The sequence below is a fragment of the Pelmatolapia mariae genome, linkage group LG7, assembly GCF_036321145.2.
Source record: "Pelmatolapia mariae isolate MD_Pm_ZW linkage group LG7, Pm_UMD_F_2, whole genome shotgun sequence".
Lineage (NCBI taxonomy): Eukaryota > Metazoa > Chordata > Actinopteri > Cichliformes > Cichlidae > Pelmatolapia > Pelmatolapia mariae.
The window spans coordinates 47,578,493-47,865,100 of record NC_086233.1 but is presented as its reverse complement, the minus strand read 5'-3'; the positions used below and the strand labels follow the sequence as shown (position 1 = coordinate 47,865,100).

At 40.0% G+C, this 286,608-nt stretch overlaps 13 protein-coding genes and 1 pseudogene across 41 annotated transcripts; 9 read left to right on the top strand and 5 right to left on the bottom strand.

Moving 5' to 3' along the window:
- Positions 1 to 14,008: 14,008 nt before the first annotated feature.
- cnot4a (CCR4-NOT transcription complex, subunit 4a) lies at positions 14,009 to 23,498 on the bottom strand. Of its 2 annotated transcripts, none has more exons than XM_063479365.1 (13): positions 23,277 to 23,498; positions 21,243 to 21,465; positions 20,838 to 21,035; positions 20,468 to 20,554; positions 20,239 to 20,340; positions 19,881 to 20,006; positions 19,673 to 19,797; positions 19,377 to 19,583; positions 19,205 to 19,262; positions 18,821 to 19,076; positions 17,967 to 18,464; positions 17,493 to 17,726; positions 14,009 to 16,511 (listed from the first exon to the last, which is right to left on the bottom strand). In XM_063479365.1, exons 2-13 carry the CDS (start codon positions 21,414 to 21,416, stop codon positions 16,183 to 16,185), a joined length of 2,394 nt encoding a protein of 797 aa, XP_063335435.1. In that variant the 5' UTR covers positions 21,417 to 21,465; positions 23,277 to 23,498; the 3' UTR covers positions 14,009 to 16,182. The 2 variants fall into 2 exon arrangements, with proteins under 2 accessions (XP_063335435.1, XP_063335436.1); XM_063479366.1 differs by having other exon boundaries at positions 21,243 to 21,440.
- A 900-nt stretch (positions 23,499 to 24,398) lies between these two features.
- Positions 24,399 to 33,129, bottom strand: zgc:136858 (uncharacterized protein LOC678543 homolog). Of its 3 annotated transcripts, none has more exons than XM_063479363.1 (19): positions 33,034 to 33,129; positions 31,228 to 31,322; positions 31,020 to 31,134; positions 30,753 to 30,927; positions 30,557 to 30,668; positions 30,087 to 30,193; positions 29,776 to 29,902; positions 29,462 to 29,582; positions 29,216 to 29,301; positions 28,895 to 29,034; positions 28,742 to 28,801; positions 28,588 to 28,651; positions 28,405 to 28,499; positions 28,176 to 28,304; positions 25,696 to 25,810; positions 25,472 to 25,609; positions 25,167 to 25,333; positions 25,000 to 25,082; positions 24,399 to 24,797 (listed from the first exon to the last, which is right to left on the bottom strand). In XM_063479363.1, exons 2-19 carry the CDS (start codon positions 31,304 to 31,306, stop codon positions 24,602 to 24,604), a joined length of 2,109 nt encoding a protein of 702 aa, XP_063335433.1. In that variant the 5' UTR covers positions 31,307 to 31,322; positions 33,034 to 33,129; the 3' UTR covers positions 24,399 to 24,601. The 3 variants fall into 3 exon arrangements, with proteins under 3 accessions (XP_063335433.1, XP_063335434.1, XP_063335432.1); XM_063479364.1 differs by having other exon boundaries at positions 28,405 to 28,457; XM_063479362.1 differs by having other exon boundaries at positions 28,742 to 29,034.
- Positions 33,130 to 34,322: 1,193 nt separating this feature from the next.
- On the bottom strand, positions 34,323 to 38,749 carry LOC134631798 (interleukin-17 receptor A). Its single transcript, XM_063480353.1, has 11 exons — positions 38,651 to 38,749; positions 38,508 to 38,529; positions 37,929 to 38,063; positions 37,666 to 37,790; positions 37,450 to 37,570; positions 36,170 to 36,217; positions 35,910 to 36,067; positions 35,739 to 35,813; positions 35,571 to 35,640; positions 35,336 to 35,431; positions 34,323 to 35,251 (listed from the first exon to the last, which is right to left on the bottom strand). The coding sequence occupies exons 1-11, from the start codon at positions 38,747 to 38,749 to the stop codon at positions 34,323 to 34,325; spliced, it is 1,878 nt and encodes a 625-aa protein (XP_063336423.1).
- A 4,033-nt stretch (positions 38,750 to 42,782) lies between these two features.
- On the top strand, positions 42,783 to 44,142 carry LOC134632338 (troponin I, slow skeletal muscle-like; annotated as a pseudogene).
- A 2,231-nt stretch (positions 44,143 to 46,373) lies between these two features.
- LOC134632340 (troponin I, slow skeletal muscle-like) lies at positions 46,374 to 48,514 on the top strand. The gene is made up of 6 exons (XM_063481019.1): positions 46,374 to 46,388; positions 47,306 to 47,347; positions 47,470 to 47,601; positions 47,843 to 47,932; positions 48,075 to 48,248; positions 48,428 to 48,514. Exons 1-6 carry the CDS (start codon positions 46,374 to 46,376, stop codon positions 48,512 to 48,514), a joined length of 540 nt encoding a protein of 179 aa, XP_063337089.1.
- A 6,115-nt stretch (positions 48,515 to 54,629) lies between these two features.
- LOC134632339 (troponin I, slow skeletal muscle-like) lies at positions 54,630 to 56,622 on the top strand. Its single transcript, XM_063481018.1, has 6 exons — positions 54,630 to 54,644; positions 55,013 to 55,057; positions 55,164 to 55,295; positions 55,864 to 55,953; positions 56,097 to 56,270; positions 56,536 to 56,622. Exons 1-6 carry the CDS (start codon positions 54,630 to 54,632, stop codon positions 56,620 to 56,622), a joined length of 543 nt encoding a protein of 180 aa, XP_063337088.1.
- Positions 56,623 to 59,399: 2,777 nt separating this feature from the next.
- bpgm (2,3-bisphosphoglycerate mutase) lies at positions 59,400 to 62,815 on the top strand. The gene is made up of 3 exons (XM_063481017.1): positions 59,400 to 59,504; positions 59,983 to 60,605; positions 61,082 to 62,815. The coding sequence occupies exons 2-3, from the start codon at positions 60,005 to 60,007 to the stop codon at positions 61,255 to 61,257; spliced, it is 777 nt and encodes a 258-aa protein (XP_063337087.1). The 5' UTR covers positions 59,400 to 59,504; positions 59,983 to 60,004; the 3' UTR covers positions 61,258 to 62,815.
- Positions 62,816 to 64,757: 1,942 nt separating this feature from the next.
- LOC134632336 (caldesmon-like) lies at positions 64,758 to 91,246 on the top strand. 3 transcript variants are annotated; one of them, XM_063481016.1, is made up of 17 exons: positions 64,758 to 64,801; positions 72,663 to 72,766; positions 75,859 to 75,984; positions 76,476 to 76,803; positions 76,925 to 76,966; positions 77,055 to 77,888; positions 78,263 to 78,298; positions 78,386 to 78,453; positions 78,588 to 78,834; positions 78,963 to 79,088; positions 80,202 to 80,245; positions 80,344 to 80,422; positions 81,815 to 81,946; positions 82,023 to 82,187; positions 83,841 to 83,912; positions 85,414 to 85,445; positions 90,568 to 91,246. In XM_063481016.1, exons 2-16 carry the CDS (start codon positions 72,693 to 72,695, stop codon positions 85,441 to 85,443), a joined length of 2,403 nt encoding a protein of 800 aa, XP_063337086.1. In that variant the 5' UTR covers positions 64,758 to 64,801; positions 72,663 to 72,692; the 3' UTR covers positions 85,444 to 85,445; positions 90,568 to 91,246. The 3 variants fall into 3 exon arrangements, with proteins under 3 accessions (XP_063337086.1, XP_063337085.1, XP_063337083.1); XM_063481015.1 differs by lacking the exon at positions 64,758 to 64,801 and adding an exon at positions 72,309 to 72,414 and having other exon boundaries at positions 90,571 to 91,246; XM_063481013.1 differs by lacking the exon at positions 64,758 to 64,801 and adding an exon at positions 72,309 to 72,414.
- Positions 91,247 to 92,955: 1,709 nt separating this feature from the next.
- Positions 92,956 to 96,533, top strand: tnnt2d (troponin T2d, cardiac). The gene is made up of 12 exons (XM_063479361.1): positions 92,956 to 93,018; positions 93,809 to 93,863; positions 94,005 to 94,015; positions 94,098 to 94,125; positions 94,211 to 94,268; positions 94,348 to 94,464; positions 94,562 to 94,639; positions 94,731 to 94,841; positions 95,266 to 95,375; positions 95,542 to 95,632; positions 95,880 to 95,917; positions 96,425 to 96,533. The coding sequence occupies exons 2-12, from the start codon at positions 93,826 to 93,828 to the stop codon at positions 96,465 to 96,467; spliced, it is 723 nt and encodes a 240-aa protein (XP_063335431.1). The 5' UTR covers positions 92,956 to 93,018; positions 93,809 to 93,825; the 3' UTR covers positions 96,468 to 96,533.
- dnm1l (dynamin 1-like) lies at positions 96,148 to 107,149 on the bottom strand. 3 transcript variants are annotated; one of them, XM_063479360.1, is made up of 20 exons: positions 106,936 to 107,149; positions 104,310 to 104,454; positions 103,773 to 103,802; positions 103,104 to 103,150; positions 102,510 to 102,581; positions 102,341 to 102,427; positions 101,707 to 101,869; positions 101,426 to 101,546; positions 101,202 to 101,333; positions 100,821 to 101,027; positions 100,570 to 100,690; positions 100,333 to 100,488; positions 100,138 to 100,227; positions 99,955 to 100,047; positions 99,732 to 99,785; positions 99,352 to 99,423; positions 98,571 to 98,747; positions 98,310 to 98,419; positions 98,064 to 98,223; positions 96,148 to 97,255 (listed from the first exon to the last, which is right to left on the bottom strand). In XM_063479360.1, exons 1-20 carry the CDS (start codon positions 107,035 to 107,037, stop codon positions 97,199 to 97,201), a joined length of 2,196 nt encoding a protein of 731 aa, XP_063335430.1. In that variant the 5' UTR covers positions 107,038 to 107,149; the 3' UTR covers positions 96,148 to 97,198. The 3 variants fall into 3 exon arrangements, with proteins under 3 accessions (XP_063335430.1, XP_063335427.1, XP_063335429.1); XM_063479357.1 differs by lacking the exon at positions 99,352 to 99,423; XM_063479359.1 differs by lacking the exons at positions 99,352 to 99,423; positions 103,773 to 103,802.
- Positions 107,150 to 107,803: 654 nt separating this feature from the next.
- On the bottom strand, positions 107,804 to 110,306 carry dnajb9a (DnaJ heat shock protein family (Hsp40) member B9a). The gene is made up of 3 exons (XM_063481012.1): positions 110,148 to 110,306; positions 109,593 to 109,821; positions 107,804 to 109,162 (listed from the first exon to the last, which is right to left on the bottom strand). Exons 1-3 carry the CDS (start codon positions 110,190 to 110,192, stop codon positions 108,738 to 108,740), a joined length of 699 nt encoding a protein of 232 aa, XP_063337082.1. The 5' UTR covers positions 110,193 to 110,306; the 3' UTR covers positions 107,804 to 108,737.
- Positions 110,307 to 110,795: 489 nt separating this feature from the next.
- Positions 110,796 to 134,476, top strand: LOC134631227 (calcium-independent phospholipase A2-gamma-like). Of its 3 annotated transcripts, none has more exons than XM_063479355.1 (10): positions 110,796 to 110,886; positions 111,414 to 112,713; positions 113,345 to 113,494; positions 115,042 to 115,193; positions 115,387 to 115,481; positions 116,363 to 116,534; positions 116,855 to 116,912; positions 117,265 to 117,459; positions 130,241 to 130,436; positions 132,215 to 134,476. In XM_063479355.1, the coding sequence occupies exons 2-10, from the start codon at positions 111,490 to 111,492 to the stop codon at positions 132,490 to 132,492; spliced, it is 2,520 nt and encodes an 839-aa protein (XP_063335425.1). In that variant the 5' UTR covers positions 110,796 to 110,886; positions 111,414 to 111,489; the 3' UTR covers positions 132,493 to 134,476. The 3 variants fall into 3 exon arrangements, with proteins under 3 accessions (XP_063335425.1, XP_063335426.1, XP_063335424.1); XM_063479356.1 differs by having other exon boundaries at positions 110,839 to 110,987; positions 116,387 to 116,534; XM_063479354.1 differs by having other exon boundaries at positions 110,839 to 110,987.
- A 6,231-nt stretch (positions 134,477 to 140,707) lies between these two features.
- On the top strand, positions 140,708 to 218,533 carry LOC134631225 (neuronal cell adhesion molecule-like). Of its 19 annotated transcripts, none has more exons than XM_063479337.1 (33): positions 140,708 to 140,931; positions 172,929 to 172,999; positions 193,417 to 193,572; positions 194,970 to 195,075; positions 195,610 to 195,803; positions 195,920 to 195,952; positions 196,165 to 196,287; positions 196,711 to 196,881; positions 197,405 to 197,461; positions 198,484 to 198,595; positions 198,711 to 198,895; positions 199,080 to 199,214; positions 199,659 to 199,802; positions 199,900 to 200,011; positions 200,092 to 200,258; positions 201,525 to 201,672; positions 201,862 to 201,986; positions 202,264 to 202,290; positions 203,076 to 203,177; positions 203,642 to 203,839; positions 204,137 to 204,207; positions 204,441 to 204,666; positions 204,818 to 204,933; positions 205,022 to 205,223; positions 206,311 to 206,433; positions 206,827 to 207,003; positions 209,148 to 209,162; positions 209,672 to 209,731; positions 209,966 to 210,076; positions 211,520 to 211,681; positions 212,334 to 212,465; positions 213,444 to 213,522; positions 216,320 to 218,532. In XM_063479337.1, exons 3-33 carry the CDS (start codon positions 193,491 to 193,493, stop codon positions 216,564 to 216,566), a joined length of 3,942 nt encoding a protein of 1,313 aa, XP_063335407.1. In that variant the 5' UTR covers positions 140,708 to 140,931; positions 172,929 to 172,999; positions 193,417 to 193,490; the 3' UTR covers positions 216,567 to 218,532. The 19 variants fall into 19 exon arrangements, with proteins under 19 accessions (XP_063335407.1, XP_063335408.1, XP_063335406.1 ...); XM_063479338.1 differs by having other exon boundaries at positions 140,708 to 140,936; XM_063479334.1 differs by lacking the exon at positions 140,708 to 140,931 and adding an exon at positions 168,360 to 168,465.
- A 6,120-nt stretch (positions 218,534 to 224,653) lies between these two features.
- On the top strand, positions 224,654 to 286,405 carry cntn1a (contactin 1a). 2 transcript variants are annotated; one of them, XM_063479331.1, is made up of 24 exons: positions 224,654 to 224,788; positions 259,445 to 259,579; positions 261,035 to 261,073; positions 266,976 to 267,102; positions 267,877 to 268,055; positions 268,345 to 268,440; positions 268,972 to 269,178; positions 270,938 to 271,037; positions 271,375 to 271,556; positions 271,738 to 271,862; positions 272,350 to 272,467; positions 272,816 to 272,963; positions 273,857 to 273,984; positions 274,668 to 274,840; positions 275,565 to 275,688; positions 278,293 to 278,454; positions 278,742 to 278,891; positions 279,494 to 279,564; positions 280,745 to 280,979; positions 281,894 to 281,997; positions 282,315 to 282,501; positions 282,660 to 282,772; positions 282,883 to 283,039; positions 284,222 to 286,405. In XM_063479331.1, exons 2-24 carry the CDS (start codon positions 259,525 to 259,527, stop codon positions 284,296 to 284,298), a joined length of 3,057 nt encoding a protein of 1,018 aa, XP_063335401.1. In that variant the 5' UTR covers positions 224,654 to 224,788; positions 259,445 to 259,524; the 3' UTR covers positions 284,299 to 286,405. The 2 variants fall into 2 exon arrangements, with proteins under 2 accessions (XP_063335401.1, XP_063335403.1); XM_063479333.1 differs by lacking the exon at positions 224,654 to 224,788 and adding an exon at positions 251,141 to 251,431.
- Positions 286,406 to 286,608: the final 203 nt, after the last annotated feature.

Here is a 286,608-nt window from a genome sequence, read left to right as displayed (position 1 = left end):
ATTGTCATGTTGTGTTTACCAAGGGTTATGCTACAATGTGTTCAGTTTGTCGGATGACGACAAAGGCATGGTCTGTGATCTATGCAAGGGTTACTTGTTTTTTTCTTATATCACTTATGATTTCATCTGACATTAACTTCAATAAATTTTTAAGGATCAGATGGTGTATGCTCATTTCAGCTTGGGAATGGGGGCGTATATCTGCAGCGTGGACGAGCTTATTCATAAAAGACTCCACTTTACCGTGTGGCTCTAACAGCACAACTTGAGGTCTTCATTTAAATACCTTCACTACTACTGGATCCTATCACTGAAGCCATTAACAGTGATTCATGGGGGCAAGGTAATGGGTCTACACTAATCCTCCTGTCCCAGGAGGGGGGCTGCTTACCTCTGTCATCACCTCCTAGTTGTTACACATGTCAGACACCTGAAGTGCTTCACTCTGAGCCACCTTTTCATTATCCATCAATTTCCTAGCTCTAGAAAATGACAGAATATAAAGAAAAGTGTACACCAGTATGTCCTGAAGCCACAAAGCAACATGCTCAAACCGCTAATTTTGTCAGAGTGAGAGTCTAAAACCCCTGCTCTACAATTACTATCAAAATATTTGCTGGGCTGTTGAGTGTTGCGGTTTTGCTCTCCATAAATTATCGCATTTTCACCATACTCTAAAACATCTTGATTTTGTGAGTGTCTGACAGAATCCGGTCACAGAACAGTCAAAGAAAGTTAAAGAAGTGGGTGCAGTTTTTTGAATGTAAAAAAAAAAAAAGCTTTATTCCCACTCCTGTCCTCTGACGGTGTGATGTTTAACACCCACAGCAGAGAGCCATCCTGGTGAATGCTGCAGCTCGTCTACCGCTGTCCATCTCACTCTGCCCGTCTCACTTTCCCTGCTTTTTGTTTGCCGTACGGTGACCTGAACAGAAGCGAGCCTCTTCTCCCTTCCTCTGCATTGCCCTCAGGAAATGCAGCACTCCTCACTCTGCAGGCTGCAGCAGTAAGGGTGGGGTGAGTTGGCGCTGGTCCCGCTCTTCTTGCACATAGACTCTCTCACTCTCTCTGCTGGTAAGCCCCGCTGGACTGGAATAACAGAAGGCAGCGTGCAAAAGAGGGACTCGGTAACAGCAGAGGATTTCACACCACTCTTGTTAGTTTTCTACTCTCTGTTACATGCATTTAAACCAACACAGGCATCCCAAGATTCCACTGAAACGCGAATCTTTTGCCGTCATGCTCAGGCCCACTTTTTTCTCTGTCTCCTTTACCTATTTGCAGTGCAGCTTTTCTGTTTTCAGTCTTTAGCATCCAGTTTTTATTTTTATCTGAATACTTCCGTAATTAAATTGTTGGCCATTTATATCTGGTATAAATAAATAAATACTTGACTACTCTGACATCGTTTTGTTTCTTTTTCAGCAATCAAAGACTGATCCAAAATAACAGTGCAGGGAGTTCATCATTAATAAAGTTAATGAAAGTGACTGTTGATCCCACCAAAAGAGTCAATTCAAAGCTGTTTAGTCAGCTAAATATCACCTTACTTTACAATTCTGCATTTGAATTCAAAGGAGCGTTGCATTGCTATAGCTTATCCACGGTACCAAACTGATTGGCTGTTAATTAAGTGATAATTATTATTTTTTTAATGAGTCACTGGTATTTTAGTTAAGTAATTAATATTTTCCAAATTTTTCAGTTTTTGAGCACACTGGAGGCACAAATCTGCTTTTACAGTTCAGGATAACACAGTAAACAAGATCTTGATGAATTCCAAATTATAAACTCGAACACCTTTTTAGGAACATTAGTACTCAGTTGGACCAGCTTTTCTCTTAAGAACTTCCTTACGTTTTCATGCTACAGATTCAACAAGGTGCTGGAAACAGTCCTCAGAGATTTTGGTCCATATTGACATGATAACATCACGCAGTTACTGCAGATCTGTCAGCTGGACATCCAAGACTACAGTTCCACCATCCCTCACTGTCATGTTCAAGAAACCGGTTTGAGATTATCTGAGATGTGCTGAAGGTGTTAGAACTTGGGCACCATGTAATCATTAAGGGATGGACACAAGAATACTCAGGTAGACTGTGGTGTTCAGAGATGCTCATTTGGGCTTAAGAGGCCAAGTTAGACTCAAGAAAATCTTCCCCCACAATGTTACTCCTCCACCACCCTGAACTCTTGAGCCAATGCAGGATGGAATGCCAGAAACTGGAGTTCTTCAGAGAAGGCAACATTTTTCCAGTATTCTATTGTCCACTTTTGTTGAGCCTGTATGAATTGTAGCCTCAGTTTCCTGTTCTTAGCTGACAGGAGTGCCGCTCAGTGTAGTTTTGTGTTCAGAGAAGCGTTTCTGCTTCCCCTGTTTCTAACAAGAGATTATTTAAGTTGCTGTGGACTTCCTATCAGCCTGAAGCAGTCAGTCTGTTCTCCTCTGACCTCTGGCATCATTTAAGTAGAGAACTGCCTTTTTCTCTAAACTCCAGAGATAGTTGTGTGGGAATATCCCAGTACATCTACAGTTTCTGAAATACTCAGAACTTGGTGTGTTTGTATGTCTGGGACATACAAACACACCAAGTTCAAAGTCACGTGAATCACCTTTCTGCCCCATTCTGATGCTGAGTTTGAACTTGACCAGGTCGTTTTGACCATGACTACATCCCTAAATTGAATCGCTATGATAGTAGGCCCTTTAAACTCTCGTGTTTTGCTTTTTCTTTAGCTATTACGATTTAGTTCAGTTCAATTGTATTTATATGTACAGCCTCAAATTACAACAAATCACAACAACATGTGGACATCCAGAAGTCCAAAACAGCAAATGATGCACTATAAATTTCTGCACCAGTCTTACCTTTATATAAGAATAGATTTTGTTATTTTGTTGTTATTTTGTTTGATGCTTTTATTTTGGTTAGCATGTTGGGATTGTGAATGGAGTACAGTGAGGGTTTGTGTGCAGTCTGCACCTCTGTGACTATGTTGGCCTCTATTTTTCTGTAACAAAACCCATAAATAATTTATCTTTAAAAAACAAACAAGAGTAAATTGTGCATTTGTCCGGATCTATTTTTAGCTAAGATTTGGTAATCTAGTGAATATTTAAAGCAGGACAAAGGTGTATTTATGGCAGCAAACATGATTTGTAAAAACACTGTGGCACAAAGAAAAGAGACTACACAAAGCATTGACTAACACACATGTTAGTGTGTGGACTGTGTGTTACAGTACTTGTTTACAATAGGAAACAAATATCTCCAAGGGCTATGAACCAAGGGGTTGAATAAGAAGTGTTTGCTTCCGCAGTTCATGTCATACGATATTGAAAGCATTATCATTTCAGTTTGTCCATTCTATTTATCAAAGAATTCTAAATGTCGTTAACAGAAAAAAAAATAGAGTTGGTGTGTTAAGGTGTAGAGTGGAGAAGACCAGACTGCAGGACATCATTGACTGAATATTAAACCAAAAACCATCCTTTATCATAATTGATGAAACACCTTAAACAAAATACAAAAAGTTCCATGAAGAAAAAACCCAAGGGACATGGGAGTGTCGTGTTGGAGGAAGAGAAATGCTGAGTATGATGCAAAGAACAAAATCCCCACAGTAAAACGCAACACTGGGACTGTGTTTCTGTCTAGGCTACAGGACAACTTTACTACATTGAGGGACCAATGGATGGGACCATCTCCTACAAAATACTGGACAAGAGTTCCCTTCCCCATCTAAAACACTGAAGATGGGTTGTGGATGCATGTTCCAGCATGGCAATGACCCAAAACATACCACAAAGGCAACAAAGGAGACTAAAGAAGAAGCACATTAAAGCCATGGAGTGGCCTAGCCACTCTCCAGACCTCAATCATTTAGAAAATCGGTGGATTGAGCTGAAGCTTCAAGTTGCCCAGTGGCAGCTAAGAAATGTAAAGGATTCAGAGTTTCTCTAAAAAGCAGTCGGACAAAATCCCTCCTGAGATGTGTGCAAACCTGGTGACCAACTGCAAGAAGCATCTTGCTGCTGTGCTTGTTAACAAGATCTTTTCCACCATGTACTAAGTCGTGTTTTGCTTGGGGATCAAAAACGTATTTCACTTTGTGAAAATCAGTCTATATTTTTCATGTAATGCATTGTTTTTGGATTTTTTTAGTTAATATTTTGTGTCTTTGTCCATTAAAATAAAGCATCCAGTCAATTAATTTCTTTGGAAGTGAGCAAACTTACAAATTCTACAAGGGATCAAATTACCATTAGTCACTTTCCCAACTGTATATTGACTAAGAATTTAAAACTCAAGAAACATGACATGGTCTCTAAAAGATCTCACCTTGGCTTCCACTTTGGCTTAAAAACGACAATCATCAGCATAAATCAAAGCTTTCTGAATAGACACATTGCAAACGCTAACTTAACACTAATCCATGCACCAGCTTCTCAAATGGGTGCTTAGTGAACCCATGCTTTAGAAAGTTCTGTTTACACACATGTTGGCAGATGTTTGTTTGCAGTGCCATGTAGTAGAACAGATGTACCCAGGAACCATCTTCAGTGTAGCTGAAACTGTGAAGGTTTAAGCCACTGTCCCGCTAAGCACAGTCAGAAGTGCTGTGGTGAAGCAGGCCTCAGCTGAGCTCAATGCATCCCTCCTCCTTCTCCCTGGAAGCTTTAGAGCAGCTCGCAACCACTTAAGCACGTCTCAGTGAATTAAACTTTATTAGTTAACTGTTAGACAAATGCGTGATCAAAAAATAAGTTCTTACAGCTGGGCCTGCATGGAGATGTACTGTGGCTGCGTGTACTCATTACCTCTCTCTCTCTCTGTTATTCATTCTGCTTCTCTCTCTCTCTCTCTCTCTCACACACACACACACACACACACACACACACACACACACACACACACACACACACACACACACATACTCGCACACAACGGCTGGCCCATTCACCTGAGTCAGGCTTCTTGATATTCCCAGATTGATTTCTGTGAAGACAGACACTCATCCCACAGCCCTTGTACGAAAATGCAATGCCATTCCTGTCGATGTCATCCAAAATGTTTCTCAAGGGCCTTTTCACTGTGGCCCAGTCAGCTGTGTGTGCACAGTATCGTATGATTTCTCTATATCAAATCTCAAGTGTCCTCTGGTGTTGAATTTATAGCTCCAAATCAGTGAGAAGTCTGTGCACAGCAGCCCACGTCTAGAAGCATCATACAGGTACTTCAATGTTAACAATGTGCAAAATAGCTGTGACAGCATTATTGGATCTCCCATGCTTGAGGCAAAGCCCTTGGGCCCAAAGTCCAAGCCCACCACCGTCTCTTACCACCACCACCCCCAGTCACTGAGGCCCTCTCGCTGGCCCACTTCCTCTTTGCATTACCTCCATCAGGCCAAGCTGCTGACACACTTGTTTAATAATTAAGGGCATATCCATAATTTCCTCGTCCTTGTGGAAGTCCACAAATGGTCTCTGTGAAACTCAGTGCAGTTAAATGTATCTCTTTACTTTACTTCAGGCCACTGACAACCCCACATTTCTGTGGTGATACAGAAGATCCAGTGAAGTTGGTGGCTTATATAGGGGAAAGTTCCCAAAGCAAGACTCCGAAATCAGCCGCTAATCTCACGACTTTACTCAGTTTCCATTATTCACTCATCGTGTTAACATATAGTGTGGCACCCCAAGGTGTTCCCAGGCCAGCCTAAAGACACCACCTCTCCAGTGTGTCTCATAATTTCCACTACACAACTCATGTTTAAAATTATTTATTACAATAGATAGCTGCATTTAATTTGACATCAAGACAGACGTAATAGACATGGAAACTTGGGGGTGATGAGTAAATATCCCCTTGGAATCTACAGGTGGATGCATGAAAGAGGCATGTTATGTGTATATGTCTAAAAATGAATAAATTAGTTATTATTAGTCTTTTAGTCTATTATTAGTCTTCCACAGTCTGTCTTTTGTCCCTTCTTCCTCCCCTCACCCCCAACAGGTTGCAGAAAATGCTCCATTTAAAAAAAAGAAAAAAAAAGAAAAGTGAATATTTGTTGCTTTTAGCACCTCAGAATTTGAGTATTAGCACTAAACACGAAGTAGAGCTGAGGCTTCATTAGTTTTGCAGGTCATATAAGGTCTTCAAATGTCCCTCAGGGGAACTTGTCTATAAGCAACATGTTGATAGAGTTCACTCAGACCCATAAAAGTAAATGTTGTAGTGTTATTAAATGAAAATTCAGGGGATCATCAAAGTCATTTATTATCTGGGAACCACAAACCAATCAGTCCAATACCTGTAGTAGCTTTTCAGTTTGGACCAAAGTGGTGGACCAACGTGCAGCTCAAAAAACATCAGTTTAAATACTTGTTGTTATGGAGATTTTCTATAAATCCTCTCGAGATTTGGTAGAATCCGTTATCAGTGCTCACAGTGTGAATATGTCCTTGTGGTATTGGGTGATGTGGATCTCATTTCACATGCTTCTCCTGCCCAGTGTGCAGCGTCAGCGTACTTGTCTGAGGGAGAAAATTCAAAACTTAACATCAACAAAACTGCTGCTGTGACCTTCCTGCTTCAATTACACCGCCGCACTCAAGAAGGCTGGCAAATACAAAACCACAAAAGGATATCACCATGTGAAGCACTGCTGAGATACACACAACCTGACAACCCTTTGGGCATGCTGAGTCGGGTCTGAGCCACCAGAAAAGGTCACTGCAATGCTGGAGATGGTGTTTGGTGGATCATACAGACAGAAGTGCTGGATTATTTGTTGTCCCGATACACTCGGTTCAACTTTCTCATGGTGGTGACAAGAGAGCCAAAAGTCAGGACATTTACTTCACCTCTCCTTCATGGAAAACACTCTGTGAGTTCAGTTAAATTCTCAGTCTTAAGTCTTGAGTCAACTCTCATTTCTTTATATTTTGCCAGAAAAATGGGAAATAGGTGGAGTGGTTTATTGAAAGCTTTCTTTGGGTGTTTGCTGCCTTTTATTCTGTTTTCTGTCACTAAGATCTCACACTGCTTCAATAATGTTCAAGTTTGGGCCCTAGAAAGGCCAATTCATAACCGATAACATTTCATTGTTTGTTTTTCTATCCAGATATGCTTTTACTGGGTGTGTGTTTGGGATCACAGTCATGCAGAAAAATGAAGCTGCTGCCAATCTGACACTTTCCAGACAGTATCGCACGATGGATCTTAATCTGATCTTACTTTTCTACATCTATAATTCCATAAATTATAGATACATCATCTTTGGGAAGATCTCCAACACCACTGACTGAAATGCAAGCCCAAACCATGACAGAGCCTACATATGAATGAATGATTTGACCCACAAATTTTAAAATTGGATCCATAAGACCTGTGGCCATTGATTATTATTCCAGTTATTGTGTAATTTTGCATACCTTAGTTGTTGTTGTTGTTGGGTTGTTTTTTTGGTTTTTTTTTTTTACAAACAGTACATGGATCAGCTGAAGGGCCAGATGCTTCTCTCAGGCCCTGTGTCAGAGCTTTTTGAGGGATTATTCCTATTTTTAAGGACATATTTTTTAAGGACATGACTTTCAGGTACTGCTCATCTGCTCATCAGCTCTCCACTTCTCTTGTTTTCCCTTTGGCCAAATTCTTCAGATTTATTAACCATGCAGAGAAATACCAAAATTTCAGCTAGTAGCTCTTTGGGAGTCCACTTGTGGATGCAAAAATACTGTTTTACTGTTACATTTTCTATATTCAACAAATAAGAAATAACATGTTTTTGTGACAGGCTGCTAGTACCAAAGTGCCCAAAGATTAAATTCAAAATTAGTTCTTTGATAAATTGTCTGCTTTGTGTAGACAGACTGGTCCAGCCTTTGAATTAGGTGTGTTTTTATGCTTGAATGATTCATAAGTCAGTGTTAAAAATAATAAGAAAGTCTGGCTCATTGGAAGAAAAAATGTAAAGAAATCAGGGGTGGCTCAAAACTTCTGGACGTTAATGTCTGGCCATTTCACAACAACTGTCATCTCTATGTGCATTATATAGTAATGCAAAGTCATGAAAAGACAGTAAAATCAAGTACAATCAAGTGATGCTCTGTGTGCAAGTACTTGGTGACAATGGGAAGGAAGAACTCCTGTCTACTGCAATTGAATCTGAGGGTGTGGTCACGAAAAAGAGGAGTTATAGTGAAACTCTTAACAACAAATTGGATCAAACATAAATTACAGTACTGGTTTGTGTTTTGCTTGGTGGGAGTAATAAAGAAGGAATGCTCAGTGCATTCCTCTCACAGCAGCTTGAGGCTAAAGTGCAGAGAGGTCTATTAACACATAGTGAGAGAGAAAGGTGACTGAAGATGAAATACTCAATGCATCATGGGATGGCAAGTAATCCCCCAGCAGTCTATACCTATTGCAGCACAACTAAGGGAGGATTCAGGGTCACCTGATCCAGCCCAAATCCAGCAAAGTGCTCTAATGGGGTGATGCAATTAATTACTATAAGGTAATTAAGATAAGATGGGGCCTAATTACTCATGACCTTTTCAATTCTGGATTGAAACTGATTTTAAATTCTGGATTTAACAGGGAGCCAACGAAGGGAAGCCAATATAAGAGAAATATGCTCTCTCTTTCTAGTCCCCGTCAGTACTCTTGCTGCAGCATTATGGACTGAAGGCTTTTCAGGGAGTTTTTAGGACATCCTGATAACAAAGAATTACAGTAGTCCAGCCTAGAAATAATAAATGCATGAACTAGTTTTTCAGTGTCACTCTGAGACAGGATATTTCAAATTTTTAATGCACAAATGGAAGAAAACAGTCCTACATATTTGTTTAATATGTGCATTGAAGGACATATCCTGGTCAAAAATGACTCCAAGGTTCCTCACAGTGCTACTGGAGGCCAAGGTAATGCCATCCAGAGTAAGAATCTAGTTAGATACCATATTTCTAAGATTTCCAGGTCGGAGTACAATAACCTCAGTTTTATCTGAATTCAGAAGCAGAACATCAGAGGTCATCAAGGTATTTATGCCTTTCGGACATTCTTGCAGTTTAACTAATTGGTGTGTGTTATCTGGCTTCATAGATAGATAAAGTTGGGTGTTATCTGTATAGCAGTGAAAATGTATGCTATGCTTTCTGATGATATTGCCCAAGGGAAGCATATATAATGTAAACAGAATTGGTCCTAGCACTGAACCCTGTGGATCTCCATAATTAACCTTAGTGTGTAAAGAGGACTCTCTGTTTACATGAACAAATTGGAGTCTATTAGATAGATATGATTCAAACCACTGCAGTGCAGTACCTGTAATACCTACAGCTTGCGCCAATTGCTCTAATAAAATGTTATGGTCAACAGTATCGAACGCTGCACCAAGGTCTAGCAGGACAAGCACAGAGATGAGTCCACTGTCAGAGGCCATAAGAAGATCATTTGTAACCTTCACTAAAGCTGTTTCTGTGCTGTGATGAGCTCTGAAACCTGACTGAAACTCAAATAAGCCAAATAAACCATTTCTCTACAGATGATCTGTTAGCTGTTAGACAACTACTCTTTCAAGAATTTTTGAGATGAATAGAAGGTTGGAGATTGGCCTGTAATTAACCCTTTCACGCATAGTGGAAGCAATTTCTGAACTAACTCAGAAAGTTTAATTGGAGAAAAAGACTCTAAATGAATATCAATGGTACTGAAAGTAGATAATGTTACATCTGTGACATGATTATGAGTAATTTTTTCTCTAATAATTAAAATTTTATTTGTGAAGAAATTCATAAAGTCATTACTAGTTATCATTGAAGGAATGGTTGGCTCAATGGTACTCTGACTTTTTGTCAGCCTCGCTATAGTGCTGAAGAGAAACCTAGGGTTGTTCTTATTTTCTTCAATCAATGATGAATATTCTAGCTTTTTTATAAACTATTTTTCCAGGCTAAAAGACGATCTTCTAAATTTGTGATACGGCATTTCCTCTCCAGTTTACAACTTACCTCCTTTAAGGTGCCCATTTGAGAGTTATTCCAGGGAGTCAAGTATTTCTGATTTGAGGCTCTCTTTTTCACAGGAGCTACAGTAGCCAGAGTCATACATAGTGAAGAGGTAAAATGATTAACAAGATAATAAAGCTCTGTTGGAGTGGCGTGCAGGTAGCTGCTCTGCTCTGTGTTGGTACAAGGCCTTGAATATGATAACAGTGGGTGAATTATACTCTTAAACTTAGTTACAGGACTTTCAGAAAGACATCTACTGTGATGAAATCTACTCCCTACTGCAAGCGGGAGGTAGATTTTAGTGCATGTTTTTAGACAATGGCAAATTTGGGGGATAATTTTTGCCTCTGTACACCATCGCAGTGGATTTTAAAGCAAACAAACAAGCTGCAGCAGAAGTGCAGACTTTAAGCATGAACTGTTTTAGGAATTAAAGCCACTTTTATCCACAGTCCCCCGTTTTCAGAGGCTCAGAAGTACTTGGACATTTGCAAGGTGTGGCCTTAGTTTGAACTCACAGGAGAGGAGAAGATGCAGAGACATTGTTGGATCTAAGCTGCTGTGCATGTTGCACTGCACACAGATCCCATATGGCGGAGCCATTACATACTGTGATGATAGAGGATCATGTCAGCTTTCCTGGCCGGGGCACATTAACTGGACTGCTGGAGGATTTACAGTAAAGGCTTGTGTGGGTCAGTCTAGAGTTGTACACACTGCAAAAAGTATTTCTTTCATTAAACTGTTCAGCTAAATAAAATATCTCTTAAATTTGTGCACCAGGTGTCTTAAATTGTCAGACTTGTCATGTTTCCTTACATTGCTATTTGTGGTTGGGAAAATATAAATAGGCAATTGCTAATACAGTCACTGAGTTATGAAAAAGTAACAGATTTTAATTCAGTCTAAAATATTCACCGCAATGTTTTCTTATGATTCAATTTTTTAAAAGATATTTCATGTTTATTATTGATTAATTTTCCTGATTTTTTTTTTATTAATCAGTTAAATATGTTCATTATGCTTTTGGAACGCTGATAAGTTTTGTTCTGTATATTTTAGTCAGACCCAAAGGCAAATTATTTGGTTTTAAGATCAGTTTTGTTATTTGAAGCTTTGTTTATCCAAGCATTAAAGGATTTTATGTTTATTATGATAAATATACAGAAAATGTATAACCTTCTGTCAAATAAAGTAACACAGAGTGTTACCTGGCCCAGTCATGCTGACTGTGGTGTCATCCATCCACAGGCCCATTCTGATTTTCTTTAAATGTTTTATCAAAAGTCACAGATATCCTTGTTTTTTCATTAAAATGACTTATTTGTCACAAAGGCCGTGATCTAGTTTTCTGCTCACCAACTCATTTATTAGCCAATTTCAGATTTCTGCTCCACTTTTATCAGTCTAATATAAGAGTAAACAGATTGTGAAAATGGTCATTTTTTGCAGTGCATGCAGCTCCACTGCTGAGAGGGCCTGTCAGAGGCTGACAAATGGAGAGAGTGCTTTCTGCTGAGAGCAGTCCCTGCAGGTTTCCCATGTGGGCACCAGCCCAGGGGCAGGAAATTACCCATGTACATCACTGACCATCATAATGCTGTCATATGAAAGACTGCATAGCCTAAAACTAAGTTTAGACTGTCCTGTCTGACACACATGCAGGGTTTTAAGACCAGTAACTTGGTTTCTGATATGCTGAAGACTTTGGTCGATTCAGGTAAGATGAAGAAGAATCGCTATACAGATGTACAGCAAGGTCAGTGTGCTGCTACCCCTAACCTCTGATGTCACTTCCTGTCAAATAAATGGAATTGACTGCTGGGCATTTTCCTGCTCCTGTATCTAAGGGAGACACTATGGAAAACAATAAAATTAGCCTTTTATTTTCCAAACTTCAGCACATCATTTCTGCACAGGCTTTTTCTGAGTTAGTATTTCATACTTTAGTATTTTGTATATATCTTTAAGTTTAAAGTTCTAATTTAGTAAGGGTCAATAATTTGTCAATGCCATACTTCACAGTGACTGCAGCTACTGTGCCCTCTGCACACATCCTCATATACTGTAGCTGCAGTCCTCAAGGAAAGCGAGGCTTCAGCAGTTTAACAGACTGAACCCCTGCAGAGGACAGCTCTGTGGAAGAGTGAAAAATCAGGGCTTTTTCTGCTTCATCCAGAGATAACACCTGACCACAGTTTCATGTATGTGTGTTTTTTATAACTTCAGTGCAAAATGAGTTGATTTTGTAGTAAAAACAGACATGAGAAGCCTGGAATTTAAAGTCTCATACGCATAAACGTTCTTTTATGATCCAATAAGATCTGCTTTGACCCAGGTGTTTTGCGATATGTTGCCAAAATCGATACCTCTCTACGAATTACCTCTAACCTTTACACCTTAGTCATTCACCATCCTCTTTAGCCTTATGATGAACGTAATTATGCAGCTTCATCAAAGCAAGCAAATCAATAAACTAATCCGCAAGTCCATCGTGCCTTCTTCAGTGCCGATCTTTTTCCACTTGAGCAGAAACGGCGCCAAACGCCAGAGTTATTTTCCATAGCTGGAGAAAACAGATTTCTAAAGACGTCAGTCATGCATCATCGCTACGATCCCTCCATTATGTTTCATCAGTCTGCATGAGTGTTTGTTGGCCCGGGAACACTTACAGCAAAGCCCCCCCAACCCACCCCCTCCATCTGTGTTGCTGCTGACTCATTGTCACAACCCCTGAATCTGCTGCCTGCCTGCATTATTTACACTCACCTTCCTCTGTTGGTGCCTCCTCAGCACCTGCAGCCTAAAACTAGAGGCGGGGCAGCTCCAAGCATCCCGGGGTGTTCATTTTAGCCACATGTCCACTTACCACCAGCCGACTCATCGATTAATCGAATGAAAGAAACAAAGACGTCATCGGCCATTTGAACAACTGAATAATTCTTTCCTTCGATTGATCGGCGAATACACCGAGTGTGTTTCGTTTATTGAAACTTTATCTGGAGATCATAGACAAATAAGCTGAGAAAAAACAGTTTCAAGTGCTGCTTTTTCTCTGATTCTTCAGTGTGATTTGCTTCTGCTTTAGTTTTCATTATTATGATGCTTATTTCTGGATATTAAGGATTTAATATTTTCATATTATTATTTTATTTATTATTAAAACATTCTCATACCTACTATTGCATTTGAATCTGGACAGTCTTCATAAAAAACTTGAAAATGATATTGTGATATTGATATGATATTGTTGAACTTGAAATGTTATTGTACATGCTGCAGAAGGATAGCGAGCTTGAAAGACTTTAAACTATGACAGTTATAACTAATTTTAACAGCTTAAACTGCCAAATAAAAACGTTTACTTCTGGTTCTAATTGAGACCTTCAGGTCATGTATGTGTAATTAATCTCCCATAGAAACAATATTCAGAGTTAAACAGCATATTGGAGGCATCAGATTCAGTTAACTGACTGCAGAAATAGTGGAAACACTGTAAAGAGTAATAACTGTGCTCCTCCCCGTGTCTGTCAGAAGTCCTGCAGGACAGAAAAAAAGAAGAGACCTCGCTGCAGCAGGTATCTACTGCTGCATTGGCCGGGGAGAGTGCAGAGCTGCAAACTAAAGGACAGTGATACGCACACATGCTCTGCTCCTGGCAGCAGTGCTGCACTGAAAAGATGTTGCATTCAAAGAAATCTGACCAAGGACCATGCCCATCAGTACTCTGCCTATATCCAATCACTGAAAACGCTTAGTGGTGGAAATGCGGTGTATTTGAAAAACTGTAGTCGGTGTCGTTCTGTGTCACCTTGTGTGCTCAGCTGAAGTTTGACTGCAGAGCTTCCTAGCTGACAAAAAGTGATCTGCCCCCCAGTGGAAGAATTTGGAATAATAGAGGAGCAACTTAAAAGCGAGCTTCCTGGGATTTGTATTTTATACAGAAAGGCAGTGATGAGAAGACAACAGCAGACAAACACCAGCTCAGAGTTTTTAGTTTTATTTAAGGTTCATTTTTCCAGACCTGCAGAGGACAGTTCACTTCCTTTAAGCGCCTCAAATTTGTCGTTTTATTTTTTCCTTGCAACATCATGTTAAAACCCATTGTATGACTCTGTGTTGGTTTCTCCTGGATGACTTTGTTCATTTTGTGAATACTGTTAAATAGAGAACAGCAGGGGGGGAGGATGGGGATAAGAGAGACAGAGCAAGATAGAGAGAGAAGAGAGCGGTAGAGAGAGCGAACACAGATCAGAATTAAGACTTCAAAAAGAAAAAAAGGCGGTGGTCAGAGAGGTTGATTTTAAATCCTAAAGGCTCCTTAAATCACTACTACAGTACTTGGTATTGTCTTGCGGCACCTTCCTTTGTGACACATGATCAAATACAGTTGTCAAAGTCACGTACAATATTGCATATTTTTCAGCAGTCCTGATGCTCTCCTTCCTATCGCTCAAGCTCCTCTCTCTCTCTCTCTCTCATCTGTCCATTTTAAGGCCTCGTTTAAGCCCTCGTGGGTCAAACAAAGGGACCTGTTAACCCCTTTATTACCCTCGTTAGTATTCGACATATCCTCATCCATCTAGTCATTGTCCTTACTAAGTGGTGGCTGTCCATGTTAGGGCTAGCTATTGTAGGTACCACACAGTGGCACTGTGAGTCTAACCCTAGTGCTCAGGATGTGTGCCACGATCTCCCAAAGCCCTGGCTCCCTGCGGTTAGGCGATGCTCTATCCTCTGATACAGAGGTTCAGCAAAATTTTCCCTCCAGCAGGATGGGGCCAATGGGAGTTCCCCTCAACTAAAGAGAATGTGAGCCAAGTGGCCTCTCAAAGCAGGCCATTTGTGTCCTTACCTAACAGGGAGCCCATGCATAGCCTGTGCCCTCAACTCCCCTGTCTCATCTGCATCTTGACCTTTACTAACCAATTCTCAGCTTCTTTTTTTGTTTTTGAGGTTTTGTTTTATTTATTCATTTTTAAACCCACTCAACAAAAAGCTAAGACCAACCCCTCTTCTCTCCAGCCCCCTTCAGACATGCGCTTCTTTTTGTTAATCTTACACATCAGCTAAACGTCTAGATGGTCACTTTTTCTGTATTTCAATCACCGTCTTGTTTGGCTGGACTTGACGGCATTTACAAATCAATGTGAAGTTTGATTGCACGCAGGCATGTTGGCGGATAGGCACGCACACGATGATGATTCACTAGGAGGCGGCTCTAAACAGCAATTACATGTACACAATGATATTTTATCTAATCGACTCCTTTTCTCATTCACAATGTGATTACTACACTCCTCTTTGATGTGATTTGCCTATTTCCAAAGACAGATCTGTCACGATGCCTGTGTGTAAGAAGCAGGGTACGGTAGGAGATGCTGACAATATTTTTTGCCACCAAAGCAGCAAGTCTTTTCTTTTTGTTGTCTCCCTTCCCTTATTTGTCTGAATAAACATAAATATAAAAGTGACTCAAGTCTGAATGACAACTCCCTTTGAAAGAGGTGATGTCACGAACCCCATGTCTGAAAAGGGCTTCCCTCTATCATCTCTCCTTATTCTCGACACAACTGTAAGAATTAACCGTTTCACAGACTCCTGTTAAACTGGGGAGGATGAGGGTCTTTGGGGCAAAGCTTCAAAGAGCAGATTCACAGCTTGGTTCATTCCTCGAAAACTAATCAAGACTTCAACTTTCAAAAACACAAATGCTGTTCATGCTTAATCATTAGTTACTTTTAAAATAAAAAGACCTCACATCAGCTAATTTGTTTATTTGCCAGTTTGTGGAGTTAACTCTCATGTCACCACTGGGTGCTCGATCCTATATTGATTCTTGTGCTCTCCGTTAACAGTAAGCTACATAATGAATCCCATGTTACACCCAGAACTAGGTCTAAGGAGTGGTGATGGCAGCAGACAAAAAGGTACTGATAACTTGTGTGCCACAAACAAAAACAAAATAAAATGCCTTCAGAGTGGACAAAAAGGAAGGACGAAGAGAAAAAAGATGAAAGCATGTTTGTTACTTTGTTAATTTTTCATACTCTGCAGATTGGTGTGTATTGCATTGGGAGGGGGAGGGGGGAGGGTACAAGATGAGTGGGTATAAAGTGGTAGTGGGGCAATGGATGGGTGTCTGCTGTAGTCTGTGTTCAGTGGCGGTCCACAGCGGCACTCTGTAGCAGCTCTGTGGAGGGCTGTCCCGGGGGTCTGAAGGCGGTCTGGAAGCCTGGGGGAGGGGAGTGGAACTGACTGGCGGGGTTGGCTGTGGGAGGGGGAAGGTAGGGAGCCCAGCCGGCGGCGGCTCTGTGGTGAAGAGGGATGTGGGCATCGAGGAGGCTGCTGTGGAGGGGCTGGGGAGTGGGCATCGCTGAGCTGGCAGGGCCGTCCATCTCTGTGAGTGCCTGCAGGGATTTAAGCCAGTGTGGTGGGTTATCGTCCTGGAGGCAGTCTAAACTGTTGCCGGCTGAGGCTGGGATGCCTGCGGGGGGTTACAGAGAGGGAGGACAAGAGATGAGTGATGGCAAAAAAAACCCACAACACAAATCTGACATAAAGACAATGATATTTGGGATTTTTGTGATCAGCTGCTTTGTTGAAACATTTAGAGTAGTGCTGTCATTGGTGACTTTACTCATCATTTCTATTCGATATAACAATATATTGCTTATATGACACATCAAAATGGAAAAGTTATGCAACTTCATTTGAAAGGCTTTTCTTAATCATGTAGTTAAGACACTAAATCAGTTTAAAAAACACTTTAAAATGTTTTTTGTCTTTTCTGTTATCAGTCATAATAGCTGGCACACATTTATGCTTTATGCTAAAAAATTAAATTCTTCATCCTTTCTTCATTTTGTCATCCAAAACTGTAAAAATTTCAGAACTCCAGGGTTAGTCTTGTGTGAGCTTGTCACTTGCGCTCCTCCCTCTGCTCAAAAATGTCATAAATGCCCACATTGTGCCAGTTGTTTTTACCCACTTCTACGATAGTGAAAATGAGGAAGCATTTTGATGCCTGTAAAATATTTATGGTGCTCTTTCCTTGCTATTATTCTGCTAAATACGCTGATGAAATTTCCCAGGATATATTTGACATTCAAATCAAACGTCATACCAAACTACTCATCCTCACCACCAGACCAGATGGAAAATGACTGCCTACAATTATGACTTGGCGAAAGATAATAACAACTTGATTTCCATTACCACGAAAGACAAAACAAAACAAGAATCTAATAACTCATCCATGATTTGTATGCACCCAGTTTTAAACTTGCTTAAACGTGTCAGCCTTTATCATGTTAAATATTAAATATCAAGTAATTTCACTAATAGTGCTGATGTTTTTACAGACCAATCTTCTAGGACTAAACAATAATTTCAAACAAACAAAAGCCCAAACCAGTTATTTTGGATTTTTGCTTCATAAAAGATCTGCTGTGAACTAATTGCCAACCTGTAATAATAGCGGGGTCCATCCAACTGCCTGTGCCGTCCCAGCTCAGGCTGTGCGACATGCCTGCTGGTCCAGCTGGCCCACCAATGTGGTTAACACTGTTGGAGGATGAGGAGGAGGAAGAGGACGAGGAATTTGGGAGGCCCCCAAAGTTGATATTGATGTTGGGCAGAAGAGCCCTGAGACCATCCTGCCACTCTTTCACATTTAAGCCGTCTATAGAGCTGCTGTTTTCTGCAAGAGAGAAGTAAACAGACATGTCAGCTCCTCAGGTGTTTTTGTGGTTAAGTACAAAACTGCATCTGCCAGCAAAAAAAAAAAAAAATCAATACAAGCTAATCAAAACAAGTATCATAATGCCATGCCGCAGCACACATGTGCTGTGAAATTAAATAGCTTGTCTATTCTCTGTTTTAACATGCACTACTGCAATGTGACACAGAAAGGTGCCAAAGTGACCCACGGGTTTGGTACCTGAGATGGGGATCCCTCCCAGCCCTGTGTTGTGCTGAGGCGGCAAATTCAGGTCCAGGAAATTACTGTGTGAGGCAGCACTGGCTGAGTGGTTCAAGTGTGTGAGGTTATTCCGTGTGGGCACGCCCAACCAGGGGTGTCTAGCAGCTGGCTGCTGCTGACTGGCCTGGCTGTTGTGAGTGCTGGGGAAACTGAAGGAGCTGTAGATGGTTCTGTGGTGCTGTGGGACACGTGGGAGGCCACTGGGGAAGTGATGGGAAGCGCTGGGGTTAGGGTTGGAGGGTGGCAGGCTGGGTCCATGGTTGCTCCCCTGGGTGAGGGGCCCTGGGGATGAAGGGCTCTGATCCTGTACTGACAACTCCTTCTCTATCAGGTCGGCCAAAGCCTTGCGAGTCACATCGAAAGGATCAAAGCCCAGGTCGTCATCCTGCTGTTTGCTGGACGAGCCAAAGCCAAAGGCCGCCTGCCAGTCTGTGGAGGACGACACTGGTATTGTGTCTGCAGGGAGAGGAAACACAGAGGTTATAGGAGACACAAAACTTGGACTACCTGATAAACTTAGATGATAAAGATTACACCTGCAATAGCTTTGAAATTTCCTTACATGCAAATTAAACAAACTTCCCCTTTTTATTATAATCTTATACATTTGAGCTTGAATAGGTATTAGATACAATAAAATTTAAGTGCAACTTGTGCCTAAGCATTTTGCTGCTTATTATTTACATTACCTGCATTAGTTATATGGGCTCAGTGTTTAGAAAACAGAACATTTTTCAACAGAAAATTCAGAATACAGCAGATGGAGGTAATCAAAATGTTTGACAGCTAGATTAAACACGGTGTTATTCTACCTGATGTGAAGAGGCTCTGTGGTTCAGGGGTCATAGGCCAGTCGGAACTGCCGCGAGGGGAGCTGGGGAAGGGTGGCAGACCAGCAGGGAGGGGGTTTGGATGTCTGAAGTTACTGTTGTCTGAAAAGAGTGACTGGGACTCAGCTGCAGCACCCTCAAAGGGCGAACGGGCTGTGATGTCTGACATGCTGATGGGCACTACCAGGCTGGGCTTAGTTAAACCCGGGGGAGGGGAGGGCGAGTCACTTGTGGGTATCTTTATTAAAAAAAGAAAAGAAAAAAAAACAAAGAAGAAAAGTGTGAAGTTGTCCTTATTACTGCTGATTCATACTCAGATTTATATTTAAACAAAAGAACCACAGAGGTTGGTTAATGCTGTATTACCTGTTGTAAAGTCTCGCCATTTACCATGCCGATAGACTCTGGAGGTTTGTCACTGGGACTGCAGGTAGAAAATTTATATATAGGCAGACAAAAAAAGGTCATTGCAAAATAAATACACAATTGCTTTATTCAATAACATGCAAGTCCTTTTCCTGAGGAAAAACCCATGTACCTGTTACTGTCACAGTTAGAGGAGAAGGGGGACAAGGCAGTACGCTGGCCTGGACCCAGCTCTGTTTCTAGCCCATCTGAAGTAATAGCTTCTTGGTCTAGATAGTCTAGCAGTGGAGGAGACTTGCGGTCTTCTGAAAGCCCGTTGGACAGTTTGTTATGCCCTGACAGCGTCGGCCACCCATCTTTACCATTGCTACTGTTGGTTCTGTTACAAAGCAGGACAGAAATTAGCCTCCGCTGCACTGTGAGTAAATAATAAAAATACAACAAATCTAAATATTAATAAAAACCAACCTCTGTGTGGAGTTGGATTTACTCTTTGACTTTTCTGTTCCACAAGCTGGAGGTTGTAGAAAGCTAGGGTTAATTTTATAGAGGTCTTGGAGGAGTTTTTGCTCATACTCTTGATGTTTTCCTGCCTGAAGAAACAACATAACATGAGTCAAAAAGGTGCTTCAAACCACAACTGACTCTCATTGTGGGAAGAGGAAAAAAAGTGTACCTGCATCTCCTCTTTAGTAAAGCTAGCTGCTTCATCCCCCAACTCATGTAGGTACATACAATCAGGTTTGGGACACTGCATACTTTTGAGGAAGTAACTGCAGTATTTTGTTGTGCCTAAAGAAGCCTGCAAAAGAAAGAAATAGAAGAAGAAGAAAATTTTACATAGAAATTCATACTAATTCTTTTCAAAGAATTCTTTATCTTCTCTGTGTAATCTACATTGTTTACAATGATGTTTGGGTTAAATAGCTAGAAGCAGAAAAGAAAATGGAGAATAAAATGACTAATTTTTGTGCACTTTAAAAGACTACTAAAATCACTAAAAATTAACAAAGATCTTTGTGTCAACTTCTCACCTTGAGTGTTCTGCCATCAACAACCACATTGTTCACACACTGTATTGCTCTTAGAGCATCTTCAGAGCGGATGTAAGTGACATAAGCGCTGGCACTAGGCCCCTAAAAAAACAAAACAGGTAAACAAACATGCAACTGATGCGGTTGCATACTTTTATGAGCTCACTGTAGCTATGAAAGAGGATTTTCATTATTAAATTGCTGTTTTAACCTAATCCACCCTCCTCACCTGTGAACCTGCGTAAGATGTGCTATTGTTGATGACCACTTTATGGATTTTCCCAAACCTCCCAAAATACTCCGGCCGTTTTAAGACCTGTGGGTAAAACACAGCAACACTTGTGACAAAGTGTTGGGCATACTGAGCTCTTTCAAACTGAATATTCAACAGAATCATGAATCAGGAGGAAGCTGCAGGTAAAAACGTTTAAATATACATAAAGATCATTCTCCAACAAAGTACATTTAAACTTCACTGCATCTGTCAAGCCCAAATCTACAGTGACACAGCCACTTCCTTAGCTGCATCAAACTGAATACCATAAGTTTCAACGCTCCTGTCACAGGTAGCTGAAGTGTAATGTCAGCATTACACTCACCTCTGGGTCAGCGAGTCGCTGCGAGAGCCCCACCACAAACACCAGATTTCTCTGGACCACTCTGACACTGGCCAGATGCTTGCGGTTTTCTGTCACCTTTTGCTTCTTCTCATTCTGTTTCTGCTTCTTTTCATTCTTTATCCTTTGGATCTCCTCCTGTGACAGAGGCTTGTACACAGCAGGGTCCTCTGGATAAGGCTACACAAAAACACAAAGAACTGCGTTACAAACAGAAATATCTCCCATTCAAAGGAAAAAAAATTACTAATTTAAGGCATGGTTACACACAAGTTACACCTGTGTAATTCTAATTACATGATGTCTCCTCCAACAAGACTGCTGAGCCAACCACAGACAAATCATCCTCCTGTTTAATGAGTTTAATGGCATCTATATCCATTTCACCTTTCTGCATGCGGGGCAGAGGCCGTTCTCATCTGTACGGATGCGGTGCCAACAGAAGCGGCAGATCTGGTAGCCACAGGTGCAGGGGAAGAAGTTGACGTCATCAATCTCCAGCGGCTCCATGCACAGAGGGCACTCCATGGGGTCGTCCTTCATTTCAGGGCTGTGGGACATCCTATGGCGCAGCAAGGCTGAGTACTGAAGCGGATCACAGAGCACAGGGCTACCAAAACATAAATGAAGAGTATAAGAGCTCCACACAGAACTGACTAAATATAACAAGCAATATATTTTACAATTTATTTAGGATGACTGAACTTGTTGTCAGTGCAGATGCTTAACAGCAGAAGGGTATAGCCCTTTCGATTGAACTTCCAACGTGACAATATATCAGTGAACACGCCAAAATACTTTTAATTGCATTTTTAAATGCTATTTTTTTGAATGCCAAACCAGTTACTTAAGATCACCCAGCATTTTAAAACAAAGTTTTTTAATCAAATGATAGCACAAAGTAGAGGAGCACCACTATAATAGTTAAACATCACTGTTGACTACCTGAAGATTTTTAAAACAATCTGGTCAAGATTTTTTGCTTCTTTTGTTAAAAAAAAAAAAAAGCCAAAAAAAAGGGGGGGGGGGGGGTATAAATGAAAACAACAACACACCCACCCCTATCAGCATCAGCTATGGGCCAAACTGTTATTTCATACATTGTATCAGCTCAGGATTTCAGTGCTTCACTAGTAATACAGCTGAAAATCATTGTGCTACACACAGAGCTGTAATATTTAAGTGACACATCAAAGATTAAGAAAAAGGTGTCAACAATTGACACATTTGTGTCTCAATACAATTTCAAACGGTCCTAAATGAATATATCCGACCGTTTTCTTTAGTCCTCAATAACAGTTAAATATATCTGAGTGTGCTACATCGCAAAGAGAAACAATCATCGGTAACACCTCTACAGATGACCACGAAAAGGCTTGAATAATAACGGGTCATTCTGGCCTCCACAGATGGAAGATTTGTTGCATTCTGTTGAGGTCTTTTCATTGGGCGGCACTGGTTTTGCTAGCTAGGTCTAAAATAAGCCAAATGGGTGTACGTATCAACCCAATCCTTAAAAAAAACAGAACTAATGGTCGCAAAGTGATAATGCGGATGTTGTGGTATCTTTCTTGGGCTGACACGTCATGGTCGACGTTAAAGACAAATACAATAAAATAGGTTTATTTACGAATGAATCGCCTGTTGTTGGCATTTAAACACCAGCCTGTTTTCTACGTGACAACACCGCTGCCAGCAGACGAGCCCATCGAGAGCTCGATAAAAACCTAAAAGACTATAGACATCCAATGCCGGGCAGCATTTTCGCAAATAAACCTACACGTACACGGCTATCGCCGTTTTGCGTTTTCACTCGCAGACATCCCCACTAAAGTCGTGAACAAATCGTGTTGGCCAAGCTGGTAACTTTAGCTGCTTAGTCTCCTGGATCGTACGTTATGACAGATGTTATTTGACTAACCACGGGCTAAGCTAACATTAGCCGCGAACTGGCAAAAGACGCCGGTCTGATTGAGACCAAGTATTCCGTGACAACCGCGATATTAATCACAAATATAATGCATGTGGATATGAGACGTTCCCCAATATTGACGTTCGTAGTTTAAAAAAAAAACGTATGACATAACGTTATGGTGCCCCCCCTATATAAAAAGTGACAGCTTGCTTAAGCTAACCCGTAGTTAGCAGGCTACATTATCAGAGTGTACGAGGGTTTGGAGTTGAGCTGACGACGAGGCCTTACATAAGCTAACACTGAACTGGGAACAAGTTGTTGGCACTATAAACAACTGTCATTGCTCAAACGACATTAAGATTAGCTGGGCAGAAATTCAGGAAGAGTGAGAAAACTTTACAGTCAGTCAGTAAAATCGCAACAGACATAATTGTCCTCCATTTATTGAGACAGAATGGAAGCTGGCTAGCACAGCTAGCAGCTTGGCTAACGTTAGCGTTACTTACCCTGTCCGTATTTAGCTTAGGATTCCTCTCCAAGGGAGTCACACTAAATTGGGCGGGGACTGCGAGCCAATGTATCTGAAATGTCAAAATATCTATAGAGGGTCACGTAAGATACCAGTAGTTGTGTTGTTCTGTTGTAATTAAAAGGCTATAAAGATGTTTTGCCCCTTTCTTTTCTTGGTATTGTGGAGACAATTTACGCTCAAACCACCATCTTAGCTAGCATTATAGTAGGGAGGAGGGAGTGGGGCAAGTATTCAGTGCCACTGAGTCTGCGCAGATGGGCTGATGCTTTCAGGGAGATGTAGTTTTTACATTTTCCCATCGTTCCATTACGTTCAAGAGGAATGTAGTTCCTACTGCAACGCACTTATGCAGAAATTTAGTTTGCCATTATTTTCTAAATTCAAAATGCATATATTTTAAATCAGCCGTCATTACTATGTTAGTTATATTCAACTTTTTACATATCATTCCTTTGCACTACACTTAGATTTTGTGTTACTTTTCGCCATTATTTTATTTTCTACACTATTTTTTCTTTAGCTCATTATGTGTATTTTTCATTTTAAGATATTTTGTAATAATGTATTTACATTTCAGATTTTCTATCTATCTATCTATCTATCTATCTATCTATCTATCTATCTATCTATCTATCTATCTATCTATCTATCTATGTCTTCTTTTGCACTGAGATAATTGCAACTCAATTTCGTTGTTCAATGTTTCACTCGTACAATGTCATTAAAGATTCTGATTCTGATTATTTAAGCTTTTTTTTTTTTTTTTTTTTTTACAGATTTTATTTAATATATAGTTGCTGTGACACAAAAATATAAAGGAATCTCTTACCCATCCAACATTATAGAATCTTGTTTTTATATGTTATTATGTAAACATAATTAAAACATAAATAGAAAATATTTATATAAAACACTGGTTCATAATAACTTGCTTTCCGTCTGTCCCTAATGTAATGTTTTTTATAGATTCTTTTGTATTTAGTGCCTTTCACAAAATCATCATAGTAATTATTCAACTGCAAGCCACTGACTGTGTCATTCTTTAGAAATCAAAGCACCAGAATGCCCTTGAATTCATAATTTTTATAATCTGTTTATTGAATTTGGTTATCATATGGCTGTATAAAATTAACAAAACTGCTTGACATATTTTGCAAGATACAATTATTACAGAACATTAAAAATCAAGGAAAATTAGAATTCAATTTTTTTTTCTTTTGTTCTTTATAGTTTCCTCAGTCACAATACACACAGTTTCTATAAGAATATTGAAAAGCTAACACTATTTTTTACTATTTTTTAATCAATCCACACAAGGCTTGGTTTGGGCCAGGTCTGAGTGTGGACTTTGTTGGGGTTTACAGCATCTAAAGTGAGCATTGGAGCGATGGGGTGTGGGGATGCCAGAGATGTCCTTGCAGCCAAGAGTCCCATCCGAACACAGCTGTCTGTGTCTTTCCCCAGGAGAATCCCTGCCATTAAGGCACCTGCAAGACTGGAAACAAAGGGGAGATGAGAGTCTTTTGTGTGAGTGTTTCACCATCATTTTGTGACTCAGTGAAAGAATGCCAGCGAGATGGGGAGAGAAAGAGGTCATGGAAATTGAAAAGTGGATAAAACTGCAGCAGAAGAAACACAGGAAATGAAAGTCAAATAAGAACAAGATGGATGAAGTAGGTCAAGCAAATTTTTAGCACCTATCTCCAGCTCCCGACACATTCATTATCTCCTCTGGGGTCACAGCAAGTGCTGGGTAGTGGAGACCACAAAGCTGCCTCTTCTGCAAACAGAAGCAGGAAAAAAGCCATTTTCACCACTACTGTCAGAGCAAATCATTATCAGCTGGCATGAAGACCGTCCTTACCTTCTTCTTTTTTCTTGGCTGCAAGTTGACAGTGCCTTCATCATACTCTCCACACAGCAACACACCATTAGCCCCTAGAGTCACCACCAGGCAGTGAAGATGCTCCAGAAGAGGGCGCGAGAGAGCCACAGCAACACTGAGCGTCTCGTCGAGTGTGCTCGGCAGCACTGCCGCAATACAAAACCACATCCTCAGCTTCCGTCAGAGTATTTGCATTTTTGATAAGAGCTCTAACATCAACAGCAGAGGGTGTGAGTTTGTTTTTCGATGGCTTTCGCTGATAAAAGAGGAGTAACATAGTTTACCTTCAGGTGTTTTGACACCCAGTGTTTTATTCATGGTGCACAGCTCTGCCAGGTTTGGAGATGAATAGGACAAAGACTTCCAGGCATCTGAAAGGAAAGGCTTACAAGCCTTTTCTGAGTCAGTTGGTTCATACCAAACTGCGATACGCATGGAAATCTTAGTGTTACAATCAATAAAAGCACGTTTTTGAGATTTTTCAGAATCATGTCTTTCCATTGCTTACCATTTATGTTGTGCTTTTCAGCAAAACAACAAACATAGTTGATGGTTGAGGTGGGAATGTTACCATCGAGACACACGAGTGTGGCTGATGAAAGCTGCGTCTTGAATTGTGACACCTGCAAAAAATTATTCAGTGACAGAATATTGAAATGGTAAGTACAGCGTATTTAGCATTTTGTAAAACCAGAGGTTCTTCACAGGGGCTCAGGGAAAACAATAGCAAAATGTAAATCAATGATTTCATAAATTTAATAAATCAGTCAGCAAATTAAGAAAATATACCTGTCCAAAACTGTCCAAAACCCAAATACACTAACCAAGCATTTTATTAGGTAACTGTTGCTACGGGGTTGGGCCCATTTGCCTTCAGAACTGCCTTAATTCGTAAATTCAACAGCTGATGAAGATTTGTTGGCTGTACATAATGAGAAGCTTTTGTTTCTCCACATCACAAAGGTTCTCTATTGGACTGACAACTGGTGACTGTGGAGGTCATTTGAGTAGAGTGAATTCACTGTCATGTTCAAGAAACCAGTTTGAGATAATTTGAGCTTTGTGACACGGCGTGGCGACCTGCTGGAAGAAGCTGAGAAAATATCTTAGCAGTCTGAGCCATTGATACAAGGCATGATCATTCAGTGGTTTGATGTTGCTTATTTCAAATGCTGGCCCCAAATCACCACCAGAAATCGAGACTTATCAGACCAAGCAAATTTTTTCCAACCTCCTGCTGTCCAATTTAAGTGAGCCTGTGCAAACGTTAGCTTCAGTTTCCTGTTCTTAGCTGATAGGACTGGAGCCTGATGTGGTCGTCTGCTGCTCCATATTATTCAGAGATGCTCTTCTGCATATATTGGCTGTAACCACTGATTATTTGTGTTACTATAGCCTTTGTGACCCACACAAATATGTGGTCAAAATTGTGAATCAAGTCTTGTTAAATATGTAGGCAATCATGGATGCTTCACTTTGTTTACTGGTATGATAAGGTTCAAGAAGTCCTCCAAGTTTTGTGTCGCAAATGAATGCATATCACTTTGGACAGTAGATGGCAGTAGAGTACCTGAGGACTGAGTTGTGCACATAGTTCTGGCAAGACTGACCAGGCCAAATGCAGCGTGTTTCCTCTGCATTATTTCTCCTGTTTTACAGGGCAGTAATGTGCTCAGCCAAGTATACAGTTCCTGTATATACAGTTCCTGTATACTTGGATAACTTTGCCTCTGTTGCAAGTGTTTTTGTGTACTATGTCTGTAAAACGTTCTTAGTTGGTCTGAGGTCATCTTAAAATGTACGCTTTAATCATGTCAGAAGCTAGCTTGTCTGAAAACATACAAAGCCAGAAAGCTAATATGAGTATTGCCACCACAAATGTTAGCAAGTACATTAGAAATGAATGTGGAGTTCTTCCATAATAAGGCACAAACACAGTGCAGTTCTGTTTTTGTCTTAATAAATGTCCTTACCTTTAGATCCTTTATCATATGTAATTTTTTTTTAATTTGTGTACTGTGGTCCCTCGTTTATCGCGGGAGTTACGTTCTAAAAATAACCCGCAATAGGTGAAATTTGTTTTGCCTAATGCGCCTTATAATCCGGTGTGCCTTATGGTCTGAAAAATACGGTAACTTCTACCTTCCTTTAGCATGTCCAGAAGCCCAACTTTTTGTGCGGTAGCATCTTCCTCTGCCTTTAGGGTGCTACCACAGGTGCCTTTGGCAATGCAAAACATTGTTGTGTTTGTTGGGGAGAAATCTTACAAACATACAGTACAGCACTTCAGAGTCACACTGCTAGCTATCGAAGATTTATGTAAATTTGACAAGCTCAATGCATTCTGTACTGTACAGGAGACATGGCACCAAGGAGATTGACAATGGTCTACAGCCGATCAGGTCGCAGAACACAATGCGCTGTAAAAAAAAAAAAAAAAAAGAAAGAAAAGAAAAAAAAGCATGCAAAACAGCGAGGCCGCAAAAGGTGACCGCGTTATAGCGAGGCACTCAAAGTCATCTATAAGAAAATGTATTTGGATTATTAACCTTTTAGCATGACTCTTGAGATTAAAAATGTCTTTTGCAAGAGTGTCCTAATCTGACACCACACAGCAAGAAGAGTTTGGGTGTGAATCTCCTGACTTGCTCAACCCTTCTTTGGGGGGTTTCCATGTTCCCCTTGACCCTGTGTGGGCTCACTCTGGTTACTCTGGCTACCGCTCACAGTTAAGTTAATTGGAGGCTCTAAATAGTCAATGGATGTGAGGTAGATAAAATGCATAGAACAGAGTGTTGTGCTAATTTGTGCATTAAAAAAAAGAAGTATAATGTGTGTGGAAAAAAGCTTTTTAAAGTGTCTTTCAGGGGGACAGCCTTCATCTGTTTAAAGTAGATCTATCACATTTGACTGAGGATTCTATATGTGCAATTTTCATCCCTTTATGCTTTATGTCTCTTAGCATGAACAGTGTCTGGTGTCACTTACATAGTGCTCTGTGATTTGCTGATGAATATCCATGTCTCCCAAACCGAGACTCAGCTCTCCACTCTCAGTGATGACAGCGCAGTAGGTTGCAGTGCTGTGCTCTTTGAGCCTGGCCACACCACTTGTGTTCTTACAAAAAGTTGAAGAGGAAAAAACAAATATATTTTTTTCATCTTTAAATAAGATTTTAACCGTGCATGGTATGGACTAAACACCAGTGTTCACATACCATATGTTTGCAGTAGTTTAACACTGCATCACTGTTTGAATCAGCTCCAGTAGCTGAAATGAACAGGGGTTTTTGGCCTAATCTGCTTAGAGAGTCTTTAAGGGAACATTCAGAGAAATCACTCACGAAACTCACGAAACTATGTTCATGATGTAAAACATAATCAGATAAAAAAAAACCAACCAGCGATGTTTCTTCCTACACCACCAAATGATTGACAGACACTTCCTGGGTTAGTTTGTCCAAACTGAAAGAGATAACGGGAGTTCTCAGAAGTCAGTCTGGTTCACCTCCTCTGCACTATTGTGGCTGATTCCATGTCGTAAATGAAGCTTACTTTAAGTGCTTTTGTTTTTCCCTTGGCGATAAAATCAACATTTATTCCTCCTATCACGACCTGCAACAGAATAGTCATTTCATGCACTGTTATGTATGACTGTTTGACTTTCACTATTTTAGAATTTGAAAAAAAATATGTGTTTATACTCACAATATTGGAATCCGAATTGGATGGAAATTTTGACGCTTTTGGAGAAGTTTGACGTTTTAATCCTCTGTCATTCATCTGCTTTGACAGAGCACAGGCTATTTGACTGCCAACTTTTGCATTGTTATGAATGAGAGCAATGTCTTGAAACAGGACACGTTAAGGACACATTAGTTCTCATACACTGTAGGCCAAAAGTCTCCAACAGTAACATTGTCATGCCAGTCAATCATCTTCGTACTCTCTCTCTTTTTTTACCAAAGTGTTTGATACAATCATGTTTACTGCATAATTTTTTGATGAGTCAGACTTTTGAAAGGATACTGGCCTGAAGGGACTTCCCTTGAGTCAGGGCACTGACTTTTTGAAGGATGAATGGCGTCACATCTTTTCCCATGACACCTTCAGCCCTTGAGAGTTCAAAGAGAGAACAGAAAATGATGCTAATACTGATATCAATGATATTAATCAGTGACTTTATGATACCTGGCGCATCAGGTATCATAAAGTGGCCACATTTCAAATCCAAAGTTGGCTCCTGAGAGAAAATTGAAAACAGATTTTCCGTACCTTGCCTCTGCCACTGCAACTTTTATGGCATCTTCAATCTGCTGTCCAGATGCTGCGTGCTCCTCTGGGATGGGCACAGCTAACAGGACGCCACTTTGGAGTCCCAGGGACAAAGAGCTTGCTGAGTGACCAAACAAAACCCCAAAACAATAAAATAAATATCATACAAAAAATAACAACCCGAAGTTGCTGTACAGTGTGTGTCTAACATTCTATTTGCTAAAATGTGAGGGAAAATGAGATAGTAACTAGTACTGAATTTTAACCTGTGAGTGCTCTATCAGTGTTTATTATGGCAAAAAATTGTGATATACCAATAAGTTTTGCAGCCTCCTCAGGGTTGGAGACATGGCATGCAGACCTGAATCCACTTTGTGGAGAGAAGAAGGCTGGAAAGTTCTTTGACTGTCCATAAGTGGCTACACAGACACCCTGTGTCTCCTGTTTATAGAGAGAATCCATTTTATATAAATTTTAGATGAATTCATACAGGTTAAGGATTATAATACACTGATTACTAATACATATTTGCTCTTCATACTGAAATATGCACCACTTTATTAAGCCTGCCACACTAGATTGGGGGGGGGGGCGGGGGGGGGGCGGGGGTGTAAAGTTTTCTTACAAGGAACTCCAGGGTGCGACCGATGTCCAGAATGGACTTGACCCCAGCAGAGACGACAGTGATGGGAGTCCTACCAAGTTCTGTGAGATCCGCACTGATATCCAGACCTGGGAGATTATTAATCTAATCAGAGGAAACTCATTTTAAGCTTTTACTTAAATACAGTTTTCACATAAAGAGACTTTTGAAGTTATCTAACTCCTTCACGTTTACATAAAATCTCAGGACAGTAAGCGACCTTCTGTTGTGACATCCTTCCACCAGACCTTAAACAACTGTAACCAGATGTGTCTTTTCTTTACCAACCGTGTGCACAGCACCATCTTTGTTCCTTCCTTTGTGGCAAAATTAACAGAAATGTAAAATTTGCCCACCTGACAACATATTTTGTTTACTCCAAGCACAGCTCTTTGTGAAATGATATGAAAATGTGTAAAAGGTATTTTTCAAAAATGTGGGACTCAGCTCACTGTTCTCTCCATCTCTGTGAACTCCTCCAATACCCCCAGTGACAAAAACAGGAATCCCAGCTCTGTGTGCTGCTATCATGGTGGCTGACACTGTTGTTCCTCCAGAGAGTCCCTGAGAAAACAACATACATCTAATAAGTGGATGACACTCTGGCAGTATTTCATTTAGAGTGTGATCAAAGTGTCAAAGACTCACTTTGCTAATGACGTAGGGCAGATCACGCCGTGACACTTTCAGGGAGATCTTGCTCTGGGCGAGGTGGTCAAGCTCCTCGGACGACAGTCCAACATGGACTTCCCCACTGATGACGCCAACCGTGGCGGGAGTGGCTCCTTCAGCTCGTACAATAGCCTCCACCTCCTTTGCTGTCCTGTATAACACTCCAACTCATCATTTAATCTTAAAACAAATATTACCTTCTGGTACCCGAGTTTGTTGGTAATTGAAGGTCATTTTTGGTACCTCAGGTTATGTGGGTAAGGCATGCCGTGTGTGATAATTGTGCTTTCAAGGGCAACCACGGGTTTGTTTTCTGCCATTGCCTGTGACACAGATGGGTGAATTCTGAGGAGGCAATCTGAAAGAAGAGGTAATCATCATTATTTCCATAAACTGGTTATAAACCGTGTTAACATTATAGCTTTTAATGTCAGTGATACAGTGCATTTACCCTTTTTGAGCATTGTCCTCTGGCATGTTGTTATTTCTCTTCTTAGTACAAGAGCAGAGACTTGCCTCAGTATCCTCATTTTGTTTGGGTCAACCCTGAGAGCATGAATGATTTTAATGTCAATGAAGTTGTATCTGGTGATCCTCTTCTTCTGATCAACTTGCGTAAATCAAGATGGCAGGTGCTTTTTAGTTAGATAGTTAAAATAACATTTGTACTACAGAGCTGCACAAAAGTCGTTAGCCACCTATCATTTTTTAAAAAATATTTTACATCTATGAAGCCAGATTCTCTTTAGTTTGTTAAGGTCAAACATAAAAAAAAAAATTAAAAAGGATCTAATTCAAGGGTTGAACCAGTGTTAGCAAAGAAATAATTGTAAATTATATCTTTGGGCACATTGTTACTATCAATGTGCTTTACTATCACAAAAACACATAAATTATACCAATTTCTTTAGTTGAATATACAATAAATGTCAAAGAAAACAGTTTGACAGGCATAAAGTTGTATATTTGCCCAAAAATGTTGCCATGAAGCAGTTTTCATAGCACAATGCTTTGACATGCCATCCCTGCCACACTAAATCAACATTAGTTCACATATCATGCAAACAGGTCAGTAGAGGAGCCCATCAGTATCACTCTTTACATCGCCCTGCACTTGGAGATATCCATCTCATATTGCTCTTTCTGGACTTCAGTTAAGTCTTTAACACCATTTTACCAACCAGTCTAACTGTGTAGCTTGGGCCTGAACTTGGACATCTGTAGCTGGATTTTTGATTTGTAGTGTCAGGTTAGTAAAGCACACAACCTCAATCATCACTCTGAACACTGGTCTTGATGCATGTGCAATCATCCAGGCAAGGAAATCCCCCAAAATTGATTCCCATTGTTAATAAGTGGTTCTGATTCCGGTCATTATGCAAATGTACTGTTTCCCAAGAATGTGTGACGAACCCTCTCCTGTATGTTCTCTTCCCCCATGATTGTCAACCCGTCCATGTGACAAACTCCATCATAAAGTAAGAGCTGCTTCTGGCCCTTCATTTGATCCATCTACTGTTTGCAGAAGCCTCATTAGAAATGGTCACAGTGAAAGGGTGGCTGTCAAGGAGCCGTTTTAAAGGCAGTGAAACAGTGAGGAAGGCTGAAGTATGCCAAATTACAAAAAACTTGGACTGCAAATAAGTGGCAAAAACCTTATGGAGTGATGGCTACAGTTTCTAGTTCTAAACATCATTAGTATGTTAAGAGACAGGTACAACAGTGAGTTTCTACAGCCATCTATAGAATACAATAGAAACTCTGTCATGGTTTGGAGCTGCATTTAAGCCAGTTGGGAATCTTGGCAAAGTTGAAAGTGGAAAGCGTCTGTTTGGCACTGGCTTCATTTCTCAGCATTAAACACATTGACAATGCAGTAAAAGCATACTTGGATAGAAAAACACAGCTGAAAACTATATGTCATGGACTGGACTCCCCTGAGCTCAGACCTCAACATTATTGAAACAGTGTGGAATCATCTTGACAGACAACAGAAAAAAAGTCAGCAAGACTGTTGCACAATACTGAAAATATTTAATGTCAACTTATCGAAACAAGAAAGAGATTACAAGAGAAAGCTGCTTCAAAGTTGAGAAAGACACGTTCTTGCTGTTGAATCAAGCGTTACACACACAGCATTTAGTTTAGATTTCATGGTTCTTTAACACAAAATGCAAACATTAACATTAAAAAGGGACTACAGAAAAAATCAAACTCTAATTTTCTGTGTCTATAAATTAAAAGCAATAAACTTTACCTTGTGTTTTTGAAGGAAAAACTGTTTAGCCTCCCAAATTTATTGTACCCTACAGTGTGTTTTCTGCCAAAGCAGGGCACAATGCCTGCACAGTCATTGTGAGACATTCTGTGCACCAGAAAGTTGGGATAAATTCCCAGCACCCTGACCCAATTTTTTTTTTTTTTTTTTTTGGGGGGGGGGGGGGCACTGACACTAGCACACTGTGAGTATTTTTCTACATAAATAAATAAATAAATAAGGAAAAAGGCCATTTATTACTTCCAGCATGGTAATGTGAAAGACTCCCTTCAATCCAAAAGAGAGTAAAGAAATACTGCTGAGAGAGACAGAAAAAAACACATAATACTTAAAACTGAATACATTTATAGACCTGTCTCGATCAAAAACTTTCAAAATGAGAAAAAGGTCTAATATATACAAAAAAGTTTGGGTCTTACCTTCTCCACTGCAACAAAAATGCTACAAGCTTTGCCCACAAGGTTGAACTTTGACCCTGTTAACAATGTTTACACAGCCCACAAGCATCAACAGCACATTTCAATAGTTTAACCTTCTCTGTTACTGTCTCCTGGCAAATCAAATTAATGCAAAACCACACAGAACAAAGAGCAAGCAGATCATGCACAATATAGTACAACACACAGTAAATAAGAATATTTTTAAATAAATGTACAAAAATGTCCTTGTAAAAATACAGTTTTTATGGTTTGTAGCGGAATGATACATGTATTACTTAGTTTCTGGTCTCCCGTGTACATATAAAGACATGGTTATCACAAGTATAAGAAGGTCTTGATGCTATTCTATTTAACTTGTTAAATGAACTACATTGTGGTACAGTGGTTAGCACTAAAAGGTCGCAGCATGAAGATTCAGTAGGAAGGCCCTTTCGTGTGAACCTTGCATGCTCTGCCTGTGCCTGTGTGGGTGTCCTCTGGGTGCTTTTGTTTTGTACTATAGCCTAAATACATTCTTGCTGGGTTAACTGGTGATACTAACTTGGTCATAGATGTAAATATAAGAGTTTGTGGTTGTCAGTTTCTCTGTGTTGTCACCATGATGGACTGGAACGTAGGAGTATTTACAATGAATAAGTTGCCCTACTTTAGTCATCTAAACTTAACTTAGTTTTTCTAAGACAATGAGATTCCATAATTTTTTTAAGTTCTGAGAACTAGTTACATTTCACATGTACCTGCCTTGCAGTCAGTGTTAGCTGGGATAGACTCCAGCCCCTCTGCCACCGTAAGTTGGATACGAGGTTAAGAAAATGGATAGAAGGACAGTCACGAGTTCTGAACAATTAGTGGGTGGAAGTGCACTGAAGAGAACATTTGAAGATTTTCTGACAGATAAAGTTTTGTTTCATCTGTGGTGAAGTCGTCATTTGTCTGCACGTGATGACTGATAACTTGGACTGGGTGAAGAACATAATCTGTTTTAAAGTTTGGGTATATGGGAGGGTTTTTATAGATTACATATGAAGTCTCCTCAAACTCCAATTCTGAGCTTTCCAGTAGCTCCTCTTCAAACCAGCATGGATGCTTCAGCTGGTATGCACGGAAAGCCTCTATAGCATCATGCAAGGCTCTACCTGAAGGACACAGATGGTAAGTGTCTTCTGAAAGCCCTTCAACTTGCTTCACAATGCCTGGTTCATGTTTTTCTACGTCCAGGATTCTGAAAAAGACCTCCTCGAACTGCTTCATCAGCTTGTATCGTACTGTAATGTTGAAAGGCGAAGGAACGTCTTCTTCTGAAGAAATGCCATCAAAGTAAGCGACAATGTACTTTTTGTACGATGCAGATCGGATAAAATGAGGAACCAAGAGGCTGAGGGACGGTGTGAGCATGTCACCTACAGATGAACAAGCGTCTTCTCTCATGAAAACCTGTTTGTCACCACACATGGCTCTCCACTTGGCTTGTACGCCTCGTGAGCACAGGATTAGTATCTTAGCAGAGGATTTCTCGATTTGCTCTTTGTGCCAGTCCAACCACTGGATCTTTCCAAGCACTCCCAGTCTACTGGAATCCAGCAAATCCAGGACCACCTCCGTACCACATTTGTTCATCAGGAAGGCACAAAGCTTGAGAACAATATTTTTGTATAAAGGGTGATCGAGGGAGTGGATGATGAGGACACTCTTTCTCTCTTTGACTTGCAAAACTTGTGGTTGGTCTCTGGCAGTAGGTGAAGATGTGTCCAAAGGATCTGAGAAATAAAGAAAATCACAAATTAACTATTTATCTATTCAAGCTTCGGTTTGATACAGTGCATGTTTATAAGAAGACAAACCTTTATGAGATGCTCTCCAGAGTAAACAAGCCAGACAAATACTAATTAACAGCAGTCCAACAGCGGCCTTTATAAGATAAGTCCTTGTTGGATAATCTAAAAAGAAAGAAACTCATACTTACATATTTTAAAAAAATTTATATAACTAAACATACGAAAAATGAATTACATTAACCTATAGTCATGTTGTAAAACTTCTGTTACCTACAATATGATTGGTAAAAATTGCACTTACACTGGCAGTAATCAATTGTTTTCTTGGGGCTCCAACAATTATTTTGGCATTGCCTAAAAAATGGTTGGACCTTCAAGGCAAGCAGAGTAGAATGAGCTCTTGACGTATTATCTCTATATGGAAAATTATTTCACTAACTGTTAAGATTGGTACACTAAGTTAACTCACCATTACTGATATTTCACACTGCCTGAGTTGCCACCGCTCAAACTCAAATGTCACGTTCACAGTCGTTGCGTTTTCCTTGTTATTTACGGGGAATTAAAAGAAAACAAAGTCATGTCACAATTACTCCTGTCATGACTGATATAAAAAGGTGGCGAGTTTAAGTAGAACTACCTTTGAGACATTCTTGGAGCAAAGGATGCCACTGTTCAGGACGGAAACTCTGTATTTCTCTGAATACTGTGAAGCCTTAAATGTTACAACAATGGACAACATTTTGATGTTACCATTAGTCAACACTTCAGTCCGCATGCTATGATTCCACAGGCTGCCTGAAATGAAAGAAGAAGAAAAAGAACATGTTTCAGTGTTCTGGGTCTAAATGAATACTAAAATATTTAAAATTCAAGAGGAGCAAAGAATGTGAAATTTACCGTTTTCCAGACACAATCGGACCTGTTGGATTGTTTTGTCATCACATCCTAGGAATCATAGTAGATGATGTAAGAAGGGAACCAGGACATATTAAAGTCAAACATGGAAATTACAGCTGCAAAAGTGATTCAGACTACAGAAGAATCATCAGGGAGCCTGTTGATTTCGTATTATTGATTATTATTTTAATTACTGTTATTATAATTACTGTTTCATTAATTCTTGTTCTTCTTACTGTTTAATGGTATTGATTGCAACATTTTGTGGCTGTAACTTCCACATTAGCTCATATTGTGCTTACACCTGGATTAAAATGAGCTACAGTTCTGTGAGAAAACCGAGTACTCCCTTATTGCATCCTTATGATTTAAGATGGTAGGCAGCAGCCAGGTAATGCTGATCAAATGCATTTGATTAACTGACCATCAGCAAGCGTGACAACGTCTATAAAAGTATACGTTTTGGCATCTTGCTTGTTTGCAACATTTAGATGTTCCATAATCTTCCCAGCAGTCAATGCCCTAGGAAATTCAGCAAAAGGTCAAATGCTCAATGCTTAGAGAAAACCCAAGAGCTATATCTCACACTCTACAGGCCTCAGTTAGTCTGTTAAATGTTAAAGTACATAATGGCACATTTAGAAAAAACAGGACTGAACTAGTGTGCCCTGTTTGGAAAGCCTCTTCTTTCTAAAAAGAACACAGCAACACAGCTTAGGGTTGTAAAGTGGCATTTGAAAAAAAAAAAACCCACAAGACTTCTGGAACAATGACCTTCAGACAGATGTTTTGTCCATAATGCAGAGCGTCATGTTTGCACAACATATCAGCACAAACACTTCACACTGACTGTAAAAAAAAAATGGTGCTTGTTTTGCAGGCACAGGACGTGGGCACCTTGCAGTCACTGAGTCAAACATGAACTCCTCTGTATGTCAAAGTACTCTAGAGTCAAACATGAGGCCATCTGCTAGAGCTTGGCTCAAAGTTAATCATCCAATAGGACAATGCAGCTAATATATAACATAATGGGTGGAAAGGGAAGTAATCAAGGACTTGCAATGGCCCAGTCAAAGTGCAAACCTCAACCAAAGCTCAATGATCTGCAGCTGCAACTCCTGTCCACAAACCACACAGCAACAGTAAGCAGGTTTCGTCCTTTAAATTATTACAATTACCAAACATCTTAAAAAATTGACTGGCGTGGACAAGCATTATGTGACATGTGAGTCTGAAAAAGGTCTTCTTCTCCGGTTCATCTAGATCTGGTGGTAACTTACCTGGAATGGCAATTGACTTCCTTTTCCTGTTATCTCCATTCTCAGGTTCTGGCAAATTAAAAACAGTCACCATGTATGTGTGGCCAAAGTCTACCTCAACTTCATCCAAAGAAAATGTCCACTAATAAAGAAAAAAGAAAAAATCATGCATATTTAAACTTCTCATTGAATGTGTAATAGTTAAGTAAAGGTTACGGAATCAATTATTTCTCCTACCTTATGGTTTTGGTTGTGCAATTTTGTACTGTGTTTAAATGTGTAACTTAATTGCACACAAAGACTTTGATTTGTAGTTTGATCCACAATATTAATTTGAGATCCTTTAAGCGCCCATATGGATGCTGTGAACAGAAAAAGCCATTTTTAATATTTCATTTTCTATTCGCCTTTAAATGAAGCACTAATAGGTTTTCATTTTTCTCTTGACATATTCAAAAAATGTGAACTACAGTAAATATATTAATATTAACTTTACTTACAGTCAATATGTATTTTCCATGTCACATTCAAAACAGGAACAAGCTCATGTTTGCCCTTCCAGAGTTTCAAATCCACCGAATCTGGGCCAGTAGGAGCTTCTGTATTAGGTACTTTCTGTTCATCTGAGCAGTTATCTAACATCGAGGGATTTCTTTATTATGATGCTAAAATATATTTCACTGATGAGTGCAGTGGTGGAATATATAGCATATTTACTCTCCTTTACCTTAAGTATAATTTTAAAATACATACATTTTACTTCCTCATAGTTTTCTTCCTTTTAAAAAATAGTTTACGTTCTACTGTGCAACATTTTATGGATGATTTTTAGATAAGATTCTATTAAGCCTTGACAATAATTAACAAGATAAAAGGTAATATGTAAATGTACAGCAAAGAAAGCAATCTTTCCACCATTTATTTAAGTAGCATGTATTTTACTGCTTGGCATACCAGTAATATGATGCTTTCAGCACTTTATTCAATTTTATTATTCAAATATATATGGTTGAACTCTTCCTCATTTATACAGCAGTATGTCAACTTTATTCAACTGGTCTGATAGATAATATACTTACTAATTGTGCAGTTGTTAAGGCCCTGCAAAGATAAGACAAAAAAAAATGCAAAACCAAACAGGATAAGTTCATGAAGATTATAAATCCCCAACCTCTAACTTTAATCAGACTGCTTAAATTGTTATGTAGCATAAAATTCTCACTGGCTTTTTGCAGTCCAGTTGGTTGTCCAGCATCCTAAGACCAGACGAGTTTGTGAGTCCAGCACTCAAACAGAAACAGAAAAAAAGAAAGTGGCTCATGCTGGTGTAGATCCGATCCTGTAGCTCAATTTGGAAAAGCTTTAAAAGCAACGGAGAAAATGAGAAAGATAAATGAATACAATAAAGATCCCCACTTGAAAACATGCACAAAGACAGCGAACGCTATCTGTGGTGTGAGTTTAGCAAGGATTTTCTTCAGTTTTATCAGACATCGCCATCTAAACAGGAAGCGGTATGTCGTAGTTTCCATTCTAATGCACGACACTTTTTTTTAATGTCACAAGCTGCTTGTAAATTAGATAGTGCAGGGTTTTTGAATGCTATAGATTAATAACAACAACAACAAAAATATTAAAACATCAAACAGTCACTAGGAGGCAGCAGTGGCCAAATTTACAATTAGGAAATGACCCCTGTTTCAAGACATTTAAATTCCAGTTACAAGGGTAATACAAACAACCAAAAGGAACAAAAACTTTTAATTTAAATTTTTTAAACTGCTTTTCTTTCTTGGACACTTTTGAGCCTTGACCTGGGATGAAGACTTGAACTATAAACCTCTCCTGGCTAGTGGGAACGTCTCTTAAATCAAGTTTCCACTTCCACTGTGACCCACATGTAACTCTACCGAAATATAAAGACAACAGAAAGTGTGAGTTCAGAGGCTCAACACATAAAGCCAGGAGACAGTCCAGCATTGTGGGGAACAAACTTAGAGCAATGCACTACATGGTTACCAACTATAACATAGTACGTGGCTATGTGATAATTCCTGTTGCATTGTCTGAGTTACTGTGCCTCCTACTGGATATTGAGCTCAACTGTATCAGTTTACATAACACTAAAGCAGACAGAGAGACAGACAGTCCTGTGCCACTGAAATCTGACCAGAATAGACTGTAGATATAGCGTTTGATCTGACCTCTGTGTGTGAGTGCAGTCATGGCAATGATTCATAAGCCAGGGTGGCATCTTAGTCCAAATATAAAAATATTGAGTACAGCAGCCCCAGACTGCGATATGAAGTGCTGTGTTCCTCCTTATCAAATACCTTAGTGTAGCTGTGATCAGAATGTGTGTGTGTGTGTGTGTGTGTGTGTGTGTTCATCTCTATACTTCCTCACCCTTAAAATATATAATTCCCCTGATATATAAACTTTAGAAAAGCTGCATATGCTTTGCTTGATCATGCTTGCAAAGTAGATCAAAATATGAAAATGTTTGTAGTGAATGATTTTTATTGATGAATACACTTTAATAAGTACTTCATAATACTATAACCATGAGAGTACAGACATGAGTTACACCATGTTTAAAAATGGGTTTTTAAAACACTTTATAAAAGCCATGCTTTAGAATTAAATGATCCAAACACTTGCTTTAAACTACTCTGCAGTCTATTCTTGTACTTACATACACTATAAATACACTTAAAATCACCTAAAACATGGTTTTGAGTGTGTTAAAACCACAGTTTAACACACTTAAAATGCAAACTGAAAATACACTTAAAACCCTGTTTTTAGTGCCTCTACGTACAGATTCAAAGGTTAGGTTGAAATAAACTTCAAGACTTCAACTTTTACAAACTCACATTGGAATGCACCTTGAAATAACTGGTCTTTAATGTAGGCCTCTGCCAGCAAACAATGAGGGCTCACCGTGGCGCAAATTTAAAAAAGCAACCATGCTTTTAGTGCCTGGCATCTACAGAGGATAGCTCAGCTGTCAGCTAGGTGAGGGGGGCGTGAGGTGTGCCTTGTGCAATGCAATCACATGAAAATAAATGGGTCATGGGTTGAGGGCAAATCAAAAATGGATTGTGCTGCATGGTGCAGCAATTGTCAGGTGGACAGAGAAGGGGGGGGGGGAGGTGTCTATTTTAACAAGCCATCCACACGATACTTTGGGCACGTAAATGTTTGAGTAATAACCATAAAGTGCTTTTCCTTGTCTAGGCACACCACTACCTTGTCTGATTTCCCGTCAACGCCAAGGTAAGTTTCACACAATAATAGAAAATTAAAGTCAGAGATTTTTAACATGGATATTAAATGAGACTTTTTGACTTAGCAATGCAAGATTAAGAGATGGCTCATTAAAGGTGATTCAGTGGACCATAGCTATTAAGCTATAGTTAAAAAAAATTTTTTTCCATTGTTTCTTTTTAACAATGGCATTAAAGGTCCATTCTGTTTTATTTTCTGAGTTGTTAAAGCACCTGCATTTAAAGCCCTTTGGCTGTCTCAGTCGAGCTGAGTCTTGTTTTAACTCAGGGGTAGAGGAATACTGCATATCTGCATGCCCCTGACAGTGATACTGCAGCCGGTATTTATGTGACAGGATCACAGCTATGTGGCTACTTTTGTCAAGGTCTTAAAACTTTTTGAACTTGGCAGCCCAGCTTTTACTCCCACAACATCTCAGGCTTCTTAATGATGTCTTGACCCTTTGAGTGAGGAAATGTAATCTGAGGCTGAAACTGCCCAACTGTGTTTTGGCTCTGGTAACAACACGTTTGATCCTTCACTGCAGTTAAAAGCTGATGTAATAAGTGACGATAGTTTGCTCATATGAACTGGTAACCTTCTAGCTAAGGCTGAAGGCTTCCTTAAACCACCTGTGACTTTGCTTGTTGACCTTGACCTTCACCCTCTCTTATACTGGCTTATTTTAAACTGGATAATGTCGTCAAGTGAGGAGAGCTTTTTATTTTTAGAACTACAACTGTTTATCACGATTAAATTCGCTTTAATACAATGTAGTAATCAGTAGTATGTTTTTGAAGGTAAAGATACAGAGTAAATAAAAACATATAGATAAGGAGAAGGCTATGTAATATGAAGGTATATATATCACAGAGAGATCATTCAAAGACATTAGCCAGCTAAATTTAAGTGTTGGTAACAGGGAAACAAAATAAACAACCTTCTAAGATAGAAAATGTGCCACAATATGAATCTGGATAAGATCTAGTGGTATCTGCTGGTATGGTGTTGTTCCACTTTCTGTGCTGCCAAACCTTTTGTAGCTTGGCTGTCTCTCACATTATCAAGGCCACAGCAGCTGATGGGACACAGTGCAATGTGGCCAAATATAGCTGTGCAACAGGCAACTCCTGGGAAGAAAGCTGAAAACTATCTGAAAGCCCCTGAGAGCTATTAGACTAAATAAATCTGTTTAGCAGATCTCGAATTCCCTAATCTTATTATCAACAGAGAATACTAGGAATACTAATAATGTGTGCTTTTTTAAAATTGTTATTATCTATTAGTTTGCACGTCTTTTCACATAGTTGATTGCTTTGTGTAAACAAAAGTTTAAAAAAAAAAAAGGATAAAAGAGAACAAAATAAGAAAATAGTTGTTAGTTACAACTTCCCAAAGTACAAGATAATATATTCCAGTATTTTTTTTCCTTTGATCACAAATCCAAACCCAATACTGTAACTAAAGGATGGCCTACAGGTCCCAAAAGCCTTAATCATTCATTCTTTTTAATGACCAGCAGGGGGCAACTCTAAAAAGAGGTTTTAAAAAGAATTCCAGCTGTTTTGAAGTCTATGGGAAAATAACCATTGAGCTTATGTGACCCATGACCTCAGTAAATCCTTCATAGGGTTTTGGTCTCAATCACTAGTTTTACCTTTTTAAATAAAAATATTTTAAAAAATACAAGATTCTGTTCATTTTGTCAATTATGGTCATAGTTGCAAGTTGCTTTTGTATGCATATGCACTAATTTATTTCTTGCTCAGTTCCACCCTTTGTTCTTAATATGCGGTTAAAAAAACAAGACCATGGGATTCAGCCTTCAAAATAAGAGTCCACAAATCAGGTGACAACGTCACCTGGATTATAAATGTAGTTTGCATCCAAAGTCCCCCAAAATATTAACTTTACACCAAGATATGAGAAAGAAAAGCTTCACGGCATCACATTCAAAACCTTTAACCTTTGAAATGTTTGCTTGAACATTAATTTAAACTAACCTGAAAATCTGTGAATCTATATTTGTGATACTAGATGTTAAAAAATGTATTTCTCTTCCAAAGGCACAATAAGCTGCAGCAATGTCTGAGGGGTGAGTATTCTCCTAGTATAATTTGTTTAATATGTTACATCATTCACCTATTTTAAAAAACCTTTCTCAGGTTAAACAAATAAAGCAAGTGATCTGTGTGTGCATGTGTGCGTGTGTGTGTGTGTGTGTGTGTGTGTGTGTACATACCACCATGTTGATAATGAAGACCGGTGAGTAAAAATGCCAATGTTCACAACGATTAATTAATCCCTAATCCAAATTCGAAGTTTTATACATTTCATATGATATTTATCACCTACACTGATTTACCTCCTTTGGTTTTAGTCCAAGAGAAAGCGAAAGTTTGCTGCTACACGCCGACTCCTTTTGAAAGTAGGTCTTATAGATTCAAAGGAACTTGTGTTTTGCATTTGTTGTGTTTGTTTTTTTTATTACCATTTTAATATTTTATAGTTATCATCATTATTATTCAAAAGAGCCATTGTTTTTAATGTTATAAAGAGTGATTCAATCCTTACTATATTTTAGTCCAAACTGCTGAAAAAGGCCGCTGCTATGCTGGTGGTAGAAGGTGAAGAGAAGGAAAGGGAGAAAGAAAGAGTTGTGAATGAGTCATACCCTCCACTGCAGCTGTCAGGAATGTCAGTCCAGGAGCTCCAGGTACTGACCAAACAAATTTTAAATGATCGGTAATTAATTAATTTACGTCATTTAAACATCTTTCTTTTTCTTCTGTACAGGAACTTTGCAAAGAATTACATCGTAAAATTGACGTAGTGGATGAAGCACGTTATGATATGGAGGTCAAAGCAGGCAAAAACGAGAAAGAGGTACAAACATTTTGAATCACAGTGTAGAAGTACTTTTTGTATACTCCTGTGTGTAAAAAATGGTGGTAAAATGCTGCCCCTAGTGGTGAATGGGTTGGTTAAAACCTACAGTGGTTAATGACAGCAAGTACTTTCATTGTCAGAATGTAAACATTATACACATGTTTGATGTTTGCTGCACAGATTATATCACTCAGTCAGAAGATCATTGAGCTGAAGGGTATAAAGAGGCCCAACTTGAAAAGGATCAAGAAAACAACAGACGATATGCTGGGTGCATGCACCGAGACCTCCAGACTAACAAAGGCTGATTTCAAGGCCAACCTCAAGACAGTAAAGAAAGAAGATGAAAAGGTAAGAACTTCAAAATGGCCACAAAAAATTACACAAAAAACTAAATTAAACTAAATTAATGAGTAATTTAAAATCTGTGTATTTTTATTTTAATTATTATAATTAATATTTAAACAGAGGGAAGAAGTGACGGACTGGCGGAAGAATGTGGAAGCCATGTCCGGCATGGAAGGCAGAAAGAAGATGTTTAATGCTGGACAATAATGCTCATGTTAAAAATCAAGCTATATTAGCAACACATCTTGCTAAAATAAAGCTTTAGTTTGCAATGCATAAGCTGAAGTGAGTGAGTTTTTATCTGAGTGAATTAAAACTTGTCAACATGACTTAATGTACACTTGTAAGTAGAAAAAAAAACTGTATGCTTTGAAGGCAATAATACAAATTACGTAATAAATTCTAATATTTGCACATTAAAACTGCACTAAAGAAATCCGGATTAGCTTGATTTTGATTTTTCCTTTCAAGGTGTTTTTAATTGTTTATCGCTATTTCAATATCTGCAGTATGTGTGATGCCAATTAAACAAATGTGCCTGTATAAGTGATTTTGCCTTTTTTTAAAATAGATTTTCATTTTTTTCCTATTTTTAAAATTTTTATATTTTTGCCTGGAAAATGGGAAATCGGTGAAGTGAATTACTGACAGGTGTGTGCAAACATACATGGAAATACAGCATATAAGGGAAAGCAGTTTGTACAGTTTTAATGGGCTTGAAAGTAGATGTGGTACTGACCAAATATTGACCTTTAATCTTAAACACAACCTGAACACTCTTAGTAATTTCTTTAAGTAGTCTCCAGGAATAGTTTTACAGACTTCTTAAAGGGCATTCAAATCTCTGTTTTCGATGTTGGCTGCCTTTCGTTCCACTCTCTGTTAAGATGATCTCAGACTACTTCAACACTGTTGATGTCCAGGCTCTGGGGAGGCCAGCTCGTGACTCCACTGTGTGTTTTTCTATCCAGGTTTGTTTTTACTGCATTGGTAGTGTGTTGGGGATAATTAAAATGAAGCCATTGCCTCAATTGCTTTCTACATGGTATTGCATGGTAGGTAAATCTGATGGTACTTTTCTGTTTTCATGACTCCATCAATTTTTAAAGCTCTCTAACACCACTGCCTTAAATGCATCCCCAAACCATGACAGAGCCTCCATCGTATTTTACAGATGGTTGTACACATTGGTTTACCTCTCTCCTGACCTGTGTACATACTGATGATGATTTGAACCAAAAATTTCAAATGTGGATTCGTGAGAGTTTTCGTTGATTTTCAATCCAGTTCTGGTGCAGTTTGGCCTCAGCCTTTTATTTTTATTTATTTATTTGTCCTTTATTTATCCAGGTAAAAAATCTCATTGAGATTAAAAATCTCATTTTCAAGAGAGACCTGGCATCATGACAACAAAAGTCAAAATACGCATACCACATAAATATACAACGTTCAAAACAAATACAATAATTTTCTTCCTGTTTCACTTCCTTAAGAATTGCTTTTTGACAGCCACCCTTCAACTGATACACTTTCTCATGAGACCTCAGTGAACAGTTGATGTACCAACTTAAGGGCCAGACGTATCTCTCTGGTCCTGTGTCAGGTCTTTGTCGGATTGTTTTCTATTTCATAAGGACACGACTTTCAGGTACTGTTCATCTACTATAGTTTTTAAGACTGCCACTCCTTATTTTGTCCTCTACATGTCCAATTTCCTTTTTATTTGTAATGCACACTGCACATCATGCTGGGATTTAACAAGTTTTCAGCTAATACTTTTTGGGAATCACTTTGCTGGTGCAAAAATACTACAACACCTGTGAAATGCATTATCTTTTGTAGGTTTTGTAGATTCAACTAAAGAAATGTGAGCAGATCATCTGCTAAGCAGCCTGTCATCTGTAGACACAGTGTTGGTTCATTCCTTGAGTTAGTTACCTGGTATATACTTGAATTATTCATGATTATCAAAGAAATTAACAAACAAACATTCTTTTGAAAATGGCCACGACTGAGAATGAGTGAAAAAGCAGCCAATATTCAAAGAAACACGTTGACAGACAGACCTTCAGAAAGCCCAGAGAACTGCTGCTTAAGACCACTTTTGAAAACATTACAAAAAGATCAGGCTCCTTTAAGCAAAATGCAAAAAACCGAGAGGTGGCTCAAGATAAATGCACAGTGTAGATGAACAAGTATTCATCAGTGATAATGGCTCAGTGTTGAACATATTTCTACTGCTGGGGGATAGAAGTGTAGTGATATGCAATATACTGGCTGTCAGGATAGAGGAGGCTATTTTGGGTTGGCCACTCAGAGAAGGCAATAGGAGTCATTAAATTTGACTTGAGTTTTCTTGCAGTCATTTAAAGACAGAGACTGATCACACCAACTGGGTGTTCTGCAGAGATTAAAAAAGGTATGTTTAATATATGAGTATGAGTGATGGTAGTGTGGGTTAAGGATTTCTTTTTCTATTATGATGTTATTACTGACAGGTGCCTTGTTAGATGATGACACACACAAAGTTATCATGAAAAAATGTATAAGAAATATAGTATTTTCACAAGTTCAATATTTATAAGAATACTGGCCACATTTATATCTACTCTTGGGTCATATCAGTGTGTTTAAACTAATTTAAGTAATTTAGATGTTAATGTGTCTTTTATTCATTTGCAATACTGAATAGCAGCTATATACATTTTCTACAAAAATCCATCTTTGTAGATCTATCATTTTAAAAATTAAATGAAACTGATTAAAAGATTTATATTTTTATTCTGATTTGGGTTTTATCAAACCGGACTAAAAAAGGAATATTATTCAAAGTATCTGTGACCCTCAAGCATGCAGTGTTGGTAATTTAAAACTTTTTACTTTCATAACATTTATATTTTAAAAAAAAAAAAGCAGTCCAAGGTCTGGATTACTTTGACTTGTCTCAGTAAGAAGTATAAAAAACAGACTAGTGAAAATAGTTTACAAAATTGAACCATAGCCTAGAAGCTTGTTAAAAAGTTATAATACTGTGATCATGCATTCATACGCTGCTAATAATGTTACTCTTACAACCTTTTTACCAAAAATAGATTTTCTCACTTCAGTATTAATTATTTTACAGACAAAAGTCAACCATGGCTGAAGCGTAAGTGATATTGTTTTAACTATGTATATTTCCACAGGCATTTAAAAAATATTTTTTAACATGTTGAAACAAACTCTTATGTTGTTTCTTATCCTTTTCCACACCATTATACCCACCACAGATCTGTGAGTTCTTCTAAGTTCTTAACATCTCCAAAGAAGTCAAACATTTGTTTAACATTATTAATTGAAAAATGTATTTTTGTCTACTTTTTATTTGTAGAGAAAATCAAAGATTTCTGCATCCCGCAGACTTGCCCTTAAGGTATTTTCTTCTTTGTTTTTACTAAAACAGATGAAATATGCATAGCAAAACTAGAAAGCTGTTCATTCAGGAGTCCATATTATCAGTTATTTGAGTCATTGTGTGCATTTTCTACAACTTAGACCAAGCTGCTGAAAACAGCAACTGTGATGTTGGAGGAGGAAAAGGAGCAAAAGAAGCTGAAGAGAGAGACGACTTTGAGGGAGAGAGTCCCTCCACTTCAGCTGTCTGGTTTGTCTCTGCAGGACCTTCAGGTATGTGCAGGTCACTGCAGAAGCATCACTGAAATAACACAGTGGAAATGCCCCACACATAAGTAACTCTCTAGTGTGTACAGATGCCATGAATATATACCATTTTCATGTGTATGCATTAGATGATAGGTGTGCTGCTTTGTCCATCTTATTTTTGGTAATTTATGACACTGGAATGAGCAGGAACCTTTTTTGCTCATGCTCTTCTGTTTAACGATTTGATATTATTCTGTTTATGTAGGCTCTATGCAAAGAACTGCACCAAAAGATTGATGTGGTAGACGAAGAACGGTATGATACTGAAGTGAAAGTTGCCAAAAACAACAAGGAGGTTTGTATTTCAAAGTATTTCATTCTTTATGACCTTCAGAAATGGCTTTTTTAACATTACATGTTTTACTTGTCCTTTTTTGTCAAACAGGTTCTGCACAACAGCATAGTTCATTCTTAGAATTTTAATGTGTTTCTTGCAGATTGAAAATCTTTCTCAAAAGGTCTTTGACCTAAAGGGTAAGATGAAGCGGCCTGCTCTCAAGAGGGTGAAGATCTCAGCTGATGCCATGTTGGGTGCTCTGCTGGGATCCAAGGTCAAAGAGTCTGTGGACTTTAAGGCAAACCTGAAGACAGTGAAGAAAGAGGAGGAGAAGGTAAGTGCCACAGTCAGTGTGTTAAGATCACTTCAGGTAACTTGACCCCTTGGCTTAAAGTGTTTAATCTGAAATAATGGTTACATTTGAGCTACAACAAGTTGATAGTATTGCTCAAATGATTTCAAGGTTATTTTAGGGAAGCATTTCACTAAGAATTATTTTCTTCCCGTGAACAGAAAGAGGAGGTGACTGATTGGCGTAAGAATGTGGAGGCCATGTCTGGTATGGAGGGCAGGAAGAAGCTGTTTGATGCCGGACAATAGATTCACAGTTTGGACAGCACTTAAAATAAAATCTTAATGTCATGATGCACAATGAGTAACTACAAAGTGTATGTTTTAGTGTCAGTGTGTTAAAAGACTTGCAAAACTATTAATTGGAGTGAAAAAGTATGTTTTGCAAATACACAAATTGCACTTTGTTGAAGTTTTATCTGGTTTGTATGTTCACCACAGTCAGAAAACAGCAGAATTTGCTTTAATTCTTTATCTTAAAATGTCTGCAAAATACTATCATCATCATCATAACAACAACAATAGTTATAATAACAATAAACTTCTGATACAGAAAACTGCCACTGTACTTTTTCTTTTTACATCTTTTACGTATTTTTTTTAAAGCCACAGAAGTTGATATAGCACATATCATTGCCACACATCAGCACCAGCAGAGTTGGGGGGAAAAGAGTAAAACTGTTTTGATTCTGATTTTTAACTATTTCATTCAAATATTACAAAAACACTGATTTTTGCGACAGCACCATGACGATAACGGAATACATTTTATATTTGCAAGATGAAAAAACACGCAGAGTTGCAACTTTCCCTAACTCGACAGAAATTTAATGTAGTAAATGCAGTACGATTGTAGATTAGGTGGTGCACAATGGCAAAGATACATAAAACATATTAAATAAAAACTCAAATAGACAGTGGGAGGATTATTATTATAAACCTCAATAAAACATCTAACAAAAAGGGGTTTTTTAATAATCACTTCCTACAACTAATGCACTGAGAACCTAAAATGAGGACAGGGAAATTTTGTGATTAAGTAAAGTAAATAAACATTTTATGTGTGGCAAAGATCGCAGCAATTCATGCGACCAGCACACTGTCTGCTAGCCTGATATTCACATAGAAAGTGGAAGTAAAGGAGGTCCAAATGTAGATGTAAATGAAGCGGTTTTTGTCCTGTCTGCTAGGCAGAGAGAGTTTAAGGAAAATATCCCACTGATCACATTATATGAAGTGCAGGATGAAGGATTTTGGAGCTTTTTCTGTGCTAATGACCACTTTGAATTTTTCTCAACTTTAGTGTACCACTAAATCAGTGTGATACTTTAAAACAAATATTAAGAGTCTAAATATAGCATTTAACTATCTCAGACTTGCACTTCAGCATTCTTATTTAATTGTTTGCTGTCTACCAATCCTTGTGTGAGGATGTGAGTTGCAGCCTTTTGAGTGAACATAACTCCCGGTTACAACACTGACGCAAACTGAACTCTACACTGGCTCAGTTTACCATCAGCCCTGACGAGCACCTGTCCTTGTTTCTCTATTCCCCTAAATAAAGCATGACAAACCTTTGGCGTTGTTCTAACTCCAAGCTGTTCCTGTAATGTGCTATCACAACTTGCAGATGATGTGCACTAAATATACTATTTCTGACTTTTTGCAATGAGATTTTAAAACCCTAACAAAGCAATTATGATGTGTATGAGTTGTGGCCACTAGAAACTACGCTGTAGGAATGTATTTTCGGTAGTAGCACTACAGACGGACACGTTAGTTGGCTGCAGAGCAAATACATGACAACACTCTTAGTTGATTTCTCCCTGCTGTTTAACAGCTGGATCTGATCTGACTCTGGTATAATGTGAATGCGACTGACCTGACATAAGTTTAATAACTTCTTTAAATACTTCCTGTCACATCCACTAACAGGTGGACACCCAGAATTCTGAGCCAAGAAATTAAGTTTAACTGTCTTCTATTCGAAAATTGTGGTGATGCATTGCACAACAGTAAATTCTTCTCTTGGTGAACAAACAGTAGCAGCAGCACAGACAGGACTCTATTTTAGACACTCGTTTAGTAGTTAGTCGTTAGTAGAACGCTATAAAATGGATTGACTGCCTGTCAAATAGTCATTAGTGCTTGTCTGTCTCACTCACTGACTCATGCATGCAGTTTTGAGGTGCATCTAAGCGAACTGTCTGGCATCATGTAGGGACAGATTCCTGATCAATATCCAGTGCAGTGGATACACAGTTATTGATACTGTCACTAACATAGAGCATTGTCTTGTCCTTCCATAATGTTATCCATTAAGACCAAATTAAACACTGCTGTCTTCCATGCATGTCTATCCACTTTTATATTACAACAGAGAAACAGAATAATAAAAAGCTCTGAGTAAAACGCTCAAATTCATTGATGTGCTTAACCAGGACAATTAATGTGCGGGGTGGGTATATAAACATCATATCACCAATACTCAGCATACAGCCCAGCTGTGCTAAACATGCAGATAATTTACTATGTTTGCATCCATCCCAGCGTCACAAAAATCCCAGCATCATATTTGTAAATATTGTTTACAATATTTAAAATATTTACAAAATATTGTTTGAACTGTGTTCATATTCATTACGTAAAAACATTTAATAGCATAACATAATATGTGCATAGTATCCTATAATGTGAGAAAATTCATGTTGTGTGTAAGAATCATATTTAAGAATTATATTTAATATTTTAAATAAGAAACGCACCACTCTTGATGCATTTTTCCCCATTCAGATTATATTGTTAGCAGGGGGAAAGTGATCAACTGAAGAGGAGAGAGAAGCTGCTCTGACAGAGTTCCTCCTCCAAATCCGTCTGGTAAAACTCTATTAATATAGTCCATAGGTAAAATAAATAAATAAATACATTTTTTTTAAACGTCAAGAAGGAGAATAGACAGAAAAGGCTTTTTTGAAATGTTTTAAAAGTTACTGTAAAATTACTCTGTTATGAAGGCAAAATTAATAAATGCTACCTCCAAGTGGCAGCATGGTTCTAACAACTTAACATATAATAGAAGCATAAAGCCCCTTTTTAAATCTTGGTCCTGGTTTCATAGGTTCCAGTATGACTTAATATACAGCAGTATTCCCTATATTCACTTTCCTTGAATTCTGGTTTAAGTCTTCATTGTGGTCTTATTCCCAAGGGAAATAAAAGCAGCCAAAAATAGTGCTTTGAAAGAGGTGAGACTGAAACAAAACTGTAATACTGCAGGTTTACAGTCTGCAGTTAAACAATATGAAACAACAGATTCTGTGAAACTGGTATTAGCTAATGATTCAGAAAATTCTGCAAATGTATAATCCTGAGCAAATGCTTTCATGTCATGTGTGACATAAAATATCATTGGCGTTCCAACTATTCTCTCCCAGACTTTGGAATAGCACCACACAGTGTCTCTATTTATTTTGGCCTCAGTACTTTTAAAAATTGTGGTGTGCAAGATCAACAGAAAGCTGGGAGCTAATTGGAAACAATTTGGCTGTGAGATTGTGGCCTTTTCCTCAGTAACCCATGGGAATTTTAAATGTGACTCAAAGGTTGCATTATTCAGCTGGTTTAAACCAAGATACAACACAGCTGTAAATTATGGACAGCTTATTAGTTTGGAGCCAAACAGCTATTATTCTGACATAATGACACTCAAAATAACAGACATTCACAGACATTGTAGACTCTAAATTATAGTTGGAACAATAATAAACTGGATACATGTCAAAAATGGGGTGTTGTGCAATCGTGAGGTTGAATGCCAGTAAAAGAGATATTATTTCCTAACCACAAATGAATCTGTTAAAGTAACAATTAAAATCATTTTTGCTGGATGTTTTTTTATTTATGTATTTATTAAAGTGTGTGTGTGTGTGTGTGTGTGTGTGTGTGTGTGTGTGTGTGTGTGTGTGTGTGTGTGTGTGTGTGTGTGTGTGTGTGTGTGTGTGTGTGTGTGCTAAAAACACAGATGGTTTGTTAAAAATCTAGGACAGTTTAAAAACATGAGAAAAGTACAGTGTACTGTAACAAATGTGCCACTGGGGAATCTAAACAACCCATAATAATAGTTACCGTAGGAACAGAGGCTATTCAGCAAAAAGATGCAGTTTCAGCTTTTCAGGTCCAGATCCACTTACTAGCACTCTCCAGCAAAATCTCTGTTTGCTGAGCAAGACTGTCAGGCAGAGAATTTAATTATCATAAACATAAAACTATTTCAAAAGCAAAGTATTAACTTCCAGCAATGATTTTAAAGTAAATTTCAGACGAATAACTTAGACGATATTTAAATGTATAATTATTTTAGAAAATATGGAAGCAAACATGTGAAACTGCAGAACATGAATGTAAGAAAATGGATGGATGGATTTCTTTACACTATTTGTTATCTGTATATTCTCTTGTTTTGTGAACTGCATGAAAGACAAAGACTTAAAACCAAGTCACTCCTGGAATAACAACACTTGCTGACTTTTTAAACTTAGTTACAGTTTTTCTTCAGTTAGAAAAATGATCAGCTACATCATTATTAACACCTTACTAGTATTGTGTTGTTCTGACCTATCAGGGCATGGACACAACACCACTAGACTATCCTGTGATGTCTGGAACCAGAACACTTGCGGTGGTTCCTTTGGATCCTGTGGGTTGGCTTAAGTTTGGCTGGGGCCACCGATGATGAAGTGTGCCGTGGCAGATCTTGTAGATATTCATTTGGTTTGGGATCTGAAGAATGTGGAGGCCAGACTCAGGGCCTGGGGTTCTTGGTGTTTCTACTGCTATTTTTGCCATGCATTGGGATGCATTGCCCTGCTGTAGAAGAATGCTGCCCCATGTTAAGTTGATAGTAGAGGTCAAGGTAACAACCACACGAAAGCCAAAAGTTCACCCAAAGTTCACTTCTCATAGGTTTTGATGTTCAGACTGTTGTTTTAAGGCAGTAGTTTATTGTAACATAATGCTCATTCGAATATGCTTAAATCATTTTTTTTTTTCTATTGACTGTTGTGTATTAGTGATGCATGCGACTGTTTGCAGCAGTTCTTCTCTGCAACCTTGTGATGGCAGCATAATTCTTTGAAATCTGCACAATGCCCTGAGCTTCAGAATAGAGTGCAGATTGTGGAGAAATGCTGCTTGTCCCTGATAAACTACCACCTGCTAGTGAGTTAGCTGTTACCATGAGAGACCATGTTATTTCTTAGATGATCAAAATGCATTGGTTATTAACGACATCTTAAAACAAATGCAAAAGTATCCTTGCTTTGTTTGTTAATGTTTTTGCTGGGGGTGTAAAGTTATGTCTTTGGTTTATTGGCTCCAATACAAGACAGAAATTCTGGCATTCTTGTTTACCTAAATGTCCACTTTGGATTGGAAATGGGATCAACTGTAACTAAACACATATAACAGTGGACTAAAGCTCCTTCAAACTTCACTCCCTTCCTTAGCATGTAGCCACTAAGGAAATCACAGACGGACAATCCCTGCAAGAACTTTCACACCTCTTACATATGTTATATGAGAGACGCAGTGCAAGAATGGTGTGGACTGAGGATCTATTTTAGTGAGCCACTCACATGAGCACTGGAATCTATATATCTACCCTCTTTCTTTCCATCTAGTCTCAGAAAAAGACGCCTGTGAGTGTTTGTCACCTGCTGTAGAAGGTAAGGATTTTATTTTGAAATACAGGAGAATCAAGGGATAAGGAAATAAAAAACATGTGTTGCAATATACTCAAACTGTTCTTGCCATTCTGAATTTATTAGTATTTTTAAAAATGGATATAATAATTTTTACTCTAAAACAGTATTTATGTTATGATATTATGTTGTCATTTACTAAAACCAGGTTTCATATTTTTTATTAAAAAGACAAATACACATGTGAGTCAAAGAGGGGACTTTTTTTTTTCTAAATCTAAGATCTGTGGCTTCTCACAGATGTCCGAGTTGAAGTTATGACTAACACACAACAGTGTCCATTTGATTTATGTGTTTTACTTTTACAAATCTTCTCCTCTTTAGTCTTTGTGGGTGCTTCCTTTTTTCAGAAATAACCTGCCAGGTTATTGTAACCTTTTTTGGATTTGTTTGAGTGAGGATTTTTTTAAGTCACAGGTTTGACCTTTTGACAATGTCATACACTGTTTATGTCGCCTTCTATGTATACCCAACCCACAGTAGCTACAACAGTCAATGGGCTGAAACGTGGAAGTATCCTTCTGAAAAAAAAAATAGAGATGTTGTTCTAACTTTGTTTTTCTTATATTTGCAGATTAAACGAGGGGGAACACAAGACTGCAACCATGTCTGAAGCGTACGTATAACCTTTAAGTTTCAATACACGTTAGCATTTACTATGTGAGATTCAAACAGTCTAACCAAACATCTCCTCTCTACCTTCTTGCATCCTTGCTCCAAACTTTACAGGCCTTCGGTGAGTTGATTTCAGTTGTCAGTAATGTTAGTTGTCAATGAGATGGCTTAATCAATTGGATTAAAACTAGGCAACACACCAGCTATGCCTTCAGCACTTTAACCCTGTCTTGAATGCTGACATTAATGAGTGAATTCTCTAATCTAAATATTAAAAAATAATGAAAATAAATGCAAAACTGAGCATTTAACAACAATTCATTCAATACATTCAAGGACAAATGAATAAAATGAACATTGTCTTCTTGTCCAGAAACCAAAGCCAAAAATCTCTGCATCTCGCAGGCTGTTCTTGAAGGTATCTTATGTCTAACTGTGTATTAATCTTAGGAATTCATATTCTTGAAGCGCTGTAAACCATATACTGTGTGTTTGACTGAGGTGTCATCCTGTATGTACACCAGACAAAACTGCTAAAGAAGGCCATGACTATGTTGGAGAACGAAAAACAATTCAAAAAAGATGAACGAGAGAGGATCCTTGCTGAGAGAGTGCCAGACCTCCAAATATCCGGTCTGTCTTTACAGGACCTACAGGTACATGTGTCAAATAGCAGGAACTTTTTTTGGATTGTGGCATAACAAAAACTGACATAAAATCAGGAAACTATAAAAACATTTTTCCCACCTACTTTGGGTAATATCTGGCCACAAGGAATTACTGATAATTTATTTTCTAAGGTCTTGTGATATCTATAACCGAGAATTTTGTTGGCACACAAATTCAGTTACTGTGTTTATAATTTAGTTTGTGGTACTGAGGGCATTGGAAAATTAAATTTTAAAACCTCAACAGCAATTCAAGCAATGCCTTGCTTTAGCAGAAGAATCCACAGACCTCAATGTCAACAGTTTACCATTATGACCATTAGAAAGTATTCCCAGTGAAAACTACTCACACAGACTCTTTATATCAATCTGTGGATCAAACAAACTTATATAGATGAATTTATTTTGTATTTTATTACCAAGGCATTGCACATATATGTGTTCCAGTGTCTCTTTGTATCGTTTCTTGTCAATTTTTCCATTAAATTATCAAAACCAATTAGATAAAAACTTGTTTTCACATCAGGTCTAATACACTTAAATCTTCTATTCACAGAATTTTTGCAAGCAGCTACATCAGAAGATTGACGTGGTTGATGAGGAGCGCTATGATATTGCTCTTAAGGTGACGAAAAATGACAAGGAGGTAAGTATTATTTGCAAATAACCAACCAAGTATTTTAAGTACAATCTTATAGGATGCATACGGTCAATAAAAATTTCTATAAGTTAATCCTGAGGATGGGTTTTTTTGTTTGTTTTTAAAAAAAAATCTGTGTTGGAAAAAAGATACAGGATCTGTCTCAAAAGATCTTTGAGTTGAAAGGCAAGATGAAGAGACCTAATCTGAGGAGGGTGAGGGTGTCTGCTGACGCAATGCTGGGAGCTCTGCTGGGCTCCAAGGTCAAAGAGTCTGTGGACTTCAAGGCCAACCTCAAGACTGTGAAGAAAGAGGAGGAGAAGGTAAGTGGAGCAATATATATGTTAATTCACACTATTTTTTTAGGAGTCCCAAATGTAAACAACAATGTAAATACACTATTAAAGTATGCCCATATTCTGCCTTTGAAACTAGTGCATGTGAAGTGCTACAAAGTTCAACAGTGTGCTAGGCACTAAGATTTAGTGCAATGAAAATAAAGACATACCTGCAGTGTTTGATATTAAAAAGCATGTATCCCCACCTCAGTATGAATTTAACTGCACTAACTGTACTATCACCCTGCAGAAAGAGGAAGTGACTGACTGGCGTAAGAACGTGGATGCCATGTCTGGTATGGAGGGCAGAAAGAAGCTGTTCAATGCTGGACAATAGATTTAAAATGAATACCTGGGTTAAGATGTCTGTTAAGAAACAGGTGGACGCAGCGAACTGCATTAACTTTCTATGATTATAATTCTGACACAGCTCATGTTGTGAATATACAGACAGTAGTGAGGCATCAGTAGTGTCTTTAGGACAATTGTCTCTTAATGTATATTTTTTTCCCATAATGAAAAAATGTGTATTAAACATATTAGAGCACCACATGGCTTTTTTAGTTTTTTAGCCTATATCTGAATCAATATTGATTGCCTGTGTCACTTCAATAATATCGCCCTGCTTTTTGACTTTATTTATTTATTTAAAAAAATCGCCCATATTTACAGAAAACCAGATGAGCATATGACAAGAAATCTTTCATGCGTCCTGCTTATGTTCTGCCCATGTTGTCTGAAAAAGCTTGTGCTCTTTTGCTATACTGAACTGATTAAGACCGTGAATGCACATTCCAGGGGCAGCTAATGCTGGAGTCAACTGTTCATGAAGTCCTTGTATGAATGTGGTATTAATTAAACTAATGAGCAAAGCATTGTCATAATCAATCAAATAATAAAATCTCTTTAACATTAATCAGAAATCATTGTTCTCCTTTCAGTACTGTTTAAGAATTAATCACGCTTACAGTCTGTGTGTTTATCGACATGAACTTCAGAATAGAATAGATATGTTAGAAATTTGCTTTGTCCAGTATTTATTGTAGTGTTAAAAAGACATCACATGCAATTCATAATTTTTAACAAGGTTTTCTGGAAATTGTATTAGCCTAATGGTTCTCAAACTCTAAGGCTCCTCTCCAAGTTCATGCGTCACACCCAACAATTTGCATCAGTCATTAACAATAGAAAAGAACCCAAGGTCAGCGTGATCGCATCCAAACTTCATCAAATACTTATTTTTTCTTTAAAAATACATTTTTATTCATATGCAATGATGTGCAAAAAACTTTTCCTCTAATTTCTTTAAATAGTCATTAGGAACACTTCCCCAGCTTGAAGGACATTCAAAGCTCTTCTTTGGATGTTGGCTGACTTTTGATCTGTTCTCTGTCAATGTTGATCCTATGCTGCTTCAATAATGTTGAGGCTGTTCTCAATGAGATGCTTTCTAGGTGATATTTATGGCAGTTCAAAATCTGATGTTACTTTTCTGCATTTCTTATGCCTTCAATGTTGAGAAGATCCCCAACACCACTGGCTGAAATGCAGCTGGAAACAATGACAGAGTCCACCGTACAGATGGCTGTAGGCACTCACTGTTGTACTTTGCGCCTGACTTCCTCTGTGCAGATGCATGTCTCAGGTCCTGTGCCAGGTCAACTAAAGAAATTGGAACAAATTCTATGTTTTTCCATCAGACTGGAAGTAATAGAGTGCATAAAGATACATTTAAAATTGGTTCTCTGCTAAGTTGAATGAATTCAACTTAGCAAAGTCGTGTTGTACCCTCTGCTCAGACTCAGTCAAATGCAGCAAAATCACAGTGGAAATGGAAAATTACCAAAGTATACTGCAAAAGCAACTGTTTCCTGTTGCAAAGAAACTCGATTGTTTCAACTGCCATTGAAGCAAATGAATTGAAGGAAATGCAGCATACGGTGATGTCAATGGCTTCTAGACTTTTAGGCAGTCAATGACTGTCTGCATACTCATACATACATACTACATACTGAGTTGCTGCCATCTCATGTGTTTATTAAATATTTGCATTCAAAAGCAGTCAAACATTTACATCTAATGACGTGGACGGAGAGTGGTAAAGGGCCTATACAAATGTTGATAAGCATTTTACTTATCAACAACAGGAAACAGATCAGATACATTAATTGTTTGGTCCCAAAAAGCTAAGTCATTACATTTTGGAGCATGAGTTGAGATATGGCTAATAATTTTTGGTCAATTTAACCATTATCAGACACTGTTTCAGGAGTCAAATTAATACCCACTAATCAAATCCACTGAACGGCTACCCTGAGGTACCCCTGAGCAAGATATCATCCCTACATACTGCTCCCCGGGCGCCCAAAGGCTGCCAACTGCTTCACAGAGTGAATGGGTTAAATGCAGACAGGGAATTCCCCACGGGGATCAATAAAGTATACGTTATTATTATTATTGACATGACAACAATGAGAAAAAGGCACCAAAGAGAAGCAAAATGACAGGAAAAGTAACAAAAACTATGCGAAGAAACAACACTGAAACACACAATTATGACAAAAAGACTAAAATGCAAAAATCAAAACAAAAAAAACATCTAGCATACAGAGATGTCAGGTAATGGAAAACACCTAAATGATGTATAGGTGAATGCACAAAATAAATACAAATTTTAACTTCCTCATTGTGGGTGTGTCTGCCCTGTAGGATTAGCAGGGGGGGCTTTTATCCATCTGTACCCAGTGCCTGTATTTTTCATAATCTGTCCCTGGCTGCAACCTGCAGAGGACAACTTACACTTCTTAGCAAAATCCAGACTGAACCATAACAGCTTCCCAGTAGGCTAGCTTACTTTATATAATAGAGCTTGAAGAACCGGATAGACCAAAGAACAATCTCGTTGCTCTTGAGTAACTTTAAATTTGGTGTGTTTTTTCACACGGACATCGAAACACATCTATGGTTGTGACACAGGCAACGCCACCTCCCAACTTCTCCATCCACAGTGAACGAGTCTGACGCTTGCAGCTGCTCCTTATATAGGCATAACGTTCAGCAGTGGTACCGCCTGTGTGTGATATTCGACGTTCCTATTGGACGGCTGGACTGTCAATCGACAACGTCCAGGGGACGCTACCGTGCTTGGCCTGTGGTGTACTGCTGTCAACATTAACGGGTGTACCAGCTACATTTAGCCGGATATAATATTCTAACGCGGTAAGACAACGTTTTTTACAGTGTTCCCGTCAGTTTGGGATGAGAAACCTCAAAGTTTACAGTTCTGTTTTTAAATATATTTCTCTTCTCTTTATGTCGGTTTAAGCGGCCATAACAGGCAGGGTTAGGGCTCTTAGGTATCGTCGCCCATCCTTTGAGGTTAGCTTTAAAGATTTACAGTAACATGACAAAAAAAAGTGCTTATAGGCTGGTTAGCTATCGTTAATTGTTGTTTTATCTTCAGCAAATAAAGAGTGAGGGTTAATGAGTGCATCTGCTGTAGCTAACTACTCTCAGCCGGCTAAAAACAACCTGTGACCTTTTGCTGGCTCTCCCTAAAAGAGGTCCCTGCTCCACAAACGTGTGATTCATTAGGATTTACATCTCAAGCTGGACACAGATCCTTTTTGCATCTGTGTCAAATCTTTACTTTGCTCTCTACATTGCCTCTTTATTAATTTCTGTTGAATTTGCGCAGGTGCCTGCAGCGAACTCTCCGGATGTCCAAGTACAAACTGTTTCTGCTGAGACATGGAGAAGGGGCCTGGAATAAAGAGAACCGATTCTGCAGCTGGGTGGACCAGAAGCTGAGTGAGAATGGGGTGAAGGAGGCCCAGGACTGTGGAAGGCTCTTGAAGGAGCAGGGATACAAGTTTGACATCGTGTTCACATCCATACTTAGCCGCTCAATTCAGACAGCATGGCTGGTGATGGAGGCTATGGGTCAGGAATGGGTCCCTGTTGTCAAGTCCTGGAGGCTTAATGAACGACACTACGGCTCTCTGATTGGACTCAACCGGGCAGAAATGGCTCAGCAACATGGAGAGGAAAAAGTGAAGCTGTGGAGAAGGAGCTATGACATCACTCCACCCCCGATTGATGAATCCCACCCTTACTTCCATGAAATCTACAACGACCGTAGATACACCACATGTGATGTCTCGAAGGAGAAGCTTCCCCGAGCTGAGAGCCTGAAGGAGGTGTTGGACAGGCTGCTGCCATACTGGGACAGCACTGTGGTGCCAGTGATAAGGAAAGGCAAGACTGTCCTCATTTCTGCTCATGGAAACAGCTGCAGGGCCCTGCTGAAACACCTGGAAGGTATGCTACCATAACTTGCCATAAACAATGCTCGCTGAGGCTTTGTCTCTGTAGGGTGAATGCATTACTGCAATACTGTAGTTGAAATCAGCAGCTGCCTCTGAACTCTACAGTCTTCTGCTTCTGGTCATCAGAGTCAATAAATTGGAAAGGACCTATTTCACTTCCAGAATTGGAAAGTGGTCGACCTCTTGTCAAAAGGCCACCGAGTTTGTGTTACATTTGCAGTGACTATGACCTTTTATCAACCTGCTTATACTGCCCACTCTGTAACTTGACACATATTGGGTGTTACCGTACCTGTAGATAATTACACGAAGCAGAGGATACATGCAGGCTGGAGCAGACTAACATTACAGCTTTGCTGAATATGATCTCATTCTCTAGCAATGATTCAAACTAAATGACTGCAAACTGTAATTGGTCATGGTTGTGAATGGCTTGTATTGGATGAATATTACTCCTTCTTTCTCCAGGTATATCAGATGAGGACATTGCCAGCGTGACTTTACCTACAGGGATACCTGTGCTGCTCGAGCTGGATGAAAATCTCAAGCCGGTGAAACCTCGACAACTGCTGGGAGACCAGGAAAAGATTCAGGCAGCCATTAAAAAGGTGGAAGACCAGGGAAAAGCCAAAACAACAACTTGAACGCATTGCAATAGTTGTAAGACGTAATATAGTTTAATTCTTGCTGCCTCTGAGCACTTTTTTATTAGCTATGGCAAATGCCAAACTCAACAAACTTGAATAACTCGTTATGTAATAACAGACAACTGCAACAACAGATTGTCATTCTACTGGGACACGGAGAAGTTCAGAGATGTGTGTGTGTGTGTGTGTGTGTGTGTGTGTGTGTGTAAATGTTTTAATGTTGTGCTGAATGTTTTTGTGTAAGCACTGAGAAGGCATTTGGTCTGTAGCTTGAATGCCCCCGTGAAAGCCTGCTTGGTAACACTTAAGTGTTTTATTTATTTATTTATTTATTTAGTTATTAGGTTACTTGCGCTGTAACTCTACTTTACAGATTCATAGCAATGCACTGATGCGGCAAAATCTTAAAATGCAAAACATATTTCCTCTCTTAAAGGTGTTTTTGTGTGACAGGGTTTTTAACCTGTGCCTTCAGTCTTTATTCAGCACCTGAAACAGGTCTTTTATTGAAAGTGGACCTGCTATGCTTTTCCTTATTTACCTTCAGGTGTGCGCTGTTACATTGATGGATGGAAAAAGCACTTGTTTGAAACCAGTTAAACACTTGGTTTCAAACTGTTTTTTTCTAATCTGGCCTCTGTGTGATGTCACTGAGAAGGGATATTCTTTATACAGCCATCTCAGGCAGACGGCTCTAGCTCTGACTACTTGGTTTAAAGGGAGACACACTAAAACGGCTTGTTTCATACAGTGGATGAACTGAGGTGCGCACAAAGGCCAGCTGTGAGATAAACGGGGATTATTTTGAACTGTGAATCATGCAAAGCTACTCGTGTAGAGTCCAAGAATATGAATATGGAGCTGGAATCAGCAGAACAGGTTCTCTTGAAGAATAAAAGCACTCCATTAACAAATCTTACCTCAGAAAAATTACAAACCAGCCCATTCATTCCAAGAATTGGGTAATTATAAGCCACTCAAATGCTGTAAAATGCTGAAATCGAATGTGGATAAGTTACTGATACTTTTTAATGGCCTACTCGATGCAGCAGAATCTGCTTTTCTATGTGCTTTAAACAGTACATCAACTCTGACACATAACAGATTGAGTTTAAAACACTGTGGCTTACACTCATGGTTATATTGGCATGACAACTAGCTATTTTTATTTCTTAATTACAGTCATATATGGGCCATTTGATGTTATGTAATGAAAGAAGATGTCACTGTCTGCACATTGTCTTACAGCAGAACTATCTTACCGCTGTATGTGGCTCACGCTGCTTTAATGTTTTCAATATGTTGTAAAGTGTGTCTTGTGTGTAAATGTAAATGTTGTGTCTCTTTTTTTGTTTTTTGTTCTCGGTTTCTTGCATTTCGCTGCCACTGTAACGTGTAACCGGTTTGTTAGGTCAGCAGGCGAAATGGATACATTTTGAACATTTCTAGGTACTAAAGGGTAGAAACACTGATATATTTGTATTTCCTGTAAGCTAGCTTAATGACTTCCCTGCTGTTCTCACCTTGCCATTTGAGAGTTTTCAAGATTAAATAAATGGAATTCTAATTTTCCAAAAACATAAACTTATTTCTGTGTTATGTTTCATTTTCAGCTTTGTTTTTATCTGATTGCTCTTTATTATTGAAGAGAAGGGCGTTCCAGATGTTGCCCTGATATACAGTCAACTATAAATTATGTGATGAAGCAACTGAACCAAATCGGGAAAATAAACAATAATGCTTGTTTTGGAAGTGCAGACATCCTCACAATTTGGATTCCGGTCGCCTCGAACCCGCTGGAAACAATAAACGACTGAGTCTGTTTGGCTACCGCACATGGATTCAGACGAGTGGTTCTTCATTTCTCAACCCTTTCTGTAATTTGGCCAAACCACTGGGGCTGAGACCGGGAGAAACCCTCTAATTGGATGGAAATGCTCCTAAATGAAATGCTGAATGATCAATGTGATTGTTTTTATTCCAACTTATGTGGCAGGAACGATACATGTATTTAACTGATATGCTAATGTATGGACCACAGTCTTTACATCTATCCTTTAACATTCAGTCAGGCTCATTAAGTACACCTGTCAAAAGCCAAAAACAGCACTTCAGTCAGAAAGCTTTTTACACACAATAATGCAGCACTGCTAAATTGCATAGAAAAGAAAGAGCAAGTTAGAAAATGTAATCTATGTTTTTTTTGAACCTTTATCAACCAGAGGAATCAGTTGCACTGCAATTTAAAGACATCCCTAAAGTTAACCTGTGTGCATACACATGTCAACCCTGTGAAACTCAGTGAGTTTGCAGCTTGAGCAGGCGGAGCTGCACATTGCATGCTCTGCTTATAAACCCCTGGTCGCTCTGTGCCTGCTGATTTCCAGCCGCTTTGGTCTGCAGGCCTGGTAAGTTTAATCATAATGTGTGATGTAGCTTCATAACGTCATTAGCGCAGGCATATAGGGATGTTGTGTTTTGTATTTAGACTGACTTGTGTGGAAAAAACTGTATAATCAGAGTGAAGTACATATTTACAGCTGCTAATGACTGTTGAATTTGCAGTGGTTTCATGTATCATTTGATGTGAGGACAAAAAGATGGGCTGGTTCAGATTTTGAAACACCCCAAAGAAGACTCTTGAAAAGATTTGTTAGGTTATATTTTATATGGATGCCTCACTTTTGTACTTCTGTAGTACTAATTATTACATCTGAGCATGCCATCCTCAACCTAGATTGCTTGAAAAGAGATGAAACTGAACAAATAGAACATAAATATAAGTGCACGGCATTCATTGTTAAAGAAACTAAATGTTTAGATCTCTATATGAGACTTTATACACAGAGATATAGGAGAACTTAATTGTGTTCCCTCAATACAAGTTTTTAACATCCTCAAGCAGAGACAAGACTGGGAAAGAGGTGTCATGAAATCTGAAGTTGATGTGAAATATCTTTTTACACTGTGTTTATATTTTTATCTTTAATACTAGAAAGGAAATTTCATTGTTATAAAGAAAATTGATTCTACTGTATCCAAGCTGCATAGAAAAAGAACCTTAACAAGGAGTGACAGAAACAAAACAAGTCTCACAATCCCTTTTCATGAAGTAATTGTGAGCTTAATCATGTACAATTTGCTGGCGGGGACTTCTGCAAATAAGTGGTTTCAGCTGCCCATATTCTTGTTTTTCCTCCCTCCTTTCATGAAGCTTAGATACTTGCATCTTTCTGTGCAACAGAACGACAGAAGTCGAAGCCATAATTCAGTTTTAGTTTTCTGTTGCTCATATATTAAGCGGACGTCTGGCTGTGGACACACTGTTTGCTGTGGTGGACATGCCAAGTCAGCCTCCTATTCCTTAGATGGTATTGCAGATAAAGGCTGGACCACAATCGTTTGCAGCGTGCGAGTTTGTGACCGGAGGCTGATCTAGTCTGGGACTGGAAATGTGTTTGGATTTGAAGAGCATTCTCACTCACCCATCTTGATTACAGAAATCGGGATGACTTTGTATCCTGCAAGTGAAAACAGCTGTGTATGCACAAATTGTAAAAGATATTGTTAGCACATTTGACTTCCAGTCTTTCATATCCAGTATGCACAAATACAAGAGAACACATTCTCAGAAAGTAGAGCAATTCAGATATTTATGTTTAATGTTTAGCTGTGTATGACTTCTTCCTTTTTCCCCCTTTTTAATTAGTACAGTCCAAACGCTATTGTCTGCATGGGCCAACTGTGTCTGGATACAGATGGAAATACAAAATGTCTTTTGAGCGTGAACACATGGGAGCTGCTGCAGTTTGAGTTAAAAATCAGCCATTTAAAAAGTTGTGAATCAAGTCTGCCAACTGAGAAAGTGATACGGGGAAAATTCAGCTGCTGGTGTTTTAATGTGAGCACAAATGGGTCTTTGTGCCTCAGCAATGGAGCGATTTGAAAGAAAAGCACACCGCATGGTCTCTGGTTGTACAGGTGGGGCACTCTAAATGGGAGAGGAAATGGTTTTCCACATGAGCAAATTACAAGAGGTTAAAGGGTGAACATTAGTGGCACTAACGTTAATGAAGTCATTCGTCAGCGATCAGTCTGCCGTACAGGAGAAATAGCATTCCCAACACCAAGAGAAGAATGATTTGGAGTTAGGAATCATTTCAAGGGTCCTGCTTTTTCTCATGGTCTTTTTTAATAATCACTTCCAGTTTGGGTTTTTGCCTCCCAGCACTATTTTTGGAAAGCTTATTCGCGGTGATCACAATGGAAATAAGTTATTCCTGGGTTACCACTTTGTTTAGCAGCAGGTATTTCCTTGAGTAAACCACGATCTCTGTCCATGGCAGGGACATTACAACTAACACTGCCTGTGTACTTCCTTAAAAGGAGGCCAAGTACGCCATCTGAGCTGATGGGATGTGGAGCAGGGAGTGCACGTAGCTGCATCTATTTCCATTGAGTGCCCGGCTGAGGATGAAGCGATAACTTGGCTTTGAATTAGGATTATTTATTGAATTGTGTCACCACACATATTTCATTCCAGTCAATGATCGCTGACCACTTTGCAATGTTTTATCAGCAATCAAACAACAATTTCCATCAGCTGATTATAAGCTATTATAAACCATTTGTTTAATAAAACCAAGCGGTGCTGCAGAGTCAAGAGCCGAAGGGCTCGAATTTACTAAAGGCCCCTGTCGCTTTGCACAAAGCTGACAAGATAGTTGCAAATCTTCACATCAACAGCCACAAAACACCACAGACTCCTTTTCGGCTCTTTTTACAAATATTTTAATGAGCAACAGAAAAGGTCACCAATACAGTATGTTGTTGCTTGTAAACTGTGTGTGATTTGTATCCTGGTGATGGACTTTTTTGAATGTGACCATGTTTGGTCATGTGGAGTAAGCAGCTGTGGCTTCTTGATTGATTGCAAACGCCTCTCTGGCAGCTGTTTATCTACATATAAATGTGTTGAAGTACTTTTTTTATCCTTCAGTGAGAAACTTGTCTGTCTTTTTTGATTTAGTTTCTGCAGCGCATCCTATATGTGCTGTAGATATTTAGCTGATGCAGTTTTTGGCAGGTATTAAACAGTCATATGATCTCAGTTACCAACCTTACAATTAGCCAGTCAGACAGAATACAAGTCAAAGGAATCGATTAAAGAAATATTCATGTATAATTATTCTGGCCTCGTGACTGTAGGCCCACCTAAAACACAAAGACTGGAAACAATGGGAAACGGCTACTTTACAGTATCTGTCACCCTCAGAGTTAACGATCTCAGCAGTAACTGACATGTAGCTATAAAGTCTGCTGGCATGTTTCTCTAAAATGATCATAATTTAGAAGAGTAGTATGCTGGAAAAGTTTATTTTCCTTTTTTTCTTGCATCCACAGTTATTGCTGGACTCATTGCAATAGAGACAGAGCTGTGCAGTTACTAATATCCAGCTGTCTGCCTGTCTGTGGTGAACATTTCCTGATTGAAGATGTGAAGTTTTCTCTTACGTGCCAAACCAAATGTTAATCACACATTAGGAACAGTGTTGAACAGAACAGAGTCTCTGTCTCAGGCTCTTTTTGATGTCTGACTGATACATTTGGAGACACTCTGTAAAGACACCATCAGTAAGGCAGTAATCACAAAGGCCGACAATATACAAACAGCACATGGTGTTTACACAAAACTGGAGAGCCAAAGGAGAAGCATGTAGCTGATGTAATTATGGGGCTTTTAGTGAAAGGCTTATAAGACTTATTACGAGCTTCGATGGACTACTTGAGGGATTCTCGGGCTAAATCCAAGTTGGTTTTCAGAAACGAAGAAGTCAAACGTGGGCTTACTGTGAATTAACCGCTTTGGATAAGGGACACTGGCATGGGTTACTATTGTGTTTTTCCAGGACTGTTTTTATTACTTAAAATTTTATAGGTACATGTGTTCAGTCACATCTGTCTGAATATGCCAGAGACCTGCAGGCTTTCTTTTAATGTACTTAGTACATTAGCACTGACTGAATATTATTGTGATGTAGACTTTATGCCATGTTTGCAAAATGTGCTTCCTCATGAACTGCAGCTGGTTGTTTGGCTTCCTTTAAAGGTGAAGTTTTGCCATTCATTGCTGCTTCAGAAAGCTCTCCAGTTATCAGGTTGAATTCCCACTATCGGTTTGGGTTTTATATATTAGAACTAGTAAGGTAGCAGCATGACACAGTGCTGCAGGGTAGCAGAAGATCGTGCTGTCATCATTTAAAGCAATAGGGTACCTAATAATGATTTGGGGGGACTTTTTTGTGAAAAAGCGAAACCACAAATTATGATTAGCTTAGCTTGAGATGAAGGCTGGGAAAGGTAGGAGCTGTTGTAAGTTGTAAAAAAAAAATCTGTTAGCTACCAACACCTGTAAATGTTTAATAGACATTTCTGTTTAATTTATAGACAAATATACATGGTTTGACACTGTTGACATTTTGGATAAATAGTAGCAGTGTAGATAGATATGACATGCGCACTGAACAGATAAATAGTGACATATAAATATATAGTTAGTGACGTGTACAGGTGATGAGAAGGGATTTTTTTGTTTAGGTGTAACCAGGCTTGCTTTAGCCTTTACCTCCAGTCTTTACGCTAAGCTAGGCTAAGTACCTGCATATTCTGCCTGTGTCTTTGGTTTCGTTGGAGTAAACGCATTCCCTCAGAAGTCACAGTTTTGTTTAGCTTTAAATGTCAGTGTTTGATATTTTTACATCTGACTTAATGCAAGCCAGACATATAAGGCTAAATATTCATGAACAGTGTGTTTTTTTGTGATTCTTTTGCTGCATGAAACCACTGTGCTCAAGTAGCGGGAGAAATATATCTAAATTAAAGTGCCACTGTGATCAGTGCTTCCACATATTTTTGGGCCTTCAAACAAAATATATATAACAAAATATAGAAAAAGTTATTCCTAGAGGTAATCTGAACTATACAAATCATCTGTCCATTTGCAGATAGCACTGTTATGGGGAACTCGGAGAATAATGTCTGTGCTGTTAAGTGCATGGCTCTCAGTGTAGACAAAAGCTGGGAAGAAAGGCAATCACATTAGAAAGTTTAAACATTATAAAGTCTAAAAACTCTCAAGAGATTTGAAACTTTATAAATAGAGATCTTCACTGGCATCGATGGACCAGTGAGGCAATGTTTGCATTAGCCCATCCAAACATTCCTGCTTCACCATTCAGACAGCTCTGAGTTGTTCAGCTCAGTCAGTCCTTGCGTGCTGCTCCATAGAATCCATAATTCAGACCACCTTTTATGATGCTCAGACCTCTTCTGATCCCATGAAGTTGTGAGAGAGTGATGAACAGGTTGTCACTTGTGACCCTGAGAAGAATTAAGTTAGTGAACAAGTGACAAGTGAGTCTAACAGTTAGTACACAGAAAAGAAAGTCATCCTCATTCACAATCCTGGCAAATAAGCTTTGGTCATTGTCAGCGTACATCAGCTGATAGCCCAACTCATACTCTGATGTGCATCCAATAGGTGAATCCTAATAAAGGGCACTTCTTTAGACAGGGCACAGTTTCTGAGAATCTCCAGTCTGCTTTGCAACCCACCTTCTCCCCTGCACTCCCTTTCATGCTGTATCTGGCCGAATGACTCATTGATCTGACCAAATATCCATCATTTATTTGTTTGTATAGTACATGGTTTGCAAAACACTACAATGTACTGTAGTTGCAAACAAATACAAGGCCTTTTGCTTGATTGCTAATGTGTAGTATACAATATAATCATTGTGCATTGGTGCTGACAGAAAATAGTCCCCAACAAAAACGTGTTTTATGCTGTTTGAATTACATTTCCTAATAACTGCACTTGCATGTGTTATTAAGAGAACATAATGTTCATTTTAGCTTTTTTTTCCCCAATGCTGAATTTTAGCTTGTTCTTCCAGATTTTAGAGAAAGTCCTTGTTTAATTCTGGTGTCTATAGAGCACCGTCGATTATATGTATATATTAAGCAATCTATTAGAATAGAATAGAATGCAACTTTATTGTCATTGCACACGTCACAAGTACATGGCAATGAAATGCAGTTTGCATCCATCCTGAAAGTACTTTAGCAATAATATAGATATATTACAGAATATAGATCTATTAGAGATATGATACAATGTACACGGTATGAAGGTATGCTATGAATAAGTATGTACAGGCTATAACTGAAGTGAATGTACAAGCTATATACAGGCTATGAACAGGTTATACGTATGGTTATAAATATGAAAATTTTAGATTATAGATATACAATTGCAAGTATTAATAAACAGTTGTAAAACTATAATTATTGTATTGTACAGTATGATTGTCTATACAGCATTTACAGTAGTGCAATCAAGATCAGTAAGATATATGGATAAATTATACAGTAGTTATATAAAGTGCCAGTGGTTGTAAGTGGTGGTTCAGTCCATCATCAAAACGGGGTGTCAGTTTTTCGGTGCCAATAAATCTCTGTTCAGTTTCCCACAAGGATAAAGTCTAAAAGAGTGCCATCCTTTTCCTGGGAAACTCAACAGATTTGGGTGTTTCAGGGAAAGGGACGCTTTTGGCTCATTTTGTTTGTAAGTCTAAGTGACTGTATATGGTACCGGTCATAGTACAAACTAAACTGTGACATGCTTATGTCCCATTATGATGCACTGCTCACTGTTGGTGGGCTCCTCTGCAGATCTGAAAATCTTGAAACAAAAATACAGCGATGAGAGTGAAGTGGCCCTCTTTAGTATAACCTTATATGACCAAGAATGAAAGTAAAGCTAGCTGGGTTAAGCTTTCTTTGAACTGGCTTCTAATGTATTGTATGATTGTTTCTAAGGCTAGAAAATAGAGTTGTTTGACCTTAAGAGAAAAAGTGTGACGTAATCTCCCAGTGCTGGCTCTTGTTCTGTTTCTATTGTGAAAGACAGGAATGCCTATTTGTCATGGGTCAGAGCTTCCTAAAGATAGTTGCAGTCTTTTTGGCTCAAGACTAAACTGATTTTATTTTCTATTTTCAGTACAGGGTGCATGACTTTCAGCTGCAGTCTATCAAAAAAATTGGTATGATGTTTTCTAATTCAGCACGGCCCAGCGACCGACTAAGTGTTGCTGCTTGCACTACTAGCAGTAGGAGGGCACCTAGGAGCAATTGACTAGTTGCACAACTTCATGTTCATCCAAAGAAAGAGCAAACATTTGGAAAACTATAATTTGATTGCTTGCTGAACACTGGATTTGAGCAGTCTTATTCCAATAACAAATGTGGGATCAGCAGCAGCCCATTTATAAATCTATACTTTGGTTTATTCCCTAACTTTTCAATAATTTGCTGTTCTTCAGCTATTTTAACCAGCCAGGGGTGTGATGACAGTGGAGTAGAAGCAGGATTTCACTAGACAGGTTCCTACAGTTCCTACAGGAGTTTGCATGTTCTCCCCGTGTTTGCGTGGGTTCCCTCCGGGTACTCCGGCTTCCTCCCACCGTCCAAAGACATGCAGCTTGTGGGGATAGGTTAATTGGATAATCCAAATTGCCACTAGGTGTGAATGTGTGAGTGAATGTGAGTGTGAATGGTTGTCTGTCCCTGTGTGTTGGCCCTGCGACAGACTGGCGACCTGTCCAGGGTGTACCCCGCCTCTCGCCCTATGACAGCTGGGATAGGCTCCAGCGCCCCCCGCGACCCTGAAAAGGATAAGCGGAAGTGAATGGATGGATGGATGGAGGTTCCTACAGGACTGGCAGACACTCACACACACAAAAGTTCCCCCTCACACTCACATTTTCAGCCAAGAACTCTCAGTTAGCTTAGCATCCATGTCTTTAGTGGGGGGACACTGTGGACACAAAAACTGTGCACGGTTTATACAGTTGCTTTTGTTAATGCTGAAAGCCTATACAATGTGTACATTATCAAGTAATGAATTTAAATTATGCTGAATGAGTTTGTTAGAATTACATGAGGAGGAAAAAAAGGTGAATTTTGATTTATTGGCAGCTGTTTGGAGTTAGTGTTCCAGATGTTAATATAAGGTGGCAAGCTGTTAAAGTGCTATAAATGAAGGATTTTGTGTCAGCCTAAGAAGCCATTTTATCTAAGTCTGTGCATTTAAATGAACCCTCAGTTCTTTTCTCTAAGCCAGAAAAACTAGCAATTAGTTACTGGGCACAGGCTGTATGACGTTAGTGAGCTTTGGGAAACCCTGCAGGCCAGATTACAGCTTTATTATTACTAAAATGGGGGCTTTGGTTTTCAGTTGATTGATCTAGCTGAACAGTTGATTGTAGATTATAAGCTTTGGCAACCTTTTACAAGAACTATGATTTTATCTGTGATGCTGGATACTCTAATTACCTTTTAAATGCACAGGAATGCCCAGCCTCTGTAGTTCAAAGAAACCTGTTTGTAGATTGCGTTTCCCACTGGATCTCTTTATCTGTTTTGCAATGAAACTACAATAACAGGATAGGGAAACACGACGAGTCAAACATGTTTGAATAATTTAATGAGAGAGAAAAAATAACAAATGTATGGGGTCCAGTACAGAGCCAGTAATTACAAATATTATTCATTATAGTAATTATTAGTTGGAAAAAAGTAATTAAAAGGCTAATGGGCATTTTTTTTCTTTGGCAACTGAAAATCAAAGTCATGCCAGGCTAATTGCTGAAATATAAAGCACTGCGCACTGCAAAGCTGTCCTGTGACCAGTAAGGGTTGTGCAGTGAATAGCATTTTAGAAGCACGGAATAATTCTGTAGAAACCTTTATAAATTAAAAGCAACACATCTGACATAAGCTAGATAAAGGAGACAAGGTACAGTAAGCAGAATAAGACAAAGTTTAAGCCCAAATTCAGAGATCAGGGAGGGAAAAGTGAGAGTCAGAGGGAGCGAGCAGGAGTCTGGCTGAGGAGGAGGGAGGCTGAGAAAGAAAAAGAGGAGAGCAGAGAGGCAGGCTTTGCCTTTTCTGGTAGTTGTAGTCACTGCAAAGACAAGCAGGAATTCTTTTTGCGCTGCAGAAGGACTGAGATATAAACCAGACTGTGGAAGCTGATATATGACAGGAGAGGAGTCTCTGTTGTCTATGGACTAAACTTTCGCTATTGCTAAGGTATTGTAAACCAGCAGGCACAGAAGTTTTTATTGATTTTTTCATATGTTAAAAAAAAAAAGCTGCCTTGGGTGGGCCCTTTGTTATATTGCAATGTGTGTCTGTAAATCTGGACCCTACAAGCTGCTGTTAATTGAGTTTAAATTACCACAGTGATGAAATGGCTTTTTTACATGTGCATTAAAAAGTAAATGTCCATTTCATTTAACTTAGGATACTCATGCTGACATTATATTTGTGTCTTTTAGTGAGAAAGCAAGGAGAACCTTTTGGCCACTATGGATGATGACTTTGACCGCCGCATGGAGCTGAGGAGGCAAAGGAGAGAGCAGATGCGCCTTGAAGCCGAAAAGTGAGTAATTCTGTAAAACCTGTGCAAAACAACACACGCACACACACACACACACACACACACACACACACACACACACACACACACACACACACACACACACACACACACAAAAGACACAGTCCTGAGCATGCAGACTTTACAATTACAAGTGAAACTCACAAAAAAGGGTGAATGCACTGTGAATATTAGAACATCCTAAACCACATCATCTTAAATTAAAGCCTCATTAGCATTGTTAGCATGCAAAGCATTTGTGTCGGCTCACAAAACAAACCGGATAGATTTTATATTTGATTAGCAGGGCCTAGTCACCCCCCACGCCCACCCCGAAACACACACACACACACACTTTTTTTTTTTTTTCGTTTTTAAACAGCAGCTGTTTCCCAGTCCCATCTATGGTGACACTTTTAAACCCTTGGGTGCAGTGAACCATTCTAAAAAACATTAAACAAGATGTTCCTCTTCTGATCGTTCTTCTGTGCCCTCCGATGATTGGTTCGTCTCATGGACACATGCTCAGTGAGCAGGCCTTTCTATATATGCATACTATATGTTGTTTGATGTATGGAAGGATGCATGATGGAGTTTTTTGTCTCCACACGGAGCAGAAGGAAGAGCCGATAATGGCCCAATGATCTCCACACTATCCTGAGCTCATTAAGGGGACTGTCATCTGTGCTGCTGTTTGGATTTATCTTTCATTCTCTGTTGTTTCATTCAGTCTCTTTCATGTGCTCAGTAAATTAAACAATAATGTTTAAAAGATGGTGCTGATATCCACTCCAGTGGTGTAAAGTAGAAGGTTTGTACTTGCTGTGACCTCAGGTGGAGTAGAAACAAAGTGAGAGATGCTGACACTTAAAGATGTCAGAAGTGTTTAATCACAGAGCTAATTAAACTGATGATCAAACACTGCGGTCACTGCATTTTACTCTCTGAATGGATTTGAACAGATTATGATCACTTTAATCCTTTATGTGATCATATAATCAAGATGTCCAAACATAGCCCAGCATGTTGTGTTTTTTCCAGTCGGGTGCTGTCATATCAGATGTGCCATCAGTGCCCAAGCAACGAAGAGCATTCCTTGCAATTTTCTCACAGCCGGCCATGCCAAACCAGCCTGCCCTTCCTTTTATGCCTTCCAGTTCCTCTCCAAACGCTGCCGACACTGGAATGTTTTGACTGTCATTTTTATTCCAGTGCATAATAGCCTGCTCCGAGGGCTTGAGACTTACACTGAGCTGAGCTTTTTAGTCTCTTTCCTTCATTTCACTCAGCACCTCTGTTAGCCAAGTAGCTCCCATCATATTTCCCCTCATTTATTATGTTTCGTGTCCCCCGGGCTGGTTGTCTGGAAATGTAACTGTGACATTTTGACAGCACTCAGTCAGGAAGCTTCAAGCTTTGGGTGGGGTTCTCTCTAATTGGATTGCTTCCTCACTGATTTCTCTAGGTGATCCGTGCCATTTGGAGAAACCTTTGCCTGTGGATTTATTGGATTTCCGCCTCATTTAGGTCTTTGTTGCTGTTTTAAAGACAGAAAGGATTCTTGTGGTTGCCTTCCACCTCTCGCAACATCTGTAAAAGATTGCCTCGCAGATTCAGGAAGAGCAGAGGGAAATAATACCCGTGTGCTATCAATGGACCATTTCAAGCTCCCTCTCTGCCTCATAAAGCCTGGTAATACTTAAAAAGATACTCCCAGGCATGCTGAAAAATTAACTGTGGAAGCATTCAAAGCTGGATGAAAGTCACTGACAGGAGATATGGGGTTGATGGAGAGGAAAAGCATTGTTCTGCATCCCTATTCTGTTGCTTTTTCTCCCTTTTTCATATATTACATGTTGTAGTATTAAGTCCCAAGTGAGCCAGTCTTTTGAAGTACACGCATCTTCTTGGATGTGACATTTGCACGTGTAGCATGTGTGTTTATAATTATTTCTCATAGACTATTTTCCTCTCAGTTGTGGTATCTCAAATCTTCATCGTGTCTTTTGAAATCAGCTTTAGATGGTATGGCTTTTTAGCTTCTCATGTGGTCAACATAAAAATGTCACATATCACATATTTCTTTTGGAGGAAATTGTGTTTTTGATTTATGTGAAGTTTTTTAAATTTTTATCAGGAAAAACACTTGTTTTGTCACTTTAGGTTTCTTAAAAACATTAAATAGAATGTGTATGAGAAACTCCACTCTACACTAAAGAATTACATAACATGTCATAGTGTGTCACAAGTAAAGTAGGCATAACCACGAGGTCCATGGAGCTCAAAGCATTTACAGTTAGGTCCATAATTTGTTTTAATCTGTTCATCTATACAGCGTCAAAGTGAATTTACAGTCAGCTTTTAATACTAATACAAATACTAGAAGAGGAAAGTACCATTGGGAAGGATCCAGCGTTCTCACGTAGGCAAACGTGTAGTAAATGGGCAGAATCCATGAGAAGCTTAAAGGGGTGGGATGAAAATGCAGAACCGACTATTTAGACTGACAGTGCCAGGACAGGAGGGAAAAAGCCAAAGACAGGAAGTTAAACTACTAGGCATACACGAGCAAAGTGATAGGCAAAAAAAAAAAAAAAAAACATGAGCCGAAACTATATCACAAACTCCAAACCAAGGCATTTACAGATTCAATAAAGGATTAGATGTTACAATCTCTGATAATGCATTGCTTCAAATGAAGAAAGTCTTGAGGGATGGCTGCTATGAAGAAAGGCAGCCCGAAAGCTTTACCAGCGTGGTCATCAGTCATCAGTTGTGGCTTAACTTCACAGGGTGTTTCGGGCCTTTTATCACAAATTATACCAATTTTATTTTCTGCTTCTTTTAACTTCCTTGGTTAGGTTTAGGGATTAGAAATCTGATCTAGAGTATAATTTTTAAAGACAGATCATCAGTAGTGGACCTTGGATTCATTGGGTGTTTTGGCCATTATCACTAGACAGTGATATTTTAGCACAAAAGCTGCCATTAAGCCAAAGTAGCTTTCACGTGGCTTGACGTGTTTTCATGGTTTAACCCAAAAAACTAAAATGCATTTTAACAAACACTGTAATTCTGTACATGTGCTCTTTCAGGACAGGTAACACCAATGATGATGATGAGGAAGAGGCTCGGGAGCGAAGGAGACGCGCAAGGGAGGAGAGAAAGAAGATGAAAGACTCAGAGGAATCTGGTACGACTGAGGTGATCGATACTAACAGGTAAGATGTGTAGACATCATCTAGAATGAGGTTAAATAAGTAACTTCCCATTAGGGGTTTTCTTAATGAAAAAAACTTTTTTTTTTTGACGTATGAAAAATAAATTTACACACAAGTTGAATTGTTGTGTATAAAAGCAGCACATTTTATTACCTTGGCCTATTGCACAAATGAACTGTGTCACAAAAAACAAAATACGTAAGTGTCACTGAGAGAGAGAGAAAAAGAAAAACGCAGCAGCTCTACAGCCTATCTAAGTGTTTGGTATTGATAAAGCCCTCCAGCCTTAATATTTGGAAAGCTCCAGCGGTTGTGAGGTTCTTGGATTGATGTTTTCGCTGGTTAGCCACAGGAGAAAATTCCACTCAGAAAGACTTGTGGGTTCATCACACTTGATCAGACCAAAACATTTGATAGCAGCCAAGATTTTGAGGTTCGACTTTGATTGAATTTAATCTTTGGTGTTTTGTTTTTGTTCATTAATTTTTCAGCGTGACAGAGACGGAGTCCTCCACGGCCGGAAACGAAGGGGCAGATGATGACCAAGCTTTGCTGGAGCGCCTCGCCAGAAGGGAGGAACGCAGGCAAAAGAGAATGAAGGACGCCATGGAGAGACAGAAGGAGCTCGATCCCACTATTGGCACCACCAATGGCACAGACGTCACATTGGAAGAGCAGACTTCCATCAGCAGCAGCAGGCAACAAAATACAGAGGAGGAGGAGGAGAAGAAGGAGGAGGAATCTGCCCAGGAGGAGGTGACAAGTACTGATACTAACTCTTGGAGGAAAGAGGAAGAAGACACAAAGGAGGATAGGAAGGTAAGATGTGTTTCAGCTTTTTTGTTTGTTTTATAAATTATAATGTATTTACTGGGGAAAAAAGTTTTTATATTGTGATTTTTTTATTGATTAATTGATTTATTTTTGGTGTGATTGTCAGGAATCTGTTGAAGAATCAAGAACACAAACAACAGGAAATGAGGTAGAGTTTTATGTCTTTTTACCTCTTTTAGACTCATTAATCCAACTCCATAAAACTGACGGGAAGTAAATTTAATTTGTTTTTGTAGGAAGAGACTGAGGAGAAGGCTGCAGCAACAGAGGTGGACACTGAGGAGCCAGGTTTAGAAAAGAAAGATGCTGAAGATGAGCCTGTGCCTGGTGTTGACAATGAAGAAGAAGAAGAAAAAAAGAGGCAAGAAGAAGAAGAAAGGCATCAAAAAGATATGGAAGAAAAGCAGAGGATAGAGGAGGAAGAGAGACAAAAAAGGGAAATGGAGGAAAAACTCAAGAAGGAGGAGGAAGAAAAGATGCTAAGGGAGGAGGAGGAAAGGAGAAAGAAGGAAGAAGAGGAAAAACAACAGAAGGAAACTGAGGAGAGGCTTAAACAAGAGGAAGAGGAAAAACAAAAACAAGAGATGGAGGAACAAATGAAAAAAGAAGAGGAGGAAAGACAGAAAAGAGAGCTGGAAGAGAGACAAAAGAAAGAAGAGGAAGAGAAGCAGAAAACAGAGGTGGAAGAGAGACTGAGAAAGGAGGAAGAGGAAACACAAAGAAAGGAGCTGGAGGAAAAGGAGAAGAAAGAGGAGGAGGAAAGGCAAAAAAAGGAGCTGGAGGAAAAGAAGAAGAAACAGGAAGAGGAAAAACTGAAAAGGGAGATGGAAGAAAAGAAAAAGAAAGCAGAAGAGGAAAAACGAAAGAAGGAAATGGAAGAGAAGAAGAAAAAGGAGGAAGAGGAGAAACAAAGGAAGAAAGAAGAGGAGGAGAGACGAAAAAGGGAAGTGGAAGAGAAGAAGAAAGTAGAGGAGGAAAAAAGGAAAAAGGAGGCTGAAGAGAAGAAGAAAAAAGAGGAAGAGGATAAGCGCAAAAAGAGAGAGATGGAAGAGAAGAAGAAGAAAGAGGAGGTATTGATGGGATTCGTGGGACTTTTGTGTTAATGTAACTATTTGCAAAGTAAAAAAACACTCTTTATTTATGTGGGTTTGTTCTTGCTTTGCTGTGTGATGTGGTTTTGTGGTTTGGTCACAGATCACAGTGCAGTCGCAGTGTTTTGCTGGAGGTGGTGATATCAAGGATGCTGCAGTGTCATAGATCTTTAGCTTACATCTGCTTTGCGTTCACTACCAATACTCCACTATTGTTTGATGGCCTTTGTCTTGTGTGTGTGTGTGTGTGTGTGTGTGTGTGTGTGTGTGTGTGTGTGTGTGTGTGTGTGTGTGTAACACTGGATGTTTGCTGATCTTTTCTTTCTCTCTTATTTTCACATCTTCGTGTGAAGGAGGAGAAGCCGAAGAGATTTGGGTTTAAGGAGAAGGTAAAACAATACTAGCTGTCAATATTCAATATGTTTATTTTTCTTTTATGGAAGAAAAACTTTTATTTTCCCGTCTTTTTTTGAAAGATTGAGCCAACCAAACAGAATGGAGCTGTCATTGAAAGTAAATTAAAGAAAACGGAAAAGACATCAAGGTAAATCTTGGCAAACTGCCTCCACAATGTAATGGGACCACTGCTTTTAGACAGTCAATAATTTTGATCACTGTTAAGTCTAAGCTGCATGTTTTAACATGTGAATTTAGTAAACTGTGCCTGTTTGCGAGCAGGGACAATCCGCCCTCCACTAAAGCAGAAGACCTGGAGCGACAGGAGGCTGAGCGAAAACTGCAAGAGCTGAAGCGCCGACGAAACAATGCGGAAAGTGAGGAGTTTGAGAAGATGAAGCAGAAGCAGCAGGGTGCCGAGGCAGAGCTGGAGGAGCTGAAGAGGAAGAGAGAGGAGAGGAAGAAGATCCTGGAGGAAGAGGAGAGGCAAAGGAAACAGGCGCTAGAGGAAAAGAAAGCCAAAGAGCAGGCGAGGATGTGTTATTTGACATTCAGGGGTTAAATATACCAATTTAAGATGGCGCATGGGTTTGGATATGTGCTATTTATCATGTGTGGCTACAGAAATGTGACAGCAAAATGGGGCTTTTGTAACAGGAGGAGAGAAAGAGGATGAAGGAGGAAATAGAGAAAAGGAGGGCGGAGGCTGCAGAGAAGAAGAAACAGATGGAGGAGGGGTCTACAAAACCCACCTTTGCTATCAGTCCCAAAGGCTCCTCTAAGGTGAGTGTCTGAGAATTGGTTCGTACGGCTTAGAGTTGTCACACAAGGTTCACTGAGTTGAGTTTACACACACAGTCTCGGTTGTATTTGCCCAGATCCTGCAAAGCCAGCTAAACATATGGCCACTTATCCACAGTAGAAACAAAAAGTGTCTGTGTATCTTTTTAGAGTAATTTAAATAAATGCTTTATAAATGCACTATATATACTTTGAGCACTATAATAATAACAAACTTTGAAATCATAGCCAGATATCTGAAAACCCAGCTGAATAGAGAAAAATGCTTTTATTACAACTTGTGTGAGTAAACTCTTTAAAATAGTGACACTGTAATAGTACAGGCTGTAAAATATAGCTGTCCTGTATAAATAATGTATCTGTTTTTTATAAACTTTTATGTAATTGAAAGAAATTCCTTGAGTTTTTTGTTACCATGAGGTTGGAAGGCAACCAGAGACTCAAGGACATGTACTAAGCAAAAAACACACTGTTTCATTTTCAAATCTAGGTTTTGTACGGTCACATACTGTGAGATGATTTGGAGTGCTGCCTGGTTCATTTTGTTACTTGATGACAGAGCCAGCCAAGCTGTTTCCCCCTATTTCCATGCTTTGTGCGAAGTGGAGCACAGATATTGTTGTTCTCCCTTTATGGTCAAACATTTTTTCCTGGCTACTGTTTTTGTTAATTTGGCATTCCCTTATCAAGTTCTGGTTTTAATTCCGCTGATATAAGCTGTATGCTATTGATTAAAAAAAATAATGACACCTTGTGGTGCAACGCTGCCATAGCTTTTTTGTAGAGTGTGTCTTTTGTCGTGTCCCCCACCTCACAGCACTGACCGGTCATGGCAGATTGCTGCCCCTCCCTGAGCCTGGATTCCTTCCTGTTTAAAGGAAGTTTTTCCTTCCCACTGTCGCCAAGTGCTTGTTCACGTTTCACTGTTGGGGTTTTCTCTGTATGATTGTAGGTTTTTACCTTACAATATGAAGCACTTTGAGGTGACTGTTCTTCTGATTTGGCGCTATATAAATAGAATTGAATTGAATTGCAGAATATGATTTGTGGCTTTGAAACGCTACTTGGTGTAAAAATCCGCTTTGTTTTGTGCAGATTGGGGAGAAGGCAGAATTCCTCAGTAAATCAGCCCAGAAAAGGTAAGCCGCAAAAAGATTTTTTTTCCAGTACAAGAGAAAAAGATAAATAAGTGGTTGGTGGCTTTTACTAATGCCCAGTGCCTGGTTCATCTGTGCAGCACCACAGCCAGAGTGTCACACACTCCTATTGTCTCCAAGATTGGCAACAGAATGGAACAATACACTTCTGCCATCCAGGTGAGAGCTGATTTGTATGTTAAATATTAATCACCATCCTTAATAAAGGTAGCAGTAATAGTCATGTTTTATTTGATCATATATTCTTTTAAGTTGCAACCAATGCAACAACCTTAAAATGGTCCATTTGAAGTCAGAGTTAGATGCATCAGCTACACGAGAAACACATTTTTTTGGTGTAAATGGTTTAAATGGAGCAAGTCTCACATTATATGTATGGTTAAGTGTCATCGACTCATCTCTATTAATGGGTCAAACCAGGCTGAAAGGTGAAGTGTAGTGTTAGTTCAGGCAGATGACAAAGTCAAGCTCAACCCACGGTTCATAATGACTCACATTCAGCACATCCAGTAGACCTATTTCATATGAAATAGAAGGTAAACACAGGTATTATTAATCATACCAATTAAGACTCTCCACCTAATACAATAGAATCTACACATATTTAATTAGCGATGCCTGTTTATTGACTATTTCAAATCAAAATGATTACCTGGAAATAGTTCTATTGGCAAATCTCATTGCAGCCACTATTTAAGCTGCTTATCCTGCTTACTTGTGCTTTACAACCCACCTTCAGCCCAGCTCATCCTTCTCAAGTGTCTGACTTGATTAGCGTTTGTCTGTTGTAATTTTTTCCTCCTTTGCTCCATACCCTTTGGGAGATCTTTGCTGGTGGTCTCCCTGTCCCAGGCCTTTCTTACCCAAACTTCCATGTATGCACATAGATGGGTGGGTAGGTCCCAGAAGAGAGCAATACTTCCAAATATAGGTTGTAGATGGAAAGAATAAATTTTTTTAACTAATGTGAGTCTGACTAAAATGGTAATGGAAAAAAAGAGCTGGACAGTAAATATTTGTTAAGACTGAGGATCCATCAAGATTTAAATTTAGATAAGATTTAAAATCTTATCTAAGTAAATGTAGCAGATAAAATGTTCAATGTTAGCCTGTGAATTCGAAATATACACACATGAAGGGTGTATATTTCAAATTAAATATGTGTAGATTAATTTTTTTTTTTTTTTAAAAAGCTGTATTTTCTTCACTTGTTACTAAATGATTAAAAGTTACAGTTAGTTATATTTGTATTGCAACATAGACCTAATGTCAAAGCTCTGAAAAGTGCCGATCATTATTTTGAGGCTTTTTATCTCAGTAAATTGTAGACTAAAATTGATAAATTGAAATGAAGCACAGTTATCTTAAAATTGTGCTTAAGTACATTAATGTTCTTGGGTAAATTTAAATCTATGTTGTTATTTGTGTCCCTGAGCTTTAGTCAGCGTGCTCCTGTGTTTGCCCATGTAAATGTAACTAAATACATCTTTGGGTGCCTAGAAAAGCGCTATATAAATGCAATCCATTATCATTATTATTATCTTTTTACAGGGAAACAAAGATGTAAAATCTCCCAAGTCTCCAGTGGCAGATATTCCTACGGGGGGAACACGCAGCATCAAAAGTATGTGGGAGAAAGGTAACGTGGGCAGCACCTCTGAAAGTCCCTCTCCTGCAAACAAGGTAACGGAGAATGAGACAGAAAGAGGCTTAGTGTGGTTTAGTGTGTGATTGCATATTTAAGGTGTTTCCTCACCAGGATGTGGCCGGTATCAAAGGAAGTGTGACCGGACGTATCAACAGTTGGACGGGAAAGCCGGCAGAAGGCGAGAAGACAGTGGCGCCAGCACCTGCAGCAGCAGCACCGGCACCAGCGCCATCAGCAGCTGCAAAGCCAGCACCATCAGCAGCAGCAAAGCCCGCAGTAAGACCTGATAAATCCTTGCCGTGATCACACATCCACACACTATTGTAAATCAGACGCCAGTCTTCAGCAGAGTAATCCCTTGATATTCTGCACATGCTGATGTGCTCATTTGCACATCAACATGCCTGTCCTTTGTTGGCTGCAGCCTTTGGGTCTGCACTCCAGGGCTGGACGGTGCTGCTGTCTGAAGTCTAGCAACACCACATGGAGAGTTTACTGAACAGCATATGCTGTCATGGCTTTCTTTGAGTTCTTGTACACATGATGGGAAAAGCTTCAATTAATTTATTTGAACAGGAACCCATGAGAAATCTTTGTACAGAAGCAAAAAAAGTATTTATCTATTGCAGACAACAGAAGAGCCGTGAAACACCTGGCACTAGTTGATTGTCAGGTGGTTTAATGGCTGAGTGCCTTCTTTCACAACCCATTCTGCATTCTTTTTAACATCATTTATTTTGTATTTAAATCCTATATTCCAGAAAACTGCAGTATTTTCAAACAGAAATCTCAGTTTTTTTCTGTTTGCATTTAACTCTCCCTGAAATGCATGTTTTAGTCCTGCTGATGAGTCCATACTTTGAGTGTCCTTTGGAAAAGGGGGAAAGGGTCATATCTATTCATAGCTATCACATATTATGACATGTCACAACAAGTAGATGGAAACTTAATGATTTAATTTGTTCTCTTTATGGTCATATAGCATAAATAAATGTGTCCTAGGGTAGTCAGTGAGCACTGTGCCATCTTCTTAAAGTCAGACACCAGCTGCTAGTAAAAACTGTCTGGAGACACATTTATGTGCAGTAAGGTTGGTAGATGACGTGTGACATTGTTCTTAAGCAAAATTTATGAGCGAGATAACTTTGGTATCAAATATCTTGGCCAGAGAAGTGCTGTAACCTTGCTGTTACTCTTGCAGTAACACTTCCCCCTGATGGGTTGAAGCTGTACCGCAGTCTGGTGCATGTGTGGATCTTTGCATCAAATCTTTACTGTGTCTTTACTGTGCTAGTGATATTTTTCAGCCTTTCTGTGCTCTTTCCTTCAGCTATCCTCACTCAAGCTTTTCCTGCTGCTTTTTGTCTGCTCTTCAAACTGGTAAAGGTTTTGCATATACTTCACCAATATCACCAGTAATAACCAGAAGCCTAATAAATATATTTGGGAACTGTATTTGCATCCACTGAAGGGAAATCATTTGGTACATTTACTCCCTGGACATTGATGACTTCATACTTCATGTGATGTTAGTTTTTAGTCCTCCTTTGCTTAAACATGTCACTTAAACCCTTTACTAAAAAATCACTGTCTTCTCAGAATGAAAGCAATTCTATAAAGCTCTTCAAATCTGTTTGAGGACCGATAGGGAAAGCTCTCCAATGTTTTACAGACAGTCAAAGTTATTGCTACTTTTTCTCATTCCTCACCATAAAAATGGTCACACTTTCAAATATCTGATTTAATTTAAAGAAGGTTGAGGAGAACATTTCAGACAATTTCCTCATAGCACCTCTGTGCTTTCTGCTGAGAAATATTTTGGATAAAAGCTTCTTCTTTTCTATACTTTCTGCTTAAGTAGCTGGTCTAAATATTTCTTCTGGCACTTCCCAGGGCTAACAATCTTTTTGTGCATTTTGTTTGTGACAGGATGTGAAACCAGCTGATGGGGGTAACAAGCGTGGCATGTGGGAAGCAAAGAAGGGCTCTACGCCTGGAAAGGTAAAGACACAGACACTGTTCTTTGAAGGGGCAATGTTAGTGTTTTAAAGGATTTACAATGATGAGGTTATAGTTGTTATTCCTGATGTAGTCTACCTAATACATGAGTGAAAGTGGTCATTTGTGAAAATGTGACTTCAAGCTGATGTTACTGATTTGGAATCTTAAGTAAAAACATAAGATACACGGCTGCTCCAGTAATTCACTCGTTCCACATTTTGTCATGTTATAGCCTTATTTGTGTTTCACCTCAAGTTCTACACACGATATACCATAATGACGAAGTGAAAAAAGGTTGCTTGAAATTCTTGCAAATTTATTAAAAAATATAATAAATGAATAAATAAAAATACTCCAAATTGAGCTCAGATGCATCCTGAGCATCTGTCAGACCTTTCTACAACTTAACTGGAGTTCACCTGTGGTAGATTCAGTTGATTGGACATGATTTGGAAAGGCACATACTTGTCTATATAAAGTGCCATACTAGACAGTGCACAAACCAATCCATGAAGTCTAAGGCATTGAGCACAGATCTGGGGAAAAGTGCAGACATTTTTCTGGCCACTGTGATGGAGGCCTCCATCACCTGTAAATGAAGAACTTTGGACTCTTAGTAGAGTTGGCTGCCCAGCCAATCTGAGCAATTAGGGTAGAATGGCTTTAGTCAGGGATGTGACCAAGAACCCGATGGTGACTCTGATAAAGACAGGAAAACCTTCCAGAAGGACAACTATTTCTACAGCACTCCAGCAATCAGGCCTGTATGAGAGGCAAGATGGAAGCCAATCCTCAGCAAAAGGTATATGACAGCCCACCTGGAGTTTGCCAAAGCTTACCTGAAGGACTCTCAGACCACAATAAACAAAATTCTCTGTTCTGATGAAACAAAGATCGAACTCTTTGGCCTGAATGCCAAGAGTCATGTTTGGAGGAAACCAGACAGTGCTCATGGCCTGGCCAATGCCATTCCTATAGTGAAGCATGGTGGTGGCAGCATCATCCTTTTGGATGTTTTTCAGCAGCAGGAACTGGGAGACTAGTCAGGGTCAGAGAAAAGATGAATGCAACAATTTACAGAGATGTACTTGATGATAAGCTGCACAAAAGCACTCTGGACCGGGGCGAAGGTTCATTTTCCAACAGGACTATGACCCGAACCTCTAACATCATATTGAAAAAGACTTGAGACTGTAACTGCTGCCAAAGGTGCTTCAATAAAGTGTTGAGCAAAGGCTGTAAATCCTTATGTACATGTTATTTTTTATTTTTTATTTTTAATACATTTCAAAGAATGTATCAAGCATTTTTTTTCACCTTCACCTTCATTATTGAGCACTGTATGAAGAACTTTGAGGTGAAAAATGAATTTGATCCATCCATCAAAATATGGAAAAAAAAGAAGCGCTGTGAATACTTAGATAATAATTTGCCTGAATACCAGTGGATGATTTGTCTTCCCTCATTTATTTTGTTTCTTTTATTCCTTCTGCTTGCACAGGTGGCTGTGGGAGGCAAGTTTTCTCGTTAATGGTAAGATTCTGAAGTGACTGTATGCAGTGGTCAAATGTAACTAAGTACCCTTACTCAATACTGAACATTTATCATTGCACAAGTAAAAATAAATAGTCTAACATACAGTAACACTCGTGCATAACTATAATATACCACTAAAAGAGTTTAATAGTTGTTCCTTGTTTAATGTCAGAGAAAAGGTTTAACAAATACTAAACAGATAGACTCTCTTATGGTAGAGTTAATATGAAGTGACACCTAGCTACTCGTTAGCTTAGCTTTCAGAGATGGGAAATGAGGGCAAACAACCGATCATTTAAAAAACAATAGTTCAAAGTTATTTATACAGCACTTTTAAAACAACAGGTGTTGACTAAAGTACTGTACAATAAAATGGACAAGGCAATAAACATAAAAAAACAGAATAGTGTTTTAGAAGAGAATAAAATCATAAAAAAGAGAATAAAATCATAAAAAAGAATAATAGTAACAAACTCATGATGAATCAAAAGAATAAAAACGGGTCTTTAGACGACTTTTAAAAGTATCCAGTGTTGGGGAGGATCTGATATGCAAAGGCAATGTATTCCAAAGTTTGGGGGCAGTCACAGCAAATACCCGGTCTCCTCTGTGTTTTAATCTGGACCTAGGGATAACCAAAAGCATTTGGTCTGCAGACCTCAAGGATCTTGGGGGAGAATACCAGGTTAGGAGATCAGCAAGATATGTAGGGGCTAGTCCATGCAAGGACTTAAAAACAAGTGTTAAGATCTTAAAGTCAATTCGAAAGCTGACTGGCAGCCAGTGTAGTGATGCAAGTATAGGAGATATATGATCTCGCTTGTGTGTGCCAGTTAGGAGCTAGCTGCAGTTGGCCAGTTGATGAAGAGGTGACACCAGACTAGAGACTATTACAGAAGTCGAGGCGAGATGAGTTGAAGGCATGGATCGCTTTCTCAAAATCTCTGAAACAGAGAAAGGGCTTAACTTTTGTAATTAGGCGAAGATGAAGGAAACTGGTTTTGACTACATTATTTATCTGTTTATGAAATGTTAAATTGCTGTCAAAAATCCCCCCTAAATTTCTTGCAAATGGTTTTTTATCACTTTCTAAGGGGCCATGGTCATAATGGTCAGAAGGACCAAAGACAATGACCTCAGTTTTCTGTTCATTTAGATTTAGAAAATTTAGAGCCATCCATGCCTTGACATCTTCTAGACAATCAAACAGTCCCTTCAGAGGATTCACAGATTTTCATTTTAGTGGAAGGTAAATCTGAGAATCATCTGCGTAACAGTGAAACGAAATTCCATATTTTTTAAAAATAGATCCCAACGGGAGCATATAAATTGAAAAAAGGACTGGACCAAGGATAGAGCCCTGGGGGACCCCCCCAAAAAAGGGTTATCTTTGGAGACAATGTGTCTCTGAATCTAACAGAGAAAGTACGATTAGATAAGTAGGATTTAAACCATTCCAAAGCAAGCCCTTTAATTCCGGCACATTGTTCCAGTCGAGAGATAAGAATCCTGTGATCTACTGTGTCAAAAGCAGCACTGAGGTCTAATAATATTAAAATAGCAGAATCTCCCGAGTCAGTAAAAGTTAAAAGGTCATTAGAAACTTAAAAAAAATAAATAAATCTGCGTGTGATTTCAGGTGGGTTATATTCTAGACTATTTGTCTTTATCCAGTGACTTCCTGTTCATGGAGTATCCAATGACCAGAACCCCTTTGGTAACCAAACCAACTGCTAGCTTTAGCTTTCTTCCTTCCTTTCTTCCTTTACAGACATAGCTGTAGCTTTGTATTTACAAACTTAAGTGTGGTATAGGTCACCACTTCCTTTATCAGAAATAGACAGCCTAGAATAAAGTAAAGGGCGAATGACAACACACATTTCCTAAAATATCAAATTAGTCCTTTTGCTGGAGATATTTTTAGTGTCTCTACATTGGGGTTATCTCTACTTTCACTCGGGTAAAGTGAATACTTCTTTTAACACTGTAAAGCTGTACATTGTACATGTTAAACCAGGGCTTTATGTTGGTCAGTCCTGGGGGAAACAAACTTGAGATGAAGTGTGTCTGCCCTTCAAAACATTTTCTGGACAAGTAGGATAAGCCTTGACTGATTTATAGCCCAGCAGGAGCTCGTAACTACTACAACCCACCAACTTCTCTTTCTACCAGCGTAGCTTCTCACTGTAAATCAAATCTGCTGCTGGAGATTTTTGGGCACAGGTTCAGCTCTGTGGCACTGCGATCTATATTTAAAAAAACCCTCACCCTGACCTTGTTTCCCAGTATAAAGAAAGTTCCAGACTCCTGGGATGACTGTCATGTTTTTGCTGTGGGCTGTTCCCCAAGTCCCACCTGGACTTGGGGAACCGTGCGGAGTGTCAGAGAGCTGTCAGACATACCAGAGTGCAGCTGCTTGATTGTCACATTACAACTGACTGCTGAAAAGGATTACTAGCCATTTAAGAAGCAAATCGGGCTCGATCACCAGGCTTATTCACTCAGTGCTAATGATAAAAACCTAAGATGAGCTACCACAGCTACATGGGACAAGTTAAAACGTTTGACTTTACAACATAAATCATGAAAAAGATATTGACTTTGGCATATAAAGCTGCCTTGCTTCTTCGTGTTCAAATATCATGTTTCTTCTGACATGAAGGCATCAGTGCTTGGACCAAAGTGTGAACAATAGGAGTGGAAAAGTGTTTGTCGAGTGTCAGCTTCAACTCTAAATAGCACTCCTTGCTTGTAGCCTTCCAACTTCTTCATCAGAAATAGACGGCTGAGCAATGAAGTAAAGGGCAAATGACCAAGTTACAGCTTTCAGTCACAAAGCAAAGTGTCCTAACTCTGAACAACAACAGCGGCACTGAACATGCATTATATTGTATTTATAGAGAACAATGGTCGTGAAAGCATTGATTAATGATGCTGAGGCTAATGGCTGATGATCTTTATGTTTTAAAGTTGACACACTTGAAGGAAAATATGCACTGATCAGTTTTAAGCTGCTTTCCCCTCTAGAAAAAAAAATTGTATCTGTGGAAGCATTGTCTGTTAAATTGTCTGTTAAAATGTTTGATGCCCATATCAAACATGGCCAAGTATGTCCTCCTTCATTTCTTAGTTTTTTGCATATTTGGTACACTTTCATGTTTCAGATATTCAAATAAATTTTAATAATAAGCATAAATATAAAATGCAGCTTTTAAATGAAGATTTCATTTATTAAGGGAAAAAGTTAACCAAATCTACCTGGACCTGTGTGAAACAGTAAGTGCTCCCTAAACCTAATGATTGGTTGTGTGACCACTGACAGCAGGAACTGCAATTAAGTGGTTGTGATACCTGGCAATGAGTCTTTCACATTGCTGTGGAGCAGTTTTGGTTCACTTCTCTTTGCAGAATCGTTTTAATTCAGCCACACTGGATGGAAACGGCCTGCTTAATATAATGCCAAAGCATCTCAATCTGATTTAAGTCCAGACTACTCAAAACCTTCATTTTGTTTGTTTTTTTTTTTAAATTTTTTTAGGGCAATTCAGAGGTGGACTTGGTGGTGTGTTTCTTATTGTTGTCTTATTGCATAACTTGAGTGAGCTTGAACTTCAGGCCATGAACTTAGGGCCTGACATTCTCCTTCAGGATTTCTGCTAGAGAGCAGAATTTATGGTTCGTCAAGGTCCTGAAGTATGATCCGCTGGTATGATCTGTTTATGAAATGCTGTGTTAGTTTTATGCCAGATGTAATAGGACTCAAACCTTCCAAAAAGTTCAACTTTTGTCTATTCAGTCCACAGAATATTTTCCCAAATGTCATCAAGATGTTTTTTGGCAAATGTGAGGCGAGCTTTTGTGTTCTTTTTGGTCAGCAGTGGTTTTCTCCTTGGAACTCTGTATTGTTGAATCATGACCTTAACCTAATGAGTAAAGTCTTCTGTTCTTTAGATAGTGTTCTGTGTTCTTTTGTGACCTCCTGGATGACTTGTCGATGCACTCTCAGAGTAATTTTCGTAGGCCGGTCACTCCTGGGAAGGTTTACCACTACTCCAAGGTTTCTCCATTTGTGGATAAAGGCCTTCCTCATGGTTCACTGGAGTCCCAAAGCCTTAGAAATGGCTTTGTAAGCATTTCCAGACTGAAAGATGTCAGTGACTTTGTTTCTCATCGTTTTTAAGTTTCTTTCTTTCTTTAAGATCTTTTAGGCTTCTTCATTTTGTGGAAGGTTGTTGACAGGTTCTGTTTGATTGACTTAACAGATCTGCCAATAACCAGGCCTAAGTGTGGCAAGCTAAAGTGAACACAGCTTTCCAAAAAAAGTGTAAAAAAAATTGTTTGATTGAGGATCTGAAAGATGCAAGTGTGACAATATGCAAAAAAGAAAAGAAAAGAAAAAAGAAGAAATCTGAAAGGGGCAAATACTTTTTCACAGCATTTCACAAATACTTGTGAAAAACTGTCAAAAGCTCAGGCTTCAGTTTGCTCTATAAAACACACCACTAAGGCAGAGTATACAAAAATAATCATTATGACCATGACTCGTGCACCGTTACTTCAGTACAGTGTAAGCATGAAGCGTGGTGTTGGAAACAAGCAAAACATTTTTTAGTTTTGTAATCTCAAGGATTTTACTAAAGTTTTTTCAAGTTTTTTTTTTTAAGTTTGGTTTAATACCATTTAGAGGCTGATATATATAAAATAGTTTATACCTTAAAAACATGGCATTTCTTCTACTTTTCTCTATTTTAAAATATTTTTTTATTCATTAAGGGATAAAAGTAGATTTCCAACATCAAAGAAGATTTTTGTACCAACAAAATAAATTTTACATCATTTGGAATTTATTCATTGTTCAGATTTATATATTGGTTATTGGTTATTAACTAATGTATGTATGTATGCAGATTGTTGTCTATTTCGATAAAATTTCAGAAACTTGCAGAAAAAAAGTACATTTTTTTATGTAAATTGTATTGTGGGATTTCATCAAGGTGATATCTGTTCTGTATATATTCACATATTCACCTGTGGTGTCTCACCTTACTCTAACAGTGACTTTATCAGCAATGGACACAATAAGAAACTGATCTTTAATGTCTTTCTGTTTCTTTTATAGCAGGAGTGAGACCCTAACCATTGACATCCCAGTTACACCTGTTCAAACTCACACTTCTGCTGCTCTGCATTCACACCTGCTCCCCTTCAGCACGCCCGTATTTTGCATGAGGTTCACATCACAATGAGGGAAAAGGGAATGACATAATGGGATTCCTGTGTCAAAGTCTTCCAGCTCTAGCTTTACAGTATCAGTACCTTTGCACTGCCACCTATTTTGATTTAGCCATGCTTCGAGAGTTTCATCAAAAATGAAAAGATGATGGCTTGACTTGATATGTGGCTATAAGAAATTTTAAAGAATATTACACTTTCTAACTGTTTTTACATGGTTAATACTCAGTAGTAAACTAAAACTGTCCATTAGCTGTTGTTGTCACTATTTTTCATTCAAGCATTCTGCAAGTCGGTTATTTTGCTTTCAGCTCTCATTAGCAGGTCTATAATTCATATGGTGCATTTGGGCTTTGACATTATGTCATATAGCTTATACCCAGTAATTAGTATTCTTGCTTTATAGTGATACATGCACACTGCTTTTTGTGACGAAAGTCATGGTTTTGATTCCATAGAAAGTATACTGTACTCCACAGCTGGATATTGGATGAAAAGCTTGTATATAATTTACTTGTTTTGTAGGTTTTAGTTTCTACTAAGGCATCCATCATAAAGGGTTTCTGACGTATGTCCATGTACTTAATATAGATCACTTAGACGTAATTAACAAGTCTGTGGTTGTGAAGCAATAAAGAAATCTCTTTGGCTAATGTTTACAATTTTGATAAAAGCTTTTAATATTTTTTAACAAAATTAAGTTGTGCATAAACACTCATAAATAAACCATTAAATGAATGACTTTAATGTTAGCAAAGGATGGCAAAACTATCCGACTGATTCAGCTCTTCAAGAGAGAAATATATCAACATCTATGTAGGGGTGTCCAACTCCAGGCCTCAAGAGCCAGTGTCCTACAGGTTTTAGATATCACCCTGGGTCAACACACCTGAATCAAATGATTAGTTCATTAACAGGCCTCTGGAGAACTTCAAGACATGTTGATGAGGAATTTAGCCATTTAAATCAGCTGTGTTGAATCAAGGACACATCTAAAACCTTCAGGATACCGGCCCTTGAGGCCTGGATTCCCCAACCCCTGGTCTACTGGATGGATTAATCTATTAGACATTCATGTTCTGTTAGTCATTTTTAAATACCTTGTCATGCAAACATACTCACTAAAAATGGAAGACATGATAAATATTTTTACCGGCTGAACATTGTAATTTATATTCCTATTGTTAGCATGGCATCAGTGTGACTCTTCGGATGTAGTATGAAGAGCACACAGAGCAAACATAGACTATCTGATCACTCACCTCGTGATTAACTTCAAAAGGCAACTGGCTCGTAGTTCATTCACTCATCATTTAGTCAAATTTACAACTCCAAAATGGATGGATGATGCACGATAATAGTTAGACAGCCGATAAGCCTTGATAAAGGTGCTCTTATTAAAAAGTCTAATTAAAAAACACACAAGGATCCACACCTCAAATCATAAGTTAATATCATTGGCACATCCTGCCTAGGACTGCTACAGCAGCGTGAACCATTTTCACAAATAACATCCAGCTTTGTTACTTTTATGGCTTTTTTTTTGCAAAAAAAAGTCTATGAATACTTGTGTATGCAAGTATCTACTGTAACAACAGTTCAGTGACAAATCTTATTGTATTCAACAAACAGGTTATAGTCTGGCTGCTTTGCTTATCTATTGTGTATTTACATGCCACCTACTTCAGCTTTTTATGCATTGCAGAAACATTAGAGACCTGCAAGACAATCGCAACATGCACTCTGTTTAAAAAAAGCCTGTAATTAACAGTGAATGTAACCCGGTGTTCCTGTCAGCAGTGCACATACGTTGAATTCTGCCTAAATGTATTGTGACACTTTCAGCATTTTTTTTATTGATTGCCTTGTTTGAGTTGTTTACAAATATTGTATGTATGGCTTCAGCAATAAAAAAAAATGGAGGAAAAAAAAGTTCTGGTTCTGTTTTAATTTTAACCAATGAAAGCAAATGCTGTCATTTGTAACCATTTGTGAAATTATGGTGTGTTGAAAACACAGTGGAGGGTGACAAGGCAGGAATCTACCTGCAAAACATGTAACATATATGAGTGTGTGTGTGTGTGTGTGTGTGTGTGTGTGTGTGTGTGTGTGTGTGTGTGTGTGTGTGTGTGTGTGTGTGTGTGTGTGTGTGTTAGTATCTAGTTCCTTGTGTGTCTGTAATGTCCAGCTCTCTAACAATAGACTGATCAGCCATAGGGTGTCGCAGTCACATGAGTCAGAAGGGCTGGACTATGTATCCTTGATGCTTAACCTGTTTGTTAAGTTCAAGGAGCTGAAGTCTGTCGCCCGCCTCTGAGCTCCTCTGTCTGGGTCACAGGTAAGGGCACGCATACTCTGTGTGGGGAAATGTTATCAAATAAATCAAAGCCTTGTTTAACCTTAAATATTGAACTGAATTAATTGATCAGTTAGTTTATCACTGAATGAAATCTGGACTTGGATTGTTTTTGCAGCATGCTGAAATCTTTTTAAGCCACATTACAAATCTAACAAAATTGTCTCCATGGCATCTTTATAACATCTTCTGTGACTGTACAGCAGCTTGTACATGTACTCACACAGACACTATTGATAAATTCATCATTTTTACTTATTTTTACATTTTGTTATAATAAAAAATTGTTATTGGCAGAATAATAAGCAGACGTAGAAAATAACACATTCTACACATGAGTAGAATTTCAATGTTTTACTTCAAACTTAACTGGAGATATTAACTTTACATTTGAAGCCGTTCTGCCTACAGCATCACCATCTACACAGTAATAAAACACTTTTTTATAGTTGTCATCAGTAATTTCACACTTGTGACAGGACTTTGATCACATTTAGTTGAATAACCATGTGTACCTTTTAAATACACATACAGAAGTGTTTTATTTGGGCATATTAAGTAGGAGTGTTTTCCAGTTATTGTGTTGCTGCTGTTGTCCAGTTAAAGATCAGAATAGACATCTTCATCTCTGGCCAGGCTAAGATATCTGATCCAACACTGACCCTCATTGTAAACTGTGTGAACGGTTGCTATCTCAGGATCTACTATGCTGCTTAATGATCAGAAATACTTGTTGGTGTAAATATAGGCTAATAGGGTGTCCATTTTGCAGAGCTCACCCTTAACAAAATGTCTGACACAGAAGAAGTCGGGGAGGAAGAAATTCAGTATGTGATCAGTTTTACACTTTTTTTTATCTTCATGTTATTATAAGTGCAACATTTCTTTTTATTAGCTTTATGATTCTTGTGGTATTGTGTACTTAAGAGGACATTTTTAATTGTGTCAATGTTTCTGCTCTCTTCCAGGGAAGAAGATGGTAAGAAAATTGCATCTACCCATTATTTTATACACCTGATTTCATTTCCAGTTTACTAATCATGTGTGCTCCTGGTCATCAGCACAAGATGACTCAAAGCCCAAGCCTAAGTAAGTTTCTCAACTTTCCTTACGTTGAGCAGTTTAAACCTCACTTAGGACGAATCATACAACGATAAACTGTTCACACCTGCAGGTTTATGACAAACATTTCGGCCCCGAAGATCCCTGATGGTGAAAAGGTGGACTTTGATGTGAGTCAGCCTCATCAAACGTCTCTCCGTTTGAAACTGACCAGACACATTTCTCACAATGTTTGGTTTTTTGACGCAGGATATCTACAGGAAACGTCAGGAGAAGGATCTAGCTGAGCTGCAGTCTCTGATCGAGGCTCACTTTGTCCAGAGGAAGAAAGAGGAAGAAGAACTCATTGCCCTCGTTAATAGAATTGTGAGTTGGTTGCAGAGCAGTCACAGTGTCTGTACCCGGCTGAAGTTCACCGTGACTGCGCGCACCTTTGTGTGTTTCTTGGTTGTTGTTTTTTTAGGAGAAGCGTCGTTCTGAGAGAGCCGAGCAGCAAAGGATCAGGGCGGAGAGAGAAAAGGAGAGACAGAACAGACTTGCGGTACGGACGTGGATTTACACCTTCAGTCTACAGTTTATTATTCCGCCTGCAGCGAAAACAGTATTGAATGATTGGCTTGTGCTGCATGCAGGAGGAGAAGGAGCGTAAGGAGCAGGAGGAACAAAGGAAGAAGATGGATGAGGACGCAAAGAAGAAGAAGGCCCTCTCAAACATGTCTCAGCAGTACGGTGCTGGACAGAAGGTCTCTCAGTTTCCTATGAATGACAGAATTAGAATAGTATGAAGCAGACATCTGCTTGCTTGACTTAATGAGAATGGATCACCTGAGTGGATAGTCCACTGTGATGCTCCTACTGCAATAGCTTTGCATGATTTACAGTTAAAAGTACTGGGCCCCTCAGTTTATCCACAAAGCTGGTTTTATCTACTCCACCTTTACGACTCTTCTCCCATTAAGCTCTCTCTTTTAATTGGCTGTCTCTGATAAACAGAAGCCTTGAAGGTGGAAAAAATGTCTGAAACTGAGCATTCCCAGCACTCTGAAGACTTCCAGGGGATTACTTGTACATATGCTGGAATGCAGTTTAAAATAAGTTAATAATAATAATAATACATAGAGAATGTTGAGGCGGACTCATGCTCATTCTTTATGTTATGTTACGCAGAGTGACACCAGAAGAGGCAAGAAAACAACTGAGAGAGAGAAGAAGAAGAAGATACTGGCTGAACGCAAGAAACCTCTTAACGTTGATCACCTGAACGAGGATAAACTCAAGTATGACAACACTATGCAGGGCTTCTTCAGTATTTATAGTTCATTATGTTTCTAAATATTGGCCACAGATAACTCGTGTTAATACTGCAACATATTTAATAGTAATAGGTAATTTGATATTTTTTGGTATGAATTTCTTTGTAATGACAGTTGTGTTCTTCTTTAGGGATAAAGCCAAAGAACTGTGGCAGTCACTGATGGGGCTGGAGGCTGAGAAGTTCGACCTCAGTGAGAAACTTAAAAGACAGAAATATGATGTAAGTCATAAACTATTAATCCGTTCTGTGATATTACTGTCATTATTTAAAAAGACAAAATAGAACATTGAGTGTATTTATGACCAACAGCACGAGAAACACCTGAAGGCAACCATCCTGCATTTATCATTTATTGATATTTGTTGGTGTAGTTTGCTAGTTTCGCGATTCACATTAGACCCCGTTGTGTAAGATTATCAGCCTTTTTATTTCAAAACACTGAGGAGATGTTTATGTGCCGTTGCAGATCAACCTGCTTCTCGCTCGTGTTCAGGATCACCAGAGGTAAGCACACAGCTCCCCCGCTGGATCTCTTCCTATTTTGATGACCTTCTAAGGTTTCTTGTCTTACATAAAGCTTCTGTTGCTCCCTTTCACACTTTTCTAAGATAAGATTTCACATTTCACCACTGACAATCAGAAAATAGATCAGAGACCGCAGTTATGAGTGTATTATGTTCTAAAAAACACAGTGTCATCTGTGACATTATTAGAAAAACACATCACGTACCCTGTTCTTATAGTTTGAATTTATTTTCTGTTAAACAAACAGCATGCAGCTTGACAGCATACCCCCATAAAGTCAAAAGAAGCCTTAAATGTTTGCGGTTCAATTTCTGCACTTAAAACATTACCAACTTAATTATTTCCACATCATCTCATGATTCCCCCAGTCTTTATATTTCTGTCTTTAACATCTGTACCCTGGGTAATGGTATGTCGAATTGCTAAATAATGAAACTATATGATATCCGTGTTTATTAAACTCATTGGTATCTCGAAAATTTTCAGTGCCAAAGGTCGTGGAAAAGGCAAGATGGGCCGGGTGAGATAAAGCTGCTACAAGATAGAGTCGAGGCAGACGGTGACACCAGCGATGGACCCTGGTGTCTATTGTCCATGTGTTCATTCTTCTATTTTGTAGGGTTATGTGTCAGTTACTATGGTCATAAAAGTACAAAACAAGTGTTTCTGTGTAAATCTGTCCACTATAATAACTCTTACACAAAAATTCACACTGAACAGCAAATGTGTCTAATTTTGCATTGTTCTTGTGTCGCTTTAAAAATAAAGAAATAATGAATGTATGATGTATTGGTATGGGGTATGTTAACAATTAAAAAAAAAGTGCATTTCTTTTGCAGTGCACAAATTACTTCAAAATCCAATAAAGAGGGCATATACATGGTGTCACATGAGTTTTCATTTGTAGCTTTAATCAAAATCTACAGTTAGAGCACATATTCCTCAGCAAGGCTCCACATAGTGGTGATGTATAATATTATTTATGTACTGTTTTACTTACATTAAGAAAAATATAATAATCTAGGACAGAAGTATACGTGATGCCCATGGCGAGTGACTAAAATGTACTTCCCCTGATTATTACTTCCTTGCTGTACATTAAAACTATGTTTCCATATACACATATCCACACCAGTGCATTTCTGAGTTGTCTCTACAGCCTGAGCTGCTGCATGTCTCGACAGGGAGGTGGATGGTCCACATGAAGACGGTGAGGGTCCCCACAAGGATGAAGAGAGCTTGCTGAAAGATTGCTCATCCTCACCACAGGTGGGTTTCTCTGATCTCTGCTATCACCTGGCTGGCTTTCTGCAACGCCTAGACACAGAGATGAGAAGACAGATGTAATCTAATAACTGATTTTAATGTCGTCATCACACCGCATTAGGATCATACTGGGATATACAGTTTCTCCATCAAGTCACACAAGAGAATCACAAGTCTGATTTACTGCGGTAAGTAAAGGGATTTTTTATGCTAAAAAGATTTGAAAAATCATCTGCTAGATTGATTCATTTCTCGTGACTCATATTGGCTTCAAACAAATGTCTGAATGAACTTTTGTACAGAAAGATGCTGTATTCACAGAACAGTCAGTGCAACAATAACTTCAGAGCACTGAGGAACCATGTATATCTCTAATGTTGCCATAAACAAAGCATGCTAAATAGTTAAGGCTTTTCCTAATTCATAAGACATTTCTTTACAAAAAGAAGTTATATATTGTGGCATGCAGAGGAATCTTCACAAGGAAGCTCCACACACAGATTGAGCTTGCTGTTTGACCCCAAGCTGGTAGGGGGAGCTCTTTATTAAACACTTGCTGGTGCTACACTGTGCTTCGAGGGTCAATAACAGCGTAACAGAACTGATTTATGGTACTGCATTCTTTCTATAAAACAATAACTGTCAGTGACTTTGTACCGCAGTATAAACACAACATTTAAGACAACAGTTAAAAGTAACCATGAACAATAAAACAAGAACATCTAAACAGCAGCACATGTCCTAGAGCATGATGAGAGAGAACTAGCTGCTCCCTCAACACGCCACAATATTATATTTACTGGATAAAATATAACTTTGTATGACATTGGCTCATGCTTTTTTGTGATGAATCTGTCACCTTGAGCATGTCAGCAGCCTCGTTGCGTCTTTGAGCCATGTCCTCGGACTCTGTCAGCAGGTCGCTCAGCAGCGTCGTCTTGTATAACTGACCCACCAGCTCACTCTGCAGGCAGTCCTTCACATGGTTCACCAGGAAGTGCATCACTGCCTTTGGTACACTGAGGCCAAACACAGTAAAACGCATAGTAAGGATTAACGATGTTAACGTTTACTCTGTAGCAGATGAAAAACCGTGAATCCTTACCTGTCTTGGATGTTTTTCCGAACAATCAGGAAATATGACTTGATGAGTCTCTCGATGACCTCACAGTCTCTCTGCTCCCGAGCAGACAACTTTCTTGATACTGGAACAGGCTGACAATGAAATAAGAGAAACTCTAATAGCTATAATATTTGGCAGATTAGTGCACTTACAATACATCTACAGCACATTTTACCAATACGAGATATTGCCATCAAGCAAAAACAATTTTTAAACCTGCTTATACAAATGCAGAGTTCTCACCACATCTAATAGGTTGACAGCATGGCCCTTCTGGGGACTTGCAGTGATAAGAGGCTGGGGCATGGCCCTGTCACCAGCTGGAACCTCCTCGCCCTTTCTCACCATGCTCCTCCAGTTGCCCGTGCCACTGTCTGTCTGGTCACTGACAGAAGAGCTCTGAGAAACACTGGCTGCTCCCTACAGAGGGGAGAGATATAAGAGGTAATGAAAATAAGTAAAATCATCAGCTGATCCAACATTAAAAAAAAAAAACAGAGCACATCCAGAAGGAATTTCCTGATAATTTTTGACATGCTTCAAATATCAGCATGCCATAGGTCTTCTTTGACTTCAGTACAAAGACGTTCATCCAGATTGGTGCTCATTGTCCTGACTGTGAACTGAGCAAGCAAAGGGAATCCTGAGTGTAATTGCTCTTGGCACAAAATGTAACAGATTTACCTAAACCAGATATTGAATATCTTTCTTTGGAGTGAATATATAATAAAATTACAAAGAGTGTCCATATCATATAGTCTACCAGTGCTAGTAAGGTTTTCTTCAATTCTCCATTAAAAGAAACCCCAAAACAAAACCAAACAAAACAAAAACCCCATGTCATTTCAGTTGAGCTGGGAATTGTGCTTTTTCTATCTGTGCAACCAGCATGCAGAAAATAGGGTTAGATGCAAATCAAAGTGTAAGGGCCAAAGAAACACAGCTTGGCTGATTTTAAAGGAATCAAAGAAAGTCTGGGGGTGGGCAGATGTAGACACAGGCAGGGGAAATGAACAAGACACACCTTAGTGACCTCGCCCTCATGGGCAGAAGTTTCGGTGGGGGAGAGAGACTGCCCCCCAGGATCTCTAAGGGACTAAAGAAAGACATGAGGAAGAAAGGAGAGGAGCATGGACAGGAGCAATAAGCGGAAGGTGTGCATGAGCCTTACATACAGTAAGATAGAAGAAATGCCCGACATACAAGTTGGGCAGCTTCAGGTTAAGCAGACTGAAAGCACATAATTTTTTTATTTGTGTATTTTATTATATTCTTATAACTTTATACATGCATGTATACGTGAACAGCTGGTTTTGTCCTGACTAAATAAATCTACATATGCAGGAAAGAAGAAGTTAAAGTGCGTTACCACAAAGCAGTTACTCTCAGACAGACAAACTGTACCTTATCTCTGGGAACGGCAGAGGGCAGATCTCTCAGTCTATTCCGTCTCTGCTCCTACAAAAACAAAATTTTGAAAAATATCACAAGCAGAAGAAGAGAAAATGTTCTCCCTTTTCTGGAAAAGAAAAATCATAATTAAAAACAATCAGTGTGAGGTGACAAAAGAGGATTACACAAACGCTGCATTAAATAAATATAATGAAAGTAGTGGCTAATCTCTTACTTCAATGTTGTTGTTCATAAGGCCACTGGCATCAGCAAAGTCGGGGTGTTTGGTGTTGATATACGCCAGTTCAATGGCAACCAAGTTATGTACCTGAAAATCGATTCAGAAAATAGGTTTTTCAGATTAGGGGCTGTTTGTTAACTTCCTTTATAAATACCACAAGTGTGAGGAGGTCCCGACCATTTCATTTGTGACTGGGAGTCTTTTTCTGAGAAGGGATGTGACCACCTCTACTATAGCATCATGAAGCTTTGGAAACCTCAGTAACTCCTGCAGAGATGATGAACAATCAATCAAAATGAAAGCCTAATGTTACAGCCTTCTGCAATTACAGCACACCTCTGTGCTTTAGTCGCTGGTGAGGGCGTGTCTGACCTGCGTGCTGTAGTTACTGCAATGCTGGATGATCCTCTGCATCTCCTCATGAACGAGCTCCACACAGCGCAGGCTGGGCTCTTCCAGACGCTTGATCTGCCGCTTCACAAGCAACTCAAACGAAACCTCGGGCACAAACAGAGCCGGCCTCGGGCCCTGACAAAGGCAATTAAAGTGTAAGCTTTGAAAAAAGTGCATTTTAAGACAATCACATTAACGGATGTCACAGAAACCAACCGTTGCATTTCTGATTGCAGTGAGCACGTCAATGGTTGTCAGACCGCCCAGAGGATGGACTGACTCCAACGTGCGACCGAACGTCTCGTGGAATATATAACAAATCCGTGCTCCACCACACCTGAGAAGGAGAAAGGACCACATTAAAGCACACACTCAGATGCAGAATGTGCTTTCATTAAGGAGAGTGTGATGCTAGCGCCCCTTGGTGGCATAACAAAGTAAATGCAGTTTAGAGTTGTGTAACTCACAGTTCAGCTGTCTCAATGTACTTGGCCGTGCCCTCTATTGTGTTGCAGTACTCTGCAGCAAACTTGGTGATAATCTGCAGCAACGTGGCACTCTTATCCTCGACAGGTTCACCGTAACTGTTGAGTAAAGACTGATACTGCGCTGCCAGCACATTGATCCTCGTCTTCAGCTCAGGGAGACAGTCTCTGATGTGGTGCATCAGTAACCTGTGGTAATATGAAAGGAAGTCGGCAGGCTTGTTACGAACTAGTGTAGCCAGTGCTATGTTTCATCTTGTTAGGAAGGGAGTAAAACTCAAACAATTAGGCTAAAAAAAAAAAAAAAAAAAAAAAGGTCAATATTTGAAATTTAAATAAATACATAATGTATCACTTTCATACCTGTTCAATGTTCTAGCCAGATATTTGGTTCCATTTCTGTTTGCGAGGGAGGGGTACTTCTTTTGTAAGAATGCATGTTCATCTCGAATAGAATCTGCCACCAGCTTCTTCTGATTGATATCCAACTGGCTCCTGATCAAGTGCACAAACAAAAATAACTATGAGGGTGAGTTGAACTTAAAAGGCGCAGTTTTGCCTTGTGTGACCACTCACTGCACCGATACCTGTTTACTACTCCAATAATGCCCAGTTTAACAGGGATGACTCTGCCCATCAGGACATCCATGGCATCCGTACCAGCATCCATCAGGTCAAGCTTGGTTATCACTGCTAGCGTCCTCCTACCTAAACACAGAACGCACAAACTCAATGTTAAAAAACCAGTGCTGAGGAAAGAAAAGCAAAGAGCACGTGAGGGAGAAATTAAAATAAAGGCTTGTGCTGATTTAAGTAAAAACAACCAGAAGAGAAGAGGAAACCAAAGCAAAACAGGGATGCCATTTACCATCAGGGTCAACCTCACGGGCCACTTTGAGAGCCTCTGATGTCGCCATATCTGTGTTGGCAGCAGTCACAGCCAAGATGATTGAATTGGGGTTGGAGATATACTTTAAAATCAGCTCTCTGATCTGGATCTCTATGTCTTTGGGCTGATCTCCCACCGGTACCTGTTTTAACAAATACAAGTAGACTTTATCCATGGCAGATGACCACAGCTGATTAATAAATAGTAGTGGGGTATTAAAGCCTACAACCACATAACTACTCATGTAAGTACATTTATTTAACACTTGTCAGTCCTTCCAAGCTACATGTAACTAGCTTTATCTGAATAATCAATGAATGTGACCTGGACAGAGATACATGAGCAAGGAGAAAAAAAACCCCATTAAATCAGCTAATGTACAATATGGATCAATATGCTTCCTAGTTCCTGTTATAAAACGTACAACTAGCTTAGATCCAGCACAAAGTCAAGACTTGCAGTTGCTTTTAAGGACTTTTTTTTAAAGGAAGAACTATTCATGGTTTTTAAACCTTTTCAAAACTTAGAGATACCCTGTATGAAATGTATCTGCTAGATCGTTTTATCTTCTAGATCACACAGGTCTAGACTTGGAGAAGCAAACTTGTCTTACCTTGGTGATGCCAGGAAGATCCACTAATGTGAGATTCACAACTTGTGGAGAGAAGATTTTTAGGTGAATGGGTTCATCGCTAATTCCCTGCAAACATAATAAAGCACCTTTCAGGTTGGTGTGGACATTTAAAGCTCATCCATTTTCTCCTTTCATGTTTCACACTCACTTTGTTACTGCCAGAAATTCGTTCTGTTTCTGCCTCGATTTCGTGTCTGATTTCCTCAAAATCTGTGTAGATCTGAAAAGATGATTTAACCATGAATATTAAGGGGGTAAGAATGAGCAACATTAATTTTAAAAAGCATTTGTTGACACTGAAACAACAAGGACAGCCGAGAGGAGCAGAAAGTACATGACAGGGAACACTTACAAAGAAATCCTGAGAAAATCCAATTGATATCACGAGGCTCTCAGCACATCATAAGAGCTTATTTGTTCAAACATGAAGAACTACAGTAAATGAAACTCAGAAAAAGACACAATGTAGCTTTGGAGGACATTAGCCCTGTGGCCAAAAAGATATTTTTAGCAGCTGAAAGGGTGTGTGTGCCTGATCTTGTTACATGTTATACATTTGAGGCATGCCGCAAAACCAGAAAATGTCGTTGTTCAATGCATATGTGTCAAAGTAAATATGGGGCAAAGAACAAGGATATGTCTTGATTCACCTTTGTATATGAAATATTCAGATGTTTCTAATACACAGTACAGCAGTGGCATGAGAGTGTTAGCCTTGCGGAAAACAGGCTGAAAAGTCTACCTTGTTTTTGGTGTGTAGGAATTTGCCCCATTCTTCTCCATCGATGCCTGCAGAAATACAAAGTCGAGGACAGATGTTTTAGATACAGGTTACGTGACAGATGTGGCCTTGAGACAAACGTTACTATTATTACATCCCTGATTTAAATGTGTTTTCTGCCGGCAAGGATGTGAAAGATAAACTCTTCAGAGGAGAAGGTGCCACAGCTGAAGAGTTTTTCTCACATAACAGTAAAGGGAGTAAATAACCTAAAGCAAAAATAAAGTGCATTCTGGAAAGCAGAAACCTAGAAAGGCTATTAAAAAAAAAAAAACAAAACAAAGTAAGCTGATTTTTGATGCAATAATCAACAGGTTGGGGTCTGTTGTTCATCTGAAGAAAGCTGCTCTATGAGGCCCTTAAAATTATTTTCAACAAAATTGTATATTTTTTGACCAGAATATGCCAAGTCTCTTTGACAAACTTCAAATGACAGACACCAGTCTATTTGGGCAGAAGGGCATGAGATGAAGCCACATGGTTTTGCAGTTTTGGAAAAGCTATACAAATACAAGGCAAGATGGGGACAAATATGGAAAAGAGATGGGTGGTGGGGAGCGTTGGATTTGGTGGGGGGCTGATTACATAAGATACAAACACAGTGGGATAGAGAACATGGGAAAAGGAAACCTTTGTAAAGGCGTCCGTTTTTCTTGGATTCTGCGGTTAAAGAGAGATGACAGGAGAGAAAAGAGTTAACTCGGCAATCTGCAGCCCCTGCATGAGACTCTGCAGTAATGCAGAGTCACTCTGCAGTCATTCCCAGAGGACAGGACAAACTACACGCAGGATCTTGGCACATTTCAGTTCCTTGTTTTTGTTTTTTTTTTTACTGAGAAGCGGGTGGCATCTGTTCTCAATCAGAGATAATAACACTATCCATCCATCAATACGAAGTCACTCTAACTGCTCTAACAATAACAATCAATTAAGAATCTGTTTAAAGAGCTCCCTTTATTTTAAATTTTATTAAAGCTGTAAATTTTGTCAGTAAATGTGAAGCATAGTGGACTAATCCAACTACTAAACAAATGCCAGCCTGAAAAATGTGTTAGCAAACACCAAAGGCTGAAAATGTGTAAAAAGTTGACTTTAAAACTAACTATTTAGAAAAATATAAATATTCATTATCAACATACAAATTAGAAGAGGAGACAGTTATGTTACCATTCTCTTCTGTGGGTTTTCTGCGGTCTTCTTGGTCGATGTGCACTAGCTGGAGGACGAGAGGCCGGCGTGTGACAACACCAGTCCCTCGTGGCAGAATATCCCTGCCAACCAGGCTCTCTAAAACCGAACTCTTCCCACTGCTCTGTAGAAAGTAACAACAACAAGATCATAAACAACAAAACTCCCCCCAAAGGGCGTAACCTTGCACCGATTTTCACCTAAATTAAATCAGCTCGAGCTTTTATTGGTATCTACCACCACGCAAAATTTAAACACAGTACTTAGAAAACTGTGGACACTACACTGGTAACAAACAGACAAACAAACCCAATTACACACTCTCTCCTTTTGGGTGGAGAACAAAACCGCCTCATATAAAAGGCTCAAGTATGAATGACTCATTCATTGGCCAGAAAAATTTGTTTTCTGCATACAGAAAACACTCTTCACTGACACACAGTTTTGCATTCACAGAGGAGATTTTGGTGCCCCACGCAAAAGAAAAACCTCCTGACCATAATAAATGTATTTTACCTGTGTGGTTAATCAGGGCTTCATTTAATCGAACATCGTTTTTAATAACATGGTCAGAAATAACAGCAAAAAGCATCACTTTCGGTCTGATTCTCTTTACTGTACTCTCACACAGGAAGCCCCATGTGAGGTTAGCATTACACTATTTTTTTTTTAAAAGCCCATTTTCACTGAACAGATGTTTTCAGGCATTAGTAGAGGAACTAGTATTAATTTAGGAACTCAAGTTTGGAGTTCTAAAAAAACATGAAAGTTTTTTAACCTGTGCACAATGTTTGTTCACACAGGAGGGAAGCGCTATAAGGCATTAACACCAGTATAACGAATGGTGTTTCTATTGATACAGGACTGTGTGAAAGTCTCAAGCCACCCCTCATTCCTTTATGTTTTACATGGAAAGTGGGAAATAATGCAACGATTATTTAAACCTGCAAAAATATATGGAAACACAGTACATAAGGCAGAAACAGAATTTGTAAAATTCTAATGAGCTTTAAAGTCAAACTTTTGTATGACCACCTTTATTCTTCTTCACAGCCTGAACTCTCTAAGGCAAACTTTCTTGCAATTTCTTTAAGTAGTCTTCAGGAGCAAGATTTGAATGATTTGAAACTGAAGACCCGCTGATTTTCAGTTCAGTTCTTGTGTAATACTGTTCATCTGCTACAGGTAGGTTTTTAGGCCTTCTTTTATTCTCCACTTGCCCAGATTCTTCAAATATTTAAGGACACACTCACACTAGCTCTTGAGCGTTTTTGATGCTTGAATGATTCTTAGGTCAGTGTTAAGTGGCTTAAAACAACAACAACAAGAAAACATTCCCCTGAAAATGGTCAGCTACAAGGACTGGACTGAAAATGAAATAAAAAGCAGCCAATGTCCAGAGAAAAACTTTTAAAGACTTTCACAAAGTCTGGACAACTATTTTGAGACCAATTAAAAAAAAAAAAAAACAATACATGAAACTCTGGCTCCTTGGAAGAAAAATATAAAGAAAAGAAAGGTGGTCCAAGACTTTTGCATAGCGCTGTAGGCTTGATTCAGTTTGTAGTTGAATCATCTCCAACGTGTCAAGTGTCAAGTGAAATACTTCACATAGCTAGAAAATTGCGCATAAACGGCCAGGTAATCTTCCACAGTAGGAGCAGCAGCTGTAGCAGTAAACCTAAAGTTGGTCTGACTGCTACAAGTCGGTCTAATGATGGACAAGACAGAAAAAAAACAATTATTAAAACCTTCTGTGCAATCTCTGAGCTGCCCTTAACTGAAGCAGAGCACTGACAAGGACAAACATTAAAAGAACAGACACAAGCACGTTGCATCCGGTCTTAATGGGTCAAAAACATCCTTTGGCTTGCCCTGTTTTACTCTAACACCCTCACATCCCTGCCAATACGTCTGAGACAGTCACATCCCATTAGCCTTAGGCAAAACCTCCCACTTTAAACCACTTAGGCTTCAATGTATACACAAGGTAGTGAGAAACTGTATTATAGATGCTGACTTCATGTCAGTAATAGTTTTTGTGGTGCTACTAAATTGCACTTGGGTACAGCAGGGTGAAAGGCGTTTTTAATTAATTGTTCACCGCTGTAATATTAACAAAGATGCGATAAATATAACTAATAGTATATTAAATCTCTCTAAAGCATTGCCAGCAAAAATACTGATGGGATGCACTAGTTGTAGATAGGTGTTCTTCAGAAATTGGCAAACTTAAATTTAGTCTAGGTTATTCATAAAGTCGTAAGTATAAATTGTGTTTTCCATAAAAACGACAGACGGCTGGTCAAATTTTTTATGTAACTCTATTAAGAAAAACAGCGTTTGATTTTGTTTTCTGGAGACTGACCACAAGGCTAGAACATGTGGATAAACACTACTGTAAACTGTCAACCGTAACTCTGCTTAGTTTACTATGGCAGTAAACTACAACAATTAAAAATCCATGTTATGCTTTTATGGACAGTTGAAAGTACTGTGTCTGCGTGAAAGTGAAAGAAAAACTGCGGTGAAGACAAAGAGTCAAAACAATAAGTTGCTGCAGGCTAACTAAAAGTTAGCTTTCAAGCAAAGTGACGTCTCTCACCTGTGTTCCCACAACAACTATCTGCGGCAGTTGGATTGTGTCTGCGCCGACAGTGTTAAATACGTCTTGCAGCTTGTTTATGACAGGTATAAGTGCCTCCATTAGCGCCGATTCTAAACCTGTCAAACAGAGAACTTTCTTAACGCACACGGGTACAAAGTCATTCAATGTCCCGCAGCTAAAAGCTACTGGCTTGTCTTCGGATCGGACATCTACGCACGTAGTTAGTCACAGTTGCATTATGGGACTTGACGTTCACGACAGTCAAACGCAGCTACACCTCTTTCTCGGGATTCGATTGTTGCCGAACTACATTTCCTAGAGGCTACATCGTGAGCCGTAATAATTATTTTCCCGCAACGCAACAGTAACCACGGTGAGCGTCAAAATATTTATAGGAACACAGACAAAAATTTAATTCTAAATCAAAGTTTTGTCTGGACATTTTATTATGCGCTGGCTATTGCTTATTTTACTACATTATAGCAGAGTGTCAAGTGCACTTCATACAGGAGCGAAATAATGAGGAATATTAACAGTGTTAAACTCAACCAGCACTGATGCTTGTAGTACACAAGAGGCATTAAAAGCCTATATGCTTCCGAGTCAGTTCAGTTTTAACAGTCCTTCCACAATTTACTTTACACATAGCCTAACACAACAACACGTTTTTAATGGAAATAACACAACCAGACTGATGTAACATTGACAATGTATTTTTTAAACAATAAAGAAGCGTTTTAATTAATGACAACTCAAATAAAAAATGAGTATGTTAAGTTCAGCATACTAGCGTTTGCTGATACTATTGTGCTGACTTCTTTAAATATAAACTTTAGCTATTAATGATTAATGAATATTGGAGGCAATACATTGTTGTGGTATGTTGTGTAATACATGTCAGAAACATTGTGGGTCTCAGTGAATCAGAGAACCACTGCTAGGCCTGCAAAACCTTTGTGAAACATATTTTATTTGAATCAACATCATTTGTATCTGACAAATTATCTTGAGGCTTGAAACATTAACATACACGAAGCAATTTCCACTTAAATCCAAGTCCCAAACAATCCTCTCTTACTTGTATTTTCAGCTTTCCAGCTATCAACCAATTTCTTTCATGTTGAACTGGCTGTAATTTCATGATCATAGTGTTCATAAAAGGTCCAGCATTGTAGAGTACAAGAATATTTTATTATTTCAAGTAAAAACTCCAAAACACAAGTTAAACAAACCAACATGTAGAGGTTTACAGGTTTTTTGTTTCTGCTCATTTGACAGCTGCAAGCAAAACACTGCTGGCTGCCACTGTTTCTGCCAGTATATGTGATTGTGGAGTTACAATAACAAACCCTTTACAAAGAACCTGTACAAAATAGTGGTAGGTGAACTCATAACACATACATTTCTGTGCAATATTGAGCAACATATATTTTTTCTTAAATTTTATGTTGTTTATTTTTCCACAATTGTAACAAGATAATGTTTTTAAACTTCATTATCAAAAGAAGGTGCTTGGAAAAAATACTGACAAAACAGCTTACTTCACCACTAAGCAAAAAACTACAACAATCACTCACAAGTGAAAATATGCTGGAAATATGTTGGAAAAAGATAGCTTATTTAATTTTAAAACTAAGCTAAATTGCCTGTTTATTCAGTGCCTGTCATTCCTGAATGTCAGTGCTTAACACAAATGTTCACGCTTCACAGTATTTTAAACCAACTGGCTTTCTTCAACTTGAAAAATACAAATATGCTGTATGCTTTTAAGGCATTTTTTAAGTCATTTACATTGCACCCTATGATGCAGTGCAGTCTGTGTAAGTAGTTACCATATTCCCTCTGCGCTGCGTTACTGTCCTACAGTGCTGTTTCGACGTACCATGAAACCGGTTTTCAGTCTGTTTGTTGTGTCTGTCAAAAGTAAACATTCTCTCAATATCATCAAACATATCATTGATAATCCCGGCTCCAAAACCACCTTGAAAGTGTCTTTTATGTCTGCTGTGGGACCTGGAGTGTTCATCAAAGTGTCTTCGGTGTCGGGCGTGCCTGTTCTGGCTGTAGATGTCAAAGTCCTTAAATATGTCATCAAAACTGAAGGTGAAAGGTTGGTGGGCACCCTGTCTGTGTTTGCCTTGTGTCTCCCCATTGAAGTACCCATCAGTGTCCCCGAACTGATCATACTCTCTTCTTCTTGCCTCATCTGATAAAGTTTCATAAGCTGCACAGAAATACAGAAAGACAAAATTCAGTCAAAGTGAGGGAGTTTTATTATCTCAACATTAAAAAAGGTGTGGCTGATAAAGCCCCGGCTAAAGGCATGGCTAACCAAACTGTAATATAGGTAATTGGTGATCAATTAAAGGACAAACTTATCCACTGGATCAACATGTGCCACCAAGAAAACCCCAACATGCATCAGTGTTCCTTATCATTAATTATTAGTAGTAGTATTAGTAATATCAGATTCACACATTGTACTGTTCACATTTTATTTGTCACTCATAAATATAAATTTTAACAGTCTAAATATCAATTTTCCTGTTTGATAGTGAATTCAAACGCTACATTACAATAACAATCATATCCAAGACATGCCAGATAACTACTAATTTTCCCAAAAGACGCCAAAATAAACAAATCAGCTGTACCTTCAGCAATTTCCCTAAATCTCACTTCAGCGTCAGGGCTCTTGTTCTTATCTGGGTGATATTTCTTTGCAAGCTTGTGGAAAGCCTTCTTTATCTGGCGCTCTGTGGCCCCTTTAGGCACTCCCAGTATGTCATAGTAGCCCTTCTTGGCAAGTATCAGCTCTGTTATCATGAGGACGCACACTGCAAACGTTAGCACAGACTGTGCAGCTGCCATGGCTCCAGTGTCCTGTCATTCAAGAGAGAAAAGTACAGCACAATTAGTGCGTTTCAAGCCAGACAGCACGGTGTAACTGGTAGTGTCACATGTCCTAGCCTCTGAAAAACCACCGCCTTTTAAACGCAACATCTGTCTTAACCTACATTTGGAGAATGAAAACTTAGCCAATAAGAAAAGAACTAGTACAGGCTACTGCTGCTTGAATTAGGATTTTTTTTTTAAATTTTTACATTTTTAAACGGCGGCACCAACCTCTCTTAATACTAGCCTACCGTGGCTAACACATGCTAGCGGTCCCCATCACAGTCTACTCACGCTCAGGCTCAATCAATTACCTGTCTGGGTGTCGTCTGCCGCTTCCTTTCTACACAAGCGGTCATTAGCCGTTTAACCAACACCAAACATCATGGTATTAAGTTGTTATTAGTAGGTGTTATAGACGAGTAGTGTGAAATGAGACTGGTTCCATGTCTTCTTCGCTAGTTTTGCGGTATCTCTTTAGACCTGACGAATTCTATCTTATCTGCCCTCTGTCGGTCAATGCCGTAAATATTCCTTCTTAAAATGTCCATAATTAGTGTTGTGAGTCCCACAGGCACTGGCATTAGTTACTAAACTAATTAATTAGTTTAGTAACTAATGCCATTAGTTACTTAGCTATTTGAATACGCACACGTGGTTGTATTTAATTTTGATGCAAAAGTTTTTGCTGTTTATGTGATTGAACTATTTGGGTAGCATCTCTTTCATTGCACCTGCAGCGCTTCAATTTTTAACAGCAAATCCCGAGTTTCAAAAAACGTGTGGGGACAATTCCTTCATAGAAAATGCTGACTCCGCTTCCCCTGGACACATTCGGCATACACCGTAAAGCATATTAAGTGTACCCTATGCAGCCGTCAATGGTGGAGAGAATCTGCTCAACCAATCAACAGAAACTATTTAAAGGACCAAAGGACAACTGCCCAATCGCAGCGAAGATGGAGGATCATGTGACCATTGTTTTTCTTTCGACTGTTGATGTCACATCACTCTGGAAATTAGGCATCGGGTCGAGCGATCTATTACACTCCCGTAAGGTGTTATGCTTTTGTGTTATGGTTAATCAAGGATGGCCGTTTAATACAAGGATTAAGTGAATCTGGTCTCTCGTGAAACAGCAAAACAAAGGACTGGTATGCCTTGTTGTTTTGTGTGCGGCCTGTATAAAAGCTAGCGTTTAGCGGTACTCTGTTAGCTAGTTGCTGATGTTGACATAGTTAAAAGTGAACCTGTTGTCCTCTCACCTGTGACAGTTAATGAAATAGTGTGCTTGTTAAAAGTTGAGCGATACTCAAACACCAGATTAACAAGAACTCTTTTGGTATTTTTTTTCTGTTATGCAATTCTTAAAAATAATTTCTCTCGTTTTTATTTTTAAATCGATTCATTCCAAAGGGCTTTATTGACTTGCAAATTTAAGTCAACAATTTAATATAAACAGTGTGTGATACAATGACAGAATTGATATAGCATTACGCTCTGTGGTTATTAATTCTATACAGTGTTTCCCTATATTGGGTGTATGTAGTGGTGATGTAAACTTTTTTTTTCATTACCAGGTTAATGAATGGGGAAAGCACGGGTGTACTCTTGATATTTCTTCGAATGGGTTAAACCCTCGTGGACTGAAAGAATATGAATCACAGATGGGCTTCAAATACCTGGGTGAAAATAAGTAGAGCATTGCTTATATGGCAGTCCCATGCTCACAAACCAGCAGCATCATTGCCTTTGTGTGGTGCGTTTCACTGTAAGAGTCATGCACAGCAGCCTGTTTTCCATAAGGAATGCTATCTCAGCTGGAGGCACATTCACCACCTGAGGGCCAAGGGTCGCAAGGTGGGGTTCTTTAAAGGTAACCAAGTTAGACATCGGCTTGGCCTCCACACCAGCACCCTGTATTTGAACACTTCAGCTTCAAAGTGGTCTGCTGGCCTGAGCCGACATATGTCTCGTGTCAGGAACACGCTGGACACAGTTTCCAAAGCTGTGAGTGGGACACATACAGAGCTTATGTCAAAGATCTCCAGACTCAAACCTAATGCTTTAAAGGCTGATAAAAATGCTGAAGCCAGTGTTGAGACAAGGCCCAAACCTGATGAGAATACAGTCACATCCACTTACGATCCTTCTAATACTGCTCTCTCTCCAGCATCAACTGCTCAGAAACCTGTTGTTCAGAGATCTTCTGCCAATCCGTCCCTTTCCACTTCTGCCACATGTGATACAAGTTCCATTACCTCCACTCATACTCAGACTTCTACCCAAGAGACTGTCACTGCTACAGTCCCAACTGTAACTGAACCGAGGGAGAAAAAACTGAGACGTATTGCTCCTGGTGTCAAAGCTACTCGTTCCAGGAGGCAAGAGGAGCTCCAGCCTTCGCTGAATGATTTGGAGAGCAAGAGCACAATGCCCAAACAATCCACAGACCTCTTCCATCCGAGCACCTTTTCAGTGAACCTGGGTGAGACTTACACCTATGTAGCAAATCATGTCAACTCATACTTTGGCAGCAGCATAAACACTCAGGACAAGAAAGAAGAGCATCTTGAAAGCTCTTCCACTTCCTCTCAGGATCAACAAACCTCAGACCTCATGCCGGTGTCTGATAAGAAAGACCCTGCTCCCCCAAAGAGGGGTTTAGGACAGTACCTGTCTTATTCAGCTCCAACTGTGCAGGCATTTGTTGGGAACTACATAGCACCTCTTGTTCCTAAGTTCAGAACAGGAGAGTCCACGAGCGCTGTACTGGAGGAAAAGAAATCAGAGGACGTGTCAGTGAAACAGGCTGAGGTTAGTAACGAGCAGAAGGCTGCGGAGGAGAAAGCCAAGAAACTTCTGCACCAAAGGGAAAAGGTAGGGCTTACAGCACAGCAGTATTTCTTTCATAAATTTTTCCTTTTGTAGTAAGCCATATATTTTTAATAACTTGTTCCTTGAGAATCCTACGGGTATGCTATAGGACTTTCTGCTTTCATTCTACTCAATATAAACTTTTTTTCAATAGTCCCAGATTTTGTCTATGTGGGTTACGCTTTTTGTCTGTGTTTGAGTGAAACATTATATGCATATTAAAATGATCCAGTATAGTATAGTGTAATACAACAGAGTGTCCACAATTCAAACTCTGACCAGCGCCCTTGTTATTCTATATGTCTGCTGGAAGGATGTCGACTTGCTGTTCTGGGAGTTCTGGGAAGCTATATTCAAAAATAACCCCCTTGAGAAGTTACAGGGCCACAGAGAGAGGGCGCTTTATAGGCTTACGGGGGCCTTTATGTTGTGGAGATATAAGCAAGTCTGACATCTAGTTTGTGGCAATGCTGGATTGACTTAAATGTGCATAACATACATGGTCTTAAATATTATTATAACATATTAAATAATATATCAATCACATACATAATATTCGCCGCAACCATCATATCTGCCTAGTGAGGAATTAATGTACTGTATTTTTTTTTTTTTTTTTGCTTTTATGTCACAGATTATTGCAAGGGTGAGTGTGGACAATCGAACCCGGGCACTGGTTCAGGCTCTCCACAGGGCATCAGATGTAAAGGTCTATATCAACAGGGTGGAGGACTTAAGTTACCACCTCTTGGAGTTTCCAGAGACTCGTGGCGTTGCAGTGAAGGTGAGATATTTAGCAGTATGTGGCGAGGTGTGGTCTGTGGCTCAGCTGCAGGGGAGGGGTGGTGCAGTGGGTTTATGGGGCAGTGCCAGGGGAGACTGACCAACACAGCTGGAGATCATGCCTCCCCTATTTGGGCGGCACGCCAGGATCCGAGAGGATGAGGGAACTGAAAGCAGACAGTTGCGGGTGAGCAATCGTCGCAGCAAGTGTGCGAACCAGCCAGCAACAACAGCCTGAAAAGGCAAAACTGTAAATAAAGAGCTGAAAACACAGAAACACTGTGTGGGTGTGTGCGGCGTGCTTGGCAACAAACAACAGCCAATTGCATTACACCGTAAAGATGGTTTTTCTTTTTCATTTTCCAGCAGATTAACATCCACAAGTGTGTGATGTTTTGTTTTGTTTTTTTATAGAGCTGACATTGTTGTCAAAACTGTTTTCAGCAGCATGATTCTTTTTATTTGCATGTTAATTTCCATGTTATGTATGTACGGTTTGTATATGCTGTATGGTCAGTTGCTGAACTTCTGCAGCATTAGCATGAGAATCATATACGTTATGCTTTCCGATTGTATTTGAAAATTTTCCGATGCTTGCAAAATGTCAGTCTGTGAGCTGCGCTCAGCAGGTTACACACAGCTCTAAATGCAGACTGCGCACTGTTACATAGATTTATGTCACATCAGTGATACCACAGATACTAATCTAGAGTATTTTAAACCAAAGGTTGTTTTTCTCTGTAAATCCAGTTTTTGGTTTCACATATTGTTGAGAGCCTCACTTTGCAAATGGCTACGGAAATAAATGTAATGATATTTGAGTCTTCATGCACTCATGCTGTGAGGGAGGGGAAAAAAGAATCTCTTCAGACATCATTTATTTTGGTCACATTGCTCAGTCTGTTTGCAGTACCTTTAGCTGTCATGTTTTATTTATGATCAAGGTTTTACAGATGTGCAGTGGTCACACCAGTATCGACCCCCATCCATTTTTAACCATGACAACGAAGGTCAGCATTAATTTCTCATTGCAAATTGATTGCACTGTGTATTCTTCGCTAAATTCAGTCTGAATAAATGACCGGTGAACCAGCGAAACTGGTTTCAGCCTTTTTCATGGAAACAGTGGGGATGACCTCTGATTCAGTAAGCGTCCATAGTTTGTGCCCTGGTTTATGTAACTATGTGCTGACTGATATCAGGCAGCAGAATTAGATGGGATGCGGGGTGAAAAATACAAGGAAAGAGTAAATCTAACAAGAAGTAATCATGATGCATTATCAAAACAAGGAGAATATAATGCATGATCAAAAAGAAGACTGTTTATTCATGCATGCCTGAACTTTGCTTGTTTTGATATTTGTTCACCCGTTATGAATTGAAGTTTTGGTTTTGAGAGCGCAGCTACGTCTCGTAACAGAGAGACGGTTCTCGTTAAATTCTATCCTACCTCTACATTCCCAGTTTCTAGTCCACACCACTTCATGGTGAATTGACAGCATTTTCTGTTTCCGGTGCTGACTGTCATGCTATGTTTGTATTTGTCAGGAGAACGTTATCCCTTGCCTCCTCCGTCTGGAACAGGCTAACGATCCGGGTCTGAGAGCAGCCGTTAGAGAAGCACTCGCTCTGGTTGGCTATCATAAACCTGTCAAAGGCAGAGGAATAAGGATCTTGTCCATAGATGGAGGAGGTTTAAGGTACACGCTCGGCTCCACTCCCCTGCCCCCACACTCGTCTTTACTTTAAGATATGAGTTGATGATATCAAGTTTATAGTGTCAAAGGTTGTACACTTCTTCTATTAGTCTTTAAATCTTGTGCTCTTGATGAAGAGTTGGTTACTAACGTCTCATGCATGTATCCCTGTATTTGTCTGGCTTTCTACTTTCAGGGGAATTGTTGCCCTTCAGACGTTACAGAAGCTAGAAGCCCTGACTGGGAAACCCACTTACAAACTGTTTGATTATATCTGTGGTGTCAGCACAGGTACGCTGTCCTCCTGCCCTACTTCTGTATAGTCAGAGGCATGTATATGGATTATCTGAACAAAGTGCAACACTTAGCAGAGTACAGGCAGCACTGACCTATTTGTTGCTCTGCTCTGAATTTTGACCTCAATTTCACCAGCAGCCCCTTTCCTCTCAGTCTGGGTGAGAACTAATATTGTACAATTGCACAATTAATTTTGCTTTCATTACAGTTGATTTTAAATTCATAAAATGAATTCATAAAATTTACAAGTATTTTACTGTCAAGAACATTAGGTGCTTCCTTGATGTTAAATCACCACAAGGGGGAGCTGTGGACCAACCTCAAACTGATTAAAAATAGATTAAAAGCCTGCTGTTTATTTGCAAAGCACATTGGGCTTTAATCACTGTTAGAAGTTTCTGTTTGTCCAGCATTCTCTCAGTTATGTTTTAATCTCCACCAGCTGGTTATACTCCATTTTCAGATTTAGTGAGAGTTGTCAAATGTGACAACACGCCTCCTAAATCAAATGGTGTTCTCACACATTTAGAAACCTATTGGGGCCACATCCGGCACTTTTGCCCACATTGTGCCATTGTGACTCGCTAATCCTGTTGGGGATACTTGATCAGTCTTCTAACCATGTTATTCCTATTCACATCCTGTAAACTGATCTCCAAAGCATCTGGTTATAACAGATGATCCTTCAGTAAGTTTCCTTCCAGTAAACCTGGTTCATTACTGTATGAACATCATCTTTGAGGACGAGAACAAGCTGTGCCTCGATGCTTTCTCAAAGGATTGTCTGAACCTCCTCTACCTCCTGTTTACAGCAGTTCAATTAACAGTACATCTCAGTCACTCTCATTTGAATGTTTCTGGTTGTTGTAACTCAGGTGCTGTGCTCGGGTTCATGCTAGGCATGTTCCAGATCCCTCTGAAAGAGTGTGATGATCTGTACCGAAAGCTGGGCTCAGATATTTTCAAGCAGAATGTGTTTGTCGGCACCATGAAGATGGGCTGGAACCACGCTTTCTATGACAGTGAAGCGTGGGAGAACATTCTCAAGTGAGTTTTGCTGTTATAGTTCATGATCAGTGTCTAGATGAGTGCCTTGTCTTTCTCCTTTATTGCGGTGCCATGCAACAACAATGGATCTTCGACAGCCATGGGAGCAATTAAAATACAGAAATGCCTAAAAAAAAAAAAAAAACCCACAAAAACAGCTGCTTGTTGAAAAAGTCTGAAAGCTATATTACAGAATAAAGATTGCTGTATGATTAATCATAGTCAGCATTCCTTTGAAGGGAACTCATTTACCATTAGTCATTATGCTACTCTAAACCCTCTAAACTAGAAAATAACATCACCTTTGTGAACCTCCACAGAGAGAAAATGGGCTCTCACCTCATGGTGGAGACTTCAAGAAACCCTGACTGCCCCAAGGTGAGCTTTATGAGATGGTCTGACTCATTATCGCCCCAGTGTGTTTTTTGCCTCACCTTGTTTACTTGTATATTACTCAGAAACCTTCTTTCTCCAGTTCCCTCACATTTCTTTTCTGCTTGACAGATAAAAATAGGCTCTAAAGCCATAAGAAAGTGGGCCTAAAGAAGTATATATGCTTTTCAGATGTCAGCATGTCTCCTCTGAGGCTCAGAGCTCAGTGATGACATAAAATTGATCTGTCAGAATGTCGACCTAGATATTATGCCTGCGTTTCTCGTCTGCTTTTGTTCAACTACAGCCTAACACTGAAAAAGAAAGTCACCCTGTATGTTGATGCCCTCACCCACAGGTGGCAGCTGTGAGCACCATTGTGAATCGGGGCACTCCTCTGAAGGCATATGTTTTTAGGAACTACAACCTGCTGCCTGGGATGCGCTCACACTACCTTGGGGGCTGCCAGCATCAGCTTTGGCAGGCCATCCGCGCCACATCAGCAGCCCCCGGGTATTTCCAGGAGTTCCCTTTGGGGAATGATCTCCACCAGGTCAGTCCCATTCACAGCTGTTACACTATTCCTGCGGAGTGTATGGAACGCTGTGTGAAGATGAGCTGTTTCACAGTTTAGATTTAGATTTTTAAAATTGATTTTCCTTCTTTTTTTTCAGCTTTTCATTCTTAATTTAGTTCTTTTTCACTTCATTTCAGAGACAGCTTGTTTCAGTTTACCTCTCATTGTTCAAAAATAGTTTTTACTAGTTTCAGTGTTCAGTTTCCTTTTATGGGTAACTTTTGACTGAGGCAGATTTAAAACGTTCACCAAACATATTACTGTGATGTGGAGAAGTGAGAAATCCTCCTGATACTGGCTGTACTGACAAATTTCGCCAAACTGACATTTTTATTTATGTCAGTTTTTAATTTAGCTGGTTTTATATGAATGCGAGAATGAGGCAACATAGGATTTTATAATTTATACCTTTGCTGTATCTACTTGGAGGCTGAGGGCCGCTGGTGGCCGCCAGTATTTTTGTTTTTATTTGAGTTAATTGAAATGTTCTTTCATGTTTAGCTTAGTTTTAGTAGACGAATAGCCTCAGATTTGGCATATAAACTGTACTGTTGGTTCAACATGAATACAGTTTGTATAATTTGACCAATAGTTCAGGGTTTATAGTCATTTTAGGGAAAACAGATTTTTCCAGTAAAGTTTTTCTAGTCCACATCCTATAATTACTTCTGTTCAGCAACATTTTGACAGTCAGAGTGTTACACGTACTTCATGCACTTAGCCAGAAGTCATTGTTGTCACAGAATTTGTACAGCGTGCCCTATTGAAAGACCTTTGCTGGCCAGCTGAGAATTGCGCTGATATTTGGTGTTCATGCAAAGTCTTTTTTTTTCAACTGCAGTCCGCTGCTGCAGTATTAAAGCTTTTAGTCTTGGTCTTCTAGATTAACATGCCCCGCACAGTCAGTGTCAGTGCTGGAGAGTTTCGAAGGATTTTGAGAATTCTAATGAGAAAAATTCTCTGCAGAGCAAGTGAGAGGGAGGAACTCTATTTCCTTTCTGTTAGTATTTATTTCCAGTCAGCTACATTTTGACAGAAGAATGAGGGGTAGAGTCATCGTGAGACGCACTTAAATCCATCTCCACTAAACAGGTACGCATTAGCCATCAGCAACATAACAAACCGCCAGTCCATTTTGCCATTTTGCTGATCAATAAATCAGCAAAATTATTAAGCCTCTGTAATGGAAAACAGAGGTTGCTCTGTTAAGCAAATGGAATGGCAGAAGGCACAGACGATATAAGAAACCTTATGAGGAAAGTCACACCAGAAACTGGGTAAATGTCTTGTTTTATTTTATTTAGAGTAGTCATGCTACTTATTTTAAAAAGGCAAAAACACAGGTGGGATAAAGTGGGGAATAATGTTCCACTACAGTCTAAGTATTCAGTTGACGTAGCCTGTGTTTGATTTGCCACATACAAGTGTGGGAATCTCCTTAAATTTACATTAAAAACACAGATGAACAGACTCTGATGAACTTAGTGTAGATCCATCACACGTGAATGAGAGTGTATTTACATCAAAGGCAATATCCCACACGGGCGAGCTCCGGCACTCCTAATTGGAAGCTGTGTTAGGTGTGCAGGTGAATGAAGTGCAGGGGGAGAGAATGAAAGAGACTGGATGATGAAAACCCACCTGTAGTGGGAGATTTCCCCAGCATGCCGTCTAGCAGGTCTCCTTCTGATGCATAAATTATCCCAATCCAGAGCTTCCCTCATCACACAAAACTGTGTGACTGCTACATCTGCTTCATTGGAAAGAAAATACAGACAATCTAATTATGGAACTGCTTTTGCAAAATCACTTAGTTGGCGGCCAGCAGGAGGCCTCGTACTTTGAGATGATGAGACGCCATCAGTAGTTTAATATATTTAACACATCTGACATGAAATCAGTTACAGCTGTTTTATTTTTATTTCAAGTCTGTCAAGAGAAAATTCCAACTGAAGAACTGAGTAAAATTAGAAAGAGCTCTTGGTAACATGAGCTAGGGTTAATTTTAACCTAATAAATCTCTGAAGAATATTCAAAGGCCTTGACTGAGAATTCATGTGCATACGGAGTGTTTGCACAGCTCTTGCAGTTTTGGGAGTGTTTTTACTTGTATTTACTATCCTGAAGATGACTTACATTTGTATGTAACACCAGGATATGTCTGGCTACCAAACGTGTATATTTTAAAGCACATTTTATTTGTGGTTCCTGAGACACTGAGTTCATGCTGTTTAAGCTGAGATTTACCTCACCCGAATTCCGTGTTTTGATTTTTCATTTCAAATTTTAAGATCTATTGAGATGTAAGAGGATAAAATAACTTGCCCAAATCAGTCAATTTAATTTAATCCTAGTGTATCAAAGGCTTCATGGTATCTTTTTGGTAAATTTGGATTATGTTGATTTTGATATAGACATCATATGAAGTTAGACTCACAGATAAGGACAAAATTATTAGCAAGGGATTTTAACATTGCATTTCCTACCATACTAGTTTCTATAGAAAAAATAAATGATATCTGTTTGCACACAGTATCAGAAAAAAACTCAATTACCAGGGTCAATATTATTAGCCCCCTGAAAAACAGGAGATGGATATATGAAGTTACAGTCACAGTGTTTCCAAATGTCAACTAGAGTGTGAAGTATCATGAAGAAATTCAAAAGAGAGCCACACAGTATAGAACAAGCCCAGCAGAGGTAGGAAGTGAAAGATTTCAAAAACTCTGTCAAGAAACATAGTGATAGATTTGTCTAAAGACCCCAGAACAACTGCCAACACACTAGTGAAAGACTTGACCAAGACAGGTGTTGTAGTCTCGAAGATGACAGCCACTGGAATCCTGAATGGGCTGCAAAAACAAAACTCTACTTCTGAGAGACACCTTTAAGTCAAACTGAAGTATGCCAAGAACAACCTGGAGAAAGATTTTGTATACTGGAAGTGAGTCCTTTGGTCAGATAAGATGAAAGTGGTTATATCTGGAGAAGGAAAGGAGAGGGGTACAATCGAAACAACGGCGTCCCCACAGTAGTGGGAGTATTATGCTGTGGAGATGTTTCAGGGCATCTGGAACCAGGAATCTGCTCAATGAATGAATCAAGAAGAAAGCAGGATGTGTGAAGATTTTGAAAGGGAAATCTCCAGCAGTCAGCAGCAAAATGTGGTCCAGTTCATCGCTTTGTCTCTTAACACAATGACACAAAATATGTGCCGCTACTGGTGAAGATCTACCTCCAGAAACGAAAGAGAACATTTCTGACTGGCCTGCACAAAGCCCTGACTTGAATGTTAATGAAAATCTGTGGGGTGAACTGAAAACCTGAGGTTCATGCCAGAAGATCAACAAATCTGGAGTAGCTTGAGAGGTTCGCCAAAGAAGAATGGGCTGGGTCACTCAGGTGAAACTTGTTGAAAACTAGTACATAACTTCAGGCTATTATCCAGCAAGAAGGGTACAGAATTAACTATTAGCATCTGGGAGGCTAAGAATTTGACCCTGGAATTTTGGATTTTTGTCAAATCAAAAAATTTTGTGTGTGCAAAATAAAAATAATAGAAGCATCCAAAATAAAACCAGGATGTTTGGAAAAGTTCTCAAAGCGCTTAACAGCAGTCTGTCCAGGGTGTACCCCGCCTTTTGCCTTATGGGAGCTGGGATGGGCTCCAATCCTGAGAAGGATAAGCAGAAGAGGATCAGCAGATGTTTAACAGCACTTTAGAAATACTTTTTAAAAAATGACTTTTTTATAGAGGGGCTAGTAATTCTATCCTCATCTATTTGTCAGTTTTCTTTGCTGAAGCAAAGACTACTTTGCTCAAGCTAATGGAAACCTGAGTGATGATAGTTCAGATGTAATTTTAATGAGTTTCTAATTATGATTACACAGTAAAATCCAAGAGCAGGACTTGTAACAAGCTCCTGTTCATATACGGTTTCTCTAATTTCCATGTGAATGTTTGGCCATCTTCAAAATGCCACCCAGTCTGATGACTTATTTGGTGCCTGCTTGAGACCAGTTGTGAACATAACATGCTGTGTGTATGATGTCAGGATTCCCTAGAGAGAGAGTCATCTCGCTCTTTTCCACCGACGCCCACAGACTTTCCCACTTAATTCAAGCCCTCAGACAATCAACCTTTTGTGACAGCGAACGCAAGAGTTGTAACGGCATGTGCTAAACGAAGGTTGGACTTCTCAAGCAGCTTTCGAAGACAGATGAGTGTTTGTTGATGATTCTGTGAGTCTGCAGGCTGGAATGGAAACCTGATGGAGAAGCACCTAGATTCTATAGATTCTTTCTACTAACACTGGGAAAATTGTAACTTGGAGCGAGACCTTGAAGCAGAGCCATGGCATTATCAAAGCCTCACACTCACTACCATAGCCGTGGAGAGCATCCTTTAGTGAGGGGGGAACAAGGGAAAAAGAGGTGGGGTGGGGGATAGATGAGATGAAGGGAGAGAGGAGGCGCATGTTCCACATTAAAGCTCGCTCAGTTATCTTGACTCTAAAGAACACAGAAGTAAAAGACTTCAGACATTTCACAGTGGATGCCAGGGCATGACAGGAATGGTGAGGAGGACCCATTTTTTGTTTTTTTTGGCCTAGTTGCCATGGTGTCTCCTAAGGCGATGGGAAGGAATGGGAGCTTGTTTTGTGCCCACCCCTGCCAGCATTTGATGGGAGACATTGGACTAGTGGACCACCACCCCCAGTGCGACCCCTTGGAGCCCCAACGTGGCACCATGCTCAGCCGAAAGGCTTCACTCAGCCACAAATGAATAGGTCACATCAGCCCTCCCATACGTATTTGTCACTAATGAACGAGGGAGTAGACATAAATTAGTACAGGAAGGCATTAAATGTGGCATCTGTGACTATGAATGACGTGAAAAAGGCAGAGGGGCTGCCATAATTAAATGGCATTCTAAGGTGCGACTGAAGAGATCCTAACATTTTAATTCATTTTTTTTCTTTTCTTTTTTCCCCTCTTAAAGGCCTCTGGAGATGGAATTATTGGTCATAAATTATATATTTGTATATGGCACTAACTCATATGAAGCAGAGAGGAGATGTTGTAGATTCAGGGTGTGAATCAGAGCTTTTAAACTCTTACTCATCCCTGCTTGCTCTTCCCATGTTAAGCCCTGGGAACTTGGCCTGCAGACTGTTAGAGGATGGAGCTCACATTTTAGCCATGCTGCAGACAGCTTCCTCTTCTGAGACTGACTCAGGATCTTTGTCCTTTGAGGATAAGTCCCATCTCCCATTTTTAACAGGGGTGGCTTGAGTGGCTCCAAGAATGTACCTAAGTAGAGCTGCCTTATGAAAACACATAAAAGATGCAAATAAAGAAGTTTTTGTCTTTAGTTTTTATTTATTTTTTGATATAGCTTTTATTCATGCAGGTAATCCCATTGAGAATCAATGTCTTGTTTACAAAAGAGACCTGTTTCAGACAGCGTAATAAAATTACAACAATAAAAAAGCTAAAATGCATCTCGGCTACTGTGATAAAATACAATATGAGAATAAAGCTTTAAACTAAATGAATCAGTTCATTATTGTAATAGCAAAAAGGGTGTGAATAGGTTTCAGCATAACACAGACTGATGCGAGCCACACAGTTCACTTGATTAAAGTATGGCAACTCATAAAACAGACACTAAATAATGACAATGAGCGCAGCAGTGTGACGCACAATGAGAGCTGCTTAATTCTGATTTGATAGGCAGGCATATGTGAAAACTTTTCGTAGCCAAATAAGAAAGTAAATCTGACATTTTTGATTGGCGATATTATTTTCTACTGTCTCATGTCTCATTGAGGCTCAATGGGACATAATAAGGTGATATTTCATTGTTAATTTTATTAAATTCTGCAAACAGCATATTTGTTCCTTCACTTCTCACACGCACTGACTTCAGAGCAGCGCTCACTCATTCACTTACTGCACTGCAGTTCTCTGTTAATCAGACCTGCCAGTGGTGTTGGATAAATTCAAAAGTGCTATAATTATAATTAAATGGAATTAAATGCAATATTATACAATGTTATGACTAATTTGGCTATTTTTTTTTTTTTTTGTTCTGAATAGAGTCGTAGCAGTCATCATTAATAGAAGGGCAGCAGATAAATAGTAAAATTAGTAAAATAGTCAAGCATAATAGAGTTGTAGGAGTGATAATTCTGCAAAAAATGACTCGAGTGAGAGTGAAACCTATGCTTCATTAAAACTCCTCTAACAAGTGCATTTTACTTGAAAGTTACTCAAGTGCACATAGCTCAGAAAATGTAACTTGTTAGCACCCACCTCTGATTGTCACATCACCTCTGTTTGCTCAAATGGCCGCTTTCTTTTTTTTTTTTTTTTTTCTTTTCTTCTGTAGAACACACTTTTTCTCACATGCACAAACACTTGATTGAGCTGGCACACTTGCTTGAGGATTATGCTGGTCCACTTATTATGTTGACTGACTGCTGTGTGGAAGCTTCAGCAAATCTTCCTCGTCTCTGACCTCCCTCGCCTTTTCACAATTGCGCATCACATTCAGATGACTTCTTTATTGCACACCCTGGAAAGAATTCACGGCTTTAAACCTCGCGTTGCAATATATTGTCACGGAGGTGTGTCTTCCATCATCCTCTTAGCAAAACAGCAGGGGAATTTAGTCTAAATTGTCCAGGGGATGAGTTTTGAAATCATGCTTTTTAATATGAATCTGTCAAATATGTGCATAACGCCTAGAGTGACTTTAGGCTGAGTAAATATGGAGGAGGGCTTCTGAAGGCATTTATATCACTTCATGAGTTGTCACAGTTTAATCTCAGTGGCTGCGGTCGACAGGGATGATTCATTGTTTCAATATTGGGTGTTCATGTGTGGCCATGTATTCACAGAACGTGTGGGAAAAGGTAACTGTCCGCAGTATATCTCAATTGTTTTGGCTGCCTGGGGGCAAAGCTGGCACCCTTACAGATGAGTCCTTCTTCTGTTTATAGCCTGGGAAGATGATTTGAACCTCACGGTGACCTGAGGGGCCCATAAAGCTATAAGGTCAAGTGAAGAGCTAGTCCATGGAATTACTTAATATGGCATGAAGCCCTTTGACTTGACCTGGCCACCATTTAGGACTGGTGCTCACACCGTTTCAGTTCCATCCTTGCAGATCACAATGATGCTTTTTATGTGTATTGGAAACCATTTGGGGAATTCATTTTGGTCAATGAGCAGATTTATTTCTCTGATTGCACAGGCAGTGACGGGGATGGCTTCTTTTTGTGTGCAAATGGTATGAGTTGATTTGGAAGATTCATAGTTGTTTTGTTGTTTTTCTGGCAGCCTAATTATCTGCTTATCAAGTGAACGACCATCTCTGGAAAACATTCTGGTATTGTGACAGACGTAATCGGATGTCCACGACTTATGTAATTCTTCCCTAATTAATCATTTGTGAGAAGGGAGCCTCATTGGCAGGGCGTCATAACAAATTACTACAGAGCTTAGTGCTCCTCAGTCCATCCCTGTCAGAGGAGCAAAAGAAGAAAGTGTAATGACTAAAGCTTCTCCCTGGAGCTGAGATTTGAATGCTACACCAGGCTCTATTTCAAAAGGTTCACCTCATTTAGATTTAAGCTGACGCTCCCTCCTTTTCTGTGTTGTGGTCGTTCATAATGAACCCTTGCACAAATGAGTATTGAAGGTTTACCCACGGGTTAGAGAGGGAGAGGGATGCTGAGGCGCATAGGCTGGATGAATAGGATGAAGTTTGCTGTCCCAGCTAATGGGAGCTGACATACATTGGGGCGTGAAATGACTTTTAGTGATCTCACGATAGCACCTCTTTGCTATTCAAATCAGCTCTTCCCCCTCTAATGCAGCTTAAACTGACACAATGAAGATAAGCTCCCAAAAGTTAATGACAGTGGAGACATTTTTTTAAGCAGCAGTGTAAATAAATCATGCAAATCTCAATATTATTCATTTAACTGAGAGAAATTTTTATTCCAGAATATACTGTAAGAACAACATCTTTTTAAAGCCATTCGGTTTTTTGAAAAAATGTCCCCTTGGGTGTGGGAGCCCCAATTAGGTGAAAACTTGGTATATTTGCATACAGACTCATAGAAGTGATGAGCACATTTGTGAATTAGCCATTAGACCCTGAAGGGCAAAGGCGAGGCTAAACGAGCTTTGATCCTCAGAGTAGTAACTAACGGATAACACCGGAAGAAAGACTCAAACACTGTCACAGGAAATCATTAAGCCTCTATGAAAGCCAGAATTCAGAGTTGGCATTCCTCTTTATCTGATAGAAAATTTAACCTCAAAGGGGGTTAAATGTCGGTCAGATGATTGCTACTGACAGGGGTGTACTCTCTGAGGACATTAGTCTGTAGACACATGGCATTCCTGTTTACAGTGAGATTGAGTCATTTCGAGTATAAGCAGCATTACAGCTCTAAATCCTCGTAAATGGAAGTGACCTTTGCCTCGCGTCATGCTGCGTGTTTGACAGACAGCTTGAGTGGGGCCATTTTGCATGCAACCTTATTTGCAGTTTGTCCCAAGTGGATCATAGTTTCAGCTTAATTCATCATCCAGATGTGCTCTGGCCTCAAGAATCTTTGTGTGAAAATGTAGTACTTGCCGATGTAAAAAGGTAAAGCCAGAGTATTGGTATTTGTATTGGCCAATGAATGAAAATGGAAAAAGTTAAAGAAAAAAGACTCTTCACCCTTCAACCATGTTATAAGTGTTGATGTTGCATAGTTTGTCCACCAGAGGGTTCTCTGCGACTTTACTGTTGGTTTGGAAAGCCGCAAACACAACAGTCATCTAATCTGAGCAGACTCGGGCAGAGCGTGAACAAGTGAATAAATAAGTACGTGTAACAGTTGTTAGGGAAATTTGTGAAAAAAAAAAAAGTTGTCCAGTAGATTGGAGTATTGAATTTTTAAATTGCCAGATCTCGTTATTAGTATAAAAAGTCCTCTATCGGTTGGACTTTGATAAAAACAGTGTGTAGAGTATCTTAGTCTATTAGGAGTTGCTGCTGTCCTGCAATAGCATGCAACAAATCAAGTAATGCTACTTTTTTCTTTTAGCAACACTTTTTAAAAAAATTTTGTGTAAAATTATTGTCAAAGCAACTATTGTTTGTGTCTGCCATTGCCTTACAGTACTGTCGTATTCAAATAATCCAACAACCAAACCTTGTGATGATTGGCTGCAGAAGTTATGCAGTCTCAACTTGCAAACTCACCTGGCCTAGCATTCCAGGAAGCATAAGTACAGTAAGCTTTGCAAGGCTAAAATCAAACTCTAGCTGACTCGCTCATCTTCTGGCTCTAGCTTTTGCCATTCAATTTATTGACTTCCTGCCCTTGACTGTAGGACAAGAGGTCAAAATAGTAGAGCATATAAAAGGGCAACATGATCTCTGGGCAAATCTGCTCCTCTGGTGTTGGACAGATGGACTATATGTATGAGGTCTTGAGAAAATTACATTAGAATGCAACCAAGCAGTAGCTAGTAAGCATGCCAACTTCATTAGATTTTTCTGCAACACACTACATTATAGTCTTTAATATAGTCCTGTCTGTTTCTTCTTAACATTCTTTTCACAGTTTCACTTATTTTTAAATGGTTAAAAAGTTGTTTTTGCAGTAATAATGTTAAATAGTGCTCCTGTTGGAAAGTCGGGGTACTACCAGCCTGTTTTGACAGCTGCGTAAAAAAGATGACTATACAAATGACATTTAAAAAAAAAAAAAAAAAAAAAAAAAAGAGAGAATACAGTGGTGCAATAGGTCTTTCTATCAAAAAATATATTTTTCATAATTGCCTTGACCATTTTTACCCCCTCTGGGCTCCTCCAGCAGGTGCACTGAGATGTAGACAAGCTAAAGCATTAAGTCCCTCACTTAGACAACCATTGCACAGTCTGCTTTTAAAGTTATATGCCCTGGCACTGTGTGCAAGCGCGACCACTGCGCCTCTGAAACTTGCCCCCAGCTATTAAGCACAAAGAAGCCATAACTGGACCCGGACTGTTGCCATCATTGCCGCAGAGTTCAGAAAATGGAGCCTCTCACACTGGGGTGAGTGATAAGAAAACTGCTTAGTTGTTTTGTTACCAGCTGGGTTTGACTGGTGCCCAGTGCAGCAAGTTCCCCTAAGTCTCTATTACGGGCACATCCAATCCAGGCATTTTCCTCTTTTTTCTTTTTCTTTTTTTTATGTGATTCATTTCTCGGTCTGCCAGACAACCTACTGGTGCATAATGATGTGCTTTGGACAAACGGCCACCTCAGCAGTTCTTCTATGCTCTGTCACAGAGTGAAGCCTTCTTTGTATGACTTCCATCTCAGCCAGTTAAATGGTGCTCTCTGAGGCTCTGGCTCTAATTATTATCCCAGCAACTAACTTTTAGATCATCGTAGTAATGATTGATTATACATTATCATAACAGATTATTAGACACACGTGTCTTTGTAGTTTTTCATGTTAGTTAAATTTTAACCACTGCAGTAGTTTAATGCTTGGCAGTGTCTTTCTATCTTTATGTCTGTCACTCTGTGCATAAATAGCAGAGAAGAATTTTAGTGATATATAAATCCATTCATATCTCATGAAATTAGTCAGTTTTCTCTTGATCTGCTTATTGGTGTGGTATTAGACCCCTGCATTGTTTATGAGAAAATGCCTGAAAAAGTGAACTATACAAAAAGGTAGGATAAAATGTTAGCAGCATTGTATATAGCTTCCTCCTGCAATAGGTTTAACACACTAGTGTCAAATAAAGATGTTTTATTGAATCATGTAGGTACTCTAAATAAATTCCTTCCCCAGATTGATTTACCAGAGTCAGTACTTCACGCCTACTCGTGGTGTTGCTTCAATGAAGATAAAGTGAACTGAAGTCTGGTGAAACTGAAGAAACCCACTGAGGAGAACGGCAATAATTAAGCAAAGAGACAAGTTGAATAATGGAAATAAAACACAGAAAAATTGAGACCATAATAGGGTGAATAAATACATAATTTGTGGGGTTTTTTTCAGTTACACTATAGGAAATTTTTTTTTCTTGATTTTTCTTGATATCAATGCCATCATTAATAATTGGTGTGCAATATATAAACTACTGTAATAATCATAATTATATCAATACTGTGATAGTAATGAAATGTAATGTGAGTTCAGCAAAGTGTTAGTTTCCCCATCTGTGAGTATGCACGGTTCTGCTTGATCCGTGTGGACGAACAAAGGCCTGAAGATTTTTTGGGAATCTGTGCACTCATCCACGGGACAGTAGAACACAGTAGAAACTACTGTCTTTGTGTCCTCCAGGCAGTGTGCAGTACTTGAAATTAGTATAATAGGAATGACTGCTCATGTCTGCAGCTGTCTTTATCCACCACCTTACTCTGTGATTTGACCTTCCAATGAAGATTTTTTTTCACTTTTTATTTTACAACAATAAAACCAGAAGTTATTTATCTAGTTGATTCGTTATTACAACACAAGCTATAGCCTGTAACTCATGATATCTGTGGTCAATGAATGCCTTTATGATTAATACAAAGGCAGCTGGCTCTTTGTCCAAACTGAACAGATCAATCATAACCTTTGTTTCTACTCAGATATCATTAAAATGTTTTGGGGGGTTTTGTGTGCCTTTCTTTATTTATTTTTTCATGGAAAATGTATCTTTTAAATTGTATTTATTTGCATTTCTCATTATAGTATGAACTGATGGCACACAGACTTGCTTGATCTGTGTCAGCACAGCTTTTATCAGTGCAAGCTGCTGACAGTGCAGTTGACACAGAGAACTCTGTGTCTAAGTAAATCATAGCTGAGCTGCAAGTGTGTCAGTAAACCCTTAAACTTGTTTTACTGTTATCTAATGCCAAATCAATTCTCTTTAGCACTCCAGGTTTTCGTAGAGAACTTGTACATTAAGTTTTTCAGTTGTAACGGGAGCTTTTCCTCCAGTCCAGCTACAATAGCCAGAGCTTTGCAATTTTATGTTGGATTGATGGAAAGTTTTCCATATCGCACTCTCAAATTTATACACACGAGGTGTTTTTCCCCCATTGCTCTGTGTGTGTGTACATATGCCACACGCTATCAGAAATGCACACATTATTGTATGCACTGAGCATGTGCTCTCGATCAAACATGTGTGTACACACGGCCATGTAAACAAGCACCATTCGCTCTACTGTGTCCCTAGACATTTGGGGCCCTGCGGCTCCCAACCCCCCCCCACCAAGCTCGGCTTCCTTAATGAGAACGGGCCCTTGTGTGTTTGATCCTGGTGCCAGCCCTGCGGCCCCTCAGCCTCATGCCTATTCAACAATTCTGCAGCCTCTCCAGTTACTCCCCCCACTGCCTTGGGTACAATATGGATCCAAAGCGAAAGCACTCATGGGCAGTTGTTCGATATCAAAGCAAGTCTGACTGAAACTGTGAGGGAAGGGGAAATGCGGGGACTCTTTGTTTAATAGACTTACAAGCAGCACTAAAGCTGCACATTGATTTATTTATTTTTTCTTTTTCCTCTTCACTTTATCAGATGTTCTTCTGAAATTTTGTCTATTGACTGTTAAAATCCATGAAAGGTTTCAAACCCCAATTATTTGGTTTCACTGACTTTGGTCTTGGCATGAAACACCAAACCTAGCCTGTAAACAGGTTGCCTAACAGCACTTTGGGGTTTTTTGTTGTTGTTGTTTTTTCACAGGATGGAGGTCTACTGATTAACAACCCCACAGCACTTGCTATACATGAGTGCCAGTGCTTGTGGCCTGACACGCCTCTGGAGTGTGTGGTCTCGCTCGGTACGGGTCGCTTTGAATCTACTGGCAAAAGCAACGCTGCATATACAAGCCTCAAAACAAAACTCACCAACGTCATCAGCAGTGCTACAGACACTGAAGGTAAGGATGCACCGCAAAATGATGGAGACCTATTGTGGTCGCCAGTGTTTCAAAGCTTTGACAGCCGCTAAATGTACAACTAAATCCTAAAGCACACCTGTGTCAACCAAGGAGTGATGAAAACTTGAAACTTGCCGTGACAGGATTAAGTCATAGTGTAAAGATGGCTGCAGTACAAAAAACTGTGAACTGAACTGCCTTTGTTTGCAGTGTTGTTTCAGGTGTGTTTATAGTATTTCCTCTACACAAGAAGATTAAATAAATGCACATTAGCAGTGATCATTCCCTGTTTCTGTTTCTTTTGTAAGGGGGAGATTTAGGATTTTTGATGGTATCGTTTTAGAAAACACTGCACTGCAAGTCGACTTTGTTCTAGATAAATCCCACTGTGGCCCTTTGTAGCGGCAACCTCTTTGTCTCCTTATCACCTCTAGACATGGGCACTTCTGCTGTGCCTAAATTTGGCTTGTTCCCCTCCCTGTTGCTGCTGTGGTGCAGTGTGTGTGTGTGTGTGTGTGTGTGTGTGTGTGTGTGTGTGTGTGTGTGTGTGACCTAGATGCTTCTCTGCACTTGTTCGTCCTGTATTTTGGGATTAATCCCTTTCCTAGCTCTCTTGCGGGCTTTTGTTATTTAGAAACAGCAGATTAGAAAGAGTGTTTATCACAGATTTCCTCTTTTTCAAAAGCTTTAGTGCTCGCAAGCCTCCTAGTTTGTCTTTGGTGTATCAAGCTTAGCTGTGTTTGTTGTTGCGGACAGATAAAGCAGATCTAATAGGGTTTCAGTGACAAAGATGGAGAATATTACTTTTTATATATCTTCAGACGTGTTTTGGAAAAATGACCTTGGGCCACTCGTTCTTGAAACAGCTGTTCCTTTTATAAAGACCTTGTACATCCAATATACGTGCAACCTGTTTGCTTAAACACAGGACACTGTGTTTAAGCAAACAGGTTCCATGTTTCAGTTTGTTTGGTGAATACATGGATGTCTTACAAGACACAGAAATGATCTGCAGCAATTCTGGAGTCTTTGTGTTATTGTTTTGTGTTTGGATTTCCATATTTGGTAGGTAAAAGGTAAACGGGACTTTCACTAGGAAGGTGATGATATCACTATCTAACAAATAATCCTTTCTGCAGAGGGAAAATAGTAGAACACTTTTTAGCAGTTGGCATCCAGCTCACTGCACAAGACCAAACTGTTTATGATTGACAGTATAAAATTTTGAATAACGAGTGATTTATTAAAGTAATGAAAACAAGGTTCATGTCTGATTTAACCACATGCATTATCTCTTGTGAGTAAGCTGTTCTTGTCTCTGTGTATAACTTTTCAGCACACAATAATCTAACACTGATTTGCTCTATAAAAACTCTCCAGATCACCTCCAGATAAGTTACTCCTTGTAGAGTTTTGCAGAGCCTTGGAGACGGTTGGTTTTAATACTGTGGGAACTCAGACAGAAACCTTTTTGGGTGCTTCAGGCCTGTTTTGTTACCCGCTGCCTGTTTGTTTGCATTTGTAGGATGTTGATTTTAAACTGCTCATGCAAGGCAGATGAAAACAGCCGTGATAGACAGGCTAGACATTTTCACTTGGTGTTACCTCACACTCTAGCCCTGAGCGCTTACTCAGTGACACTTGTAATCCTATAACAGCGCTGATAGATAAGGTTTGACTTTGCTAGCCCCTCGTAAGGCAGTATGAAGTGAATTGTGTTTTAACTTTTTTTATTCCCTCTTTTATGACCTTACTCTTACTTCTCCTTCCCCCTCCAGAGGTTCACGCCATGCTCGACGCCTTTCTTCCTCCAAACACTTACTTTCGCTTCAACCCCTACATGAGCGAGGATTTCTCCTTAGACGAGAACCGCCAAGAGAAGCTCAACGCGCTGCAGGCTGAGGGCTTGCGTTACCTTGAGAGGAATGAGGACAAGCTGAAGAAGGCAGCTCGTATCCTGACCCGAGAGAAAAGCTCCATCCAGAAGATGACTGACTGGGCCAGGCTCAGGGTTGATATGTATAATGGTCTGTCCTTTTACTCGTCCAAGTTTTAGATTCCACTCGAGCCATGTTTTTCTGGTCCACACGAACATGGAAACTTACCGAGGTCCAAGTGTCATATTTATTGCCCTGTAGCTCTGAAGAACATTATGTATGTGCACAAGCAGGTAATGTATACAACATGCCAAATGCCGCCTCCTCACTCTCACTTGACACTGTGATGTGATTTTAGTTTAAATGTGCCAACATCTGTGGCAATGAAGATTTATCCGATGTATAACACTTGACTTAGCATAGCATTTAAAGAAGATCTTTTAAATGGCTTGTCGATTTAGAAGCTCCCTGAGTAGAGATTCTACAACAGCTGATGGCAGTAGTTTAACATTTAAGTGACTTCTTTGCCAAAATGAATGCTGATTTTGTGTTGCAGATGCTCAGTTATCTCCAGCAGACAATTGGCTTAGGTTAAAGACTGAACTAAAGACTGAAATTTGTCTGGATTCTTCAGAAGGTAATAAAATCCAGAATCTGCCTGAAAAAAAACTATCTGTTCTCAATTTAAGACTTAAAGCTAACGTTAGCTAACTAGCTGCTGGGACTTGATAAATATTGGTAAAAGTGGTGTCGATGTTTTAACTTAACATTCTGATAACTTTATCTCCTTTAATGTTCCTTTCAAACATAGAACACAATGACTTTATTTCGCAGATAAGCTAGTAATGGTGGCATTAACAATGATCTTCCCACCATGTGGATATTTACTGATCATTTACTTTTGTTTAAAATACTGAAAACCAGTGCATCCTCACAAACCAGTATTTATATTCTCACATAAAAAGAACAAAATATATATATATATAGATGGACTTCATGTGTTGTTGAGTAAATGTATAACCTGTGAAACTGCATTGTTAAGAAAAAAGTCTAAAATTAATAACTAAAATTTGCACAACAAATACAGCTACTGCTAAACTGTGTAATTGTATTTTGATAAGAGTAACACTGATACACAAGGGGCCCACATGAAATGTTACAGAGCTATAAAGTATGTCAGTACAATTTACATATGATGATAAAAAAATAAAGATGTCTATGGGTCTTAGATATATGCAGATGGGGAACAAATTGGAGAGGGGAAAAACACCTTAGTGTGTTAGTAAGGTGTTAGGCTACCACAGCAGCTTCAGTGGGCTTTGGGATTAATTGTACATGTCACTCAGTTGGTATTTTGTTGATGAAGTGCTGTTTAACACTTTGATCCAAAATGTCCTCTGGCTGTTAAGGAGTATTTTTCTACAGTTTTTCATTCTTATCATAGATAACTTGCATCCGCACAGCCGTCTTCATCATCTCAAAGTGTCTGCAGTATGTTTAACCTGCAAAAAAACCAACACAGCCTAACAGAGAGGCCCTAGGGGTCAAGGGTTTTTTATGTTGTTGGTTTTTTTTGTCACGTGTATGTAAATTGTGATAAGGATCCAGCTAGAGCCTCACTGTCATAAAGCGTGAATTTTTATGTGTTATTTAAACCGCAGAGTATTTTTAGTTCAGTTGTTTCAAGCGCTTTTATCATTGTGCGCTTTTATTGTTCGGTTTTCTGAAATCCCCGCAGGCTACTCACATTTTCTGCTCTGTCTTTAGTGTGCCCTCTTTCCCTTTGATGCCTGTTCTCAAAAGCCGCTTTTACCCTTTCCACCTTGAAGTGCTGTGTTTTAGTCCCGACTCTACTGCACTGTACCGTTTGTTGAAATCACACAGGGTTTATCTGATGGGCTGGATTAAAACAGATGGCTGCTTATTGATTGGCTGGGATGTAAAATGATTTTCATACGCTGCTACTTTTGCTGCACATAAATGCATTGCAGGCGTCCATTTCGGCGCCTAACCTGGTCACGTACCATATTACTGATACGACATTGTGTCGGTTACTCCCAGAGGGCCTGCAGCCAACACAGATATCACCCAGATTAATATAATTCCACTCACCTCTTGTTGGTCCTGTGTTTAAATATTGTTTGAGAGTGTAATTAAAACCCACTACTGAACTGCGCTGCATTCTGCCTCCTAATTGTATGAAGATTAGATTATTGTGATCGGAGGAAAGCCGCAGCTTCTCTTTACTTCATCCCAGGAAGTGAGGAGGTGGAGGGAAGAGATATCAAGTACTCACGACTGCGTAATTACGACTGCAGAGATCTGAAGTGATATTCACCCCCCACTTTCTTGGCTCACTGTCCAGGGTGCTTGGCTTGATTAGCTCATTCTGATTTGAAAAATTGTTACTTGGGCACATAATACAGTATCTCTCAAAGGTTTCAGGTCACAAACAGAAAATTTCACATTTTCCATGGAAACACTTGAACAGGATATATGTTTTAATATAAGAATAGTTTAGTTCTTTACATGTAACTTAAAGAATTGTTCTAACACAATTCTGCACTCCCATCCTAGCTGTGAGTTTGGTGAGGAGATCTGGAGACATTTAAACCCTGGATCATGTAAGTGCCTCCCACAAGCTGTTCCCTTGTTTCAGATCCCTTTTATCCTGCACAGATTTCACACATTACTGCAGCCAAATTGTTGCATTTCCTCCACTATGCTTGAAAGATGAACTCAAGTAACCCTAAAGCATCTTTTCCTTTGTTCTGCATCTCACAGATGGTGTTTTGTTTGGCCCAAATGCCTCTAACTTAGATATGTGTGTGTAAGTAACACTTTTTTCCCAGTATCTGGACTCGCTGGCCAGCCTTAATCACTTCTCTTAGTGGCTGGTCGCCGATATGGCTTTTTCTTTGCAATCCTGCCTAAAGGACCAGCATCGTCTGAAGTTCCCGTTCCTTGTCTATTTTTGCCCAGTTGTGCACCGAGGCCTCCCCATTCTTTTTCTGTTCATGTCATTCTATTCTAGCCAATTGGCACTGCTCAGTGAAGAGCACACATCATTGTATGAAATCTTCAGTTTGATGTCAATTTCCTGCATGGATTAGCCTTCATTTCCTCAAGAATACTTAACAGGAATATTGTGATGGCTTTCAAAGGCAAAGTCTTTTTGTGTCTTGGCATTTCGAGATTACAGTCATAACTCAGAAATACTGATGCTCCAGAAGCTCAGCCAAGAGTTTGCAGTTGTTCCAGTATAACTGGATTTTTTTTTTTTTTTAAATGATCCACTAGTATTTTAGCATGATAAACTTGAATTAGGAAAAACATCTTGGCTTTGTGAACTAACCATTTAATTCAATGCAATTTAATGTTCTTTCATGGTAAAACAAACGCACTTTCTTTTCAAGAACGAGGACATTTCTATGTGACCCCAAACTTCTGAGCAGCAGTACGAGGAGAGATATACGTGTGGTCAGTGTGAGTGTGCGCTTTTTTTCTCTCAAATATATGTTGTTAAAAAAAATAGGGGTGTATTTTCCATGGGAATATAATTTGAAGGCCTTTCCCTGAGCTGCCTGTCATAACAGAGAAGAAGGTGAGACGAGATGACTGTACAAGGCTGTGCTCAGGCACCTGGGTAAAAGCTCTGGCCAGTGATGGATGGCATTTCCCTGCAGCATAAACACAGTGCACTGACACAGCTCTCCACCAACTGCTTACACGCATGAAAACATATCCGTGGCCAAAGACAGTAGAGGACACAACAAACAGCGTCACTGGTAGTCTGAAATGGTACACCTTATAGGTCATTCAAATATGTTGTTTTATCTAGAATTTAACAGAAGGGCAGAGCAAATAAAAGCAATATGGTGGCGCTGAATGAATATAGCACAAAAACAGTTTCATAAACATTTTTCACTGAAAGTGGATATGAGACGATCATGAAAATCACTATGTAAATCATCTCTGGATTAAATAGTTAAAGTAATTTCAGCCTTTTGCTTATAGTGTTGGGAGCGAGCTATTCAGCAGTATCTGAGTCTGAGGAAAAGGCACGAGTTCTTTCCTGTGTACAAAAACAGCCTTTTGCTGCTTATTCCACCTATACCAGCTGCTGTTTTGTTTACTTTCGCCTTATGCAGATTCTACCGAAAGCAAGGATTTTGTGTTACGTCTAGTATGTAAACAAGAAGACTCGTACACGTAAATCCCATTCTAGAAGTTTAGAGTGCATCTAAATTCCTGAAAGGCAAAAGCAGTAGATTTGTTTTTGTTTTGGGGTATTTTTTTTGGGGGGGGGGGTGTAAATTCACAAGGCAGGTCTTTTCACATCAAGTCTGGTATAGAGCTCATACAGCAACCCATCATTGAAGCTAAGCATGCCTTTTATACTCTAGTTGTTTTTATTTAAGTACTGAATCTGGTAAAAATTGACTACTTATGATTTTACTATTGTCTGCCATATACAGTTATGCTCAGACACTCATCACAAGCTTTTAGAATTGGGAGAACAACTTCACACAGGCCAAACGTATACATACAGACTGATTAATAAGTGTTGCTGAAGGTTCTACATTGTCTTAACTTGACAAGATCACTTCACCTCGAATCAGCTACATGGTTGAAACTTGAACCCAACTGGGTGTTCCAGTAGCACAATGATACCAAACACACATTCCGAACTGGTTTGGAAACGGATAAAGCAGGCTAGCATTAAGCTGCTGGGATTGCCTTCCCAACAGTCTGACCTCAGCCCTGTTGACATTATGTAGATGTGCTTAAAAGCCAGATCCTTATCAGAAAACCAAACACTTTAAATAAACTCAGCCAATTCTGCCCAGAAGAGTGCTCAAATATGCAACCAGAATTATGCCAGAAGCTTATTGATGGCACCAAAAGTCTTCTGTCAAGGTGCAACCTGCTAAGGGACATTTAACCAAATATCGGTGGGGGTGTGTGTGTTTACCTTTGACCCTGTCTGGATTAGGGAATATCCAGAATAAATTCAAATTTGTGCACTCAATTCTTCTTTTTAAAGGTCGTTAAATATGTAATTAAAGATGTGGTATCCTATCCTGGAAAAAATAACAATTTAAACAATTTAAAGAAATCATTAAAAGCCTTTTACCATGACATTCATGCCATGATTCCCGTGAGTGTATGAAAACTACTGACCATAACGGTATACTGTTAAAGTGGTGGATGCTCATATTAAAAATAGCAAAAGTTTCAGATAATAAGATCAGTGTATGAACAAGTCATTTCTGTAAAAAAAAAAAAGAAAAAAAAGAAGAAGCTTAGGCTGCTCAAAACTCAGTTTCTGAAACTCAGGGTTTTTTTTGTACTCTTGGCTCTTTGTGTGATATCAGTGAGAGGGGAAGTAAAGAAGGTGGCCTTAAACAGGAAAAAGGATAAAAAAGGATGAGCAGAGCTGCACGTAGGCACAGTAAAACATAAATAAGGATTAAACCCCCAGAATAAAACTGGGATGCCAGGAATTTTAAGTTTACATTTAATTTTATGATTGTTATTATTATTAGGGATTTAAGCCTTTAAGATAGTTAAAAACCCATTCCTGTGGCTGAAATGAGTCACCACAACAAAGAGAATTTTTTCTTTTATTTCAGCAGCAACTTATTTTACTAATTTTACAAGGAGCATAGTGATTAATGAGCAAAGGTAGCTTTCTAATCGGAAATCCAGAACACCATATTGAATGGCCATGAAGTCACATGAAGACTAACATCCACAGGTTGTCCCTATGTTGTATTTGTAAATTCCCATCAGGTTTTTGCCCCCTGTGTATTAACATGGTTAGACAGGCTTTAAAGGCTGCTCCCTCTCAATATAGAGAAGTCATGTAATGTAATTACACAGCAGACAGAGAGGAAATGCATCCTCCTCTGATGTAAACAGCTCTGACTCATGAACTTGTCCCGCAGCTGTAATTGCATCAGTAATTTGATTTCTTTTGCACCTTTGGCCAAACCTCCAGACTGTAAACATGAATATGTTTCTTTGGTCTGTACCCGAAATGGATCCTGAGGAGATTTTGACAGATACTGCCTTCTCTCATCTTTGCTTTTATGTAACAACTGTTTATCCTCCAAGTGGCTGCTGCTCAATTACACCTCACATTTATCTGCAGCTAATAAACCCAGCTCATTAGCACTTAATTAGTTTTGGAGCTGACGAATGATGTTAAGATAAGATTTAAGCCGCTCAATTGCAAAAACATGATAGCAATGTTTTGAAAGGGAAAAAAGCAACTGATAGAGTGATGCGCAGCCAATACACCGAGCAGAGGAACAGTGTTAGGGGTTCATCGGCTCTTATATGACGGTCAACAACTTACTTGAAATTTAAAATAAAAATATCCAGTGGAAATAAATGAATAAGTAACATTTATTTCAGCAATAACAAATCATATAAATTTCCCCGTTCATTCCCAGATAAGGACCAATCACATATTCTATTAATATCCCAGCTTTAACCTGAGAACAACCAAGCCAGTGCAAACAAATGCCACTGCACTGCAATCAGTCACACCCTATTTGAAGCACTGGCACTGACTACACTTACAAATTGTGAATAAGTTCGAAAACTTTGGAAAAAATGGAGCATCTGATGTCTGATGCTGTCTTTTGAGCTGCTGTGTTTTCCTATAGGATTTGGGCTGCTGGCCTGTGTTCAAGCTGTGTGAGTTAATAATTACCTCTGATGTGGACAACATCGTTTCATGGTTGGCTTGTTGGTGCCGTGCACGGTTTGTTCTGTACAGAATAAAGAATAATAGTGGAGTAAACACGCAGAGAGATGACTTTCCCTCCCGCACAGTATCTGTGCCGTGCGTAAAGTTTTGCATCTGAGTGAGCAGAGGACTTCAAGGATCCACTGTAGTAAAAGGCACCGTAATTGGCGATGCCAGTGAGGCAGACACAGCGTCTCCTCTAATGGGTTTTGCTTTTCAACACAAAGCCTTGACGGCGTTCACTTTGCAACTTTCAAAGTGTTATATACTCTGCCTCTGTGGTGCTGTATCCTTGAACTTGTGAAAATCCCTTTGAGTATTTTACAGATAATGTGCATGGGGGAAATTAAGAGAATATTTTAATGAGATTCAAGACGTATGCAGACATGTCTGGAGGCAGTTTTAAATGAGAGGCAATGACAATTACAGTATTTTCCCCGTGTGGGGAGGCAAATTTTGGTGAGAATTCCCTGGCCCCCTTAAGATGATGACGGGGGGATATTGGAGCGTTTGCCACTGGGGAATCACGCCCAGAAATGACACTCCTCTCTCTGCCTCAGTTTTCTGTCTTTTTCTAACACTATATAAGCAAATCAAAGAAACTCTTCGCATACAACTAAAGAGGGGATGCTGGCTAAGTTGGAAAATAGTGTACTGCGGCGGGGGACTGGCGCGCCTTTCAAGCTTAAAGGTGATTCTGTAGCTCTTTAAGCTTTTTACGATCATAATTGGGGGGTTTTTCCCTCAGGTGATTTCACATATACGTTATAAACCCGTTTTCATCTTATGTCACAACCTAATTTTAGCTAATCTCAGTCAACCGGCTTCTGCATGGCAGACCACAAACTGTCTCTTTGCCAAAACCGGGCTTATCCGCGTAAAAACTGCGTCACTTGCTCTTTGTGTGATTCCACGGCTGCAGATGGATACCATTGCTAAGCCTCGGATAATGCATGTGTGTAATGTGCAGTGATAGAAGAGAGCAGTCTGAGATAAAAGTGTGCCTTTTAACGTCACATGACCTCATCCGCCAAAGGTCTCAGTTGATCCCACGGGCTGCTGCTATATGGTTATGAGCGCAAACCTGCCTGCAGGAAAAATTGTCATGCATCAGAACTTGCAACTGTCTGGAAGCAGTTAGTTTCCAGAACAGCTGGAATTCCCTGAAAGGTGAAAGCACTTTTATTTGACTAATATGTGAATCAGACTTTTTTTTTTTTTATTTAAACGTAATCTTTTAATTTTTTCAGCCCGATTAATGAAAATATTTTGTACGTATTTCAGTGTTGAGCTTTGCTTGTACTTGTCGCCTTTTTAAAGCAAACAGCGAGAAAGCAGTTAAATGAAAAAGCCACTCCCCGCTGTTAGATAATAATAAAAAGGATCATCGTTTGGCCTTTAAAATATACAGTCTGGCTTTTTTATATTAAAAGAAAAATTTAAAAAAAAGAAAGAAAAAAATAAGCTTGTCCAGATGTTGTCCATCTGTGATTTTGAGGCTTCAGGGGGGTAAAGCACTATTGTGTGTATTTGTATAACAGTTTTCTGGAATGGTTCACTGCCTTTAGGCCACCATACATCAGCAGCGGCGCTGCAGTGCGCGCAATGGGCGTGCGCACGCCTCCGGGTGACCGCTGCTGCGCGCCCCCGCTTGTGTGTGTGTGTTTGTATGTCGGTGAACTGGTGGGAGAGAGAGAGGAGAGGACCGGTGGCTGAGAGAGGCATCGGAGGCAAGTGCAAGAGGTTCGGCGCTCTGAGCGGGGACTCCACGTGAATAACCGCGGCTCACGGCTTCGCTCTGTCGCGGGAGGCTGAAGACACAGAAGGGGTTTTGTGTTTCTCACCGCCCAGGGAGGAGGTAAGGTGAGCTAAATTAGACCATTCATAATAAGCACGTGTCGTGTGGCTTACAGTTCACTGACAGGAGTTTTGTGGCACGTTGGAAGGATGCCGATAGAAAAACTGCCCCTCTTTTAGCTCCTTCTCGGGGGGTGGGAGTGTGCAGGAGTGGTTTATTTTAAATAACACGCCGCGCTGTTCTGGGTGGTATTTTACGTGTTAGGTGATCGTCAGAGAGAGCGAAAAGGTGTGGGACATATTCCGGTGAGCGACTGTCAAATCAAAGGGTTGACACGTACCGTGACGCGTTAATGATGCTGAGGGGAAAAACACAAAAAACAAATCATTGGCACTTATTTGCGAATATTGTCTTTGGACTTGATCTTTTTGCTTCGATCATCACATCACATATCACATGGTGTAGATATAGTGGATATTCCCACAGATAGATAGACAGCTCTACTGTACTTGACAGTTGCTTTTTATTGTCCTGTGTTGATGAAATCGCTGTCTGGATACACGCACAATCCCTCATAAGCTGATTTGCTTCCCACATGTTTGATTCCCCTCATATTCATGTCACAACTCTGTGTTGTTTTGACTGACCAGTCACTTTGCTGAGTCTAATTTCCCTTCATGGGACTGAATCTGATTATGATAGGCCCCCCCTGAGATTTCACAGAATTCATCTCACACTATTTTTCCACCAGTCAAAACAATTCATTTGCTGGAAAAAACCCCAAACATATTTTCACACAATCCTCTCTTCCCACTCCACCTCCTCCTCCTCCCCCGTCTGTCTGCCCCTTGGTCAAAGCTTCAGTAAAGGGGGAACTCACCATCATGCAACAACACCCCTCCTCCTCCTCATCCCCTCCTCTGCTCATCCCCAGACACTCTCACTCATACATACACCCAGACACACATGCCTTGACTGCACACTTTCGCTGCCTGCTCAGTTGGCCAAATTAATGCAATGCTAATGACCCCTGTGTTATTGTCTGAAGCTCTTGCCTTGCGCTTACTGCTCTGAAAAGCCTGACACACTTTCTAGTAATGTTTATTCACTCCAAGCAGACTATAGTTAATCTGGTTAAGACGATAACAATATCCCTCTATCCTTGCCTTATGTCTAGTTTGCATTAATTCATAAAACTGGCGGCAAAAATGTACGTCCCAGACAGTTTGTGTGCTTTGTGGTAGTCTCTTGATCAGGTTGTAGCTTGAGCTCAGAGAGGCTTTAATCCACAGCTACTGGAGTGCCGCTAACATGACATTTCAGCCTCATTTGACAAATGTGGAGAAATCGGGACAAGATAGCGACCTACATTGTGCTGCCTTCTTTACTTTCAAACTCATCACAAATGACTCTAGACGGGGAGATTTGCATAACTAAGGGATTATCATGACACACGTTGGCCAGAGTTATTGTGAGAGCACCAGTCAGTCACACTGCACGCTGACCTAAAACCAGCGACGGGCAACTTTGCTCCGGGGGCTATGGGAAAAGCTTGGGTGTTGGAGGGAAAATGCCACCAATTTCTCTCTGTGGGCTGCAGAAAAACGCAGGCTATTCTGTGAGAAGTGATCAGCGCGCCTTCTCTAAGCAGCCGTCCGTGGACATTCACAGGCCAGAACAAAGTGCCTCATAGAAAGGAAGATTTGTTCTGTGTCACTTGTTGTAATGATGACATAATTTCTTTCAGGAACTGGTCTGAACCTGAGAGCCTGCCATTTCATCAAGGGTACATTTGAGTCATGTCAGAGTAATGCCTGTTTAGGGAAGCAACACGTATTCCGAGATGAAACAATAACACGATTCCGGCAAAGTGAAGCTGAAGTCAGGGTGGGAGACGGCTAGTCTCAGTAGACGTTTAGAAAGAGGGACCTGTCAGTGTAAAGGTCGCTTCTGGTTAATCACAAGTGTCTCTTTTTTCCAAGTCTTGACAATCATTTATGTGACATTTCATAGTTTGTATGTTCTGAATTAACTAAGTGCTAAAATCTGGAAATGGGAATATGAAGGCATTACTACAATTAAGGCCAACCGAGCATGAATCTAGGCATTAGAACCAGGAGTAAATGATTTCAGTAATCCATCAGTGAGTTGATATTTGATACAAATATAGCATGCATAGCAAATTTAGATCATACAACATTAACAACAATTTTCTGGGTGCAGTTTCTCAAATGAAATATTTTATGCTATATGATGATGAACAGAAGATATTTTAGACCTCGGTCTGAGCGCTGAAAACATTAAGGAACAAGAAAACATCTCGGGTTTCTCTGACATTTGTTTATGTTAGGCAAGAGACTATTAATCATACTATGAACATTTAGTAGTGCATGCGGAGTTTTGAAATGTGTATGATATTATAACTATTGTAATTCTTGCCCCTTATTTTAAGGATGTGGCCATATTCCCAGATCTCAGCAAATATCTTGATATTGATTCCAGTTCCTGTAGAAATTATGACTGAGGCGCTGAAGCCAACCATAAATACCCCCTGCAATAATTTCTTTTTCATGCAAAAGTGCACACGCACTAATCAATAATTTACCATCATAAGTCACTCCAGCTGATTGACTGAATGATTGAGTGAGTTCTGGCGACACGTGTTCTCGTGTCCCGAGTGAAGAGGATCCAGCAGCCATTGTGAATAGAAACGCCGTGCTGCTCGGCTGTGATGAGGCTAAATTCCCTGGGGAATGATGGAGGCCCATGCCTACCCATTAGTGTCACTGCGGTCTGGGTGTTTCATCCCAGTGGAGCTATCACGCACAGCAGCGCAGCACACTGACATCATTTGGACCTCCTTGTCATAGGCATGTTCGTCTCATTTTGGGACTGATGAGTGCCTCATTATTATACCAGAGAGGGAACGGTGCTCTGCCTGCTTCACAGCTGCCTGATCACTTTCACTGTTTGTAATTTGGACAAATGTATGCAGAGGCAAAGAAAGGCATTCATACATGTTCATTACATGTGCCCATGTTTTACTTTCCTTCTCTCTCTGTCTCTCTCTGTCTCTCTCTCGGTGAGTCGGGCCTGCTTGGTTGCAAGCTGGTGGGTACAATTAGAGTTTCACAGTCAGTTAAGCAGCAGCTCTAATGGGAATTGACACATTCCTGTGAATCCCTCCACACAGCTGCAACTGTTGGTGTTTACACCGTAGACTTGTATTTTATTATCGGGAGTAAATGGCGACAGATGACTAAGAAAAATGGGTAAACGAAGTAAGTAAAAAGTACAAAGTGAACCTCGATTAGATAGATGTCTTGGTTTCGGCTTCTCCTTTTACTTCTTGCTGTTATGGATATTGACAAGAATTTATTAACACCAGTGCCACTGCTGAGTTTTCCTATAGGTCAGATTTTTTTTTTATTGATCCCCATGTTGTTTACTGATTGGATTTACATGTGAGGAAAAAAAGTAAGCTTGCACAGGTTTGTATCATCAATTCAAATACCTGGACCTGACTCTAATTACTGTACAAAAACAGACTTGGATGTGACTTTGATGTGCAAAAGCTTTGACACATTAACTCATAATGGATTGGTTCCGGGTTTTAACTGGAACCAGTAGTTGATTCCTTTCATTGCTTGTAACAGCACATTAAATAGCTGACACAAGGGTCTGATGATTTGATCGATTGGTGCACAGACAGAAAATTCCTCATCAGCCGTTTGGACATGTTTCTAATAATTTTAATAAAAGTAAAATTATAAAAATGCTTTGATTCAAGCTTCGCACGTGTTAAGATTTTCTCACACTAATATCTGAAACAGAGCAGTCTAAAGCCTGAGCTTTTGGCAAGTAGGGATTACTTAGCACATATACTGGCCATCTGCCTTTGCAACAGTATATGACAGAAAACAATGAGCATCCTTTAAGCGTGTTTGTTTTTGCGTAAATTCAAGCTTTTCAAATGTGAGGAATTATTATTTAGTCATCTTTTGAAATAAACTAAATACCATTGGCTATGGTTTGGATAAAAAAAAGCGAGATGTATGTTAATAATTATGTCGGATTAAGCTCTGGAAACAACAAAAAAGAGGCATTATTGTTACTTTAAGGATTTCATAAAGCAAATAATAATAAATCACCAAATGAAGATCAAATGAATCACTGATGGAAAAGCTGTTAGTCATAGCCCCGACTCGGAAGCTCTGCTGATCAGAGATGCTGTGCTCAGTGAATTAAAAGTTGATTTGCTGTAAAATTCGGCTATAGATTTTGGACAGCAGGTAGTTGGACAGATGTTGGATGGATGGAGGTCAGTGAAGACCTCCTTGGATGGCCCCCTGTGACCAAATCATTACGTTGGAGCTTCACACCATGACGGTCATCAAGCCCAGTCACTCAAGGTTGCCAAGGGAACCCTAATATTACTCATGTCAGGTTATCAACCCCCTTTAGTAAGTACAAAGCATTTAAGGATGTTCTTTTCTATCCTAAGTAAGTGCCAGGGGGGTGACAGCAATAGACCCTTTTGAAATGGGACATTGAGATAATGGAATGTAATGTTGCGGGTTTTATGCCCTCTCTCTGTCCCCTTTAGACCTCCTTGTTAACTAGGTGATCTGAACCACTCAACCTCGAATTTAGAGATCCAATGGGAACAAATGGAAATTCAACTCGATGTTTGCTCCAGGAGTGCATTTTATGAGATCTCATCAGATGCGCTGCTTCGTTGCTACTGGCTAGGGGAGGAGGAGGGAGGAAAAGGAAGAAGTGGGAGTGTTTTCAAGCTTTTGGGGTTCCAAGGGGGAGGGAGGAGGGGTGGATCATGTACCTCCATGGACGCTGAGAATGGGCAGGGGGGAACAAAGGGGGTCTGTTTTCTCTTTCTCTACTGGCAGGGAGGCTTTTATTGCCTCTTGCCTTGCAGTATGTGTGTGGGTGGGTGGGGGTGGTGATAATGCTGGGGAGGGGTGATGCAGGGGTTATGCTGAAGGAGATCCACAATAGAAACTGTGGTGTTGGAGCCTCTCTTTGAACAGCTGAAGAGGGCTGGAGAGGCAGTCCTTGCTGGAGCGACAGCCTCGGGCCTGTTGAAGCTCTGGCCAACTTTGGATGGGCAGCAGATGTTGGAGAGGTAGCTGGTGGCCGAGTGGCAGCACATAACAACGACCGGTGCTTCCCTTTCCTGTCCTGAAAACAACAGGAGGTGGGCATTGCTCCACTGGCAGGGTGCAGGCTGGCCAAAATTGCAGGGAATACAGTGAACAGTGTGCACTTGAAAGCTTTCTGCTCCATTCTCAAGCTTCCATCTTCCTCCTATTTGCATAGAGCTTAAGGAGAAAAAAAACTGCGTTGCACATCCCACTCTTTGTTGGCACTGCGATGCAGCCCACTTGTGTAGACTAATAGCTCAGAAAATACATCACCACAGCTCTTTCTCTGCTTATAAAATTGGCCTGTACCGTGCCAAAAATCCACCGCAATCCCCAAGCCTCCGCAGCCTTACTAGTCTCTTGTTGAACACTGCATCCAACAAAACTTGCAGAAGTGGGGGTCTGCAGAGATAAGCGGAGCAAAGGCTTAGATCATCTTTGTTGCCCCAGCGCATGATGCAACAGCGAATCAACAGGAAAAGAAGGAGACACTTCGCTGTCAGCTCATGAATAAAGTTGACATGGAAACACAAAGTGGCTTTGCCATGGTTCAGGACTCGCTGACCTCGAGGTCTTATTTAGGCCAGGCGCTCTAATGCCCTTACCCTCTGCTCCACCCCTCTACCCCCTCCCACACCCTGGCTGAGGGTAAGATACCATGTTAGAAGCTCAGCAGCCACCACTGAAGGGCCCTTAATCCAAGTGGGATGACAGTTTGGCTCTGGATGCCGTTTCTGCAGTGCTGAGACCAATGAGCTTTTCTTCCCCTCTTTTTTATCCCTTAAACCTCCCAAATACAACCACAGGAATCCTGGGAAAAAAAGCAGTTCTCGGGGAGACAGAGGAATAGGATGGCAAACAAATCAAAGGGAGGATCTCCGATTCCTCCTTTGTAGAGCAGATAAATGTGCACATTCACAGAGATATCAAAAGCACACAGTGTTGACTTCAGCTGCTATTTTTTTTGTCCTGGTGCCACATGTAGTGTAAAAAACATAATCTATAACCAGATAATCTTTGTCCAGGCTTCAGAATGATTAGGGAAGATTGAGGTCAGAAAACCATTAGAATCATCAAATTTAGTGATGCTGCCACATCAAATCCCTTTTCCTGCCTTTAAACCAATCGGCAGAGCGATCCACGGACCACATGTTCACAGAGGTTCAAATGGGCCATCCATTATTTGAAACAATAACGAGCATCCTGCATGTTTGCCATTACTGTTACTCACTCTGCCAGGCAGCTGCAGCTGCTTTGGAAATTTGTCAGCTGATCTCTTGACACAATATGATCACATAAAAACGTCAAATATTTGTTGTATTCAGAACCTTGAATGTTAAAATGTGCTGAATGCATTAGAATGTATTTCTGCCCCTTTACTCTAAAAATGTTAACACCATCAATACAGAAAATCATCATTTAATCTTGGACTAGAGTATGATGGTGAATAGCAGCACTTGTGTCCCCTGCTGGACCCAAGTGCAAGAAGAAGGAGCCTGGAAATATTTCCTCTGCACTGAAAATTTTTAAATCAGTTTAAATTCAAATTAAATCTCAAGCTGCTATTACTCAGTATATTCAAGTAGATTCAAGCATTTTAAATTTCCTGTTATATCAAAAGCATAATTTTTTCTACTATGGGAAGCCTGTGAATTTGATTTATTAACTAAAACCCAAGGTCATCCTCTCTGGTGTTCTAGGGTATTATGCCAGAGCAATTTAGAATCAAACGCGAGCAATGGAATAGCAATCAGTATAATCTCTGTGTGTTCAGTCCTGTGCTGGATTCTCAGCGCTGTGCATCTTCAGGAACTGGAGGAATGTAATTGTCACTAAGATCATTCCTTTCTGTGGGCTAGTTCGACCCAGCTGTGAGGAAGGGAGAATGGGCATGGCAACTTCATTTATCAGGATCTCCGCTGTGGCTGGCTGGCCTGATAACCCAATCAAATGTCTAGTGTGACTAAGAGCCGTCTGGGCGAACACTAGGCTTTTTTCAGTTCTCCATGTGGAAATATCAATGAGGCTTTGTCAATGTGCCATTGTTGATAGCCAGAGCCCTGTGGTGTTAAAAACCTAATGCAGACTCTCAAAGAAAAAAAAAGTCTCAATAATAATCTTTGTTTACTATTTTCTTTACATTTTCACACTATATTTGGACCTTGGCATTGAATGGCATAGCTGGTGTTGGTGTTAGTCGGCATTGTGCTGGTAGAAGCTAAAAAGATTCTGGTTTGAGGCAGACCTAATGCTCGGGTCTTCAAGGTTGGCTGGTTTTTGGGCCTCTCAGGGGCTCAAGGCACAATGACCACATCTCTCAATGAGTGGAGCCACAGTGGACATGTTACTCAAAGGGCTTACTGCATGACAGGGAGCACGCCTCCACAGATACAAGAGAAAAATAGCACACTTTCACTCTGAGGTGGATTTCATATAGCTCACAGTTCTGCTGTCAATATCTTGATTGTAGTTGACATTTAAGGGAATGCATAAGGCAAAGGGCATTCTTTAGATGTTCTCTGCTGCTTTCATGAAATGTGTTTGGTTTGGAATAATGGATTAAATTGTTAATGTACTCAGAGGGAGGTGGGGGTCGGATCATTCTGAAGAATTCCTAGATTTCTCTATACATTTATGTTTTTACCCAAGCTGTGCACATCTGAGGCTTTTACATAATCAGTCAAACTGCTATCTGAGTTAAAATCTCAGTTTTCCCTGATTGAAAGATCATGATTAAAACTGTAGGTTTCCAAAGCCTGTGCCTGAGATCATGATATGCACAGTGCTTATGGAATTATTTAAACCTGTTTTATAATCCGTGATTGTAGGTATGGGTTTAAAAATGAAAAGGAGCAGTCGTGCCCTGAGAGCAGATTATGCACGGATCTCCACCACTCTGGCTTGGTTTCTGCCTCTGTTTTTTCTTTGTTTATTTCATTTCCTTTTTAAGTCTTTTCTATATGACTTTTCATAGATTTCATTTCTCCATTTGGTAACCTTTACTTTTGTTTGTCATTATTCACACATTAGATGAGACCATTAATATCTGATTTCCCAGTAGTGCTGGGCGATATGACGATATATATCGTGTGGAGGATAGAAAAGTGTCTATCGTGCCATTTGTCTTCTATCGTTTCTATCGTTTCTAGCCCGAATTTTACAAATTATTACATAAAATATATCATTAACCCTTTACAACCGGTCGGAGCAGGCACACTCCGTTTTGCCTAACTATTTTTAAATCCCTGTAGAACTGTAACCACGTAAGGTAGCGCAATAATGGGTTTTTTTGCATATGAAACCGTAAGAGTTGTACTTACATCTTATTCCATTAGCTTGCCCTAGGTCACGGTTTCCTTCCACATATAGCTTTGCAAAAATTGCATAAAAAGCACTTCCAGCAACAAAAACATAATATTCCAGACTTGCAGCAACAAAAACATAATATTCCAGAAACAGGCTTTGCCGATCCAATCAGGTGTTCATAACACTTCCTAGTTTGTATACAAGTCAGCGCGAACTCTCGCATGTCCGCCATTACCTGCCCGAAACCGGAAGTGACGTCATTTTCGCGGAAAATGTAGTTTTTTAGCTTCAAAGCCTATGTTGGTGTTTTTAAAAGTCATGTTTGACTTTATGTTCTTCTGTATCGTTTCTGGGATGCTTAGAAGTCAAATTACACTGTTGTAAATAGTTTATTTTGATGCACATGCTGTGTTTTTGCAAATTTGCATTTATTTATTTTTATTTTTCCTGTAGTATATAAAAAATTGTGTGTCTCAAAAATAAAACTAAGAAGACACTCAAAATAAATAAATGTAAAGATAAGCTCTGGTGGACTTGGTTCTATGGTAGGTCTTAAAGGGTTAAATAGCCTGTGCAAATATATTAGTGTTGTCTTCTCACTATACATACTCTTAACAAGAGAAATAAAGTATTAAAAAATGATATTTTTCGCAAAGAAACTCTGTCTTGTGGTTTTGCAACATGGTGCTGCTTTACGTGCACCCGGATTTGCGACATGCTTTACAGTAATTCAAAACAAAGACTGCACCCTCTCCACTCGCTGTTTAAAGACTGCATACTTTCCAGATGACCACAGGTCAGGTGGTATATCGTGATATATATCGTTATCGTGATATAAAATAATTCATATCGTGATAAATATTTTTTCCATATCGCCCAGCACTATTTCCCAGTAATGTCTGTAATGCGTACTTGCATCTGGATCTGGGTTAGGTTTGTGTGTATCTCAAGAGCTTACAAGTTTATACAATGATACCCAGTGGTACAGCCCAGTAGCATTCATTATATGCTTGCAGATTTTATGATTTTAGATTTTCTTCTTGCACTGCTGCCTTTTAAAATCAGACGTTGTTCGCTGATGTAGCACTTAATCAGTCCACAATAGGGCAACTACATGGAGGTCAACTTGATTGGATTCTCCACAGTCATCTGCAGTGAAAAAAAATCTAATTAAGCTTCAGGCACCTAAGTCAAACTCCCTAGGATTACCCTGGCCCTGCACCCAAAATCTGGTCCTGGGAGATTGTGATAACTCTACTCCCATAATCTGAAGCTGGGGAAGACTAGGGGGGGGGGGGGGGGGGGGGGGGGGTGTTGGCAATGAAATCCATACAAACCGAATCTACCCACCCACTCAACTGCGGGGATAGCTGAGTCACGTAAAAAAAAAAAATGGCGTAAATTAAGTTAAAATCAAACATCGCAGTGCGAGATTTACCAAAGTCGAGTTTGTGTTAACATTCAGTGCCACAGCAGGACACAGTGCAAATAGCTACAGTGTGTTTCGAAGAGATAATGATAGAAAAAAAACTGATTTCATGCAGAGTTTCATCCGTATCGTTCACAATCCCCTGAGCTTTGAAGTCAAATTGGAAGTGTGTCTGTATGGGTGGAAACGACAGACAGATTAGAGAACAGAAAACATGCTTTGAAAGAGCTTTTAACCCCCCGCCCCCTACCTCCTCCTACTCAAATCTGCCTTTTTCAGAGACAAATAAAACCCACCAAAGTATCTTCTCTTTTGTCCCAACTTTAAGATGTGGGTTGGATGTAGATTTTCCACTGAGCGAAAAGTCCATGTTTGTTGTGGTCACCACAGTGCTCGAAACAGCTTTTTTGTTCGGAAGATAACTCACAACGGGAGACCACTATTGATCAGTCGTTCCCCTACAGGAAATGGGGATGAAGGGGGAAAGAGTGGAGGACAGTGAGGGAGTCAAGATGGGGTAAAAGACACGGATGTGCCAGTGACCAGGACATGGTCTCCATCTCACCAGGATGCAGCTAAAATATGGCTCTCTTCTTTTGATCCTGGAGACAATGCACCTGCTGGAGGCCTAAGGATTTGTCCTTTCCCCGTCTATCATCAAGGTATCACTTTATGTATGCGAGTACAGCTCTTGGTATTCCACTATCATTACATTTTCCTTCTTTTACTCACCGCCACAAAATTAAAAAGCTGCAAGAGCTTGTGATCTCTTCCTGCCTTCTCGCGGGACTTGATTGTGAGTTGTTTTCTTTTCTCCCCTCAGTCTAGCATCAAAATGCAGCCAGACTGAAAGCTAAAAATGCTCTTTTGGCCCCCAAACAAAAGCCTCTGAATTAGTTTCACTCAGCCTGTTTATCTGAGCTGTGATTCAGCTGAAATGGGACTTTGGATATGAATTTTGAGTGGAAGCAAAGCGCTGGCAGAAGTGGCAGAGCCTTGTCCTTGACAGCCTTGTTGAATTAATTCCTTCTAAATGGCTGGTTTAAAGAATGAAAAGAAGAGTGTTGAATAAAAGCTAATACTGATCTGATGCTATCTACGGCACAGGTTCAATTTTTAACCGTAGTGTCTTTTTGAAACCATCCATTTTTACCCATGTGACTCATATTGTGTGCGGAGTTAAAGCATAATGGAATAGGTGGCCACCCAGGACAGCTTGTCATAGCACTTCAGTTTGATTGACATGCCACTTCTTGTTTTCACATTGGACATGGTAAAATTGTATAAAAGTGACTCTTTAGCATAACATTGGACAATTGCATGCTTAACCTCCTTCATTCTCCTCTGGAGCTCGATTAATTCAAACCGGAGCAACTTCAACATATCTGTGTTTTGTAATGCTAAAATTAGCAGAATCTGAGGCATGTGCTTGATATGGTAATAGGGGAGGTGAATTTGTTGCTGTGGGCTATGTGGATGTGTACGTCATTGTATATAAATATCTTGTGATATATTACATTTTCTTTTAAAAATCAGGTGAGAAGCTGGAGTTTGAAGTTTCACTCCTGACCTCTGGAATAACAGCATCCATTCAATGCTTTTTCCAGCTTTCATCGACATCCTTGCTTCCTTCACATGCAGGTTATTTAGTTTTTATGAAACAGTTATTACCCTATACATTGGGTAGAATATTCTAATAGGAAATAATGAAAAAAAATTAATTGCTGTGGTGGTTAGCCCTGTTACCTCACATCAAGAAGGCCAAATCCACCATCTGTCCAGGGCCTTTCTAGGTGAAGCAGAAGTTTTCTTTGAGTATTCTGGTTTCCTCCCGCAGTCCAAAAACATGCAGTTAGTGAGGTTAAGATAATTGGTTATTGCGCACGATGCGATTGTCAATGTGATTGCGTATCTGTTTCTGTGTTATCTGTGTGACATGCTTTCAGCCACATCCTTCCAGAGTACACCTTGCCTCTCACTTGATGGTAGCCAGGATAAACTACAGCACCCATTGCAACTCTGAATTAGCTAAACAACATATTTCTGGGTTTTAGACTGATGGTGAAAAGAAACATGTCAACATGCACACTCGGACCTGAAAAACTTCTGAGGGTCATTTAATTTAACAATTTAGTGAGTATCACATCAGATTAAAGAAATCATTGATTATAAAAAAAAAAATCAATCATTAGCGGCAACTCTAATAGACGTTGTTCAGTAAACACTGTATGTGTCTTCATATTGTTCAGCTTTAATGGGAACGTTTTGCGTTGGCTTCCAGAGTATCACTTCAGTCCTGAATACTCATTTGCTGAGTGTTAAACAGGAATTGCTATGATTAGTTTATTCCCTTTGATCCCAAGCATGGCAGTATGTGGATTATATATAACTCAAGATAACATCATATTAATCTGCAAAGGCTAATTTCAGTAAGTTCTGTCATTGTACTACAACTACCTTTTCCCCCTCCTCTCCTCCATAACCTCATCTCCTACACAGAACTAACCCATCTTAGAGGAAATACTGAATGCGTTATTTGGTATAAACAGCTCCACGTAAAGATGCATTTATTGGATCGTTTATGATAGCGGGATACGAAGAAGTTTTCCCACATTTCACACAGTGGCTGATCTCAGTGGTTCCAAGTGCAAGAGTGCCGCTGTAAATGTTTAATGGTGAGTTAAAGGATAAGGGCCATCTTCTGTCTCTTTCTGCATAGTGTCTCATTCCAGTCTGGCCAAGCTCCAGTGCTCACTGCAGCATTCTGACTCACTATGTTGCTGCATTGAGCCTAGATACAAAGCATCTCTGGAGACCTTTTAGCTCTGCTGGAGTTACGCAGTATATTGAGTAGGACAGTTTTTAAACTTGGCCAGACGACTAGGATCATTTGTCACTTTAGTCGCGTGCACCTATATTTTATTTTTATGGCCTGACCTTCGGCTTCACAACCTCAGTGCGCAAACGGGGCAGACCACCAGCCACTAGTCCGCGTCACGGTCAAAGCGTCAGCATTTCGGTGAAGCCCTGGCTGCTCTTCAATGGCCCTTTCACTGCCACTTCGTGACAATGCATTTTTTCCATGCCATAAAGCAGATGCTGTATTCTAGCAGTACAATACAGGGCCCATCTAAAACTGTTTACCATGTGAAAGGCACACCGGGATCAGGATGCCTACCACTGTGTGGGGCTTTTTGACTTGCCACTCTATAATGAGTGCACGCTGGAAGGAAAAGGAGCGCGCAGCTTTAACTGGCATTGTAATCACTGCATGGAGAGAGGAAATGCAGTATAAAGTGCTGATCCAGCCTATTCTTCCCAGGCCAGGGCTTTTTAGACTTATCTGAATACAGAGATTACTGTGACACCATATGAGCTTGTCAGCAGTTGCACCCATGGCAGATAAATAGGGAGGAAACTTGCAGTTTACGTACCCACCTAAAACACATTATGCTCTGGCTCATTTAATCTCTTATTCCATCGGGCCCTGATCTTTGATACAGCTGTGGCAAGTTTTCTCTAAGATGAGGTCTCTGATCTTTTCCGACCTCTTTCTCTGGAAGTCAAAAATCAAGAACTAACAAGTGGAAACATCTTGACTGCAGAGGCTTATCCGGTGTAACAGAAAACCCCCGCAGTTAAATCATTATCTTTGTGCGACTAGTACCTGTCTTCTCTTGTGTTGCTGTTTGTTGTCGACAAGTTGATGACGCTCAGTTTGTTCCAAGTTGTCTGCCCTCAGGCCTTGCTTTGTTATGAAGTCTCACCTCTCCACCTCTTATGGAAAAACAACTAAGACAGCGTTAAACCAGCCCTAATGGTGGACTTAGTGGTGGCCTGACAGCAAGAGGTGTAGTGAGTAATTAAGCACTCAAGCAGTGAAGGACCCTGAAAGGCCAGAGGTACCCAACCTCACAGACTGGTCACAGTCAGATTCCGCTCCACCCATAGAAGGGGTGTCAGAGACAGGGAAGCTACTCCTGAAGCTAAGGTCTCTTTGGCCCTTCGGCACCACTTAGAGGGCTTATCCTCCTAGCCAAGGCCTCCAGCTGGTCATCAGTCATGTCAAGGACACACATCATTCATGTCAAGAGCCTGAAGAAATAACAGCAGCGCCACAGACACAGGAGCGCAGATGGGGATGTTTTTAAGTATATTTAAATGACACCTTGGAGGAAGAATGGCACTGTGGGAAATACCTGCAGTGGTTGCAGCTGGCTGAGTGTTAAGATGAACTCACTCGCACATTCCTGCTGTTTATAGTTAATTTTGAGCAGCAGTCTGCATCAAGTTAATGCATGCATTGCAATAAGTTTGCAGAGAGATTTCTGGTTCACATAGGAAGGTGTTTTGAGTGTTTTGGGTATTATGAGGTTAGTATTGCAGAGTTTTAGCAAATACTCAACAGTTTACTGTGACATTTAGTCCTGAATAGTCTAATAACCCCAGTAATGCTTTTAGTGCCTTATTTTATAGAAGTCTAGACTTGCAGAAGGCTTCAGTTTGTTAAACCTGCAAAACCTGCTGTAGACTTTCTAATAACATCCTCATTTTCAGTGTATGTGTGTTGTGTTTCCTTTAATTGCTATTGAGCAAATTTTGGCTTTCTAAATCACTTGTCTATCTTGATAATTGCACACATTAAACCTGATAAACATCAGTATACTGGCATTGGCGTTGTGGGCATGTTCGGGCGTGCCCGATTGGCGTTTAGCTCAGAGCATCACTGTGCACAGTTTCACAGAGCTGCACTGAGTGTCGTGGTCCCCCTAAGCAGCTTTTCTAAAGAGTATATCCATTTAATAAACTGTTTTAAAGACATTGTTGTTCAATGGGAAGCAGACACAGGCAAATATGCACCATTAATCAACAGACAACATGCCAGTTTAGCTCCAGACAACTCCAGAATATTTTTGATTTTCTTATTTTTTGTGTTTATACACCAGTTTGCATGTAATCATTAGTTATTATTAATTTCTAGGCCAAAAGCATGTCTTTTGTCCTGTCTCCCTCCCCTGACCCCCAAGCTCAACAGATGGCTGCTCCTCAATGAACCAGGTTCTGTTGGGGGTTGCTTTCAGTTAAAAGGGAGTTTTTCCTTCCCACTGTCGCCAAAGTGCTTGCTAATAGGGGGTCTGATTGTTGAGGTTTCTCTCTGTGACTGTAGGGTGTTTGTAGGGACTGTTGTTGTGATTTGGCACTATATAAATAAAATTGAACTGAATTATTAAACTCTTAATGGATGAGTTAAACATTTCCATAAAAGCATTCAGAACTGTCACATGTATTATTTTCAGTAGACTTTAGGGCAACGTGGCTAAATAATTTTAACCCTTTCATGCATGAATTATGACATAATTTTTTCTTAAGTATTTTTATTCATCTTTAGGCATGAAAAGATGAAAGACTTACTTAAGAGAAAATCCTGATTGAGGTTGTCATAATTCCTGCTTGACAGGGTTAAATAACAACAAGTACAATGAAACACGTCATACATCTATAATGAGATTAAACGACCAGTGGGTGGCAGGGTATGTAGTAACACATCAGTGTCCAATGTAGTGGTTTATGTGCAAGTATACCATCAACACTGACACAAATACAAGAAAACAGCCTTTGCATAGCTGTCCACTGTAGTGACCACTATGCGTGAAAGGGTTAAAGTTCTACTTTATTTAAAAATAGGCAAAGACGTCAGAAGTTGCATCCTACTTCATTTTATGTGCTATAAAGCAGTTGTTTACCAGTTTATTTTTCCACCCCAGGAAGAGACTTGGTGTGAGTAAGTAAGGGAAGAGCACTTTCAAGTGTGTTGTCAACACTTTCACATTTTTTGAATCGAAAAAATTGCCATCTATTCACCCAAAAAGCATTCCATCACTTTTTCTTCTTATGCTGCTGTCTGTGCTGTCATCTAAGTTATTTTAGCGGGGAGCATCTGTCCCATTTTGTTGTATCATTTCCCTGAAGAGTACACGGCATCTTGTCACAACCGGAGAAATGTTAGTTTTCCTTATCAAGAATGAAGCCGAGGGAACGCAGACCACAGAGACTAACCCATATACAGTGGAGGCTGTGTAAAATCCCTCCAGTTGTGAATAACTGAGCATGTCGCACAGATACCAGAGAAACCGTATCACTGAGCAAACTTGGGCCTGTAAAATACAAAGCTTGTCTCCAGCAAATCAAGTGAAGGCTTTTTTTTGTCTTATGCTCGGAGCCAGTGTCTCTGACATTGTGCATTCAGGCAGAGCTTGTCTTTTAGCTTCGTTGTGTCACTAATTTATTCATTTAAGCAGTTGCAGCCATATTCAAAGACAATGGCGCACAAGCTGTGAGTTGAATTAACCTCAATAATTATGCAGTTCTGAGGAAAGAAAAGCCCAATTGTTAGATACTCCTCAAAATTCCTGCCCCCTTCTGTGCTTAACATCCAGCTGAATAGATTACTAACCCCAAGAAAAATCCAACCTTTCCCTTTAAAGCGTCCTCTTGGATCAACAGGACAGTGCACTTTGACATTTGTTTTCGTGGTATTTGCATCGCATCCTCCAAGGTCAAGCTTTCTGTTTATGTTTGCACTACTGATGATTTTCATATTCAGCCTAATGGAAGTATCTATCCACTGTGAATGCATTTGCAAGGGATCCATTTTCTCAGAACACCATACAGGAATGCACTTTTAAGTGATTCCAATAAAAGCATGGTTCAAAGTGCTAATGGCACATGTGATCAATACGCAAGCTTTTTTACTGCATTTGAATCCATCAGATGTACACATCAATCCAAAGGCCATTTGAGTTGCAACAATAAGTTTATGAATATTCTATTGTGTATAGCATTACTTTGATTTATTCCCACTAAAGGAGCTCATACTGTTAAAACACAGCGCATTATAATCCTGTAGCTTTAAGTCGATGTGAAGCCAAACATTTGGCTAGCATTGAAATTCATTTCATTGAAGTGGATTTATAAGAAAAAGAAAAACATCAGTTTGTAGAAAACATCAGCTAGCCCTCCAGGGTTTACACGCTAAACAAAAAATCTGTCTGCACTTGGCGCAGATGAGTGCTAACAAATTTCTTGTTTCTGCTAAAAACCTTAAGTCAGTAGATCAGTTCAAAGTTTTGATATATAATTAGTCTTTTATCTGAAAAGTGCCTGGCATGTGTTTCTCACAGCTCCTCAAATTTGAGAATTGGAATAATCTCTGTCTGATCTAAATTTCAATACATTTAGTGCTGCGCAGTCTGCAATCTGGGAACATGAATGTGGGCCTTGAGAAGCTGGGATCGTCTTCACTGTGTTCAGGCTGTTATAACACCTGGCCACAGCTGGCAACAATAGAGATGTTGTGAAGTGGTGGCTGGATGTGAAAAACATCAGACAAACACAACAATAACAGAAGTCCATTTGCATCCTCCACTCCGCTGCTAAAGTAAGGGCAGCCAAGATTCTGGCTAATGCATAAGACGTTGTTGGAGATGAAAGTCTCACTGTGACAGTGTTCCTTGTGCTCAGCCTGCTTCAGATGAGGTGCGGTGATGGATCTTGAGAATAGCAAGCCCGAGGATGTGGTTTTTAGTCATGCATTTCTAAGAATAGAAACACCAAAAAAAAAGCTCTCGCGCTTGGTTTAAAAACTGAGGTAATTTGTGCTTTAATGATTCAGGATCAGTGGCTGTGATATGTGTTGTCCTCTAACTACATGGTCATTCCCACATTCAAACACAGTTTTGGTACTGCAGTTTTTGGCCAGTACCTTCTCTCTAGACAGCCTGCATTCAGTGTGTGTGCATGTGTGCGTTTGGGTGTGTTTGGGGATATATGTGAGGGTGAATTATTGATGCAGTGTAAATCCAATCTGCCTCGTGGCAGGTGTGCTGCGTTCTGTTTGCTCTGTGTGTGTCTCTGTGCATGTGTTTATGTGTGTGAGACATTGTCAGAGAGGAGGAAGGAGCTGTGCTGCAATTAAAAGGCAGCACAGTCTGCAGTCCTGCCCACACAGATACAGCTGTAGGCATAGGGGCTATAGGCTCAGTGTACCTTGCATCCACACATGACCACTAGAGTGTTCACGAACATGGAAAACACAGTCCTTCTCACTCTCCCTCCTCCCTCCACTCCTTTTCTCGATCTGTTGAGCGGTACAGTTTGCTTTTTTTCCCCCTTCTTTGCTTCCCCTGCCACCCTTCCTTCTCTCACCCTCTGTCTCCTGTGCTCTTTCTACTCTTTTCTCTCTCACACATAAACTTTACAGTGTGCCACACTTGAGCTGCAGCAGTCTGTTATTGTGCAGCATGCACAAGCTGCTAAGAGTCGAGTGGTGATATCATCCCATTGTCCCTGTGCTGTCACCTGCACCAAAGAGCATGGAGGCGAAAGAGAAAAAACAAAGATGAGAGGAAAAGAGAAGTGGATGTAGGAGAAAGGTGGAGAAGGAATGAGATTAGAGTGTGAGAGAGGGATGGAAACATCCTGATAGGCATGGAGGGCTGCTTTGTCTTCCTCCACTGGGGCCAGTTAGGGAACACCAACCGCTGCAAAGAGGTGTTTTTCAGGGCAAACAGAGACGGCCAGGCTTTGAGTACACAAATATTGGTTTGGATATGTATTTACCTCAGATATTTATAGAAGCAAGACAGGGAAGAGAAGGTTGAAGGAAGAGAATGTTGATTATTTTTTCCTATAATTTAAAAAAAAAAAAGTCTCATAAATTTTGTCCCAGGCTTATAAATTGTTGCAGTAACTTTGCTATTAAAGATGTGAGGATCCTGGTATCTGACACAACAGAAATAAACTGATACTATCATACACAGGAATATTATTGATGAGTATGACAATTAAAATACAAATACTAATAGTCACGTTCCTATATAGGATTTTAAAAGTTTCCCAGCTTTACAGAAAGAAAAACTCTTATTGCAGACTGATTAGACTGTTCTAGCAATACTCCATTACATTTAGCAGTATGTGAAGGTTGTTGGAAACTGCCCGTCAAGACTGCAGCCTTTTTGTCTCTGCCCCCTGCTGCTGTGGCCGCCTGCTCTTGCCTCCTTTCCAAGTCACCAACAACGAGTCTATTAACAGCCCAAGGCAATGCTTTTAATGTGAAATGTACAGGAAGTGTTATGATTTACTCACCAGAACAAAACATTTTGGATAATCTCCCTCTCTCGCCAAGATCTGGATTTGTTTGTTACAACTTTCACGTCTGTAAATCAGCGGCTCAAGTTACAGATGTCTTACCTGAAATGGTGGATACTGTCTTTAGCAGTAAAGAAGAAAAGGCAGAGGAATGATTAACATGAAATTACAAGTGAAAACAGCCAAGCCATTACAGAGGTAATTTCACCATCCCCTCAGTGTTTTCCTTGACCTTTAGTTATGTTTACCAGCCATTAGCCCAGTGGTAACACACACTGTGCACACGACAGGGGATTCATGTTTTCATTGACATAGTCACACATACAGAAACAAACATTTGTGGATTCAACCCACTATATTTGAGGTGTAATTTGGAAGGGATACATGTAAGCTTCAATATCCAAAAAACTCTCTTTTCAAAATAAAATTAAAATACCTGTATTTTCACAGTAAAGTTAGGTTTAACCTACAAAAACTCCAACACGTTTCAGCACACAGGCTTGGATTCAGTCCATGGACACACTGAATCATTCTACATATGGTGTTCAACCAGTAACAAGCTTCCACCTAACCCAGTAAGTGTGAGTGCAATATTCCACTACTAAAGCTCCACCAATAGGAGAAGTCATATAATATATCAGCATCAAGCCCAGCCTTACACCCAATTTCAGTTCAGATCAGACAAGAACAAGAACACATGAAGGAGAACACAGAACAACATCAAACATAGGTGACACAAAATGCATCTTTAAAGGCACATAGTGGTTATAAGAAAGAAGTAAAATGTGTAGAATTTGTGGAATCGTGTTGGAATCTCAGGTATGAATAGCCAGCACCTCTGCACCTTTGCGGCCCTTTGCACATCTGCACCTTTCATTTGTGTGTGTTCTCCTAACAGACACATCTGTCTCCCTCCCTTTACATTTTTGTCTCGGCAGAAATATCATGTGTGCGTGCACGTCTCTGTGTGTGTGTGTGTGTGTGTGTGGCAGCCTCAGTCTGTTGTAGACAGCCTGATTATACCCTTCAGCACAGTCTCCTTCACCGCTCCACTCATGACGACTGATGTCACTGACACTCCCCCCTCTATCCATGTTTTTTTCTCTCAGGAGTTTTTGCATTAAAGACTGAGCAGAAACTTTCATTTTCTTGTTTCTGCTCTTGAGCCACTGCACGTGATATAGACTTTATATCAGGGCGTCACTCGGAAGCTGGTAATTTCATCTCTCTGCTTATGGAAAAGAGAGAGAGAGCAGGGCTAAACTTGTTTTCCCTGGATTTGGCTTTTCCGTCTGCTCTCAGTCCAAGTGTGTAGTTGTTTGTTTGAGGGGAAGCTTTGATTGTGCTCAGAGAAAGCAAAGACTGTCTGAACTTTATCTCCTCATTCATTGCAGCCTCCTATACCGGCTGTGTGTTTTTTGCTTTAGAATTTTTGAGGTCTTAGTATGTTACATTTGGTATGTAACATGAACCTACATTTAAACTGAAATAATAGCTGTGTTTGTTGACATCCCTGACTGCTTCTGTATAGTCTTGAGAGATTGCGGTTGCGTTGAGGAGACAGGTGGTATGAGAGCTGGAAAGAGGGCTCAGATGAGGATGAGGATGAAGATGAAGAAGGGACTCTTTGTCTTGCTGCTGCCACAAACATGCACTTCAAAGATTCCTTCTGGAGACACTCAGGCAGCAAAGTTAAGTGAAATTCCTTTAGCTGCTCGTAAAGTAATAGGTTAATGCTTAATGCACAGCTTTAAATTAAACTTCCGTCCATTCATCCGTCTCTAGCTGGTGTGCAATGCATCAGAGGGGCAGGTTGTTTGTGCTTATGGTCACAGAGTTGCCAATGGTAATGAACAGCCGGGATGACGCGCCCCGTGCAGCATCGATCGCACACTCTCACAGACGGTGGATGGAAATTGGTCCTGGTGGGGAAGCAAAGGAGGTGCACACATGCCTGCGCCTTCTGTGGACACATATGGACGCGGGGATCAGTGCACATGCACATACTGAGAGAGAGAGTGAGGGTGTGTGTGTGTGTGTTGGGGAGTGGGTGTATTGACATCTATGGATGCTTACTGCTCACTGGGCCGAAGATGATCTTCTTATGGGTGACAGTATGGAGCATATAGAGGGGGAGATCTGCTTGGGGGGCTTTTCTGTACTGTTGGTGCAGAAAAACTCTTGGATGTCTTCCACCTCCCCTCGTGTCCTCAGCTGGTGCTCTCTGCAGTTGGAGACAAGCCCCATGCACACACCATGTCAAACCTGGCTGCAGCACTTCCTCTCTTGCTTCATTATCACATGAATGGTTGCCATATTGCTATATACTGTATGGCTATTGTTGGCAAGTCACTCAAAGTCTTTGGCTTGAACATGGTGAGCTAACAATAGCCACAGGAGGAGGAATTTCTGTTTTAGTGGTTGAAAAAGCAGTTAAGGTGTTCCACATCCTCAAAGCTAAATCTTAATGCGGGGATTATTATTGCAGTATCAGTTGTTATTCATTTAATTTCTAATGCGATTGCACTCACCAGGTCGAGTACTGAAATCGGGAAACACAATAACATTGCTATAAAAACGCTCACATGATCAGAATGATTGCAGACTATTACAGTTTGGCCATATTATCTGGACTGCTTGAGAGTTAAAACTGAAAATAAGCACTGCGGAAATATCCATATAATCCTTTATTGCAGAGGAAAGCTGAGCAACTTAGCAAACAAGAAGGTAGAAAGGCTGTACAAACAAACATAAAGATGCCTCTGACAATATTACAGTTAAGTCAGCAAGTACATTGTTTGTATTGACAGTTGTAAGTTTGTACTTCTTCTGAGGCCTGTGATGTTGATTGTGTGGGATTACTGGGTCCTAATGGAAAATTGTGGTTTATTACAGCATAGGTTTTGTTTTTCTGACCCTTTTGTGCTGCCTGTTATTATAACACGGGAATCCCCAAAGAGCTAGAATCAAATGCCTTTGTATATGGACAATAAGACCATCAGACAGGTTTTACAAGTCTATGTTAGCCTTGTTATTTGGGAGAGAAAAGAAGTGGACAATAAAACACACAAAGTCTTTGTTGTTGTTGTGTTCACTCACAGCTGTTCTGAGTAATGAGGGGACTTTAGTGACCTTACAGATGTACTAACTGTACTTACTTTTTAAGTTCTAATTAGTAAGCTCGTCTAATCTAAGCCGCTTGTTTAAAACTGGTATGATACCCCCAGGGAAGAGGGTAACACTACCTGGGTCTGGGTGCAGTTTCCCCCTCCAGGGGCAAGGGTACCTAGACCTGGGGTGTAGAGTACGCTTGGGGAGTGTGATTGTGTGTACAGTGTCTATTTATGTCTGTCTCCACGTTGGGTGAGTGCTGAGTATTTGCATATGAGAGCATGAGGGTGGGAATGGATGTTTGTATCTGTGTGTGCCTGTTTGTCTATGTCTATATGTCAGGTCGGGTATCAGACGCCACCTCTCTAGGGACATCTCAGGCCCTCCAAGGTATGGAGGCCTATCTCCCCCCCACCACTCCCCCTGCCAGTGGCAGATGCCCTCAGACATTGGTGCATTGGTGGTTCTTTGTGTCCGGGGATGGGCGTCCAGGTACGCACCGGCTCACTCCTGGTGGCTGCTTGTCGGGGCCTGGAGCCTGGGGCTCGCTTGGGCCCTTTCGGGGGGTGGGGTGCCCTCGGCCTCTGGGCCTGGGGCTCGGTTACTCTGGCACAGCTGGCTGCCGGCGGAGCTCACGGGCACGTCACTGCAACCCCCCCTGGCTTCTGCTCCACGGCTGCTCAGTGACCCCTCATCTGGGGCTCTCCTCAGCACGGTTGCCCCTCCGTTGGTCTTCCTTGGTCTCTTGTGCTCTGAGGGTCTCTGGATGTCTGGAGCCTGGATCTCCTCCATACCTGCTTCATGCCCTGGAGGACGGGGCTATGGCCCCCCACACCATCTAGCAGATCATTACATGAAGGAACCTTTTAAATACAAGCGCGCTCATGCTCACAGGTGTACACACGGGTGCTCACAGACACAAACTACACCCTTTTTGGCTCAAAGCACACTGTGCGCTGTCGATCTTATGTTCTGCACAATAATATTCAATATTCAGTATCTACTGTTATATTCACATAGATTATCACGATGATGTTATTTATTATATTGCTCTCTTTTTGTGCTTTTGATGCCAAAAGAACCAAACGGGACAGGCAAAAAACACACAAAAAAAACCAACAAAAAAAAACTGGTGTGATTGGCTTATTGTTGTTACTTTTGCTGCATATTATAGCTCTGTAGATTGTTATGATTCATATAATTGATGGTACCATTCCATATTTCTTCCCACTACAACAAATTCCATGCTAACGGAAAGTTTTGGTAAAATCACAAACTGTATATCAAAGATGTTAGCCACTGTCACATCAGCCACAGTCTAGTGAGGTCCTGTTATGAAACTCTGAGACAAACCTTTGAGAACATCCTACAACATGCTTTTGTTTTGAAACTGGGCACGATGAGCCAGGTGGGGTGAAGGTAAGAAGTTTGGACCATCCTACGGCTTATCCTGCTTTATCCATCTTGTTGACGCTAATGGACACTGTAAGTTATATAATAAACACATTGTATCCGATAAGATGTTAAATTACCATTTCACAGCATAAAGTCATCAAGAAAAAGTGTACTCAAGTCATAAATGAAGTGAAACAAACCTTTTACACAATGCAATTTTGCTTATTTTGTCAGTCTCCCCCTGCTGGCCATTAGAAGGAATGCAGAAACCAAATTAAAAGTAAGCACACACTTTATATGAAAAGAAATCTTTAATCTTTAGTAAGTAATTTATTTGCCTTCATTTAGAAATTGTTTCAAAAGCTTAGACCATAGCAATATTGGCCTTTCTGCCCTTTTTTATGACTGACTTTTTACAACGTTGATCTTAGACATTAAACTGTTAGTACAGTGCTATTACAACTACTACAAATATGTGTTTTATACTGAAGTAAAATTAAACAGAATTGCCCCCGAACAATTTAGAGTACATAAATTGAACTGATGTTATAAACGGTTAGAAGCACGAAGGAAATAAAGAGATGCTGCTGCTCTGGCTTTTGTTAAGTTGAACTATTGTGTGTTTTGAATTGTGTCAGGGTCTCTGAGTAGGAAAAAAAGAAATACGACACAGAGCACTACAGGTCCTTAACCTCAGGGATGGCCTGTGTGTGGTAAATCTCTCCCTTTCTACACATGCTTTTTTTTTTTTTGTTTATTGTTTTTTACTGTGCTCTCTCTGCCTCTCTCTCCCTCCGTCCTTTTCTTTTCCCCTCCATCATCCTCCCTGTTGTCTTTGAGCATGTTAACACTCCAGCCCTGTCAGTGAGCCTCATGGCACCATGGAAACCAGTCACACCATTCTCTACTGGTGTGTTCCTGTGCGCGAGCGCGTGACCGTGTGTGTTTGTGTGCCGATAGGCGGGATCGGGGTCTTGTTTAGTTTTTTTTTTTTTTAAAAGCTGAGGAGAGGTCGCGGCCGTCCCTAGGGCCGTCTTTCTGTAATTCATGTAAATTCCCTTAAGACGCCGGCAGCTTTGTTTTCCTCATTGTTGCAGCTGAATCCGATGCCTCTGTCATCAGCGCGGCTTGTTGTGAAATGCTTTCTGTTTCCCCGTGAAATTCCTACACCTTCATTTAGCTCCTTTGATACTTTACCAGTTACTCCACGTTATCTCGTGATAGTCTTGGTACATGATACCTCAGACACCTGATCTCCTCGGTGTTATTGTGTCCTAAAGAGTTCAGGCAGAGTTAACAAGACTAAAATTGATGCAGGCATGGACGAGGATGGTTCTGTAGTGTCCTGTCAGACCATTTTCATGCTTTTATTGCTTTATACAAAAAGCACATTTAAACAGTTTATTAACTGAAATTTGACCTGAAAACAAGACATAAAACATTACTGTAAGATATACTCGGGCAAACAAGTGTGGGAATGCTGTATTAGGAGCAAACTTTAGAAGGCTAAATCATCCATGCTTGTCTTTTCTTTCTGTTTCTGACAGGCAATGAAGTATTTCAAGTGTCCCCCGCCCGCCCAGCCTCGATAGCCTTGTGAACCCAGCCTCTTATTCTCTCTCCAGGCCAATCATATTTCACTCCCATTCACATTTCTGAATAGGAAGCTCAAAAGAGTCCCCGCCAGAGACAAATGAATTTATGAGTGTGCACAAACAGTCGCATGCACACTGTGCGCAGCTCCAGTTACGAGGGCCAGGTCTAGACGGCAACGTGAACGTTTTTTTTTTTTTTTTTTTTCTGTTAAAAGTTTCTATTGAAATATGCAGTTGCCATTGAAATATCGTTCTTCTATTGGTGTCTTGACAAAGTCCGGGGAGGGCGCCGGTCCTATCTCAGTGTGAGACTGAAAGAGCAAATGGGCCGGCAGGGATCGCCCAGTGTCTCTGCACTACGGAGTCAGTGTGCAGAAATAATGCCCATTAGACTTGGTCAATCACGCCCCTCGCTCAGTGAAATATGGCCCTTTCACTCATTTCATACCACAATACGTACACCTCACTGCTATCCATCATCTCCCTGAAAGACGTCCGCTACAATGAATGCTTTTGTTTATGATACATTTTTTTGTTTAAATTAATGGCTTCTCATGCAGAGATGGTAGATGCTGAGAAAGCTCAACACGCTGAGTTATTTTTACACAAAAGGACGACAGAAGCTGTTCATTAGCAGATTAAGCTGGAATTGCAGTGCAAAGGTTTTGAGTCTCTCGACCACCAGTGACACTCTGATAGTCTGTGGGCTGATGTTTTCATCATTGCAAGTGGGTGGACGTTATGTACTCACAGCGATTTGCAACAATGACCATGTTGTGAAGCCATTCAGCTTTTCCCACTGGAGCAGACAGATGTCATATGCCATGGAGTATTATGAAGTGGGTATTCCCAAAAGTGCAACCAGTGAATGGAGACCCTCTCTTTTTTATGCAAGCATTTGAACAATGAAAAAATACTTTAGTAAAAGTGAAGAAGAACTATTAACAATGTATAGTAATTAATAATAGCTTAAAGATGAAATATCTACAAGTGCAATCCCTCTTTGAACAAATGTGATTGGTCAATAGAACTTAAGCTATGAACAGAAACCAAAAATGTGATAAACATTGTGCCAATGGTGTCAAAACTCATGTCCTTTGCCTACAAGTTCTGCATATTCATTTCCTGATATCTGTCTTTAGAGAGATATGTTCCATTGTACCATGTCCACTTACTGTATGCCTATTTTTAAGCTATTATACATCTGTGTGCATGTATGGAAGTGTGCCTTTTGGAATTAATGTGTGATGCTGTGGTTGTTTTTTAAAAAGTTTTCTGACAATTACGAGTCACAGATCAACAAAAACTGTGAACCGCTAGTTTAATCTCTTGTAAATGTTTTGCACTTTTAAAATCACAATTCGAATAGTTACTTGTAACAAAAAAAATAACAATTTTAAAAATTACTCTGTGGAGCAAAGTGGAAGCATAAAGACATAAAAACTCTGGAGTAAATACGTGTGCTTTTTGAATACTAGGGTTGAGGTCCTTGTTCAGTCGGAGCGAGAATCCTCTTTGATGCAGATAAAGTTACATTTTCAGTGCTTTTGCAGCGAGGGGGTGTTATTTAAGGCTGGGCCCAGAGAAAAGTGACTCTTTCAAACCATTGTTACCCTCTGCAACCATAGCTAACGGACGTCAAAAGACTTTTCACATCTATTCTTTTAAAATGGGTTGCAATAATGCTGGCGAGGAGTCGGCAATAAATAAGCTTCCTCTCACTGTGTCAGCTAGATTAGATTGCATGGGGACATCTGTTGAGTGTAGGTGAGTACTTTCTCTGGTGTCTAACTGTATGGGAAAGGAAGTCCTTCGGATGTGCCTTGAGGCTTTTTACTCGTTTTTTTTTTTCTTACGTTGCTGTTCAGCCTCCACCCTCTATTGAACGCCTCGAAGGCCGCATTTATTCGAGCACAATCAGTGCAGCTGACAGTTATTTTACTGTAGACTGGGTGCAGTTTGATTTAACATGCAATTATAGTGCCACTGTTGCTTTTATGCTCTGCCAGATTCATATAGCAGGATGTTGCGCTTCTGTCATTGCCTCATTTCGCAGACTGTTACGTCTTATAAAAACAAATAACTTTAAAAAATATTTAATGCTCTTGCAAAAAATACTAAAAATTGCCACCCAGTAACTATGTGGATTCTGCGAGCAGTTCATGTGATACCAGGAAATGTTTAACCTCTATTGTAGAGAGACAAAAGGTTGTTTTAATCCCACTGTGAGAGGGGAGGGAGGGTCAGGGGAGGGTTTTTTTTTCTCTGTTTTTGGAGGAGGGGTTTTGGGTGTGCGAGGGAACCAGCCCCTCTCTCTTTACTGTCAGTCAGTTACAGCAGACACGTCGAGAAGTAAACAACCACCGGGATTATGACAGATGAACTGGCTTTATGCAATGAATGCACAAACTGAGGCAACTTATCCTTACTGACACACACGGAGATAAAGGTGATGTATCAGCTTTGTGGTTAAATGGCATTTAGGGGCACAGTGTCTCTGTTTTGCTCTGTAAGATCTGCATAAGTCATCTTCTTAAGTTTTGAATATTTTTTTGTTTTTGTGAGAACTGATGAAATATCCTGGATGATTAAACCGCTTCAGCAATTATCTGATTTTAAAAAAGGAACCATTATTATTATTTGATGTTGGTTTCAGTTCATTGGTAATATTAATTATTAATCAGGAAAAATATCAAATAATTGCTGCTTTAAACTTCTCAGTGATGACTGTGTGTTGGTTTTCTCTCTTTTATATGATTTACAATGAAATATTTGGGGGTTTTGAACTATGAATCAGCCAAGAAATTACATTTGATGGTGTTGCTTTTTGCTTTTTAGAGCTCGTGCTGGTTGTTTTATCACATGTTGGTGTTGATTGACAATTATTTTTGAAAATTAGAACTACAAACACATATTAAATTGACAGAATTGTTCAGTGTTTTCACCCTTTTTTTTAAGCAAAATATTATCTTTTAAAGTGTTTGTGATGGTAAATTGAATATCTTTGGGTTTTTAACTTGATTGAACAGCAAAAGGCTTCTGAAGATTATTTAGACAAAAAAAATGATGGTCAGTTTCTTCACCACATTACCAAATGAATATAAAATCTGCAAACTAGTTGATACACAAAGTAATCATCAGTTGCATGAGTCTGAAAATGTTTACTAAAACCTTTTGAGTTTTGGTTTCGTCGTATACTTGTAGCCTGTCACTCTTTGACAGATGAAGCTGTGGGTGTTTTCCTTGTGGTAAAACCTACAGACTGTTTTTGCAGCTCAGGTTTGATATTAACAGGTTCATAGAGATTTTGCACCTTTCCAGCGCTTGCACAATCAACAAATCCTCTTCATTTTGTTGAGCCTGCTTGCTTTAAAATGTAATTTCAACAAAAAAACAGAACCTCTTTCTATCTGCAAGCCATGTCCTCTAATTTAAATTCAATATTTCTTCCCTCTTTGGCAATAATGACGCTTCATCGGGAGAACGGTATCATCTATAGCCACACTCTGCCTCTCATTAGGCGAGAGTCTAAAATTAAACCAACAGGCTGCCGTGCCAACGCTGAGCCCCCTTCCCCTGTTTATGGACACAGGAACACACACACAAAATGTACAGCTAAGAACAACACAGCCTGGAAGAGAAAGCCAACCAGACCCTCATTAGAGGAATGACACTGTGCTAATTAGCATTTCTACAGTGAGCCATGCTTGTTTCGCCTGTTGACATTTCACCGGACATGCCGAATATGCAGTATATGCGTCTCTGCTCTATTTTGCATGAGATGACAAATGAAAAACAATGTCCTTAGAAGCAGGTATTCAGCAGTGTACTAACAATGCTGTCTTTGCTGTGTGACATCAATTAAATGTATGCATTTCAGTTACATGACACACTTTTTACTCAGTTTACTTCACAGTTGTAACAAACAGAGTTTAGTCAGCGTGTTCTGTTTATAGAATACAAAGTCTTACACATTTAGATAGCTCAAAAAAGATGTGAACACCATCTCAAGATTACTTATTTTTGATGCATTTTAATAAATTTACTTTTGGCCTCTTTGAAGCACCATAAGACATACATATTGTTTACTTATTATGAGTGTATAAAGCTGAAATTATTAGCAATCTGTTATTTCTTGCACATTGTTCAAATACGGATTAACATGATATATTTTTAATTTGGTTTTGATCTGCTTGATGACTATTTCAAACAGATATCTGCTCTCTTTGTAGCTCTGGTTTGGTCTCCACCGACTCCTGATTGCTTCACAGTGTTAAGCAGCTATTCTAAAACTTTGTTTGTGGGTTGTTGATTTGGCAGGGTGTGTACAGTTTGCTGGTACGCTGTTAACAAAAGGATATAACCCAGACAATAAGCAGAATGACACAAAAGAACTGAAGGGGTGAGCACCGATGTGTTCATTATTATTTTGGGCCGTCTTTTTCCACAAAGCGTCAGTGTTATTGTGCGTTTTAGAAGATTCAGATGTTTGCTTTGTTTGGCAGGTCTCATGGCACGAGAGTGCTCCCTAAGGTTTTGAGGGTACTGTTGGTCTCTTGCTGTCAGGTGCTTTGTAGTCCTGCTCGCTGCCCACTGTCAGCATCCCATCTCAAGCTATTTTCAGTTTCGGTCCTCGGTCCTCTTTCTTATCACCATGGCAGCTGAGCTGGACGAGAGCTCTGCACGACTCTGTAGTGTCTAAGGGCAGAGGTGGGGTGGTGAGACGGCTGACTCGATTACATGGTGGGAGGTTTCTTTTGATGGGATCAGAAGGCAGCTCTTTCAAACAGGATGTGGAAAGGTCACTTTGTTGCTTTGTTTTATTCTAAAAAGTCGCAGCTGTAATCAGCTGTTTGATCCCGCAAACCCACAGAGAAAAAGAAAACTGTAAAATCGGTTGCGCATTCACCAAAAGCAAAAGGTGAAGAAGGCAGTAGCTGAACTGTAGCGCTGCTCTCAGGTACGGAGTCAGCTCAGGTGTCAGCATTATTACAGTGTGATGCTGTGAGAGAGTAGTATGCGTGTCAGTGTTTTTTAAAATCTGGGTCAGAAACCTTTAAATTCAGGGCTGTGGGATGATCAGATTTTCTGTTGTAATATTCTGTAAGAAGTAATAAAGTGACTGTGCGAGCTGGTAAGGCTTTTGAAACGTCGAGCTGTGCGGAGGGTTGAGGTAAATAATGCAGGTTTTGGGGAAACATGGCTACAAAACAATTCATATGATTGTAAACAAGCGTGCAGCACAGGGTGCACACATTTAAATTTTGGTTAGTGGGGTTAAAGAGCGATATTGAGACAGAACATATGCCATTTGTGTTAATCAGAATTAATGTCAAATAACTGTTGACAGTTGTGAAAAGCAGTGTTCGTATTTAGCCAAGTGGAAACGGCTGCTTCTCTCAGTGGGACTTCGAGTCATACGAAGAGCAGGAGACTGAAGTCGATAAGCCTTTGCTTGAAGTAAATTGGATCTGCTTCTTCAATCATTCTGCAATCGATTCCGTTAGGTGTGTCCGTGTTGACTGTGACACAGTTTAAGGAAAAGAGAAGAGAGATTTTGCTACAGCACCAATCACAACAGAAGCTGGATAAACCGAACAGAAGTTATTAGAAAAATGAGAGAGAAAAGACAAGGTCAGCATAGGTTAGGACAGAAAATCAAAGCCTTTTCCAGCCTCTGACCCAATGTAAAGTTCATATTTTTATAGCAGGAGAGTCATGAGAGAAGTAATTCAGTGTGAAACATTCGCTGGGTTTGGAGATTTATGTCAAAATATACATTTATTTAATTTCAAATCTGTCAAGACACATCTGTATATTATCTCCCAGGTCCATGTGCGGGATCTTTAGTTTAGGTCATGATAGGAGGAAGAAGATGAATGGAGAGAGCCTTCTTGGCCATGTGATAAGTCCAGTCTGTTTCCTACTTTACATCCTATGACAGCTGAGATAGGCTGTGACCCTAATTTAGATAGGAAAGTTAAGAAAATGGATGGTTGGAGGATGAAGACATGATGATCACATTTGACTCGATTTGTTGCCCCACAAATTCACCAAGCTGTCATGTGAAACCTTTTTCTTTTCTTATATAGTTTTAAAAATATAGTTAAGTGTGCGTTAAGGCAAACATTTGTAATTAGCAAGTGTGAGATAATAAGACAGGAAGGCTGAAAGTGGAGGCTGTGTGAGGAAAAGATGATATAACCAAAAAGGAGATGAGGTCAGAGGAAAGAGGGCATGAGCAGAAGATAGGTGAGGACGACAGGCGTAGAAGAAGAGGAAGAGCAAGTATAGAGAATGCACACAGAGTTAAGATGGGATAAGAGAAGAGGAGCTGAAGGAGATGAAACAAGACAAGAGGAGAGATGAAGGGAGGAGATGTCTCTCCTCCAGCTCTTAGCCACGGGCCTTTGTGTCTATCAGCTTGGATTGCACACTGTTGCCTCTCAAAGTCTATGTTCACACTCTGGTTTACACAGCTTGACTGTTTAGATTCTTTTCACCTCCAAAACTTCACAGTTGGAAGCGTTTTAAGTGCATTTCCAGCCAGTCGACACACCCATGCATGATTACATATATTTAAAAAGAGAAGTGGTCTTTTTTCATAAGAGATTGATCTGAAAGAGAGAATTATCTCTATCTAGATATCCTGGTCTAATCTGTGCTGTGACTGTGATGGAGCATTAGACATGCAGTACGAAAAAGAAGTGTTTTTAGCAGAGTATAAAAAACAAAGCACAGATTAGTGAAGCCATTCTGAAATCAAACAGATGTTGGGAAAAGCCGTTTAGGAAAGACTAGATGTTCCTTTCAAGCTGGTTTAAAATGCTGGTTGTTTCCACAACAGGAAAGCAGAGAACTCTACATGGTGTGCGCTAAATTTGTTATTCCCTGCTGTCCCTTTTTAACCAGACTGAATTCAGCCAGACAGCGGGCGAAGCAGGCCAGGGAGGAGGAGGAGAGAGGGGATTTGGGCTTCTCTGGTAAGTCGGAAACTCCACGGATATCAAAACTTTTCCAAAACAGTGTGAACTTCCGGCCTTTTCGCAATCAAACGTTCTCGTTCTTCTCAGAGCCATTTCCCCTCCCACTGGATGTGAACACACACAGATGTCAGTCTGTTGCCTTTCCTGGCAAATGTCCCCAGTCTAAATATCTTCGTCTATGATGCTGCCAGAATGTGAATTTATTAACATTAACACTCCCTAACCAACTCCCCAATCTTTCTACAGCTACACGTCTTTCTCTTTCATTCTTTGTAGCGGTGCCTACTCTTTTGTTCTAGCTGAAAGGTAGAAGGTCAGCACTTGTTTGATTTCCATTTGTCTAGTGGCAAAGTCAGTTTTTTTTTTTTTTTGTGTGTGTGTGTGTGTGTGCCCGCAATCATTTTGGCAGCGAGGTTGGGCAGCCAATAAAAACAAAACACTGTTCCTTGTGTCCAATTGTCTGCTTTATGCCTATGGTTGTCACGGTAGCACACCCTCTCATCCTCGCCCACTGCTGTGAAAGTGGGCGTCAATACTTAAAAATCACAAAATAGCACTTAGTGCCTAAATTGCGCCTGCTGCCTTATTGACACATAATGCGTTATAATGGAAATCGCAGAGGTAGAAAAGTTCCCTAATGGCAGCAGTAAAGTAGCTCTCTTGAGTGTGAGGTCTCTGGATGCATTAGAGTCCAGAGAATTGGCTCTCCGCTTGCACAGTGGTTTTTAAGTGACCCTCCGTAACCTTTGGCTCATCCCCTCATTCTGCCCTGCTGAAAGTGTGTCTGTGATTCAGCAGGGAGTTGATCTAATGCACTGTGAGCTGAGGTGACACGGTGTGATGTGTGTCCACCGCCCAGTGGAGTGTGAAGGAAGGATCCCACCTCGCCCTTGCAGCACGCCGTGCCAAGCGGGGAGGCTGGGAGTTAAGGGACTCTGACAGCTTGGAGCTCATCTGCCTCAGCTGTTGGTGCTATGGTTCTTTTACTTTTGCCATTGGGGGGCGAGGGGGCTCCCCCTCTCTTCCAGTTTATCCATTTATGTTCCCATTTGAACCCCTCTCTTTGCCTCGACTTTTCTCTCTGTCTGTGTCTGAATTTGTAATTCTTTCTGCTTCATGCTCAGCAATCAGTTATTGTGTTGTGAATGTGTGCTGCAAGCCAGAGAGGCTGAGTGTACACTTTTCAATGGCCGCGTCGTAGAGGGCAACACCGAGGAGTAGCAGTTTGAAGCACAGTGAGGCGTGAAGTGTGTATTGTGAAGAAACAGCTTTTAGGTCCCAGGCTTTCAATAGAGGCTAGAGAGGTTTCTGTTTACCTCCATGCTGCTGTCTTTCACCGCTTTCAATCACCTGTCCAATCAGAGCGTGTTGTATTAATGTTTGTGTTTTTTTGATAACAAATAGAGGTGAGTAGGAAACAGATCAGAGCTGTGCGTCTGTCTGTCTGTCTGTCTGTCTGTCTGACTGACTGACTGACTGACTGACTGACTGAGCAAGTATAGTAAACTGAGTGCATTTCTAAAATGTAAAATAAAATAGTAATAATAATAGTAAGAAACACAACCATAGGATTTTATGGCCATAGCTTTGATTTTTCCAAATGTCTGACCTTGCTACAACTGATTATGTGTTTCACTTGCTAAAGGCACAAAAATCTCCTAAAACAAGCAACAAGTGCAGATGGCTGCAGTGCAGGGCTGGCAGAGCAAAGGGAAGAAAGGCGCCAACAATCCACTAGTGTCTGTGGGTCATAGCCAGTTATTTTCAGCAGCCAAACATTGAAGGATTTATTTATTTTTAATAAATGGTTTAAAATATCTTGATTCTGCTTTCTTTGGTTTTACCTAAAACTGAAACTGCATATTACGCATTCCCTTCGGTTGCCAGGTTTTATTTATCCAAACTTCATTTTCATTTTATTTTACAATACTAGCTAGGGAGCTGGCTGACAGCTTTTTTTTTTTTTTTTTTTACTGGTGCAGTCCATCTTATTTTTACTTGTGATATTACTACATTGCTGAATCTCAAAAAACAGTGGGCGAGGTGAGTGCAGTTTTGTTCAGAATGACTGGAGGGTTTCCAGTAACCTTTGATGCTTGACATTCTTCCTCTCCCCTAATTTTGTGTCACTTCTCCTTTGCCCACAATGAAAGAGTTAGAAAGTGACCCCTGCAAAACAGAAAGGGCAAAGTTACAAAAAAGGTTGTATGAAACCAGACTTTGTTTTTTTTGCCCAGTGATACTTTGAATAGAAGGAGTGTATGTGTGTATTTTATATATGTATATTTATTCACCACTCGCCCTGTGGACACTCCTTATCCTTCTCTACCAGAGGCCTGAGAGTTTGAGGGTCCTGTGGAGTATCTTTGCTGTTTTTAGGACTGCCTTCTTCTGGACAGATATCTTGGATGTCGTTTCTGGGATCTGGGAGCCATTCCCCCAATTTAGGAGATAGTGGGAACACTACTGGTCTTCAGAAGAGAGGCTTAGGGATTTGAATCCCAACCAGTTTATGCATCCATACTCAGGGTAGGCCCACATGCTCCCTAAGCCTACTTTGGAATGTGAGTGAGAGACACATAACTGGAGAATTATGCTGTTACAAAAGTCAAAAATTCAGGTGACTCAGGTGGTATTTACACTTTCTTTTATAAACTCATATGGAGTAAAATGCAGCAACTTTGTGAGTGGATGACAAAAAGAAAGAGGATAAAGAGAGAGGTTTTTTTTTATTCATGGATATTTGCTGAGCAATGACTGTAATTTTCATTCAGAGGTTCTGTGAATGTGGAGTTGAAGCACAATCCTCGGATCGCGATGTGAATGGCTTCACTGGAAAAAGGTTTTCTCTAAAACTACATATCTACGTCAGCACCTCTGAATTTATATGTGACTGTTCAGACTGAGGTCACGTTCAAAAAATAAGATGTGTCTGATTGAGGGCCGCAGATGAGCATCAGTTTGAAAATTGAACAAATCAGACTCAGTGTGATTTGCCGTGGCTGCGTGTTATGAAAAGAATAGATGCGAGAGATTAGTGCTATTTTAGCCTGCAGTGATAACACGGCCTAATTAGAGTGAACATAGTTCCTGTTGTTTTTCAGGTTCACTGCAGAGCCAAAAAAAGCCTAAAAGTTGCATTGAAAAGGCTGAACACCGAACACTAATTTCAGTTTTAGATTTTCCCAGCTCAGTGTAACTGAACAGTTTGCTGTGAGTAGAACAGCAGTTTTCTTGCATGTGGTTAGAAAGCAGTGATATTACTCAGCGGCAGCTCAGAGATCAGACACACTGCGGATAAGTAGTGGGATACACGCATTCGCAGAGGGCCTCTGGGCTGCTCCCAGCGCACACTGTTTCAGATGAATGCATCAAGACGTTTCTCCGGTGTCTCTTCATTATACGCCTGACAATTCTGTTACGGTTCTCTGTGTCAACACTTATGTCTGTGCGTGTAATGTCTCCTGTTTGTGGGAAAGAAGTTGCGTATAGACGCATTGTTTTAGTGTCTCTACTCTAATAAATGAAGGAGAAAAAATGAGATGTCTCATGTCTATTATGATGATTTACTTTTAAAAGTACTTGTACTTCAGCATTTTGTCATTAGATATAACCTTAACTTCATGACCACTTTTATGCAGAAATCATAGTGTAAAAGTGTATGACATATACATGTAATACAAAGATTTGCTGTAAGGTTTTCTGCTTTTTTCCCAATGAGACTGGTTTTGTGAGAAGCAGACACAAACAGGGAGATACCCGGAGACCCAGCTAGTTTTGGGAAGCACATGAAAAAATAAGCAGATGAATAAATGGGCACAAAGACAGTGAGGGCCAGAAAGAGGTTGGTGAGGCCCCTCATGGGGGACTTCTGCTTGTCTTTGCCATCTTCCAGGGCAGTGGAAAAAGTTGGCTTCATGCACAGCTGCTTCACAAACAGCTCAGCAGAGAGCCTGGAGAATCTGCTCTGTGTCTGGTGTTGCATCTCCATCTTTATTTTCCCTGATTGCACTCTCCTCTCACCTGCACAGCCTTCCCCCAGGCCTCGCTCCACCTTCACTGCTCTTCCTGTCTGTCCAGTTATCGGGGAATCAAAAGTTGTGTACTTTCACACAGTTATGTGCTAGGCCTGTTTCTTGGAGCCAGCCAAGCTAGCTGATCCTCCCTTTCTCCCAGTCTTTATGCTTTGTTAAGCTAATTGACTGCTGGCTTTCGCTTCATATTTAGAGCACGGACACAGGGTTTCTGCCAGTTGCAAGCCCATCGGCATGCCGGGCCTGAGTTTGGCATTCCGCTTTTATAGATACAACAACAACTTGAAGTGAAGATCTAAGGTTATATGATTTTATAGCTTAATAGCATCTAACTTCAGTTCAGTTGATACATGTGTTCTTTTGCAATGCCACTCTTACTCACAAAGCCATCAATGCTCAGATACTCAGGCAGACTATTCGACTGACTTAAGAGGGAGCATTTTTCAAAAGGAAGGCCCTACTTCACTTTACCATTATTTTTATTTTTCCAGAGAAGGATCAGGCTCTGGCCCATCAAGGCTTCAAATCCTTTGTTGGCGCTGCGTGATTAGTGATTTTTGTATACTTTTTCTTTCAGTGCGAAATGTCTAGGATAGAATTTCAATGTGGCTTCAGGACTGAGAAGACTGTCCTTATACCACCGAAACTGGTGGGATCTATCAGTGTTGGAATAGCCTCTGAGAAACCGAATGATTTATGTGCCTGCTAGGTGTGGGTCCTGGTTCAAGGCCGAGCCTATCTGCTCATCACTATAAACAGCGTGCTCCCTGGTGTCGTGCTGGAATACAAATGCTTGAATTTAGATGTGACCCCCGGCTCACCTGCATCTCAGCCAATTCTAATGAGAAATCTCTCTCTGTGTACCTGCTGTGAGAGGGAGAGTAAAGGAATGAGTGCGTGTGAAACATAGAGGCACACTGAAATAGCAAGCGATTCAGACTTTTGTTTATGGCTGTATATTGGAATACTTTTGCTGTTACTATTTTGATTGTATTCATTTTAAATGAGCACATTAATAGGCATTGCTATAAACATGGAGTAAACCCTAACCCCAAAATATTAGGATACCTAAACAGAGACATGGATTTTATCTGGGATAGGACAACATTATTTTAGTTTGTGGTGCTTTTTTAACATGTTGGTCCAAAATCTTCCATAGGTCTTCAATATACAGTGGCTTGCAAAAGTATTCGGCCCCCTTGAACTTTTCCACATTTTGTCACATTACAGCCACAAACATGAATCAATTTTATTGGAATTCCACGTGAAAGACCAATACAAAGTGGTGTACATGTGAGAAGTGGAACGAAAATCATACATGATTCCAAACATTTTTTACAAATAAATAACTGAAAAGTAGGGTGTGCGTAATTATTCAGCCCCCTGAGTCAATACTTTGTAGAACCACCTTTTGCTGCAATTACAGCTGCCAGTCTTTTAGGGTATGTCTCTACCAGCTTTGCACATCTAGAGACTGAAATCCTTGCCCATTCTTCTTTGCAAAACAGCTCCAGCTCAGTCAGATCAGATGGACAGTGTTTGTGAACAGCAGTTTTCAGATCTTGCCACAGATTTTCGATTGGATTTAGATCTGGACTTTGACTGGGCCATTCTAACACATGGATATGTTTTGTTTTAAACCATTCCATTGTTGCCCTGGCTTTATGTTTAGGGTCGTTGTCCTGCTGGAAGGTGAACCTCCGCCCCTGTCTCAAGTCTTTTGCAGACTCCAAGAGGTTTTCTTCCAAGATTGCCCTGTATTTGGCTCCATCCATCTTCCCATCAACTCTGACCAGCTTCCCTGTCCCTGCTGAAGAGAAGCACCCCCAGAGCAGGATGCTGCCACCACCATATTTGACAGTGGGGATGGTGTGTTCAGAGTGATGTGCAGTGTTAGTTTTCCGCCACACATAGCGTTTTGCATTTTGGCCAAAAGTTCCATTTTGGTCTCATCTGACCAGAGCACCTTCTTCCACATGTTTGCTGTGTCCCCCACATGGCTTGTGGCAAACTGCAAACGGGACTTCTTATGGTTTTCTGTTAACAATGGCTTTCTTCTTGCCACTCTTCCATAAAGGCCAACTTTGTGCAGTGCACGACTAATAGTTGTCCTATGGACAGATTCCCCCACCTGAGCTGTAGATCTCTGCAGCTCGTCCAGAGTCACCATGGGCCTCTTGGCTGCATTTCTGATCAGCGCTCTCCTTGTTCGGCCTGTGAGTTTAGGTGGACGGCCTTGTCTTGGTAGGTTTGCAGTTGTGCCATACTCCTTCCATTTCTGAATGATCGCTTGAACAGTGCTCCGTGGGATGTTCTAAGGCTTGGGAAATCTTTTTGTAGCCTAAGCCTGCTTTAAATTTCTCAATAACTTTATCCCTGACCTGTCTGGTGTGTTCTTTGGACTTCATGGTGTCGTTGTTCCCAATATTCTCTTAGACAACCTCTGAGGCCATCACAGGGCAGTTGTGGAGCTGTTTTGCAAAGAAGAATGGGCAAGGATTTCAGTCTCTAGATGTGCAAAGCTGGTAGAGACATACCCTAAAAGACTGGCAGCTGTAATTGCAGCAAAAGGTGGTTCTACAAAGTATTGACTCAGGGGGCTGAATAATTACGCACACCCTACTTTTCAGTTATTTATTTGTAAAAAATGTTTGGAATCATGTATGATTTTCGTTCCACTTCTCACGTGTACACCACTTTGTATTAGTCTTTCACGTGGAATTCCAATAAAATTGATTCATGTTTGTGGCTGTAATGTCACAAAATGTGGAAAAGTTCAAGGGGGCCGAATACTTTTGCAAGCCACTGTAGGTTAGCTAGTGACTCAGAAGGCTATTAATCACATCATTTATATACTTGTTACAGTTTCAGTGACCTCTTTTGATGGGAGCATTGCCATTTTGAAGGAGACTCCTCCCAGCAGGAAAGAAATATTTCTTCATGCGATAAAATTGATTGCTCAGAATGAGCTGATGTATTTGCAGCTCTGTTGTATTACCGGTCAAGGCTACGGGTTTTGCCTTTAATTGTTTTACATATGTGATAAGCATGGATGCCCATGTCAGCTATATTTACTTGGTGAAGTGGTATAATGTCAATGCATTAATTTTGTCCGGTAAAACACCAGCTATTCAACTGAGACATCTATAGAAAACGTGGAAACTTTTAAATCAAGCCTGAGATGGACATTGAAAAATGCAATTTTCTGGTTACAGATAGTTTAGGTTTACATTGTATCGTTAACACATCACAAAATTCTGTTGCGCTGAGTACTGAAAACCATCATATTCATTTGAAATAGTTTGTGAATCACATTAAATATTCTGTAATTTTATCCTACACTTTATTCAGCTGTGTTTGGCTGTGGCTGCTTGTGTAATCACACCATTCAATGCTGAATAACTTTACCTTCATTAGCTGAGGATGAAAATGAATATGCAAGGAATATTTTCTTGTGTTTATGTACTGAGAAAAGTACTGTTTTTAGAGAAAACCCCCCAGAAATTGCTATAATAACCCAACTCATGAATAACTGTGTTTGAAGCGCACTGTTTAATGTAAACGCGACGACCAGTAAAATCCTCTTATTCGTTTTTCGTGTGTTGACAGAGGAGGTGGGTGAGGTGTTTCCTGTGGAGATACTGTACTGTATCATTATGTGTTAGGTTGGTAATTTATTATTCTGTCATGTTAAGCCTTGGAGGCATAAAACCCCCCCAGAAAAAACTGAAACACCTCTGGGTGGCTTCCCCAGAAGCAAGTGACACACGCTTTGTCCTACAGCAATGTTTGACCTCACTGCCTCATCCTTTTTCCTCTACCTGTACTGAGTGATAGATGCAGCCAGATAAACGCCACAGGCTCCACCAAAGCCTCACACAGCCATTATCCAACACTCAGCAGACACTTCTCATGCATTAGCGACTGGTCTCATCCCGTCAAAGGCAGACGCAGGACAGAGGCTGTTAGCGGAAGCTTGCGGACTGTTAGTGTTAAATGGGAGCAGTGTTTCCTCCGGAATCACCGGTTGACAAATGAGGGCTGATGGAGCAGTTCTTGTCGGAGGCCATTATTTTTGATGGGACCAGATGATCTGTAAGGATGGAGCACTGTTTGTCTGAGCTGCGGCGCCTTCTGGGCAAAATATCAGACCCACTCGAAACCACTCAGACTCTTCAAATGATGGATGTAAAAGGGAAAATTGCTAAGCTGTAACACCAAGAATTTTTTTGTTGAGTCTCTGGCGTATTGTCACGACTCAGCATCAGCCGCACATCCAAGGAAAGTTGTGAAGAACATAAAGAGACTCCCTTTATGAGAAGGCTAAGTCTTTCATTATTGTCATTAATACTCATTAGCTAACGTTTCAGTCATCCAGACCCATGAGACAGATAGAAGCATGTTCACACTAAGCCTCGGTAAGGCACCAAGAGTCCTGATCAGTCACTCAACCTCCGGGGGTTTTATTTTCATTGTCTTCTTTAATCTTCAAACTCACTCTTTAATTTCACCAAATCCAATGCTTCAGTTAAAATTAGGTCATTCAATTACATACTGATAAAAAAAATAGTTCCATCAGCTTAAGGGAGATGTTATCGCTCTCCCTGTTATTTCACTTTTGGTAAAATAAAACATACACAAGTTCTCGGCCTCAGAGCTTAATTAGATCAAATTCCATCTGAAATCCTTGGATGGGAAATTCAGACTGAAAATTCCCAGCATCTCTGCCTTCATTTCAAAGAAATGTTGGAGGAGTTTGCACAGGGATATCTTTGATGAATTGTTCACTTCCCCTGGAGGCGAGTTTAGCATATGAAAACCTGACTACAGAAACAGAGTGCCCATACATTTTGCCAAAGTAAGCAAAGCTCATTCAGACTCGACCCAAAGTGAATGTTTGGATCAGCGTTGCAGACACACTGCTGTCACATTAAGCAGCACTTCTATATGCGCTGCGGTGTATTTTGGTGAATAATGTGAGTTGTGTGGGTTGGTTAATGGTACTGTTTTTTGTTTTTCACTGAGTGTAAATAAGAGGAAAAAGTATATGACTGGAAAAGTTAAAAATAGGATAGGGGTAATGAGTTGACTCATAATTATTCCGCCTTCTGACAGCTAGAGAACCAAATTTTTATATTCAGTTTAATGTTCAACTCTTTTTTCCCCCCTCTGTCTTGAACAATGTTTGGTAGAGTATAAAAGAAAGACTACAACTAAAAATAGTAATGAGTGAAAACGGAAACAGTTGAAAGTTTAATAGTAAAAGCAAAATAAAGTAATCAGAAAGATGATTACAGAACTCCATGTAACGACTAAGTACACCCCATGATTCAGTCAGGATTCAGTAGGTGGCAGGACCTTTAGCAGCAATAATATGAAGTAATCCATTTTAGTAAGACTTTATCAGTGTCTCACATTATTGTGGAAGAATTTTGGCCTACTCTTCTTTCTTTGTGCACAGGTCTCTGAAATACCACCACAGTATTTCAGTCAGTTTGAGGTCTGGATTTTTCAGTGAAGCTTTTTCTGTAGTAGATGCGCTGCTGTGCTTGGGATCATTGCCCTGTTGCATGACCCAGTTTGGGCCAAGCTTTAGCTGTCACAGCTGGCCTCGTGTTTAACTCTAAAAACTTTGGTGCACAGAAGAGTTCATGGGCAGTGACTCCAAGGTGCAGAGGCCCTGTGATTGTACCTGTCCAGTGGTATGAGATGTTTGTGCTAATATGCTCTGTTTTCTTTTTGGCATTGCGCATCATGGTCAAACATTTGGTCTTGTTTGTGCAAAGGCAATTGTTGCAGAAGTCTTGTAGTTTGTTCAGGTGCAACTTTGCAAACTTCAGCTGTGCTGGCGTGTTTTGCATTTTTTAGAGAAAAGAAGCTTTCTTCTGGACACAACCTGTCCAAACAAGCCATATTTGTTCACTCTTTTTCTAATGATACTGTCATAAACGTTAACATTGAACATGCTTACCATTACTTACCCTCTTAATTCCTAAGGAAGCAGTGGGTGTATTTACTTTTTCACACAACTGTGTTCAGTCTTTTGAACTGATTAAAATTTTGGTACTGTACGAATTGCTTTAGTCATTTATTGATCTGACATGTAAATATATAATTTTTTAAAAACTTTTTTATTTAACTCACAGATGCTTTGATTCAGTTCTGTTTTTCTGAGCTGGTTCAGCACAAGAGGAAGGGTAACCTCCTAATAGTGTCTTTTAATAAGAAAAGACCATGATTTGATTTTCTCACACTTTGAAAGGACCATTGTTTGTGTCCTCTGTGTCTGAAATTGGATGGTGAGTCCTTTTGGAGAGCAGCGGAGGGGAAATGATTTGTATTCACCTGCCGTATCTGAAAGGGGCTGAGGAGGGGCTGGGAGAGAGAGAGAGTGAGCGAGAGGGGGCAGTTACATAGTGCTTTCTTTATATGATAATGGATTGCGCTGACATTCACACACATTGTTGTGCAGCGTGTCAGTTAATACTCTTAACTCACGGGATGAATGGCAAATTTTAAACAGATGCCATTAAAGTACTGTCTCGCACTGGCACAGGTGACAGATTTATGTATAATGTGTCTTTTTTATGAAAAAAACTACCAACATGGCACCTTTATGCACGTGCAACATATTTGTCACATCATCATTCACTCCTGCAAATGAATTCCTTTTCTGAATTTCTTTTTTTTGTCTCGGTTTTTTTATGTAACCCCACTCTCTTTTATTGGCCCAGCTGGGCAACTAGATTCTTGTGTCAGCTGCACAAAAGAAACAAAGTGAAGCTGGGGACAGGCAGTAATGAGCAACTCCTCTTACAGTGTTACATATAGACCTGCTGCAGTGTTTGGAAGCCTTATGGAGACAATGGATGGTTTTGAGAGGTCTGGAGCTCTCTGAAGCCCTTCTTTGATTGAGTTTCCTGGCTCTAGGCTCCAGCGTTGAGGATGATTGTGGAGTGGGATCTGTAGGTCCAGGAAGGGGAGGACGGTGGGGGCCTGAGGACCCTCCTCTGTGCTGACCTTTTACAAACAGGTGGGGTGGAGTGGAAGGGGCTGACAGTGGAGGAGGAGAAGGAAGGAAAAGCGGGAGAGGCCTATTGTGGCACTCTGTGAATGCAGAGGTGGCACTCAATAACAACACTCACTGCCTCCTTCCACCTGCCGCAGATTTTCTCACAGCTTACTCTTCCCGCTTTTAAATGAAATATTCTGGTAAAACACAGTGATAACATATTGTTCCAGCACAGAGCCAGTGTTCACACTTTGTTTGCCAGCAGAACTTTCTCTTTAGTTGCATTGCTGACAGCAAGTCTTTAGGGATGCTGTGATTGTCAGTTTGTTGTGACGGTAGATACACTGGAACACTTTGGCTTGGAGATGGCCACGGTTTCCTCCAAGGATAAATGTCAGTGACTTTGGCGATTTCCCTGACTACTTTTTGTATCACAAATACAATTTTGTAGAAAAAAGCCCCAGAAGGACAAAACAACATGCAAAAAATATTTTTACTACAGTGCTGAACACTTCAGGAGATAATAACAAAAAATAACTTTTTTTTCTGGTGTTTTTGAGTTCTCTTATTATCTTAATGATCTTTAAATATTACAACTTTCACCACACTTTTACTGAGCCTTAACAGATCTAGATATTTCCCAAACTACTGGGATTTTCTGTCACAGCCATCTCTAGGGTTTACAGAGAATGTGCTGAAAATTATATAATAATCCATTAGTAATGTCTGACTTCAAAGGAGAATGGAGAGACCTCATCAAGCTGACAGGAAGGCAAAAGTAACTCAAATAAACCACTTATTACAACTAAGGTATACAGGAGTGCACAAAGGTCAAACCTTGAAGCCAGTGTTGCCAACTTAGCGACTTTGTCGCTATATTTAGCGAGTTTTCAGACCCCCTAGCGACTTTTTTTTAGAAAAAAAGTTGCTAAAAAAAGACGTGAAAGCGCGTATCGCTTTTACTCTCAACAAGCAGCGGGTGCTGTAACGCAGTCAGTTCTTCTTTTACTCTTTTACTCTTATGCTGTTTTGTGGATCACAAGGTTTAAAACTACTTATAAACACACACACACACAAAGTAACTCCACCAGAGTGCCTATTTCGGGTCACTTTTGCCGGTCCAAGCCCGGGTAAAGGAGCAGGGTTGGAATTGTGACATTAAAAAAAGCAATAATTGCTAAAAGAAATTTAATTTGTAGTTCTAAATAAACTCTAAATGCATTTAGGATGTTTTTTACTCACTTTATGTCTCTTCCACGATGTTATTTCTCTCTCCAACAACATAGGTTACAATTACATTAGCATGACCAATTATGCAAATTAGGTGATGACGTCATTTAGCGACTTCTAGCGACTTTTAGGACAACCAATAGCGATTTTCCTTACTGAGGAGTTGGCAACACTGCTTGAAGCAAAGTGGCTACAGTAGCAGAAGACCACACCAATCCCCATGAGTGTCACTGTAGAGCAAGATGGCAGTATCATGATGCAGATGTTTTTATTCAGGTTTGCGATCTTGGTTTTGTAATTGTTACATCCCTATTACTCAATAGGCACTACTATGTTAAATTTGAAAGTACAGCTATACTGTAAGCAATACTGCAAGCAATGTTAGCAAGCTAATAGCATGCTAACATTGTGCTAACATTTAGCTTAGAGCTCACCTCAGAAGTTCCACTAAAGTAACTTATTTCAGTAAATTATATGTGTATTTCTGTTTACAAGCATTCTCTTAAGGATTTTACATGAATAAAATTTTTTTTATTTCTTCCTTTATAGCTCTGTGAATCAGGCGTGCTGTTTATTCTAATTATGTGCAGAGAAATGGCCACAGGATACAGATTGTATTCAATAAGCCTCAGCCTCACCGCCTCTGTCCACCTGCTCCTTTCTCACTTTTGAATTACATGTTCTGGTAACACGCAGCGGTAACAGATTGTTCCAGCTCACAGTCAGTGTTCACGCTTTGTTATCTGATGTTGCCGGCAGATTTTACTGGAGTGAATGGTACCCGCACAAAGTGCAGACAGCTCCAAATGACCAGTTGCTCCCTGCCTGCCTACATACTGTATCAGCACAATTCAAATTCCAGCAGAAGAGCGTTCATTATACAGTCATGCTTTTCTAGAAAGCCCTGGTTGCAACTGTTGACTCACAGCAATCATATATAAACACTGTTTCTTTGTGCTACCATGGCTGACTTAGCCCGCTGGAATTCATTTGCTACATCAGAGCTTTTGTGAGTCAGAGGTGATCATTTCCTGCACACAGACTCTCTTTATGGCACCCCTAAGCTTAATGTAAACTTCTCATATTGGCACCATCTTGAGAGACCCTTCACATGTGTAGTAAGCCATCCGGTGTGGACATAGTGGCAAACTGAGATTCTAATCACATCTCTTTTGTTGAGCTCAGAGGAGGCTGAGACTGTTTTTTTTTTTTTTTTTTTTTTGACCAAACAGATGTCAAATGTGCAGGTTTTCTCTAAGGTTACTTTTGGGATGATAAATGGGCCTGGGCCTTTTTCTCCAGTTTTCTTTTTTCGTCTGTATTTGATGAGAGAATTGACTTTTTTTTTGTTGGCATGGAAATCTAAAAGTATTGAGGGGATTGCCATGGATACAGAATGCCCTTTTGGAGTGCAGTTTTGAGTGGCTGTACTCTGCTGGAAAGTGTACAGACAGTCCCTATATTTAGCTTGAAACCATTTTACTATCTTTGCTGAGATTTAAATTGCTTAACTCCTAAAGCACTATTTGAGTTTACAAATGCACAGATATTTCTATCTGCTGGCTCACAGGATTTATTCCCAGAGGAGATTGGGTTTTGTTGATTACTTTTTTTGTTCAAACCTGCCATGTCTCTGTGGCTGAAGTTTGTCTTGTGGTGTCGTATGAGGATTTTAACAGTTTCTTTAGCTATTCAGGAAGCAGGTCGGCATGCATTCCTCCCACTCCTCTTGCATTTGCTCATGACAATGAACGTCTGCTCAGCATATGAATGGCTTCACCCATAACGCTCTCATGTGGAAGGGCAGGCATACTCGAGCTCCGTGCTTTGCACTGCTCCGGTGTTTATCTGCCCCCTTCTGCACAAGCAGAAATGTTTTGGGATTATGACTCATACATAAGTAATTATAGTGTAGTGATCAGCTATTGCATAAAGGTCAAGTTCAGATACACATTTGCTCATTCAGTCGTGTGCTGCTTTGCCACCTGTTCTCAATTCATCTATGCTTTTTAAAAGTGGCACTAGTAATTATTTCAGATGTCATAAATAGACTTTTAAGTCCAACCTTACTGTTTTTTTTAAAGAATAATTAGTTTTTGCTAGATTGTATTTTTATTGCACTTGGATTCCTTATCGATAATGTATTCGTTATCAGTGATATCCCTAATTCTAAGTCTAGCCCCAGGCAATCAGAATATGCAATTTTGTTTTTCTCCCAAGTCTTGGCAATCAGGGATCAAAGAAAAATAATGATTGTAACGCAAATCAAAATCTGTTTTCATTTCCACCTGCCCAAAAAAAAAAAAAGGAAAGAAAAGAGAGTTTTGCCTTTTCCTAAAATATAGGGCCAGGGTAAGGTTAGGGTTATCATCTCTGATAACTTAGACCTCCAAGGCGTTAAGAGCACCATCCCATCTAGTGGTGCTGCTTCCATCTGCATGTTAAAGAGGCGGTCTTCCTCAGAAGTGCCGGCGCCGTCTCTGATTAGCATTTAGGCAGAGGGAACAGTGAGCGAATCCTGAAGTGTTTTTGGCATGTATGGCGAGCAAGCTTTGTGAATGTCAATGTGTGGCGCTCTGAAAGAAGGTAAACTAGACAAATTGCCGGACATGTTGCATTAGCAGCAGATGCCAATTAGAATTAAGACTTGTTTTATGTCGATAGCCAGGGGAGTTTCAAAAGCAAAGCCTTGTAACTTTAAAGGCCTACCCCCAGAGATGTAATCGAGCTTTTCCATGAAGTGTGACGACTTGCCTAAAACAGTTTTTCAAAAAGCAAGCACTCATGACGTAGTAGACAAAACATAAAGGTCAAACTATCTGAAAAATCCAAGAGCCTACACATCCCATAATTACACCCCATGCACATGTTTTTTTTCTTTGAGTGATTTTCTGTCTGGTGCAAAGTCAGTGGAGTTCACATCATATAAAGTGGTTAATATTACTAATGAAAATACTGAAGCCTATTTACTCATGTGTTTGGGAGGCCTATGCATCAAAACCACTACAGCTCTGGCCAGAGAGCTGAATTTAAATAGCATCTTTACAGTGAATCAGATGATTGAAGATCTTTTATTGTCTTGCATTGTACAGTTCAGATCAAGGGCTCTGGTGTGTTCTTTGGGCTATGGGGTCTAACTGAACAACAGGACCCCAATTCATATGTTAACCACACCAATTATTTGCATACGCTGCCTCATTTACAAAAGCTAATGAGAAGATTATGGGAAACATACACTGAAGCCGGCCCATGGAATGTGTGTTGTGGTCCTGTGGCTGCTAATAAGAGGCCCGTGAGAGGTATTAGTCAAAGCCACTGAACATTCAACCTCATGTATCATTGCTGTAAATTGTATCACCGCGTACCCCTGTTTAGCACATTAGCTGTGAATCCACAGCTTAAAAAGACAAAGGATTAAACTGTATTATTATATTATATTATATTATATTATATTATATTATATTATAATCTACAGTGATGTTTTTAGCTAAACTGTAATAACCTTACTATTTGTTTAACTTCTTTGACCTCAACTTTGAGATCCATGGAAGACACACACACACAGCCACACGCACACACACACATACTCCTGATGTCTAATAGCACAGAGAAATACATGCAGCCCAAGGCATGAATAGCAGGCACCGAGAGCACCCGGCAATCTCAGAAAAATAAACGCTTCCAACCGAATCAGTTTCCTCATCACCTCCTTCCTGAGCGTGGAGTCATTCTCATCATAATACCCCTCCACCCCCATCCATTCAGGCATCTGTGGGGGATCCCTGCTGCTCCATTAAGGCCATACCGAGGCTCACAAACCCCTGATTGCATGAGCCATCAATAGCACTGATTATGGAAGTTAATTAGGGTGCTTGGTGCAGGAGAAAGGCTTGTTTTTCATCATAGATGTTAAAAGTGTACAGTTCTGATGCAATAGCTGTGATTCTGTCAGGGTTGCAGTGTTGCATCACTAATGTTTGGCACATACAATGGCAAGATCTGTGCAAGTGATGAGCATATGAGGCATATAGTGTTATCCGTTGCTGTGAGGGGAATTCAACTGGGATTTTTCCATACTGACTGCAATTCATTTACACTGCGGTCTACTTCCATTGTCAGTCCTCGTGCCCCTGTCACCTCTATCTGTGTGCTCAGACACGTCCTGACCCTCACATTCTGTTGACAGCCTCTGTGAATGTGCTTTATCCTGGGTGTGTATGTGCTGTTGCATGTGCTATGTCCCTGACATGTGCACAAAACCAATTAGTTTTGGGATGGTGAAGTAGCTGGGTATGGGAAAATGACAATGGAGTAATTGAAGAGGCTGGATGAATGAGAGGCAGACAGCTCAATGCAGCTTTTACAGAGCAGAGTGTTGACAAAATGAAAAGCAAGACGTGAGCGAAGGTGGTCTTATGTAGTCGGAGACAGTAATTAACATTGCAGCCTTTCACTTTGCTGACATTAATTTTTACTGAACTTAGCTTGTTCGGTATTTAAACGGTAGCTTTGCTCATTCATTTTTTTTCTGCAATCAGATAACAAAGCTGGCCATTTGTAAACCACATGTTTGTTTGTGTTGGCTTTTCTTTGTAACCATTTCAGGCACGATTTTCAACAACTTTAACCTTACATTAAGCTGAAAATGTCTGGCTGAGTAAAACAGTTCCAAAAAAACTTGCTTTTCCATATTTGATGTTCACTTGTCATTGAATGTAAATGTTTCAAGAGATGCAAGAAATGTACAGAAAACCCATAAAACAATAACTTCAAAGTATTTTGTAAAAATTCAAAATATTAATATTACTTCATCACAAGTAGTTTAAGATGCCACAAGCAACAAATGTACCAAATGTCCACAGGATTATTATTCGAGTTACCACGTCCTCTTAGCTCACTGATACATATCTTTCAGTGTTTTTATTTTACACCCTGCAGCTTTGTTTTTGGTTTACTGTGGCAGCTGTCATGGTGTTCAGATGATGGACTCTGTCTGCAAGGAGAGAGCTGAGACTGAAATATGTTTTCAGTGCTGCCTGTTTGTCTGCAGGCCTGTTTGCATCAAAAAACTACCTTTCTGAATTCTGTGAAACTTGATGGATAAGGTGAAGCACAGGCAAGGAAACAATGGAAAATATGGCACTGACCTCGGATGGGCTCTCCCACTTGTCTCTTCTTTTTTTAGATGCAGCTGGCAGCAGTTGTGAATAAGCACTGTACTTGTCAAATCTACAAGTTTAAAGACATGGTTCACTCCCAAATCTAACTTGGTGTTATTTTTCAATCTAAATCATTTTTATGTAAGTTGCCAAATTTTTCGATGTCGGCTGTAGAAATGTCAGCTTTCTTTTGAATAGAATGGAATAAATTGGTACTTGCCGTGTAGTACTCAAAGTGCCACTTTGAAAAACTCACCAGAAATATATTTTCTTGTTGGCCAATATATTTGGTTCTGAAATCACCAAATATTGGTATCGGCTGTAAAAACGATGTCATCACAAGGTAGTGCCACGAACAGTTATCACGTTTCAAAGTGAGACACCAGCTTAGTTTTCTTTCTCAGCTTTATCTATATGAAAAAGACTGAAAATCATTTCTGGAAGTGCCCTTACCAATCTGTTGTGTTTTTGTCTAAGAGACAATTTCCTGTTCGATATTATCAGCCATCTGACGGCTTTTGGCACAGCACTCCAAACGGGACTGGGGTTTTATCTGAGCTCCAGCAAGAGAGATATGTTGACTTTGGGCTTCCATCTTCTGTCAGCACAGGATGCATAGGACGGTCCAGCAATAGAGAAATATATTTTGCGGTTAAGGTTCACCTTGAATAATTGTATATTGAAATAAAAAATTGGTTTTGAACTCTAGTTTCTTTTTCTTTTTTTTCAAGATTCAGGCCCAGCTTGGATTACGCTCAAAATATACTGAACGACATGGAGTTTCCACCGTCACTCAACTGTTAGACGGATATGAGGTTTGGCCTCATATCACTGCAACTCACAGGGGTGACTGTAGCAAACAGACATATACTGTACACACATACACACATACAAGTAAACACAGGCCCACACGTGTACAGTGTGAACAAAGGAAACACACTGGCTGGCTGGAGCTGAGCTGCTACACCTCATTAAATTGGGAAATGAATCTAGGATGAATCCCTGGCTCCATTCCAGATAAGAATCTCAAAGCTTATTGGGGATTCACCATAAAATGTATAATTAACACATTTATTCTGTTGCTGTCACACGCTGGCCTTTTTTACTTCACCCTTTTTTTCACTCTCAGTTTGGGCTGTAATTTATGATTTAGAAAAAAAAACAAAAGTAGTGATGGTGACATTAATGCCTTAATGCCTAATACCAAACAAAATGAATTGGTGCTAGAAAATCACTGCGCTGCAACACCTTACTCATAATCATGAATGGATTTTGCATAAACAACATGTGATTGTAAATTTCCATCAGAAGCTGAAAATATACTGAAGGAAAGGGAATGTTCAGTTTCAGCACCGATGCCCGCAGCCTGCAAATTGGCTTGATGAAATGACCCTCTGGATCTTTTCATGTCAAATCCCAAGCCAGAGCTTCCTGAGGTGTCCACAGCAGTGTGATTGGCTGCCCTGGGCGAATAATACAGGCCTTCCCAGGAGAGGTGTAGTTGAAGCTGGGGGCAGTAGACATTAGCCTTGGTCTCTTCCCATGCTACTAGACGCCGGCTCTGAGGATGGTTCTGAATCATGACTTTAGGGCAGCACTAACAAATACCTCAGTTCCCCTAGGAAGACCAGGTCTTACTGCATGGCTGTCTAGCCTCTGGTACCAGACACAGCTTTTACAACCTCATCTGCAGCCCTGACCTGCCCCACGCCCTAAGCAGGCATGCAGTACGCATGTGTAACTCCAGCTTTAGAGTACTCCACGTGATTTTTTTTTATTCTGAATTTGTTAGTGTGCTTATGCGATAATGTAGCAAATTAATCTGCCTGAGCTCTAAATTAAGCTGTGACATTTTTAATAATGTGCCAGTGGATGAAGAAGCGAGATAAAAACAGGTCAGACTACAGTTATTAAAACACAGAAATTTTCTTCATTCTTTTGACTCGGCAGCACTGAATTATGCAGATTAATATGAATTCAAATGAGCAGTCAATTTAACCTTGTGCTTTTTTAGATTTCTCTGAAGTTTGAGCCACATTCTGATCTTTTATAACTTCAATATTATATTCTATGATCTTTTGCCTGGATTAAGGTGTAATGTGGTAGCTGCGAGCTGTGTGGCAACAAGTGAACATTTTTGTTCTGTGGTTTTGTGATGTGACTAAATTTTTCTTTGCTTTCTACTCAGTTCATTCAATGCTTGTGTTGTGATCAATGACTGTAGAGCAATGACTGCAGTCATTGGTTGTGATGGAGACACAATTTGATAAAACTATTTAACAAAAAAAAATCCCCACTTAGCAATGAATCAGTACCCCACTTAGCCCAAGCAAGGAAAACATACGTCACCTCAGCTTAACCTGAAATCTTGTTGAACTTGTACCAACTGTCCTCGACAAACAGAGATGTCACACATATTTATTTCTGTCTCGTCACGTATGACATTCCCACTACAGCAGTCTCATGAAAGAATGATGGTTCGCTCTCTGAAATCTGACCTCATTTCAGATCACTTTGCTGCTGGCTCAGCCGGTCAGTCAATCACATTGATAAAGCTCAGAGTGAAATGGAAAGTAAAGTGAGTGTCCCCTTGTCTTGTCCCTTGGCATATCATCTGCCAGCTGATGTGATCGATACGGCAGAGAAGCCTAATGGCATCATGGCCGCGCCTGTGATTAGCCCTGCAAAATGAACCCATGTGGGCCCCGTCGGTCCCTATCGGAATGCACTAGATCAAAAAGATAGCTTCCAGCAAATTGCAGTGGATGGTAACTAACATCAATCTGTGGCTAGAGCTATGATGTGTCTCTCGCTCATTCTCTCTTTCTTTAACTCAAAGCCACATAATAGAACAAATCTCATTATATGACTGATGACAGCAGTAACTGGATGTGCTATTCAGCCCAGGCGTCTCTGTCCTTGCTTATGTTTCTAAAAGCTTTTTTCCTTCTTTTGTTCTTCTCTTGTCTCTACCTGCAGTTGTGAAAGTGCACGTGTCCTCAGAGGCAGTGCGTCACTGAATTTGGGGGCAGACATTTGCGTCTCACGTGATCATGGAGTGGAGGAGGATGGATGTAGGAGTGCTTCTGCTGTTCCTGGTGCACCTTGCCACTGCGCTGGAGGTCCCACTAGACCGTAAGACAACAAATCACACACAGCTGTAAACAAAGTGATCGCACAGTGTCAGGGTTACTTTGCATTTAATTACAAGATAAGTCACCCAGCCTATTAGTTGATCAAACATTTTGATAATGAAGCACATAAAAGCCGAATTTATTTTGATTTTGGACTGACAAATTTACCAATAATGACTTCCAGGCCCAGTACAGTTTAGCTGATAAAAGTTTTACCCTTGTATAACATTGTATAGCTTTTTCTTCTTTATGTTATAAATATTGTTAACGATTCATTAATTTTGCCTTAAATTTCAGAAAAGTACGAAAACAAGCTGTTTTTAATTTCTGAATCTAAAAATTCTGCTTTAAAATTCTTATGGCAAACAAAAATATGAAACACATCCATTTGAAAGTAGAAAATATTTGTTGTTCATGTGAAAATTGGCTATTAAATAATTATTTTGGAGAGTCAAATAGCTATTTTAGCTCTAGTCTAGTCTAGCCTTTCTTGTATGCATCTGTGTAGTTTCATCAATGTACTTTATATATTTACCAGTTACTGTGACTGCATTTTATCCATGTAAATGTAGTGTTGTTTGTATATTAACAATTTTTAGATACTAGTTGTGACTTACGTGGACTGACATTTAACGTTTCAGCCTGAAGCTTCTGTTGCTTTTTTGTATTTGGTTGACCACTGGAGGCCTCCATTCCTCAATATAGAGCTAGCCATGTGCGAACCTTGTTACAAGGCAGAGATATTGCAGGAAGATATTTTTCATAACTAATATCTGGTTATTTTTACTGTCACTATTCTTTTTTCTTTCTTCTTTGCTGAAGTTCTGGAAGGATGTAAGTCTCAAAGAATCTGAGTTTTTGCTTGCGGTTTGTTTTTGGATATTAGAGATTACATTTTATCTAGTTGCTCATTATGAATTGTTGAATTGCATTTAGTCTGATTTGTTTTACAGGATAATGAGTGTGATTTCGAGTGGCCTTGGCATGTTGCATGCATTGATTTCTGTGTTTCTTTGTTTGCTGTTTTCGTTCTGTGTGTTTCTGCAATGGTAGAGTATTTTCCATAAAGCAATACTGCAAACAGCATGAGTCCTTATATCATTTGTTTTGTCATAGTCCATTACTTATCTCCGCAGCACTGACAGGAATACATTAGGCATCGGCTCATTGCAATAAAAGGAAATGTACCTGAGCTTTCTGCCTACCTTTCTACATTCTGAGAGCTTTTTTCAGTTTGTCAGCAAACAGCTGTGTGGTTTTATTCAGTATGCTAAGTCTGCATGTTATTGGTAATCACTGCTGGTGTGGTCAATGCAGCAGCAGGAAAGAAAAAAAAAGAGGCCTGCTTATGCAGTAAAGGTCCTGATTAAATATCGCCCGTTTTCTGGTCGTCTTTAGTGCCGCAGCCTCCAACCATCACTTACCAGTCCCCTAAAGATTACATCGTCGACCCACGAGAGAACATTATAATCCACTGTGAGGCGAAGGGAAAACCACATCCCAGGTAGGAATCCATGAATTTCTTTTAAATGGAAAAAAAAATACAAATTCCCCAGGCGTGGATTCAGGTTTTCTAAACAATGCCAGAAAAGTTCTGCTTGACTCCTACACATTCAGGCCTTGACACCTGTTTTTGAATGCTTTGAATGAATGTAACATATAATTAGCTTTCATCAAGATAACATACATGTATGTACTTTTGCTTTTTATGCTCGCAAGAACTCATAGATAAAATACACCTCTCAGCCCTTAACCTTTACTTTACCCCAGCTTATTCTTCTCCCAGCCCAAAACAAGTTTATTATGTAACCATCCAGAATATTTTTGTAGATTTAAACTCGGCAAATATAGAAAAATCTTTTGAAAAAGTTCTTTAAAGAACACAATTGGAAACATTTACAGTAAAAATTCAGGTGCAATGAGATAGTCAAATAGGTAAAACAGATTTTCTTAATGTGTTATTTTTTATATGAATTACCAGATTTGATCACTTGAAAATTACCTGCATTCTTATGATAATGGTCTTATTTTTCCTTAGTTTCTCCTGGACAAGAAATGGGACCCACTTTGACGTCGAGAATGATCCCAACGTGGACATGAAGTCGCAATCTGGGACTCTGGTGGTGGATATCAGCAGAGAGAGGGTTGAACACTACGAGGGGGTGTACCAGTGCACAGCACGAAACAAACACGGAACCGCTGTTTCCCACAATATAGTGGTTAGACAGTCCAGTGAGTGCAGCTTGTTGTATCGCTTCTTTAAAATCACTTTTCTCTCTTCTTTCATTGTCTCATGTGCATCTTATGAAAAAAATCACCTCCTTTCTTCTCTTTTTCTAACGATTAAGTTGCAATTTCCATCTTAAGAGCACTCCTGGAAGGTAAAAGTTGTTTGTAGAAAGGTGCATGTTTTATTTTGTTGGACACGACGGTAGATATAGGTGATTGAACCTTTGTAATCTCCCCACTTCCATATTTTTATTCATGATCATTCCCCTCATCTTGCCACATCGTCATGCAAGCTCCAGTCTGTTAGCGACCCATATTTTATGCCAAATTATGATTTGATCGTGCTATTCTCCAACCGATATAGGATCCCCCCTGTGGTCAAAGGAGAAAATCAAGCCAATCGTGGTGCAGGAGGGCGTGTCTTTGGTGTTGCCGTGTCGCCCCCCTGCTGGCCTACCCCCTCCCATCATATTCTGGATGGACAACAGTGAGCAACTTGATCTCCTATGTTTCTTTGTGGTAACATGATGTTTCTGCTGCATAAGATTAAGAATTACAATGATTTTCTTTTTCAATTTCCTGTTCCATCTTACAACCAGTCATACTTGCTGTATTTCATTTTGCAAGCTAGGCTGTTGGAAATGTGGAAATTGTAATATATTTTTTCTGCTGTCACATTTATTGGTTTCTTTCATTGCTTAAAATTTATCACATGAAAAATACTGAATGGCAACAAACTCATCTTCAGCCTGGTGAACTGCATATCAGAATGTGAATATTTGTGATTAGCTGCATAAAGACCTGATTATGTAGGAAATGTAGACCCATAAGCGTAATGCAGCTGCATCTATAACCTGTACTCTCCCAAACACTTTACTGTATAATGTTAATGTGACGCTGTACATTTCAGACTTTCAGAAGCTCCCTCAGAGCAAGAGGGTGTCTCAGTCGTTGAACGGTGACCTGTACTTCTCCAATGTTCGCCGAGAGGACACCCGGAACGACTATATTTGCTACGCCCGCTTCCCCCACACACAAACCATCCAGCAGAAACAGCCCATCACTGTCAGGGTCCTTAACCGTAAGTCTGACACCGTGTGCAATGCAGAGGCACGAGCACTGAAATCTACTCAAGTCTTCGTTATAACCTTTAAGAGAGTGGCAGCGTTTGTAATGTGTATGCGGTTGATTTTACGGTAGTTTGTGCAGGCATGACGGCGTAGGAGGAAAACAGCATTTCCTATCTATGATGCCGTCCTTGGAGACGCCAGCGGTCGCTGCCGCACTGAAAAGGCATATTGTCAGGGCTCTCGTGGTTATCTGCCAGACAGACGTTCAGTATTACTTCTGTAATATGTTCTGTATACACATTCTCCACCAACAACAAAGGCTTCTCTCATCTCAGCTACAAGACGGCAGGCTGTCTCCACTAAAGTAGATTCTTATGGCAATCATTCTTCATCGTAGATTTTTTTCTGTCATGTGAATTTTTGTTCTTCAGTCATGTTAAGTTCTCCAAGCTTTTGTGTTTTTCTTTGCCTTGATGAGTTCAACTTGTGAAATGGCGTGTGTCTTTTTTTGGTCTTTTTTCTGTTGTGTTGCAGTGGATGAAATCAATGACACAATGGCAGCTTTTTACAATGACACTGATTTATTTAGTGGTGAGTTATGGCACCCCCTAGTGTTTAACCCCCAACTTAGAGCTCTGCACTAGCTCTTACCCACTAACACTAACCCTTCAACCCATCAACCCTGAGATTTTCTGCAATGTTACTGATTATTTTTAAGGGGTAGGATCTGGCACCCTCTAGTGATTAATCCAAACATGGAGCTGGGAATTCTGTCTTACCCACTAACTTCTACCCCTCGAACCTAGAAATCTAAGTAAAGTCTTTGTCAACCTGTAACTCCTCCTCGATCTACCCAATTAGATCCCCCTTTCTTAACATGTAGTTCTTCTCTCTAAATTTCAAAATTAGAGCTGCATGCTCTTTTCCCTAAACTGGACGGACTCCTTGGGATACTTGGGAAAAAACATCACATATTAATTCAAACACATATAAAATTTATTCTGGATGGTCAGTTAACTAATTAACTCCTTTTAGTAAAAATATGCATGTTAAAATTCTACTTTTCTTTCTCCAATCTTAATACCTAAGGATTTCCAAACTTGTAATTTACTCTCTTACATATAATTTTCTTCACATTTCATTTCTCCTTAACATTTTTTGTCCTTGTCTAGTGGCTACACATTTTGCCTAAATTGAAACGTGCAAAAACCTTGATTTTTATCAAATTAAAACACTCACTCTGGATTTCATTTTCTTAGTTATGGAGATTACTTTGTTACAAGTTAAATTGCCAGTTTAATGGCAAAAAGCAGTTCTCTGTGTGCTGTTTATTAAGTTAATTTATTCATTTATTTTATACCAAACACAGTACAATGCAGTAAAAAGAAGTTAAAGTCTAAATTATGAGAATTAGTCTGTGATAAAGTGACGTCATGTACGTATATAGCAGACCATTACACGTTTCAGTTTTCCAGTTTGTGTGGTGATGGGAGGGTAGTAATACTAAAGGAGCTGATTTGCCCGCAATCTTGCAGACGAGGTGCTCATTTCTTTGCCTTTACAAATGCTTTCATCACTTATATGATTCTGTGTGCGTGTTTGTGTAAATATAGAGGCACCGGTGGATGACAGAAGACCAACCTTCCTCATCCCATCTGGCTCATCCAGTTCCAAGATGGTGTTGAGAGGTGATAAACTGGAGATGGAGTGCATTGCCGAAGGATTGTAAGACAAAGAATCTGCTGTTAATTCATGAACTGCATTCATAAGTCATGTATTTAATGAGCGTCCACCTGCCATCATCAGTTTGTCTGTCTGCGCTCACTCTTTGTGAATCTAGGCCCACCCCTCACATCTCTTGGACCAAAATAAGTGGTGATCTGCCTTCCAAACGCACCTCCTTCCTGAACTACAACAAGACCCTTCACATCGAGGACGTGTCAGCATCAGATGAAGGAGATTACCGCTGCACAGCGAAGAACCAGCTCGGCTCGGTGCACCACACCATCCACGTCACGGTCAAAGGTGTGCTTGACGAAATGCTCAGCTCCCATCAGACTTTGCGCTGCTTGGGAGCTCAGTCACTGCTTCTCTCTACCGCTTTATGTTCTCCCTCTTCCTTATAATTGATTTATTCACAGAAGCTAACAGGGCAGTGGGTTTAGTGATTAATTGTCCAGCCTGTTTCTGTACCCTGTGCTGCTTGCAGCTGCTCCATATTGGATCGATGTCCCTCCCAGGAACCTTGTCCTAGCTCCAGGGGAGAGCGGCAGGCTGTCCTGCTTGGCCAGTGGCACACCCAAACCCACCATCACCTGGGCTATGAATGGCATCTCCATAGAGAGTAAGTGCAGCCTCCTTTTTTTTAAACTCTCTCAGCTTTTATAATAGATGATCTCCTTTGTCATGGGAAGCAGGCATTATTAAAACTGAAATTGTAGATGCCTTCCCTCGGGTGGGTATTGATTCATATTTCTGTGAGTTATTATACAAATTCCGAGTTATGATACCACCTTTTTCAAACATCATTATAATGGTGATTATGAGTTTCAAAAAGCTCTTTTTCTTGGAAAACCCTTTAGCGACAGCTTTTTTGGGGTATTTTTCTTAAAGCATATTTCCCACAACTGTTAAACTAATGGCTAATCATGCTTATGAAAGCGTGATTGACAACTCAAAAATCAGTTAATGTATCCACACACGCGCACACACACATATATATATATATAGATATATATATATAAACATATATATACAGTATCTTATAATCCCTTTTGTACATTAACAGATTCACCCAAGGATCTGAGCAGAAAGGTGGAGGATGACATCATCATCTTCACCGATGTACAGCCTGGATCCAGCGCTGTGTACCAGTGTAACATCTCTAATGAGTATGGTTACATCCTGTCCAACGCCTTTGTCAATGTCCTCTGTGAGTTCACTACACTCTATCCCTTTGCATTTGAATGTCATTTCCATTTATATCGATTCCTGGAAGGCAATAACATGGCAATAATGCTTCATTGCAGCCGAGCCACCCAGAGTGCTAACAGCACCCAATAAAGTCTACCAGATCATCAAGAACCACCAGGCCTTGTTAGACTGCTCTTCCTTTGGATCACCTATGCCAAAAATTACATGGTGAGTGAACGAAAATCTAACAGAGGAAAATTGTGTCGTGTTTCTTTTACTAACTGAAAACAACTGACTTTGTGCTTTAGGTTTAAAGACAGTCGGTCCAGCATCCTGCAGGAAGACCCATACATTCTTCATGACAACGGGACGTTAGATATTCGCATAGCTCAAGCACAACACAATGGCAAATACACATGTGTTGCCACAAACAGTCTTGGGATTTATGAGAATCATGTCTACCTGGAGGTCAAAGGTAAGAATGCTCCTCTCTGAATTTTTATTCGTTTGGCTAATAATTTTAACAAGTTTTTAATAACAGGCCTAAAAATTATACTAAATAAAACTCTTGATATGCATTTGTATAACATGTACTCACTGGACACATTAGACACTTTACACTTTCTAGTGCTGGGTTACACCCTCTTTTTGCCTTTACAGTTACCTTAATTCTTTTTGGTATAAATTCAACATAGTTAAATAGTTAACTTGTAACTATTTACAAGTTACTGTAAATAGTTTGAATGATACTCAGTTGGTCATAAGGGGCCCGAAGTATGCCAAGAAGTAAAGTAATTAAGTAATAAAATAGACAATATAAACAATAAAAAGTGTTGATCAACAGAAGGCTTGTTTAAACAAAAAAATTTGAACTGCTTTTTAAAGGATTCCACGTGCCCCACAACATTACTTCACCACCAACAGCCTGAATTGCTGATAAAAAGCATCAGACCTGGCAACATTTTTTAAACGTCTATTATCCAATTTTAGAGAACCTGTGCAATTTGTAGCCTCAGTTTCCTGGTCTGATATCTGTTTCACAGTTTGATTGGCAATACTCCTCTGCATACCTTGGTTGTAACAAGTGGTTATCAAGAAGGAATTTTCATTGCTTTTTTTTTTCTTTGCACCAATTTCTGTGAATCTGAGGTGGCTGTATGCTAAAGTCTCAGTAGGTTAAAATACTCAGTGTAGCCCATCCAGAAGCAACAACCATGTTATGTTCAAAGTCACTTTAATCACCTTTCTTCACCAATTCTGATGCTCAGTTCATCATACAAAGCGTTGCAAAGCGTTGCTGTAATGCGACTGGCTAATAGATATTTGCGTCAACAAGCAGTTGAACAGGTGTACTTAAAAAAGTGGCCAGTGAGTGTAGCCTACCCTTTATTGACCAACCCTTTATATTTACCTGTAAAATGGGCCCGCCGATGGGCCCATGATCAATAAAGGGTTAAGTGTATTAAATTATTTATTTATTTATTTTTAACCGCTTGTATATTTAACTGTTTTTCTGTTTCTTTAATGTAAATCTGTTCTATTTTGAGCCACGTACAGTCATCATGTACCAGTCAGCATACCTTAATTAATCACTGAGGTGACTTGCACAAAATGAATCCATGGCAAGCTTCAGTTTCAACACTTGCATTCTGAATCTGTCAGCTACTAAATAAGAACCTAGCTTGGAGCAAACACGTGGCAGTTTCACAGCGCCTGGACCACTTTATTCTTCTCCCAACAGAGCCAACCCGAATCCTGAAGCAGCCAGAATACAAAGAAGTCCAGAGGGGCCGATCTGTGGTGTTTGAGTGCACGGTAAAACATGACCCTTCGCTCATTCCCACGATGACCTGGCTCAAAGATGACGGAGAGCTGCCTGACGATGAGAGGTCAGAGCTTTTTATATCCAGAGATGTCTTCTTTCTTGCAGCCTGCTGTTAAAAAAAAAAAAATCAGGTCTTTGTCTTGTATTTGTGTACTGTTATGGATATATGCAGGATCTTTTGTGTACTGAATGTTGTAAAAGAAGAAAAAACACATACATTCAGTTCATAGTGATCTGCTGAATGTTTTTGCAGACTGATCGTGGACTCGGACAGCCTCACCATCACTGATGTTACAGAGGACGACGCAGGAGTGTACACCTGCATCATGAACACCACTCTGGACCACGATTCAGCCACCGCTAAGCTCACCGTTGTGGGTATGTAATGGTGTGCACAGTTACAAAACTACTCAGGTATAAAACAGGCTCATAACGTCTCTCTGTCTCAGCTCCTCTTAGAAAAGGTAACCTGTCCAATAACTTACCCACCATATTAGCTTTCATCGCTTCAAGGTTAAATGCCGAAGGTAGATTTAGTCAGTGGCACAAATATCCGTGTGCTTCATTCTAAAAAAGCCAGATTATTTTCTTTGTTTCCTTCTGAATGACTGACCTTTAAAACTCCCTATTTCACTCCTGCCCTCCTACCTGACAGAGGCCACAACACCAGCTGTTGTCTACGGTAAACCTGCAGCACACACGAGCACCCAGATGTGCTCTGCAGACGTGCGCTTGTGTTTGTGAAATGCAGCATGCGTTGACCTGAAAATCACAAAGCATTATTGTGTATGTGTGTGGACTTTTTTAAATTCATTTTTGATGTTCCAGCATTTATTTCTTTTTGTCTCTGAGAGTTTATTTTTTATAAAATTGCTTAGATATTTTTTTAATGTTTTGCCAAATATGCATAATGTTTGAATGCTTTAAACCACTGGTGGAAATATTTACTCAAGCCAAAAAAAATGTCTCTTCACAGTCGAATGCAAACATCATTTGTAAAGCAGACATCTCCCCGTTGCACCACTTGGGATATTTCCAAATACACGCTGCTCTCATCACTTATTTATTCAAGGCGTGCATTTCACTTTATCACCTAATTTCAAAACATGAGCATCAATTTAACCTCTGTGTGAGCCTGAGACTCGATTTCATGCGGAATGATTATGTAGTGGGATTTTCATATGCATGATGCAATGTCTGCATGTTTATCGCAGCCCAGATAACACAGTCTAGTAGAAGATGTACAGAAATAAAGGAGAAACTCAAAGGTGTGCTTGGTTAAATCAACAAATTAGCATCTATTATGGTTTCAGTATCACAGAAACATGGCCGACACGTCCTTCATTTTTTGTTTTTGCTCCATCTTGTTCATAGCATGAACCCTTCATCTTCTGTAGAATGAAGCCACTATGAATATAATCCCAAGCACACGGGTTGATGCTGCTGCTTGTGCTGTATTTCTCCCAGAGCGACCCGATCCCCCAACAGACCTGGAACTGACAGACCAGAAAAAGAGGAGTGTTCAGCTCACTTGGACCCCTGGGGATGAACATAACAGCCCTGTTCAGAGTATGTTTATGTGTGTGTGTGTGTTGTTTGGCTCCCTCTCTGTGTGGGTTTTATGTGAACGTACACCTTATTATTAGATTGTTGGCCTATATTGCTCTAAATGTTTTTGTGCAAACAAAATCTTTAAAATTGGCTACACCAATAACAAAGTCTAAAATCTGCTTTTTGGCAAAAAAAAGAAAAGAAATGCACTTAAAGACTTTTCCAAACTTTACTGGAAAATTTACATCTCTACTGTCAACTAGTATCCTCAGGGTGATGAAAACCCTCATCATTTTTTGAAAAACCGGGCTAAATCCGCTATTTTCTTGAATCCTCAAAGTGCTGCCGAAAGTGGATTTTTTTTTGTTAAGCTAGGCTTTTTGAATTAAAGTATCCTAAAAAACCCCGAGGGCTTTAATTCCATTTATGGAAATATACTGTCAGACACTGTTTAAGGTGTGATGTCTTTTTTTTAAATACAGAATTTCTGATCCAATATGAAGACTCACTGCACCATCGGGGTCACTGGCATAATCTTACCGAGGTCCCTGGAACCAAGACAACAGCTCACCTTAAACTGTCGCCCCATGTTCACTACACTTTTAGAGTTCTGGCTCTCAACGCGGTGGGCTTCAGTAATCCCAGCCGCCCCTCCAGGATGTACAAGACAGAATCTGCAGGTACAGAATCAGCTGACTGACTGTGTGATTTCTGCTCTTCTTGGTGCAGTTTCCTGTATAAATTAATTCTCCATATATCCATTTCTTAGCCTAATGCATTAAATAATGCATTAGGCTACCAGATGCCATATCAAAGCTGTTGTGTATCAAAGTGAAGACATTGAAGTACCATAAGATTCAGTATGCATACATACACTAAAGTCTGTAAAAGTAAATCAAACCAGATTATAAGTACTATCTAAGAAAGATTTTCCATCCAATAAATGTTAATTGTGTCCTTAATGATATATTTTTCAGCTCCAGATGAAAACCCAACAGGTGTACAGGGATTTGGAACTGAACATAACAATCTTGTAATCTCCTGGAAGGTAATAAGCAGCATAAGACTGATCCTTTTAATCCTCAGGCATTTATTAAAGTCTTCTCATACTGCAGAGCTTGACTTTGTAATTGTGTGGTCTTATGAGCTTTCTTTATGGGGTTTTTTTCCACTTTATTGTCGTTCAGCAAAACTATATTTTCAGCTTCCTATACTATTACATGTTGTCTACAGAAGCTTTCCAATGGAGAATAAGTTACATTAAAGCTTTCTCCTCTGCAGCCACTGACAAACCTCCAGTCTAATGGTCCCGGGCTTCACTACAGAGTGATGTGGAGGCAGAAGAAGGTAGAAAGCGAATGGAATACAGTGACCGTGTCCAACAATTCCAAGTTTGTTGTGTCTGGAACGCCCACGTTTGTTCCATATGAGATTAAGGTTCAGGCTGTAAACGACCATGGAGCTGGACCTGACCCTGCTATTGCCCACGGCTACTCAGGAGAGGACTGTGAGTAAGACTGTCTATTTAAAAAAAAAAGATTATGCTCAAGAGCCTGCGGGTGATGCAGCTGATGTGTGTAACCTATAACATATTCTCAGTATGTTCCTTTTTTCTGTATTTTGCTGTTGTAATGCTGTGTTCCCCATCTACTATACAGTGCCCGTAGCAGCTCCAGAAAATGTGCACGCTGTGGTGCGAAACAGCACCCTGGTAGAGGTGTTCTGGGATCCCGTGCCCTCTCATTTAATACGCGGAAATCTCAAAGGATATAAGGTACCGTATAAGAACCGCAGACAATGTAACATGTGCACCATTTCCACCAGTTGTACTATATACGTCATTTAAATCTACACGCTTTCAGGTATCTTACTGGAGAAAACACCACTACAAGCACAATCCTGATCACATGGAGCAGGACATTCTTGTATTTAGTGGGAATCATACCCAGGGCATGCTGCCTGGCCTCCACCCCTTCAGTCTGTACTTGTTCAATGTAAGGGTCTATAATGGAAAAGGAGAGGGCCCTCGGAGTGTAACCCAGCAGTTTAAGACACCCGAAGGAGGTAAGAGATCGGAAGGGTCACCCTTCGTGTCTGTGTGTCTTTTTCTTTCTTTCATATGAGAGTAGACTTTGTTAAAAATGACCCAGAGTATAGTTTCAGTCTTCATTATCATAACTGGAACAGGAACAGGTAGCAAATTAGCACCACTTGAATGACAGCTTTGTTTTATCTATGTAAAACAGTGTCACATTACTGGTTAGCAAATAAAAAATGATGACTTTCCATCTGTAACTGGTCTATGCTCTAAATCATACAATCAGAAGTCTGGCTATTTAAGTTATTCAGTTATCAATGATTCTCTGCGGTCTGAGTTTGAACGGTTTTTGTTTATTTTAATCTGTGAATATACAAGCATTTGCTCAGTGTTTTTTGCACTAGAGGCTTTAAATTTCCCAGTCGCCTATTACTGACATCCAGTCTAATTGTAATGACACAAAGCAATTTTTGTAAGTAGGAGAAATTTTTCCCTTTTAAGTGCTGCACAAGCTTTATTGTACACTGAAGGTCGAATATCAGAATGAAATATAAATAAGCAAGCCACATTGACTGGAGGCAGACTTTGAGTATTAACACTGGGCATTCTGCATAAAGTAAAACCCAGAAATCCTCAATGAACCACCACACACACACACACACACACACACACACATGTCTGGTTTGCTATCCTCGTGGGGACATCCCATTGACATAATGCTTTCCCTAGCCCCTTACCCTAACCCTAACCATTAAAAATGAATGCCTAACCCTAACCCTTACCCTAAACCTAACCATAACCTAATTGTAACCCTGACAGTAAAACCGCATTTTGAGTGTGAAAATTGCTTTCAACCCCGAGGGGACCTGGATTTTGGTCCCCACGGTGCAGAAAGTCCCCACCAGGATAGTAAAAGTCAGATTTTGGTCCCCACCAGGATAGTACGAACCCGTACACACACACACACACACACACACACACACACACACACACACACACACACACACACACACACACACTCTCTCTCTCTTCAGCTATTTATTTAAAACATCCTATCTTTAGCTGCTTTTTAATTAACTTGTGCAAGGTTTCATTATTTATGTCTTTTTGCAGTGCCGGGGTCTCCTACTTCGCTGATAGTCACTAACTCGAACCTGGACTCTCTAACCCTTGAATGGAGTCCTCCTCATGACCATAACGGGCACATTACCGGGTATACCCTCAAATATCAGCCAGGTGAGGCTTTTTTCTTAGGTTTTTTGCATCTTTACCTAGTGAGTGTCATCTTTTCATGTAGTTTGTAGATTTGTATGTCAATCTTTTTCATGTCTTGTGATGTCATTCTGTTCAGATCATAAGACAGAAATGATAATCAATACTTAGAGTAGCCTAAGAGTATTTTTGTTTTTGCCTAAATTAAAAAAAACCCACAAATAACAAATCAACTTTGGTCATTCCTGCCTTCTATTTCTGAATCCTACACCCCAAATACTTCCATTTCCACCTTTGTCATCACTGACACTCCATCTACACCTACCTCCTACCCAACTCTCTATTCAACTTACCCCACTGCTTCCCAACTTCCACCCCCACCCCATTATTCTTCTCGCCCATCCCTCACCCCTGTAGTAAATAACTCCAATGAACTGGGCCCAGTGGAGGAGCTGGCCTTGGCTGCCAATGAGACCTCTGTCACTTTGCCCAACCTCAAGTACAGCATACGCTACAAGTTTTATTTGAATGCGAAAACAGGCGCTGGAGCAGGTGCAGCCATTTCTCAGGAAGCTGTCATCATCAGGGAGGAAGGTAAGTCATCAAATACAAGAAAAATATGAGAAAAAAACTCTAACTAGATTTCATGTTTCTCCCACTGGAGATGTGGATAAATATTAGATTAATATATATATTCTGTTCTGTACTTGTTGAGGTAAGAGCATGAAAGCGTGTAAATAATTTACAGAGCATGTGCTTGGTTTATATTATTGTCCATCAGAACATTTTCCAGTACATATTATTTACCAGATTTGTTTGTTTATCTTGCTTTGAAAATTCGGTAAATGTCTGGTAAATATTTGCTTAAATTGCCCCTAGCCTTTTTAAAATTTCTAATCATTTTGGCGATCTAAGGAAAGCCCCTCCCAAAACACAGCCTCAGAGACCTCTCTGGTGAAGTGGATAAGCAAACCTGAGTCCTGGTGTGCTGCAGCAGAACTGTGCAACACGTTTAGCTTGTGTGAAGCTTGCACTGCTTTGCTGTGTATGCTTTGCCAGTTTGAATTGTTTGGTGTCAAACATTCCACTAATTCTGTTGCGGAGTTTGAAGCTGCTCATCATTCAGTTACTGCAGACTTCATGGATTAGCTGTCAGAAAATCAGCTGACAACAACAATTTAGAAAAAAGTTGTTTCTTGTTATCCAGACCCATCTACCCATGTGTGAAAAAGTTATTGCCTCCTAGACCTGATAACTGGCTGTGCCATCTTTAGCAGCAAAAACTGCAATCAAGCATTTGTGATAAATGACAATGAGTCTTTTACAACATTGTGTAGACGTTTTGGCCCACTCTTCTTGAAGAATTGTTTTAATTCATCCACACTAGAAGGTTTTGAGTGTGATCAGCCTATTTAAGGTCAGGCCAAAGCCTCTCGGTATGATTTAAGTCCGAAATTTGACTAGGCCACTCTAAAACCTTGGTTGAGATGTTTTTTAGCCATTCAGAGGTTGACTTGCCAGTGTGTTTCTGATTATTGTCCTGCTGCATAACCCAAGCATGCTTGAGCTTCAGGGCATGAGCTGATGGCTGGAAATTCTACTTCAGGATTTTCTGGTAGAGAGCAGAATTTATGATTCTATCAATTACGGCAAGTCGTCCAGGTCCTGATGCAGGAAAGTAGCCTTAAACCATCACACTACCACTACCATGTTTGAGTGTTGCCATGATGTTCTTTTTATGAAAGTTAGTTTTACACCAGATTTAACGGGATGCAAACCTTTTGGGGTGACTGTAGCTCGGGAGGAAGCGCAGGTCATCTACTGATCGGAAGGTTAGTGGTTCAATCCCTGGCTCTCTCAGTCTGCATGCCAAGTATCCTTGGGCAAGATACTGACCCCAAGTTGCTCTCCGATGCATCCATTGGAGTATGGATGAGTGTGATTGTTAGTTAGTAAGCACTTAAAAGCATAGAAGGAAGTGCTTGTGTTAATGGGTGAATGTGGCATGCTGTATAAAGTGCTTTGAGGGCTTTGGGAGAGTAGAAAAGCACTATATAAGAATCAGTCCATTTGCCATTTACCTGGATGAGTCATCGATGCACTGTTGGCGTAATTTTGATAGGCCGGGCACTCCTGGAAAGGTTCACCAGTGTTCCAGATTTTCTCCATTTGTGCTTCATTCTCAAAGCCTTAGAAATGTCTTTGCAACCCTTACCAGACTGATAGATGTCAGTGACTTTGTTTCACAGCTGTTTCTTTAGATCATGGCATGATGTGTTGCTTTTTGAGTTCTTTTAGCCTACTTCACTGTGTCACACAGGTTCCATTTAAATGATTTCTTGATTCAACAGGTCTGGCAGTAATCAGTACTGGGTGTGGCTCAGCTTGATTTTGTGGTTAATCACAGTTCATTCATGACTTAACAAGAGAACGGTAATTGCTTTTTCACATAGGGAAGTTAGGTTTTGATAGCTTTTTTAATAAATGAAATCATCATTTTAAAACTGCATTTTGTATTTACTCAGGTTATCTTTGTCTAATACTAAAGTTTGTTTGACATAAAACATTTCAGTGTAACAAATATGCAAATACCTTTTCACTATATATATAACACTTTCAAGTTACACAGCACAACCACATAAATGTCTAAAAAAAAAGACAGTTTGGGGATGTGGGTGGTTGTCTTCTCATAATGATCCCTGTCCGGTTGTTTCTCTTTGTCCTGTTTCTCTCTGCAGGCTCTGATATCACAGGTTGACAGAAATGTGGTGTTTCTAGACAAATGATTGTTTTACACATACAGCTATAGCTGCAAAACCCACCATAAGCATGCGCTCCTCACCTCTGAGCAGTTTCCCTTCGCCTCTGTCCAATTCTGTGGCCAACCAGAATGCTTGGCCGAGGAGTTCAAAGCAGGGAAAAGTTCAAAGCTGCACAGATAAAGATGCTCTGTGACATGTGCTTTTTTAATGCCATGTGATAAAACTAGATGAGTCTTTTCAAAGTGCTCAGCTGCTCTTCATCTTTTTTTTTCTTCTTTTTTTTTTCGCTGTGCCTTTGGTGATTTTGACCCCCTTCTTACTTCTTCCTCAGTGGCTGCTGGTGATGCTTTCCTGCTGCATGCCAGGGGCTTCGCATGGCATGCCAATGAACTTTGTGTTCTCTGTATAATGACTTTAGCATCTGTGGTGTCTCTGTGTGTCTCTGTGTGTGTCTCACGTGTGTGCGGTTCCATCTCTACCCCTCTTCATATTGTTTACAGGAAGCACCCAATCCCTTCATCCTATTGCACGGTCACCTCCACATGGTCCACCCCACAAGGGTACAGATTCTGCTGTGATATTAGTAACCTCAGTGTCTGTTGATTAGTGATGATTAGTTATTTTTGTCCTCTGTTTTTGTTGGCATAGTTAAAGCAGTGAGAAACTAGATTTGGTGAAGCTTGGTGCACTTAATGTTAACTGTAGCAAAAGCAAAATATTTGATTGACAGTTATTGGATTGTCCTTTGACCAACAGACTCATGTTGATGGTTGTGTTTTCTCTTGTGTGCTCAGCAAGTCCTTTTGGAAACATTAGCTCCATGATCGGGGAAGACTGGGCCCTGATCAGTTGGGAGTACTGGGGCCCGGAGAAAAACTTTAGTGCACAATACAGACTAAATGACAGTAAGCAAAGAAACGCCAACATTTTTCTCAGTTCCATGCACAGGTGGCAAGAGACTCCTACTTCATTATTGGCTTATGCAGGTGAATAGAAATATTGGCAGTCATGCTGATGCTGGCTCTGGCCAGTGTAGACCCGGATGTGATAAACAACGCTTTCTGTGATTGGATTGCTAATTACCCAGTGCTGTTAATGCGTGCAGTTCCCTTGGCAATCTGGCTGGAACGTATGTAGACAAACGTCATAAAAGGCAGCACAAACATTTCCTATTATGCCAGCTGAATTTGACTGAAGTGCTCTCCATTGTTTTTATCCACCTGCAGTGAGGATGAACAGCACTGTAGTATGGCTCTCTCACACCTACCATTTTAATAGATTCACTTAGGGAAGATCACAATAATTGATCATAATCTTGCAAAATTTTGCTATCAAAAGCCTAATTATTGTGGTCATCAGTCACAACACATCTCACATTCAGCTCATTACCATTTGTGTACGTGCAGTGGCCCTAAAAGCTCAGCGCAAAAGAGGATCACCACCAGTTTGATAACGTATACGGCATTTTTGTCTGCAACTATGCCGCCAATTCTGTGAGAATGTACTTTTACTTACTTAGGCTACTACATGATTTTTAACTAAATGCTAAATGTAAATTCAAGGTAGTCAAAAACAATGTGTGAACATTTGAAAGTTTTGATGTAAAACTGAAAGTAGATTAAAAGTCAAATGATAACACGAGATGGCTTCCCCTCTCTACTGCTCCTTCTATCAGAGGACTTTTCCTTTTAAAAGGGTTTTTTTCCTTCCCACTGTCGCCAAGTGCTCATAGAGTCATCTGATTGATGGGATTCGCTCTATTATTGTACGGTCTTTACCTTACAATATAAAATGCCTGAGGCAACTGTTCTGGTATTAACCTTTTGTGAAAGTGTCATATTTATCAATAAAATCACTTTTTTAATGGGAGAGTATAACTTTTAGTGTAAAGCTAGAAAAGCACTTTTTTAATGTATTTCAGTTACTTTTACCACTATGTACCACCCTTCATGGCAATGGAACAAGAACAGAAAATATACTTTTATATCAACCTAATCCAAAAGTAGCAAGTTTTATGAGAAAGCTCATTACAGCTTAGTTATTTTTTTGAATTCAGTATTTTCTAAACAGCACACATATTATCAAAATGGTGAACGATTTTTCTCACTTTGTATCTTTTCTGAAGTTGCAGTGCATTGAGCTTTCAGGGACACAATTATAATTCATTCATAGACTTAATGGATTTTTTAGAACTCCATGAATATTAACGATTGCCTGCAGCATAATGCCATACCAGTAGATGCTCTTTTCAGACAATTAGTTCCCATAATGTCATGATCTCCATGGCCTTTTTGAAGTTGTGTTCGCTCCTTCAAACGTACTTCTCTTGATGAACATAACTCCTGCAGGTGAAAGTGAAGAGGACTGGAATACAGAGTTTGTGAATGGCTCTCAGAACATAACGCTGAAAGGCTTAAAGGGGGGCCTTTGCTATAGGGTCCGTTTGGTGGCTTTGGGTCACCACGACCAAGAATTCCACCACTCCAAGGAGCTATTGGTTACTCTCCCAGGTGAGGCACTTCCTGGATGGTCGCCTCCACCTCGGTGTGGCTGAGCCTGGCCTTACACTTTGTCGTGTGTCGCGTATGGAGTAGTTTGTGCTTTTGTATATTTATACAGAATCGAGCATGGATTTAACAGATGTGATGTGGTTGTTCTATATGCCAGACATGTACTGTAGTGATGTGGACAGAACATACAGCATGATTTTCTGGTTAATGCATAATGAATGTCAGTGTCGCACTGTTGGGAATTTTAGAAGTGGATATTCTAATATAGAATTTCAGTCTGTTTTTAGTATTATATTTGACTTAATATCACCCGTGCTAACGTAGGTTGTATGTCACTGTCCGTGTGTGCGTGTCTGTAATTGTGTGTACATGTTACTTCTTTGATTGTGTACTACTACTAATTCGGGCTCAAGTCACGGCTAGGATAATGTTAGGAACTGTCTAACTCATCTAACGTTAAAGTCTTTGTCAATAATAATACCTGAAAATTCATCATATCAGATAGGATATCTGCTCAAACGCTGACTTGATCTTCCATGTTTGTTTTAGCACATATTGTGGATAATTTTTGCTGTTTTCCCTCACCACTGGGGATGAGATGTTAAAATAGTGCAAGTGTAAATGTTAAGTCTTTCTCCCCTTCTCTGGACAGCTGTGGCAAGCAGACAGGTGGACATCGCCACTCAGGGATGGTTCATTGGCCTCATGTGTGCAATTGCTCTGCTCATCCTGATCCTTCTCATTATCTGCTTCATCCAGAGAAATAAAGGAGGGAAGTACCCTGGTGAGTAATAGCACAATTACCACAAAAAAAGACTGTTGTTTCTATAATAACAACTTTATTAGAGCAGAACTTTTTAAAATGCACAGTTACAAACTGCTACATAGTTTGGATCAAACCATTCATTAAAGAAGTATACATCTCACATTAATGGAGAATGGGTTTTTTGTATTGTCAGGGTTTATTCACTGTTGTCAGATTCACACATTAATCAGTTTTAATGAGCCCGTAAATTACAGTCAGGTTTTGTGAGTCCAATTATAAAGAGTGAAAACCATACCTTATTTCTATTTGGCCCATTTCACCTCTCCTAGTGTTCCTGGTGTTTTAGATGCAGAAGTCCTGTTCTGACCATTTGCACGTAACCACAAACCTGGATTGAAAACATGAATTTCTATGTCACAGTGATGTTGCTCTCTTGTTAAGAGCAGGGACTACACTGAGGTTTCTGAGCGAAAGACTGCACAGTGTCCACAGCCCAAAGGTAGGGCATCAGATCAGGAGCGCGACCAGGAGCATGCCTGTCATTTTTATTTGGCTCTTACATAGGGGTCAGATGGGTGGAGTAGTAGGCATCAGTTCACTCCCAAGTGTCAGACTGTCAACACATATTTCTTGTGTAACATCTCAGAGAACATTCAGACGTGAACTGTGGAGTATGCAAGCAAGCTCTTTTGTCCATATCAATTCAACAATCAATTCAGTCAATTCCCTCAAAATTTTAAATTAAAATGTGTTGGTCAGAACAGACTTTCCAGTAAAGAAACACAAAAAAAAGCATCTGGACTGGGAGAAACAGTCTACAGGTACACAAAGAGCTGAGCTCGAAGTTGAGGTCGGCCAAATTTAAGTTCGGGTATGGTTTTTGAATTTCATAGGTGAAGTTGAACAACTGTCTTCGTCATATCGCTTAAGAAACGTGTTGTTTCTCACAAATCTTTAAAAGCCAGTTTGAATAAATTGCTTCCTGTATCTCACCAGTCAAAGAGAAGGAGGATGCCCACACAGACCCTGAATTCCAGCCCATGAAAGATGACGACTGCACTTTTGTGGAATACAGGTGAGAGAAAGTGCCCCAGCCTTTGGAGTCCCCAGAGCAGATTGTACCCATCAACCACTTGCCCCGTGTTCCCACTTTCTTTCCTAAATCTACACTCTGTGCTGGAGCTCTGCACTCCCTCCTACTTCTCAACCCTTAAAACTAATAAAAAAAAATCATCCAGAATCACCATTAACTAAAGTCAAAACAACAAGAGGAAGTAACCCAGTCTGATCTTCTACCACCGTGAAGTACAAGATTTTTTTCTGGGTTCTGGGACACCCTGGATGCTGTTTGTGTTGGACTTTATGTGTGCTTGATATGTGTGCAGGATTCTTCAGGTTCAGGGGATTCGTGGTTTAGGATGTTTTAACATTACAAATAAGACTGTCAGGAATAAACAGTATAAGCTACTTTTGTTTGCAACACATCCTGACAGGACCCCAAGCTTTGAATTCCATTCAATTAATAAGCTAATCATATACATTGTGTATATATTAGTATTAACACTTTGCCTAGTGTATTGCTACTTACAGTACATGACCCTGATAGGATTGAAAATCTCTGAAATGGTCAGTCCTGTTAACTGTTACTTCAGTTATCCAGCTATGCTTGTCAGCATCCTTTTTCTAGGCTGCTTCTTCAATCACATGCAGAATACAGAACAATGAAGCACTTTACTTCTGTAAAACTAGCATTTTTGAATATTCTTTTTTTTATAAGTGAATTTCTAAGATGGTCTTGCTTTTATATTTTATATTCCTTTTTGTATTATGTATACATGAATCTGTTCTATGGATTTTATGTGAGACAGAAGATGTGCGATAAATACATATCATTAATTATATATAAAAATGTGATATGCATGGTTTTAAGATTTGATATTATGTATGAAATTTTGCTCTAGGCAATAATGTGTTGAATGGAAGTATTGTTTATATATATAGATAGATAGATATATATAGATATACAGTATATAGATGCATATGGGTATGTTATGAAATTGTCAGCACGCTTGAGGGAAGCAATCAACACTGAGAGGACAGATCTGGTTAATGCTATTTACAACAGGCCAATAGCCATTCTTTAGTAGAAATCATTTATGATTGGTGTTATTCTAGATTTTATTTTTCTGGGAAAAGATTAACAGAATAGTAGTCTGTCTCGCACTACTGCCCAATCCTCCAGCTTATCTATAGCTCTCCATTCCAACTCTTACATTTCCAGTCAAGACTCAAATTTCTCAAAACACGTTACTTTAACTTTAAAGAGCTTCTTAAAATAGCTGGCTACTATAGTTTACAAGGAATAGTATCTCGAAGACAGTGTATTTTTTGGGTTGCCTATTTTCAATAGCCAGTTTTGTTGTGCTTGTAAGTATGCACCGAATCGGGATAGAATATGTGGGAATCAGCTTAATAACAGAGTTCATGTTCATCATAATTAAGGAGCTTTTTGCCCATTGTAACAATGTGGCTCACGAATGAGTTGTTATTGGTTTTTAGACAGCACTGGAAGTGTTTGGCACAGATAAATATGCTACACAGAAAAGTGTTGATATATTTTTAAATCTAGAATACCACCAGTCTGTAGTATTTACACCACGAGATAATCTCTCCAATGGATATCGGCTGTAAAAACACAGTAGACAAATCACAAGGCAAAGTGTATAAATATTATAGTGCCTTTGTGAGAGTATTCTTTATATCCATGCTGTTTCATTACACTCAGCTGGAACCTTACAGTATGTCAATAAAGGCATTACTTAAGTCAACTGAGCTGTTCTTGTTTGACTGCTGGAGAGTATACTGTATTTTTAGATCAATCTGTACTTGTACAAAGCACATTTGCCTGTTAAAGTGCCAGACTTACAGAAATGTAAAATGTAGGAATGTGTTTGATCTCAGAGTGACGTCGTCATCCTAACGCAGGGGGTGTAGGTCTCAGGAAAGGTAAGGGCAATGATGGGGATTGGCGGGGGTGAAGGGTTTTGTAAGTCTAGCATGTGTGAAGGGTCGGTAGGTAATGAAGTCACTGTGGAGAAAAATGCTTGCTATCTTTCACAGCTGTCATCGTGTATAATATTTTGTCACAAAGCCTTCATTATGTGCAGTGCTTCAAAAAATAAGCCGTCAGCAATCTGTGGCTATTCTATTCCCGTCATGTCCCCTAAATGCTTTTGCATACCATTTATTGTCTTTCCATTTTGGAGCATCTCAGCATTGTGACGGCTTTGCGATCTCATTGGTGTTCAAGTCGTGTATATGCAATGCTCTCAACTATCTGATACCCAAAGAAAACTTTCTTTGCGGACTTTCCATGCATTTTTGCCAATTTGTGATTTATTGTCGTGCTTGCTTTGGGGGCAGGGATACTTGGCTTAAACTTTCCTTTATTCACGTCATTTCATTGGATTTTCTGTTTTTCATCACAGTCTCTGCCTTGGGAGAAAAATGCTTTTGTCAAACAGCACATTTACCACTTCATATTTGGTTTCAGGGGGAATTTGAAAAGGGTATGATTGCTTGAGCTTTATTCCCCCGTTGCCTGATGGAAACCAGCTAATCATTCATGGCTAACATTTTTTAGACATGGAGCAACCCGAATGTGCATTGAAATGTATTACCTATTCATTGCTGCATATTAATATTCATATAACAACTTTGCCATTATCTACCGAACTTAAGGGGTAGGTTGTGGTAAAAGCAACAATTGGCTCTTCTATGCTCCATCTAAAAAAAAAAGTGATCACTATTCTCCTTATTGCATCTGTCACATCATCTCACCTGTAATGCCTGCATGTTATTTTCTCCTTCAGTGACAATGAGGACCATAAACCTTTAAAAGGGAGCCGCTCGCCATCTAATGGGACAGTTAAGAGAGACGACAGTGACGACAGTTTAGTTGACTACGGTGAAGGAGGAGACGGACAGTTCAACGAGGATGGCTCCTTTATCGGGCAGTATAGTGGAAAGAGTGCCAGTAGGGACACTGCTGAGGGCCATGAGAGCTCGGAGGCCCCATCCCCTATAAAAGCCATGAACTCCTTGAACTCTTTTGTGTAGCCAGTCGGTCTTAACAGAACAGTGCGGGGTGATGCACTGACTACTCAAGCCCCCTCAATCCCTACATCACTCTCACAGGGCTGTCCCAACACTGCATGGCTTTATGATCAAACATGTATACCCAGCTCCATAAATGAAACGTAAAACTCATTAAAGACGTTTATGTTTTCACACGGACGTCTTATGGAGAAGCTTGGAAAACCTTAGCTAATTATACCCTGAGCGACATTTAGGAAGTAACTAGCTCAGCCATAACTTTAACAGTTCATGACAGTTCCATAAATCCATATATTAATCAACACTTTAATATTAACAACTATTGCATTTTTACCAGGAATCTGATATGGACTATGCAGTTATTGTCTGAACTATATTTGTTTGTGTTGATGGTTGTCATATTATCTATTCAAATAGGGGGCATTGTCTACAGTAAATTTCTACTACTCCATGTATATTTTTTTCCAACCCAGAAACTTGTACCAGAAAAATGCAATGTAATCTATTACATTAAGGCAGTTCCCATGGTGCTTTTAAAAGGAAGATGTTGTACAGCGCATATGTAAAGCTATATGTAATGAAGTGAACATTCTGCACAGTGGAATTTGAGAGCAGTGCACATGTTATAATTCAGAGTGTTGCACTGATACGTCCTCATCTGTAGTCGCTGTCACACTGCGCCAATGAAGAAGGAGGCTAAAGTGCTGCATGGCATGTCACATGACCTCATGACCTTTGCCCTGCATGTGACCTCCTCTTATTGTGCTTGATCTGAAGGCCAGTAGGGAATAGCTGATGGTGTGATAGCTTGCTTCAGTCCCTGCAAGTGCTCCTTCAGCAGGTAGTGCCTTTTCTTTAAAGCATTGATTCACTTGCAAAGTCTCTTTCTGGCCTTCAGTGTCTGGAACAGAGACAATGGGAGAAAAGCAGAAGTCACATCCAAGGATGGATAAGATAAGCATGAGAAGAGCACCCTGTGGATGGACGAATAATTAATATGCGCTTGCCTTTTTTTTTTAAGACACAGGACTGGCTTTGATTTCTTTGAAAAGTAAAACACACTGCACTGGATCAAATGAAAACATTGTAAGAACCACCACTTATGTATAAATGCCTGCAATACCTAATGGTATTTCTGCAGTGTATGGATATCTGTGTTTGTGTGTGGTTGTGGACACAGCACATTAATTCAACTCCTATTAAGCAAAAGTTGTTCGCATTTACTAACTGCTCTTGAGGGCCTTTGGATGGGATCAAGATTTAGTTTTTCTTAACTTGCATCAAGTTTTATTTTTTTAAAGACATGTAGAATATTTGTTGAAATTGTAAATACCTTAATTGATTGTACAGGAACAAGCAGCTTTTACAGCAGTCTAAGCGACGATATCATGCACGATATGGCTTAACTTGTTGGTAGGAATATTATAAATATAGACAACTTGTAGAGAACACACACACACACACATACATATATATATATATATATATATATATATACATATAAAAAACATATTCATTTTTACTTGCTGTGCACAGTGTACATTGTACTGTAACTAACTGGACAGAAAATTGCATATACAGTCAAATTCTTATTGCTTTCTGATTTGAATGCCAAGTTATATAATCCTGCTGTTTTACAATGTCAATATCATGATGCACAAAATTATACTATTCTGATTTGTACTGGTTCTGCTAAGTCCCAATATACTTCTAAAATTATGCTCTTTTCTGACAGTATTGCAAATGTTTTTTTGTATTTAAGAAACAGATTTGTACTAACAGACTCTTTCTTTATCGCTATTTAATATTTTTTTTCCTTTTAGTGAAAGTATGGAACTCAAGCTGCAGGAAATAATGAATGAATAAATAACTATCTGTTTTCAGGCTTAAAATGTCATTGCCTTGTCATGCTGTGAATACATTTAAATCAGTACTCCATAACAAACACCGTCATTGAGTCTTAATTGCTACATAATTTCTGATTTCTGATTCATCTCATAACAATACCACATAATAAAAACCGTGTACCATTTTCAGTTTGGCTACCAAAGTCACTTTGGTGAGGCTTCTAAAAACTACAATCCTTACAATCAGACAAGTCTATATGAGCAAGTACTTGGCAACAGTGGGATAGAAAAGGTCATTTTTAACAGGAAAAAAACTCTGCCAGAAACAGGATCAGGGAGGGGGAGCCATCTGCCACGAAGGGTTGGTGGTGAGGTGAGGGAAACAGAGCAAAAGGCACACTGTGGTGACCCAGGGATTAATAATAACAAATGATTAAATGCAAACTGGTGCATAAACACATGGAGAATGAAAAGAGGTGAGTGAATAAGAAATGCTCAGTTCATCAGCCTAGGCCTATTGCAGCATAACTAAGGGAGGGTTCAGGGTCAGCTGATTCAGACGTAACTATAAGCTTTATCAAAAAGGAAAGTTTTAAGCCTAATTTAAAAGTAGGGAGTGTGTCACAGGCCTGGAAGGCGAAGGCTCTGCTTCCCATTCTACTTTCAAATTCACGAGGAACCACAAGTAATCCTGCAGTCTGAGAGTGAAGTACTCTATTGTGGTGCCTGCAGTACTATGAGATCTTTAAGATAAGATGGCCATGATTATTGAAGACCTTAAAATTACAAGGATTCAAGGAAGGATTTAAAATTTCTTTCTGGATTTAACAGGGAACCAATGAAGAGAAGTCAATGACCAGAACAGAGTCCAAAATTACTCAAAGTGTTATTTGAGGGCAAGTAATGCCATTAATTTTCAAGAACTTTTTTCATTTTTAGAGGCAGGAATTCGAGGTTAACAAGGTCTTTATGTCTTTAAGACATTCCTGCAGTTTAGCTAACTGATGTGTCTCATCTGGCTTCATGGTTTGAAAAAGTTGGGTCATCTGCATAGCAATGAAAATTTATGATATGGCTTCTCATGATACTGCCAAAGGGAAGCTAGAGAACTAAAAATTCATATTATTAAGGAATTTATTAATATTACTGTGTAAAGAAGTCTACCCATTTACGTGAACAAATTGTAGTCTATTAGATAAATGTGATTCAAACAACTGCTCTGTAATAGAATATTATAGTCGATAGTATCGAATACTGCAACTGGAGTACAAGCACAGAAATAAGTCCACAGTCAGTGTCCATAAGAAGAGTATAAATTTAGCACTAAAGCATGGCTCATAAGCGTGGCATCTACAAGCACGACATCGAAGTGCACTTCAGACCCATCCACACAATCAGATAAAAACTTGTTCATCCCAAAGACAAAACTCCCAACCACAATGTAAACAACATGGTATATGGTGTGCAGTGCAGCGACGAATGCTTAGACCTCTACACTGGAGAAACCAAACAGCCACTGCATAAATGCATGGTACATAGAAGAATCACCTCAACAGGACAAGACTCAGCTGTACATCTGCATCTAAAGGATAAAGGTCACTCTTTCGAGGTTGCCAATGTTCACATTTCAGACAGAGAAGACCGATGGTTTGAAAGAGGAGGGGAAGAAGTCATCTATGCCCACTGTGAACATAGGAGATGGCTCACGACACTAATTGTCTGCCACCTACAGTGCAGTTTTGAGATCCCTTCCCAGGCGCCTTAACGTCACATCTCACACGATAGGTTGAGGGAAGGTCTCACAATCATTTCACTCGAAACCTCTGCTGATGATGACCCACACTTCATGTGTTGAGGCACAACTCTTAACTAAAGCTGTTTCTATACTCTGATGGTTAAAATTTTATTTGTGAAGAAATTCATTAAGATGTTACTAGTTAAGGTTAATGGACTAATGGAAGAGTCAGTGGAGCTCTGATTCTTGTCAGCCTGGCTACAGTGAAAAGAAGTAAGCTGGGGTTGTTCTTATTTTCTTCATTCAGAGATGAATAGTAAGCTTGCTTAATTTTAAAAAATAGATCAATATTAATGAGACATAATTTCCTCTTCAACTTATGAATCCTCTGCTTTAAGATGTGTGTTTGTGAGCTATAATTCGGAGTCAAGCTCTTCTTTTTCAGAGGAGCCACGGTATCCATCATGCACAGTGAGGATGCAGAGTTTAGATAGCTGCTCTGTGCTGTGTTGGCACATGGTATTGACTTAAATCTTCAAATGTGCCCTTGGATATTGGACCGTGAAATTAGCCAAATGATCTAACCTGCATCAATGAATGTACACTGAGCAAAAGCTGAGAAATATATTAATATGGATACCTTCACCTTCCTGAATCTCCTTGGGGAAGCCTCTATAGGGTCTTATGCAACACAGTAGTTGGACTCCACCTTTTTGGAGCTTACTCGTGGCCACTTCCATCATGGGCACTGTCAAGAAATATCGAGACAGCAACCCACCATCTGGTGCTTTATCACACAGCAGTGGTGTCAAGAAGCAGGGAAGCTTGCTATCTAGTGTCTTGAAAATACTTGGGGGGGGGTGTCCAAAATGAGACCTGGTCACAGGGAGAATATTAACAAAAAATGAATTATTGTGAATTGCAACTGGAACAAAGGCTGTATTATTTAAAATAAACAGCATTCTCCGAGCAGCAGTAGTGATCTCAATGACCTTATGACCTTCAGCCACAGGACTTGTCTGTCAATTTGTTTCCATTTGACAGATTTTACCTCTTGACTTTACTGCCATCTAGTGACGTGAGGCAATTACACCGATGGCTGAAGTAAGCAACAGGCTTTTAAAAGCTTACTGGCAAATGCACAGTCTGCATGATGCAAACTGTCAACAAAACTGACTATTTTAATGATGCTGTAAAAAGAGAAAACACCACATATATATATCACTTTACCGAATAGTGTAGTCAAATTACAATACGCATAATCACTCTACATTTTAGCTGAAAGCCTATGCAATTGTTAGTCCTTCTGTTAACATCCCTAACCCTCGAATAGCTGGACTTCCTGTAAGAGGCTTATTCCATGGCAGCAGAATCACATTATTTGTCTGTCGTTTGGCAATCATTACCATCAAACAAGCAGCTGCCCCATTACCTTCCTGGTCTCCACCAACCATCTCACCAGCCCCCCTTCCTGCTGCTTCAAAGTCACCCCCCTCCTCCATTTTCCCATTCCTCATCCAGTCTTCAGTGGATTCATCCTGTGTTGGCTGTACGTCTACATAGCATCCATTAACCGTTCCCAGATCTGTCTGTGTCCAGGACTTTGATTTATCACTGAGTAGAAAGCCTGATTTAAATTGATCTACAGCTGGTTTATGTCTTGCTAAAGTCTACTTCCAATAGGGAAAAAATATCATTACACAGCCTTCTTGTGATCCTCTGTTTTCAAACAACCTGCAACCAGCTTTAAAGCAGCCCATTTGCATACCAGATGCTAAGAGTCTTTAAGCATCCATGTAAGTTATGAAGAATCAAGGATATGAAACGAGGGTGTTAGAAAAGCATCAACATTTAGTTTCTGATACATTTTAAGTGTGTGCTAAGCTTCAGGGGGTCTGTTCTTTTGTATGTAAGTGACAGAGCCTTTGTGTCTCTTTATGTAAATTTGCCCTATTCTGAAGCTTTGAGAGCTGGGGTGGATAATTGTTTATGATTACTCTGTGACATTTCCATATGGCTGACGAATGGTTAGCCAACACATAGTCACATACACACATGCGCATTACGCAGACACACACATCTGTCAAGACTAAGTATTTTTAGCCTGACTGGTAGATTTGTTTAACCTGACATTGAAAACCACAGCAGTAGGAGTGAAATCATCTCTTCTAGGATGAATATGAGTGTATCCAAATAATTGTTTTCCTTTAGGTGGGGGGAATGAGCTCATGTGGTGGGAGTTTTTACTGAACAAAAACGAGTGTTTTGTTCTATTGATCTGGTATTAACTATCTCTAAAAACCCATCCCCCATTTTTTTTTATTATCAAGATTACACCAGGATAGTAACCTTTCCACACCCTGATTCTTATTCCCTGTGCACCCCCAACTATATCCCATGTGTATTTGGGTTGATGGGTGGGGGTTACCTTTGCACGGGCCCCTGTGGAGATCATGGAGGCTAAATTACATTTACCCCCCCTCCTCCCATGCCTCCTTCATGTCCCTCTTTCCTCCTCCCCCTTTGCCAGGCAGATAGATGTCAGCCACCCATTCTTTCCAGACAGCAGGGTGTTTGCTGTTCCTCTTATCCACCCCAGATACCGACCTTGTAACATTCTAATTCACCAGCAGGATCTGCCTCTATTTGACTGCCATGTTGTAAGAGGAACAACAGTGTTTGTCTTTGGGTTGAAGACAACTAGAGCTTGGATAACCCTAATGCAGAATAATATCCTTTTGGGCCATGCATTACACTACTCTATTTGGCTGCCATAAATTTCTTCAGTCTTACCAAGTCCCTTCGGCTTGGTGATTTTCTATGGAGTGTCATGATTTTAATGATATATCCACTGAGTTGCCATCTGAGAGGAAACAATTCCTTCTTGATTAAAAGTCTGAATATCTCTGGGAAACAAAGCTGCTAAACTCAGCTTGATCTGACTTTTACATTGAGGGCCATACCCTCAATGTAAAGTCCGTTTCTGATCACATTAAAAAAAGAAGAAGGCATAAAAAAACCCCTTCTTTGATATCTTAGCCAGAGAGGCTAAGTCCTTCAATTAATTCTGCCCTGCTCTTTCTCAAGGATTCCTGCATTATTTATAGGCTTCTGCCACCGCAGATTATTATTTGGCGTTTGGTGTTTACATCCAAGATTTAGATCTAATCCCAGGGGATTGAGATGGTTTCATGTTTAGACTGACACATGGGCAAGGCGTTGTAATTAGTAGAGGTGCCCTTTTGATATCGGCACGATGAACAACAAGCTGACAGTTAATATGCAGGCTGCCGTCACACTCGTTTCTCAGTGGTGTGCAGACACGCAGATCAATTTATCCATCCAAGATTTAAGATTTTTTGTCTGACAGTTTAGCTGCAAGCCCAAAACAGCGGACTGAATTTTTAGTTTGTGGCACAGCACAAATCATCCAACAAGCACACTAAAAATCAGCTTCCAAGTGCACATATGCATTGCAAAATAAACACTATTCCATAGGAACCAGTTTGTCTTAAAAAGTTTTCTGTGTGGATACATTTCAGTTGGTAAAGCAGAACTGATGACTGATGAAGGGCAGAAATGTGTATTTATTAGTCCGTGTTTTGTTATTTATATCTGGGAGGCAGACAAAATCGATTCTCATTTATTAAAACTGGTCTCAAAGTATTCGACAAATCATCTGTGCAGCAAAAGCAGAACAAAAGATAAGATATCATAGAGCAAGTGTTAACTGATGGGAATCAGGTGTATGAGACTGGTCCAGTTAGGGATGAGACCAATGAAGGTTAATGTTGGCATCACGTGAGAAATGGTAAAGAGGGATGGAGATTAACCAAATCTAGCAACAGGAACTATAGTTTTTTTCTGTCTTTGCACCAGTAATGAGCTGTAGGGAACTTTGATGTACTTAATACACACAGCTGTTTAAAATGTGTAGATTATTCAAGAACACTACATTTTCGGTGCAACCAAATTCATTATTCATCCCGTTTATTAGTTAAAAACAAACTGATCTGTGCTCATATTTCCACCAGTTATTACACATGCATTTATATCTGGGACAGACTCCAAGGAGAGAAAATCAGAGTTAAAAGAGTAGTGAGTATTGAACTGAGGCAAACGCTTAGCAGTCAAAAATTACTTCAAATGGGCTTCATTTGCTTATGTCTGCTGGATGTCAGAATATGCTGCTGATTTTTAATATGTACTATTTCATTTACTTTTTTTTTTAAAGGACAAAAAGGGAAAACATATCTCAAGAAGATATATAAATCATGTTCTCCATCATTTAAATCAAGAAGAGATCTAAAACTTCCCAGTAGGCGACAGAATAAATTATTTTAATACAGCCCCTTTATCATTTTATGTTAAATAATAAATAAAGAAAAACTTCATGGGTTGCTCTGATCTGAAAGTGGTCTGGGCTTCACTGCGGGGTCCACTGTGGTCATGTGGAACGAGCAGGTCTAGCGCCCCCCTAAGTCAGCAGCCATAACCCTTCTTTCAGTCCACAGGGACAGGACCGCGGCTCCATCAGTTTCTTTCCCTGATCTTGAGCGCCCGGCGATGCGGTGCTGAGCAGGTGTGAGCATCCTGAAGGACAAGACGGACGGACGGACGGACGCAGTTGCCCGCTACGCAAGGTAAGGACGAGGAGAGCGCTGAGCAGACAGCGTGAGAACTGATTTTTTAACATTATTTCAGAAGAAGCCGGGTGCAGCTTTTTTTTTGACAGCTGGGAAATCAGCGTTGTTTACAACGGGCAAGTGGGATGCGCGGATGAGATTGAGCTCATTCAGCCGCCCGCAATGCAGAAATATGTAACGATTTGGACGCGAAAAAGACAAAAAAACAAAAAGAATTTAGGATTTTTTTGCATGTAGATCCAGACAGATAACGTGATCAATATGATCGCGGCGTGCGTGGCGGGGATGCTGCTTTTTTAGCATCTGTACATCCTGACCTCCCAAAACACACTAGATGGTGGGTTCGTGATGTGTTTTCCCCTTTTTTGCGCATCTGTTTTGAAGTAATAAGTCCGAACATATAAGTCAAGATAAATGAAAACACGCCAGAGGCCATATCCTGGTAGCGCTGCACATACCGATGATGATTCAAACTACTGGCTCCCTCGCAGCCAAGAAATTAAGAAGAAGCATCCGTAAACACTTTGATCTGGGGTGGGAGTATAACCCACGTCCCGGTTTCAGCACCACGATTGATTGAGACTAATGGCTCGGCTACTGTACGTCATCTTTACCAGCAGACTGAGCCGTAACGCTTCGTAATGGCCCATTGCAGGGTCTTTCTGTCAGGTGCTGGAGACGGTGTCATGGGCGCGTCCTGACTCACAAGACTAGGTTTTAGTGAAGAGGAACTGCTTATGCTATGTTGGTAAACTCAGGGTTAGAGACTCAACAGGGGCTTTTGGGACATTTATAAAGAGACTTCCAACATGTAGCCTGAAGAATAATAATTAAAAAAATACATAAAATGTGTATAAAATTGCACTCATTGGGGACATAGTCCAATTATGTATTTAAAAAATCCCAGATATGATGATTCATGACATACATTGGTATTCTGCATATGTATGGGGCTCACCACGGATTGGAGAATATTATAGCAGCAGTGGCTCAAGTCTGGCAAAAAATAACTGACATCGTTAAGACTGCCTGATCTATGTCTCCATGACTACTGAATAACTTAATGTCTTGGCTTTTACACTGCTATAGTATTCATTACGATGCTAAAGAGTGGCCCCAATGAACTGCTTTAAGTGGCGGTCAGGGCAAAAGATATTTTAAGCAGCCGCAACTTTGCATTATGTGGTTCACAGTGTATTTACTTGAGGTATTTTCAGGTTATTTGCTGAGGTTTAAAAATCCTCTCTGTGAATAGGCTAGATATTTCTGGCCCAGATTTTCATTCTGACTTTGTTTACACCATTCATTGCAAGTGAAGGATTGTTCACTGTGTGTGTCCTGGCTGAATCAGAGCTCTAATGTGGCACAAAATGTCACAGGGATTCCATTGGCGCCTGTCAGGTGGAGAGCTTTATGAATCTTGTAAGCTTGCTGCTGTTAATGCATCCTGTGCTACCCCGTGGACACCCCGAGGACAGACACTCTCCTCCAAGTGAATGAATTTACTCTTCACAGAAGTAGGCTATCCTTGTGTGTGCAAAGTAGCATCTTGCGTTTTATCCCCTGGCTCCACAGCAAAATGTCTCTGTTCTGAATTTTGAAATAAGCTGTTCTCTGCCAGCACACTGGCCCAGCATACCACAGTATGCTGTAAGATGTCCCTGGTTTTTGATGCGTGTCGGCATCACAGGACAGGCTCGGCCTCCATTAGTGTCACAGTCAAATAACTCAACATAAACATGCACTTACAGTATTTCTGCTTTGGTTTGAAGCATCAGTCACATGTATCTGCAATGTATTGATGTAGACAGGTGAACCTCACCTGAGGCAGAAGATAGAGCTGGCCTGAACGTGAACTTTCCCATCTAGACTTTGCTTCACTCAACATCTAACTTGTGAATATGAGAATGAGAGAGAGAAATGGTCTTTTCTTATCTGGGATTTAGCCTTTTTTTTCTTTTTTCTTTTTTACTTCAGACATATTATGAGACTTTTATATGAAAACAAAGCACAAAGAGATTTTTGGTTCATTCCCCTTGTCCTTAAAACGCTACTCGCGTGATATGAGCATCAAAAAGAACCTTGGATGTTTTCCATCTAAGATTTGAGAGTCCTTTTAGGAGATTAGATTGTTTCCAGATGTCCTTCCAAGCCTTGCGCTACAAATTCCTGGACCCGAGCATTAGCCTAACTGAAGAACATAGATTTGACCTTTGATTTTCACAAAAACTCTCTAAACTGATTGGCAACAATAGCATTTGGCAGCAGTAGGACAAATTTGTTAGATGCTGTTTGTTCTCTCACATTGAGTGCTGTGTCAGCTACGCTGAAGGGAATACATCTTGTAGACTTGTCTCATTGTAAGGGTGAATGTGCTACCAGAGGATGCAGCGGCACAAGACAGCCCATGACGTTGAACACTGCAAGGAACACGCGCACAAACGCCGCTCTTTCTTGCTGTCTTTACTGTAAGAGTGCTTCTCTGTGTCCTGCTGACAAAACGTGAAATGCTGTCGTCTTGATGCTTTCCATAGATTGCTCAGCAGTTTACACACCATCAATCAATAGCGAGCTTCACTAATGGTACGGTGGTGAGGCAGAGAGACATGACGTCTTCTGTGCTTGCCTGGAGACAGACCTCTCTGTTCATAGTTGAGAACTAGAATGGGCTTCAGTATCCATCTGCCATCCTTGGCTATCTGAATACAGTTTTCACTAGGCATGATTCTGCCAGTGTGTGCTGCACCCTGCTCTCTGCATGCTTTTTATCATATAGATCCTATATAGAAAGACAGCACTACCAAGAACTCATAAGCATAGTGGATATTTGCACACCACGTGTTGCTAACCCATCTAATTTGTGCAATTCTATAAAGCTAATGCAAGTGTAATTCTATTCAGCTGCACTTACAGTGTTGTAATGGGATGATACTTATTTATTTTGTAGACCCAATAGGGAGATATAAGAGCCATGCAGGTTAGAAGTGAAGCCAAATCACAAATCACGTTGGTTTTGCTGGTTTTGTCTTCTCAGATGTAAGAAGTTAGTGTTTCTTTTGTCAGATGTGATATCCAGTGTTGGGAAGGTTACGTTTAAAATGTATTCCATTACAGAATACTGAATACATGCCCCAAAATGTATTCTGTAACATATTCCGTTACGTTACTCAATGAGAATAACGTATTCTGAATACTTTGGATTACTTAATATATTATCATGCTGTTTACAACTACGTGAATGTACTATTGCTGTGATTTATTACTGTTACTGAAGGTCCGCGGCTCCGAACCGTAGTAAAGGGACCTCTGGCTAATACGGTGGGTTCCGTGTCGGGCTGGTAGCTGAAAACTAGCTTTACTTTGTTGTCTGGGTCAACTTTGCTTGCCAGAGACAGAGAGAGGCGTTGAAAGGCTGCTCCAACGGAACTTATTTTTTCCGGAGGAAAACACGAACACAGTGTACAGTTGAGTCTTAATAGCTTACTTACAAATGGGCTCGTCAGGCACTCTTCTTGGCTGCAGTGGTTATTATTATATTTACATGCTTCCAGCTCCCGTTTTTGCTCCGTGACAGCTCGGACTTTTCCTTTCTCTCCCTCCCTCGCTCACAGACACATAACGTGTATGGCAGTCCATTCTCGCTGCAGCACGGACTACACTGCCCATGAGGCTACATTCTTTAGGGCCATGCCTGTAGCATTCTGCCTTTTAGCTTAGCACAACAACAACAACAAAAAAGCACTCTCTCACCCAGGAAACACGCAGAGAGAGAGCGTCACCCTGTAACCATGGCAACCGTAACGCTGCCGCCTGGAACAACAGAACATAGCTGTCAAACAAAACCCAAACAGTCCTGACCCGCGACAATATGAAACAGGAAAGTACCGCCGTGTAATCCATTTATTTCACCAAAGTAACTGTATTCTGAATACCACCTTTTTAAACGGTAACTGTAACGGAATACAGTTACTCATATTTTGTATTCTAAATAGGTAACGGCGGTACATGTATTCCGTTACTCCCCAACACTGGTGATATCAAATTGAATGCCAGTGTGTGGTGTCTAACACCTTAGTCCAAAATCTTCAGTTGGGTCCTGTTTACTGAGAAGGCCAAAGCATATCATTATAGACTGTATATAAATATGGATACAGGGCTCTTAAAGGCAAATCTGCATTCTTTTTAATGTCCAACCGGTGGCGAATCCCCTGGTAGCAGAAATCAGAGTGTAAAAGTCTCAGAAAAAGACTAGATTTATTTTGACCTCAGTAAAATAAATAAATGAATTTATGGTTTAACTCACTAGTTACAAGCCTTATTTAATACAACAAGCCACTATCATATGATCATGCATTGTTCTCTCAATCAGATCCAACCCTTGCCCATTACAGTTTGATTCAGAAAACCAATATTGCAGTTATCAAAACACTTAGCTCAAGGTTTCAAAGCAGGAATCCACAAACCAGTGGGTGACTATGGCCACAGCCATATTTCATAAATACTTCACCCATTTGATTCACATGCATTATTTTTATATATAGTATCATGCCCTTTGGTGGAGGCATCTCATTGTCCAAAAGCCATTTCCCTCCAAGACAGATATGTCATTGATCAGGTCAGCTTGTGAGATTTGCAGTAAACCTTTTCTCTAAGGTGACAAGCGAACCCAATCCATGCTAGCAAAAGACCCCACAGAGAAATACAGAGCCACAGAAACCCCTTGCTATAGGAGTCCAGAGTTTAGGCCTTTTCTTTCATTGGTGTGTTTAGTCTTACAGCACTCATTTATAGCTCATTTACTTACAGCACTACTGTTACTCCTGTGAATCTGATGATAATAATGCTCCAGGAGGCTAATTTCTAATTCCAAGCCAATGCTGCCTATGAACAATTAATCATCTACACTGGATTTAGCTTGTATGATTTTTAAAATGTGACTGACTCTCTAGAAAGATATGATTTGCATCTGGCATGTCTACTTCATGATTTTAAAAAAAAGAGGCTACAACCTGCATGAACAGCCTTCTGTTGGTTTACACAAACGCGGAACAATGCTAAAGATAAAAATAGATTTATTTGATATCACCTGCTAAATGACATGTCTATTTATAGCATTGAAGATCCCGGTGAAGGACAAAGATAGGAAAACAAAAAAGAAATGACTTAGTTTAAAGTTTATTTATTTTTTTACCCTTTGTATAGCTGTTCTTCTTCGTGTAATCTATGTGACTCTGCTAAGTGCTGAGTTGGCTCATGTGGTTCTTCTGGTTTGTTTTGCAAATGCAGACTGGAGTGGTTTAGTTCTAAAGATATAAAAATAAGCTACCCTCAAGATATGTATATATGGAAAAATAGATTAGTTATCTTCTTCTAATCTGTGTGAGTCTGCATAAAGTGGCAAGCTTCTTTAGTGACGCATGGTTCTTCCTGTTTATCTGTCTGCCCAAAGTGACGTGTCACTGGTGGACAGATAAACATTATCTTAATTTTCATTAAGATAATGCAGACCAGACAAGCAGGTAGCATCAGTTATCTCCCCCTGCCGCTCAAAAAGGGTGGATATCGATCAGTGTTATCAAAGTGTTATCACACGCATACAGGATGAGTAGAAGAAGAAGAGCCATCTTTAGCTTTTTGGGGTAAGTTAAGAGAGTAATTTAGATCAAATAAAAAAAATAAAGATGAAAAAACATTTATAAAATTTAGAACTGGGAAATGGTATTGCTAATTTTGCACTTTGGATCTTCAAACATTTAGTTCTAGAACATCTGTACCTCATAAAATATATATTTTTCAGCAAGTCGATGATCTTGGCGACATTTAAGAGGAGTTTAAATCTGTAATTAGGTTAAATCTGACAAGATTTCATTTCTTTTCTCTGATGTTTCACTTGGTTTTCTCTGAGATATTTTTAGGCTTTATAATCAAAGTAAATCTTATGGGATTTATCCAGTCAATTAGAGCAAGATTAAAAATGTGCGCTCCTGTGAACAGGAATTTTCTTTTAGGTTATTTCTGATAATATTTGTCTTCCTTCATTATGGTGCCAGCCCTAAACATTGTTTGTTTCCTCATTAGCAGAGCAACCCTCATCTATCTTGATGATATTTCATTTATGCAGTAATATGAAGAGTTTATTAAATAGTTCATTACAGCTCAGTTCTTTTCAGCTTGTATTTAAGTGTTTAGTATTTAATAATGATAAAGAGTTTAAGCTACCACTTTGCAAGGTTACCAAGTCCAGAGGACAGTTTTCCCTAATTGAGTAGTCAATTTCAGACCTCTCTTTGTGACTGGGTCTTAATTATACCACTTTTTAAAGTCTCAGATTGCCCCCTTTTCCATTTAGCTAAGCAGAAATATTATGTTACACGCAGTGGACTCACTTCCCACGTGGGAGCCTAGAGCCATCTGTTTTTGCACCTTTGTAGGTGTAGTCAGATACTTTGTTTACAGGGCTGCTGAGAAGCTGTGCAGGCAAACAACTCGGTGCTCTATTTCGGTCCTGTATGAGATGACTTTCGATTGCAATTTGAAAATCAGCAGAGTGTGTCTGATGTATTTACTGGGATTTCTAACCAGAGGGTTACAATGAAAATCTTGTTTACAAGGAAATTCCCAATCTGTTGAGATTTTAATTTATGTCACTGTGTTACAAAGCATGTTAATAAATTACAAATTGTAAGGAATCAGAAGCATTTTGTGAAGAAGAAAGGATGAATGTCTTTTGGCACAGAGCAGAGATGTTTTGCATGTTTAAAACCTTGAAAAAAAATCATCTTTTTTTGCCAGCATGTATACACTACATATAACTAGGTTACATTTCTCCCATAATCTGCACATAAAATCTAGCATTTAGCATTATTTTTGGAGGAACTGAATTTAACCCTTATCGTTTTCCACAGGTTGACTGCTTTGGGCTGTTACACTTACAGTTTGCTAACAAGTTTTTATCAACTTGAAAAAGGGGAGCTTTATACCCCTGTGCGCGCACAGATTGCTGCATCTTTCTAGTACGCTTGAAGTCCACTTGGATGCATGCATAGCTGGTGCCCTTGTGGTGTAGTGGGATGAACAAATCAGTGTGATCACAACAAATTGGAGGTTATGGGGGTGAAAGCTCAGTGCCTCACGTGTACTCTTCGATGAAGATATTTTTACCACTCTGGCCAAAGTGGATCCTCGGGTACTCACCGATGCAAAAAGTATAACCCTAGCTTCACCCCGTCTCTGCTCTTTCATGCTCCGTGCTTCACTCCAACTCTCTCACTCACAAACAAGGTGAACTAGACTCATACACACTCAGGGGAACAGCAGATCACAGGAGAGAAACTAGCACAAATGTAAATGCCTGGAGTACTCCCAGACTGAGCTGAAATAAAATGAGCGCACATAGATTAAGTAAATAATTGAAACATTTAATTTTTTTAGCTGCTTGGTGGAGCAGGAGGAAGGGTTCTTGGAAAACACTGAAGCTATTTAATCAGTGTTCATTATGAGCGTGTGAAAGTTAAACTTTAATTGCTTGCATTGTTATGTTATAGCGCTGAGGATAAAGAAGTTGGTGGACTGAACGCCCCCTATTAAGTATGAAAGTGTCTTTTTCGGTGGGGCCTAGCTGCTCTTGGGGCCTTTGAGCAAGGCCTGTTGCTATGGTGCTGCGAGCATGTGTGGAGGACAAGAACTCAAATTCATCTGCATGCTAGTTCAGCCTGAAAGGCTTCCAAGCATGACTACACTCTTCTCCATATAGCACTGCCTTTCATGTATACTATATGCTGTTTTTCATGCTAGCTGACTAAAAGCTGCCTCAAGGTGATGATGCATGCACTGTTGCCTTGACAGCATACTAAACCGGAGCTATGAAAGCTATGGAAAAACAGTGGCCTGTTGGAGATGACAGAATGAGAGGGTCAGTGAAGATTTTTGCATTAACCCAAAGTGTCCTTGGTAAGATGTATCTTAGTTCTTTAGCTTATTGGGCCCTAAACTTCGGGATGAGGGATTGTAGAAGTGTAAGTAATAGAAGGCTAATAGCAGAAAGAGCCCCAAGGGAAAGGCTTCCTGGTACGTGGCCCGAATACTGAAGAAGTTGATCTCTCAGGAAGCCTAATTATACGTTTAGGGGCACCCTGTTTTTCCCCTTTCTGGACAGCTGGACAGCTAAATTGTTTGTGGATCAATAGTTTAGCTTCCTATTGGCTACACAGAGTGAGTGAAGTGCATTTAAACCTAAGAAATCCCATTACCCTTGACAGAGATGGGAGGTATAGCACTAGAAGCCTCAGCAAGTGCTACTGCATTGTCCATTATTCAATCTGTTCTGTTTGTTTACCTGCTCTTTTTATTGCTTAGACTACTCATACTAATGTTACACATATGATCTGTGGCTTTCTATTTCCATTTTCACTGCTATTAAATTTAATTTGTAAGTTTTGGTCAAATTATACATGCAGTCATGGACATGAATGTCATGGTAGTTGTGGTGGTTTTTAGTGTTTTGTTTCGAGTTGATTTCAAATGATTGTACAGGAGACATCTTTAATGGCTTTAAAAAAAATAAGACTTTGGTGCACACGTTTGAAATTATTTTTGCGTTTTCTCTAATTCACATAGGATTAAAAGTGTAATTACAGAGCCAAAAGTGAACCTCGGCCCTCAATATTAGGTTAAATGTACATTTGCTCCAGACTTGCTCCAGTCTGAGTCAGATAACGGCAAATTGCAATTGCTTAGAAATGCCCAACTGAGCTTCTGGAATGGACGTCTCAAAGCCTCAACTGACCTTAGCCCTAATGGAAATTTGTGGACTTAAAAGTAGAGTTGATCTCCAAAAAAACACAACTAATTTAATTGAATTCTACCAATTCTGCCAAGAAGAGTGTTCAAATATGCAACCAGAATTATGCTAGAAGGTTGTTGATGGATACCAAAAGCATCTGGTCGAGGTGCAAGTTGCTAATGGACATTCAACCCAATATTAGTGGTGCAATATGTCAAGCCAAACAAGTCAAAGAAGTCCAGAAGAATCCAGAAGGCCCACAAACTGCCATAACAATCATGCCTATGATGAGTGTATGTAAAGCTCTGACTCGAGTTGTATGTCCATTAGGTTATATTTCTTAAATTATGCACCATGCTACGTATGTTTAAAATCACTCACTGGATGCGGTAATTGCCTCTCATAGAGAGCTCTTCACTAAGAGGATCGATTAAAAGTTATAATGCAGTGTTGTGTTCCCTTTCAGGCCTTCTGGCTGTATATTACTGTTACTTATTTTTACCGGAGCTTGTCTGTATTGATTTAACACTTTAGAATTGTTTTGAAAGCCTGTTGTTATTCACTCCTTCTCTTAAGCAATGTAAATGGCAGAAGGAGAAAAAGGCAGTGAGTGAAGGGCTGCTGAAGGCATTATGAGAAACAGAACAAAACATTTGGAGCTCTACCTTCATTCCTCAGATCAGTGTAACCGCAGATAAAAGCTGTAGCTGTCGCGGGCTGTGGCACGCCACTGTCCTCTTCTGGCTCCTTTGCTTTGCTGCCCTGTGGTTGTATTTTACTGGTGCTAGTTCCTATGTCCTCGGCTGGATCTCTGCATGAAGAGCCCATTGATGTGAGCAGCATTAGCATTCGGTGTAGGTGAGACTGACAAACAGGTCAGTTTTCCATTTCACACTAACAGACCTGGTTTCTCTGGATCCTCTCAAAGGGTCTCAAATCAGCCCCCTTGCTGCATAGCTAATGAGTGTGAATAAAAGCAGTCAAAGAATGCTTATATAGTCTTTCCTAGCCCAAGGAGTGTACTCTTTGTATAAGTCTTTGCCGTGCCAGCTGACACATCAGGGCCGCACTATTTCACTGGCTCGACATTGTCACATTTGGCTCACAAACTCACAAGGTGATGTAACAACCTGCGTCATGTTTTCTCATAGCACTAATGGTACAATACAGCAGCAGTAATAGCTTCCGACAAACTACTCTAAAATGTCCCTGAACAAAAGTTGTTCTTTTAAGTTGGCATATCATTATTCAGATCTGAAAACCAGCGTTCTGGGGAATGTGTCTGACTTATGCGTGCAACTTCTGCACTAATTATCCTCCACATCCTTTTCCTTGGCTGAGTTTGTAGCTGCAGGAGCTTCTGTTGCAATCTGCTAATTCATGCTGCTGACACTATTCTCACATTTTCCTTAGCAACAGCAAATTGCCCCCAAGAATAAGTGGCCAATATTGCCCCGTGAAGAATAACACATGCCTTCTCGGTGTTCTCGGCCTCTCTTTTAATTGTCATGAGTCAGACTAGTGCTCGCTAAGACATCCAAGTGAGAGTGGTTGAGAGAGAAAAGGAAAAAAGAGAGACAGAGAAGGGGCAGTCAGCTTTTAATTAAAGATATGTTATTCTACTTTTGCTCATTTCAGCCTTGCTGTAATGGAATTTAAATGAACAATAAACAGGTGAAGATACAGCTAATTATTGTCTGTCTAGACAGAGGAAGGTTCCGGCAAAATATTTCTCACATCATGAGCGAAAATAAGTTGTACATCATACACAGCGTCGCAGTTCACTAGGGCACTGCAGAGGACAGCTTCCATACTGTACGTGATGGGCCTCATGGTGAAATGTGTCAGTAGAATAGCACAGAATAGTGTCACAGGCTGGATTATTCATGAGGACGATGTAATGGCAGTGTGTGGAGGGAAGGGCACCCAGAGGTGAATCTGACTGGGAGAAAGACAGCTGAATCCCCCCCTGTTTTTTTTTTTTTTTTGGGGGGGGGGGGGGGGGGGGTGGTGCTCTTTTCACATGTGCCCCACACCACAGTTCCTATACTCTGACTCTTATCTACAACACACAGCTCCACTCATGCTGCACATACAGGGCCACAGTGTGTGGAGGACAGACAGAGTGAAGAGTGCAGTGTCACAGTAAGAAAGCACACAATCCTGTACACACAGCCACAAAAAAAACCCCATTGTGTCCACAAAGGATAGAAAGATGAGGAGTTGGACTTCTGTTTAACTCCCTTGCAATAGAGGATAACAAGACAAGCTAAAACACTGGTGTCCTATATGACTGAGGCGGGAGGGGGGTCGGGGGGGGGGGGGGGGGGGGGGGGGGGGGTAGTGTTGAAGTGAGCAATCAATTTTGTTTCCATGTCAAACTAATATGATCAGTACTCTTCTGCTGAATAAACTGTTATGAGTAATTATGGATTATATAAATATCAGTAGTTAAAAAAAAGCTGAATAAATGCTAAGTTAGTCCACGTGAGTCTTAAGAAATATGCTACCACACAGGAATGGATAAAGCCCAGCAACATGTAGGTGTGCAGAAATGCAAGGGAGTCAAACAAAGCATTTGTTTGAAGCGTCATATAGTCTTTTAACCTAGTTTAGAGGGTTTTTTGCAGCTACTTGAGGGAAAGCCAGCTTGATTGGAAATGCTGTATCTGTAGCTGCGTGGGTTGTCTGAGCCTTATCTTTAATAGCAGTTGGACTGTGCACAAACAGCTTTGTACTTGGGAAGAGATGATTTCCTTATGTAAAGTGATAATCTGGTGATCTGAACGCCAGAGAGCTCCCACACATCTGCACCTACTCGTGCTGACATAGCCAACTAGTGTCATGGTGTACCAATTTTGGGTTTGAGGATTTTAGTCCACGCTGCAGAAATATACCTTTTGTGGTCTGACATTGATCTAAGCGCTTATTCTTTTTGCTGCATCTCTCTCTTTCTTTCTCTGTCTCTTTGGGGTTTTTTTTGGTCTTTTTTTGTAAGTGGGCACCTGTTCTGTGTTGTGAGCCATGATCACATGGTGTTACTTGGCCAAAGAGGCACCAAATGACTCAGGTCTTTGCCCAGACTGTTCTCATTGTCAGTCAGCACACACGTTGCTTTCCAACAGGCCATCTGACTGTGGCCATGTGCTCAACAGTAAACACAAGTGAACGGGTATGTTTACAGTTCCGGACGTGAACGTGTGGGCTGTATGATGGCGGATGGTCTGCAAGCATTGTATGTCTTAGTTGTCAAATTCAGATTTCTAGCAATTTGAATAAGGGTTCATGCTGACTGTTTTTTGCAGCTTTTTCAAGGAGTGGGTGCTCGAGTGCCAAGTCACAGGGGTGTATTATTGCACACACAAATGCACCCATTGAGAGAGACCGTAGAGCCTGCAGTGGCAAAAGTCGTGAGGGAAGACTTCCTGATGAGTAGGCATGAATATCCATGCCGCTGCTTAAAAGCATTGGCACAGGCCAATACAGTAAATGGAAGTCAAGGGAATAATAAAGCCAGCTTTGTCTTGTCTACTTTGAACTCTGGAGGAGGTGTCTGGGCCTCTTGTTTGAGCTGAAATGCTTTTGGAGAAATTTCAGAAAGGGAAATCTCTAATCTTAAGAAAATCCTTTCATCAGATAAATGCGGTGTCGTACAAGAAAGCATATTTTATGGGTATCTCATTTCCTCATTCACTTTTTAATGACTTATTTATCAGCAAGATCGCAGGGTGTTTACATTTCTACCCAACTTGGCATTATGATGTTTCATTTGGGATTCATGGAGTGTGAGCTGGTTTAATGAATCGTTAAGCGGTAAGTCACCAAAGTAAACAACTCAGCATGTGTCTTTTACACCAGAGATCTTGTTAGGCCTGAGTGTGTGCTCTCCCCAACCTCTTTTTGTGGTCCAGACAAACAGGCACCAGTGCTGTTCAGAAAGCGAGTGCCAAGAGATTTGTTTCTTACTTTTTCAATTTCTGGAATAATCTGTCATCCATCCACATCCGCCTTGGAGAGAAATATGGAAATAGGCAATATTAGAAGTAAACAAATCTCTGCAGGTCCTGGTGACTTAAAGCTGCAAATTGTTCTGCGCTGCCCTTGGCAAATGGGCTCCTTTTGCATCAAAGCTACAGTAGCAGTGGGAGCCACAATGGGTTCAACAAATTAAATTATCATTCCCAACGCTTGAGCACGTCCACACTCGGCATGAATTTGTTGCCCCTGTCTGCCTTTCCTGTTTTCATTTATTCTTCTGCAGTCTTTATGTGGCTGTGGGGTTTGGCATAAGAATATGGGTGAAGCTGTGGCTATAGGTTTCCCTACAGGGATATATTCTGCAGAGATTATAAAAAATATAAAAAATATTTAAAAAGTGTAAATGTGCTCATCCTGAATTCTTCAACAACCCACCACTGACTGGGAAGGACTTGACTATATATGTGGCATTTGTATTAACTGATTGCTTTCCAAAATACATGGGTCATGATGTATTGAAAACATAATTGTAGTAGTACATTAAATATAGCTTGTACTTTATTATCACAATATTACTACACTGTAATATTGTGATAATAAAACCAATATAAACCCACTAGGGAATTTTTCTTAATGGCACATGGGGTATAATGCAGACAGAGGGCTTCTCATAATTGGTCAGTGAGTAAGAGACAAACTGTATATTACACTAATGCACAGTAAACTGTGCATTGCTGTTCAGTAAACTGAAGAGGGGGACCATTTCACATAGTCTTTTTGAGAGAACTAGCAAGACCCACTCTGATTTTAGATAAAGACGATGACTATGACTTTCCCGTTGTCAGTAAGTCCCTGCTATATGAGGCATCTAGATTCTGGCAAGACTTGTGAGATCACGATCATCCAATAATCCATCTTGTCAGGCTGGTGGGTTTAGATCAATCAGCATGCTGTGAGAACTGACACAGCAATAAGCGCTTCACTCCACTGCTAAATCATTTCACTGTGTTGCTGAGGGACATGAATTCACTGTGGCTAATTCATGGGCACAAATAATAATTTTTAATTTGCTTGTCTTGAACACGCAGGAATGAGCTTGAAAAAAGTCATTTTTGTCCAAAAGTAAACACCCCCCCCCCCCCCCCCCCCCCCCCCCCACCAGCTTTACTTACTGCAGAAATGGAGAATAACGCAATTGTTACAACTCACAGGGATAAGCTTTAGATCTCAGTGAGAAACAGTAAAACCAGAAATACTAATAGAAGCACAGGAAGAAATAAATAGTTCTAATCATGCTAATTCTGGTGTCAATGGGTTTTAGGAGTGATGCTAAGGTATGAGTAGTGAATCAATACTGGGAGGCTGATCCACTGTCTTTGATTCATCAGAGCTATTCTGACAAACATCGATTGAGCTCCTGTTGGTTTCTGTTTCCCAGGCATTACTCCGAGTATTAAAATGAGTGTGAATTGATTTATAAATGCCAGTGATTGGCTGGTGTCTCACACACCTATCCGCAAAGGCATCGCTTTATCTTTTGCAGTAAGAAGCACCTGCCTTGCTGGCAGCAGTCACTGACTCACATTGAGCCTCAATAGTCATTTTGGCCTTGTGTGCTTGACAGGTATATTTTTGTCTGACATTTCATAATAACTTTTGCCGGTTGTGAAAAGGTCCACTTAAGTATTGAGGTGAGGGATCATTGGAGTCTTCAGCAAACTTGCACTTAAGCATACTACACATTCACACACGTCCACCCACGCACTCAATCGCTCAGTTTTGATTGTCTGAGGTTCTCCTTCAAAGCTGAAGAAAAATACAGAAATTAAGCTGTGTATAGAGAAGAGGACTCTTTGGTCTGACTCTGTATCAAACTTCTGCAACCCAAGGTGAAGATAACAGCCATCGCACACACATTAGAAAAGTCTCTGCTAATAGCCCCACTTCAAAACTCCTCTGCTCAGATCTCACCTGCAGCTTGTTCACACAGTCTTCTGAGCAGATGAGAATACTGAACACAGAATAGCCTAAAATCGAGAGGCTGGTTGTGAATAGAAAAAGGAGGAGTGATCTGGTGATGCTGTTTTCTGTGAGTCGGGTTAATGCTTTGGTGTACAGTTATTATTCTCGTTAGAGGCTGTCCACTTGCCTATTCTGCTGTTGTGGCAGAGATTAGAGTCGTTTCTCTTTGACCATTTCTGCACTGAGGGAGGCGGGGAGAGAAAGATAGAGAAGGAGTTTCAAGCTGACAGAACACTTGGCAGCATAAACATGGGACCTGTGTTCTGTGCTATGACCTTGTTTGCTGACGTGTCAGACCTGTTTTTCCACTCCAGAAAAAATGCTCATATCTTAGGGCTTCGATTGCCACAAGGCAATGGGAGTACTCGTTTTGGTACTATTCGCTTGGCTTCTCTGGGTCTCTGTGTTGTTGTAAGGATGTTTGTGCATGAGAGTAAAAGCCAGGATTGTTATTAGAGACGCTACTAAATGGGCTCCCCCGCTCTCATGAATACTGCTGGTCTAAATATAGATTTACATAACAATAACAGCAAAATATCACTGTTACAATCACAAAAAGGTTTCTTCCCGTTAAAAGAAAGTTTTTCCTTTCTACTGTCACCACATGCTTGCTTTAGAGGGTCATCTGATTGTTGAGGTTTTTCTTTCTAATGCATATGTTTCCTCTTATAATATAAAGTAAGTTGAGGCAACTGTTGTTGTGATTTTGTGCTATATTAATATTAATAATTGAAACTGAAAGTATTGCATTCACTGTTTTGTTTTATAAAGGCTCATTTTGGCTCAGTTTGAATCCTGATACATTAAGTAATTTGTGTCACACTAAAAAGCTAATTACACTGGAGTTAATGTGCATGTTGTTTTCACATTGCAGCTAAATTGAATATTCAGTTAAGTGGTAAATAACAAACAGCTAATATGGTAAAAATGTATCTAATGTCAACATTACTGGTTTCAGATGTTACATTGCTAAGTCTGTTATGATATTAATTTCAATTAAATAAATGACTGTCATTTTTGTAGCATTTTGGAGTTATTGTATGAAGGAACAGCAGGTACAGTAACCTCACGGCTGACTTGAACCAAAGGTGTAGCCTTTTTTTTTTCTTTTTTTTTTTTTGCCTGTCCCGTTTGGCTCTTTTGCCATCAGAATTGTTGTCTAAAGGCGAAGAAAGATGCCCAACGGATTTACTTTACCAAATTGACCATCCCAGCCTTGCCGTAATGGTCCATTTGATTCACCTTTTATTATTTATTTTATTTTCATTTGCTGAATCCGGGACAGACTTGATTGGGGGAAAGAAAGGGGAGAAAGAAAGAGGGAAAGAAAAACAGCTGAGAAGAGGGACGGGGAAAATGGGCAAAAAAACAAAAACCAACAAAATAAGCAGACAAAAAATACATATATCGATCACCTGGATCACCTGTTGAGAAAGAAAAAAGAAAACAAGCAGAAGAAAAGGAGAGCAACATAATAAACAACATCACAATGATATATGGGAATATGACAGTAAATACTAAATATTAAACATTATTGTGCAGCACGTAAGATCGACAGCGCACAGTGTGCTTTGAGGTAGGAGCCAAAAAGGGTGTAGTTTGTGTGTGTGAGCACCTGTGTGTACACCTGTGAGCATGGACGCGCTTGTTTTTTTTTAAAAGGTTCCTTCATGTAATGATCTGCTAGAGGGTGTGGGGGGCCACTGCCCCGTCCTCCAGGGCATGAAGCAGGTATGGAGGAGATCAAAACTCCAGACATCCAGAGGCCCCCAGAACACAAGAGACCAAGGAAGACCAACAGAGGGGCAGCCGCGCCACTATCCCAGAAAGAGCTGAGGAGAGTCCCAGATGAGGGGTCACTCAGCAGCCGCGGAGCAGAAGCCAGGGGGGGTTGCAGTGACGTGCCCGTGAGCTCCGCCGGCAGCCAGCTGTGCCTGAGTGACCGAGCTCCAGGCCGAGAGGCCGAGGGCACCCCACCTCCGAAGTGGCCCGAGCGAGCCCCAGGCTCCAGGCCCCGATAAGCAGCCGCCAAGGAGTGAGCCGGTGTGTACCCGGGCGCCCATCCCCGGACACAAAGAACCGCCAACGCACCAATGTCCGAGGGCGTCCGCCACCGGCAGGGGAAGTGGTGGGGGGAGATAGGCCTCCAAACCTTGGAGGGCCTGAGATGTCCCCAGAGAGGTGGCGTCTGATACCCAACCTGACATATAGACACAGACATACAGGCACACTCAAATACAAACATCCATTCCCACCCTCATGCTCTCATAAACAATTACTCCACACTCAACCAACGTGAAGACAGACATAAAGAGACGCTGTACACACAATCACACTCCCCAAGCGTACTCTAAGAACCGGGTCTAGGTACCCTTGCCCCTGGAGGGGGAAACTGCACCCAGACCCAGGTGGTGTTACCCTTTTCCCTGCGGTGGGGAGAAGCAGACCGCCCTGACTCCACAGCAGCAGGGAGGCCCCACATTCCAGACCCCAGTCGGACGGCCAGCTCCTCCTCCTAGCCCCCCCGCTCCAGCAGGCCGCAGAGAACGGGGGTGTGAGAAGACTCCAAACCTCCCTCCACCCGCTCATATGTAGTGTTGATGTAGCCAAAGGTGTAGCCAACTGGCCACTTAACTGCAACGTCAGCTGGTTAAAAATCACATTTTAGCCCATTTTCTCCGTTTATTGTGTCCCAGATTTTTTTTTATTTGGAATATATATAGTAAGAAAGAATCTGAATTTGAATAAGAAGTGTTATAGGTATGTATTTATCTAAGGTTAGTTAGATAACCTTTGATAACTTTATCTAAGTTATCAAAGCGTATCCGTTGAACACCTCTTCACATTATAGTTCAAACCAAGTTTCTGGCCTTGTTATATAACAGTATTTATGTATAATAAAACTTAATCCTATATGACTACTTTATCTTAAAAGGGCTTCTCTTATGAATTCAAATATACACAGTGTACTGCTGATGTTATTGCTGTTGTTATACAAATAAACAACATTCACTCTATTAGAAAGATGCTGTATGAAAATAAGCTACCATGTCATTTCTTTTCATTTATGTCCGTCTAACTTTTCCTTCATGTGACACCCAAAGTTTATCACATCTGCTCGAAAAGTTATTTTCCAGGCATATTTCTTTCTGTCTCCTTGCATTTAGCCACCCACGTTGCATTGTATGCATTTTGCTCAGTGAGCATGAAAATTGCTCCATTTAATGAAGCCCTACTATGCTTTCTCAAGATTCAACACTTCTTGGAGTACCAAGAACAACTCGCCAACCCTTCCTCGAAGGAGGTGGTGCAGGAAGAGAACAACAGATTTAGATTTCTGATTTGCCCTACATATTGTTATATTATAATGCTGCAGGGCGTGACTGACTGCATGTCCAGTCCTAAAAAGAACAGTATTGTGCTTGTGACATACATCAGTCACTTGAATGCCACTGTTGACCTATATATGAAGGCCTGGGTCAAAGGAGAGACAGGCTGGCCAGAGCACAGAGGAGATATCTTGTTTAATGAACCTTAATGTGGCATGCGTCAGACCATGGCACACAAATATAGCCAAGAGGAAGACACAATTTTTGCGCTACTTTGGTGAAAACTGAGCAAAAACAGTTTTGTGTCTTGCATTGTTTCTGATTGTATATTCCAGACCAATGCCCTGTGGATGAAATTGACATAGTAGAGGTTAGAGGCTCTCTGCTTTCTCTACTATGACTTTCTCTTTCTCACTGTTGCTCTCTCTCTTGCCCAGTCTTGCTTTTAACATCTGTTTTTCAGACATAAGAACTCATTTATATCCCCCCCCCCCCCAACACACACACACACACCACCCAACTGACAATGCTTAATTCAAAGCCAGTGAATCCACTTACTAATTGGATTCATGTACATTTTGACAGTAGAAGACAGAAAAACATGGACCAGCTCCCCAAAGGGGGAAGGGGACTGATGCAGAAAATTTAGTGCAACTCTAAGTCCTATTATCTATGCCTTGATGACTCCTCTGGTGCAATAATCAATACAGGCTGACTGGCACCAGGGACACAGGGTCCACTACAGGAAGAGGATATCTCCAAACCATCCATTATGGATGAGAGAAGAAGTGAAGGGATGGAGAAAACAGGAGATGATAGATGTGGATAGGGCTAAAGGAGAGGGAGAAGAATATGGAAAACAGGATGAGGAAGCAGGAAAAAGAGAAAGTAAACAACATGAGGAAGGGCTCATCCAGAGTGGGTGAGTGGATGAGGCATAAGGTGGAGATTGCAGCCACTGAATGTGCCTTGGCTTTTTTCTGTTTATTTTTTTATTTCTTTGCTGCACTTGCTCCCTCCGTGTGGCTGGTTCATGCTGTTCTTCCAGTGTGACTGTAAAGTTTATGTCCAGCTGTGGGAATGGACGCAGCCCTCACAGGTATCAAAATTAAATTGTCTTCTTCCCTCCCTCCCACAGCATGGCGCCACCTTTGCAGCAAACATTTTGTTTGTAACAACTGTTTTTTCTTCCCCCCTCACAGCTGCATCCTTCCCCGTGGTACATGCTCTAGTCTTCCTCCTCTTTCTTCCTTGTTGTGGTAATTTTGTCCTTCTTGCTGTGGCTGCCGTACCTTCTGGCCACACACACCAATATCAGCCTGAAATATCACTGCAAAAACACTCCACAAACAGCCCCTCCCCTGCCGCATCCTCCTCCTTTTCCACTGTGATGTGAGGTCACAGCTGGGGAGCCCTTTGATTTGACAGCTCAGTGTTTATGTGATAATACATTTGTGTATGCGATGGAGGGGGCTTCTGCGCTGCTGAGTGCCTGTGATAGAAGGGGTCCAGGATGCCATGACAGCGGTTGCTAGCCAGCGCTAGCAGTTTATCCTCAGGCATACTGTAGCAGGGATATATACAGCCAGCTTCACTGCTGCCAACTCAAGCTAACAGGACTGTACCTGCAAGCGTGGTGGGTTCTCTGTGCGCCTCAGAGCTGTGCGCTCTAGAACAGAGGTGGGTGGCAGAGTAGGCTCAGTGTTTGGTTTGTGTGTATACTGTGTGGTGGAGCCAGTGGAGTGCTTAGAGTTAGGAAGTTTTGCTGGCTTTTTTATTTAGATTTTTATTTAGATTTTTATTTTTTTGCTTATTGCAACTTATGTTTGTATGAGTGTTTGTGTGTGTGTGTGAGAGAGAGCATGTAGCACTGCTGAGCTCTGCTGGCTCTGGGATTCTGTCCTCTGCAGAGGGAATAGCTCATTATCTGCCTCTCAGAATGAAGCATCCTACCTAACACTGCAGTGCTGCACACTGAAAGGATAAACCTATTGAAGCGTTGTATGTGTGCGTGTGTGCATGTGTATGTGTGGGACTGTACAGGAGTTTGTAAGTTGGTATAAGGAAAGTGGTTGTGTATCCAGCACCCACAGTGTCTGTGTCCTTTTCTACACACTGTCTCCTTCTTTTGTATATTTATATTTGTTAGTTCAGCATAGACGATTTTCTGGGGCTTGTCTTATTTACATTTCTTACTTAAGGCATTACTTTACTTATGTATCTTTGAGCTAATATTACAATAAATATTCATTGCTTCATTTCTTTTTTATTGTGTGTGTATGACTGTTACATAGCATTATATGAAACATGCTTGATATATTCATATCAAGGCTATATCTTTGATATGCTGGGTCTTGGTATGCCTATTAAAGCAATAGCCACCTCAAAATATGTATTGTATATGTATTTTGCTCTCAATGTGCATTGTTCTAAACACATTATTGTATTTAAACAAAGTTCTAACTGCTTCACAGCTGATGGTCCCGTGGTAAGAGTCCACCATCTGGCTCAATTTCCGCACCTTTTATGGCACACCTGCATGTGCATATGGTTTTCTAATCACTGGTTTAAGGTAGTACAGTAGAAATCTTTTCAAGCAGCCAAACAAACTTAATTTTCACTTCAGCAAATTTCTATGGAAAAATCTGCCAAATAGGTGCATCGAATTGCAGCTCAAGGTGAAATTGCTTTCATTTTCCGTTTATACGCACCCCATTAAAAACATCAGAAACCCATTTCTGTTTTTCAGTTGTTTTTTGCTATGCTGTAGTTAAATGAGGGCAGGAATAACATGATTTCATTCACTGGTCCGGATTTAACAATATTTCTGTCAAAATCTGACTTCTGAGGTTGCTTCCTGATTGGTTATCAGGCTGCTGCTGAAAATGATTCAAACTACATAAATACATAATCCTGATGGTGTAAATTTGTAGTGTTTTTGGGTGTAGGATTATAGATTAGGTTCTCTTAGATATGTTAACCTTTAGAGTTAGGAGCCCCCTCGCCACACATCTTGAGTGTGTCAACCGTTTGCTGTAACATTTCGTCAGCTGTGCAGAAGTGAAAATGTATCAGGGTGCCGTACTTCAAACTACTCTTCATCGTGGCTGTTTAGAAAGACACCTTTCATTTCCAGACAGACTTCAAAACTAGTTCTGAGATGCCATAACTCAGCTCATAAAGTCCCAGTCTAATAATAATAATAATAATAATAATAATAATATCACTTCTACCTCTTCTTAAAGTCAATAAAGAGTTCTTTTACTGATGGCATGAAGTTGGCTTTAATGTTAGTTGTAAGGTCTTGGGGTTGTTACAGCTTCACCTTGATCACAAACTACGCCACCGTCGAACTAAAACATAACATAAAATTCAATGAAATAGCGAGACGAGTGAAATAAAGACATGAAATGATCTATATAACATACAAACATACCTCGCTGGCTGACCCATGCATTGAGGCAGAAATGAGCACTTTACAGATACTTTTAAGAAACAACTTTCTCTGAATTAAATTGGCTTCTCTTGCTTCAACTTGCCATGCTCACGCATCAACATGGACGTTCATCTCCCTCAGGTGCACCAGTGGAACCAACATGCAGTACAATAGTTCCTACAAGAGAATTTTCACAATAAATGACCTAATGGCATATAAAATATGCATAGTGAAAAACAAAATACATTAACTGAAAGTAAGGCAGTAAAAAAAAAAAAATAATAATAATAATAATACTTATTTCATTTTCTATCAAGCAATTAGAGTAATCCAACTCTCCACCTGACAAACAAAAGCAAAAAGCTCTTGCAACAAGAGCTGAACATCTTTTCCAAGGAACCTTACTTACCTAAACTCTCAATACTACTCACATTAACATGCACACAAAAGCTCTTTTGGGCAGAGTGGGCCCAAGTAGTCTCTTCTCCTAAGTCAAAACCTGGGCAGTTCATTGTGCTTCTGTTCTCTTTGAATGACTCTAAGTATTAAAAGGCTTTTAAGGAGGAACCATATCTGAGTAATCAGGAGTAATTTACTTTGGCTTCAATTTAAGCATTTGAGAGACTGTAGTAATGCCTGTTCTTATATCCATAAAGCACGAACAGCAGCAGTGGAACTCTGTTACCATTATCTTAGTTTAATATACCAAATCTCAGTCTGTCTCTCCCATGAACTCCTCCTACACAGTCAGGAGTTGAGCAACCAGACTTGGCAAACTGTTACATCTTAGTCTCATGGAGGGTCTTTTCAGTATCTGATATTATGACATCAACATGTTGCCTAGCAACCATCTCCCAGAGGGCTAAAATGACCAGTTTTTATTTTAGCATTTATGCACTCATAAAACCTTATAAAAACATTGTATCAGTGTAATTCAGTTCAGTTTATCCATCCATCACAGTTTAGTTCAATTGTATTTTTCCAGTTCAGTTTTGAATATGCCTTAACTTAAATGCTTTTTTATTATGCCATCACATTGCCAGGCAACCAGCTAACAACTGACTAAAATGACATTTATATAGCACAGCAGGACCTGAGCAATTTCCAAGCCTGATTTATGCATTTGTGTAAGGTGCATGCATGGGTAAGTGACAGTCATGTTAAGAGAAAAGTTATGCAATCCTCCTTTACTATATGGGTGCACATTCAACAGAACAAAAGCTTGCATATCACCTTTTAACCGTATACTTAACTAGGGTGCACAGTGTCTGGCTGATGAGTGTAATCGTACACCTATCTTTCAGAGAGTAGAGATGGATAAATCAGGGCAGTGATTTTTATGACAGCTGGATGTCGTCCTCCAGTGAGAAAATACTTCAATCTAGTGGATGTTATCAACATATAGTGGAACCCCAGCTTACGAAGACCCCATTTAACGAAAAATTCAAGTTACGAAGGCACTTAACGGCAATATTTCTGCCCGTGGTACGGCAAAACCCATATGGAAAAGAAATAGTAAAAACTTATATGATTTACTCATGAAAGTGGCCACTTTCTCATTACTTTCATATATTGTTTTAGTAAGTATCCAAAACATACAAGTTTCATTATATAATTTTTCAAGGGATCTTATATCTGTTTTCACTCTTGTATGCTTTTCATACAATTTTCACACAAGACAGATACAAACTTTATAAGATTTATATATATCTTTTCCATATGGGAATGCCTGCGTAACGAAATAGATAAAATAGAAAATTTAAAAAATTAAATTAAATTCCATAATGTTATGTGCATGTACATGTACACAAACGTATGTATGCATGCATACGTATGCTTTCTTCAACCTCCGCCACCTCCTCCAACACCAAGAACTTCGTCTTCAGCCAGCATCGTCTCACTCAAAAGGCGATGGAAAAAGGTGCTTGGACTTACGAAAATTTTGACTTACGAAAGACCCTCTGGAACAAATTAATTTCGTAAGTCGGGGTTCCACTGTATTATTTTAAGAGAGTAGAGTTGAGTGATTTAATGCTTTGCACAAATATCCAGTGTGCATGATCTGCTGATCATAAAGTGCAGATAACTACTAATTGCGGCAGATGATTTTTAATTTCACTGCTGATGATCACAAACTAGAATCAGTTTGATTTATTCAAAAGAAAGCCACCTTGCCAGCGGAGAAGTCTTCATGTGCATGAAGTGTGATATTGGATTTTACTGTTTAAGCTTTCTGTACACAAGAAAATCTGTTATTTGTTTTTTCAGGCTTCAGTCATTGTGTGTAAATTGTGTGTGTGGCTCTTAAAGCATTTTAATCTTTGTGTTTTAAACTGCCACAGCAGTCACTCCACAGTATGTTCTGCAATAGTAAAAAACAAATAATAGATCACAAAAAGGAAGATGATATTAGGAATGCAACATTACCCCCTACCTAATCTATTCGGGAGGGAATAATGTTGCACTATTAGTTGCCCAATTAGCTGCCAGGTTTTCTGAAAATAATGCACAGAAAACCATCCGATATCTGAGAAATATATCTACCTAAACAAATGTAGACACAAATACCTGTAAATGTGCATGCTAAATTTGTCCATTCTGGTCAGAGTAGTGTAGGCATAAACTGAATATACTGCATCTCTAATAACATGTACAGAAGGTGGGGAATGATCCTCTTTTATTCCCGTCACCGGCGGGGTTCTGCTGAGTCAGAAGTCTTGGGTAAATCTTTCTTTTGGCTGAAAGAAAAAGCAGAATCCAGCCAGACACAAGGCTTATGCTTTGCCACTGCATTCTGTGCTCTGCTCCACATGCTCTCCTTCTGAGAGATTTGCATTGGTTTTGATTAGTCAGGGAGCTCATGATTTAAGAACAGATGTAGAGTGCTTGCTAAAAGCAAGAAATTGTACTTTACACCTCTTTGCACAATTCTCCTGACTTTTTCAGGGACCGTCTGCTTCATCTTAATGGATGTCATTAGACTGGGTTTGGTCTCAAGCATCATCTGGAGCTCTCTTGAACCGCTCCATTTGCTATGATGACTTGAAGGATAAGTGCAGACATTTGTACCATCGATACCTGATTTCATTGGGTACATTCTACTGTAAGTGTATTTCCAACACTAAAATACATTTCTCCTGTTGCTTGCTCTCTCATTTTCCATAATAACCTATGTAAGTTTAATGACCCCCATATTTAGGGGGAGTTATAGCATATTGAAAGATTCGAGGCCTCTGTGTGATTTTAATGAAATTCAATAAGGTTAATCAGTCCATTACTCAGAGTTTTGTTGTCCCACTGCAAAGCTTTATTTTTTTCCTTTTAGCATTTTCTTACAATGTATCTAGTTGCTGTGGTGATACAGACTGAAAGCTTCCTCAGATGAATTTGTTATGTGAGCCTCGCAAGGCTAAACCTTTCTTAAACCTTCTGGTATCCCTTCGACCAAATCCCTGCTCTGCAACACTTGCTCAGCATCTTCCTGGTTACTGCAACCCAAAGGCAGTGTGTGAGTGTTTGTATAACACTGCTGCCTCCTGTCCCCTAAATAGAATAGATTGCACTTAAAAACCTTATACCCCCCCACAGGCTGAGTGAAAAACTCACAGCTGGGAAGAGCTGAATAATATATCATCCTTTTGCAGTTTGCTCATGAGTAGCTCCACTGAACAGGTTTGCAAAAGGCACATTACTTATTTTAGCTTTTCTTTCTTTCCCCTCCAGGATGCGGTAAAGTGGTCCCTAAACTTTTAAAGTTATTATTTTAGTTACAGGAGAAAAGTGCAGATATTTGTATGTACTAAGGATATAATAAAGCTGTTAGTGTTTACAGTAAGAGAAATGTATAGATCGATAGATGTATCGATGTATAGATATGTTCTGTTTATCCAGCAGTTATACATCCAGCTTTACCTTTCCATTGCAGTTATTTTTCACAAATATAAGATGATTTAAAATGATACACACATTCCACATTCCTAGTGTATAATCATGATGTCCTTTTTATATCTATTTCCAAAGTAAACACACATCAGATAACATCAGATAATGATTTTACTTATAATGTATATATATTGCATCTGGTTTGTAAAGATCAGTTTGAAAGATAAAGCACAGTGACAGGTTCAATCATTTATTCATAGTTTTACATTTTGGAGGTCAGATGACTCCCGGTTTACATTTGTGCGATGCATAATAACTTTACCAACTGGAAGAAGTAATAAGTAAGAAGTAATATTGTGGCCAGTGTAGGTAAAAGAAAGCTAAGAACACTTAATCCTTCTTTCCCAAGTGATTGCTTTCTTGTGTTTTCTTTTTAACGTGTGGAGATTAGTTCAAAGAATTCAAAGAATAGCCAAATTGTTGTTGCCATTCTGCTACATATATAAATATATATATTAGAAATCCTCTTTGGATTGGGAGAATTACATCAAGTTTACAGCAAACATGCAACAACACTCCTTCATGTCTTATCTTCACTGCGCTGGTCCCGCATTTCTGAGTGAAGCCTGTGTCTTATTGATTTCTTTTCTACCTTTACTTTCTCTCTGACAGTAAAGAGGGGGTGATTATGACAGTGCTGATGATATGTGTGGCTTCCTGCCAGGCTAATGATGGAGCAAAGTCGAGGAGTGAGGATGTGAATGTGGGGCGGGGTTAAAGTTTGGGGAGAGAGGGGGAAATTGTGTGTCAATTTGTATTTTTCTGTGTCTGTGTGTGGGTGTTTCAACACGTATGTGTGAGTGGGACCAGAGGGCTTAAGAGATTAAACCACAGCCAGGCCACAGTGAGAAGAGAAGACCCCTCTGTGAAGCGTTCTCACTGCGGGGAGGCTTCTTCTCATTGGCGTCCCATTTGCATGGCTCCCTGTCCTGCTCGGGGAATTGGCCTTTTCTTTTCTTATCGTCCCTCCCTCCTCCTTTGCACCTTGGAGAGAGAGTGCTTCCATCCAGCAGGATTGCTTGTTTCTGAGGCAGACAATAGAGCAGAGTATTTAGGACACTTGGCAGGCATGTTGGAGGGGATGGGGACATGGGCCGCTAAGTAGCTCATCTCGTCACATAGCCACTGGCATGATAGCACTCGGCAGCAAGGTAAGCACTGAGCAAAGTCACACACACACACACACACACACACACACACACACACACACACACACACACACACACACACACACACACACACACACACCATGCCCTAATTGTTTTTCTGTGTGTCTTTTACAACTCTTACGAGTGCTGATCGTTTTCCACTAATAGGTAACCCCCTGCTTGTCTTCGCTATAATGCAATTAAGCGGGGTATTTGTGGCTTATTTAATGATTATATTTAAACATTCCCTTTGTCTGGTTAATCTCTGGTCTAATGTTAGACCCACACATTCTAATAAGGGGATGAATGAGAACTTAAATTAATCTTCTTATTGTTCTATAACCATTTATTGTTTATAGCCAATGAAGAAAAGAAAAATCCTCTGAGACCTCTCTTTGTGCAATTTGAAGGCATTGATTGTTTTTCTTCATATACTTTAGGATACCGCTTCCTTATCAAGTGTAAGTAACACTCTGTGGCCAGGTAATTACAGTTATTTATTGCAGTATATTTCCATTAGTAAATGGGGACCGAGACATGTAGCTTGTAAAGAATGTCAGCACTCTCCTATAGAAACAGCTTAGCCAACATCTTTATTGGACAGATGTGGCATGAAGTAATTAAGTGGAGCACTCTTTTCTTGATGGAAAGCACGTCTCCTCTGACCTTTTGCCTTTCTTGACATAATTTATCATACATGATGTGGCACACTTTCCATACTTGGAAAGACACATCTGAAAGCTTTCTCCCCGTGCATTACCCTACTGTACCGAGGGACGAATCACACTCTGCCGTGGCTGTTGCATTGAAAGGTCATTGCTCTTCTGGATCACAGTTAATTACATTAACATAAAAATAATCTGCAAAGTTTTTTTGTTTTTGCAAACAGTGATGGTGACGTCTAAATGCCAGGCAGAAGATGTCAATCTTATTCATTCATTCATATTCTGTTATGTTATATGAAGGCGAATAATGAATATGACACCATACTTTTTTTGTAATAGTTTTCACTGTGTCTTCTTTCCCCCTGCTGGATGTCATCGTTCAAAAATAGAAGAAGGTCCGAAAAATCAAGTCACTGTGAGGTTGTGTGTTCATGGTTTCACCGTTCAGGAACAGCATTAGATGCTGGCTGCTAAGTACGAGTGGTCTATCAGTGACAGCTGCTTCATCAAAAATAAAAGTTGTTATTGTTCTAATGACTCGAGTCACTTTTTCCCTCCATTTTCTGGTTCTTGGTTCTGCATGAATTTACAGACGCTCCTTAATTTGAGGTTAATGCAGTTCATACAGCGGGCCAGCTCCAGTGTTCGTGGGTTCAAGACTGTAGTCATTGATATTCAGGTCAGCTGAGGTTCCTGAGCCTGTGTGGCCAAAGGGGGATTGGAGGAGGTAGTGGTGTTGGGGGACATTGTGTTGACTGCAGGGGTTAAGATAAATAGTTTACATTAGCATGACAGATTCTGTTGGGCGAGAGAGCGCGAAAGCGAGAGGACAGACAAGAGAGCCAGTCATAACCGTATCATCTGCAGCTGGATTACATTATTCTGAGGCTGATGATGGACATGCTAGAATAACATTATTTAGAGTGCTCGCTCTCTGTCTGTCTGTCTCTCACACACATACACTAAATTTAATGGAAACATGATTTCAAACTTGCAAAAAGAACACCCCTGCGGGCTGTACTGTTGTTCATAATTAGATGATGTTGAATCTGAATGCATCATTTTCTTTATCAGTGAATAATTAGACAAACAGTTAATGCACATTGTTAGCTTAATTGCTAAAAAGCAGGAACAAGATAAACATCGTGTCAGCTGCTGAAAAGAAGCTTTTAGATGTCCTTGCTCTTTACACTCCTACACTGCTGAAAGGAAGGAGTCTCTATTCTGGCTGTGGGAAAAATCAAGCTGTTACAATCTGAAAAATAAAGTTATTTTTTCCATCAAGTGCCGAACCATTTCCTGCTTAACAACAGGGGGTCCATGCTTCACAAAACACAGAGATAGCAGCTTTTTTTCGTCTTCTGCAGGTGTAGTTGTGTGTGCGCCTTGGGGCTTACTGTTTTATCTGCTGTATAATAGCCCTTGTCTGTGTGCTGTACTTAACTGAATCATTCTGTTGGGCACCTCAGAGACAAGAACATCTTTACCTGTAGCCAAGGTCCTATTTTCCACACAGATACAATATATGAAGTGCATCTTTCTGTGTCGGGGTTGACGAGACAAATGGGCTGTCTATGGCTTAGTTGAAAACTAAATCAATGATTTTGTCATAAATAATTCATTGGCTAGACTAATGCATCATCACTGGTCTGTGGTGAAATTGTACCGATTCAGCATAACAAATAAATGGATTACAGCTAGCGTGTGATTCTGCTCAAAATTTTATGATCTTACCAGGGATGAAAAGATGAAATGATGTTCTTGTCTTTCTTGCTTTCTCTTTCTTGTCTGAATTTTAATGGGAAAAACATTTATTTATTTATTTAGTTAAGTGGGCCAGCAGTAAAAGTAAATGTAATTTTGTATGTGTATGTATAAAACCTCTAATCCTAACCCCATAACTTCATTAAACTAAAATAGAAAAACACACATCTCCATGGGCTCTGGATGAATTGAGCTAAAGAGACTAAACAGCAGTGCCCCTTAAAGCAGACAAAGACACAGCTGCCTCTCAGAGATGATGTCAGACCCAATGTCACACTATGTCATCATAATTCCTCTCCTTTAATGACTTTATTCTGTGATGACATTTTACTCTATCTATCTATCTATCTATCTATCTATCTATCTATCTATCTATCTATCTATCTATCTATCTATCTATCTATCTATCTATCTATCTATCTATCTGATATTTTTAAACCCCTAATATAAAGCAGATATGGGGAAAACAGTTATGAGCATTCTCTCTAAGATTACATGACATGATTAAAAACAAAAGTTGTTGAAGTTTTGTTGTTGTTAAATACTAAACCACTCAACGTTTGTGCTTGGCATCGAGGTACATTATTGCCTGACATTGCCATTTGCACCAACACTGGCACACACAGTTCAAATGCAGTTCCCAAGCAATTAAAAGGAAATAACTAAAAGGAAAACTGACTTAACTCTCTCTCTTTTTTTTTTTTTTATCTTATTTTGAATAAATAAGAAGCTGACTGACAGGAAATTTTATTACCCTCACAGCAAGAAGGCCCTGGGTTCAAATCCACCATTTGGCCTTTTCTGTGTGGAGTTTGCTGGTTCGACAAGTGTCTGCGTGACTTCTCATTTTGTGTGGCAACTGAAGAGAGTTACGTAAATATTGTCATCTTACGTTTGGCAATGAAGCAACTAATCATGTTTTAAATGTATTACACTGATTTACAGCACATCACGATCATTAGGTAGTGAAATAAAACTATAGTTGTCCTCATTCTATAAGAAACACCCATAAAGACAGATGATTAAGAAACTTCTGCTGGTGTCTTGGTACCCAAAACCACAGAATATATTTGGAAGTTCAGGGCATGGACTCCTACATACCTCCTACTACAAACCTGCTTTCTGGGTTCACACGGATGACCAAAAAACTGAACAGACAGCAGTGGTGTCTCACATTGAAGGACATGCACTAATAAATTTAATTATCTTCTATTTAGCTGTTTTTTTAATTATATCCTCAATCCATCACTTATTTGTCGGGTTGTCTTTACTGGATTTAGGACATGTTTTTTCTTGTGAAATAAGGCATGACTGGGATGCTGCAGGAGATGATGCTGTGTCTAAGCAGTGCTCATTTTCCCCTCTCAAACTGATTAAGACCAATCCAGAGTTAACCTCGTCTTAGCTTCCTCTTGTAGGATTACTGCAAATCTGTTGTTAATGACTGATTGTGGTGGTGATTATGATTGTATGTGTAAGGAGTGGTGGGGGGTTGGGGCGGTATTCTGGGGTGGGGGGTGGTGGATGGTATTTGAGCTTGTTTTTGAAGTCTACCACACGGTTACTTTGTGCTCTTTCCTGTCCATTTCTCCTCCCTACTTCACTGTGGCCGCCTGAGTATTAAAAAAAGGAGGAAAAAAAAAGTTACTCAATTATGCAACTCACATCAGGCTAAACACAGAAAAGGAGGGGTTTCACTGACTTCCATTTCAGTAGCACCCTTAGGGAATTGTGGGGTTGTGATAAAAAGAGCAAATGACAGTATTGGCCATTGGAGTGGAGCAAAAAAATCCCAGAATCTGCCCTTAAGAAGACTGTAACTTGACAAAATTCGATTTTGGTGGAATGAGGTTGGGAATCCTAAGAGGAGCAAGGAGAGAGAATGTGATTGAAATTCATAAAGCAAAGCAACACTGGTTGCAGCAGTAACAGTTAGCAGCTCTGGCCACGTCCAAAGTATGATTTATGGGGAAGACGTCCGGGGTCCTGTGATTTACAATGATGACTGGAGCGCTCATCAAGTGCATTCAGGCTGCTGAAATAAGATAAAAGAGAAGGAGGCCCGAATATTGTTTTTCAGAGTCTGCTGCTTTGTCGTGTTGAAACAGTCTTATGTGTTTTTACAGTTTTTCACTCAAGTAACAGTTCTTAATGAGGTAGATGGGATTTGTTCTTTCGCTTTGTACTTGAATGCTATAAGAAGGCTTTTCGTAGTATCCCCTAATCTCTTAAGTGCATCTATTATGATTGATGAGTTACAGCTATCTACAGTAGCAGTATAGCTGCAAAGTGGAGAGAGGAGAGGGTGAGTTCTAGTAAACGGCGGGTTTTCGGCCTTTCCCTGACATTAAGAGATGAATGTCTTCAATAGATGAGCAGAGCACCCCAGGTCTTCGTTCCACAACAGCAGTGTTGTTCCAGATTAAAATGAGTGTTTGCGTAGTTTGATTGTCGGTCACAAAAGACCCCCCGCAGCACAGAAACTGGTGCTTTTGAAAAGTGTTGCTAGGATACAATCCAGCGTAAAGATGAAATCCCTTTTCTGCGGCTTTCGAGGAGCTGTGAAGCTCGGACATCATGTCCCAGCATACCGTGCACATGGTATGGTTTACAGTGCGTCTGCCTGTTTATGGCGCGGTTCATTTTTGTGTGCGTCTCCGCCATGCGTCGGCGTATTAAAACGTTTAGTCATACAGTAAGTCCAGCTTTGTTTGTGTCATGCAAAGCTGCCATATTACATGCACTCTCTTCTGTCATAATCCGTTTTTCTGTAATAAGACTCCATTTGTCTGGTGAGTGCTGATATCTCAATCCTACTGTCACACCTCTGAGTCTCTGCCAGCTGACACCTCAGGCTGTTCACAAAGAATCAATAGTGTCTGCCTCATGTTCAATTATACTCTAATCAACACTCACCAAACCAGAATGACCTCAGACAGGTCTGCTGGTATTGAGCTGATGCTCAGTGCTGTAACACCAGAAAATTAATATATGAGTGTAGACGAGGCCTCCAGGTTTGGGTTGATTGACAGACAAAACTGTGGAGTAAATTGGAGAATTTTCTCTGTGTTATTACTCTGCCGGCTCTCAAAATGTCAAAAGATGTAAAAAATGTTTTTTTCTTTGCCTGTGGGTTCGTTTTGTGGGCAGTACAATTTAAATTTCTTCTAAACACATGAACCATTTCCAGTGTGACCTGATTCTACACCCTTAAGTAAATAAAGATACTGAATTAACAATTTCACGTCAAATATTTTCCACCTTTATGTGATCTCTCCTCCGCTTCTTATCTCTCTCAAAGCTCTCTTTGTGTTCCCTCACACACACACAAACACACAGCTGTTGCTTTTCATATTGTGTTACTGGGAATGAGGCTGAGAGCTGGTGGCGTGGCGTTAAGATTTTAGGGGTAGTGAGTGAGAGATGAGATGCCTTCTCAGCTTAAACAGCGCTCAGGGTTTCTTCAGGAAATTGTCCAAATGCCAATCATCAGGTGTCAACCTTTCAAGGATCCGATGCCTTGGAGGCTGACAGGAATCAGAGACGTGGTGAAGATGAATTTTTACTGTCATGGTCCACGTAGTGGCGACACTGTAATGCTGTGATATGAAGACTATGCTTTGAATAATAAAAATGAAAAATAATAATAAAAACACACACAGACCCAGAGGATAGAGGGAGAGAGAGCAAAGAGAGTGATAGAGAGAAAAGGATGAGTCAAACCAGGAGGATCAGGAAACCATGACAGATACTTCTAGAGTATGATGTTTTTATGATTGATTGTGTTTATTATCCCCCTGTTACCTTACCCTGTGTTCTCAGGAGTGAAGAAACAGGTTGGGAGTGATAGTGGAAAGGAAGAGAGGGAAAAAGTGTGGTGTAAAGGAAAAGTATAAGGGAAAAAATAGGTAAAAAGAAAAGGATAGAAAGAAGGAAAGAGACAGAGGAATGAAAACCCCAGAAATCCATTATGAGCAAGCACTAGGTGATGGGCAATGGTGAGGAGGAAAGAAACCTCCATCAGTACCAGGCCATCTACCGCAACCGGTTGGGGGTTGAGGGGGAGAGAGAGAAAAAGGTGAAGAAGGGAGGGAGAGGGTAGTGGGGGTAGGAGAGAAAGGCAGAGAGGGTAATGGAGGGAGAGGGGAGAGGTGAAAAAAGGAGATGGGGAAAAAGGTGGAGGAAGAGGAGGCAGCTTTTGTTCACGATTATGTGATGAAGCAGCAGAGGTCTTCTTCTGGAAAAACCTGAAGCACTTTTTTCTTCTTTTTCAGAAACTGTTCCTGGAGCTGTCGGGGTTTTTTTTTTTTTTTTTACTTAAACGATTGTTTCTGTGTTCAGCTCCTTGAATTTCTTGAACTTTTTTTTTTAATTTTCTTTGCCTCATGCTTGTGTGTCTTCTTCTGTTATACTGTGCTGTGTTGTAACTCCTGATTTCTCTTCTACATTTTTTGAATCGTTCCTGTACTTTAAGCTAGAGTACTTGGAGCTGTTGTGTTTTTTCCCCACGATTTCTTGGATCCTACACTGCATCTCTGCATATTTTCCCAGTTCCTCCTTTTCTTCCTTCCTTTTATTTTCCTCAGCTCCATGGTTTTTTCCTTGACTTTTTGTTCTCCAAGTCTTGGAGAATAAGTTGGATCTCCCTCTGCATTTCTTCCTGTTGCTCTTTCTCTTTAAGCATTTTGGGATTCCTTGCCAGCGTGTCATCAAACATTACTTGCAGCGCTTGATGCTTTTTATCCACGTCTTGGAGCTTGCTCTGCATTTCTGTGTGCATTGCCTCCTGTTGCTGCTTTGCTTAAAGCATTCCTGCATTTCTGTGCGGTGCTTCGTCAAGTATTATTTGCAAGCCTTCATTATTTTCTCCGTGTCTTGAATCTTGAACTGCAGCTCTTTGTGCATTTCTTCAATGTTGTAGAGCTTGTAGTGGAGTTGTCTGTTTTTAATAATCTCCTGTTTCTTGTCTTTAAACACTTTTACGTTTCTTTCCAGTGCCTGTTGAAATGAAAAGGCTTTCCAACTGTATAACATTGATTGCCATTTTTTCCCCCTTTTGTTCTGTGTCATTTATCCTCCCCTGTCACCTCCTATGTTATGTTTTAGTGTTTTTTATTCAGATCTTCAGGTGTTTTCTCATATGAATCTATTTTCTTAGTTTATTTTTGTTTATTCACTTATGGTTTTAAACTTTTGTGCTCTTGCATTTTGAGCCTTTTAGCTCTTATTGTGTTTGAGTTGTAGATACTCCGTGATTTGTGATAGTTTTCCCACTGATTTTTTATACTGTATGGTTACTTCTGTGTTCATTTGTCATCCTCTCAGTTAGTTCCTTATTTACTTTGGTAGTTGACTCTCTTCTTGGCCTTGTTCTTAGTTATACTTGTTTTCCTGTCTCATTATCTTGACCGTCTTTAGCAGATTACGTTTTGTTAGTCATTATTTTGCCATAGTAATTAATACTGAAAAACTCAGGGCCAGGGGTTGTTTTTATAATCTATCTGTGAACTTTGTACTGGCTACAAAATTGATGTTTCTAACTGTCAAATTTTCTGCTTTTTTTCCTTTTCTTCTTTATCTCTTTTAGGAAAAACAAGCAGTCCTGCTAATGTTCCATCAGCTGAGCTTCTGGCTCTAACCCCACCAGGTGGTCCTCAATTCAACATCATGTTGCACCTCACCCTGCTGCTCCATCTCCTGGTCCTTTCATGCACCCGTTCGGGTATGTAGCACATTAAACTCAAAGGAAATAGTTAGACAAACAACCTCTGAGGTATCATATTATGGCTGTTTTGATGAAAACATATGGACAAGTCATTGTTTTTTTTTATTGAATTAATTTGAATGACAGAAATCAGACTTGACACTGGTGATATGCTGCATTTAGCTGAGCAGTTGCTCCCTGACAAGTTTCTTTCCAAACAGTAAAGCAACGTTCAAAAGGACTTTGTTCATTTAGTTTTTCATTTACTCGCGTGCCCTTCACCTTTTGAGTATTGCTGCATAAAAACCTGGTTGTCGGGGATTCATTTGGCAGTAGCAGTTTGTCAGTAAATAGTGTCTCATGCACACTTTGACAAGCGGTTCCAGCTACAAAGCGTAAAGGATAAAAATCATACAGGTGGCTGGCAGCACGCATAGTAGCACACTTGTCGAAACTGGATTGTCAGTGTGTCCATGAATGAAGAGCAAGAATGACAAAGTGTGAACGAGCTGCTAAATGCCAGCTCCAAAGGACATTATGAAAACTAATGATGCTGGCAGTCATGTGTGCTTCAAGAAAAAATGTATAAAAATGTAATTTTAATCAATCCAGTTAAGGTGGATTTTATTGTAATGCAGCAGAGAAATCTTAACAGGTTTAAGTAGTTACAGCGTAGCAATAAATTCAAAGGATGGCAAAAAGATGACAAAAAAAAGATACATAGGCTATATCTGATAGGCCAAAGCTGGCAGTCGTGTGCCTCTGAGGGCAGCATGTGGCTGTGCAATCTGCTGTGTTGGAAAGAAAGCAAAGTAGACAGAAAACAGCAGGCCTGAAAATGACCTGTCTAAAAAGGAAACAACCTTCTCTTTGTCTCTGTGTCCCTATACCACAGGCAGTTCTTGCTTGTTTCAAATTTGATTTCACATGAGCTAAAGAATCAGAGCATGTATTATCTTGTCTTTTGGTTTTTGTTATAACGCCATCAGCTGTATTTTGTACCAGCTGCATGCATAGTACATGTATAACTAAAGTTCAAATCCAGGTATAGTATGGCTGCTTCATCTAAGCAGACAACAGCCAAACAGCAGTCTCTGGTCTTTATTGTGGGTAGAGAACATTGGCTTGACATTTTAGTTTAGCCCCAACAAAGATTAATGTGACATTACTGCCATGACAGTTGGGCAAAAGTCAAGTACACACTAGCCTACAGCAGAAGTATAGGCAGTGAGTGTGTGCGTGTCTGTGATTCTGTGGTTCAGTTGGCCCATGATAAGACTTACACTGCCACAAAAAGTATAAATGAAGTCTAAGTACAGAACTGTGTTGAACACTTAAGATAAATGTTTTAGTATCTGGTTGGTAGGACTGCTTTCTTCCATTCTGTTTTAATATTATGAAAAATGTATTTCATATTTACAGAGCTGAGATTGTACGCTGGCTTGACTTGACATTCTTTGTTAAATGTTCCAGGTGCATCTGTCATTGGGGAGGTACCTGACTTTTATGGAGGTAAGTGTAATTATATGTCAAATATAATTACCAGCCTATATTGCGCTGGGATTCCCTTTAACAAAAACATTCATAAATGTCAGAGATGAAATTTTGAGGCTGCCCTTGAGGTCACAGAAAAGGCCACAAGCTTATGTGTCATGTGTTATGTTTTCTGAATATCTTTTGACACTTGGCCAAAGACATATTTCTTTTGCCAATGTGCCTTTGAATCTTTTTGAGCATTCTAGTAAATGGAGATGGGTTATCGAAAGCAGGAATGTACCAAAATTCAAAGGCTTGTTTCCATTTGATTTATATTTTCTAAACCAGTGACTGTCTGCTCTGGCAGGTCGATGGAGTTGTGGCCTTCTTGTCAGCCTCTGTTTATAGTCAAGGCTATGTCACTAGACTTTTTGAGAAGGGTTTTGATTTCTTTTTGCATTAAAAGAAAATAGTTCTAACTCTTTACTGGCATTTGCCAAGTTTTCTATTTGCTGTTCCTTCCTACAGAAATAAAAACACTTTGGTGCTTTAATGTGTTTATTTCTGCAAGACGTCAGGATGACATTGCCGACCTCTGCTTCACCAAATTTTACACAGCTGCAGATGCAGCTGACATAGTTCACGAGGACACACTATTTTAAAAAAGTCTTCTGGTGAGCAGACACTTTTCACATAAAATATAACTGCCTTTAAGGGTTCAGCATAAAAACAATACAGTGTAACTATTATAAAGCATAGCTTTATTTATAATATAAATAAAACTTCTTTTTATTGTTCTCCTTAATTACAGTAAACAGTTCTCAAGCTTTTGTGTTATGTTGATCAACTCATTATTGCAGATACTCTTAAAAGCCAAGAGAAGAAGTAAGTGTGCTACAAATGGGCTTTCACTGTTTTTTGTCCAACCCCTGCCAAGTGAAGTGGTCAAACTACCAGAGAATTTCGCTTTCAGGATTCCCATTCAAGCAGTGACAGATGGCTCCCTTTCTCGTGGTCCACAGTGGGATAGGGTTAATGAAAAAACCCAGACATAATGTTTTTTCCACTGTTTCTATTTCTGCATTTCTTCTTCTCTCAGATGTACATTAATTCTAATAGAGATGGTTTGGATCCAAGATGTTATGCATATGAATCTAGGCTGGTATTTAGAGCTAGAAACTGTATTTGAGCTGTCAGGCTTCACCATGGTGCTATTTGGGTGTGATAGATGAGACAAAGAAGGGAAATAATGTGCATTTCATCTATATATACGTAGACACACACATACACACACACACACTGTAAATGTAAAAAAAAAAGTCATATTTACATTTACATAATTGATTGAAACAGCCTACATATTTATATAGCTAGTTTACGAATCATTATACTTTATACTTACTGATACTTTGATTATTTGGTCTCTAAGGTAGGAGAGGCTGTAATTTCTGTTTTCTGACCTACTATTCGCCCAGTGTGCTTGTCTCTAGGAGAAAAATAAAGGTGAAGCAGGCTGTCGGCAAGGGATAAATTGGTAGAAGGAAGGCTTGCTGATTTGTTGCTTAGAAACATGTGATACTGTTCGCAGGTTGAATTGTTGATGGCTCCAGTGAGCATCTTGTTTTTCTGGTGGTCACTTTTTGTTCTAGTTCTTGTTGTTGATGCTTTGCCATTGATTCTCTTTCCCCTTTTCTTGAAGTATTGACCATTTTTTTCTTATGTGTCCTTATGGAGTATCACCTCCTGAACAAGCTGACATTATTTCTTCATGTTTACAGAAATAACAGAACATGATGTAGTTTGGGCTCTGCTGGCTGTTTTTTGATGCCCACATCAGTTGTTTTTAAGGTCACTCGGCACTGAAAGAAATGTGAGAAACTGCTGCTTAGGCTTGGGGATTTTGAACTCTTTGTCAAACCTGGATAAGGATGAAGGTGTAGTCATTGGTGTGGATAGCAAGTTTCTTAAAGGTCAGAACATCGAGTAGACAGCCTTCCAGCTGGGGCACGCTGCAGAAACAACTCTTTTTTTCATATAACTGAACTGCTTATCATTCAGCTCGTAGCAGTGTTTATCCCCATCATCCTGCTGTTAGAGCTAAAGTAGAGCTCACCTAATGTCTGCGTCTTTAGTACCAAGTGCTCACCCCTTGTCGGGTTGAACGATGGCTGTAAAAGTATTAAAATCTTAATGCTGCCTTTTTAAATCACTTCTCAGCTGGACACACACATACAGAGCAAACTTTTACAGCTGCAGACTAATACAGAGATTCCAGTCATCGAGCATTACACATCAATGCACATAAAAGTGAAAATCTTTGGACTCAAGCTCAAAGATGTATATTATTTTCGATAGTTCTGCTCTATTAAACAATATTTTCTTTCGAGCGCAGTTGTAACAGCACAGCTGGTAACAAATTAAACATACCCTGCATGACTGACCCTGGCCCTACCCTGGGCCATACCTCTGTGAGTACTTTGGCCTGCAGTGAGGCAAGCTTTTTTTTAAAACATACGATTTTAAAAAGTAGGTTTTTCACTCCAGGGAGAGTTTGGTTTGCCACCCTCGCTCATGATGTGGCTCGGGGGTTTGTGGGTAATTATTTTATTGCATTGTGCTTTTAGTGCCAGAAGGATACAATATGTTATCTGTCCCACTTGGACACTCACTTGGTCATGCAAACAAGCCATACTACAGATGTTGCTGTAAAGCATGGTTGTGATCAAAGTTAAATTCATTAGAGAATTACCTTCTTCGGGGATTTTGACTAATTATGTGATTAGTGGGATACGACAGGAAAACTGCTTCAGAACATTGCTTTTTGCAGAATGGCAATGTGAGAAATGGCTGCAAATAAAATAAAGGCATTTAAAAGTGAAAAACAAACAGATTTTGAATATATAAGTTTTATAATATTTCTAGCCAGCAAGTAATTGTGATTCAACTGAGATTATACCTAAAACCACAATGAATAATTGATGTCTCATTAGAAACCATTGCTAGGAAAGATAACAGCCTCCTGAAATAACAAGCTTTGGTTTTTCAAATTCAAATGAGAGTCTAAGCTTACCTGCTGTTCGGCTGAATCGGACTGTCTGTGTCTGATAATGAAGCAGGTCCAGTGGAAGATCACTTCCAGCAGGCTCAGGAGACAGAGCGCTCCTGACTGTGTGTGTGTTTCTTCTCCTTTTGAACAGATGTGGTCTTTTCTTGAGACTTATTGTCCATGTTTCTTTCTTTCTTTGTGTGTTTTTGTGTGTAAGTAGGAGGTGGGCTCACTCAGTTGACCACTGGGTAAATAATTACTTGCCAGCTAAACGGGAAGGCTCAGTACATACAAGGCGAAGTAGTGCCAAAACGAGAACAGAAAGGGTTTTATGCAGGGAAAGAAGAGAACCTGTGAGAGATACAGATTAGGAAAGAGAAGAATGAAACGGAATGACTAGTGACAGTATCGTATTGTGTTTTGTTTTGAACTTTGCATATCAGACTCCTTTGAAATGAGGGCGCAAAGAGTTTAGGTGGGGAGCTGAGAAAAGACCTTTTTTGCCCAACATGTTTGCAAGTGATTAGCAGCTTTAATGCCTATTTCATGTTGCAAGTTTTAAGCTGAACTTACAGCACTTTAGAAAAAATGAATTGATTATTAAAGTTATTATGATGCATTATAATTGGCAAGACACATTTTAATAGCAGTCCATCCCGTATTTGGTTTGGAGCCACAAATCCCACCTGTGATAATGGTGTCAGTGTGCTTCATCCTCTAGAAATCCCTAGATGTTGTGCAAATGGTGCATATTTGGGTTATATAAAAATGTCAAGACTGTCAAGACATGTCACTAAGAAAAAAAACAAAACAGAACAAGTACTGAATAAAGCAACCTTAACAACCAGAAAGCTCAGAGACCCAAGTAGTTGTGGAAGTAAATCAAAGAAAAGGGGAGCAAACCGTGACAGCAGGATTTAGATTGGAAAGGTGGTGGAGGGACAGAGGCAATCCAGGGAGAGCTTGAGACAGAGAAAATGAAACGAGGCAGGGAGAATATAAGAGGCCCGTGTGTGTCTCCAGGCTGTGGGTCTTGTGCGGCCTGTTTAACAGCCCCCTTCCACCATCTGCCACATCCCCCATTACAGGAAAAGCATAGGAACGGCACCAGTGCTCATGTCTGAGTTACACTTCAGCTGCTATTTCAGCACTGCAGTGCAGCCTCAGTGACTCCCTTCCAACCTCCACAGTCTCGCATTTGCAGTATTTTTTCATGTACAGCATTTATCTGACACCGATGCAGCACAGCCTAAGCCTAGCAGTAGAAAAGGGTCACTAGATTCCCTTTACTCTATTGAATCTTATGTTTCTTTCACATTTTCTGTTTCTTTCATTGCTTTTTCCCCCTCTCTTGTTCCCAGAACATAGATCCTCACTTAATTTGCCTTCCATCAGCCCCACAATGGCCCATTTATTATATGTGTAATTTCTCTCTCAGTGGTAATTCAGAGTCCTTGGGATTTACATCAATGTCAAGTACTTGCACATGGTTGGCTGCTGTAGTGTGAGTGGGAGATGATCCTGTCTCCTAATGTCTTAATTGTTGCCTTCTGGTTGGCTGCGGAGGGTATAGCTAACTTGCAAATGTGGTTATAATTCTGCCTTCCTGTTTTTTTTTCTGTTCGTGACAGTCGAGGCAGAAGAATATGCATCTAATTTACTGGTGTTAAACTGCATGATGCGTTTTGGATATTCCTTGACGAAAATAGCCAGCAATCACATATTTGACTGCTGGAATGTGTATAGCTCTGGTTATATTTTGTTGTCACGCTACACAAATATATCCGACTGCTTTTGTGATGTAAATTACGGATAGAAGGATCCTATAAATATAATGGTCCTTTGTTTGGGTTTCTAAAGGTCGCCGAGTCTGTCGATATGACATTTTCAGAGTGAGCGAATCTGTAAGTACTGCCCTGGATCGAAGAGGCGCAGGATATCGCCGTCTGAAAGAGCCGGCCTCTCCCCATTGAGGTGTCAGCTGTGCTCTCTTAGAACTCAGAGACGCGAGGGAATAACACACATGTGCGCGCCCGCACATTTGTATTGCCGCAGTCACCTACACACGCTCTTGATCTGAGAGAATAATCAGCATTTGGGAACATTTCGCCTCATTGCTTATTCATAGCCTGGCATTGTGTTTATGTCTTATTCATGCCTTTGCTCGTGATGTCTGTCTGTTTTAATGAGTAATTGGGGCTAATTACGTGTGCCTGACGATGCTGTAAAAGGAAGCTTGAACCAAGAAACGCGTTTCATCGAGGAGAGCGCTGAAATCTGAAATTTCCTGTGCTGCGCTTCTCCGCAGCGCAGAGGATGACACATGCGGTATGAAGCAGGTTTGGATTATGCTAAGTAAAGTTGGCATTTCCACTTGGAGGATTTGTATTAGTGTGGAACAATAACATATCCACTGGCAACTGATAAATGCGTCACTCTGGTTTGGCACCCGACTGAGCACATCTCTGCCATAATTAGTGTGAGTTTGTGGTTTGGAATAAAGCAGAGGCTTATTACCCAGTGTCGATGCCTGAAAGAGAGTTTGTGCGGACTCAAGAATTAGATTAGTTACAACTACAACTGGGATTTATCTAAACCCGGCGTCTAAGCGCTAGAGGTGTGCATGTCTGTGAAAAACGCAAATCAGGCTGACATATTAAATGGCAGGTCCTCACAGAGGCAATCTCACAATCTAGTCAGCGTGTTGTTGTTTTTTTGTTTATTTGTATGTTTTCTTGTGTTATTTCTGAATCCAGTTCTCTTGTTTTTGATTAAACTGCCCCACAGCTGACAAATGGGAGACAAATGTGATGCTCTTGAAACTTGATTTCACTTCTCTGTAAGACTGCTCTTAGTTATTAACCCTTGGTCTTGTTTGTTTGTTGCCTGCAGATGAAGTCACAGGTTACGGACCAGTGTTTGAGGAGCAGCCGGTGGATACCATCTACCCTGAGGAGTCACCCGAGGCCAAAATTACCATGAACTGCCGGGCTAGAGCCAATCCACCTGCCACATACAAGTAACATATGCTCCACATATACACTACACGCTGTGCATGTTATGTGCCTCTCACCTCTCACAATCCCTCAGACTGTTTTCGGACCTGCTGTCAAACTGCGTGCTCACAAAGATGTTACCTTAACGGTGATGGAACTCCAAGTGTGTTGTGTGTGTGTGTCCCTATTTATTTTATTTGCAGCACATATTTATATTTTCTCTTTGTGGTTATAATCAGGTAAACTCCAAGAAGGAGACACAGAGGAAAATCCTAATAACAAATAAAATTCTGAAGCAGATTTAGCAAAAATACCTTCTTTTTTTTTTCATTTAATTTTTGGACTTTCTTTTACAGCTCAAAATTTAAAGTGTTTTAGATCATCTGTTTCAATTTAGTCGCAAATACATGTAAATTAGATTGCTCTACATCCCTTAAATCGGTTTCACTGTCAAGGAGCCCGGAATTAGATGTCAGAGGGGAAGGAATTAGCTTTGACCGCAGCTGGCATTGAGTGTTTAAGAGGGTTCATTTATAGTGCACTCTGTTCTGCCTTTCAAAGCATTAAAATTTGTCATTTTTTAATAGAGAAGCCCTCAGTTTATGAAATCTGGTAAACTTACAGTAAAAGATCAGCTTTAGTGCAGTCACTTGTCAGACTTTGTAATGTATGTCAGTGCTTCAGATAAGTTATCTGCTCGTGTTACTCGATGTAAAATCAACTAGAAACAACAAGAAAAAGAACGCGACACCTTTCAAACAGGGCGGCTGTGCTAACCCTGATCGTTTGTGTTGCAGGTGGAAGCTGGACGGCATGGAAATTGACTTGAATGCAGAGGGTAGTCACTACAGTTTAGTAGGAGGGAACTTGGTCATCAGCAACCCTGATAAGACTGAACATGTGGGACAATACTCCTGTTTGGCTACCAACACGTATGGCACGGTCGTAAGCAGAGAGGCCTCTGTCCAATTTGGATGTAAGCTTTCCATTTACAGTCTGATGTGTAAAGCATCTCCTATTTTTAACAGCGCTGCCTTGCTGTACTTTCATGCATATTATGCAAACTGAAATGACAAGGACAACTGGGACAAATCAAATTCAGTATGGCAAATATAATTTGTGAAATGCTAATGTGCTCAGAGATCACAACTCATTTCCAAAAGAATTGTTGATCTTTATACAAAACTTACACCGTAAGTGTCATTTTACAGAGATCTTTAAAACATGTGATGACGGGATGTGATTATTTTCTCTCCCCTTCTCAGATCTCGATCTTTTCTCATCGGAGGAGAGGTCGTCAGTGTATGTCAAAGAGGGACAGGGGGCCGTGTTGCTCTGCGCTCCCCCACCGCATTATCCAGGTACAACATGTGAAGGCTTAGCCTGCTGTTGGTGGATGTTCCTAAAAATAACGAGCCCTAATATTTTGCAGCATTAACATCTAGTTAATTACAGAAGACCATAAACAATATAGAATAGAACATAATCCCTTCACAAAAACCTGAAAGAAATCTGAACCCACAAAACTCTGGGACCAAGACAAGTCGTATGGAAAATGAACAAACTTGCTTGCATTGCTTTAAGTTTTAGTCTGGTCCTTGACACAGCGAGTCAGTCATGTTAAATAATTGTGACCATTCATGCACATATCCTCACTGCTGTTTTCATGAACTTGGTGAACTGAAATGAATTAATCAGATATTTTGTATACTGTTGTTAAGGACATGGTTCAGCTTCTTAGCTATAAAGAAGAGATCACTGTCTTCACAAGCTTACCAGATCATTCAGAGTGCCCTTGCTTCACATCCAGCCTCCTTCACTGTTTCAAAAGCAATGGGTATGCCCAGACTCTTGATTGACAGGTGCCTTTTGCTGTTCCTCTTTCTGTTCAGCCGAGCTGTCATTCCGCTGGATCCTCAATGAATTCCCGACCTTCATCATACCGGACAAGCGACGTTTTGTCTCCCAGATAACAGGCAACCTCTATATCTCTAAGGTGGACTCCTCGGACAGAGGAAATTACTCCTGCATCGCCTCAAGCCCATCTATTTCCAAGAGTGTCTTCTCCAACTACATCCCCCTTGAGCCTCAGACTGAACGTTAGTACCCCGGTTTCTACTTCTTGTTGTCTATTTGTTGCTGCTTTTGACTCTGATTGTTGCTAAAGTAGTAGTAACAGACTTTTGGGTTCTGCAGCTTAACAGAAAGCACAAATAGAAAATGGAATACAAAATTATAAAAAAGGTTCCAAGAATTCACGCGTAAAATACTGTCTTTAATACCAATTTATGCTTGCAATGCACAGCAATTATGTCAGTAAAACAGAGGGATTCAACAGGGATTAAATATGTGTCTACTATAATAGCCACACTTCCTCAGATGTGGTTTCCTGTATTAATTCTCACATTCTTTTGCCAGTGAGGTGTGATTATAGAGCAGGACCTCAAGTGTTAAGAGATGCTTGAAGACAGGAAGTGACTAAAATGCTGCGTCGGCTGCAATTCTTTCCTCCTGTCCCTACTGTAGCACTGCGTTTAATGACAGCGTTGCTTGCTCTAAATGCATTAAGGTCATGTCCCTGGTATTGACTTTTTAAATTAAATTTACAGAACTAAATGAACTCAGTAGTAGACTGACACATGATGCTTGTTTTGAGACAGAGCCAGCTGGCTACAGAGGACAAGAGGAAACACAAACTGTGCCAAAACGAAGGACAGAAACTAAAGAGATGTACGTGCTCTTATTTATTTAGGCCGTATGTATCTGAACAGCTTGAAGTAATGGGTTCAAATACCAAACTAAGCAATGTTAACATTTTTCCTTAAGGGATTTCCAAGAATCCATTAGACGTTTACTTTCATCGCTGTCAAACTCTGAGCTAGTTTTACTTGTGGCAAGCATGTGTTGAATAGTAGAATACAAGCTAGAAGGATTTGTTCCATCAAAGGGGCCGGGGACAGAGCTGAGCAGTTGTTTGGGCTCTCTCAGGCATGCATGTATTATGCCATGTCTTCTGGGTATAATGTTGCATTATTTACCTCTATCTAATTTTTATATGTGTGTGTGTGTGTGTGTGTGTGCATTTGTCCAGGTTTTATAAATGTGTATACAGAATTTTATACATTCTGTTAATGTGTTTAAGCATGTAAACACGAGTCATGCTTAGGGCTCTGAATAATGCTTTTATTACATTTTATAGGCATTTCTTTCACTTTAATGCTCTGAGTATACTACTTTGGCATGTTAAACCTTTGTCCAGGTTTCACTGTGTCCCGTGTGTGTTCATCAGTCAGCAACGGCATTATTGTTGCTTATATCTTGTGTTTTAACCACCTGATTACTGATTGCTATAGAACAGTGGTTAAACTTAAAGTAACTCATTTGATAGAGAAACAGCAGAGTGGTTGAGACATTCAGAAATCCAGGGCACTCCTGGATATAGACGGTACAGTGTAACATCTGGACCTTGACACACCAGAGTTTTTAAACTGCAAATTACAAGCAAGGATACCTAGTAGGAACAGATTAATACTTCTTTGTGAGATTAAAAAAATGACAAAATGACATTCACAGAAACAAATAACCCAATCATCAAAGTTGCATTTTTCTATGCAACTTTGCACTGTCCACTGCTGTAACAAAACAAATTTCCCACGCGTGGGACTAATAAAGGTTATCTTATCTTATCTTATCTTTTACACATAATATGGGATATAAGAGTTCCATATATACGCCTTTATTGTGAATCTGGTGTGAGATTTTCAAAGAAAACCTTGAGAACAAACACAAAATTATTTTTAAAGTACTTGTTTTGTTAGCATCTATAAACACATCATAACTTGTTGCTCTTCCACTCAGGTCCTATCAGGAAATACCCGGCTGACCTAAGAGTCAAGTTCCCTGACACCACTGCTTTGGTGGGGCAGAATGTCACCCTGGAGTGCTTTGCTTTGGGGAAGTAAGTAAGAGAGAATATGGGTAAACAAAAAATGCTAGATTGTAGAATTCCATACTAGCCAGCCATGTAGAGGTAATCTGCAATAAAAACGACTCTTAAAGGAAAGTTTAAGTGAATATGAACTCAGTTTCAGAGGCTGTTCTGCTCCGTTTACAATTAAATCAGATCCAAATATATCATTCTGTGAGCTCTCAAAGTTCTTCAGCTGCTGACAAATGCTCATGAAGTCACATGATTTACAACCCATGTTTCAGAACGATAAGCATAGTGGAGCATGCAACAAGCGTTACAACTTACGCCTGCTCGTGAATTATTTTCCCCTGTGTGCCCTTTTCAGTCCTGTCCCTGAGATCCGCTGGAAGAAGATAGACGGACATCTGCCGTCAAACCACGAGGTGCGTATGACGGGGACTCAACTGCATCTGTACAACGTGCAATTTGAAGATGGTGGCACCTATAAGTGTGAGGCGATAAACTCGAAAGGAAAGGACTACCACACCGCTCGTGTGTCTGTGGAAGGTAATTTGGAATTCTTAACTTATACTGTAGTTTTGCAAAGTCTTTATCAGTTGTATTAAATCTCTCCTAGGTGTGCTTTATGGGATAAACTCATCAGCACTGCTATTTTTAGCACTGTCACCAGACAGGGTAAATCTTAAGATTTTTCTCAAACCCCTTATCTAAATGTTCTCACTTGCAGCTTTTCCAGAGTGGGTGGAGCACATCCGCAGCACTGAAAAAGACCTCAGGAGCGACTACACCATGTCCTGCAAAGCCAGTGGCAAGCCTAATCCACACATCCGCTGGCTGAAAAACGGAGAACTGGTACTATTCAGACTCATAGATTGTTATTGTCTTGTAACTGTGAATGCAAATGAGCTATGACTCTAAAATGCTCAGAGCCCTCTCGGTGGCTGTCTAGATCTCTTCTCTGTTCGGTATGCAGCCAAGGGTTGTTACAGGAGCACAGCAGAGACAGGAAGCTGGCACTGTGGGTAGACATGGTGTCAGGAGAGTTCAATAAAAAGCACCTTTTGTTTTTGAGCAGGTGCCAGCATGTGTTGTGTAATGCTCCATAGAAACAACTGTCATCAGGCTCGAAAATGCTCTAGAGAGCAGCAGCCAGTGACAGAAACGTGGGGGAGGTTGCTGGATGTATCATTATGCATTAATGAAATCCTCTGCCAGGCAGATGAACTGCAGTAGCCATCATGTCAGCCATCATCACTTTAATTATGGCCATTTGCTTTGTAACAGAACTCAAACATTATGGGAAAAGATGCTTTATTTTGTTTTACTTTGCACTCCACAGGTTGACAGGAAAGAGATGAGATTCAGCAGCTTGACATTTGATGATTCAGGGATGTACCAGTGCATAGCAGAAAATCGTCACGGAGTGATTTATGCCAACGCAGAGTTGCGTGTCTTTGGTGAGTCAAACAACTATCACAACTCCCACGGCTGTGTCACGTTTCACGCTAACTAATAGATGCTTATTATGACATGGGGACTGTGCTTAGCCAGAAAAAAAAAAAAAAAAAAAAAAAAAAAATATATATATATATATATATATATATATATATATATATATATATATATATATTTGAAATCAGCATTTACTGTACATATCTAAAAAAAACAAATACTGAAAACGTCTGTACAATATGTTAACTCACTACACTGAATGTTTTAGGGTAGTGTCATGAGAGCGTGCGTTCCCGTGTTTAATCTGTGCTCTACCATGTTTGAGATGAATAACCGACACTGTCACTCCTCAGACTGTGCTCCCACATTTGAACACAACCCAGTGAAAAGAGTGCTGGCAGCCAAAAATGGCCGGGTGGTGATTGAGTGTCGACCCAAAGCGGCCCCAAAGCCCGCCTTCTCCTGGAGCAAAGACACTGAGCTGCTTTCCAACTCTACCAGGTGAACAGTCTCTTTCTGTTTGCCCCGAATCTGTGAATATTTTATACATTTGTATTCATTCTCAAAGGCTGGTTTACCAGAGCGTTCCTTTGTTGTTTTAATTCCAATATTCATCAACCATAAACTGTTTTCAGTGACTGTCTGACACATCCGGGTTACATTTATCCATGGGAAAGTATTTGGGAATAAAATGTCATTTGGTGCTGACTTAGTTGTGAAAAATGTACACTGGCTTGATTTTGGGGATCTAAATAGTTTCTAGATCTTCTAAATCGACTATATACTGTCCACAGAAAAATTCTTTAGTGTTGTTGTTTGTCAGTGGCTGCTGAGCACGGCTTTGCCATCACCAGTGGCTAACATTAAGCTCATTCTCAAGATTAGTGTGGCCAGCCTGGTGTGTAAAACCCTGTGTTGTGCTCCTCACTGGCAAAACAAGCCTAATCTGTAAGCTCTGAGACCCCCAACAACTTTTCTCCCACCCTAAATACCTCAGAGCGGGACTCACTTGAAGGAGGAGCAGCAGGGAAGTTACTGTGGAACATATGCATCCTAATACTCTGGGTGGGGGCGGAGTGGCAATGTGGCAGCTGGCAGGCCGTCTCTCATGCACGAATATGAAAAAAAAAAAAAAAGAATCAAACATTGCTGCCTTGCTCTTAGTACAAGTTTCCTTGCACAAGCTCCCAAAAGTTCTCCTCCTTTTTTTCCCTTGGCAAACTCAATATCCATTAAGGAACTGACACGTATTCTGAGTGCTTTCATAATTTTTTATAATCCACATATCCCTGGACTACACACTGGGCTACTGACCTTCATATTGTGCTAATAATTTTACACTGCATAAGGCTTTCTCCTGAGTGTGTGAACTATTACTTCTGGTTTCTCCACAGGGTGTTCATCTGGGAGGATGGAAGCCTGGAGATACTCAATGTGACACGAGCAGACGAAGGCAGATACACCTGCTTTGCAGAGAATGACCGGGGCAAGGCCAATAGCACCGGCGACCTGTTGGTTATGGGCAAGTTCCAGCTGAAGAACAATGTTTAATGCTTCTCTTTGTATCCCTGATGTTTCCAGGACAGCTGTGACTTGCTTTGACTGATGTCAACCTTAGCTGGCAATCATTCCTGCCACTCTCAGTCCCACCAAGCAGTAGCGACCTCCAAATGTCTGCTATCGTTGAGTTATGGCCCTGTTTGCAGGGTGATAGCAAGCTTTCGTGGGACATTCAGTCGTTACCCAAGGGCAAAGACACGAGGTTGCTGCTTTAGATTCAGCTTAGCCCCCACACATTTCAGTGAAAAAGAAGAAGAAAAAACTGGGATTGTCTGATAGAATTAAGAAAAAAAATCCCCAGAGACTGATATGAGCTTTGTTTTCCTTGTTGTTTGTTTTCTTTAGATATGCAGTCAGAGCTGTCAAGCTTTTTGTTCTGTGTTTTTACACTTAGCTCGGTTGGTATGGATGTGCAGCTCTTTTCTGCCCTCTTCTGGCTATTTTTGATATTTCAGAGTTCTCGCTTTTTTCTACACCCCAATCAAATACTCTACATTTGATCATCTTTGAACTGTTTAAGTCTATTTTTTATATGAGGAATCTGCTCTTTCTTTGATTTTCACTTAATCAAATTACCCATAAGTTAAATAACTGACTCTTTTTATAATCCCTGAGACCTATTTATCTTCCTGTTTTTCCTCACAGACTCTACGAAGATCACCTTGGCACCATCTAATACTGACGTTAAAGTGGGAGAGAATACCTCGATGCAGTGCGCAGCATCACACGATCAGTCTCTAGATATCACCTTCATCTGGTCCCTAGATGGCCGAGTCATTGACCTGCACAAGGACAGCCAACATTACGAACGCACCACAGTGAGACATCATGTTGTTGTTGTTTTTGAATAACCCAGGTTTGGCCGCATTCGAAAACTGAAAAAAATCCCCTTGACCTAGAGTTCACACACATCCGAGGTCAGGTTGATGCACTACTTGGAATACCTGGTATGGAAAAGTACAGTCGGATATAAATGAACATGACTCTAAAATTCATTTCACATACCTTCCTAGGCAGGAATAGCGCACAGTATATCCGTTTAATGGCAATTTCTGCTAACATCTATTACTGTTGACATGACCCACTCTCTCTCGCTCTCTCTCTCTGCCTCTTAAAGGCACTAACCATAAGCTAGTGGTTAGCTTTTCTCATTTGTCACTCCGCCTGCTAGGCAAACACTATATTATGACTGTGATTGATGACATCCTGATTTTTGCATGCAGGGATGATTTTCCCCTCGTAAAAACAGGGTTCAGTTCCATTTGATACTGTTTGTGTGGCATTAGCAAGACTGCTATTTTGATGTATTTTTAAAGATGAATCTCATATTCAGTCAGAACGTTGACTGTTCAGTGTGCTGAGCTCGACATCGAATGCGAAAAGAGGCTTTGTTTAACTCCCTGCCCAATTCACCTCAATAGCTTCAGTTACTAGACTAATACTAATGTGCCATTTTTCCATATTTTATGATGTTTGTCAGACTGATGCATAGCGTATACTTCTTCTAAACTTAAGCATTGTCTCTTGTGTTGTTTTGATCAGAATGGAAGCTCGAATGGCGAGCTGCTCATCAAGAATGTTCAGCTGAAACATGCGGGACAGTACACCTGCACTGCACAGACCCCTGTTGACAATATCACTGCTTCTGCCCACCTGGTTGTCAGGGGTGAGTCAAGAGTCATGTATGTAAAATGTCTCAAAGCATTCAGCTAACTAAACAAACACACAATGTATAGTATCTATGAAAGACAGATTTTTTTGTTATTTCACATAATATTTATGTAATTTTTCTGCACAATTCTCACAGTCTTAGTGTGTGTGGGCCTCCGTTGGCAAACAGTCACATACTCCCATGCACTAATCAGGATTAAGTTACATTACAACATGTTACCTAAAGTCAAATGGCAGCTGGTGCATTTTTACACACTGTCAATCACGTCTGACAAAATAAGCCTGCAGGGCCCTGTCGAAAAAGATTAGCTCATGTTTTTGAGTCTTAAACTCCTAGGTTTAATGGTTGTTGCTCATTTATGTATGTTTAATATTACAGGAAAAATTAACATCCAAATATTTTGCTGCCTTGATCATGCAGACATTGTCAAACTAAAGCAGAAGCTTAGATGACAAAAAATCACACAATGCAAGCAAAAGTAGAAAAAAAACCCTGGTTCCTACTGCTAAATTTCAATGTTCCCAGGCTCTTGTTGTTAGACCTTTAACATGCAGGTAAAAAGTGCACATATGTTAAAAGAACGAGGCTCAAAGACAGCACAAGTACTGCATTTTGTGCAGCGCATGTTTAAAGAGAAGTAAATCTCTCCCGAGCAACCAGACCGTAGCCTTTTTTTGCCAGATAATCTGTCAAACCCAAGACTCCATGCTAACAAAAGTGAGGGCGAAAATGTTTGAAAAAGCTGAGGAAGGAAATGCCTTGTGTCCTCAAGCATAAGACAGAACACTTAAGCATCTACTGGTTCCACCCTGAAAAGGTCAGACTAACTTAGTCAGATACCAAGTGGCATTAGCATTTCTGCTATGGGACAAGTATAAATGCTGGTGGCTTGCCTCAAGATGGCATTGCTTGGCTGCACGGTGGCACACTGCTGGTCATATTTATCCGAAACAAATTGCTATGTCCACCCAGTCCCAAGTAAGATGAATTGTTTTATAGGAAAGTTTGTGCTTGTTGCTATGGTTGCACAGACAAAGTAAAAATTTGACCTAAAAAGCAATGCTTTTAGTACAGTGCCAGCTCTGACCTGTTTATATTCCAAGCGTAATGCCTCGGGATGAGTATATAATGAATCAGTGATTTCAATCTCTCAGCACGGTATTTCAATGAGGACAGCTGCTGATTTCTAAACTTGCTCTTCCAACCTCATATAGATGTAAACATACACAAAGCAAACACTGTCACTTTTTTGGAGGTCTCTGGGTCTTCTTTACTGTATTTCAGATTGTGGATGATTCATCGCACTTTGTTTTCACCTTCTTCTTCTTCTTGATGACTGAGAACTTGTCTTGCAGTGCTTTACTCAGCGCTTGAAACAGGCCCCAGTGCTGGAGGACAAAGGATCTTTTTAGATAGGAATTCTAGCAGTGAATTGCTTGCCAGTGATCCCTGGTGTGTCTTGGGTGTGCTGCTGCTGCTGTTGCTTTCAGAGCAGGTGTTGACAGATGGCCAGGTGAACGCACAGCGGCTGACTGTGACGTTTCCCAGAGTGTAACCAAAGCACAGGTCCGGGGCTGCTCCTAATGGAGTGCCAAATGCCAGCAGCCTGGGGCGCAACGAGGGAGAGATGAAAGACAGCCATTTATCATGGCAGATGAGGAAGCAGATCTGCTTGAGGAGAGTGTCCAAGCTCAAAACACAGCTCTGCACCTGTAGCCTGTTATTAGCAGGGATTAAAGATGTGAATGTATGCGTGTGTGTAAACAGAGTAAAGTTAGGAGTCTTGGAGCAATGTTGCAGTGTTGCTGTGAACGAGGAAAACTATTTACAGACTTTGTTAAACTCTGGATTGTACTCAAGGACTCCTCCATATGGGCTCCAAACTGTAAAAGCCTAAAAGTGCAGTGTTTTATTCCTTACATTAGATTGTAACAACTAAGCCTCCTCTCCTGACTCTTGGAGGCGAGGGTAAGCTTAAGGCCTGTCCGGCTTTTGGCTCTCTAATCGCCTTAGTTCTCTCGGCTCACATTCATGATTTGGAAAAAAGTAAATTCTGGCTGATTTCTGAGGCTGTGGGTTGGGAGTCTAACCCTGACACAGTCTGGGTTTTCTATTAAGCCATTTTTTTAAGTTCCAAAGGAAGAATCAAGAGAAGCATTAGGACCAAGAGAAACACTGGATTGTAGAGCTTTTGCTTAAGCTTTAGTTCATGTATGTCAATGGGCTTCTAAGCTCTAATGCCTTAATCCATCAGTCTTTGCTGATGTCTTTTAAATAAAACTCTTAAAAAAAGGGAAATGTAAGGGCTTTGATGTGCAGTATTTCATATGCAAACATTAGACATCTTGAAAGTTTGTAAAGTTTTTAAACAGCTCAGGGTCTAAACTGAGAGCTTCCCCCTGAGTTTCTTTCCAGTTTGCATGTAGGAGACTTATTGACCGCTTGAGGAAAAGGTCAGAGTGAGCATTTGTAGGGATTCAAATTTGTGAATCTAATTGACAAGCATCACTTTCTTCTACAGATACCTGCAGCCACATTTATGTTTGCCTCCCTTCTAACAATAATTTAAGCCTTCTTGTTATTCTTCTCTTTGCCCAGGTCCTCCTGGTGCTCCAGGTGGGGTGCGAATAATAGAAAAAACAGACAAAAGTGTAAAGTTGCAGTGGAGCCGTGGTGCAGACAACCACAGTCCGATCTCCAAATATACCATCCAGTACAAGGATCAGTTCTCAGACGATGTCTGGAAGAATGCCACTACATGTAAGAACTCCAGCGTGCTTGTTGGTAAAATAAACACTGCTACCGTAATGCTGAGCTGGGTCTGGTGTTGTAATATTTGTGGTCATGCCACACAATAATACTATAGGCCTACAAGGTGGTTAATGTCTCTTAAAGATGGCTTAAATATACTTTAGTTATGCTTCGGTGAATTAAAACATAGGATGGGTTCCCAAAATAGAACTGCACGTTTGTTTTAAGGATACAACCGGTATATAATGTTCAACCGTAGAGCGCAATAGCACTAAAATGAACTTGTCTTTCTATAGTTCCTGTTAATGTAGAGGGGAACGCAGAGATGACCACAGTGGTGGACTTGATTCCCTGGACAGACTATGAGTTCAGGGTCATTGCTACTAACACTCTGGGGACAGGAGACCCAAGCAACCCATCGCCTATTGTTAAAACGCTGGAAGCAGGTAAGATTGTTTTTTGACTTTGGACATCTAAATATAAAAAGGAATAAAGAATCGGAGCAACTTAATAGGTCAAGAAGTGGAAGGGAAAAAAAGAGATGTGGTACTACAGTCCAGCTTTCCGTTCTGTTATTTATTCATCATCATTCTATTATTGCACTGTTTACTTACGTTAAGTATCACTGGAGAAATGAGTCAGCATAAATCCCATCATGCCGCGCTTTCTAGTGCAGAAAACTCACCACACAAACCTCCACAAATGAGCACTTTGGTGAAACTGTATACTGAAATTCAATTATAAAATGGGAATCACAGACTTACAGTAACCTCTCTTGAAAAAATAATCATAAGTTGAAAGTGAGCTACTAGACTCAAGGCAAACAGAAGAACTTGTCCCTCTCTCTGTCTCCCTGAGTGGCAACGTTCCCACGTGGACATTTAGGTGTTGCGTTTGGCACAGGAGAAGACACTGATACCGCATTTGAAGAGGAAGGATGTTAGAGCAACATTGGCAGGGCTAGGTTACAGCCTGTGTGGTTTGGCTTTGTTTGCGTGGATTCATAGCAATGTGGGCTCAGAGTTTTGCTGTTGCTGTCTCATTGTAGTTCCTGTGGTGGCGCCCTCAGATGTTGGCGGGGGTGGAGGGGCTAGCAGAGAACTGACCATCACATGGACGGTAGGTTGGGACTTTCCACTGGGTAAAGTGGGAAGATGGGTTACATGTTTATATATGAAAACTTGCTAAAAGATGTTTAGTTTTTAGTTCAATTTGTAATAGTCACACTGACATTTAGATTTACGTTTAAAGGAGAGTGGGAAGCCATGTGGTCAGTGTTTCAGAAATCCAACAAATTATTAAAATGAGTTTGAAAAAGGGCACAGAAAGACCAGATAATGCAGATGTCTGCTCAGGATTTCAGTTATTCAGGTCCTTAAATGCTTCAGTTGAATCTTTTTTAGGCTCTTAAAGATGTGTCACTTCTTTAAATTAAGTCCAATAAAAGATCCAAAGATTTTATTGTGTTGTTTATTATTCACCACATGTGCAGCACATACAGGAGAGCTTATTGTTTCTTTCTCACCGTAGTATAAAAGAAGAAATAAGAAAAGATAAAAGGACACTCCAGGGAATCTATAAAAAGTGGCAGTAGTGCAAATACAGTAACAGAGATGTACATGGATATATAATATAGATATAAATATATAACTAGAGCACCTTCTGAGATGTACATGGACAGTAGTGCAAATTTGAAAAAAGGCCAATTACACTTAAGATAAGTAATGCAGAATTTTTAAACTGGTAATTAATAAAGCACAGTGATAGGTTTTCAATTGCTTTGTTAATCAGAACAACGAGCGTACCACAGATCATGCAGTAGAGAAGACGGGAATGATAAAACGATCGCTATCGTGAACAAAAAAACAACTCAGCGACTGAACTAATTCATGGTGTGTTGCTTCTCTGCTGCAGCCGTTGATAAATTAGCTATGGCTAAATTGTATTTTTCTTGGCTGCAGCATGACCGTTCAATTCCAGAGCAGCTGGAGGACGAGATGATATGTTTATCTTGCTGTGCATGTGCAATGACAAAGACACGGTGTCCACAAAGGAAATGAGGTGTGATGATAGAGAAGGATGGACCAATTGTGTCGTTGCTGTATATAAAACAGATGCCTTACACAGTGCAGTCACTGTATTAAATTGTATTTAAATATCATCTGATTAGTGAAATTTGACTTTTTTAAGTTAGGCTATTTTTTTACTTTGCTATAAAAGCTGGTCAAGAGTGACATATGTTAAATAAAACATTTGCCAAATGCCATTTCTCAATTTATTATTCATTTTGTCAAAACAGCCTGTGAAGCCAAAGTACTACTATGGGCCTAATTTTGGCTACATTGTGGCCTTCAAGCCCCAAGATGAGCAAGAGTGGAAACGGGTGGCAGTAGCCGATCCCCAGGCCAGGCGCTACGTCCACAAAGCCTCTGACATCCCACCTTTGACAGAGTTTCAAGTCAAAGTCAAAGCGTTTAACGTCCAGGGAGAAGGACCCTACAGCCTAACAGCCATCATCTATTCTGCACAAGACGGTGAGCGGTTAAGAGATTCAGCCCTCTCATCTGTAACAGGGGAAAATGTGCTAAAGTGATCTCAAAACATCAACCTGGTTCTGTTTTATTAGTGTCAGAGAATGAGGGGTTGCTCAATCCTGCTAGTCAGTGCGCCACTGTGAAGTAGGATCCTTTTAATATTAGCTCTCATGTATAATAATGAGAAATATTAATACCCCTTGAAAGTGAACCCATCATCCCCCCTTCTCTCTCGCCTTCTTTCTCGGGTTCCTTGTTGGGGGATTATTATGATCTACGTAGCATGAACCAGAAAGCTGATAACTCACCCAAAGATGCAAAGCATTTAGCAAGTTATTAGCTTCCACTGACAAGCAGTTGAGATAACTACTAGAAACTCAAGCATGATGGGTGACAGAGATGCTCCTGCTGCCATGGTAACACAATCAGGAAATGGTTGCCTGGTGGGGGTGTATGATTTTTATGGTTATGCCTTCAAAGTGAGCCGTCGCCAGGCAAATCTGTGACCATAGTTGCGTGCAGGCTGGTTGCGCATGCATACAAACCATCTTCCTCAGAGTTTGCCTCTGTTTACAACGTGGCGACAGCATGGCAGTTTAGCATTTTAGGACAGTTTCCTGGCAAGAAAAGACTACACACAGGGTTTAAATGTTCCATAAGTCGTGGAATAGTGTCTGATGGTGGATCAAGAGAAATGCCACTGAGAGAACAAAAAGCAAAAGAAGCCAATAGATACATATGAAGAAATATAAGCCAATGTTTAGTATAGTAAGTCTGCGTATGTTAAACTAAATATTTAAAATTTTTGGATTGCTTTGTGTTTGATTAAAAAAAGAAAACATTGAATGTAATTTTTACGTCCCTAAAAAATGGGTCTTGTACTGAATCTATCTGTTCTCTGGGTTTCTTTTTAGCTCCATCTGAAGCTCCTGCAGTTGTTGAAGCCAGAGCTCTCTCTGCCAAAGCTGCCACTGTGTCCTGGATGCCCCTCTCATATAGTAATTTAGATGGATACCAGGTCAGTAGAAACGTTTATGAGGCTTGATCACAGTAGTATTCATCACTTTAGCTGACTCAAACACCTCCCTGTGTGACTTGTTTTTGCTCACAAAGCAAACTTTAAGCACCTCTAAGGAAAACCACAATCAATTTAAATCCATCAAAACACACATTAATACAAACATATTGCTTTAAATATAAGGACATGCTTTTCTCCAGCATTTCTCCAAAACTGTTAAACTAATACTTACATTTTTTGAAGTTTTCACTTGTACAGAGCGCTTTGAAACCAAGATGGTATCTTTGCAGTCTCACCCACGCGTCTGTGTTTCCCAGGTGAAGTACTGGGAATCTGGTAAAAGTGAAGGGCAGGCCGAGACGATTGCCGTGTCTAGCAGGGAGAACCACACTAAACTAGAAAATCTGAGACCTTACACAGAGTACATTATTGAAGTTCGAGGCTACAACTCTGCAGGATATGGGCCACCCAGCCACCACTTCCGGGTCCTAACCAAGAAACCCCGTATGTTGCTCTTTACAGTAGTTTATCATTAACTAACAGAGAAGTGCTTGGAAAACAGCTCACAGTGTTGTATCTGTCAGAACAGTGCATTCTGCAAACAAGATTTGAGCCATTTAAAAATAAACATATTCATGATTGCTTTGTTTTAACTTCACCAGCACCAGACCGAGCCCCCAAAATAATAGCTAAAAAAGTGAAGGGCCAGTCAATAAATATTGCCTGGGAACAAGTGGAACCGATGGCTAATGAGTCCTCAATAGAAGGGTACCGAGTGAGTTTCATCTTTTCATCACTCTTGTTTCATCTCTGAAATAAAAAGAATAGCTGCTGAGAGCCTTTTCGTCATCTCCTAATATGCATTATACATATGTGTGTACGCAGGTACTATACAGGCCAGAGGGCCAAACCACAGGCACTCTGTACAACACCTACAAGCGAAACATTGATCTTCCCCTACCTCCAAATGGGAACTATGTGGTGGAGGTCCGGGCACACACAGAAGGAGGAGATGGGGCTACGACCACAGTCCAGATCACAGGTAATAAAGTGATTTTGAGTTGATTTAAGGTCCCTAGATTCCTAAATTGGCTTTTCTGTTTTATTCTGTCAACATGGTGTCTGATTGTGCTTAAATGGAAGAACGTATGTGGCTTAAAACCCCTGAAAGAACAAATTTACAAGAGATAAACATTCCTTCAAAATTCCTTTTGAATTGTTATCTTTTTAGATTAAATTACTCTTATTCCATGAAACTAATCACCCATGAAAATTCTATTCCATCATCACACAGGTTTAGTTTCACTCACAGGAAAAAAAATAAGACTTAAGTAATTTGATGACATTTAAAATCCATATTCCTGTGGGGAAAGACACTCTGGTTCATTCCTGACCTGCCAGTTTCTGGTGGGATTACAGGTTCAGAGTCTGCAGTAGGTTATCATTTGTCACAGCTAGAGGGTTCCCATGGGCCAGAGCAGAGCTGTCACTTCTGGTTACATACTTTAGATTGGAAAGCTAAGATGGCCCGTGACTAAAGCCTTGATAGCCCGCTGACTGGATCCTCTCTCTGGCTGATGGACTGACGGGGCAGGCTGACTGCATAGAAGAGCTTAAGCTTCTGTAATTGATCTTGATGAGAAGAGGAAACCACTCCTGTGGTTTTCCTTATCCCTTATCATTCAGTCCAGACCCCACCTGACAGCGTGATTTCACAGACTGGGAAATTTCAGCCGTGAGGGATTTCAAGTGCAGGGCACTGACAAATAGAAGGGCATTTAAGGCATTATCCACACAGATGGGGTATATCACGCTTCACACTCCAAACATGGTCTTGAGTTTGATGGTTGAGGATTGGTGGGGAGTACAGTATTTCAGTATTTCCGGAAGTTGATAACAATAATAATAATAACGTTCCTGTTCCATCTCCTATGTTTGCAAGTTACCAAAGTGTTGCAGTGGCTTACGAAAGCAAATACTAAGACAAAGACAAAACATATAAAAATATAATTAAAAGCATACTGGTAGGTGCCATTAAGATTACTTACAGTTTATGGACAATGAACAATCTGTTTGATCATCTAGCAGGTTGAAACTGATTTTGCAATCACAACAGTGACACTCAGTGTCTCGGCATGGTTAGGGGTGGTGTGCAGTCTCATTGTTGTTGTTGTAGGTTCCAGCTATTGATGAAGGTATACCTACATTTCTCCTTCTCTGTCAGGTGGGGGTGTCTCGACCGCCCAGTCTCTCAGCGTACTCTCCCTGCTCTTTGTGGCTCTCCTCTGCCTGAACCTCTGAATGTAGCGCCATCTTTTGTCTTCACTTCCTGTGAAGGAGACTCCTGCAAGGACTTTGAGCCTCTTTCCACAATCTTTCGGTTCCGCCCTATAATCTGGGATGCCATGTTCTGGCTCTTTCCTCTGGAATACGTTTGTGGAAACGGACACAGAAATGGAAAAATTGGAAAAAGGACAAAGACATTCCTTATTTATCCACAAAAATGGCCTCTTTGGAGGAGAGTCAAAGGAGTTTTGTCAACTTTAAAAATATGCCTTATATAAATGACTGCACTTATCTTTCACAGCAACTTGTTTTAAAACGTTCTGGAAGTGCAAACGCTGCACTTTTGATAGGCTGGCTGTTTGGTCATTTTAAATCACAACGCTGTTCTTTCTTATTATAAAGATGCTGTATGTTTGGTCTGTGACGTTCTGGAAAATTCTTCCTACAGTGCATTCCATAATATAAGGTAAACAAGTAGCTGTGAAGGGTAAGTGTATGAGTTTATAAAAAAATATCTTCATGTGTTTCATGGCTTGCTGTTCGGTGGAATTTTTTTTTTTCTTAAAATAAGCACACCCTCTGTTAACGAGATACAGTCAAATCAAATCTCAACCGCCTGCATCCTTTCAGACGCAGGTAGAGAAATGAGCAGATGATGCCATGCTGAAAAGTAATCAGTAATTGATATTGTTTTACTGTCTAGTATAACAGTGTTTTTTTTTTAAAGAGAAGTGGATTGGTTTAACCATGCAATTGCTGCTTACCTCCAAACCGTAACATAAGCTTTACTAATACCTGTGCGTATGTTGATGAAGAGACGTTTGAAATGGCTCAAAGTGTTCTGATTTTGGCACATTTATATTCAAATACAGAATCCATTGGAACCAACCCACAGCAGCAGGAAGTGCTAACAACGTCTAAAGGAAGTTTAAAATGTAAAACTGCGGCGAACAGTGTGTGACCGTGATGAAGGCTTTGCAGAAACATTTAGATCGATGTTCAACCGAGACTGAAAGACATCGCCCGTGATCTAAACTAAATCTACTTTGTTTTGACTGTATCATTAGGACCTCAGTGGTACCATCTGGTGCTTTGTAAACGAATGTTGCCATTTTATTTAATGTGATCAGTTTCATTTAATATCTCTCGTTTATGGCTTTGCGTGCGAGTCACTATTAACAGTGAGAGTGAATGGTAGCGACGCTCATGCCCTCCTATAATTGTGCAATGTCTGAATTACCTGTGGCTACTTTATATTTTCTAACAGGATCATTTGCTTAGCACCTGTTTTCATTCTCTAAAAATCAGAAGGTAAGCAAAGCCATCCGAGTCAGCTGTAAGAGCTCATCCAAAGCTCACGATGTTATTCTGAATACATTTTTGTCTTTTTATTAACATATGATCAGAGATATATAAACATTGTCATTTTTTGTTTTTTAATATTATATTTGTATGTCTCCACCCAGCTCTGGTTGGACAGTTTCAGAGTTTATTTCTCTCAACTGGAGGAGCAAACGGTATATTTTGAGTTCCTCTGATTTCTCTCTTGTGTGACTGACGTTGGTCATGCTTCTTACATTGTGACAATATCAATGTCCACCACAAAGTGCTTTTTCCTGACTTTTCTTCATGCCACAAAACATAAAAAAAAGAGTTGCCAAATGCATGAATGCCTTGAACTTTGACATTTTTGGAAGAAGCAGCGGCTCAAAATTCTAACATGCATGAGATTGGAGAGCAAGTGGTACATTACTTTGCAACACTTCCACATCATAGCGACTTCTCGGCCTCTCGGCTTCATGTGAAACACATTCCATACCTGAGTGGCATCCCTTTACGTCAGAGAAGGAGTAGATCCTAGACTAATATGTTCGTTAGCTGCTAAGCGAGAGAGAAAATCTTAAACTGACTAAAGGAATCTCACTCATTTGAGTTCAGAAGTGGTCCCGCAGTCTGGTACATGCAATGGCTGCGATTTGATAGTATCATTGGTGGCTGTGGCAGCATGTTTGGCTGCCTCCTGGAATTCAGTGCTTCGTTGGACATGAATGGCATATATGAGGGATGAAACTGAAACCTCTCATTGGCTGGACAAGGAACAATAAAAGTGTAGTTAACTATACATTCATATACTGTTCTGCTCTTTTCTTTGTCATTCTTGCAGCAGCTGCTCAGTGAATGCTCATCAACATGCCCCAAAAATGACTTGTACTGCTTTTCAGTTGATTATTTGAAATGATTTACTATTACAGGTCCGTAACATGGCATCAAAAAAAGGTGTAGTTTTTCAAGTAAAAGTACCATGGATAAATACAAATTCTTTAT

Bases quoted from the DNA above. Each gene is read 5' to 3' on its own strand.
- LOC134631798 (XM_063480353.1), bottom strand. From the start codon at position 38,749: ATGAGCCACTTTCTTTTTTTCTGTTTCTGTTTGAGTGCTGGACTCACA. The intron at 36,218-37,449 runs GTAAGTTACCAC...TATGATTCCTAG, and splicing joins GAAGTCAATTGCCATTCCAG to GATGTGATGACAAAACAATC. The intron at 35,641-35,738 runs GTGAGTTAACTT...CTTGCCTTGAAG, and splicing joins AGTGTGAAATATCAGTAATG to GTCCAACCATTTTTTAGGCA.
- LOC134632336 (XM_063481016.1), top strand. From the start codon at position 72,693: ATGGATGATGACTTTGACCGCCGCATGGAGCTGAGGAGGCAAAGGAGA. The intron at 78,299-78,385 runs GTAAAACAATAC...TTTTTTTGAAAG, and splicing joins GATTTGGGTTTAAGGAGAAG to ATTGAGCCAACCAAACAGAA. The intron at 80,423-81,814 runs GTGAGAGCTGAT...ATCTTTTTACAG, and splicing joins AATACACTTCTGCCATCCAG to GGAAACAAAGATGTAAAATC.
- LOC134632340 (XM_063481019.1), top strand. The intron at 47,348-47,469 runs GTATTTTCTTCT...TCTACAACTTAG, and splicing joins CCCGCAGACTTGCCCTTAAG to ACCAAGCTGCTGAAAACAGC. The intron at 48,249-48,427 runs GTAAGTGCCACA...TCCCGTGAACAG, and splicing joins TGAAGAAAGAGGAGGAGAAG to AAAGAGGAGGTGACTGATTG.
- cnot4a (XM_063479365.1), bottom strand. From the start codon at position 21,416: ATGTCCCACAGCCCTGAAATGAAGGACGACCCCATGGAGTGCCCTCTG. The intron at 20,007-20,238 runs GTGAGAAGTTGA...TTTCTTTTGCAG, and splicing joins TTGATGGCAGAACACTCAAG to GCTTCTTTAGGCACAACAAA. The intron at 18,465-18,820 runs GTAGAATAACAC...CTCTCCCTGCAG, and splicing joins ACAGAGCCTCTTCACATCAG to ACACAATACCAGTGTCGTCC.
- dnm1l (XM_063479360.1), bottom strand. From the start codon at position 107,037: ATGGAGGCACTTATACCTGTCATAAACAAGCTGCAAGACGTATTTAAC. The intron at 101,028-101,201 runs GTATGAAAGTGA...ATATTACCACAG, and splicing joins CTGGCTAGAACATTGAACAG to GTTACTGATGCACCACATCA. The intron at 98,420-98,570 runs GTGAGAACTCTG...TTTCATTGTCAG, and splicing joins CTGTCAACCTATTAGATGTG to CCTGTTCCAGTATCAAGAAA.
- cntn1a (XM_063479331.1), top strand. From the start codon at position 259,525: ATGTTGCACCTCACCCTGCTGCTCCATCTCCTGGTCCTTTCATGCACC. The intron at 267,103-267,876 runs GTAACATATGCT...TTTGTGTTGCAG, and splicing joins AATCCACCTGCCACATACAA to GTGGAAGCTGGACGGCATGG. The intron at 281,998-282,314 runs GTCAGTAGAAAC...TGTGTTTCCCAG, and splicing joins GTAATTTAGATGGATACCAG to GTGAAGTACTGGGAATCTGG.
- dnajb9a (XM_063481012.1), bottom strand. From the start codon at position 110,192: ATGACCGCTTGTGTAGAAAGGAAGCGGCAGACGACACCCAGACAG. The intron at 109,822-110,147 runs GTAATTGATTGA...CTTGAATGACAG, and splicing joins GGCAGACGACACCCAGACAG to GACACTGGAGCCATGGCAGC. The intron at 109,163-109,592 runs GTACAGCTGATT...ATTTCTGTGCAG, and splicing joins ATTTAGGGAAATTGCTGAAG to CTTATGAAACTTTATCAGAT.
- bpgm (XM_063481017.1), top strand. From the start codon at position 60,005: ATGTCCAAGTACAAACTGTTTCTGCTGAGACATGGAGAAGGGGCCTGG. The intron at 60,606-61,081 runs GTATGCTACCAT...TTCTTTCTCCAG, and splicing joins CCTGCTGAAACACCTGGAAG to GTATATCAGATGAGGACATT.
- LOC134631227 (XM_063479355.1), top strand. From the start codon at position 111,490: ATGAATCACAGATGGGCTTCAAATACCTGGGTGAAAATAAGTAGAGCA. The intron at 116,535-116,854 runs GTGAGTTTTGCT...GAACCTCCACAG, and splicing joins GCGTGGGAGAACATTCTCAA to AGAGAAAATGGGCTCTCACC. The intron at 117,460-130,240 runs GTCAGTCCCATT...GTTTTTTCACAG, and splicing joins TGGGGAATGATCTCCACCAG to GATGGAGGTCTACTGATTAA.
- LOC134631225 (XM_063479336.1), top strand. From the start codon at position 193,491: ATGGAGTGGAGGAGGATGGATGTAGGAGTGCTTCTGCTGTTCCTGGTG. The intron at 193,573-194,969 runs GTAAGACAACAA...GGTCGTCTTTAG, and splicing joins GCTGGAGGTCCCACTAGACC to TGCCGCAGCCTCCAACCATC. The intron at 204,208-204,440 runs GTAATAAGCAGC...TCTCCTCTGCAG, and splicing joins ATCTTGTAATCTCCTGGAAG to CCACTGACAAACCTCCAGTC.
- LOC134632339 (XM_063481018.1), top strand. The intron at 55,058-55,163 runs GTATCTTATGTC...TATGTACACCAG, and splicing joins CTCGCAGGCTGTTCTTGAAG to ACAAAACTGCTAAAGAAGGC. The intron at 56,271-56,535 runs GTAAGTGGAGCA...ATCACCCTGCAG, and splicing joins TGAAGAAAGAGGAGGAGAAG to AAAGAGGAAGTGACTGACTG.
- zgc:136858 (XM_063479362.1), bottom strand. From the start codon at position 31,306: ATGAGGATACTGAGGCAAGTCTCTGCTCTTGTACTAAGAAGAGAAATA. The intron at 28,305-28,404 runs GTATGTGAACAC...ACTTTTTGTAAG, and splicing joins TAAACTACTGCAAACATATG to AACACAAGTGGTGTGGCCAG. The intron at 25,083-25,166 runs GTAAGGACGGTC...TTCTGTTTGCAG, and splicing joins AGCCAAGAAAAAAGAAGAAG to AAGAGGCAGCTTTGTGGTCT.
- tnnt2d (XM_063479361.1), top strand. From the start codon at position 93,826: ATGTCTGACACAGAAGAAGTCGGGGAGGAAGAAATTCA. The intron at 94,842-95,265 runs GTCTCTCAGTTT...TATGTTACGCAG, and splicing joins AGTACGGTGCTGGACAGAAG to AGTGACACCAGAAGAGGCAA. The intron at 95,376-95,541 runs GTATGACAACAC...GTTCTTCTTTAG, and splicing joins CTGAACGAGGATAAACTCAA to GGATAAAGCCAAAGAACTGT.